The 288,358-nt window shown below is 41.9% G+C and overlaps 4 protein-coding genes across 5 annotated transcripts in view; 1 reads left to right on the top strand and 3 right to left on the bottom strand.

Annotated features, from left to right (window-relative positions):
* Positions 1 to 9,650, bottom strand: part of LOC111153602 (aldehyde oxidase) — a 77,430-nt gene extending 67,780 nt beyond the window's left edge. The window contains exons 1-2 of the mRNA XM_022512769.1: positions 9,593 to 9,650; positions 1,396 to 1,453 (exon numbers count right to left, since the gene is read on the bottom strand). Coding sequence (XP_022368477.1) covers positions 1,396 to 1,453; positions 9,593 to 9,637 — 103 coding nt within the window. The 5' untranslated portion in view covers positions 9,638 to 9,650. The remainder of the gene's footprint in view (positions 1 to 1,395; positions 1,454 to 9,592) is intronic.
* A 15,497-nt stretch (positions 9,651 to 25,147) lies between these two features.
* Positions 25,148 to 67,337, bottom strand: LOC111141208 (shugoshin 2). The gene is given in 11 exon segments (XM_022493618.1): positions 25,148 to 25,270; positions 32,433 to 32,580; positions 35,009 to 36,139; positions 36,437 to 38,215; positions 39,203 to 39,229; positions 39,232 to 39,273; positions 39,276 to 39,436; positions 55,672 to 55,757; positions 64,317 to 64,394; positions 65,217 to 65,392; positions 67,205 to 67,337. Coding segments are annotated over 11 exon segments (3,777 nt in total). The 3' UTR covers positions 25,148 to 25,254.
* Positions 67,338 to 87,534: 20,197 nt separating this feature from the next.
* LOC111144717 (potassium channel tetramerization domain containing 18) lies at positions 87,535 to 110,548 on the top strand. 2 transcript variants are annotated; one of them, XM_022499163.1, is made up of 7 exons: positions 87,535 to 88,758; positions 89,792 to 90,027; positions 91,436 to 91,647; positions 93,911 to 94,104; positions 95,377 to 95,471; positions 102,317 to 102,419; positions 108,948 to 110,548. In XM_022499163.1, the coding sequence occupies exons 2-7, from the start codon at positions 89,868 to 89,870 to the stop codon at positions 109,426 to 109,428; spliced, it is 1,245 nt and encodes a 414-aa protein (XP_022354871.1). In that variant the 5' UTR covers positions 87,535 to 88,758; positions 89,792 to 89,867; the 3' UTR covers positions 109,429 to 110,548. The 2 variants fall into 2 exon arrangements, with proteins under 2 accessions (XP_022354871.1, XP_022354874.1); XM_022499166.1 differs by lacking the exon at positions 87,535 to 88,758 and having other exon boundaries at positions 89,194 to 90,027.
* An 8,453-nt stretch (positions 110,549 to 119,001) lies between these two features.
* On the bottom strand, positions 119,002 to 283,160 carry LOC111141838 (spermatogenesis associated serine rich 2 like). The gene is made up of 13 exons (XM_022494677.1): positions 283,121 to 283,160; positions 261,516 to 261,565; positions 204,974 to 205,034; positions 180,022 to 180,130; positions 176,382 to 176,431; positions 173,563 to 173,812; positions 158,191 to 158,397; positions 156,681 to 156,816; positions 136,009 to 136,067; positions 128,848 to 128,957; positions 126,251 to 126,353; positions 122,689 to 122,909; positions 119,002 to 119,905 (listed from the first exon to the last, which is right to left on the bottom strand). The coding sequence occupies exons 3-13, from the start codon at positions 205,010 to 205,012 to the stop codon at positions 119,510 to 119,512; spliced, it is 1,680 nt and encodes a 559-aa protein (XP_022350385.1). The 5' UTR covers positions 205,013 to 205,034; positions 261,516 to 261,565; positions 283,121 to 283,160; the 3' UTR covers positions 119,002 to 119,509.
* Between the last annotated feature and the right edge of the window lie 5,198 nt (positions 283,161 to 288,358).

Raw genomic sequence — 288,358 nt, 5'->3', positions numbered from 1 at the left:
ACCCAGCTGCTGCATTTTGTTTTCTCTCACCCCAGTTTTCATTGACTCCCATGACTCCCAAGGTTTCAATGACTCCCATGACAACCATGACTTCCATGGGTTGCTTCCCACCAATGGCTCAGTGCTATGGAGAGACAGGGGAATCCGTGTCAGCCACCCCTCAATGGCTTTGATGTACGTGCCTTAGACTGCCCAGCAGCCTTGGACCCTCCCACTCAGCTTCCTCGTCCCCTCTTCTTTACAGGTAGCACTTGCATTGCGGTCTAATGTCTCCCTGAGCCTTCTTTAGCTCCCTATTTCCTTATACTCAGGTGTTTTCCTAATACAACCCTTGCACATTTAATCCCAGTTTTGATGTCTGCTTCTAAGAGAACTGAAACTAACACAATGAGAAAGGAATAAACTTTTAACTTCTATCTTATTTACTGCAATTTGGGATTTTCTGTAACTCACAAGTGAACTGAATATTAAATATTACACATTAGTACCATGGATAACCAGGAAATAAGTGTTCATTGTTTTTCTGTCCAAAGATCTTGAATGACTTCCAGAACATTGTTGTTGATGTTTTTTGAGTTGTGTACTCTTTGGGGAGTCTCTCTCTCTCTCTAGAAGGAATAAAAATGTACAAATTCCCATTTTCACGTAATTCTGCATAAAATTTAGTGGGGGTCTATAGACATCAGGAAGCCCAATGGAGTTCATGCATTGCAGGCTAAGAATCCAATCCTTACATGATTTTATTTAGAAAGCTTTTCTTTTTTTTAAATATTTTATTTATTTATTTGACAGAGATCACAAGCAGGCAGAGAGGCAGGCAGAGAGAGAAAGGGAGGCAGGCTCCCTGCTGAGCAGAAAGCCCAATGTGAGGCTCAATCCCAGGACCCTGGGATCATGACCTGAGTTGAAGGCAGAGGCTTTAACCCACTGAGCCACCCAGGCGTCCCTAGAAAGCTTTTCTAAGGTATCATTTTCAGGTTTAATTTCTCCATGGTTCTTTTATCTTCATTTTAGGAGATTTCTGTGCTCTTTTTTCCTAATGGGCATGATGATTAGTTCTTGAAGATAGAATGTCAATATTGTGACTCTTAATTCTAAAGGATGCTTAATTAAGCCCTTTTAAGATTTGCTTTAATTCCCACAGCTAGTTTCTCCATTTTATACTACGTATTTAGTGCCAAAACAGAGATTAGAAAGAATTTTGTTCCTCTGACAGCCACAACTGTGCACTGCCTACAAAACTGAAATGTGGGACTTTCTTTAAAAAGAACATAAAACCATAATTGTAGGGAATATGACTCACTATGCCTCTAAAAAGATATTTGAAATATCACCTGATGAGGATATCAGCACTAAACACACACATGCACACACTCAAAGCAAAGCAAAGGATACGCTTCTTCCTCAGATATGGTAACAGCATTGTTTCAGGATCAACATTTTTTTCTATTACCTGTACCAAAAGGAAAAGGAGAGTTATATACATAAAGTTGAGAGAGCTGGTGTGATATTTACATTGGCAAGCTCATGCTAATTTGATGGCAATGCACATTAATTAAATCTTCTACTCATATCTTCAATTTGGTTAATGTTTATGGAATACCTGTTATATACAAATCATCTCTCCTAAGTGTAAAGTCAAAATCTTGAACCCCAACACCTGTTTGCTGCTGTCCTTGGTCCTGAATCATCGCTGTTTTCTACTGCCGTGGTTGTTTCTACCAGTAGCAACACTAGGGACTCCCGCCCAGCTTCTCCTAGAAAGTCTGATACAGGTCACTGAAAAGATATTAGCAGAACAGCATACGGAAGAAAGAGCAGTGGGTGACTACCAGATCAAAGAAGTAAAAGAGAAAAGTTATACGCCAAATAATACAAAGATATGCAAGAAAGGATACACTCAAGAAGCAAGTTTGTGTGGGCAGCCTGGCAGCACAGAAATAGCAACCAACAGAAGTCATGACTGAAATGTCATGAATGGTTATGTTCTCCAAAGTGATCATGTTTTCTCTCTCTTTTTTTTTAAAGATTTTATTTATTTATTTGACAGACAGAGATCACATGTAGGCAAAGAGAGAGGAAGTGAAGCAGGCTCCCCACTGAGCAGAGAGCCCGACTTGGGGCTCCATCCCAGGACCCTGAGATCATGACCTGAGCCAAAGGTAGAGGCTTAACCCACTGAGCCACCCAGGTGCCCCATGTTTTCTCTTTTTTGATTAAAACTTTGGATTTCTTTTAGAGTCACAGAACAAAGAGAACTACGGTTTGCTTCACAGTCTCAGAAGTAGAGTTCATCTTTCACCATGTTATACTGCTACCCTTTTGGGAAGTAGATGAGGAGGGGACATATGCTTACTCTACAGATGTCTCCTCACCCTCAGTTCTCAGTGGCCATATGCCAGGGAAAGTGACCCAAATGCCAATTACCAATCAGATCTGTGTCCTAGAGGAATCTGCAATATAGTGAGAGGTTTGACTGTCTGTGTGTGTCAGGGGGGTATGTGTACCCATACTCTAATGCCAAAAAAAAAAAAAATTGAAGTGCCCCTCCAGGCATCCTCAATTTAATAGGCCCTCAAATGAAACTCTCTATTTCCCAAACTCACTCTTTCCCTTCTTTTCACTAACTTGTTTAATAGCCTCACCATCTGCTAAGTCATCCCAGCTTAAAAACTTGAGCAACTTTCAGCTTTTTATTTCTTTCAATCCACCACAATCAGTGTCACCAAGACCTGTCACTCATACTTCCAAAATGATTCTCTAAACAACCTTCACTTCTCCTGTCACTCCTCAGGATCAACACTTATTCCCTCTTGCTGGAACAATGATCAGAGCTGCCTAACGTGTCTCCTGCCTCCATTCTTGGCACCCACAACACCACTCTTCATACCACTGCTGGAATGACCTCTCTAAAATCCAAGTCATCTGCATCTGCTTTAATTCAACACTGCTCCTGGCTGCCAAGTCACCATGCTGGGAATTCCCAAATCATTCAGGGTGCCTGTTAAGTGGCATCCTTCTGGAATCTGAATTTCTGGGAGAAAGAACAAGGAAAGGTGAATCATTAATGAGCACACTGAATGGGTCTTTGGGAAATTTATATTCTAGGTTCCTGGAATACAAGAAGGAATTCAAACTCCATGGCAGAACCTACAAGGCCTTTTTGAAAGACTGTCCATTTTCTCCTGCCATCAACCCACGCGTCTTGAACACTGGTCACGTGGGAGCACTGGCTAGGCCAGCAGGACTTTCACCATTCACTATATTTGGATATAGGATTTCTTCAGAAAGTCCTCCCTATCTTCTTTACTTGGCAGAATTTTGGACATCATTCAACGCCCTGCTCAAGTGTTCTCTTCTGTGGGGGTGCTGCCATCGAATATACCTTTCCTCTGCTCCAGGTAACCGGCTTCCCCTGCGATCCCATGGCCAATGTCCACACCTCTGTCATAGAACTTTGGACTCCATGTGACATCGTGACTTATAATTAGGAGTACATATTTTGTTTTCAGTCACTGTTCCTGACACATAGCTCCTAAAATCCCTGGAATTTCCTGTATTGAGTGTGATCAAGGGGCCTGTTTTATGTTAATGGTGTACCTCTTGGAATTAACCCAATGGGAGCTTGCTGCCAGAAAAAACCAACCCTGGAACTTTTAGTCCAGTCCCCTGATCCCCAGATGGGGGAGAGGGACAGGCCGCAAGTCCAATCAGTTGCCAACGATTTAATCAGTCATGCCCGTGCAAAATAGAAGCCCGTAAAAGCCCAAAAGGATAGGCGTAGAGCTTCCCAGTTGGTGGAAGAACCAGAACACATCCACATGCTACCTGTGCCAGGCCCCAATGCCACAGGGTCAGAAGCTCCTTTGTTTGGATTCATCCCAGACCTTCACCTGGCTGTTGATTCATATCCTTTAATACCCTTTGTAATAAACCAGTAATCAAGTGAGTAAACTGGTTACCTGAGTTCCGTGAGCCCCTCTAGGAAATTAATCAAACCTAAGGAGGGGATTGTGGGATCTGATTTGTAGTCGGTACGTGAGAAGTATAGGTAACAACCCGGACTTGTGATTGGCATTTGAGGGCAGGGAGGGACATTCTTGTGGGACTGAGCCCTTAATGGAACCTGATAGTATCTCTGGGGAGATAGTGTAAGAATTGAGTTGAATTGTAAAACATTCAGGGGTCAGGGAATTGCTTGGCGGTGTGGGGAAAAACCACCCACACGTTGGAACTGAGTGACAGCACTGTACCCTGCATCACAATTATCTGTGTGTGTCTAAGTCTCTCTTGATCCTGGAAGACACCACCTTCTGTTATTCTTTGTGTCAAACACTGAGCTAGGTCCTGGGGATATATCATAGGGACATAATAAATGTTAACTGATTTTAATAAGTGATCATGATGTATACAATTTGCTATAAGAACACTGAGGAGAGAAGAAGGATTTCTCACAGTCTTGGGGCATCTGAACAGAAGAAAAGAAAGAAAAACAGAAGTGCCATAAATGATGGCACAAACTCTTGTTGTGGATCTCAGCACATATTCTCCCTTTCCTTGTTCCTGCTGCTTGGAAAAGGGACGAAATGGCTAGAACTCCAGCAGCTATGTTAGACTGAAGGCACTATATTAACAACAGGAGAGGAAAGAGAGAGAAGAAATCTGGGTCTCAGATGACATCATGAAGCTTCTGCGCCAAGTAAAAATGATTTGTGTCTCATTTAACCACTGTTAGTTTTGAATCTGCAATTCACAGCTGAAAGTAATCCTAGTTAATACATACGATGGCAAATTTTACAGAAGCCCACTTTTAAAGATAAAACAGGATCTGAGTAGCTTAGATAACAAAAGAAGAGCATTTAAGCCCGAGGGATATTTGTATATTTTTGGAAGGAATTAATGGAAGAAGCAGGCCTTGTTTGTTTGGGTACTTGTTCTAAGAGATGTCTCAAGAGACTAGAGTCTGGTTCAAAGTGCCACTGGCTTGAAATGTGTTTATTTTTCTTGATTTGGTGGATGGCCTATTTGGAGGGGGGAGAAAGGGAGAAGGGATATGGCGTGTACCCTGCCCTGGGAGGTCTTGGAGTGAAACAGTGAGATCAGGGCCAAAGCTGGTGGCTGGGGGGTGGGAAGGGAATGAGGAACAGAGTTACTATCACTGACTCCAGTTTTGGGAGATGATGCCAGTTCTTGGATCAGGGTCATGACATGTTCCTGGCTCAGTACAGCCTTGAGTGTTGTAAGGACGGCGTCTGTCCTTCTATATCTCCACCAGCATTCTGTGAGATTTCAAGTTCATACTGCACAAGATTGAGAAATCACTTTCCTCTGTGTCGGGTCGGTGACTAATTCCTGAGGCGTCTTCACCACCTCCAAGACAAAGGCAGAAAGAAAAGGGAGATGAGGGGGCCTGAGAAAGTGGTGAAATAATGGAAACTAAGAAAGGGGAAGAGATACGTGTGAAAGGACAAGGCTGAGAAGTACAAGGAGAGAGAAGAAGAGATGTATTTGTGGGACCCAGTGGGGAAGAGTAATAATCCACCAGTGTCCTTACAACAGAGAATGAGGCCAAGGGGACAGGCAGTGAGGACACTTCTGCCTGAGCTTCTGGTGGCTTTAAAATTCATTTTAATTGTTGTTTCTCCCTGTCCAAGCCACATCTACTCCCCTCCACTTTTCTCTGAATCATTATAACCATTCCAGAAATGTCCTCTCTCACCTCTGCAGACCAGGGACCCAAAGAAAGACTCACTAATGGACAGCTCTTTCCAGATTCCTACAGTGATATCAAGACCTTACGTTTTGTTGAGCAAATAATGCTCAATGACTACTTTTCAGCCCCCGCCAGCACTTCCAGGCAGGTCCGGCTCTGCACATGAAGCAGATTATATTCTGGTGCAAGTATTCATAATCACTTCTATATTCTAACTACTTGCTGTGTGCCAAGTACCTTGCTAACCACTCTCCATGGAATTTAATCTTTACCTCAGTTCCATGAGAGATGTTACTGTTATTAGCCCCATTTTGCAGAGGCGAAAGCTGAGGCTCAGAGATATGAAGCAACTTGCCTGAGGCCACAGAGCGGCCACGTGGCAGAGCAGAGAGCACAGGGTTCAAACCCATGACTAATTAGTTCCAAAAGCTCACACCTTCACTCACTATGCCTTGCTGCCCTGTAGAATAACATGCTTTAGTTCCTGAGTTGTGTTAAAGAGTTGTGTCTCGGGTATGACTTATTTATGGCTGCTTCTCCCCTCAAACTCTAGGCTAAGTCGATCACATGTTCTGGGGTCCCTTGTAGAGCATGTAAAAATTCAGAAATCTCTCTGCAACTGCATGTCTGACCCATATACGTGGCCTTCCCTCTCGATAGCCTCAGACCCTGCCTGATGACGACTTTTGGTGAAGGGATTTTGCAAAAAAGCACAGACTGGAGGCTAATCATATAACCTAGAGTCTCCTAACTGGCTACTATACAATTCTATACATTGCTCAGGGCTCACCAAATAAGTGTGGTCACCATCTGTCCCCATATAATGCTATTACAATATTACTGACTATATTGCCTATGCCGTACTTTTCATCTCTGTAACTTACTTATTAACTGTAAGTGTATACTTAATTTTCTTCGCCTATTTTGCCGGTCCCTCCAACCCCCTCCCCTCTGGCAACCCCCAGTTTGTTCTCTACTTTATGATTCTGTTTCTGTTGCTGTTTGCTTTTTTCTTTTCCTTTTTTTTTTTTTTAAGATTCCACATGGTATTTGTCTTTCTCTATATGACTTATTTCAAAATAGCCAAAGCAATCTTGAGAAGAAAAAAACAAAGCTGGAGGTATCACAATCCGAGGTTTCAAGAGATTCCACAAAGGTAGAGCAATAAAAATATCAGGTACTGGCACTAAACAGGCACACAGATCAGCAAAACAGAATAGAGAGCCCAGAAATAAGTCCATGCTTAGATGATCAGTGGAGCTAGGAGAAAGTGGGCAAGAATACACAATGGGGAAAAGACAGTGTTTTCATCAAATGGGAGTGGGGAAACTGGGCCACTTGTTACACCATACACAAACATAAATTCAAAACGGATAAAAGACCTAAATGCAAAACCTGAAACCATAAAACTCCTAGAAGAAAACATAGGCAGTAATTTCTTGGACAGCTGTCTCAGTAGCATTTTTCTAGCTGTGTCTCCTCAAGTAAGGAAAATAAAAGCAAAAATAAACTGCTGAGACCACACCAAAATTTAAAAAGAAAAAAAAAAAAAAGCTTTTGTACAGCAAAGGAAACCATCAACAAAACAGAAAGGCAACCGAGTGAATGAGAGAAGATATTTGTAAATGGTATATCTGATAAGGGATCGATATCCAAAATATATAAAAAACTTAATACAACTCAACACCAAAAGAAATCAAATTCAACTAAGAGGGCCTCGGAGGCAAGTTTTTAATCCCAGAGGTCGTGTTTGACCTTAGACCCCTCTTTCCTGGTCATTTCTCTCTCTCACTTTTCTCAACAGTTCCTCATCCTCTGAACCAGAAACTTTATTCTATCTATGGGGTGATCAGGATTGCTTGCCAGGAATGACACACACCCCAAACAATTTGGAAGGGAGGAGGAGGAAAGGGAAAGGGCAGCATGATTACTTTTGAAAGAAAAATGTACTCCACATCTTCAGAGTGTACTTTCCAAATGATCACAGGACATTTGACCCATAGATAAAAATGAGCCCCTAGATAAGAACCAGCTTATCTATTTTTAAAAATCAATAGAGCACAAACTGTTGTTAGTCATTATGTTAAAAATCCCACTAGAGTTTGTTCGGGGGCAGGGAAGGGGGGATGAGGAAGAAGCTAGACTCAAAAACCAGTTTCCTCATTCACCCAGAACCCTCACCATCACCCACAAAGCCCCGGCAATCTGGCCCCTGGCCACATCCCCAACCCCGCCGCCCTCCTTGCTATCCCTTAGCATGTGGAAATAATCCCCATGCCCGAGGACCTCTGCAGCCCCATTCCCTTCATCCGGGATACGTCTCCCAGATGTTGCCTCCTCACTTCACACCTGTCACTGCTCAAATGTCACTCTTTCGGAGAGACCTAAACATCCATCCCACTTAAAATATCAGCCCTGTTCACTCTCTGCCCCTTCACTTTGCTCTAGGTTCTGTCCTGCAACTTACCACCTTTCCACTTTCTAATGTGCTCGTCGCCCGCCTCCCTAGCACGCTGTAAACTCCGTGCAAGCAAGGACTTCGTCTTTTCTGTGTTTTGTTGCCTCCCCTGAGAACACCGGAACCCTGCCTTCTAGAGCAGACCCTTAACAACAGATTAAACACACATCATCACTCTTATCTCAGTAGTAGTAGCCCCTTTTCAAAGAGGACCTGGGGCTCTGAAAGTTTAGGGCATCCCAGTAAGGGAGCTGGAACTGGATCCTTGCTCGTAAAAAGGGCAGCGTTTCCTTTGCTCTGCCCTTCAGTCAAGCAAAGAAGGATGTAATGCGAACCCTTCATCCTGCTGCCAATTTTTACCCTCACAGTAGTCCTCTGAGGGGATCCCAAGAGCCCCATTACAGATCAGAAATAAAAAGCTCATGTTATCTAGTGTGGAACTCAGGCAACAGGGTCAGAGGAAGGTTTTATGGAACCTAGAACTTGTACAATTTGGGGAGGGGTCTTCTTTTAAGAAAAACACTACAAAACCACAAGTATAAAAATAGGATCAGGTCCTTAGAAGAGGCTTCCAGTGAGAGGCCCTGATGCCTGACCTCAGCCTCTTGGTGTGTCCCTCAGGCCGGTTGGGAAAGTGGGTTTGGCTACCCTGGACCCAGGAGCAGGGATCCCCCTTGGCTCTGAAAGGGCTGGCACTGTGGAAAGGCGGGTAGCACGGCCCTCGTTTGGTCCTCTCTTAAGGAAGCCCTTTTACTTTCCTGCCTCAGTTTCCCCCTTGCAAAGTAGTGCCAATACGCTGGGACAGCGTTGAGTGAACGGGGTTCACGGCCCCGTCGGGGGAAAGGGGTGTTTTCAGGGATGCCCAGGGGCTTTGCTGCCCCGCAGGGTTGAACCCTGCCGGGACCTCTCGCCGAGACTCTGCAGACCCAGCCCGTTTTCCGAGAGCACAGACGCTGCGTCACCGCGGACGGCGGGAGGACCTTCAAGACCCCAGAACCCGGTTCTGGCTTCAGCTCTGCCAGGAACTTGCTGTGACTTGAGGAGGTCACAACCGCCTCATCCGAGAAGCGATCAGGGCCGATCGATCCGGTGTGACCCGCCCTCTGCTCCAGTCGCTCCCGAGCCCCGGCTATAACTCGCTCCGCGTCCACGCGGACATTCCGTTATCCGCGGGTTTGAGGGGAAGGTGAGCAGCGCTGACCCCGAGGAGGAAGAAAAGCCATTGCTCCTCCTGTTTGCGGGGCGGGGGGTGTCGGGGGTCAGTCGGGGCGTCTCGGAAGGAGAAGGAAAGGAACCCCGGCGAGTGGGCTCCCGAGCTCCGGGGCGGTCGGGAAAGCACAGGCCGCACCTGCCGGGTGGGGGCGGAGGTGCGCGCGGGGGCAAAGCCGCCCCCAGCCCAGGAGCGGCCCCGGAGCGCTCACCTTGCGGCCGTTCACGTAGAAGAGCAGCTCCGCCGCCGGCTCCATGGTGGTGGGGGGCACGGCCGGGCACCGCGCCCCGGGTCGCCGACTGCGCTGCTCGCCGAGCCTCGCCGGCAGCCAAGCGCCAAGGCAGAGAGTCCCGCTGCGGACCCAAAACTCCGCGAGCCTGGCGGGGGGAACTTGCCGGGATCCCAGGAAGTCACGCGAGCGCTCCGGCTGCTCCGAGATCATTGGCCGGACCCCCCACCCCCCCCCAACCTCCGCCTCCTCGCGTCCGCGCCGGCTCTCCACCCCCGGCAGGTGCGGCAGGTCCCCGGGCGTCCCTTTGGTAGTCTTTCCTTGGTGCATATATTTTTTTAAGATTTTATTTATTTACTTGACAGACAGAGATCACAAGTAGGCAGAGAGGCAGGCAGAGAGGAAGGGAAGCAGGCTCCCCGCTGAGCAGATAGCCCCATGCGGGACTCGATCCCAAGATCCTGGGATCATGACCTGAGCTGAAGGCAGAGGCTTAACCCACTGAGTCACCTAGGCGCCCCTCTTTGGTGCATATTTTAAGTGGCTTTCCAGCCAGATGCGCAGCTCGGGACCAAGTCGGTTTTGGCGCCGCTGCTCCCACCACGTTCCCACCACACCAGGTGCAGAACTAACAAACAGTCCCCTTCGTTCCAACTGGGCAGGAAAGTAACTTAAGAACAACCAGCGGTTTTACAACTTGATCTTTACAGTTTCAGAAATAACTATCCAAGTTTATTTTTTAAATCAAGAGCTATCTTGATCTAAACTTTGTTTCAAAGCTTTATCACTATTCACAGTTTATCTGGTAAATAACAACAGTTTATCCGGTAAATACGAACAGAGATAGCAAACATCCTGGAATTTTTTTTTTTTTTAAGATTTTATTTATTTATTTCTTTGTCAGAGAAAGAGAGAGGGAGCGAGCACAGGCAGACAGAATGGCAGGCAGAGGCAGAGGGAGAAGCAGGCTCCCTGACGAGCAAGAAGCCCGATGCGGGACTCGATCCCAAGACGCTGGGATCATGACCTGAGCCGAAGGCAGCTGCTTAACCAACTGAGCCACCCAGGCATCCCGGAATTTTTTTTTTTTTTTTTTTTTAAAGCAACTTGGAAAATACTGAAAGGCATTAATATAAAAATTATCTGTAAGCCTATGACTTAAATTTACCAGTATTAATTTTTGTTTATCTTTAAGTATTAATACTTAATACATTAAGTATTAATGTTTATCTTTACATTTTTGAAATCTGCCTGTAACTCCTTTTAAAAACTCAGAACCGAACTAGTTATTTTCCACATTTGTTTTCACTTAACATATCTAGAACACAGGGGCGCCTGGTTGGCTCATTTGGTCAAGCCTCCAGATCTTAATTTGGGCTCTCCTCATGATCTCTGGCTGGCCTTCAGCACAGTTGGCTTGTCCCTCTCTGTCTGCTCCTCCCCCCACTTGCTTTTGCTCTCTCTCTCAAAAATAATTTTAAAAATCTTTAAAAAATATATTTCTAGGGGCGCCTGGGTGGCTCAGTGGGTTAAAACCTCTGCCTTCGGCTCAGGTCATGATCTCGGGGTCCTGGGATCCAGCCCCACATCAGGCTCTCTGCTCATCAGGGAGCCTGCTTCTCTCTCTCTCTCTCTCTCTCTCTCTCTCTGCCTCTCTGCCTACTTGTGATCTCAATCTGTCAATAAATAAAATCTTTTAAAAATAAATAACTAAATAAATAAAAATAAAAATTAATATTTCTAAAACACTTCCCCATGTCATTTCGTTTATGTGAACACAAAATTTTGTGAAAATTTCCAAAGTGTGTTCATAAAAGTGAGGGTAAAACTAGCATCACTATATACTTCATTGGGCTCTGAGAATGGTCAATATTTTGTCATATTCACTTAAGTTTTTCTAGAGTATTTTGAAGCCAATCTCATAAACATTAATTTACCCTTAGGTACTTTAGTATACATTTTTCAAAAAGACATTTCCTTACATAAAGTGCCACTTTTACACCTCACCAAAAATTTTAATATCCTCAAATTTCCCGGAATCCAAAAAAGTCCTTTTACACTTGATTTCTTTGAATCAAACAAAGGCTATTCAATGTATTTGTTAGTTTTCTCCTTAGTCTGTTTAATCTAGAACAGTCCCCTCACCCAATCCTCCTTTTAATGCTATTAACATGTCCGGTCAGTTGCTCCCCAAAACACACTACATTTTATAACTGCTGATCGCTTCTTTTGGTGTTCTTTGTTCTTCCATCCTACTTACTACCTACGCCTGCTGAGGAAAACAAAGGCAAGAGAAATGTAGCCTAAATTAACTCTCCTTACAGTTTGCAGCACACTGATATGTACCTAAAAACTCTCAGAGCATGACTTTCCTCAAGAAATCATGGCAGCCTCAATGCCTCAATGTTTGTTTTATTAAAGACTAAAAGCAACTTTACCTTGAAGGTAGCTAAATCTTCAATGTTCTGTAGGACTTTGCTTTTAGCCTACAGAAATTCCTTAAAAATTTAATGTTACCTCACCTCCCTCCACAAATATAAAATGTATATAGCCAGTCACTCCTCACACTCAGAGGTCCAGCTCTCTCTGTCCATGGGTCCTGTCCCCGTGCTATAATAAAATCACCTTTTTCTGTATTAAAAGCATCTCAAGAATTATTTCCTGGTCATTTGCTATTGGACCCAAGCTTCAAATCATAGCATTCTGGCACCCAGTGTGAGACTCACATTTTCTCATCTGGATTCCAAGCAAGAGGATAGACTGGGTAGGGGAGAAGAGACCACATGATCAACTTGATTAATAGAAGGAATTGAAAAAAGGATTCTCTAAACCTGTAAATTTTGATCAAATTCAGGAAGTGACTCGAGGAGCTGGTGAGAACCCAGCTCTATCTCAGGGTCATTTACGAGAAGCCACCCGTAACCACACAAATCTGGACCCTGAGGGAACAACTATATTAAACGTGCAATTTATAAGTCAGTCAGTACCTGGCACCTGCCGAAAACTGACTGGAATGGCTTCAGGCCCTCAAACTCACGCCCGGCACCTACTAGTGGTAGCTACCGGAATCTTTATTAATAGAGATGGGGCCTTAAAGCAAGAATAGGACCAGAGAGCTATACTTCAGGGTAAGATGCAGGCCCAAATATTGGCTGGCGCTTTTGCAGATCCCCCACAACGCCAGAGGAACCGGGGGCCAAAGGGAACCCGGTATCAGGCAAAGGACCAGGTAGGACCCTGTGCTATGGATGTGACCAGACCAGACACTGAAGCAAAGAATGTCCGAACAAAGGCTCTCCCCCCAGATCCATGTCCTGTCTGTTAAAGAAAGCGGGGGGGGGGATTGGAAGAGAAACTGTCCTCATCTCCAGAGAGAGAGGGAAGACAGGAACTCACTCCCCACCCCCCCACGCCCCCCCACCCCCCGCCAGAGAGCAGGAACCATGATGGGGCCTTGAGGCTGGTCCAGCTCCCTATGACATCAAGATGACCAAGCCCCGGGTTATCCTGGATGTGGAAGGTAAGTCTGTCCATTTTCTTATCCCCACAGGAGCCGCTGACTCTGCCTGTTCTCATTCAGCACTCTGGCCCAACTTGTCTTTCCAACCATGAGACTGTTGGCATAGAAGGGGAAACTAAAACATGCCTCTAGGCCATGTTTTAACCTGCGAATACAAAAGTCAGTTGGTTACTTGTCTTTTCCTGGTCCTTCTGTCTTGTCCCACTCCATTACTTGGATGAGATGTAATGTATAAACTTGGAAACAGGTTTGCTCTTACTAAAGAAGGGGATGGCTTGTTTTGTTTTTTTTTTAACACCTGGAGAACTAACACTTTACCCTGATACCTTTCCTAATATCACTGATATCCTAATATCTCTCCTAGTATCCATGATATCCCTCCTAATATCCCTGATATCCCTCCGTCCTACTATCTGGAAGAAAGTAAACACCCAAGTGTGGGATGGTGACGTCCCAGGATGGGCTCATAAAGCCCAGCCAGTGAAAGTGACCTTGAAGGGCCAAGCCATTATTTTCAGAATAACCAATATCCTTTAAAACCTGTGGCAAAAGCTGGTTTACAACCACTTCTTGAGAAGCTTCTCAAACATGGTATTTTATTTAAAGTCTTGTCAATCTCCTTATAACACTCCGATTTTACCAGTAAACAAACCAAATGGGGAGTATCTGAGGGTACAAGACTGAAGAGCTATAAATGAGGCAGTAATGCCTATTCATCCCGCAGCGCCAGATCCGTACACTGTTCTCACCCAGGTCCCTGGTGATGCCAACTGGTTTTCGGAACTTGATTTAAAAGACACCTTCTTTTGCCTCCCTCTATGTGAGGAAACACAGCCACTATTTGCCTTCGAATGAGCCTCACCTTTGAGCCCACATGCTGCTAATGAACTTGGACAGTCTTGCTAATGAACTTGGACAGTCTTGCCACAGGAATTTAGAGACAGTCCTCACTTGCTCAGGGCTGCCCTTAGTAAAGACCTCCGTGAGCTCTCCTCGCCTCAAGAGACTAAAATCCAACATGTGGATGACATTTTAATCTGTAGTTCCGCAAAAGAAATGTCTGATAGTAATTCCATAACTTGGCAGACAGAGGGTATCATGTCTCCCCTAAAAAGGGGCAAATATCTAAACAGAAAGTACAATATTTGGGATATGCGCTAACACCAGGTCATCGTACCCTGTCTACTGACAGGAAAAAAAAAAAAAAAAAAGCTTTGGACCCCCAGCTATAAAAAAAAAACAACTCCTGGGGCGCCTGGGTGGCTCAGTGGGTTAAAGCCTCTGCCTTCGGCTTTAGGTCATGGTCTCAGGGTCCTGGCATAGATCCCCTTATCGGGATCTCTGCTTGGCAGGGAGCCTGCTTCCCCCCAGCCCCGCCTGCCTCTCTGCCTTCTTGTGATCTCTATCTGTCAAATAAATAAATAAAATCTTAAAACAAAACAAAACCAAAAAAACTGTGCTTTCCTAGGTATGGCAGGTATTTGCCACCTGTGGACTCTGGGTTTGGGCTCTCAGCCAAACCATTGTATGATTCAAGTGCAGGCTCTGATGAGGAAACTTATTCGGGACTAAGACCCACCAGACAGCCCTTCGCACGTTAAAAACTAAGCTTTTGTCGGCGCCAGCAATGGCTTTACCAAATTTAGAAAAACCTTTCACTGTATCTGTCGCCAAAAAGCAGGGAGAAGCTTTGGGAATTCTTACCCGGAAATCAGAAAATAAAACAAGAACAGTGGGCTATTATTCAAAGTCACTAGGTGATGTGACACAAGGCTGGCATGTCCTCAGGCGGTGGCTGCAATAGCTCTCCCGGTGGAAGAAGTTTCCCAACTTACTCCGGGACAGGCCTTGGCACTGATGACTCCACAGCGTCATCCACAGTCCAAAGAGCCCAAGGCCACGAATGGATGGTGGGAGGCCGACTTGCCACACACCAGGCTGTATTTTAGACCCGAAATAATAGCTAAAACCTGCGAAACTTGAAGCCCAGCTACTCGTATGCCTGGACCGGAGCATCACACTTCTATGTTAGAACACGACTTCTCAGAGATTATCGATCTTGTTCATTCTAGCGGACCAGATTTAAAAAGATGCCCCTATTGAAAATGCGGAGGACAGTTGGTTTACTGATGGTGGTTTCCTGGATAAGGGAGAAAGTTAGCTTAATTAAGACCACTGAGGCAAAAGCCCTTCCAACAAATACTTCTGCTCAAAAGGCTGAATGAATAGCACTTATCTGTGCTCTTCAACTGGCAAAAGGCCTAAGAATTAATATTTACAGTGACTCCAAATATGCTTCCTTGGTGCTCCTGCCCAATTTGGAAGGAAAGGGTGTTACTATCAAGTCATAAGTCCCCAAATATGGGCCTGGAATGAACCTGTACACCTACCTAAGGAGGTTGCTGTCATTCTCCTCCGAGGACACTGAAAGGATATGACTTTAGAATCTAAAGGAAATAATTTGGCCAACCATGTAGCCAAGCAGGCAGCACAAACTAAACAAATATGCAGTCTCACACCAGGTTCAGCTCCAATAAAGTCTATAACTCCCGGTTATTCAGACCAAGAAATTGACGTAGTCCAGAAATGAGGACATTCAAAAAATACACAGGACTGGCTTATTAACGATGAGGGAAACATCTTTATTCCCAAAAATAGCCAATGGAAGGTGATACAGAATTTATACCAGGCAACTCGTCTGGGTAAAAGTGCTTTAGGACATTTAATTTAAAAAACGTTTGCTGGAATGAACTTAACAGCTACAACAAAACAGGTTTGCCCATTCTGTATTGTTTGTGCACAAGTAAATCTGGAAGGTGCGGTCCCCCCCCACTACTTCTAAAACTGGTCCAGAGGTGGAACATGGCCATCCTGTGAGGACAGGCAGCTTGACTGCACACAAATGCTCCCTTGCAAAGGCTATAAATCCTACTGGTGTTTGTCAATACTTTCAATGGACAGGTCAAGTCCTCTTTCTGTAAAACTGAAGGGCCACGGAAGTAACCAAAGTTTTGTTGTGAGAAATTATTTCTAGATTTGGCTTTCCACGGTCCGTTCAGAGTGGTAATGGCTCTTCTTTCACTGTACAAATAACCCAACAACTAGCACAAGCTTTGAAAATTAAATATTTTTTACCGTCAGCCTGGCATCCATAATCCTCTGAGAGGTAGGAAAAGCTAATCATCCTTTAAAACGGCCCCTAACTAAACTTGGTGCAGAGACCCAGGAACATTGGGTTACTCTCTTACCAGTAGGACTTCTCAGAATGAGAACGGCTCCAAAACCACCTGTAAGACTTAGCTCTTTTATTATATGGAAAGCCATTTCTTAGAGTGGACCTGTTATTAGATGAAGATATTATATGATCTATTAAATTATTCACTCAAGGCTGGTTTAATTTGTAAGTTACTTAATGAATATCCTGATCGTATGCTCCCCAAACCTGATTTGACTAGAACTGGAAGTCTACCCCATGTAAGCCTTGGAGATATTTAAAAGACTTGGTTTATTTAAAAGACTGGAAGTCACATATGGCGGGGGACTTAAATCCCAAAGGGAAAGGTCCACATCAGGTCATATTATATACTCCCACTGAAGTAAAATTAGTAGGACACTCTTCTTGGGCTCACATATCTAGAATAAAACCTGTACCTCCTTCACAGGAAACCCATGAGCAAACTCACATGCCTTCTTACTCCTGCAAACCTATAAAAGATCTCAAACTCCTCTTCAAGGAACAATGAAGGTTGTATGCTTTTTGTCCGTTCTCTGTTCACCTATCTTTAAAAAAAAAAAAAAAGATTTTATTATTTGTCAGAGAGAGCGAGTATAGGCAGGGGGAGCAGCTGAGGGAGAAGGAGAAGCAGGCTCCCCACTAAGGAGGGAACCTGATCCGGGACTCGATCCCAGGATCCCAGGATCATGATCTGAGCAGAAGGCAGAGGCTTAACTGACTGAGCCACCCAGGTGACCCTCTGTTCACTTATCTTAAAGGACAATTCCTTTCTACAATGGGTACAGCATTATGCTGAACTACAGAATCAAACAGCTTATTGGATATGTGGGGTTTTGTCCATATCAAGTACATTTGGGTTTCTCTAGAGGGTTTTTTCCTTTACAAGGCACGGGCTGGCACTCTCTATATATTTATACTTCAGAAATAATATATAATGGTGCCGTTTTGTGATAAATCTATCACTAATCAGAAGGTTTCTTCTTGGCCCATGATCAATATGACATGGAATATACCATATTGTACCCAGACTATGTCATACCCCCAAACTACTAAAATATTAACTGACTTTACAAGCCAACAAACTGATGCCCACTAATGAGTGCCTGAGTTACAAAACACTACTTATGCCATACTGAGGATGGTATATACCAAATCTGGGATACATACTTATGGCTCACACCCACCATTGGACAGCTCGGTCAAAAGGCAATTTTATTCTAGGGGCAAAAAAGTCATACACATTCTACCTGGGCACATAGCACATGCCATTCAGGATGGCTATCTTTAGAAACCTGTTCTCAAGCCATTGTACTGCAGGTTACCAACTGGTTTGCTGATTGAATAAGGTGACCTGAAATTAGATGGTTAGTCCCAGACAGAACCCACTGGTTATGTGGAACTAACCTATGCCCCTGGCTTCCTATAGTGTGGATAGGTCGTTGCACTTTGGGTTTTGCCTGGACTCATGGGTTTGTTACCAAAACCATCACTACCCCCAGCTTATCTTCCCAATTTAAGACAGAGATGGACATGATCTGTTTTTCATTGGTATGACCATCTGGCATCCACTTTTGTTCCATCTGTAGGGCTGGAAAGTATAATTTGGCATATGGAAGCTCTTAATAAATACACCAAAGAGCTCTCAATGATTCACAAAGCAGCATCTCCTTACTTAATACTGAGGTCACACAAATGCTCAAAGCGGTTCTATAAAATAGAATGGCTTTAGATGTCCTAACAGCAGCACAAGAAGGTAATGTGCCATTAATAAAACAGAATGCTGCTTATACACCCCAGATTATCATTAAAATGTCACAGGACTACCAGAAGATACGAGTATTTCAGTTAAGGCTCTACAAAAATCCTTCCCTCTTTTCCAACGATTGGTTAAGTTCCTGGTTTGGAGGGGGATTATGGTCAACTATTAAGGCTGTATCTTTGTTAAAGCCATTTTAATTCTAACACGTTTCGTTCTTCAGTGTTTTTTTCGCTTGGTGCCGAGACTCCACTACAGTAACTGCACGTCAACAGATAATCTTTTTACTCAGGGAGAGTCGTATATATGCTGTCTACCTTGGATTTGACCGCCTCTGCCATTCACAACACCTACATCCTCAACCGACCAATGTTGACCCACAGGTAGAGACATCTCTATGCCCGTCTTCAGCAGGAAGAAGTTACAGAAGGTAAGACCTTCTACCCTCAACAACTTTAAAGACTGAAGGGTCAAAACTGTTCAGGGGGGAAATAATGAGGAAAACAAAGGCAAGAGAAATGTAGCTTAAGTTAAATCTCCTTCCAGCTTTCAGTACGCGGATACTGGAAGACACTTAGAGCCCAACATTCCTCAAGGAATCATGGCGACCTTAATGGTTCAATGTTCATTTTATTAAAGACTGAAAGCAACCTTGTCTTGACAGCAGCTGAATCTTCAAGATTCCGTAGGACCTTGCTTTCAGTCTACTGAAATTCCTTAAAAACTTAATGTTACCTCACCTCCCTCCACAAACTTAGAAATAACATAGTCACTCCTCACACACAGATGCAGCTTTCTGCCCACGGGTCTCTGTCCTTGTAATATAATAAAATCACCTTTTTGTACATCAGAATTCTTTCCTGGTCATTCGCTACTGGACCCAAACTTCAAATCACATCATGTCTATCGATCTAAAGCCTTGATTAAATTCCAGTTGTGTTGGGGTTGGGAGAGGTCATGAGAAGGCTTCATGGGTGATGCCATACACTTGACATTGCAGCACACCAGGAGGCTCCTGAGGTCTGGTTGTCCCCTTCTTAATGCTGCTAAGATTGATCAGTGGGTTTAACGGGTTATCTCTTTGTAATGAATTTCTCCATCAACATCTCACCTCATGGCTTCACCATACGTTGCTGACCACTGTCTGAAGCAGTTATTCTACTAGGAGGTTGCAAAATGTAATTTTCCTAATTTGAACACTCCTTCTGCATGCTTCAACTGAGATTCTTTTGAACAGAACTGTCCCCACTCACTAGAGCTATTGACCATGCAAATAGGGTTAATATCAGAAAGGCAAAATACATCTTTATTATTTCCTCTTAGAAATTTCAGAGCATCCAATGTTTTTGTTTCTCAAAAATTTTTCTCAAATTTTTTGTTTCTCAAGAAATTTTCAGAGCATCCAATGTTTCTCTTTGTTTTTGGAGTATCATTATAAATTTGTGATTTTTTTTATAACATGTTTTAATGTTACAATCTTTCATACCAAATGTTGAATTTGTCCCATCTTAGGCCAATGGGAACACCTTCAAATTGGAACTCATGTCCTTTTGATATGGTCACATTCATTTTTATTATTTTTTATTTTATTTTTTTAGATGTGAGAATATTTATTGCTTAGATACAATGCCAAAGCATATTTTCAATTCAAAGTGAGTTATTACAAATAGACCAAGGAAGACAAGCCACAGACTGGAAGAAAATATTTGCAAAAAAGTTACCTGGCAAAGGACTATCATCCAAAATATACAAAGAACTCTTAAAACTCAACAATAAGTAAATGAACAACTGATTTAAAAAATGGGCAGGGGCACCTGGGTGGCTCAGTTGGTGAAGCGTATGTCTTCGTCTCAGGTCCCGGGATCAAGGTCCACATCCAGTCCCCTGACCAGTGGGGAGCCCGCTTCTCCCTCTCCCTCTGCAGCTCCCCCTGATTGTGGGCTTTCTTTCCCTCTCTCTCTTACTCCCTCTTTGTCAAAAAAACAAAATCTTTTTAAACAATGGGCAAAAGACCCGCACACTTCACCAAAGTGAAGCATATGAAAATATGCTCCACACTTGCCATCAAGGAAATGAAAATTAAAACAATGAGAGACCACTACACACCTATCAGAATGGTCAAAATCTGGAATCTTGACAACACCAAATGCTGACACAGATGCACAGAAGCTGGTAGGAATGGTTGGTGACAATGCAAAATGGTTTGGAAGAATGCTTTGAAAGAGTTTTGCAGTTTCTTGTAAAACCAAACATACTCTTACTATATGATCCAGCTATCATCCTGACTGGTACTTACCCAAAGGAGCTGGAAACTTATGTCCACACAAAATCCTATATGTGGATGTTTATAGCAGCTTTATTCATAATTGCCAAAACTTGGAAACAACCAAGATTTCCTTCAGTGGTTGAATGGATAAATAAACTGCAGTACATCCAAACAATGGAATATTATTCAGCACTAAAAAAGTGAGCTTAAAAAATGATAAAATCACATTCATTTTTAATAATGTCCTTGTTTTCTGGAACAAGACAACCCAGCCTCACCTTATTTATATCCTGTCCCAAACTTGGAATCAGCCATTTCTCCAAAGATCCCTGGTTTCTGTGATGGGAAATAGTATTTAGGAACCACAGTCTAGATGCTAGAAGTACTCGTTGCTAGTCAGTCATCATTGTTTCTAGACATTTTTAGTGGAGAGAGCTAGAAAATACATAACTTTTTAAAAAGTGCAAAAAGGATGAGTTCACACTAATATATTTTTTTAAGATTTTATTTATTTGAGAGAGAGAGACAGAGTGAAAGAGCATGAGAGGGGAGGTCAGAGGGAGAAACAGACTTCCCATGTTGCTGGGAGCCTGATGTGGGACTCAATCCCAGGACTCCAGGATCATGACCTGAGCTGAAGGCAGTCGCTTAACCAACCACCCAGGGACTCCACACTAATATTTCTAATTAAAATTTAAGATTGCAGAGTTGATTCTGCAACCAAAGATTCTGAAGTTTCTGAAATCTAATTGCTTTAATCTGTCATTAGATCTATCTCATAATAGCTGCATTGATATTATATATACAATTATATATATATAATGAGACTAGTAAATGAAAATTTAAGATTTTGTCATAGTTCTTTTTACCCTTAGAGTATACCCTAATAAAGATACAAAGTCAAAATACCTTTTGTAAGATTGGTATCTGTCACCAACTTGATAGTTATTTTCATTCATTTCAATTGGTTTTCAAGTTAGCTGTCTTCTAGTGATGTTACTTAGGTTGTTCCTTTTTTTCCATTTTTGCTGTTACAGACCATACCACAGTGAAATTTTTCTTTTTTTTAAAGATTTTATTTATTTATTTGACAGAGAGAGATCACAGCAGGCAGATCACAAGTAGAGACAGGGTGAAACAGGCTGCTTCGATGCAGAGCCCGATGCAGAGCTCGATCCCAGGAACCTGAGATCATGACCTGAGCCAAAAGCAGAGGCTTTAACCCATTGAGCCACCCAGGCGCCCCACAGTGAAATTTTTTTAAAAAGATTTATTTTAGAGAGAGAGAGAGAGAGAGAGAAAGAAAGAATGGGAGGAGGGACACAGGTAGTGGCAGAGAGAATCCCAGACTTCCCGCTAAGCACGGAACCTCACAAGGGCCCTCATCCCAGAACCCTGAGATCATGACCTGAACCAAAATCAATAGTCAGATGCTCACCTAACTGAGCCATCCAGGCGCACCCCCCCAAATTTTTGTTTTTTTTTTTCAAGAGAACTTTCACTATAGTTTTCTAAAAGTGAGACTATTGGGTTGTATGACCGTATATTCTTATGTAACTTTGCTGGATATTGTCAAAATCTTTTCTAATAAAGTTTGTATCATTTTGCATTCCCTCCACCAATGTACCAAAGGAACCAGCTGGGTAATAAAAGGAAGAGGCTGGGATATTAGAACCTAGAACCTTGGTGACTGAGGAGAGGGTCCTGCTCAGCCACTGCTTAATACCTAGGGAGCTAGGAAAGGGCTTCTGGGAGTCAGAACTCAGATCTCAAAGACAGCTCGTGGCACAGGTGGCTGGGCCTCCCAGGAGTCTGAAGGAGGCTCCCTGAGGAGGTAGGCCTGAGGCCTGTGAGGGGCCCATCCCAAGTAGTGCTGGTATCTCCACGGGGGCGTAATGAGGCCGGTTCTAGGAATGCTAACCCAGCTGGTGACAAACCAGCTCCTGAGCCCCGGAAAATCACCATCGCTGAGGGGACGCTGATAGAAAAAGCACATGAACAAGAAGGAGACCATCCTTTGTCCCTCTTCCTGATTTTGTCTCTTTCTATCACCCCCTGTTGACAGAAGTTTTAAAAGTCAGCTAGCAAAGAGAAAAAAATAAAAAACAACAAACAAACAAACAAAAAAATGTGATTTGTAGAGTTCCAGCATCACACAGCAAATTGTGGAGAGGTGGGCTTGGAGGTGAGAGAGAATGGCCGGCACGTGCCAGAAGGTGGAATTTATTCCGTAAAAGTAAGAATGTTTCAGTATCAACAAATCAGGGAATACAGTTTGTTATATTAATACTTCTAAGGAGAATAATCAAATCCCTTTGTGCGGGGCTATTACGCTATTATATTTCAGCTTCAGGTCCACACTCTAACTGCACTATGTTACGGCCAGGCCTTTGCAAAAGCCCATTTTCTGGCAATAGGAGGAGATAAATGCAAGCTGCAAGTATGGAGGAGGAAAAAGAAATTTGCTCCTTCCTGTTCGCTTCTTGTTCCTGTCGGCATCATCACAGAAATGGCTCACCGCCCTGGCAGGAATAATGGACTTCAGAGCAACGGATGGTTCCAGTCTGTAGCGTTTCCACACTCAGACCAGTCTTGTCACCGCCCGTCAGGGAAACAGCACTAACCCGTGTATACCTTCCCTAGAGCCCTGGAACTCTTCCTCCAAGCTTTTAGGTTTCAATAATTCCATCCTTTTCTTTTTGATCCTCCAGGCCCAGAGGTACCTCCTGTAGTTACTTCCTCTATGACATTCCAGGCGTCCCTTCTGCCTTTTCAGTTCTTGTTTAGTTCTGTACTATATGGCTAACAACTTATAAAATAATTGTGGTTTCTATCTCTCGGCTGGACCCTGACTCATACAATCTCTCTCTGTACCAAAAGTCACTTGACAAAAATTCAACACTCATTCATGATTTTTTTAAAAAGCACTCAGTAAAATAATTGATAGACAATACTTTAATGTGATTATAAATTACACATAACCAGCTCAAAACTCAGCATCTTACTTATTAGGGTAAAACCAGAGGCATTTCCATGAAAATCAGAACAATACAAGGATATCTATTCTTTTTACTACGATTTAACATTTTACTTAAGGTAGTAAGCGGCAGTACAATTAATTAGACAAAAGAAAGCAATGAGATGCATAAGATTTGGAAGGGGAAAAAAAAGAGGTAAAGTTAACTTAGTTTTCAGGACATATATCTGGAAAATACTACAATGAATGTTCGGTATTTAACATACAGAAATCAATAATGAACATATATATGCAAATAATAATTAGAAGAGAGAATCAAAGGAAAGATCCCATTTATATTACCAAGAAAAAAATAAAATACTTAGGTGTAAATTTATTAAGAAATATGTAAAAGCTCTAGGAGGGAAACCTTGATACTCCCCCTAAAGTCAATGGATATGGTAGTGGAGCATAAACAGATACACAGACGAATACAACAGAAAATTGAGAAATAAATTTAAGTGCACATGGAAATACAACATAAAAAAGGGTGGCATTTCAAATCAGTACTGGAAAACATGGACCTTCTCATTAATGGGGGAGTCATTTGGAAAAAGGTCAAAATTGCATCCATATCTCATACGGTAGAAAAAAACCCACATGAATCAGAAATTCAAATGTAAAACAAAATGAAACCATGGGTAACTGTCTTTATAATCTGGAAGGAGGAAAATTCTTTATTGTTACTAAATTCCACCAGCAATAAAAGGTTAATAAATTTGACTACATAAACTGAAAAATAATTTACATGGGAAGGGGAAAAAAAAAGAAAAATCTCACAGAAAGGAGGAAGAATAGAAATAAGCAGGAGGGACAAAAATATAATACTGGAGACTGACTCTAGGAGGTCCATAGTCTCCAAGTAACAGGTGTATAGGAAAGAGAACAAAGACTGTCAGGGTGCCAAGCTCTTAATCATTGTGTAAACTATTCCTTTAATAATGTCTCCATTCAACCGGCATTGTTATAAGTAAATTCCGTGGGACTCTGTATTCCTAGAGCAGTTCTTCAGAGTTTGGTCCTAGGACAGTCTGCCCCAGAATGATCTGAAGTGTTTGTTAAAAACACTGAGTCTGCAAAAAAAAAAAAAAACAAAAAACAAAACAAAAAAAAACAACACTGAGTCTGCCCTTTTATTTGTCAATTATTCCCTAAGCAAGCTTTTCCATCCAGGCAGAATAGAATTTGACTTGCCCGTGAATACAATAAGCTATGTTCACTGATCTCAGACATTCAAAGGATTTATTACTTTCTACTACTAGTATAGTAAGGGTTCTTTAAAATAGTTATAAAAACCAAATTTAAAAGAACCTGAAATGTTAATCCCCTCAGCCAAGTCATCAGATTACACAGAATGGAAAAAATACAGAAACTGACATCTAACAGGTAAAACTGAGAGTAGAAGAATGAAGGGAGACAGAAAACTGGCCAAGGCAAAAGGCAACTTTTAAAATCGAGGTGATCAAATATATTGGATGGTTTTAAAAATAAAACAAAACAAGATAGCTTGGTATGCAATAAGATAACCAATGCAAAAATATTTACAACACATTTTATTTGGTTAAAAGGCTAACAGCTTTTGCTTAGTTAAAGGCTGTTAGGTTGAAGAAGTTTGCAAAAACAGGAATGTAAGTCATAGGATGACCAAAACGATTTTAGAAGTTTAATATTATAAAACAGCTATTTGACACTCATATATGTAAACATAAGAATAGATAAATTAATACTCATGGAAAGGTAGAGGGGGGAATCCTTCATCACGCATTTCATCTTTTGGATCCTTGTTACATCCCTGTTTTGACTTGGTATGGTTTCAGAATTCAAAAAAACCCCAGAATTCATAAGTTCACCTCATCTTCTCATCTTCCTGCAAAGTAAAAAAAAAAACAGAAGATGAACAATATTAACAATTCAAAGCTGATGCTTTTGCTATGAAGCATGGAGAAGAAAACTCCTGTATCATACGTCTGGAGTACTCTATAGTAGGAATTATAAAATTAGGCTTAAGAAAAATTGACCAACTTAGATTTCACACATTACCTGTTTGTATGTATTTCCTTTTTACTATGAATCTCAGCATACATAGAAGAATATATGAAAATGTACAACTTAAAACAATAAATAAATGTTGACGTACATACCACCCAGGTTAAGAAAGAAAATGTTACCACACCTCAGAAGCCTCTGGTGTTTCCCTGTCTAATCACATCCTGTCGTCCCCCAAGAAGTAACCACTATCCTGAGCTGTGTTCATCTCTTCCTTGCTTGTCTTCACATTAAAGGTGTTTTTTCCAACATATTTATTCACTTCCAAGTCTCTCCTCCATTGAAACATTAAACATTCTTATTTCACATTCTGTATCAAATTCTGCTCTCAGTTGTTTCTGCTGGTACCTGGTTCCCTTGTGTATGTAGTGTTTAGGATGAGCTGACTGTTTATTTCCCTTGGAAAATTTGTTGAGGACTGAGATGAGGGAGGGCGCTGGAAAATATGTGCATTTGCTACTGACGGACGACAGGGGGCACTACAAGTCATGGACTAATACTAAATCCTCAGCATAAGGTTTTCTGTGACTTCCAGATATTGTGAATTCCAGCTGCAATGCACTAGAGTTTGATACTGGTTACGAATTCTCAGATTTTTTTCCTCCTCAGTTCAGTACTAGAGTTATTTCCTGGGGCTTAAAAAAGCCGGTGGGAAGGTTATTTTTCGTTTGCTCTCCTACTGAGAGAGTAGCTCAACTTTATTAAAGGTGATCTACTATTAGATTTTTCATTTTAGCTAAACCCGAGGATATGCCTTCTGTCCCCACCCCCATAACGCTGTAAATCCAACACTTAGGTTCACCTAGTTTGGTAAATATGTTTGGGCAAAAGCCAGTCTGAGTCTACCTACCTTTCTGGGTTCCTGCTCTCTGATGGGAGCTTGCTTTCTTCTTGTCTAGCTAATAGATATGTCCAAGGGAGTTTTTGGTTTAGCTTTTAGCTTAGTTTTGGTTTGGCTTTTGTTTTTTAATATTTTACCTAGTAATTTCATTTTATTTTTAGTTTGATCATGCATCGGATATATCATCTTGGAAGAAGTGGAGCTGTATTTATTCTCTACATGATACCTGTTTTTTAGATGACACACATACACATGGTCCTCAATTACAAAGGTATAAATGGTAAATAGTGAGTGAGGTCTCTTTCCATCCTCTGTACTCCTCTCCAGAGCCAATGATACCATTGCCTTGAGTAATTAGATAGGGTTTAATTAATTATTTTAGAAGAGCTACCTACTCTAAATACAGCAAAATGCTGTAATGAAATAGTATTCTATTTTAGTTTAGATCTATTGGGTGTATAGATTACTTGCTAAATGGTTTAGTTGGTAAAGTTTTTAAAAGCAAATATCACAATGAAATTAGTGTAAATACCAAGAAGGATGACAACCCAGCTGCCTTTACTTTTTTTTTTTTTTAATTTTTTTGGATGGCATCCAGCAGATACATCACAGCTTCTGATAGGCCCCCAGTGAGAAGAGATCCTGAAGGATGCTGCTTGTGATGTGTTATAGAATGATCACCTCAGGCATTAAGGATAGGAGTGGAAGAAGTTAACAAGAAGGTAATACGAATGTATTTTTTAAAGTCTTTATCTTTTAAGTCCCAAAGCACTGAATATGACAAAGGGGGCCATTTTTAATAGTAAAAGTCCTAATCTACAATGATTATATGGTAATATATATAGTAATCACTACTATTACCACAGGAGTACATTGTAATTAAGATATTTATGTACCAAATAGCATAGCAACTACCTTTATGAAGCAAAAACGACAGGAGATGCACGGAGACAGAAAGGAAACAATAGTAAGAGATTCTGATATTCAATTCTCTCAGTGCAAGACAGACGAAGTGGGCAAAAAATAAGGAGATACAAGATCTAAAGGAGGGGGGTTAATCTTATGAATATATGTCAACTCTATACTCTGAAAAAAGAGGGTACATATTCTTCTCAAGTACTCACAGCATAGTTACAAAAGCAAATCCAACAGTACATTATGAAAAACATATACCATGACCAAGTAAGATTTATTCCAGGAATGCAAGTTTGGTTCAATATTAGAAAACCTATTATTGGGGAACCTGGGTGGCTCAGTGGGTTAAGGCCTGTGCCTTTGGCTCAGGTCAGGGTCCTGGGATGGAGCCCCACATCGGGCCCTCTGCTCAGCAGGGAGCCTGCTTCCCTTCCTCTCTCTCTGCCTGCTTCTCTGCCTACTTGTGATCTCTGTCAAATAAATAAAATCTTAAAAAAAAAAAAAAAGAAAGAAAGAAATAAAACCTATTATCATACATCATGACCCTGAGAGCAGATTCTCCCACAGTAAGGCCTCCATATGAGAGCGATCTCAGACAACATCTTCAATAATTAGTTTTGTGAGACACTAAGTAGAGCACCTAATTCAGTGCTCTAGTCCAGATACCTGGCCCACAGAAACAGAGGGATAAGAAATTTATAGTGAGGGGCACCTGGGTGGCTCAATGGTTTAGGCCTCTGCCTTCGGCTCAGGTCATGATCTCAGGGTCCTGGGATCAAGCCCTACATCGGGCTCTCTGCTCAGTGGGGAGTCTGCTTCCTCTCTCTCTGCCTGCCTCTCTGCCTACTTGTGATCTCTCTCTTTCTGACAGATAAATAATAAAAAAATTTAAAAAAAAAGAAATTTATAGTGAAAAAAACACAGCAGACACTACTGTAATCAACTGATCAAAGTTAACATTAGTGAGATATACTGACAGGACAAAGCCCTAACTGATGCAATGAAAAGGACATACAATTTCTGCAGAATTCTTGCAAAAATGCTTAACTGCATTATAATCATGAGAAAACATCAGACAAACCAAACTGAGGGACAGTCTACAAAATAACTGACCAATAGTCTTCAAAAGTGTGAAAGTCATAACAGGAAAGGAAGGAATGAGGAACTGTCATAGGCTGGAGGCAGCTAAGGAGAAACTTTATCTAAACAGCGAAGGATGTTAATGGACATCCAGGAGGGTTTAGTTGATAGTAATGTACCAATGCTAATTTTCTAATTTTGATCATTGTACTGTGGATAAGGTGTTAAAATTAGGGAAAGCAAGAGAAGGAAACTTTGTACTATTTTTATAACTCTTTGATAAGTCTAAAATTAGTTTAAAATAAGAAAGTTTAACTTGCAACTAAAAAAAAGACAACTCAATTGAAAAAAGGGGAAAAGATCTGAATAGACTTTTCTTTTTTCTTTTAAAAATTTTTTAAAGTAGGCTGCTTGCCAGCATGAAGCCCAATGTAGAACTTGAACTCACAACCCTGAGATCATGACCTGAGTTGAGAGTAAGAGAATTATTATATGATCTCACTCATTTGTGGAATTTAAGAAACAAAACAGAGGATCATAGGGGAAGGGAGGGAAAAATAAAACAAGATGAAATCAGAGAGGGAGACAAACCATAAGAGACCTTTAATCACAGGAAACAAACTGAGGGTTGCTGGAGGGGAGAGGGGTCGGGGGGATGGTGTAACTGGGTGAGGGACATTGAGGAGCACAAGTGATGTAATGAGCACTGGGTATATAAGACTGATGAATCACCGAACTCTACCTCTGAAATTAATAATATACTATATGTTTATTAAATTTAAAATTAAAAAAACCCAAATTAAAAAAATCAAGTGGAGGAAAAAAGAGCAAGGAAACAACTTTTCTATGATTACAACTTCGGATGTGCTTCATCTTAAATTGTGCTTGATACTCAATCGACAGTGCTTGGAATAATTGCGTGTTTAATTTTTCCCTCTGCCAAAAATGATATTGAGGTACTGTGGCCCTTTTATATAACCCAATAATTTTCTGTAATGTGAATAATTTCACCCTCTAGTTTATTTGTGTTCAGTGTAGATATTTGAGAATTCATGTTAATTATTAAGTTTAATAATATAAACAGCTAATCCATGTGGTCCATGCTACAGCTCTAGAGAAAAAAAGAATGGGACACCTAACTGACTGAGCCACCCAGCTGACCCTGAATAGACTTTTCTTTGACGAAGATAAAGAAGTGGCCAAAAGGGACATGAAAACACATTCAGTATCATCAGTCAACAGAGAAACACATATATAAATCAAAACCTTAATACGATACTACTTTACGCCCACTACTATGGTTAGAATTATCAAAAAGCCAAATGACAAAAGTGCATTGGCAAGGAAACGGGAGAAATCAGAACCCCCATACATCATTGGTGGTGATATAAAATGGTGCGGCAGCTTCGGAAAATAGTCTATATAATAGTCAAATGATTAAACAGAGTTACTACATGACTCAGGAATTCCACAAGTAGGCATATATCCAAGAGAAAGAAAACATATGGAGACACATATTTCAAGACTTTCAAATGATATTTATAGCAGCATTATTCATAATAACCAAAAGATGGAAACAACCAAATGTCTGTCAACAAGTGGATAAACAAAATGTGGTATTATCTATATGACAGAGTATTATTTGGTCCTAAAAAAAATGAAATACTGACAAATACTATGACATAGTATGACAAGGGATAAACCCAGAAACATGCTAAGCGCAAGAAGAGAGTCACAAAGACCACACATTACACGTTTCCATTCATATGAAAAATCCAGAACAGGGAAGCCTATTGAGATACGAATTAGGTGAACGGTTGCCTAGGGCTGGGGGTAAAGAAATGTTCTAAAATTGATTGTGATGATGATATGCATATCTGTGAATATACTAAAAAAACACTGAATTGTATACTTTAAATGATGAGATGTATGGTATGTGAAATTATAGCTTGACTAAACTGTTTTTTTTTTTTAAACTGCTTGATTCTTTTTTTCTTTTACCCTCCCTTGTATTGCTACAATGTATTGGTTATTGGTTTGTTTGTTTTTTTAAGACTTTATTTTTTTAGAGCAGTTTCAGGTTTATAATAATATTGAGAGGAAGGTAGAGATTTCCCATATGCCCTCTGCCCTTACCTATGCACAGCTGTCCCCACTGTTAACATTACTCATAAACATTGTATATACCTTATCAATGATGAATCTGCACTAACATATCATAATGTTAGTTGAAACCTACAGTCTATCTTAGGGTTCCCTTTTGGTGTTATACATTTTAAGGGTTTGGACAAACATAATGATATCTATCATTAGAGTATCATACAGAGTATTTTCAGTGCCCTAAAAATCCTCTGTGCTCCACCTGTTCATCTGTCTCCCCGCCCTCCGCCCCCGACAACCACTGATCATTTTTTTTACTGTCTTCATAGCTTTGCATCTTCAAGAATGTCATATAGTGGGAATTATACAGTAAGTAGCCTTCTCAGATTGACTTCTTTCACTTAGTAAAATGCATTTATGGCTCTTCCTTGTCTTTTTATGGCTTGATACCTCATTTCTTTTTAGCACTGGGTAATATTCCACTGTCTAGATATTCCTCTAACAGCTTATTCCTCCATTTACCTACTGAAGGACATCTTGGTTGCTTCCTAGTTTTGGCAATGTGAACAAAGCTGCCATAAATATCCATGTGCAGATTTTTGTGTGGACATAAGTTTTCAACCCCTTTGGGTAAATACCAAGGAGTGTGATTGCAGGATCATACAGAAAGAGTATACATTAAGTTTTCTAAGAAACCACCAAGCTGTCTTGCAAAACAGCTGTACCCTTTGCCTTTCCCACCAGCAGTGAACGAAAGCTTTTGTTCCACACCTGTTATTGTTTCAAAATACCTGTGAGAACCATCGATGCCTTTCATTTTATAAAAGAAGCAAATACAGAAACATTGCAAAGGATGAGAAAATTTAAGGATAGTTTTCTCTGTCTTTTTGAAAATATGATCCCAAATGTGATTGGGTTCTGCAAAATAGGCTACTTTATTTATCCTTTTAAAAAAGTGAGATTTTCCACAAAACACATGCAAAAGGCGTTTGGACATTTTTTGAGATAATTAAGGGAATTTGAATAGGGATTGGCTGTTAGATGACAGTAAGAAATTGCTGCTAATTCCTATAGATAATTGCTGTGATCATTGTTATCTAGTTTGTTAAAAGTTCCTTTTTAAAAAGAGATATATACAGAAGTGTTTTTGGGATTAAATGACCTAGTATTAGGAATTTGCTTTAAAAATACTACAACAAAAAAGGATAGATGAAATAAATAAGGCAAAATACTGATAACAATTAAAGCTGAAGAATGGTGGATAAGTACAGGGAGTACTAGCTTCCCTTTGTTGGGGTATGTTTTATATATTTTTTTAAAGATTTATTTATTTATTTGACATAGAGATGGAGAGAGCAGGGTAGGCATAGGGAGAAGCAAGCTCAACACTAAGCAGGGATCTCAGGACCTGGGATCACGACCTGAGCTGAAGGTAGATGCTTAACCAACTGAGCCACCCACGTGCCCCTATTTATTTTAGAGACAGAGCGAGAGAGCGAGAGCGAGAGAGAGACAACATGTGCACAAATGAGGGTGGGTAGGGCAGAGAGGGAGAGAGAGAATCTCAAGCAGAGTCCCTGCTGAGCACGGAACCCAACTCAGAGCTTGATCTCACGACCCTGAGATCATGACCTGAGCCAAAATCAAGAGTTGGACGCTTAACTGACACAGCCACCCACATGCCCTATGTTTTAAATTTTAAAAAATGAAAGAAAAAGACTATTACTCTCTAAGGCTAAAGAATAAATAAGCCACTTGGAATTCCTCTAGGGAATAAGGTAGAACACAAATGAAAATAACAGACATGGAAATAGTGATTTGCAAATCATAAGCAACAGGTTTTTTTGGTTTTTTTTTTTACAAAGTCTGTTCAAAGAATAAAAGAAGACATTTCTTCGACTCTTACCCATATCATACTGTGATTATTACATCAAAAATATATTGACATTTAAAAGTGTTCAAATACTAATTCAGACAGGAATTTCTTTTAAAGCATGTAGTTTATAATATCACACTGAGATGGACTGAATATCACTGAAATAATTACCTTTTGAGATTTGGCTCCTTTAAATCGAGAGGAGTACACCTTCTTTTTCGGCTTGGTAATTCTAAGGATGGGTTTTCTGACTTATTTTCAGCTTTAGCAGTGTTATTTGAAAGAAAACTATTTGTCAAGTCCTGTAGTGTTCTAATACCTGCAAAGAATAATTTTCACAAATATTTATATATAAGAAAAGGGACATCCTCATATGGAAATAGATATGGGATATTTAGTGGTTTGCAAATTACTGGTGACAAATTTTTAAACTTAGCAATAATCAAGTTATAATTTTAAATATTACAATGATAGCACTGAAATTATTTGTGAGTCAGTTTTTTCCCCAGCAATTAAGGGAAAATAGACTTAAAATTTGAAACAAACTACCAAAGTAGACCACAACATTTTTATTCTGAAATCACATATAGGCTGCTAAAAATTCTCCACAGGTCAACTCTACTCACAGAATCATACAAATTACCATATATTCATTCAACATTTGTATCAATTGCTTACTCCGTGAAAAGTACCATGAAGAACACAGAGATGCAAGACGGCTCACCAGTCTTCTATCATGGACTGTCAATCTAGATTTTTGTACTTTTTTTTGTTTTTGTATTCGTTTTACTTGGAATAGCCTTACTCATCAAAATCCTAGTGTTCTCCAACTTGAAAAGATATCTGTACCCTCATGTTCATAGCAGCATTATGGATAACAGCCAAGACATAGAAACAACCGAAGTGTCCGTTGATGGAGGAATGGATAAAGTTGTGGGGGGTGCGTGCATGTATGTTAATATTATTTGCATATTATTCAGCTATAAAAAAATGAGGAAATCCTACCATCTGAGATAACATATATGGACCTTGAAGGAATTATGCTAAGTGAAATAAGTCACACACAGAAAAACAAATAGAGTAGGATCTCACAACAGGAATTTAAAAAACAAAAACAAAAACAAAAAAAAAAACAAAAAAAAAACCAAAAAACAAAAACCCAAACCCAGCAAGAGATCAGACTTGTGGTTACCAGAGGCGGTGGAGGGTGGACAGAGGGGGAAAGAGAGGAAGGTAGTCAAGAGGTGTAACTTCCAGTTATAAGATAAATAAGTACTAAGGATACAATGTACAGCCTGATGACTATAGCCAACACTGCTGTGCGGTATGTAAGAGGGGAGAGGGGGCGCCTGGGTGGCTCAGTTGGTTGGGCATCCGACTCTTGATTTTGGCTCAGGTCGTGATCTCAGGATTGTGAAATCAGGCCCTGCATTGGGCTCTGCACTGGGCATGGAGCCTGCTTAAGATTCCCTCTCCCTCTGCTCCTCAATCCCACCCCACCCTCTCCAAAAAGAAACAAAAGAAAGTTAAGAGAGTAAACCCTAAGAGTTCTAATCACAGAGAGAAAACTTTTCTTTTTTCTTCTTTCTTTCTGTTTACTGTATCCATTTGACATGATGGATGGGAGCCGAACCTACCGTGGTAACCATTTCACAGAACACGTAAAGCCAACCATCATGCTGCATGCCTTAGAGTTATACAGTGATGTCAATTATTTCTCAATAAAATGGGAAAAAATTTCTAGTATTCTATATACATATATATTCAATTGTTAGTCTCCCAGTAGAAAACTTTGATTGATACGGGAATGTCCAATGTCACAAAATTTCTAATAATGAAGGACCATCCTTAGGATCCAATGTTTAAGGGGGGAAAATGGGATAACTAATGTTATATATAGCATGACTTCAGGTATAGACTTTTAAATTCCATAGAGTCAACTCTGTATGCACATGCCAGAATGCTGACTGCAGTTCTTCTGGGTGACTGTTTTTCCTCCTATTTTTTGATTTTCTACTTTCAATTTTCTGCAATGAGTATTCTTTTAAATAGCTGGGAGAAAACATAAAGTAAACATTAAAGATAGGGGCGCCTGGGTGGCTCAGTCGTTCAGCGTCTGCCTTCAGCTCAGGTCATGATCCCAGGGTCTTGGGATCGAGCCCCGCATCGGGCTCCCCGCTCGGCAGGAAGCCTGCTTCTCCCTTTCCCATTCCCTCTGCTTGTGTTCCCTCTCTCTCTCTCTCTGTGTCAAATAAATAAATAAAATCTTAAAAAAAAAAAAAAGATAAAAAATCCTACCTATCCTTTACAGCCTAAAATGCCACCCATTTCATGATGTCTTTGCAGGTTCCTCTTGTCCAAATCACTCCGCATAATCTGTTAGCACACATGTGCTTTTACATTTTACATACATCACTGTATTTCTTGTAATTTTTAGGTACATGTATTCTGAGGAAAGGATTTGGTATTACTTATTTTTTAATCCTCTAAAACACCAAATCAGACAACTTTGTGGTAAAGGCCAAATCTGTTTTTTAGGTTATAAATATCCAAGACACTACTCTGTTATCTTCCAAAAATATTAAACTTTCTTTAAATTGCTTTATATTGTTTCTACAGTTCAGGCTACACAGTTAAATGACTGTTTTTAGCTCCACAAAAATATCAATTACAACAGAAAATACTTAACTGGTTAAGTGAAAAAGGACAGCACTTTCAAAACTTGGTCACTTCAGCTAATGACCTACCTATTTCTGATTTTTGTGTTCTCTGGTTGAATTTCATCCCTTTCATCTTCTCATGTTCATCAGCACTTACTTGAAAACTCGGTGAGCTCTCCAGGGCAAAATTTTCTTTTATCATCAGATTTTTACTAGGAGAAATACTCAGAGGTACTGAATCCTCATGCATACTCTTAAAGGATGATTCTTGTATGTTAGGTGAATATACCTGAGATAAAGATTTAAATGCATCTTTGTAAAAGTCTGGCTTCATTTTGACAAGTCTCTCATTTTCTGAATTTTTTTCCTCCACAGCTTGTCCAGATTGAACTGATATTTCTTGGCCAGTGTCAGATATCACCTGCATTACCTTATGGCTATCCGAAGAAGGATAGATGGTCTTCCTTTTCTTCGATTTACATGCTGTTTTGCTTACTTTTCTGCTCTGGCACTCTCCTTCTTTTACCACTTCCACAAAAGGGGTATCTCTTTTTTCATTCAGAGTTGTAGAGCTTTCCTTCTGATTCTCCTGCAGGACCATGTGCCGCCCAGGATCAGAATCTGCTTCATTAGTAACATATTTTAAACCTGATTCTAGGAACACAGACGTGTATAAAGAATCTCGTGACCGCGAAATAGATTTGTTTTCACCTTTTGCGAAAATCTTTGCCTTGCCTGATGATTCTTTCCCAGGCTTTTTAACTAGTTTGTAAGGATTTGAAATTTGATCCCAATTTTCCTTTTCGGTACTATCAATTTCCATAGAGTATCCACTGATGACACCTTGACATTCAAGTCTCTGTTTAGATACATTTACTTGAAAAGCAAGATCTTTTGTACAGCTTTCTTGATCGCGCACGTCTTTATCATTACCCCCACGTATGTGGTACTTTTCAGAAATTATTTCTGTCTTCCGATTTATTTTCTGCTTAAGTTTCTTATTTATTTTTGATTCATTTTGCTGAGCAGGTTGTGTCTCAGTCACGGGCTTTTTCAAAGCCAACACATTCTGTGTCTCATAATCGTATAACTTTCCATTATTGTGGGTGGAAAGATAAGCTGTTTGTAATTCACTTGTGACTTCTAAGTTTTCAGAAATGGTTTCTTTACCTGTTTGGGTTAGGGAAAAGAAGTTACCTTCTTCTGGGTCATATACGCCTTTTTTTTTAAACTCATTTACTTGGTTCATTTCCACAATTATTTCTGTCTTCCGACTTACCTTCTGCCTGGGCCTCTTATTAATTTTTGATTTATTTTGCTTTGTAGGTGGCATATCAGTTACATGTTTTTTCACTCCTAAAATGTTTTGAATCTCATCATGACATAAGTTCCTAATACCTCTGCTAGAAGCATCAGCTATCTGAAACTCACTTGAGTCTTCTAGGTTTTCAGGGATGATTTCTTTTTCCTTTTGGGTTAGAGAAAGTAAGTTATCTTTTTCTGCGTCTTGTATGCTTTTGTCATCATTCTCATATACTTGGTTGATTTTAGAAATGATCTCTGTCTTCCGACACACCTTTTGCCTAAGCTTCTTATCTATTTTTGATTCATTTTGACAAGCAGGTTGCATATTTTGGATATGCTTTTCTACGCCCAGAACCTTCTGAGTCTCATAATCATATAGGCTTCCACTACCTTTGGTAGAAAGGGCAAGTGTTTGGAATTCACCTGGGCCTTTTATATTTTCAGGGATCATTTCTTTATCCTTCTGGGCTAGGAAGAAAGAACTACCCTTTTCTGGGAAATACATATTCTTGTCATTATCTAAATGATTCACTTCAGAAATTATTTCGGTCTTCCGATTTACTTTCTGCCTAAGATTCTTAAGAACTTTTGATTCATTTTGCTGAATAGGGTACACATCAGTGATCTGCTTTTGCAAATCCAACACATTTTGGATCTCACAATCACACAGGTTTCCATTATCAATGCTGGAAAGAGCAGGTTTTTGAAACTCATCTGACACTTTAAGGTTTCCAGAGATGGTTTCTTTATCCTCCTGGGTTTGGAAGGAAAAGTCACATTTTCCTGGGCCATGCACATCTTTAGCAATATCCCCATATACTTTGCTTGTTTCAGAAATTACTTCTGTTTTCCGATTTACTTTCTGTCTAAGCTTCTCATTTATTTTTGATTCATTTTGCTGGGCAGGCTGCATGTCAGTGACGTGCTTTTTCAAATCCGACATATTCTGGGCCTCATAATCACATAAACTTTCATTATCTCTGGTGGAAAGATCAGCTGTTTGAAATTCACTTGTGACTTCTAGGTTCTCAGAAGTGGTTTCTTTATTCTTTTGGTTTGAGAATAAGTTAACTTTTTCTAATTTAGGAATCACAAATGTCTGTCTAGAAGCTTTACTTTTACGATAAGGTAAAGAACTCTGACCCTCATCAAATTTATTCTCCTGCAGGAATTTATCTGAACTTTGGAAGAAAGAACATGCTTCCTCTTGCTCATTTGTTACATGTATCCTTTTCTTTCTTTTATTACACTGTATACTTTGTCTGTCGTCTTGATTAAAGCCATTATGAAGGGTTACTTTCTTCAGTATGTTCAAATGAGTCAGCTGCTCAGTATCGAAAATAAAATTTGGATCTTCTGACTCCCCTGCGCCATTCAAGAAAACTGATCTTTTTCCTGGTCCATTTTCAACCTTTTCCTCAATACTGATACCTGAACTATTTTTAAATTGTCTCTTTGATCTTTCTCTCTTTTTGTCAGAGCTTGAATCTTTCACTTTTCTGAACGTTTTGATTCCACATTCATTTGATTTTTTATTGCTTTTATTTCTAGTCCCTGTTGAAACTGTAATAATTTTGCTTCCTTCACTAGCAGTTAAATCCATGTCAGCATCATACACAGTTTTCTGCAACGGAAAGTCATCACTGCCCTGAAATGGAGGCCTGTCCTCTGCAGTAGGTTCACTTGTAGACTCAGAGGAGTCAGGAAGGCACTGCACGTTTCCTTGCATTTTAATATTCTTTGCATTGGTATGATCATTTATTTCATTATTCCAATTTAATTCTGGACTTGAAATGTGTTGTTGACCTAAGTCTGTCCTATGAGAACTGTCAACAGAAGGATTAGTTGATTCCTGAGATGATAGACGTTTTTTCCTTTCTGTCACATTACTGAGAGATAGCTCCTCCTTTCTGTGACTGACTGACTGGACATTTTTCATCTCACTCACTGGAGAACTCATGGAATTTTGGTCTGAGTGGAAATGACTTTCTATAAAATAAAGGGGAAGAAAATTCAGAAATAAGCAATGACGAGGAATTTTTTATTTTAAACAAGTAAGATTAAAATAATCAAGCTGTTTCACAGAAAGGATTCTGACAATGTGTACTCTGTTCAGATACTTAGAATCTACACTGATAAAAATAAGGTAGAATGATCAGAATATTCATAAGTCACATTTTACATTTGTATCTGTGGAAAATACATACTGAGAATTTACTGTTTTGGTCCCAACAGCAAGTATAGCTGACAGTAGAGCCATTAATATGTATTTCTAAAGTGGGAGGAGGCCAGCAAATGAACCCAAATAATACTGATGACTCTGATAAGGATTACTAGTGAAAGGCTTTGATAGTAAACTATCAGAAGTTTATATAAATTATATATACACACATACATTTTTATAAAAGAAAAACAATTCTAAGCTCTAAATGAAATATACTTACAGTTCCATAATCCAATTTGCAAATCTATGATAAACACACCAGCCAGACTCCCCTGAAGGATTATTATTTTAGAAATAACCATGTAAATAAAACATAAGTGTCATCATTTTCTCTGGTTCAACCATTATACAGGCTCAAGTTTTTGCTTTGGCTCTGGTCTTGAAAAAGTCACAAAATCCATTTAGGCCCCTAGTTTTGTTGTTTATGAAAAGGAAAAAGGATGAAACTAAATAAATATATGGTATCTTCCAATTTGTAAGCTAATAAGATACCAAGAAAAGCTCTTCAGGCTGACTCCTTTCTAAATATTGCTTGCAGAATAACAGCATAGACCACTGTGGATCAGACATTTGTCAGCACGTTTACTTAAAAATTAAATTTTTTACCAGCAGTTTTAAATAGTGGAATTTAGTAGATCTATAACAGAAGAGAGCTAACTTATTAAGTGTTTATACACCATGGGCCTCAAGAAGAAGTCTGATGAATGTGACTTTTTAATACTGATATTCAAAATTAATTTTAAAAATTTCACCCTTGGGAAGCATATCAACAATAGAAAAAGTACACCTGAATCATCTAAACCACACATATCATGATTATTTTAAGAAATAACAATTTGAAATTATACTGACTTGATAAAGGTTGTCCTGATACCAAAGAGGGAACATCAGGTGGTATCTTTGCTAGAATACTGTCATCATGTTGCATTTCCTCTTTATCATCATCATCATCATCATCATCATCATCATTTGAAGTTAATGGAACTCTAAGGGCAAGTGGAAATGAATGAGGAATTTTATATTTTATAAAAATTATTTAGAAAACTACACGGATAGTTCTTTTTATATTCCATTTATTTAAGATCCAACTACAAACCCACTCTGGTATCTTTTCATATTCAATTAAGACAATTATAGGTAGGAAAGAGATAGTTTCTGATAGCATGGGACCTGAAATAAAACAGGAATGCTTCTTACCCCGATAACCCCAGTGGCCTCAAAAAGGGGCTAATCACTGGTTGGCCTATTAGGATAATAGTACTAATGAAATGAATAAACTTCAAACATACTTACAAATACTCATATATAATACTTAGAACTTTCATACAATTAGTTCTGTGGAATACCCAAAACTCTTTCTCTAGTTTCAAACAAGTATAATTGTATGTAAAGTTACATGTGAATTAAAGTTTGCTGTTTCCAAAAGGCATCCATGGAAACTAAAGCCATATTCCTAAAGGAGGTAAATCTACTCTAAACTAAAATGGGGGGGTAGATAGAGAAACCCACAGAAATAATTACATAAACTGACCTTGAATTCAAAGAATGAGGGTTAATATTCCTGAATGTTAAAGATTTTGCCGTGAATGCCAAACATATCACAGATATTTAAAAATTATTGATAATGATAATAATAAATATTGACAAATATTTGTTAAAAATTTAAAGGCAACTATTAGTAGAATAGCCATTGGGAGGAAATTTCTCTGCCACTTGAAACAAATTAACAAAAATAAACAGGAGAGAGGTTTTGTTTCTAGTAATGGACAAATAGCTATTTTTGAATCAACCCTATCAAACATAATGATGATAAATTCTGGATAAAATATTTTAAAAAATTATCTGAAGTAACTGAAGAGTAAACAAAAAGCAAGTAGATAATGAAGAGGGGGGTTAATACTTTAAAAAAGATGAATTTACAACCTCAGCCATGCCACATTTTTAAAAAGTTAGAAACCTATATTCTTGTTGATTCAAGGTAAGAATTAAGGACAATTAAAACAGCTGCAGGGGGCGCCTGGGTGGCTCAGTGGGTTAAACCCTCTGCCTTAGGCTCAGGTCACGATCCCAGGGTCCTGGGATCGAGCCCCGCATCGGGCTCTCTGCTCGGCGGGGAGCCTGCTTCCTCCTCTCTCTCTACCTGCCTCTCTGCCTACTTGTGATCTCTGTTTGTCAAATAGATAAATAAAATCTTAAAACAAACAAATAAAAACAGCTGCAGAAGGGTGTTTGATGGGGGAAATAACAGGAGAGGTAGAGAGGGGAACCCCAAATTTTGTGTGTAAACTCCCCCACTGCTCCCCCAATCTCTGGCTGACCCATAGATCACATATATGGGAGGAAGATTCCAACCAGCCCAGCTAAGGATAAAAAACCCAAAATGAGATTTCATATGTTGCCCCTTATAGGGAAATAAAAAGCTTGAGTTCAGACAAGGCAACTGCCTACTAAAATAAAAACATCAGGGGTGCCTGGGTAGCTCAGGTCATGATCTCAGGGTACTGGGATCAAACTCTGCATAGGGATCCCTGCTCAGCAGGGATTCTGCTTCTCCCTTTTTCTCTGCTTCTCTCCCTGCTTGTGTGCTCTCTTTCTCACTTTCTGTGTCAAATCAATAAATAAAATCCTAAATTAAAAAAAATAATAAAATAAAAATCTTTAAATAGATAAATAATAAATTAATAAATAAAAACACTAAACTTGGAGGAACACACCTGAACTCAGATTTTTTACAGCATACACTCACAATAAATCCAGGACACAATCCAATATTATTCAAAATATAAAGTGATAGGAAAAAGTGTTCAAACTCTAGAGAAAAAGATAACCAAAAGAGAATGCTCCTGATATAAAATGCTCACGAAAATATGCTCAATATGAAGATATTGAGCATGAAAGTATTCTCACTATCTTTAATCATCAGGGAAATCCAAATCAAAACCACAATGAAATACCACTTCATACCAATGAGATGGCTATAATCAAAAGGGTAGATAGTAACAAGTGTTGGTGAGGATGCAAAGAAACTGGGACCCTAACACTTTGCTGATGGAAATGTAAAACAATGCAACAGCTTTGGAAAACAATTTGGTGGTTCCTCCCAAAGTTAAACATACAGTTCTACGACTCAGCAGCTCTACTTGTAGGCTTAAACTGAAAACTATGTCCACAAAAGCTTGTACACGAATGTTCACAGCACCAATACTCATAATAGCCAAAAGTAAAATAGCACAAATGTTAATTAACCAATGAATGGATAAGCAAAATATGGTACAGGCAAATGAGAAAATTATTCAGTCATATAAAGGAATGAAGTGCTAATACATGCTACAAAATGGACAAAACTTGAAAATGTTACGCTAAGTGAAGGAAACCATACACAAAAGGCCACATATTGTGTGATTCCATTCATACGGAATGTCCAAAATAGGGAAAGTCACACAGACAGAGAACAGATTAGTGACTGCCAAGGGATGGAGAAGAGGAGAATGGGAAGTGACTGCAAATGAACATAGGCTTTCTTTCTGAAGTGATGGAAATATTCTGGAATTAGTGGTGAGGACTGTACAATTTTATGACTATATTGAAATCCACTGTACACTTTAAAAAGATGCACTTCATGTTATGACAAATTTTGTTATGTGAATTATACCTCAAATTTAAAAAATAAGTGGAAGAAAATAAAGAGCAGACACCAATGAAAGATGAAATGGAACAGAAACTGACAATACTACAGCTATCTTGATAAATTAAAAAAAAAAGGAGATACAAATTACCACTATCAGGGATGAGAGAAAGAACCTCACTACAGATGTGACAGGGATAAGAATAATAAGGGCATATTAACTTTATATACCAATAAACATGACTGCAAGAAATGGATGATTTTCTGGAAAAATAGATATTTTCTAAATTGACTGAAAAGAAAGAGAAAATCTGAAAAGCCCCGTATTTATTTAAGAAATCAAATTAACAATTAAAAACTCAGGTCCACATTATTTTCTTGTTAATTCTTTCAAACACATAAGAAAGAAATACCAGTTGCACAAACTCTTTCAAAAAATGCATCAAGGGGGAGGAGTCAAGATGGCGGAGAAGTAGCAGGCTGAGACTACCTCAGGTAGCAGGAGATCAGCTAGATAGCTTATCTAAAGATTGCAAACACCTACAAATCCAATGGGAGATCGAAGAGAAGAAGAACAGCAACTCTAGAAACAGAAAATCAACCACTTTCTGAAAGGTAGAACTGGCGGAGAAGTGAATCCAAAGCGACGGGAAGATAGACCACGGGGGGAGGGGCCGGCTCCCCGCAAGCGGCGGAGCAACAGAGCACAAAATCGGGACTTTTAAAAGTCTGTTCTGCTGAGGAACATCGCTCCAGAGGCTAAACCGGGGTGAAGCCCATGCGGGGTCAGCGTGGCCTCAGGTCCCGCAGGGTCACAGAAGGATCGGGGGTAGGGCACCTGGGTGGCTCAGTGGGTTAACCATTGCCTTCGGCTCGGGTCATGATCTCAGGGTCCTGGGATCGAGCCCTATATCGGGCTCTCTGCTCAGCAGGGAGCCTGCTTCCCCCCACCTCTCTCTCTCTCTGCCTGCCTCTCTGCCTACTTGTGATCTCTCTCTGTCAAATAAATAAATAAAATCTTTAAAAAAAGAAAAAAAAGAAGGATCGGGGTGTCTGAGTGTCGCAGAGCTTACAGGTATTAGAACGGGGAAGCCGGCTACAGAGACAGAGCCGAGGAGTGAGCTCTAACCTCGGGGTTACCTTGAACTGGTCGCAGGCTCGGTCCGCTCGGAGCGCGGCCGGAGGCCAGGGTGACGGGAGTCATTGGGCGCTGTTCTCTGAGGGCGCATTGAGGAGTGGGGCCCCGGGCTCTCGGCTCCTCCGGGCCGGACACCGGGAGGCCGCCATCTTTATTCCCGCCCTCTGGACTCTACGGAAAGTGCTCAGGGGACAAAAGCTCCCGAAAGCAAACCCGAGCGGATTACTCAGCCCGGCCCCAGGTAAGGGTGGTGCAACTCCCCCCGGGGCAAAGACGCTTGAGAATCACTACAACAGGCCCCTCCCCCAGAAGATCAACAAGAAATCCAGCCAGGACCAAGTTCACCTACCAAGGAGTGCAGGTTCAATACCAAGGAGAGCAGCGGAATTCCAGAGGAGGAGAAAGCAAAGCCGGAACTCATGGCTTTCTCCCCATGATTCTTTAGCCTTGCAGTTAATTTTTTTTTTTCCCTTTACAATTTTTTTCCTCTTCTTCTGCTGAATTTTTTAAACTTTTACGCCTTTCTTTTTTAACGTTTTTTAACTAGTTTATCTAATATATATATATTTTTTCCTTTTTATATTTTTTCTTTATTTTATTTTTTTTTCTTTCTGAACCTCTTTTATCCCCTTTCTCCCCCCTCACGATTTGGGATCTCTTCTGATTTGGCTAAAGCATATTTTCATGGGGTTGTTGCCACCCTTCTAGTATTTTACTTGCTCCTTCATATACTCTTATCTGGACAAAATGACAAGGCGGAAAAATTCACCACAAAAAAAAGAACAAGAGGCAGTACCAAAAGCTAGGGACCTAATCAAAACAGACATTGGTAGTATGTCAGCTCTAGAGTTCAGAATGATGATTCTCAAGGTTCTAGCCGGGCTCGAAAAAGGCATGGAAGATATTAGAGAAACCCTCTCGGGAGAGATAAAAGCCCTTTCTGGAGAAATAAAAGAACTAAAATCTAACCAAGTAGAAATCAAAAAAGCTATTAATGAGGTGCAATAAAAAATGGAGGCTCTCACTGCTAGGATAAATGAGGCAGAAGAAAGAATTAGCGATATAGAAGACCAAATGACAGAGAATAAAGAACCTGAGCAAAAGAGGGACAAACAGCTACTGGACCACGAGGGGAGAATTCAAGAGATAAGTGACACCGTAAGACGAAACAACATTAGAATAATTGGGATTCCAGAAGAAGAGGAAACAGAGAGGGGAGCAGAAGGTATATTGGAGAGAATTATTGGAGACAATTTCCCCAATATGGCAAAGGGAACAAGCATCAAAATCCAGGAGGTTCAGAGAACCCCCCTCAAAATCAATAAGAATAGGTCCACACCCCGTCACCTAATAGTAAAATTTACAAGTCTTAGTGACAAAGAGAAGATCCTGAAAGCAGCCCGGGGAAAAGAAGTCGGTAACATACAATGGTAAAAATATTAGATTGGCAGCAGACTTATCCACAGAGACCTGGCAGGCCAGAAAGAGCTGGCATGATATATTCAGAGTACTAAACGAAAAAAAGATGCAGCCAAGAATACTATATCCAGCTAGGCTATCATTGAAAATAGAAGGAGAGATTAAAAGCTTCCAGGACAAACAAAAACTGAAAGAATTTCCAAATACCAAACCAGCTCTACAGGAGATATTGAAAGGGGTCCTCTAAGCAAAGAGAAACCCTAAAAGTAGTAGATCAGAAAGAAACAGAGACAATATACAATAACAGTCACCTTACAGGCAATACAATGGCACTAAATTCATATCTCTCAATACTTACCCTGAATGTTAATGGGCTAAATGCCCCAATCAAAAGACACAGGGTATCAGAATGGGTAAAAAAACAAAACCTATCTATATGTTGCCTACAAGAAACTCATCTTAAACCCGAAGACACCTCCAGATTTAAAGTGAGGGGGTGGAAAAGAATTTACCATGCTAATGGACATCAGAAGAAAGCAGGAGTGGCAATCCTTATATCAGATCAATTAGATTTTAAGCCAAAGACTATAATAAGAGATGAGGAAGGACACTATATCATACTCAAAGGAACTGTCCAACAAGAAGATCTAACAATTTTAAATATCTATGCCCCTAACGTGGGAGCAGCCAACTATATGAACCAATTAATAACAAAATCAAAGAAACACATCAACAATAATACAATAATAGTAGGGGACTTTAACACTCCCCTCACTGAAATGGACAGATCATCCAAGCAAAAGATCAACAAGGAAATCAAGGCCTTAAATGACACACTGGACCAGATGGACATCACAGATATATTCAGAACATTTCATCCCAAAACAACAGAATACACATTCTTCTCTAGTGCACATGGAACATTCTCCAGAATAGATCACATTCTCGGTCCTAAATCAGGTCTCAACCGTTATCAAAAGATTGGAATCATTCCCTGCATATTTTCAGACCACAATGCTCTGAAGCTAGAACTCAATCACAAGAGGAAATTTGGAAAGAACCCAAATACATGGAGACTAAACAGCATCCTTCTAAAGAATGAATGGATCGGGGTACCTGGGTGGCTCAGTGGATTAAAGCCTCTGCCTTCGGCCCAGGTCATGATCCCAGGGTCCTGGGATCGAGCCCCACGTCGGGCTCTCTGCTCAGCAGGGAGCCTGCTTCCCTTCCTCTCTCTGCCTGCCTCTTTGCCAACTTGTGATCTCTGTCTGTCAAATAAATAAATAAAATCTTAAAAAAAAAAAAAAAGAATGAATGGGTCAACCAGGAAGTTAAAGAAGAATTGAAAAAATTCATGGAAACAAATGATAATGAAAACATAACGGTTCAAAATCTGTGGGACACAACAAAGGCAGTCCTGAGAGGAAAATATATAGCGGTGCAAGCCTTTCTCAAGAAACAAGAAAGGTCTCAGGTACACAACCTAACCCTACACCTAAAGGAGCAGGAGAAAGAACAAGAAAGAAACCCTAAACCCAGCAGGAGAAGAGAAATCATAAAGATCAGAGCAGAAATCAATGAAATAGAAACCAAAAAAACAATAGAACAAATCAACGAAACTAGGAGCTGGTTCTTTGAAAGAATTAATATAAGATTGATAAACCCCTGGCCAGACTTATCAAAAAGAAAAGAGAAAGGACCCAAATAAATAAAATCATGAATGAAAGAGGAGAGATCACAACTAACACCAAAGAAATACAGGCAATTATAAGAACATACTATGAGCAACTCTACGCCAACAAATTTGACAATCTGGAAGAAATGGATGCATTCCTAGAGACATATAAACTACCACAACTGAACCAGGAAGAAATAGAAAGCCTGAACAGACCCATAACCAGTAAGGAGATTGAAACAGTCATCAAAAATCTCCAAACAAACAAAAGCCCAGGGCCAGATGGCTTCCCGGGGGAATTCTACCAAACATTTAAAGAAGAACTAATTCCTATTCTCCTGAAACTGTTCCAAAAAATAGAAATGGAAGGAAAACTTCCAAACTCATTTTATGAGGCCAGCATCACCTTGATCCCAAAACCAGACAAGGATCCCATCAAAAAAGAGAACTACAGACCAATATCCTTGATGAACACAGATGCAAAAATTCTCGCCAAAATACTAGCCAATAGGATTCAACAGTACATTAAAAGGATTATTCACCACGACCAAGTGGGATTTATTCCAGGGCTGCAAGGTTGGTTCAACATCCGCAAATCAATCAATGTGATACAACACATTAATAAAAGAAAGAACAAGAACCATATGATACTCTCCATAGATGCTGAAAAAGCATTTGACAAAGTACAGCATCCCTTCCTGATCAAAACTCTTCAAAGTGTAGGGATAGAGGGCACATACCTCAATATTATCAAAGCCATCTATGAAAAACCCACCGCAAATATCATTCTCAATGGAGAAAAACTGAAAGCTTTTCCGCTAAGGTCAGGAACACGGCAGGGATGTCCGTTATCACCACTGCTATTCAACATAGTACTAGAAGTCCTAGCCTCAGCAATCAGACAACAAAAGGAAATTAAAGGCATCCAAATCGGCAAAGAAGAAGTCAAACGATCACTCTTCGCAGATGATATGATACTCTATGTGGAAAACCCAAAAGACTCCACTCCAAAACTGCTAGAACTTGTACAGGAATTCAGTAAAGTGTCAGGATATAAAATCAATGCACAGAAATCAGTTGCATTTCTCTACACGAACAACAAGACAGAAGAAAGAGAAATTGGGACGCCTGGGTGGCTCAGTTGGTTAAGCAGCTGCCTTCGGCTCGGGTCATGATCCCAGGGTCCTGGGAACGAGTCCCACATCAGGCTCCTTGCTCGGCAGGGAGCCTGCTTCTCCCTCTGCCTCTGCCTGACACTCTGTCTGCCTGGCTCCCACGTGCTCTCTCTCTCTCTCTCTAACAAATAAATAAAATCTTTAAAAAAAAAAAAAAAAAAGAAGAAGAAAGAGAAATTAAGGAGTCCATCCCATTTACAATTGCACCCAAAACTTTAAGATACCTAGGAATAAACCTAACCAAAGAGACTAAGAATCTATACACAGAAAACTATAAAGTACTCATGAAAGAAATTGAGGAAGACACAAAGAAATGGAAAAATGTTCCATGCTCCTGGATTGGAAGAATAAATATTGTGAAAATGTCTATGCTACCTAAAGCAATCTACACATTTAATGCAATTCCTATCAAAGTACCATCCATTTTTTTCAAAGAAATGGAACAAATAATCCTAAAATTTATATGGAACTACAAAAGACCTCGAATAGCCAAAGGAATATTGAAAAAGAAAGCCAAAGTTGGTGGCATCACAATTCCGGACTTCAAGCTCTATTACAAAGCTGTCATCATCAAGACAGCATGGTACTGGCACAAAAACAGACACATAGATCAATGGAACAGAATAGAGAGCCCAGAAATAGACCCTCAACTCTATGGTCAACTAATCTTCGACAAAGCAGGAAAGAATGTCCAATGGAACAAAGACAGCCTCTTCAATAAATGGTGTTGGGAAAATTGGACAGCCACATGCAGAAAAATGAAATTGGATCATTTCCTTACACCACACACGAAAATAGACTCAAAATGGATGAAGGACCTCAATGTGAGAAAGGAATCCATCAAAATCCTTGAGGAGAACACAGGCAGCAACCTCTTCGACCTCAGCCACAGCAATATCTTCCTAGGAACATTGCCAAAGGCAAGGGAAGCAAGGCAAAAATGAACTATTGGGATTTTATCAAGATCAAAAGCTTTTGCACAGCAAAGGAAACAGTTAACAAAACCAAAAGACAACTGACAGAATGGGAGAAGATATTTGCAAACGACATATCAGATAAAGGGCTAGTGTCCAAAATCTATAAAGAACTTAGCAAACTCAACACCCAAAGAACAAATAATCCAATCAAGAAATGGGCAGAGGACATGAACAGACATTTCTGCAAAGAAGACATCCAGATGGCCAACAGACACATGAAAAAGTGCTCCATATCACTCGGCATCAGGGAAATACAAATCAAAACCACAATGAGGTATCACCTCACACCAGTCAGAATGGCTAAAATTAACAAGTCAGGAAATGACAGATGCTGGCGAGGATGCGGAGAAAGGGGAACCCTCCTACACTGCTGGTGGGAATGCAAGCTGGTGCAACCACTCTGGAAAACAGCATGGAGGTTCCTCAAAATGTTGAAAATAGAACTACCCTATGACCCACCAATTGCACTGCTGGGTATTTACCCTAAAGATACAAACGTAGTGATCCGAAGGGGCACGTGCACCCGAATGTTTATAGCAGCAATGTCTACAATAGCCAAACTATGGAAAGAACCTAGATGTCCAACAACAGACGAATGGATAAAGAAGATGTGGTATATATACACAATGGAATACTATGCAGCCATCAAAAGAAATGAAATCTTGCCATTTGCGACGACGTGGATGGAACTAGAGGGTATCATGCTTAGCGAAATAAGTCAATCGGAAAAAGACAACTATCATATGATCTCCCTGATATGAGGGAGAGGAGATGCAACATGGGGGTTAAGGGGGTAGGAGAAGAGTAAATGAAACAAGATGGGATTGGGAGGGAGACAAACCATAAGTGACTCTTAATCTCACAAAACAAACTGAGGGTTGATGGGGGGAGGGGGGTTGGGAGGGGGGGTGTGGGATTATGGACATTGGGGAGGGTATGTGCTATGGTGAGTGCTGTGAAGTGTGTAAACCTGGCGATTCACAGACCTGTACCCCTGGGGATAAAAATATATTATATGTTTATAAAAAATAAAATAAAATAAAAATTTTTCAAAAAAAAAAAAAGGAAAATTATTCTTGCCAACTACACATCAACTGCAGTAGAAGCAGCTCTGATAGAGCTAAATGAAGGCTGTTTACTTGTCTGATAAAACACAACAACAAAAATCGCTTCACTTCTGAATTACTGCCATGTGTCATGGTGAGATTGTTTTTGGGAACATTTGTGTGTTTGTGTATAAATGTGTGTGTGTGTGCATGAGAAAATGTAAAAATATGTCCGTTACAAATTTACCCACTTTTTATCCATTAGGAGAAAATGTTTGAGGTTGGGGGAAAAAATGCTCCAGAATATCTCTGTAAAATATAAAAATAAATATATACTTGAATCTCTAAAAAAAAAAAAAAGAAAAAAATGCATCAAGGGGGAATACTTCTTCTCTTGTTCTACAAAGCCAGCACAACTCCTTTTAAAACTCAAAGAGGGGGTGCTTGGGTGGCTTAGTCAGTTGGGCGTCTGCCTTCAGCTAAGGTCATGTTCCCGGGGGTCCTGGGATGGACTCCCATGTTGGGCTCCCTGCTCAGCTGGGAGTCTGCTTATCTCTCTGCCCCTCCCTCGTGCTCGTGCAAAGACACACACACACACACACACACACTCTCTCTCTCTCTCTCTCTCTCTCTCTGTGTCTCACAAAAATAAAAATAAAACCTTAAAAAAAAAAACCCAACTCATCAAAGATATAGTAAAATTATAGACCTATCCCTTATAAACACAGATAAAAAATTTAAAGTTATCATCACATCCATTAATATATAGTAAGAATAATACACCACAACCAAGTGGAATTTATCTGAGAGATATAAATTTGGTTTAACACAAATTGAAGTCACCACATTACCAAACAGGTGAAGTATATCTCAATTTTTAAGAATAAAGGAAATAGGGGTGCCTGGGTGGCTCAGTGGGTTAAGCCTCTGCCTTCGTTCGGCTCAGGTCATGATCCCAGGGTCTTGGTATTGAGCCCCGCATCGGGCTCTCTGCTCACCGGGGAGCCTGCTTCCCCCTCTCTCTCTGCCTGCCTCTCTGTCTACTTGTGATCTCTCTCTCTCTCTGTCAAATAAATAAATAAAATCTTAAAAAAAAAAATAAAGGAAATAATAAAGAGCAAACACCAGTGAAATATGAAATAGAAGAAAAACTGAGAAAAAACATAGAAGAAACCAGATATAAAGGGGAAAATTTATGATTCTCTCCACAGATACAGAAGAAAAATTTTATAAAATTCAATACAAATTCATTATAAAAACACTGAGCAAATCAGAATAAGAAATGAATGTCTTTCTTCAACTTGCAAAAAAGGTGCTAACTTTTTCAAAAGAAAAGACAGAAGTTACAGACAATAAAATAATATCTTTAAATTGCTGAAAAGTAATTCCCAACATCAAATTTTATAATTGCAAACATACTCTTCATAATGAAGATGAAATAAGTATGTTCCCAGAAAAACAAAAGATGAATGAATGCACTGCCAGGACATGCACTGAAAGAAATGATGAAGAATTTCTTTCAGCAGAAGGAAAATTATTTTAAAAAGGACTATCAAAATGAAGGAAGCTTACTTATGAATTCTACTTCAATAAAGCAGGTGAAAACAACTGTGAATGGTAATGCAATTAAAAAATGCAGGAAGCGGGGCGCCTGGAGGCGGGGGGTTCAGTCAGATAAACATCTACGTTCTGCTCAGTCATGATCCTGGAGTCCTGGGATAGAGCCCGGCATTGTGTTGGGCTCCTTGTTCAGCAGGGAGTCTGCTTCTCCCTCTGACTGTCCCCTGACTGTCCGCCTTCTTGTGCTTTCTCTCTCTCACACTCTTTCAAATAAATAAAATCTTTATTAAAAAAATGCAGGAAGCAATATGAAAAAAATAGAAAAGTTAAATATGTAGGTAATTTAAGTGAATCTTGACTACACAAAACAATGAAAGTAGTAATTTGTGGGATTAAAATATATGTATGTATGGTATTAAAGAGTTAAAAAAAAATCTAAGGATGAATGTTGCTATCACCAGAGTAGGAAGAGTAGAAGAAAACACGTTAACAGATAAAAAAATTAAATAATGATAAGTATTTTATTTAGAGAATGAAGAATATAAAACAAGTTGCTCAAATAGAAAATAGCTAGATGGCAGGTATAAATCCAATTATATTGTCAATGATATTAAATGCAAATATACTAAATATTCTAATTAAAAGAGATGTTACAATGAATTCTTCTTTTTAAAAAAGAAAGAACTTATATGCATTTTAAATATAACAGTTTGAAAGTAAAGTTCCAGAAAAAGATAAAGCAGGGAAATGTTATATCAGACAAGCAGACTTTAAAGCAAGAACATTTCTAGAAATAATTCATACTGATAAACAAGTCATCAGGAAAACAAATCAATCCTAAACTTATATGCATCTACTAATAACTTAAAAATACATAACACAAAAACTGACAAAACTAAGAGGAGAAATAGATGAAACCATAATCAGAGCGGGAGACGAATGCGTTTCTCTCAGGAGCTGATAGAATAGACAAGAGAAGCAAGAAGATATGGAAGTTCCGAACAATATAATCAATAAACTTGACATAACTGACATATATAAAGTACTGCATCTAGCAACCACAAAATATTCTTTTTATGTGCACCCAAAGTATTTACCAAAGTAGACCAAGTTGTGTCTTTATGCAAGTGTTAATATATTTCAAAAGACTAAAATCATTTGATCTATGTTTTGTAAGTATAACAGAAATCAGCTAGAAATCAAAACCAGAAAGTACTTAGAGAAAAAAAAAAACCCAGGTGATTAGAAATTGAATATGCTTGTTAATGATCCATGGGTTAAAGAACATATCAGAATAGAGAATAGAAAATATTCTGAAGTTTATGATAAAAAGGATATGACATATTAATAATTGTGGGGTATAGCTAAAGCAGTACCTACACAAAAACCTTAAATGCATATTTTTTAAAAGAAAGTCTGAAAATTTATAATCTAAACTAGCTCAAGAAACAAAAACAGTAATGATAAAAGTTTTAAATTAAAAGAAGGAATAAAAATAAACATAAAAATAAATTAAAAAAAAGAAAGAAAAAGCAATACAGTAAGAAGAAAAGAAATAATAAGGAGCAGACTAAATGCAACAGAAAATAAATATATTAAAAAGAAAGATCAACATAGCCCAAAAGACAATTCATTTAGCAAAGATAAATAAAACTGATAAATCCTTAGAGTAAAACTAATCAAGAAAAAAATTTATAAAACACAAATAGTCAATATTAAGAAAGAAAAAGAGAACAATACTGCATACCCTACAAACATTAAACATGTAACTAGAGCTATTATGAACAACTATATGTCAATAACTTGGCATTTTAGATAAAATGGACAAACTTTATGAAAAATTAACGAAGTTGACATAAGAAAAAAAACAGAAAATCTGAATATTCCTCTATCTATTAAAATAGGATGTTATCAAAAATCTTTCCACAAGAAAAGTACAGGTCCCAGACAACTTCTCCCAAACTTAAAAGGAAAAAAAAAATATTTACATAAATACTCATAGAAAACAAAAAAATTAGTGCACTATCAATTCACTTACCATAACCAGCATAATATAAATACCAGAACTTGAAAAATTATTACAAAAAAGAAATATAAAGCATCTTTATTATTAACATACAAGGAAAAATCCTTTAAAAAATTAGCAAGTAAAATTTAGTGATATATCAAAAGGATGTATCATCAGAAGCAGTTCATTGCAGAATTGTAATGGTGATTTAACATTCAAATATCAGTTCTTTTTTTTTTTAAATATCAATTCTTAAAATTCATTACATTAATAGAAAAAATATTAAAATTACATTAATAGAAAAAAAGAAAATAGTAATATATTTTTGATAGTGACATAAAAAGCATTTGATAAAATTAAAAAACCATTCATGAGAATCAGGAGTGCAAAGGAACTTTTTTTTTTTTTTAAGATTTTATTTATTTCTTTGACAGAGACAGATCACAAGTAGGCAGAGAGGCGGGTAGAGAGAGGAGGAAGCAGGCTCCCTGCTGAGCAGAGAGCCCAATGTGGGACTCGATCCTAGGACCCTAAGATCATGACCTGAGCTGAAGGCAGAGGTTTTAACCCACTGAGCCACCCAGACGCCCCCAAAGGAACTTTTTATCTGTTAAGGAGAATCTATAAGAACCCAAAAGCAAACATATTAAATAATGGGAACATAATAAGAATGTCCACCATTAGTACTTTTATTAATTATTGAACAAAAAGTCACTACAACAAGATAAGAAAAAAATTAAAGGCCTACAAACTGAAGGGGAGAAGGACAAACTGTCCCTATTTGTAAATAATAAAATTATACTCATAGAAAATGAAAAAAAAAAGCCCTACAGATTAACTATTAAAATTAATAGCAAGGTCACTGGAAACAAGGTCAATATTCAAAAATTATCTTTTATTTCTATATACTAGCATCAAGAAGAAAATGAAATTTTAAAACAGTAACATTCAGAATACCACTAAATATCTAATAAGTAGAAAAAAAATCTAAGATGTGGAATAACTATTTAAGAAATTATAAAACTGAGACAAAATACATAATATCTAAATAAATGATAATATACCATGTTCACAGATAGAACACTCAATTTTATTTAGTGTCCATTTTCCCCAAACTGAATTACACGTAATCCTAATCAAAATTCCAAAAGAGAGAGAGAGAGAGAGAGAGAGAGAGAGAGAGAGTGTGTGTGTGTGTGTGTGTGTGTGTGTTTAAGTGCGTGTATGTATAAACTGGCAAGCTGAGTATAAAATGCACTTGGAAATGCAAAGGGGCCAAAAGAGTCAAGATAATATTCAAGAATAAAGACATAAATAAAAACAATGGAGGCCCACACTATCAAATATTGACTCATGATAAAGCTAGTAATTAAGACGGTGTAGTACTGACAAAACAACTCATGTACTAGGATAGTGAGTTCAGAAACAGATCCATATACACATCCAGTCATACAAAGTCAACAGGATTTTCATATGAAACAAATTATGACCCTTCCCTTACAACATACCCCAAATTCTAGGTAGACTGAAGATCTAAATGTAAAAGGGAAAATGCTAAAGCTTGCTATGGACTGATTCATTTATATTCGTCATGGTATAATTAAGCTTTCAAAAGAAAATGTAAGAGAATGCCTCATGGCCTTCCAACTGGTGAAGATTTTCTAAAAGGCCACAGAAAGTAGTAACCATGGGGGGGATAAACAGATGAACATATACAGATACATACATTAGATTTTTATAAAGAACTTCTGTTCATCTAAAGACGCCATTGAGACTGACGAGGCAAGTCAAAGAGTAAAAGATAATGCACAAAGAATTTATATACAATGTATAGAAAGAACTGCAAATCTGTAAAAAAAAAAAAAAGGCAACCTAATAAAAAGAAAATAAACACATAGAAACAGGTGCCTAACTTCATTAATTATCACAGAAATTAAATTTAAAACCCCCACGTAATACCCTTCAGTATGGCTAAACTGAAAAAGACAGACAATAACAAGTGTTGCTGGAGATAGAGAAGAGCAGGAATTCTCGTATCTGGCAGTACGCGCGCAAGATAATGAAGATAGAAATAGTCATCAGATTTACCCAGCAAACGACATGATGCCAGTGGGGACCTAGGGGACAAGGAAAGAACCACAGAGCAGCAGGATACTACAGAAGCTCGTGGTTACTCAGTTGATGGGTTGGTCTTCTTGCAGCCCTGGAGATATGACCTATAGCAGGAAACTACAGACCATCTCATTCCTACATTACTCGGCAACTACACATTGATGAAACCCAAACCCTGGGTAACACACACAAACACTGAATGTGCTACGTAAAAATCTGAACACTCTGAACCAGTATAATTCAAACCCACAAAACTGAAGGTTCACCTTTGCCTCTTTCTTCTGTAGAGTCTGTGGGAAGCTGAATATTATTTTAGCTCTATTAGATTATGCCTTCAATTTCTTTTATTGGTACAATGTTAACAAGTATTTCGTTATTTATTTTAAAATGTTTTTCTATGTTTCGAGAAAGAAAAGAAATAAAAACTAGTCAAAGTCTTACCTAGCTAGAAGTGTGCAAGTATTTAACCAAGTTTGAAGCAATTACCTCGCAAATGGAAGACGCATCAACGTGCACTTTTTACTGACCCGTTTCTTCTTGCTGGTTGACGGTAGAAAAGGACTCTGATGAAACTATTTTTGAAAAGGAAAAAGAAAATGAAAAGGAAAAATAATTTCTAATCTCATTAAATGTTGTTATTAAAGCACCAAATTATATAAGTATACCAATAGTAATACAACAATTCTGGCATTAGTCTTCAATAGTAGAAAGAGAATAGTGTGCTAAGGTTAAAACATAGTTCATCCTTTATCATGCCCCCCAAAATAATCAATACTAATATTTTGGTATATAAACTCCCAAACTGTTTCTCTGCATATGAATAAATACATGTCATGTATACCCTACATGTGGTAGCTCTACATAAATATGCAATATGCTCATGTCTACATATGTATTATATTATTGCATTTTATAATCTATATTTTTTAATGAACTTTTAAAATTAACAGTCTGGGGGATTTTTTTTTCTTTTTTTTTTTTCATTTTTTATAAACATATAATATATTTTTATCCCCAGGGGTACAGGTATGTGAATCGCCAGGTTTACACACTTCACAGCACTCACCATAGCACATACCCTCCCCAATATCCATAACCCCACCCCTCCCTCCTAACCCCCCTCCCCCCATCAACCCTCAGTTTGTTTTGTGAGATTAAGAGTCACTTATGGTTTGTCTCGGTCTGGGGGATTTTGATGTATCTTTTAAGTTTTCACTTATCTATATTTTCTAAATCTTCTCATACATTTTTTGAAACTGTTTTAATTATTTAATAAAGACCGTAAAATCACACAACCCACAACCATGTCTTCCTATTAGTGATAACCTATAATAGAAACAAGAGTATGGCCAAATTGACAAGCTAATTTTATTTTATTTCTTTTTTAATTTTAATTTTAATTTATTTCTTTTTTTTAATTTTCAATTTTTTAAAAATTTCTTTTCAGGTAACAGTATTAATTGTTTTTGCACCACACCCAGTGCTCCATGCAATCCGTGCCCTCCCTAATACCCACCACCTGGTTCCCCCAACCTCCTACCCCTCCGCACCTTCAAAACCCTCAGGTTGTTTTTCAGAGTCCATAGTCTCTCATGGTTCACCTCCCCTTCCAATTTCCCTCAACTCCCTTCTCCTCTCCATCTCCCCATGTTCTCCATGTTATTTGTTATGCTCCACAAATAAGTGAAACCATATGATAATTGACTCTCTCTGGACAAGCTAATTTTAAATTCACATGGAAATGCAAAGGATGCAGAATACTTAAAACAACTTTGAAAAAGAAAAACAAAGTTGGAGGGCTATGATAATTGAGATAGTATAGTATTAGCCTATAGACAGACAAACAGATCAATGAAATACAACAGTGTCCAGAAACAGACCCACACACATTGGGTTATTTTTTTTTTCTTTTTTATTTATTTGACAGAGTGTGAGACATCAAGAGCAGGAACGCAAGCAGGGGGGAGTGGGAGAAGCAGGCTCCCCCCCGAGTAGGAAGCCCAATGCCGGGCTCGATCCCAGGATCCTGGGATCATGACGTGAGCTGAAGGCAGACCCTTAATGACTGAGCCACCCAGGCGCCCTGGGGTCAATTAACTTTTGACAAAGGTGCAAAGGCCAAATGCGGAGCCTAGACTTCCATATTCACCAGGCTATTAACAAGGCCAACTCTCCTCCAGACCAGTGGTACTGTCCGAAAAGGTCAAGGAGAGGAAGGACAGTCCAGTGGTAATGAGGACACCCCCTGCACCAACAATGTCTGTGGAGAACACACAGGGACTCCAGACTAACAAGGAGCCCCTCTTCCTCTCCAGAGGAAGAGTGGTGACAGAAGAGGTCTAGTACAAAGTCAGCATTTTCACCACTCCGCAATTGTAACAACCTCCCCCCCTTCATAATTCCTGCAATCCTGCTGTCAGTGGAGGCCAGAAAGTCATGAGGCACTCCCCTCTGTCCCAGCCAGGGTGGTGTCAGCCTGAACTCCCAGCTCCATCCATCAATCAGGAGACACCCCTCCCAGGGTGCCAATAGAAGTAGAGTAAAGAACCCAAATTTTGACGCCCTCCAACTTGGCAGTAGGGGGCACTTTACCACAGGCATGATGTCAGAGGGAGCCTGCTAAAATAGAAGGTTTAAATAAGAGCTGGAGATTCTTAATTCAGTACCCAAATGTCCAAGATATAATATAAAATAACTTACCACACCAAGAATTAGGAAAAGGCCTAAATTTGCAAATACTAAATGTGAACACGAAAAGACAATCACAACACCAACACCAAGATGACATTGATGCTGGAATTCCCTAACAAGGATTGAAAGCAGCCACCATAAAAATGCTGTAATAAGCAATCCCTAACATGCTTAAATGAAAAAATAGAAAATCGCAGGAAACAGAAAGTCTCAGCAAATAAAGAGAAGACATAAAAAGGAACCAAGTGGGAATTAGAACTGAAAAATAAAATAACCAAAATAAAGTAAATTAAAAATTGCATCAACATGGATGGGACTAGAGATTATGCTGAGTGAAGTCAAACAGAGAAAGTCAATTATATGGTTTCACTTACTTGTGGCACATAAGGAATAGAATGGAGGACATTAGGAGAAGGAAGGGGAAAATGAAGGGGGTGGAAATCGGAGGGGAGATGCACGATGAGAGACCGTGGACTCGGAGAAATAAACTGAGGGTTTTGAGGGGAGAGAGGTGGGGGTATGGGTTGGCCCGGTGATGGGTATTAAGGAGGGCATGTATTGCATGGAGCACTGGGTATTATATGTAAAAAACAAATCTTGGAACACTACATCAAAAACTAATGACATACTGTATGGTGACTAACATAAAAAAACAAAACAAAACAAAACAAACCTCAATGGACTCAAAAACAAAGGTGGAGGAAATATGTGGACTTGAAGATAAAGCAACAGAAAGCACTAATCTGAGCAAGAGATAAGAGACTGAAAAATAACTAAGAGGCTCAAGGATTTATGGGACCATAACAAAGGATACAACACTCATGTCACTGAAGTCCCAGAAGGAGAGAAAGAGGGCAGAACTGAAGAAATTTTAGAGAAATAATGGCTGAAAATGCCCCAAACGTCGCAAAAGAAACCAATCTGCATATTCAAGCTGAGTAAACCCCAAAAAGGATAAACTCCAAGAAATCCATGCCAGGATACATCAGGGTCAAATTTACCAAAACTAAAGATAAAAATCTTCATGTAGTATCAAAAATGGTACCTTCCTACAGAGTTAGGAATTAAGAAAATAGAGTAGGGACCTACCTCAGTTAAGGAAGTAACAATAAAATAAACCACAGGAAAGAAGAAATGACTTATTACTAAAGAAAGAAGCAAAAATTAATTAAGTTTGAAACACCAAAATGGTAGAATTGAAAATTTAAAAAAAATTAACCCAGAAAATGGTTCTTTTAAAAGAAAAAAAATTGAAAAGCCACAATTACCTAATCTACTGGGGCACAAAATCAAGGTAAAGCCCAAATACAAAAAAATTAGTCAACTGGAAAAATAAAACACAGACAAAATTTAAAAATGACAGAGTATTTTGGCCAACTCTGTGCAAATCAATTTGAAAACATGAATGAAATAGTAATTTTCTAAAGAAATATAAATCAATAAAACTGACCACAAAAGAGAGAAATTTTCCCAAGAAAACCAATATCCATAGAAGAAATGAAGTGAACAAAGAACAACCTTTCCTACAAAGCAAGACCGAGGTTTCACAGGGGAATTCTAAAAAGCATTTAAGAAAAATATTTCTAATATTTTATCAATTTTCTAGATCACAGAGAAAAGGAAACATCCAAATTCTTTTCCTGAGTTCAGTATTTATAATATTTTTTATCAATGGCTAAAGACTGTGTAAGAAGAAAACCTTACTTATGAATAGCAATTTAAAAATTCCTAACAAAATACTGGCAAAAGGAATTTAGGAACACAGTAACAAATGATTTTTGAAATTTATTACAGAATTACAAAACTAGGAAAGCTATTAAAATAAGGCATCAGGGGCGCCTGGGTGGCTCAGTGGGTTAAAGCCTCTGCCTTCAGCTCAGGTCATGATCCCAGGGTCCTGGGATTGAGCCCCGAGTCAGGCTCTCTGCTGAGCAGGGAGCCTGCTTCCTCTTCTCTCTCTGCCTGCCTCTGTGCCTACTTGTGATGTCTGTCTGTCAAATAAATAAATAAAATCTTTAAAAAATATATAAGGCATCATATTAATACATCTAAAAAGAAAGATCATATGTTTATTACTATAGATGCTAAAAAAGTAATTTAAATATATTATTTTTTTATTTAAAAAGCTAAATAACAGAAGTATTGTAAATATGTACATTAGCCTTGAAAAAAAAAAGGATCATTCTTAATGGGGAAGCAGTATCCAACATTTTATTAAAATTTATTGCTTTCTAGTATGTTCTAGACATTGGTGTGGTACAGACAAAAATCCTATCCTCAAGAACCATATGTTCTGGAGAGATGAATGATAAAATTAATGAGTAAAATTATGTGTCATATAGTGCTAAGTGATAAGGAGAAAAATGAAGGCAAGAAAAGCAGAACATGAAATGTTGGGGCAGGGGTGGGGAAGGACTCAGATTTATTTAGGGTTGTCGGGGAAGTCTTGACTGAAGTGACTTTTGAGTCAAGATCTGAAGTAAGGGAGTAGGCCATGTGAAGGAAGAACAAGTCGAAAAGCCTTGAGGTGGCAGCTTGCTTGTGTTTGAGGAGTGGGAGGAGGTCTGCGGATCGAAGGTGTTAGAGTGGAAGGAGTTGAGTAGTCACTGAGGTGAGAGAAGTTTCAATTTTCAGGCAACAATGGGCAATAGATGACAGAGAAAGCCACTGGCGAGTTTTAATGGGGTCTGTCTGGCTGCTATGCTGGGAAGAGAATATAGAGGCAAGGGCAGGAGCAAGAAGCCCAAGCTGGGATGCCACTCAAAAAACTTGGGTAAGAGAAAACAGTAGCTTGTATGGGTGGTCAAAGTCAGGGTTATGAGAAGTGGTAACACTCTGGACTGATTTTTAGGGCAGCACGAGAAGGATTTGCTGAAGGATCCAATATGGGGTATGAGGAAAAAATAGGAAAACAAAATTGCAATTACCTGAGATGAAGACCCCAAAAGGAACTGGTTTGGTGGCAAATATAAAATTTAAGATGCCTCTTAGACACCCAAAGAGAAATGCCAAATAGGTAGTTGGCTAGGTATTGTCTGGAGTTCAAAGGAGATGGCCAGGCTACAGGTACAAATCTGGGAGTCGTGAGTATTTAACGACAGTTAAATCCAGGAGAATGGATGAATCATTTAGGGAAAAAGTGTAGCTAGAAGAGAGAAGTACAAGAACGGAGTTCTGGGGTACCCAAAATCCAGCAGTTGGGAAAATAAAGAGGAACCAGCAAACAGACTGAAAAAGAACAATCAGAGTGATAGGAAGAAACTTAGGAGAATGTAGTATTGTAAAAGTCGCATGAAGGCCAACATAAGGACCAAGAAATATCTAGAGGTTTTAGTAATGTGGAGATCAATTTTCAGAAGAGCACTTTCAGAAGAGTGGTGGTGAAAGCCTGGTTGGTATGGATTCAGGAGAAACTGGAGACAGTGAGAACAATTCTCTCAAAGAGTTTTGCTATAAAGGAGAAAAATGAGAGTAGCTAGGAGTGGGGGATCTGAGTAAAAGGTTTTTTTGTTTTTGTTTTTAAAGATGGGAGATAAGAGATAACGTTTTTGCATCCGGATGGGAATAATCCAGGAGGGAGGGAAAAATTAATAATGCAAGAGGAAAAGGCTTTCTACACTAATGTCAAGCCAAGAGCAAGAGACAACCCAAGTGTCCAACCCAGAGCCTAGTTAAATAGATTAGTCCATTCTAGATCTATCCTAAGCAGCACTAAAAAAAGAATGAGGTAGGATTCCTGGTAATCATATGGAGAGATCTACAAGATATGTCACATTAAAAAAAGTAAGGCATAGTACAAGTAGGGCTAGTATGTTACCTTTTGTGTAAGAAAGGATATATTTAATGTTTTTGTTTTAATATAAAGAAATAAAGCAGTTACCCGTATGAGGTGTGGGGAGAAGAAAGGATAAAGAGGAAAGTAGCTGAAAGCAGAACAGAGGCACGTATGAGCTTTCTGTCTATACTTGGCTATATTGTTCTGATATTAGAATGTCTACATTCCCCAACATCCCCTCCCCCAACCAAAAAGAAAAGAACTGCAAAACTCGAAATATGATATGCAAAAGTTAGTCTGTTCAACAAGAAAGCAGACACCAAAGTTGTATGCTGTCCCTTCACCGTCCAGCTTCTGCATCTACTCTCTTGTCCTTCTCCTAAATCCAGATGCTGATCTCAGTCCTCTTAGAGTTCTCCAAAGAGAACCACACAAAAAGCATCTGGGAACAATGTTGACCTTAGTTACTAAAGACTTTTTCTTAAAGAGCCAGTGGAAGGAAGGAGCTTCATACCAAATAACTCATAACAAACAGTTGAGCAATGTTTTTAGGGCTAACTGTTCTCCACAGTTCTTCCAGGTCTTGGTAATTAATTAGCTTCTTTCTCTTACTCCCCAAGTCAATTCCTGTATTAACTCTACACTCCCCACAGCTATGTCTGATTCTAGTCTTAGTAATTTATTCAGGGCAATTCAATTGAGCCCTGCAAGCTGATCAGCAACACAGAGCTCCTTCCCTGACTTTCCCCACCCACCCACTCACCTACTGAATGGCATCTCTTCTCTTTACAGGGTACTAAATGTATAAGCACATCTCTGCTCACTTGTTGTACTAGGTATCAAATTTATAATAACGCTAGAAGCCACATGTCTTGTGAGCATTATTCTATAGGAACATTTATACAAATCCTTCCCTTATCCAAATGTGGATTAAGTTAGGTGATAAAGTACGCACTCTTTGGCGAGTTTTTATAAAACTGACAAAGGAGCTAAACATTGATCACACAGGTTGAGTTTCTATCTTTTTACTACAAAGACTATGTATTTAGCAGCCCAAAAAATGACTTTTAAAAGTTTTTAAAAGGAGGGGCGCCTGGGTGGCTCAGTGGGTTAAAGCCTCTGCCTTCAGCTCAGGTCATGATCCTAGGGTCCGGGGATCGAGCCCCGCATCAGGCTCTCTGCTCCGCGGGGAGCCTGCTTCCTCCTCTCTCTCTCTCTGCCTGCCTCTCTGCCTACTTGCGATCTCTGTCTGTCAAATAAATAAATAAAATCTTTAAAAAAAAAAAAAGTTTTTAAAAGGAGAGATTTGCAGAAAATTTAGAAAACACAGGAATATATAGACACAATAATAAAATAGTAATGACTGCTAACATTTACTGCATTCTTCCTATTGCCAGGACACACGCTCACCACATTTAACAATTACAGTAATTCTTCATAGATATGCTACCATTATCTACATCATGCAGAAGAGGACATTAAGGTTCAAAGAGTTAAAGGCCAAGGTCACAGGACCAGGAAGTTACAGAGCTGGGATCTAAACATAGGCAATTCCACTTAAAAGCTGTCCTCTAAAGCACTAACCTGCCTCTAGAATCTATTTAATTTACCTAAAACTGGGACTCCACTAACCTTTCTTCAGTTGATTATGTATATTTTGCCTTCTCATTTGTTATTAATTCCTAGCATTTATTTTTCCTATTTAGATAATTGAATTAATTTCACTAATATTTGGCCCTTTCCTCTTCCTGATATTTCTGGTGATTTGATTTTTCCTTGTGATAGATTATAAGAGCTATTTAATCATTAATATTAATGCTTTATCTGCTATTTAATTTTCCCAGTCTGGCACTAGCCTTTAATTTTTATCATTTTTAGCCTTCCATTTTTTTTTTTTTTAAGATTTTATTATCTATTTATTTGATAGAGATCACAAGTAGTCAGAGAGGCAGGCAGGGAAAGAGAGGAAGAAGCAGGCTCTCTGTGGAGTAGAGAGCCCAATGTGGGGCTCGATCCCAGGACCCTGGGATCATGACCTGAGCCGAAGGCAGTGGCTTCAACCCACTGAGCCACCCAGGCGCCCCTCATTTTTAGCCTTCTAAAAAAAAATTTTTTTTGAGAAAATCCATCAATAGCTTTCTTTATGGCTTCAATCTTTCTATCTTTATTTTTAGGTATAGAAAGTCCTCTCCTATCTAACATGAATTTATTTACAATTTCTTCTTACTTTATATATCCCTTTTTTTATTTAAATCCATCGAAAATTTATTTTAGAGAATGGTGTATAGTAGGATCTCCCTCTATTATTTTTTTCCCAAATCGTTTTTCAATTGTACCCATCCTTTTTTTAGCAATACAAACTCTTTCCTAATTTGAAATACTGGAGTATTTTCTATGAATGTCTTCTATGTTTTTTAGTGGTTTAGGGGCCATTATTTTTCACTGAACTGTCTAATCCTGTGTTCTAATCAAAACCTAATTTTTACATAAAAATGTCAATAACCAATTATACCAAATGATAATGTGCCATTAGCCAGTTAAAATATTATCATCCTTTCTTTGCACAAAGTTTAAAATATGAATCTCCAACCTTGATGCTACTGAATCTCGACTATCCTTAGTAATGCTTAAAAAATTACACCACTTACACATAAACTCGACTTACCTCAGAAAGCGTGCTCATTTCAATTGCAGTTATCAAGTTATTGTTCATGAGTGCTTCTATTTCTATAAGTTTCTTATTCTGTATGTATAAAATAAAGACCTCTTTTAATCAATTAAGATTCATACATTTATGGAGATATCATCAGCTGAGAAGACTTAAAAAATAATTGAGATCATATTGAGCTAAAATGGTGCTACATTCTATAGTTCAAACACACACACACACACACACACACACACACACACACACACACACACTCACCCCTTGATTGGTTTTGAGCTCTCAATTATAAATTTTCTTACAAACATTTCTCTATCTTCTTGTAATAATAATACACCCCCTGGAAACTGAACAGTTTGTTAGACAACTTAACACTCACGAATAGATCAATTTTTCCACTATAAATGAATTTCTGCTCATTTCAGAGTTAGAACTATAGTCGCAGCCTAGCTGACCATTGGCTCTTGCTGACCCATCTGTAGACAGAGGGAAGTTGGACGGGAAAGCGATGACTACAATCTTCATGATATTTGGTGTGTAGCCAGGGGGATGCTGAGGTTAAAAGAGAATACAAACACTCTGGGAACTCCCCTCCTTTCATTGGAAGAATTATGTCCACCTTCTTAAAATATATTAATGCATCAAGCTTTGCTAATGATAAACAATCGAATGTTGATCAAGGTATTACACTGGCTTGCAGGGCCCCAAGTGCACATTCAGGATATAGACTTAAAACACCTATTTCACTACCCATTAACAGTTTGTTCATTAATATGGCATACTCTTTCAATAATTTTTTATAATGATTGGAGATTCGAAAAACATTTTTAGAGCTTCTATAATAATATACTTAATAATCAGTCTATGATTCAGAATTCAAATACAATATAGTTTCCATACCAAATTATTTAGTTTTAGGCGAAGAAACGTGTTCTCAAAATTCAGTTTCTCCACTTCTTTTTGCAATAGCGTCCTTTCAGTTGTAATTCTTCGAGAATTCTCTTTCTCTCTACTAAGAGCCTGAGCTAATGCCCTGTTGTTGTGCTTTAAAGAAATTTTGAAAATAGAAGAATTGTCTGTAAAAAAATTTTTAAAAAGTTAATATTGAACTTACAGCTTCATAAGTTTTCATATCCTTAATGAAACTATTTTAGGCACAGTATATTGTAAGTTTTAACTAAAGGTTGGAAAACAATAGAATAACAGTAGAGATGTAGTTTTGAAAAAAAAATGTATGCAGAGTTTGGATCTGCAGAAATAAAAGCTAGACAGAAGATGAAGAATAAAAGGGCTGTGAGGAATACAGACTGTTGTGAATACAGAGTTAGGGATAAAAGATGTCAAGGACAGACATAGTATCCTAGATATTTCGACCAGTCACAAAAACTCAGCCTTGACACCTGTTGCCCTACTTGCCTTCCTACTTGGACTAGGAGGTAGAATGGAGAAGCTGATTCTGAAGCTCTAACTGGAGATATATAGGTACTAGGGTAGCCAATCTGTCAAAATTTTTAAGCCAGTTTCTGTGACTCCAGAAAATTAACAAATTAAAATTATCAGTTTATGCTCCTGAAGTCCATTTTTCAAAGTCTTGAGTGAAATGGAGCATACTTACTGTAAGGCTGGACAGATCATCTAAACCCTGTGGGATCTTCTATCTCTACCCTAAATATCCAACTCTTATTTCTAGGCATTTATTGCAATCTAAACTTGACCCCTTCTCTTTCCAAACATTATATAAATATAATTTATATCAGAAATGTTTCTGTGTTGTTAGTAGAGAAATTTAATTGTGAATTCCTTGGTAAAGTCCACCTTAAATATAGTATGTTCCCTCAGTATACAGAGAGCATACTTACATTTTCATAATTTTTATTTAAATGCCACTATTCAATAACATATCCCACTGAATAGAAATATAGTATCTATAAGATATGCTTATGAAAGAAATATTTTTTAAACACTCAGGGAATGTCTGGGCATCTAAAAAACAGGGTCCAAAAAAGTACCTTATCTTTGGTATAGAAAAAGCAGTTTCAGATAGCCACCTTTGACACAAAAATAGATTAGAACTGGTTTTGGATTTCCAGAGCTAAAGGGTAATAATATTTTCCTGCTGCACTCCTCAAACACAGCATGTTCCTTCATAATAATGGGTGTCCAATAGTCCTTCCCAACAGAAGAGGAAATAGCCACTGAATGGGGGGCCCAATATACCATAGGACCCTAGACAGCTGGGTAGGAGAAACATTAAGGTTTAAAGATACTCAGAGGTTTTAGCTATTTCACAGGGCATGCACGATTACCCTTCACAGGGGCTATACCAGCAGGAAACCTCTCCCCCTCCTGCTAAGATACATACGAACCACTGAGATATTTTTCAGAAGTGATGAGAATTTATCTTGGCAGTTTTTCCCACTTCTTCTTCTTCTTCTTTTTTTTCCCCTTCTAAAATCTTAGTTCCACAACCCATGAAACCGTGTCTCCAAAGGCTCAGCACCCTCATGAGTTTCGGCTCATGAAAACCACCCACTACAACACTCTATCTGGGCCAACCACGTCTAGATCATCCATCATCCTCTTGCTACAGCACGCAAGTACAATGTGTCACTTTTTTAGCTCTTTTCCAGAAATGTCACATTGGTATTTTCTTTGCTGTGTAGGAGGTAGCTGCCTTAGGCTACCCCAGCCTGACTGCTGAAAATTCTGCTGTCACCACTGAGGGTAAATCATCATAACCACTCAGCACACAGGAGTTGAAGGATACAGGAAGGAGTGAATGGACAAAATGTACCAGTTAACAAAAATAGTCATTTTAGTCGCTTCTATACTTAATAAAATAAAGTACCAAATACTATGTCAATTCTCCAAGGGCTAATGGCACTTACTCAATATTTTTGTTTTGATTTTTGAAGCAAGGGAAACATTCAGCTTCCCAGTCTTTGAAACTCTTTTGTCGTTCACATGTCTCTTAATTCCTGAAGTAATAAGTGAGCCAGTGTCTATCACTGGGTGTTCCATCACTGAAATAGAAACAAAAAAGACAGAAATCAGAGTACTAATTAATGAAAGAAAAGAGGATAACTGATAAATACATTCTAAAAGGTAACAATCATGACTTAGGTGACACAATTTGTTTGTATATAAGTATTTGCAAAACCCTCTGTACAAATCTGAAAATATGCATATAGTCAGAAGTGGTTTGAAGTAGTATCCAAAAAAGGTAAATGACTGTTTTTTCATCCAAACCTATATTATTATATCTATGCCTCAGGAGCTAGGTTAGGCACTGGGGACAGAAACCAGGATAGGGTTGTATGGGAATGCACAGTCATGGAATGCAGAGTCTGCTGTGAGTACAGATCCTATTTCGATACAATGTAAGAAGTGTAACCTTAGAAAATGCTCAGAACAGATAAACCTAATCTTAGGAGGTCAGGGGCTAGCTGTTTTGGAGGAGCAAGCAGGAAATCTTGAATGTGTCTACTTGTCCATTAGAGTAACGGTCTATTAGACTCTAAAGTCTACGGGACCACTCTAAGATCTAACAGTGGAAAGAAGATGATAATCGTATTATACTATGACAAGAAAAACTGATATAACACACATGCATAAAAGTAATTAACTGAGCAGAGAAGAAGGATCAGAAAAGGTTTTACTGAGAAGGTAGCTGAACTATGTACTTAGATATGATCAACCTCTCAAAACTCCCATTCCCTCCCCAAACCTCCTTGCCTCTGGCTTCAGAGATCTAGAAGAAATGCTGTTACCTGTGCCTGCCTACCCCTAATACTCAGCCTCTCCCCATTACCTGCCTTAAGTCCACAGGACTAACCTCACTATCCTCTCTGTATCAATCACAGACTCTCCAGGCTCCCAGGTCACCTTCATCTCCCTGGTCACCTTCATCTCCCTCATCCCAATCCTCCTCCAGCTCTGCAGCAGGCTAAAAATGGTCTCCCAAAGACATCAGGTCCCAATTCCTCTTATTCTGAACCTTATGTGGAGAAGGGGTCTGTACAGATGTGATTAAGTTGAGGATCTGTGATGGGGACACTGTCCTGGATTTTATCTAGTTAGGCCCCCCAATGCCCTTACTAGTGTCCATATTCTAAGTAATACACTTGAATAACTAAACAGGGCATATCAAACTTAACCTGCCCAAACCTGTTTCACTCTAAGCCTTCTCTGTTTCAGTTAATGGCAACTCCAACCTAGTTCCTCTGGCCAAAAATCTCTCATACCCCAATCAGCCTTCACAGTACATTAGAATCTGACCGCTTCTTACTACCTCCACTACTATCAGCCTAGATGAAGGCGCGGACACGTCTCACCTGAATTCTTATAATAGCCTCTTGTCCTACTTCCACTGCTGCCCTCTCTACAGTGTATTTATTAGTCTATACAATCTAAAATTCTTCAATGGTTCCCATTTCTCTCAGAATAAGTTGAAATTCTTCAATGGTCAAGAAGTCCCCCCATTATCTGTTCTTTTCCATTTCTCCCATTTGAACTCTTCCTTCTGTCCCCTAGTATATTCTTTCCAGGCCACACTGGCCACCAACCTCTAACTGTTTGGCAAACGGCAGCCATTCTTTAGCCTCAGGTCCTTTGTACTGGTCACTCTCTCTACTGAGAAAGCTCTTCCTCCAGATACAGAAATGGCTCGTTCACTCTCCTCCAAGTCTTTGCAAAGATGTCACCTTCTCAGTGAGGTCTTTCAAAACTGTAGCTCCTTTCCTCAGCATATCTGATTATTCTTACCCTTCTCTATTTTTTCCATAGCATTTAAATCACTAATATAGTACAGAAGTGACCTATTTTCTATCAACTAGAATTTAAGTTCCAGAAAGTCATGGATTTTTCTATTTTGTTCACTGACATAATTTGCAGCTCACAGACCAGTGTCTGACAAGTAATATGAACACAATAAATATTTATTGAATGAATAAATAAGTCTTAAAAACAAAGAATTTGTCAGGTATGAAGATTTGAAAGGGTATTCCAGGAAAAGGAATGGCATGTGTAAATGCATGAGAATGGAACATTTAAGATACCAGTGATCTCTTGATGCTAGAATGTTATTATCCTATCTGTTTCTCTTAACAGCAAACTCTAAAGAGTTGTCCATACTTGCTGTCTCTGATTCATCCCCTCCCATTCCCTCTCGATCTACTCTAATCAAGTTGTTGCTCTCACCACTACCATATGGAAACTGATCAATTAAGTAACTAAACTGCAACGCTGCTCAATCAGATATAGTAGTCAAGATCAAGTTCTCAACTGATCTATGATTTTAATCACAGTATTTGATATCAGGTCATTCTCCCTGAAAAATACCTTTAATGGGTTTCCAAAATATCCCATTCTCTTGGATTTTTCTGCCTCACTGCCACTTCTAAGTCTCTCCTGCTGATTATTCTTTATCTCCCTAACATTTTACCAATGGAGTGCATCACATCTCCATCCTTGGGTCTCCTCCATTTCCTATGTACACATACTCCTGTGAGGGTATCATCTAGTGCTCTGGCTTTTAAGTCTAAAGGCCAATGACCTGCAAATTTATATCCCAAATCAACTCCAGACTTATTTACCCAACCACCTACTCCTCATCTCTAACTTGGATGTCTAATATGTACCTCAAACTTAACATGTCCTAAACTCACCCACCCAAACCTGCTCCACTGTGTTCTCTCCATCTTGTTTAACAGCAATTCCATCCTTCTACTTGCTCAGCTTGGAAACATCTTTCTCTCACATTCTACATCCACTCTACCATCACTCATGCTGGCCTGACTTTCACAACATGTCCTCAGAGGCCACCTACCACTGTCACTCTGATCCAAGTTGCCATTCTCTCTCATGTACATTATTGCTACAACTACCTAAATGGTGTCCGTTTCCACATTCTCCGCATTCTTCCCCCCTATCAATTCTCAACCTACTAACCAAAATGATCCCTTTAAAACTTCAGTAAATTCATGTCACTCCTCTGTTAAAAATTCTCCAGTGGCTTTCCCTCTCAATGGAGTAAAGTCATAATCCCTGCAATGGCCTATAAGGTACTACACAATTTGACACTCCCCCCTCCCGCACCCCAATTCCCCATTCAATACCTCTCTGACCTCTTCATCACTCTTCCTTTGCTCACTAAGCTCCAGCCACACTAGCTGCCTTAGCATACTCCCACTGCAGAACTTTTATATTCCTTTCTTTCCCCCTTTGTATCAACTCTTCTCCAAATAATCACAGCGTTTACTCACTGTCTTTACTCAGATGTCACTTTCTTAGTCTTTCCAGAGGAAACTATTTAAAATTGCACACATGGCCCCATTTCACTTCCTATTATATTTTTTTCCCATTGATTTATCAGTGTCTAAGCTAAGATTACATAATTTCCTTATTTAATTGTCTGTCTTCTCCTACTAAAATGTGTTTCACAACATTGTTTGCCACTGTACCCTTAGCAAGGAGTGCCTAGCACACAGCAGCTACTGGACAAACATTAGCTGAAGAAAACAACTCTGGATAAATGGAAGAAGTCTCAAATACTCAGAACTGACCAATATTAGAATGAGTCACCTTTGCAAATACTGAGCAGATGTTGGGAGATGTCAAGCAAATAATGGGAAGATGGTTTTAAAAGAATTTTCTGCAATGGGGAAGAAGTTTAACTAGGAACCTTACAACACGGAGGCTCAATGTTTCTTCCTAAAGTTTTGCCAAAAAGAGAAAAAAGTAAAATCAAAGATCACCAACTATTCCATGGATAGAACATAGGAATGTACAGAAACTTAAGACAAATGGTTGCATCTCACACTCTTGAAGGGATACTAACATAGAAATCTTGTCCATCTCCCAAAAAAATCCAGTCAGAAGGATCAAATCTCATTTTGCTAATTAGGAAACCAATGCTGAACTGTCCTCCTCAGTAAGTTGGTTCTTGGTTCCTAACTTAATAAATGGCACTAGCAATCACTCACCCAAACGCTCAAGCCAGAAATCAGAATCTTCCTTTTTTTTTTTTTTTAAGTTTTTTTTTTTTTTTTTAATTTGACAGAGAGAAATCACAAGTAGGCAGAGAGGCAGGCAGAGAGAGAGGAGGAAACAGGCTCCCTGCTGAGCAGAAAGCCCGATGTAGGGCTCGAACCCAGGACCTGGGATCATGACCTGAGCCGAAGGCAGCGGCCTAACCCACTGAGCCACCCAGGCGCCCCCAGAATCTTCCTTTTAACACTGCCCTGTCACCCTCCACATCAGCAACCTCGCCAGGTAACACTTGAGGAACCTAAGCCAGCCACTGGAGTACCATTCAAGGGTGACTTACCATACAGAGTGAGGTATTTTAAACAGCGGTCAGGACTGCGTGGAGCATCCGAGATTCAACATTCGGGTATGTTGTATGACGTTTGTATGACATTCATTGCTATGTCACCTTAACAACTCTAGGTCTCAACTTTCAGACTTACCAAGTGAGAGAAAGGAAGGGCATCTCGTTGTAGGGACTAACTGAACCAATGTATGTACAGTGCCTCGTACAGGACTTGGCACATAGCATTCACTGATAGGAGTTATTTATTATTTATTCTGCAGCTCTTGTCTGGGATGATCCCGGCTAACTCTAAATCAGAAATACTAAGTTCCAAATCCGGTTCTCCTGAATCGGGTCCATCATCTAGAAAAACCATCGTCCCTATTCCCTACCGAAATCCTACCTGCACATCAAGACCCAGTTCCAGTTCTAAGTTTTTCCCAGTCTTCCATCGCCCCTTCGCCTTAAAAGAGATCCGAAGGAGGAGGCTCCTTCCAGAACTCGGGTAAGCAGTCTCTCAACGTTCATCCCGCGGGTATGTATGAAGGGCTCACAGTGAAGTAGAAAATGTTCTTAAAAAGCAGGGAGTGGTGCAGTCACACAGAAATCCCTACTTTCAAGGAGCTGACCTAACCGGCCGCTCGCCCCCCTCACGCAGCCGGGCGCAAAATCGAAGGGACGACAGGCAGCCAGTTAAATCCAAACCAGGGCCTCCCCCAGCGAGCCCCTCTGAGCGGGTGCAAAGGCCACAGCCGGAGATACCCGAGCGTCGGGTGGGCGGGACGACGGGCCGCGCGGGGCTCGCTGGACAGAAGGCTCCGGAGAGTAGCGCCGGGAGCTTCGGCCGGGAAAGGCATGGATCTCCTCAGAGTGCGGGGCGGCAACGCCAAAGGCCCCTCACTTACCGTCTTTTCGGCGGGTGGGGCGACGACCACCCAGCTCCTGAAGCTCCGCGGCGCCGGGGGCTAGGGCTTGGGTTTAAATTCCGCAGCCGTTGGCGGTTGACACATCAGCCAATCAGATTCCGAGGAGACCGCGCAAAGGAGGGCGGTTACCAGGAAGTGGGAGGTGGAAGGGGCGGGACCTCGATGTGAGGGACAGAGGGGCGTGGCCAGAGAGCTTGGGGGAAATTCGAAGGAAGAGAAATTGGTGGCTTGGGCCTTGAGCAGGTGGGGTTGTACTGCCTTCTGATGACTTGACCCAAAAGGAAACGTTCCTTTAACAAAAATACCGTTTTTGGATTTCTAAAATTCTTGACGGTCATCTTTGCATTATGATGCCAGCATCTTTATTTAGTTTTCACTTAAAAGCACATCCCATTTTTCTTTCAACTTGCTCAAGGAAAAGCGGCAAAGTTTCTTTGAAAACCCTGCATCTCATTTAGGTCTGATACAAATGGTTTGGTCCAGCTAAATATAGAAGAATAGTATTTTCCGTTATACACAACTACATTAAAAAATGTGTTTTTGTCCCAAAATCTGTTTATGTTCCAAGTCAATTAGCTTAGTTTTCCTCTTATAAGTGACTTTCATAATCTATGGAAAAACTTGGAAAAACTACACTGAGAATAAAATTTCCTCTGTGTATGATATTAGACTGAAAAAACTGAAACTGAAAATAGCTTCTTGAATCTAGATTTTAATAATTGGTTTTAGAGTGATGCAGTCGACTTCATATTCATGTCAATGTTTTGTTCATCTGGGGACATTTGAGAATCACAAATTTCCATTGTACTTGAGAGAATCCAGAAAAAGTATGTAATCTATGATCCTGAGTTAGATCTTTTAGTCTAATGTATTTCAAAATCGGTGACCAAGGAGATCTGGCTACATGAATCTTGTGTAAGTATAAGAGTATTTACTGATTGGCCAGCTGCTAAAATTACAGTTTATGGTTCAGTAAGATCTTCCATAAAAGTGGTTTAGAACGTAGTATACTGGTTATAAAAATTTCTGGTTTATTTACGGATTAACTAGCACTATGTCTTGTTTACCCAGCCTGACACATTAAATACTCCATATATGTTACGTTTTTTAAATGAACCATGTCATGGCTCTGCCATTTAGTGCTTATTTAATCTTGGCCAAGTCACATAATCTCTTTGAGCTTCTGTTTCTTCATTTGCAATATGGAGGTTAATAACAACATCCAATATATTTTTATGATGGTTCCAATCAGCAGACCATTTTGTTCAAATACACTAATATCTCTTTCCTCTTGACTTATTTTGTAGCTCCAGCTTCAAAACCAAAACAAATAGAAAAGGGAGAGCAGTCAGAGGTAAAAGAAATGTTACAAACCTTTTCAAGACAAATACCAATGCCACTTTTTAAAAAAAGATTTTATTTATTTATTTGAGAGAGAGAGATTGAATGAGAGAGAGAGCATGAGAGGAGAGAGGTCAGCGGGAGAATCAGACTCCCCCATGATCAGAGAGCCTGATGTGGGACTCGATCCCGGGACTCCAGGATTATGACCTGAGCAGAAGGCAGTCACTTAACCAACTGAGCCACCCAGGTGCCCCCCAATACCACTCTTTTAAAAAGTCATGATTCTCTTATTTCAGAGCAGTTGAGATAATTTAATGAATCATTGTTTTGTAAATTATAAAAAGCTCTTGAAAATGTAAATTATTTTCATATACAACTGTAAACTTAAAAGGTATAATTAATTTAACTGGATGTAACCTGATCTGAGCTTGCTTTTAGGTCATTTGCCTCTTGGTAGAATGGATAGAGGCAGGAGCCCTGAACTAAGAGCATGAAGATACAGTTAGTTTTATCTTGAACATACATGAGCTGTGTGTTCTTTGTTTTGGGCTCCTTATCTGTAAAGTAAACCAGTTAAATTAAATGAGCTCTCAGATCTGTTATGATACTCACCTGTACAAGGCACTGATTTTGCTCCCTCCCTCCATTTTCCTTTATTCCTACCTTCATTAGTTGCCTGATTTTATCCACCTCAGCGTAGATTCCAGCCAAAAAAAAATTTGATTGCCCCTCGACACACACACCATAAAATCATCTAAGAAAAACAGTCCCTGAATAGGAGCCAAGTAGAAGACACCAAAAATCAATAAACCAATAAAACAAAGTAGAAACAGTGTACTTCCAGTTTATCAAACCATTTGATCTGATCATCTCTATCAATCTGGCAGGTTGAATTACACCAAGAAAAACTAACCCAGGCTGGCAGAAGCAGAAAAAGACATTGGGTGGTTTAAAGCACTTCCAGAGAGGAAATTGGGCTCGAAAACAGGAACCAGAGGGCCTTGGCAACAAAGACCCATCACATGCTACCAGCACGGTTTTCGAGGACACCCCTTATCTTCCACAGCCATCAGGGGCCCTGCCGGCTACCACTGGAACCTCCGCTGCTGCCCACCTCTGGAAAAAGTGGGCATGACTGTGCTACAGTCCCTACAATCGCCATCCCTTCTGCCTGGCACCACTAGCTCCGGTTGCTAGGCATGAGTTGAGTGTCTGACTGCTCAAGCCTGAACCACAGGCTACAAACCCTAGCTGGAACGGAGTCCTGAACTTAGCCTGGGTCTGGCTTTTTTAGATTTTCAGTGAGAGGTCATTTCTGCCTCCCCACTAGTCTCAAGGGAAAGGCTCTTGAGCTGGGCAGCCAACAGAATGAGAAAGGTTCATTTCAGTATTTCCCGCTACTGCGTTACAATAACTATTTCTATTTTCTTCACTGAGAAGACTTCCTATTGTGCCGGGCTAGGGAGCAGCAGGGAACACTGAGCAAGCTTTTTCCATGTCTTGGGCATTGTGTCAAGCCCTTTACACGCCTTTTCAATTCTCACAGTGATCCTATGTGGTAGGTACGATTATTTCCTTTTTATAGTTGAGGAAATGGAAACACAAAAAAAGTGTAAGTAATTTCTGTGAAATCTGGTTATGTGGTACAGATGGAATTTGAACCGAGGTGGTCCGGCCTGGGCCATTCTGAGATGGTGGAAAAAGTGGCTGGTCATCTGTCACTTAGTTTCAAGGGATGGCAATTTATCCCGTAAACTTACCCGTGTTACCTGCTTACCAGCCTCCTCTTTTTCTTCAGTTAACTTTTTTTTTTTTTAAGTCCCTTTCGCACCTGGCATTATGCTCGGGGTGGAGATGGATGAGGTCAGTCCTCTTTCCTTAAGGAATAAGGCGGACAAGTGAACAATCCATTCCAATACAATTAGGATAAGTAGAGATTTAAGACATTTAAGATGTTTCTCTGGTTTTGGCAGGGGCAAGGGATATGTAACGGGGTGCTAAGCATTATTATCTCTGCCTTGGGTGTATGTGTGTGTGGCAGGGAGGTTTCTCTGGGGAAGGGATAAAATAACTAGAGCTCTTGGTCCAAGCTGCTGTCTGGCTGGATGACCTTCAGCCATTCTCACTGGGCCTCATTCACTGCCTCTCCCCTGGTCCACATGCTGGACTGTCCCAAGAGACAGGGGTTGGGTCTGCTTCCCCATCTCTATCCTGTGCTTCCACAGGTTTTTCCAAAAAGGTTCCAACATTTCTCTACTCAAGATTTCCTGCGGTGAAATTCACAGCACACAACCTGGAGGCTTGGGGAAGGCGTGAGAAATCAGCTGTCGTGCTCACTAGCTTTACCCACAGCCTAACAGTGGCATGTCCCATCCAGCAGTGCAGGGCCCTCAAGCCCACCTCTCCAGAGTTCTCTCCGCATGGACGTTCCCCTGGCTGCTGAGGAGGGTCCCAAGAGACCTCCCTCCACACCCTTCCTCAAGACCCCCTTTCTTCCTTCTGTTCCTCACTGCAAATGTGAAGGAATGGCGGTTGTGGACAATAACGAATTCTGTTTGAAGTCCCCTGGGGATAGCTAGGTGGAAATGTCCAGCAGGCACACAGATATAAAATGTGGAACTCAAAAGAGATATCTGGATGTGGCGGTCAGCAGTGAACAGCAATAGAAATTGCTGGGATTGATTAAGTTCTGGAGGGAGGGGGCACAGAAAGCACAAGGAGGGTAGAAGGCAGAGCTCTGATGAACATCAACATGGAGAAAGATGAAAGGGCAACCCCGGAGGCAGTGAGGGGTAGGAGGAGACACAGGCCTCTTGAAGGCCAAGAGAAGAGCTCATTTCAGAGGGTACAAGCTGCCTTGTCTTACCCCCTAGGAAGAGAACAGCCCTGGGGGGGTGGGGAACAGTCAGGAAGTCATTCATTTCCCAGCAGGGATGATGCAGGGATGGGGGCAGACAATTCCTTTTTTTTTTTTTCTTTTTTAAGATTTTATTTATTTATTTAACAGAGAGGGAGAGAGAGAGAGAGAGAGAGAGAGAGAGAGAGCGCACGCACAAGCAGAGGAAATGGGGGAGGGCAAAGCAGGCTCCTGCCAGGCAGGGACCCCGATGTGGGGTTGGATCTCAGGACCCCAGGATCACGACCAGAGCCGAGGTGAAGGTAGATGCCCAATAGAGAGAGCCACCCAGGCACCCGCAAGGATTCTTTGTGGATTAAAAGGGAAGTGACAAAAACATCAGGGGAATCCAGGGTGGAGGGAGGAGCTGGTAGCACGGGAGGGTGAATGACCTGGGAAAGAGGTGGCGAGGAGTGGAGCGGACGTCTGCGGATCCAGAGGTTGGAACACGGGCTAAGCCCCGGGCTGAAGGCTCACCTCTGGCTCCGAGGCAGGAAGAAGAGGCGAAATACCAGACATTGTAGACATAGATGAGTTCACTAGCAGAAGTGCTCTGTAAGCTTTCAAATTCCTACCAAAGTAGGACTACGAACTACTATTTTATTTAAAACATTTGCTTCCTTTTGAAAAAAGCCATCTCTACATTTAAAATATTTTGGTACTTCTCCTATAAGTAGTTTCTGTAACAGGATGAAAGGAAATAATTAGCTTAATTATTTACCGTTACCATTAGTTATTTACCGTTATTTACCGCTAGAGAAAGAAAAATAAAAAGCATGGGTTTCAAACGACTAAAGCACCAGAGAATTTAAGAGGGAAAAGATAAATACAATGGCAGATTCCTCCCAATGTAAAAATTTCAACAATGAATATAAATAAGCCCAAACAAATATGTTCGCCAAATCAAATTGCATTCAGCCAAGCCAGCACCAGTGAGTAGCTAAATCTTTATCATAACAGTTGGTTGTAGAAAACTTTGCGCTGTTCACCCTTAAAGCAAATGTGAAATACTTTTCTCCATAAGAGGATAATTAGTAATATTTTAAGCTCACAAAATATCATGTACCTTCTCCATCATCTTAGTCTTATTAAGATAGATGGCATAGATGGTTTTCTTAAGATATTTGCCATTTTTTGTAAGTAATTAACCATATAGTGAGAGAAATTATTTTTTTAAAGATTTTATTTATTTATTTGACACAGAGAGAGAGAGAGATCACAAGCAGGCAGAGAGGGGGGAAGCAGGCTCCCCGCTAAGCAGAGAACCCGATGCGCGGCTCAATCCCAGGACCCTGAGATCATGACCTGAGCCGAAGGCAGAGGCCCAACCCACTGAGCCACCCAGGTGCCCCAGTGAGTGAAATTATTTAGAAAAAAGGATTAACACCTAATAGGTTACGAGGGTACATTGATGGAAAGTGGGTGGTGTCAAAGAATTGTAGAGACCAGTACATCTGACACATCATTGTAGCAATACAAGGTAGTCCACGTTCATTGCCACAGTCGCAGCAGAGGGCAGAGAGATTCCTGTTTGATTGTAGATCCGGGAGGCCAACACAGGACAGTTCATGTGACCCTAAGGGGTTGTGGTAGGTTGCAAAGTTCCTAATTCCTTGAACTTGTGAAAATTACTTTATAGGGCAAAACCATGGATATTACCTATTTTGAAAAAGAGTCCTTGAAGAGGCGCCTGGGTGGCTCAGTGGGTTAAAACCTCTGCCCTCGGCTCAGGTCATGATCCCAGGGCCCTAGGATCGAGCCCCACATGGGGCTCTCTGCTCAGCAGGGAGTTTGCTTCCCCCTCTCTCTCTGCCTGCCTCTCCTCCTACTTGTGATCTCTGTCTGTCAAATAAATAAATAAAATCTTAAAAAAAAAAAAAGAGTCCTTGAAGATTTCATTATGTTGAGGATTTGGAGATGAGGAAATTATCCTGGATTATCCAGGTGAGCTCTAAATGTCATCACAAGTGTTCTTGAGAGAGGCAGAGAGAAATGTGGTGCAGAGATTTAAAGAGAAGGAAGGAGCAGAGAGAGATGCAGCCATACACTCAGGAATGTCAACAGTCACCAGAAGCTACAGGAGCCAAGGGTCAAATTCCCCCTAGAGCCTTCAGACGGAGTGCAGTCATACTGGTACCTTGATTTTAGGTTTCTGGCCACCAGAATTGTCAGAGAATTCATTTCTGTTGTCCTAAGCCACCCAGTTTGGGAGACTCTGTTGCAGTAGCCTCAGGAAAGTAGTACAGGGCTTGTAAAAGACGTGTAGGGTTTCACCAGATGAGAGTTGCATTGTATGGAAAGGGGCATTTTATATTGAGGAAAAAAAGGCAGGACAAAGGCAATAAAATGTCAAAAAAAAAATGAGTATATTTTCTAATGAATAGTCCAGTTCAGATATAATGTAAATATTAAGGGCTGGGTAGAAAAGGAGGGAGTGATTTCAGAATTGCTAATCCATAACTGAAAACTCGACTGACTAGAGTTGGATATTTGTTTACCGGTCTTGTTCTAATCTTCGGCTCAAGGCAGGGTGGTAAAATACTGTGATCTAAAGTTACTTGGATTCATTAATTTTCTCCCTTCTATTCAGGGTGACTGACTCCATTATTCACTTGAATTATGGCTAGGTTTGCTTAAATCTATGTGTATATAGTAGTATGTTTTCCCTATCTTTATATGCATGTATGTTTATGTTTATATATGCATTTTAGTATGTGAAGCATTAACTAGTTTCTAAAGTCAGAACTTTATGAATACATGTATTCAAAATCATCACTCTTCCTTTCTTCTATCCCTTTCTCACTCCTACATCCTTACTGCCTGTATTAGTTTCCTACGGCTGCTGTAACAAATCACTGCAAATTTAATAGTTTAAAACAACAGAAACCTGTCTTCTGGTGGTTCTGGAGGCCAGAAGTCTGAGGCAAATCTTAGGGGGCTAAAATGAGTATGTCAGTGAGGGCGTGTTCCCTCTGGAAGTTCATGGGGAAAATCTGTTCCCTTGCCTTTTCCAGCATCCAGAGCTGCATTCCTTACGTTCTTTGACCCAGGGTACCTTCCCCCGTTTTTAAAACCAGTAGCATCACATCTTGTGCTTCTGACTTCCCATTTCCATCACAAAGCCTTCTCTTCTGTTTATAGTCAAACCTCCCTCTGCCGGCCTCTTATGAGGATACTTGTGATTATAGTTTAGTACCCACCTTGAAAATCCCAGATAATCTCTCCATCCCAAGATATTTATTTATGTTTTAAAAGATTGCATTTATTAACTTGAGGGTTTTGGAGGGGAGGAAGGTGGGGGTTGGGTGAGCCTGGTGGTGGATATTATGGAAGCCACGTATTGCATGGAGAACTGGGTGTGGTACATAAACAATGAACTGGAACACTGAAAATAAATAAAATTAAATTAAATTTAAAAAAAAAGATTGCATTTTTTTATTTGATATATATAGAGAGAGAATACAAGCAGGCTGAGCAGGAGGCAGAGGGAGGAGAAGCAGGTTCCCCATGGAGAAGGGAGCCCAATGCAGGGGTCAATTCCAGGACACTGGAATCATGCCCTGAGCTGAAGGCAGATGCTTAGCCAACTGAGCCACCCAGGTGCCCCTTTTTTTCTTTTTAATTGCAACTTGTCTGTTCCTAGAGGATGTGCTTCCTCTGCAGCCCTCTCAGGTAGTGACTGCTTTTCCTTCCACTCTCTGCATACATCAGAGTATGTATTACTATTAACAAACATTTTATCTTCTTTCCTTTCTCTAAGTCCTAGTTAATCTGAACTGTTTGCCATCCGGATATAGTATCTCTCCTTGTCTCCTCAATGTCATCTTCTAAGGTTCTTCTAATCACCCATTGTTGATGACATTGGCTTCTGTTTCATCTTCTTTGTTTCCACTCTTGTTGACTTTACTACTTATGGAGATAGCTCATCTGAAAATAATCATTTCTTCCAACCCATCTCAGCCTGGAACCTTGACATTACAGTCATTGTAATGATAATACCTTTGAAATCTTGAAATCGGGTGTAATACTCTCTGACAAGACAAGATTGTCCACTCTCACCACTTTTATTCAACAACACAGTACAGGAAGTCCTAGCTGCAGCAATCAGACATCCAAAAGGCATCCAGATTGGTGAGGAAGAAGTAAAACCATCACTATTCACAGATGACATGATACCATATATATAGAAAACCCTATATATAGAAAATACCAAAAAATTATTAGAACTGATAAATGACATGAGTAAAGTGGCAGAATACAAAATTAATATACAGAAATCTGTTGTATTTCTCTCCACTGACAATGAAGTAGCAGAAGGAGAAATTAAGAACACAGTACCATTTATAATTGCATCAACAAGAGAAAAATAGTTAAAAATAAATTTAACCAAGGAGGTAAAAGACCTATACTTTGAAAATTATAAGACACCGAAGAAGGAAACTGAAGACAATACAAATAAATGGAAAGATATACCATGTTCATGGATTCCAAGAATTAAAATTATTAGAGTGTGCATACTATACAAAGCAATCTACAAATTCAATACAATCCCTATCAGAATACCAGTAGCATTTTTCACAGAACTAGAATAAATAATCCTAAGATTTGCATGGAACCACATACGGCCTTGAAGAGCCAAAGCTATTTATCAAGCTTCTTGAGAAAGAAGAACAAAACTGGAGGTATCACAATCCCATATTTCAAGATATACTACAAAGCTATAGTAATTAAAATAGCATGGTATTGGCACAAAAATAGACATATAGATCAATAGGAAGAATAGGGAGCCCCAAAAAAACCTGTGTTTGATCAATTAATCTATGACAAAGGAGACAAGAATATATAATGGAAAAAGACAGCCTCTTCAATAAATGGTGTTGGGAAAACTGGACAGCAACATGCAAAAAAAATGAAATGAAACCACTTTTTTACACCATACACAAAAATAAACTCAAAGTGGATTAAAACTCTAAATGTGAGACCTGAAACCATAAAACTTTTTTTTGAAACCATAAAACTCTTAAAAGAAAACATAAGCAGTAATCTGGATATCTGCCTTAAAGATACGTTTATGGATCTGTCTCCTCAGGCATGGGGAAAAAAAGGTAAAAATAAACTACTGGGACTGCACCAAAATAAAGCTTTTGTGCAACAAAGGGAGCCATTAACAAAAGAAAAAGGCAACCTAGTGAATGGGAGAAGATATTTGCAAATGATATATCTGATAAGGGGTTGATATCCAAAATACATAAAGAAGTCATACTACTCAACTCAACACCAAAAAACCCCCAATCCAATTAAAAAATGGGCAAAGGAAAAATAGACATTTTTCTAAAAAAGACATACAGATGGCCAATAGATACATGGAAAGATGCTCAACATCTTTGTATGTATGTACACATACATATACATACACATGTACATATACACACAATGGAAAATTACTCATAAAATAAATAAAAATGAAAATAATATTGAATAAAATCTTGCCAGGTGTGACAACGTGGATGGATCTAGAGGTTATTGTGGTAGGTGAAATAAGTCAAACAGAGAAAGGAAAATGCCATCTGATTTCACTTACATATGGAATCTAAAAAATAAACAAAAAGAAATGAACAAACAGACTCCTAAACACAGAGAACAAATTGGTGATTGTCAGAGGGAAAGTGGGTGAGGGATGGGCAAAATAGAGGAACGGCTTTAAGATGTACATACTTGCAGTATAAAATAAATAAGTCGAAGAGTTGGAAAGTATAGCATAGGGAATACAGTCAATAATATTGTAATAACATTGTGCAGTGACAGATAGTGACTGTACTTATAGCGATAAGCACTGAGTAATGTATAGAATTGTCTAATCAGTATATTATACCCTGAAATGTAATACTGTACATCAATTATACTTCAATAAAATAAAATAAAGTTTAAAAAGTATGATATTCTCAGGGCACCCTGGGTGGCTCAGTCAGTTAAACACCTGACTCTTGATTTCATTTCAGGTCATGACCTCAGGGTCGTGAGATTGAGCCCTGTGTTGGGCTCTGTGCTGGGTGTAGAGCTTGGTTAAGATTCCCTTTCTCCCTTTGTCTCTCCTTACTCTCTCTCTCTCTCTCTCACACACACACACACAGTATGATAGTCTGTAATCACTGCCTCCAATCCTTCCAGGTCACTTCACTCTAATACTCCTATTTAAATCATTTCTCAATTTCACTAAGATTTCCAATCCATTAACCTCACTTTTTTTCACTACCCACCACCACCTCTATATAGTTACTTCTCTCCTTTCCAGCGTAGAGTCCCTTCAATAGGGGAACCAATCACTTATCAACTCTCTTGCTCCTCTCTCCTTGTATTATATTTCAACCCTAGTTGAGTCCCATTATCAGCTCCTACAATGAAGTGGTTGAATGTTCCTGGATAAAAGTCACATAACTGGGATGATTGACTTATCATCCATGTTACAATGATTATAATCTTCCAATAGGTTCTCATTTCTTCTTGGCAATCCTAGAATGTTTCTATAGAAAGATTGATTTTTCAATTTCTGAAGATAAATAGTTTGTATTTTATCTTCCTTCCTCAAACCTTGTCCATACCTCATCTTCTTTACTCTCAGCCTCTGACTTTGGTTTAAATTTAGTAGAAAAAGTAGAAGCCATTCCATCAGAATTTCCTCATTTACTCACTGTGAATTTTACCAGTCTATCAGAACTTAATCTGTCTTCTCTGTTTTATCTCCTGTCTCTGCTCTTGTCCAAAAGAAATTCCTCTGCTTGTGGAATATTACTCAGCCATAAAAAGAAATGAAATCTTATCATTTGGAATGACATGGATAGAACTAGAGAGTATTATGCTAAGGGAAATAAGTCAGTCAGAGAAAGATAAATACCATATGATTTCACTCATGTGTAGAATTTAAGAAACAAAACAAATGAGCAAAGGGAATGAGAGAGAGAGAGAGAGAGAAGAGAGAGAGAGAGAGAGAGAGAGAGAGAAACCAATACACAGACTCTTTAACTATAGAGAACAAACTGATGGTCACCAGAGGGGAGGTAGGTAGGGAGGGGAGAAACAGGTGATGGGATTACAGAGTACATTTGTGATGAGCACCGGGTGTTATAAGGAATTGTTGAATCACTATATTGCACCCTTGAAACTAATATAACACTGTATGTTAACTAACTGGAATTAAATTATAAACTTAAAAATAAAGGAAAATCATCCATTTGTGATCTGGTTCCAGTACTCTTTTGCCTTCTCAAGTTTTTATTCCTTCAGTGGTCCCCGCTCTCCCTCCTTCATCGTCAATCTCTACCTTTCCACTGAATCATTTCATCAGCATAACCTGCTCTAGTAATTTTCATCCTAGAGCTTCTTTCCTTGATCCTGTATCCCACCTTGACTACAGCTCCACTTCTCTCGTGTTCTCTTTACCATAGGTCTTCTCCAGCTTTATAACCAGTTTCCCATCTCCCATTTACCCATTGGACAGTTTTATCTGGGCTTGCCTCTTCATCATAGCATTGAAACTGCTTTTGTCAAGGTCACCAAGAATGCCCATGTTATCCAATCCAGGACCCTTGATCTCTGAGCAGCATTTGACAGAAATGACATTTTCCTCTCTGTAGCTCCATACTCTCCTCCCCTCTGGCTTTTTCTTCTAAGCCTGAACTCTAAGTATTGGAGGCAACACTCCATACCACTTCTCATTTACCTGCTCTTTGCACAAGCGATTTTATCCAGTTCCATGGCTTTTAATGCTGATGCCTTCCAAATTCAAACCTTTAGCACAGAGCTTCACTCCTGAGTTCCAAATTTATTCACCAGCTATTCAATATCTAGTTGGATGCCTATTAAACATCTTAATCATTGTAGTCCTAAATACAGCTTCTGATCTCTCCCATAAGTCACTATTTCAGTAAATGGCACCAGCATCCAGTTGTTCAAGCCAACATTTTGGAAGTGACCCTGCAAGTTTCCTTTCCCGTATTTCCCATATGTGGCAGCCATGAAAACACATCGCTCAGATCTCTGATCACAGGGAGCATTACTGGCTGATGGCCCAGTCGCTATGCTCTGAAATCTATCACCATGACCCAGGCTGTACTTCCCCCAGATTGCTCCGAGCCAGTGACTGAGTGAGGCAGGGTTGGTAAGGCAGACCCATTCCTGGGAGACATAAGACTCCTCTGATGGGGGGCATTGGTTTGAGGACTCCCCACCGGCTTTCTTCGGGAGCATCTTGCATCATATCTACAACTTTTCCTACCTGTTTTTTTTTTTTTTTCCCCTGTCCTCCACAAGAGTTGATTCACCATCCAGTCTAAAGGTTTTCCCAGCCCCCTTCAGAGCCCTCCTTGTTTTTGCTTCACAGGTATCTTCTCCAATAAGTTTTCAGCATGTTTAATCTAATTTTATGGGCTGTTTCTCAAAGAACCTGAACTAACACACCACAGCTGAACAGTCAGCAATGTTATGTAATTTCTGTTTCCTAAATACATCTCTCGCAGTCATCCATTTCTCTCTGTTGCCTTCATCACTGAATAGAAGCTATGCCATTTCTCCCCTGGATTATTGTAATGGCCGCCTACTCTCCAAACCATTCTGAACATAGTAGCCAGAGTGACTTTTTTTAATAGTAAATCAATCATGCCACTTTCCTGCTTACAACCTTTCGATGGTTTTCCATTATACCTGGGGTAAAATTTAAACTCCTATGACCGCCACCAGGTACTTTAAAACCTGGCTCTTGCCTATCTTTTTAGCTTCATCTTACGTCATCTTCCTCCTTAGCCCCAAGCTTACCAAGCTCCAGCCATGCTAGTGTCCTTTCTCTTCTTACAAACTGTCAAATCCTTTCCTGCCTTCGGGCCTTTCCGCTTGCTCTCTCTTCTCCATAATTACTCTTCTCCCATTTTTTCAGAGGGTAGGTTCATTTTCATCCTTAGTGCTCAACTTAAATGCCCCCTCATCCGCAGGGCCTTCTCCTCCACCCATCTCCTTCATCATCTCCACCCAACATGATCCTATTTCCTCTCAAGCAGTTTCCACTACACGCAACCACTTTGCTTAGTGTCTGTTTCTCCCACTTGAACAGGAGTAGGTAATTATGACCCACAGGCAGCCAACTGTTTTTGTATGGCCAGGATCGAAGAATGGTTTTTACATATTTAAGTGTTTGAAAAAAGTTCCTTAAGAATATTTCACAACACAGGAATATTATGTGACATTCAAATTCCAAAGTCCACAGAGTTGGAACACAGTCACTCTCATTTAGGTATTAACTATGGCTGCTTTAACATCACAACAGCAAAGCTGAGCAGCTGCATATGGCCCACAAAGTCTAGAACATTTACAGAAAAAGTATTTTTTTTCTAAACTGTTATTTATTAAGTAATCTCTACCCCCAACATGAGGCTCAGACTCATAACCCCAAGATAAAGAATCACATGCTCTAGCAACAGAGTCTGCCAGGCACACCCAGTAAAGTTTTCCAGGCCACTGCACTAGAATGTGGGTGCCATGGGTCAGGGGCACTGATTGTCTTGTTCAGTCCTTCCCTCCTAGTGCCTGGTCCACAGCTAATGCTCAATTTATAGGACGAATCAATCTTCCCACTCTCCAGGGACTACTACTGTCTGAGGGGGTAGGTGGGTGCAGGTCTCATTGGCTTCTTCCCTTCTAAGACCCAGGCAGAGGAACTGGGAACCAATTACTATTGGCTCTAGAAATAGTACCTTGAAATAGTATCTTGAAAACAGGACTGGGTTTTATTCATCTTGAAATACCTAGCAAAGTCTTTCGTACAAGGTAAGGTGCTGCTGGAAGCTGGACGAACTGTTTTGGGGGTGTAGTTAAGATAAAATGAAATAATCATGCAACAGGCTCAGCATAACATCGGATGGACATTAGTGTTCACTCAAAGATCGCTCCTGCCTCAATTTTCCTTGCTGTGATGGGAATAAAAACCTGGGGTAGTACAACAGACTAAATTAAACAAGAATGCTCTGTGTGAAACAGCTTTGTAAACTACAGACACTGGCCGAATGGACTTATCCAAGTGCATGTGGTATATTACTAAACTTGGCATTGAGCCGCCCAGTTTGGAGGGAAGGGCTCTCACCTGGGAGTAAGAAGACATAACTCTTCCTAACTCTTACCACTTAACTGACCAGGAACAATCAGAACGTCGGTGTTGTTTCTTTTCTTCTCGCGGAAAAGCAGCCTCTGCACAGACGCGACACTCCTCTGCCTCTCTGCCGGGTCTTGCCTTTTCCCGCAGGTACCGAGCCCTCCCACTCTCGCCCAATCCGAGCCCGCAGGATGAGGCGGCCTGTGGGGCGGGGCCAGTCCGGGGGCGGGGCGGGGCGTGTCTGGGGCGGGGCCGCCCTCTTTCCGGGTGTAGTCGCCGCCGGGCCGGGCCACACGGGGGCGCCGCTGGGGCCGCGCTGCTCCACGAGTTGCAGAGCAGTCGAGGAGGCCCTCACTTCCGCGTCGGGCCCCGCGGCGTCCGGCGTCCGCGCCGAGGGCCGGGGGGGGGCCGCAGGTCAGTCGAGGAGGCCGCCTACCCGGCCCCGCCCGTGCAGAGGACCTGGGTGCCGGGTGGGCCGCGGGCCCGGGAGGCAGCGGGGCGCCCCGAGGAAGGGCCCGGATCGCGCCGATATCACGGGCGACCCGGGCTGCAGGCTCGGGCTTCGGGCCGATTCGTGGGCCCCCGGGCAGCGGGGAGACCCTGGCGGGGCTTTCTGGTGTCCCAGCCCCTCCCCCTCTCGTCCCGCATCGTGGGAGGAGTGCGAAGTCCCCGAGCAGCGTTTCTCAAAGTGGGGTCCGCGGGCGGCTTCCCGACCCCACCTCAGACTTTCTGAACCGGACTCTGTGCTGTGGCCCGGGAATCTGAATTGACAGCAAGCGTCTCTGATTGTTTTGAGGCAGGGGGTCCGCGAGCCGCACTTTGGGAGCAGTTCCGCGGAGGGCAGGGCACTTCCGACACAGCCAGTGTTTAAGCGGGTGCATTTGAGGACGGGGCCCGTGACTGGCCTTGAGATGGTGACGGATGGTTCTCTGCTGTAGGAGAACCGGACTGAGGCAGGGGCGGCTCTTACATCCTCGCGCTCAGGGTGCTGCCGTGTTCCTCCTGTCACAGCAGAAGCCTGCAGATGGACAGATGCTTAGTGAGTGGAGTGCCCGGGTCAGGGGCCTTGCGGATGAGCCGATGCTGAAGTAGGCAGTGTGGGGTGCAGCGAAAAAACTTGCAGCTGGTCCTGCTGGCCCGGATTGGGGCCGACCCCACCACTTACCCGCGGCGGAGCCCTAGTGTGGACCCTGCTCACCCCGCTCTACGTCTTTCTCCAGGGTCGTCCTCTGTCAGTAGGGACAGTAATTCCGACCCAGTGGGGCTTTTGTGAATTATATAATGTCTGCCACGGGTCTCCTGCAGTAACTGAAACCCCATAAGCACTGAGTAAATGGGAATTATTAAGAGTGCTGTAGAGTCTGCCTTCCTAGGGTTTATGCCCCCCCCCCATTAGGGATTAAATAAGTGAGATAAAACGTGTAGAGAGGTACAAAGTATATTTGGTGGACTTCGCACGGATTCTAATTGGGGGGTGCGTGGGAAGCTCATGCAAGGGGGTGCAAGGGATGTGGTTTGCCTGGGGCTCTCAAGAAGAGATGGATTCCAGGGGGCTGGTGGCTGGGGTGGCGGGAGCCTGTTCCCTCCCAGGCTTCACACATGGTTTTCCCACTTGGATCTTGGCCCGGTTACGCCTCCGACTTCCAGGCAGCAGAAGAAGTCACATTGATGAGTGGCGTTGGAAAGCTGGACCGTGGGTCCGTGAGAGTTTCTGTCTACTGACCATGTTTGACGCCCAGTGTTTTTGTCAGACACCAGTGGTCTCCTTTCCCTGATGCATTAGACACTGGCCAGACTGGAGCATCTCGGAGAGGATGCTCGCAGTACACGTGAGTTGCCAGGACTGAGCCTCTAGACTGCCGTTTTACAGGTGCTGTGGAATGTGCAGTTATATCAGGAGAAGCTCTTTCATCAACATGTTGTTTCGGGTTCGGTAGAAACCCCACAGTCATCTGGGGTCATCCATCTCCTGAGAGGATTAGCAAATCAGATCCTTAAAACTTCCCTAAAGCTTCAGCCGCTTTGGACTGGAGAAGCCACATGATTTAGAGGTGTTATTTGTTGCTTTCTGGACCGGTCTGGCTACTGGTATACATAAAATCCTGATTTCAGTCAATAAATGACATGTGTTCCTTGGTGACCTAACCTGGGAACTGCAATGACCATTGTTAATACTTTCTGCTTTCACGTCTCCTTAAATCTCCAGAGCCAATCTCAATCCCTCAGTATTCACCTTATCGTGAAATTTATATCATTATAGATAATATTTATCACTTACCAAGTACTTACTCTGAGCCAGAGACTGTCCTGTATGTTCTGTCAGCTTCTCTTAGCTTTTTATATGTCCTGTCGGTCCTTCCTCTGATAGTCCTTTGAGGTGGGCACCATCCCTGGGTCCATTTTATAGATGAGGAAACGGCAGAGGGAGATAAGTACTTGTCCCACCCTAGTAAGTGGTAGAGCCTCGTAGCCTAATCCCACGCTACATGCTGACCCTCTCTGCGGTCTAGACAGCTCCCTCAGACTTACTGTAGCATATTGTAGCATAAAAAAATATGTGAGTACCAGAGAACATAAGCAAACCTCACCTTTGCTTTATATGTGACATTCAGTGCATTATTTTAATTCTTTACACAGTCATTTCAATAGCTATGATTTGGTTGGTGACAGTTTATCATTTGCAAATGCTTTGAGCCAAAGTTTCCCAGCTTCCCAGCGTATCTCGGACTTCTTTAATATTACATAAAGCCCTTCAGTATTGTCAGAGCTGAGGAATTTGAGTCACATTAAAATGTGTTTATTTCATTATCTACTTAGTGCATTGTAGGACATGTCAGCAGTGGTTGTTCTTTGTTTTCACAGAGGTGGAACAGGACGGCCCTTACTTTGCAGTTTCTGAAAGCGTTTGAAGGCAAAAATTCAGGTGTTGCTGGGAGCAATGGAAGGTCACAAGGCAGAAGAAAAGGTGTTAGATATTCTTCGACTGAATGTGGGTGGCTGTATTTACACAGCCAGACGTGAGTCCTTGTGCCGCTTTAAAGACTCGATGCTGGCATCCATGTTCAGTGGTCGTTTTCCTCTAAAAACAGATGAATCGGGTAAATACCTAAAGTCTGTAAGCATGGTCATCAATATTCATTAAAATAGTCTAGTTTGAATTCCCTTTGGTTTTCGTAATTACAATAGGATGTATTTGACCAGTATACTAATTATTGAGACCATTAGGGCCGAATGGCGATTCATTAAATACATGGAGAAATGAAATATGAGTTTCCAGAGTCTGTGACGCTGTCACTACAAGTTGACAAGAAGACGAATGCGTGTAAAGGCCAACCGTGACCTCATTATGGGGATTGATTGTATTTGGAATGTTGTTCCATCCGTGTAACCCCACGGATGAAGATGTTGAGGCGTCCCTCTGTGTTTTGCAGATTAAAACACCGATTTCTCTGGAGAAAGCAGCCGTCCTCCTAGTTCACAGAGCAGTCAGTGGTAGTGTTGAATTAGCATGAAACTTGCCACATCTAGCTGCGTAGCCTTGTGTGGGCTGACATGTACACACGAGAAATGTCAGTCACTTAGTGGGGGGAGGACTGAACATTGGGGTTCCAGAAGGGACTGTAAAACACAAGGGTAGAGATCTGGGCTGCTCTCCCTGCTTGGAGTTCTCTGGTGTTTACTGAACTGACTACTGGTTGTCGAGAAACTTCGGCCACACGAGTAAGGCATTTTGCCCCTCTTCGGTGTTCTGGGGCCCAGAGAACCCACTCTTGCTTTTGTGTCAGGAGAGAGGGAGTGAGGAGTCTTGAGCACGGGGGACTCTTGGTAACCCTGGGTCTTAGGAGAGTGGTTTGTCAGCTGGAGGGCAGTTGAACGAATGGGAAACACCAGTGGCTGGTGGCCAGGGCTCGATGGCTACGTGGGTAGGAAGATTGTTGGTGAAAAGATGGTAAGCAGGGGTTGTGGTTTTTTCCCCCCAGGTTTTAGCTTCTTAATCCCTTCTATTCTAAGCTACTCAAGGGAGAAAAGGAATTACTGAGTAACCTTCCATCAGCTTTGCTAAATTATCATAAAATAGTACCGGCATAGCATCAGGAGCCCTGGGTTTATATGTCAGGGACACTAGCAGCTGGCTTAGAGCCAAACATGACGTGTTAAGAGCACGCCCTCATTAGGGAGGAGCTCCATACGTCCTTCCTGGCTGGGCAGCATTGAGGTTAGGGTAAGTTTACATCTCAGGAGCAGTCTGGGGTCTCCATGGCTTTTAGAAGGCCACAGCGGGAATATGGTCATTGCATCCAAAATCCCAAATGGAGCTTGGAATACATTTTCCTGTACGGTTGGTGCAAACACAGAGAATCACCAAATCTGACTAACCCCATTTGAACCGTAGCTACTAAGTTTCTCATTGTAGAGGTCTTCAGTCTGATTTTAGTTGGACATGTTGAAATTTTATCTATGATCATGTGTATCTATGCAATGATTTTTGAACTGAATGTTTTCTAGGGGCTTGTGTTATTGACCGTGATGGACATCTATTTAAATACCTTTTGGATTATCTTCATGGAGAAGTTCACATTCCCACAGATGAGCACACGCGAGTTGCTCTCCAGGAAGAGGCTGATTATTTTGGCATCCCTTATCCGTACAGCCTGTCTGACCACTTGGCCAATGAAATGGAGACATATTCTTTAAGGTCAAATATAGAACTTAAAAAGGTCTTGGCATTTTCTTAAGTTTTAAAAATTATATATGTGTATATATTTTTACATTTTTATACACAAAGCAATGTGTGTTATTTTGCGTAGCTTGTGTTACCACATAAGCCAAACATGGGAAAGTTTTACTTTTCTAACATTTGAAGACACTTTTCTTAATTACTATTAATTTTTTTAAAGATTTTATTTATTTATTTGACAGACAGAAATCACAAGTAGGCAGAGGCAGGCAAAGAGAGAGGAAGGGAAGCAGACTCCTTGCTGAGCAGAGAGCCTGATGCGGGGCTCGATCCCAGGACCCTGGGATCATGACCTGAGCCGAAGGCAGAGGCTTTAACCCACTGAACCACCCAGGCGCCCCTATTAATTTCTTTAAGACCAAAATTATGTGGTCTAGGAAAGTGTATTTTATTGCCACTCAGAGGTTTATGGAGTTTTTCTCTCTCATTGAAGATTTAATATCTTTTTTTTTAAAGATTTTATTTATTTATCTGACAGAGATCTTAAGTAGGCAGAGAGAGAAAAGATTTAATATCTTTTGATGGCTTTTTAAAAGTATTCTGGTCTTTAGGTTCTTTGTAAATTAACAGCAATACTGTAGTACATAACAGTATAGTGGTATTTTATTTACTGAAATGATTTTTTAAAAGAATGATCATGATGAATAAAAGATTGTATAAAATCTCCTACCTGATTTAGTGAATGTAGCAGTTTGTTACTAAGTTAAAACATAACTTTGATTAATTTACTTTGGGATCAGTAAATCTTTTTTTAAAGATGCTTCTCCTTTAAATCACATTTTAAGGATCTTTATGTGACTTGAAAAGCGTCATTACCTGTTTTTGTCATATCGATAAGTATTATATTGACTTTTAACACCTTTGGGGATCTAAAAGGAAAATACTTTTCCTAGATAATTAATAATAGTGAAAACTGATCTCAGTTGGTTTAATTTGGACATCGGTTTAGGAGAACAAGCTGACGGTACGGTTATTAGGAGTGCGGCATGAAGAGAAAGGTGATTTGGTTCCGGATCCCCTTCAGGAATTTGCATGGTTGCGTGGGTTCTGCTACTGAAGTTACTTAGAAGTTATTGGGTGCTGTTTGCCACATCTGCAGAATGGGGCTAAAACACCTGACTGGAAAGTTGGGGTGGGCTGACATTCATCTTCTGAAGTCTCAACTCCATAGTCTTTTGTTTCTGATTTGTATGCAAAAAGGACATTCACCATGTCAGCCAACACATACTTATCTCCAGTGTCTTAGGTGTATAGAGCCCTGCTCTAGGGACTGTGTGGGACACAAAGAAATACAACATACAGTTAGATAGCAATATTCAATGAAACTGTAAGACATGTGAGGGTCCTATTTTCATTCACTTGAGTGCATAAATACAAACATCTCCTTTGCGTCAGGCACGATTCCAGGCACTTGGGATACTAGACAAAGCAGACAAAAGTGCCGGTCCTCAGAGCACTCAGAGGAGTAATGCTGTTTCTCCCTGGGAAAGCTCTTGCCACTCCAGTGGGCGAAGCCCTACTGCTCTGTGTCCCTTCGCGTGACATCGGCTCCCCTGGTCGCACTTACGCTATGCACTGATGGCTTGCTGACTGTCTTTTACCTTAGCTATAAATTCAAGGAGGGTTGGGACACTGTGTTCAGGACCCTAGACACCACTCACCACAAGAGCAGCTTCTTAATATTCAAGTGAATGAATGAATAGGTAGATAAGTGCCAAAGGAGTTTTTACAGTTTGCATGGGGTTCATGTATCCCTATCTTTCAGTGGAAAAGAACAAGTTAATCTGCTTAATTCATGATTGGACATGGAGTTAAAAATAAGCATCAACCATGAGGCTTACTCAGTAGAAGGTGAAAGGAAGACTGAGTCAAAGGGGAAATTGGGCGAATAAAGGGAAAAGAAAAAGGTCTTTTGTCATACGAAGATTTTAAAATTAAAAATAATGTTGGTAGTGAGGCTAAAGGAGGGGGGAAAGGAAAATACAATTTCTCTGTGGGAAAGGATTCGGTAGAGGAAAAGGTGTTGGGTTTTTGGGTGGTGCCTTTTGTGGTTTGCCCCATGCTCACCTCAAATTCAACAAAAGCATGTTTGCTTTTTCAAGGCATAAAGACTAGGCCGAAATTTATAATGTTTTTATTTCCCATATGACCAACTAAAATGCAGCTTTACATGAAATAGAGCACATTCATTTTTACTTTACTCCAGAATTAAATTCAAATTTTGTATATTGTTTTTGCTCCAGGCTCTAACAGACTTCTGTGATTCATATGGTTTAGTTTGCAATAAGCCAACGGTTTGGGTTCTCCACTATCTTAACACATCCGGTGCGAGCTGCGAGAGCAGAATTATCGGCGTATACTCCACAAAAACGGATGGAACAGATGCTATTGATAAGCAGCTGGGAGGAAGAATTCACAGTAAAAGCATTTTTAAAAGGTATGTCCAAATTTAAATAGGAAAAGGAACAAAATGAAGTCTTGGTGTCTTGTAAGAGGTGTTCCTGAATGGAGTATGTGGTTGACTAGAGGACATGATCGACACTGGGCAGCGTGCAGCGTGAGCCCTGGCTGGCAAGACCAGCTTCATGATGTGCATGTAGGCCACAGGACAAGCACAGTGGTCTAGTCTATTGCCTCGCAACTGGGTGTGGGCATCACAATCCCCTGAGGCTTTAGAAAAAAGAAAAGCAAAGCCCCCTGCTTGCCTGTCTCTCTCCCCCCGGACCATACGTAGTCCAGGAGCAGAAGCACTGCTTAGAAGTCAGCAGGCCCACTGAGTGACCCAGGACTGGCCTGTGCCTTGGTGACCTGTTCTGAGAAATAACGAAGGACTTCCCTGGTCCCTCCCAGCCTTAAAATTCTATGACTCAAACATGTTAAATTCTTAAGGGTTATTCTCTTAATATTCTTTCTGTAAATTTACTTAACATTGGTCAGTTCACTTAGCAGTCCTGTTTTTTGTTGTTGTTATTATTATTATTTTTTTTTTATTTGACAGACAGATCACAAGTAGGCAGAGAGGCAGGCAGAGAGAGACAGGAGGAGGAGGCAGGCTCCCTGCTGAGCAGAGAGCCAGATGCGGGACTCGATCCCAGGACCCTGAGATCATGACCTGAGCCGAAGGCAGAGGCTTTAACCACTGAGCCACCCAGGCGCCCCTGTTGTTATTTTTTTAATTCTCTGGGTGGCTGGATTGGGTCACATATTACTGACTAATGAATGACCCCATGACTTGCTTATTAGGTGATTAAATATGTCATCATTTTCTGAATTCTTTCCAGGATGTTTATATAAGATAGGTGAGTGCTTGGCATAATGCTATGCAAGTTTTAGTCAAAGGTGAATCTTTTAAAATCTTCCTGGGGTTAGGTAATTTTTTAGAAAACTTATTTTTAAAGATTTGTTGATTTGTCTGCACAGTCTATATTGTGGAATTAACAAGTGCTTTACCACAGTAAAAAAAGATCAAATGTGGGTTAGCACAAGTATAACATATTATACCCATAGTATATAATACATAATATATTATCTATATACTTAAGGGAGGGTCACAGAAGAAATGTTATTCAATACCAACATATTTTTCCCCTTAATTAACAAGTACTTGGTGAGTATCTAGTTATGTGTGTGTTCGTGTGTGTGTGTGTATACACATACACACATTCATACTTAGGTAGTATGTTTTCATCACCTTTCGCAATATTTCTAGAGAGGCGGGAAATAATGTTCAGTACATTTGGAGCTATTATTCAGTAGCTGAACTGAAGAAAATGATGGATGCCTTCGATGCCTGGGAAGGAAAAGGTATAGTACAATTCTTTTATTTCATGGCAAAAAACAAAGTAAGCTCAAATGCTGCATTTCTCTTTTTGAGAAAGTATTTCTTTGTGTAGGTCAAGTATGTCTTTGTGTATTTGTCGCCGCGTAGTATCATTGATTGAGGCAGTTTACTTAAAAATCTTGAGATCTCTTGGGGTGCCTCGGTGGCTCAGGTGTTTAAGCATCTGACTCTTGGTTTCAGCTCAGGTCCCGATCTCAGGGTCATGAGATAGAGCCCGTAGTTGGGCTCCATGTTTAGCACAGAGTCAGCTTGGGACACTCTCTCTCTTTCCCTTTGCCCTTCCCCCTGCTCTCTCTCTCTAAAATAAGCAAATCTTTTTTTTTTTTTTTTTTTTAGGAATTTTTTTTTTTTTTTTTTTTCAGAGAGAGAGAGAGATCACAAGTAGGCAGACAGTCAGGCAGAGAGAGAGAGAGGAGGAAGCAGGCTCCCTGCTGAGCAGAGAGCCCGAAGTGGGACTCAATCCCAGGACCCTGAGATCATGACCCGAGCCGAAGGCAGAGGCTTAACCCACTGAGCCACCCAGGCGCCCTAAAATAAGTAAATCTTAAAAAAAAAAAACTTTAGATTCCCAAATAGCTAGATATTACTAATTGTTTAAAATCCACTAACCTAAAAAATAGTTTATAATTTCAGCATCTATTAGTTATGCTTATTTAGTTCAATTAAACAACAATTTATTTAGCACCTGTTGTGCACCTAGCTTTGTTCCCAGGAAGTGTATGTTTAAACTAAGCATGCATTATACAATCAAAAGAAAAAAGGAGGGTTGCCTGGCCTGCTCGGTCAGTGGAGTATGCAACTCCTGATCTTGGGCTTGTGGGTTTCAGCCCCATGTTGGGTGTAGAGATTACTTAAAAGTAAAATCTTAAAAAAAAAAAAAAAAAGGAAAAGTTAAAAAAAGAGAAAATGAAAATAATACCATAGAAGATATCTGAAGAACACTTAAGAAACAATCATCTTTAAATACACACTTTGAAATTTGACCATTTTTACCAACCGCTCGTATCATTTGAGAATAATAATGCTGTTTAGTATCCGGTGTGATAAGTGGCTTACATTCAGTACCTCTTAGTCTTAAAACAATTCTGCCAAAAAAACAAAACAAAACAAAAAAACCAATTCTGGATGCTGTTTACCATTGCACTGATGAGAAAATTGAGTCCAGAGAGGCCCTGCCACTTGTAAGGATCACAGAGCGTTAACTGTTTTATGTCTAAGCTTTTTTCTTAATTAACAAGTATGGATTGAATGTCTCTTAGGTGCAAACCCTGTAAGAAGCCCTAAAGTTGGGTCCACAGATAAATAAAACACATCTTGGTCCTCAAATGATCTTAAAAGCTGGTAGAGACAGACATTGCAAGTCACATAAGATGGAATAAAAGGAAAGGAGGAGGAGGCTTTTAAAAACTCTCCCACCACCTGTTCTTTTGGGTGGGTTGCTAGTACCAACCCTCCTTCCTTTCCTCGACTTTGTCCCCCCTCACTTTTCCTCCTTTATTTATTTTTCCTAAATCATACCCCTCAAGCAGATAGAAAAAAAAAAGTGCTATTCTCTTTAAGCTTTTTATTTTAGATTTAATTGACTTTGAGACACTTAGGCTTAAGTTGAGGAACAATGCCCTCCCCTCCCCCCCGCCCACCCTGTGTTCTCTGTGGCTCCTGTTGTGGCTCCGGACTGGCCGACAGCCCAGGAGCCTTCGGGAGTGCCCTGGCTGGGCTTCTCTCTCCACTGACTCAGGAAGCTGAAGTGGAGAGCTGATATCACTGACTAACGGAGTGTAAGACTGATTTTTAACTTTTTTGAAAGCATGCAATGAGGTGGGGCACCTGGGTGGCTCAGTGGGTTAAAGCCTCTGCCTTCGGCTCAGGTCATGGTCCCAGTGTCCTGGGATCGAGCCCCACATCGGGCTCTCTGCTCTGCGGGGAGCCTGCTTCCACCTCTCTCTCTATCTGTCTGCCTCTCTGCCTACTTGTGATCTCTGTCTATCAAATGAATAAATAAAATCTTTAAAAAAAAAAAAAAAGCATGCAATGAAGTATCATTGGTATTTAACACCATTCTGGAAGGCCTGTGGAAAACCATCAGGTAGGATACAGAAGTAGGATAAAGAATTATTGGAAGGAAGAAGGCATTTATTATTTGGGGACAGTATGTCCTTTAAGAAAACCCAAAGGAATCAACTAAAGGTATTTTAAACAATGAGTTTAGTAGACCAAACTATATAAGTAAATAGAGACCAGCTTACTTATGATAGATTAGTTAGAAATCACAGCAGAAAAATCCCACTCACAATGACAATAAACAAAATAACTAGGACTGACCTATCAGGAAATGCTTTTGTGGGAAAGAAAAAATGCTTTTGTGGAGTCTTTTGTGAAGAAGACTGCCAAAATATGTTTATCCATCCATCAATTCATCCATCCACCTATTAAAAAAAAAAAAGACAAAGATTATGGTGAGACATACCATGCTTCCGAATGGGAAGTCTATTCATATAGATTTTATAATATTCATCATAAAGACATCAGTACTTCTCAGATTAAGTTACAGGTTTAACGTAGTTCCTAGCAAAATATCAGTGGAATTCTTGAGGAATCTTGAGGAAATGATTCTAAAATTCCTTTGAAAGAATAAGCCAGTGAAATAGGAACATTTTGGAGAGTAGAAGTCATTAGAGGAACGAGTCTATCACTGATCGTAAAAATACTATATAGAGATTTATAATAAGAAGAACCGTATGTTTCCGGTACAAGAATAGATACAGAGATCAGAAGTAAACCCCAATGGAGTTGTAAGAATAAAAATACTATGTGATAAGGAGTATTAAATATTGGTGTAAAAAGATAGATGATTTAATAATTGAGAAATATACTTGGGAGAAAACAACCTTAGCCTCATGTCATGTATCAAAATAATCTCAGGTGAATTATGGATGAAAAATGAGGCTGTAGTAAACTATAATGAAACTTAAGCAAATAACTGTTTTCTTAATTGGAAAATAAATCATACAGACAAAGATGAATAAATTTGATTACATAATAATATATTAACTTTAAAACAGAAATGTATAAATAAGATTAAAAGGCTAATAAAAACTTAGATAAAAATATTACACTAACTGGACAAAGAATATCCTTAAAATAGATTGGATTTATTTACACTGATTAGAAAGTCAATTCAACCCCTATTGTAAATAAATGTGCGAAGTTCATGACCACAAAATTTCTGGGAAAGGAGATAAACATGTGGCAAGAGGTTCACACTTGTTATTTATCAATGACATACATATTAAATGAGACTTATTTTTTTATACCAGATTAGTAGAGATCTATGAATTCTTGGCAGGAGTAAAAATTAATATCACTTTATTGGGAAATAATTTATCATTATATATCAATAACATCAAAATTTTTTATATTCTTTGACTCGATAATTCTACTTTTAGGTATCTACCCTACGGTCATATACAAATGCAGACAAAGGCTTATGAACAGAGTGTTCAATGAAGCATTGTTCATATCAGAAAAAATAAAAACAATATAAGTGTCTATAATAGAGGATTAAATACATATTGGTACATCTGTGGGATATAGTTGAGCTATAGCTATTAAAATTATTTTGAATAATTTTTAAAATAACCATTAGCTTTTTTTTTTAAAGATTTTATTTGTTTATTTGACAGAGCACACAAGCAGGCAGAGCAGCAGCAGAGGGAGAGGGAGAAGCTGGCTCCCCACTGAGCAGAGAGCCCGATGCGGGACTCCATCCCAGGACCCTGAGATCATGACCTGAGCTGAAGGCAGATGCTTAACCAACTGAGCCACCCAGGCGCCCCTATTTTGAATAATTTTTTACATAGGTGAATGCCCATGATAAAATAAGCTATCACGGAATGATCAAAAGCAGGAAACAAAATTAAATATAAAATATGTTCAATTATGTGCCTGTCATATGAGTAAGAAAAAGACTGGAATCAGATTCATCAAAGTGTCATGAACCATGTTTTCTAGTTTCAGGATTAGAAGTGATCTTGATTTTTTTTAATATATACTTTTCTATATAATCCAAATTCTGTACAAAGGAAGTGAATTACTTTAGAGGGAGGAAAAAAAAAATAAAAGTTTTTAAATTGTGGTATATCCATATAGTGGAATATAAGCAATAAAAAGAAATGGTCATTAATGTGTATAGCAACATGGATGAATCTTGAAAGCATCATGCTAAAGAAACTAGCCATTTATGTGCCACCCCTGAAGAGGTAACATTAGGGAATGGAGGGGAGGCACTGGTTGCAGAGGGGTACAAGGGAGATTTGGGGGGTAACAGAAATGTTCTATGTCTTGACTATAGCTTTGATTATAAGACTATACATTTGTCGGGGCGCCTGGGTGGCTCAGTGGGTTAAGCCTCTGCCTTTGGCTCAGGTCCTGATCTCAGGGTCCTAGGATTGAGCCCCGCATCTGCTCTCTGCTCAGTGGGGAGCCTGCTTCCCCCCGCTCCACCGCCTGCTTCTCTGCCAACTTGTGATCTCTGTCTGTCAAATAAATAAATCTTTAAAAACAAACAAACAAACAAAACTATACATTTGTCAAAAATCATTGAACCGAGTACTTTAAAAGGGTGAATTTTATTTTATATAAATTATATCTCAATAAACCTGACTTTAAAAAAGTCTTAATGGATGAGATTTGGGAATATTTTTGTAGCGTAAGTAGGTTTGGGAGCATGATGAAGCAGTTCCAGAAAATTACTGTCTTAAAATGAGGTCCATAGGTTTCTGTGAATACTGGATATATCTATTATATATAATAACTTATATGCCCAACTTGCTAAGTTGGTTAATATGTATTACTAAATCTTTTTTTTTTTTTTTAAGATTTTATTTCTTTATTTGACAGAGAGAGATCACAAGTAGGCAGAGAGGCAGGCAGAGAGAGGAAGGGAAGCAGGCTCCCCACTGAGCAGAGAGCCTGATGCGGGACTCGATCCCAGGACCCTGAGATCATGACCTGAGCCGAAGGCAGAGGCTTTAACCTACTAAGCCACCCAGGCGCCCCTGTATTACTAAATCTTTAATGATTAAAAAAACAAGACACCAGGGGTGCCTGGGTGGCACAGTCAGTTGAGCATCGGACTGTCAGTTTGGGCTCAGGGTGGGGTTATGGAATCAAGCCCCACATTGGGCTCCACACTTTGTGTGGAATCTGCTTGAGATTCTCTTTCTGCCCCTCTCTCTGCCCCTCCTGCTCATGCTCTCCCTCTCTTGCTCTCATAATAAATCTTTAAAAAAACAAACAAAAAAACAGGACACCATATCCATTCCTGGGACTTCAAAATTACTTTAAAAAAGAAAAGTCAATCACTTTTTATCTAACATCATTTTTAAAGTCTTTTTAAAATGCATTTTTTTTTAAAGATTTTATTTATTTATTTGACAGAGAGAGATCACAAGCAGGCAGAGAGGCAGGCAGAGAGAGAGGAGGAAGGAGGCTCCCCGCTGAGCAGAGAGCCCGATGCGGGGCTCAATCCCAGGACCCCGAGATCATGACCTGAGCCGAAGGCAGTGGCTTAACCCACTGAGCCACCCAGGCGCCCCTAAAATGCATTTTTATATATTTTTAGTGATTCTTTTTTAAAAATTGAGGTGAAGCTTTGCGCAGTGGCAATATCGTAGCCAATGAGGTTTATCCGAGGCACGATTATTGCTAATTAAAATTTGAGGTGAAATTCACATAACATAAAATCAAAGCATATACTTCAGTGGCATTTACTACGTCAACAATGTTGTATAACCACCATCTCCATCTAGTTGCAAAACATTTTCATCACCCCAAAAGGAAAGGCAGTACCTGTAAGCAGTTACTCCCCATTCTCTTCTGTCTTCAGCCTCTGGCCGCCACCAGTCTGTTTTCTGTGTCAATGCATTTGCCTATTCTGGATATTTCCTGTAATTGAGATTGTACACTATGTGACCTTTTGTGTTTGTCTTTTTTCACTCAGCATAATGTTTTTAAGGTTCATAAAAATACATTTCCAACTTCCATTCAGAAACCTAACCAGATTGAAAAATTAAAATTTGACCACAATCTTGACCTAACACATTAACTCTGATTATTCTTGTTTGAAAAGCTGCTTGTAAGGTAGTGATAGCTCATATTTTTATAGTGGTTGCCTCTTATAGAGTAGTTCACAAAATATACCTGATTTGATGATTACTGCAACCCAATGAGGTAGATAGGGTGGCGGTTAGAACCCTCACTGTCCAATCTTTACATGACCGTCAACACTATGATTTATAGAATAAAGTACCCAATGTCTCTTAAGTGTTCAGGTGCCAGTACATATACTAAGCATTTTGCATTTATTTACTCATTTAATCATCACAACCAACCTATGAAGTAGGTAACATTGTTGTCATTTCACAGATGAGAAAATTTAGGCACAGAAAAGTTAAGTAACTTTCCCAAGGTCGCATGGTCAGTGAGTGACAGATGTGGCAAGACAAGACTTCCAAGGCAGTCTTGGCCCCAGAGCCCGCGCCTTTAACAGCGCACGCCCTCCTGTGCAGGACCCGTATGACCACCTGCGGAACATCACTGGCGGAGCTGGGGCTGGTGGCCGGCCATTCCTAGACCTGAGCTGGGCCGCTGTTGTCTTGGCTCTTCTCGGGGACACTTCCGGTGTACACCTACCTTCTTCAGATGGCCTGAATTTCAAACTCTTTCTGCCTAGTCTTACACAAAACCGTGCTGCTGAACCTTTTGCAGGGGACAGTGGCTCTCTTAATTATGCCTTTTTATCTTCCAGGTGTTAGCTACTGGCGGGTGCCTCATGAGCTCATAGAATGTTGGACTCTGGAAGAGCGGCCCTTGCTTGGAAGCCTCCGTCACATGGCCCCGATTCGAAAGAGGTTATCTGTGCTCTCTTCATACTGTTTTTCACTTTATGAATTTGAACCTGTATTTTTACTGCTTTTACTGGGGAAACGAATAATGGTTCTTGACCTTACCAAACTTACTAATCACTGAGCTAAGTGCTTTGCCTTATCATCAAAATATAAATCATGATAAATTCAAAATTATCAAAACTATCTAAACATTGGAAATAATTCTCTAAAACTGACTTACAGTATGTCCTTTTTGGGAGAGTGTGCTTTTAAGAATACTAGTGGATACAGTGAGAATGCTGTGGTATTTTTCCCTATAAAAGTGAAATCCTAGGCTTTATTGGCAGTAGTCAAAAACTTACTTATTAGACTTAATATTTGAAATCTTCTGACTTACTCTGAATTCCTTTCTCCTTCCTGTTACCACAAATAGCATTTTAATTTAATGGTATTTCTTTTTTTTTTTTAAGATTTTATTTATTTATTTGACAGAGAGATCACAAGTAGGCAGAGAGGCAGGCAGAGAGAGAGGAGGAAGCAGGCTCCCTGCTGAGCAGAGACCCCCCCAATTTGGGACTCGATCCCAGGACCCTGAGATCATGACCTGAGCTGAAGGGAGAGGCTTTAACCCACTGAGCCACCCAGGTGCCCAATTTAATGGTATTTCTTATAATTCTATGAAATTATTAGCATTAACTTGACTCCACATCTCTGCCTTTCACTTTAAATACATTTAGAATCATATTTTTCATTGGGTATTATTCATGGTTTTCAAATGTTCTGATTTCTTGATCATCTGTTCTAGAATTTGATTCAGTGACCCTGTAGAATCTCTGATTGTTTTCTTTTTTTTCTTACCCTTTGGATCTTCCACAGAAATGTGGAGAATTTTATTCAGTTTTTAGTTGTTCATTATCTCTTGTTAAATGAGCTTTTTTCTTAAAGACTCTCCTTTTTATTATTATTTATTTTGCTTTTTGGGCTTACAGTTAGCAAATATTGTTTGGGTCTAGAGCAGTGGTTCTCAAATGGAGGCACTTTTGTCCCATAGGGCATATTTGGCAATATTCAGAGACACAGTGGGGTGGGAGATGCTACTGGGACCTAGTAAGTGAGCCCAGGGACACTGCTAAACATCTCAGAATGTGCTGGGCAGCACCAACAACCAAGATGTATTCAGCTATAAATGGCAATAATGATAAGGTTGAGAAAACGTGGTCAAGAGTCTAGTGGAAGTTGTGGACAGAAAAAAACAAGCAGGAATGGTTTTATGGAGATTCTCCTCTGTTTGTCTTCTCTCTGGTTTATTAAGCATGGTTTTTGATTCATGGATAATTTAATGATATTGGTGACTTAGAAGCAACTGCGAGGTCCCAAAGAATGACTTGATTCACTTAACTAAATGTAGTTATGTTTAGTAGTTTTAGGGTTGAATGTGTTTGTATTCTCTACTACATGTCAGTGTTCAGATCACCATGCCATTATGATCCTATTTCCAGGATCAAAGTTCATTTATTTGCCTCTGAAAACTCATCGGTGCTGATAAGAGGGAGAAAACTAGGGGAATTGCCATTACACTTCCCATTCAGGAGACTATCTTCGTGAAATGAAACTGATGCAAGCCGTAGAAGAGGCAGGCAGGGTTTCGACGGTGGTTGTTTGACAGTTTTAAGGTCATTTCAGACAATATTCCCTCTGATTGTTCCTACATTTTGGTAATGTGGTATATCGCATTGACTGGCTTACAGATGTTGAACCATCCTCGCATCCCTGGAATAAATCCTGCTTGTCTTGGTGTACGATCCTTTTAATGTATTGTAGAATATGATTTGCTAATATTTTGTTGAGTATTATTGCATTTATGTTCACCAGGGGTATTGGCCTGTAATTTTCTTTTCTTGTGGCATTCTTGTCTGGTTTTCGTATCAGCGTTCTCCTGGCTTCATAAAAAGAATTTGGGAGAGTTCCCTCATCTTCTGTTATTTGGAAACATTTGAGGATTGGTATTAAATCTTCAAATGTTTGGTAGAATTTACCAGTGAAACCATCTGGTCCTGGACTTTCGTTTGTTGGGAGTATTTTTGTTTTGTTTTGTTTTAGTTTTTAAGTAAGCTCGAGGCCCTATGTGGGGCTTGAACTCATGTCCCCAAGATCAGGAGTCACATGTCCACTGACTGAGCCAGCCAGGTGGCCTGGTTGCTTTTTGATTACTGATTCAACCTCTTTACTAGTAGTTGGTCTGTTCATATTGTCAATTTCATCTTGAGTCAGTCTTGGTAGGTTGTATGTTTCTAGGAATTTTAAAAAATTTATTTATTTACTTATTTCCTTTTTTAAAAAAATACTGTAGTATAGTTGACATACAATGTTATATTAGTTTCAGGTGTAAAATAGTGAATCAACAATTCTATGCATTATGCATTGCTCACAATGCTAAGTCTCCTTACCATCTGTCACCATACAACGTTATATAATATTATTGACAGTATTCCCTTAGGCTATACTTTTCATCCCCATGACTTATTTATAACTAGAAGCTTGTGCCTCTTAATCACTTAAGAATTTATCTATCTCTTCTAGGTTGTCCAATTTTTTGCTATGTAATTATTCATAGGAAGTTCTTATGATCCTTTGTGTCTCCATGGTATCAGTTGTAACATCTGTTCATTTCTGATTTTATTTATTTAAGTCCTTTCTCTTTTTTCTTGGTGAGTCTAGCTAAAGGTTGGTCAATTTTGTTTATCTTTTTAAAGAACCAGCTCTTAGTTTCATTGATCTTTTCTATTGTCTTTATAGTCTCTATTTCATTTACTTCTGCTCCAATCTTTATTTCCTTTCTTCTACTAATAATGTGTAGTTGTCACTCAGCTATTCTTTAGGATTTTAAGAGGAAATTGTTCTGTATGTAGATGTAAACTCAGTGTATCCATGGGAGGAGGTAAATTCAAGATTTTCCAACTTCCCTATTGTGAACTGAAACAAATGTCTCATTAGGGTTTTTTTTTTTTTTTAAGATTTTATTTATTTATTTTGACAGACAGAGATCACAAGTAGGCAGAGAAGCAGAGAGAGAGAGAGGAGGAAGCAGGCTCCCTGGTGAGCAGAGAGCCCAATGCGGGGCTCGATCCCAGGACCCTGGAATCATGATCTGAGCCAAAGGCAGAGGCTTTAACCCACTGAGCCACCCAGGCGCCCCGGTTTTGATATCCTATCAAAAATCATGTGATCATCTCAATAGATACAGAAAAAGCACTTGACAAAATTCAACAACAGTTTATGATAAAAATTCACAACAAAGTGGGAATAGAGGGACTGCACATCAACATAATAAAGGCCATATATGACAAGACCCCAGCTAGCAACATAATCAATGGTGAAAGGCTTTTCCTTTAAGGTCAGGAATAAGACAAGGATGCCCACTCTTGCCACTTTTATTCAACATGGTACTGGAAGTCCTAGCCAGAGCATCTAGGCAAGAAAAAGAAATAAAGGGCATCCAAATTAGAAAGGAAGAAGTAAAACTGGCACTATTTGTAGTTGGCATGATATTATACATAGAAAACGTTAAAACCATCAGTACAATTAGAGAAAACAAACAAATTCAGTAAATTTGCAGGTTACAAAATTAATACACAAAAATCTTTATTTCTATACACTAATGATGAATTATCAGAAAGATTCATTAAGAAAAAAATCCCATTTACAATTGCACCAAAAAGAATAAAATATCTAGAAATAAATTTAACCAAGGAGGTGAAAGACCTGCTTATTGAAAACTATAAGATATTAAAGAAATGAAAGAAACTGAAGAAAACATAAATAAATGGAAAGATATTCTGTTCTCATGGATTGGAAGAATACTGTAAAAATGTCCATACTGCCCAAAGCAATCTACAGATTCAGTGCAATCCCTATCAAAATTCCAATGGCATTTTTTTTTTATGGAAATAGAACAAACAGTCCTCACATTTGTATGGAACCACAAAACATCCCGAATAGTCAAAGCAATCCTGAGAAAGAAGATTTGACAAAGCTGGAAACCTCATGGTCCCTGATTTCAATTAACATAGTCCCCTCCCCTCCTTTTCCACAGGGGATATGTTCCAAGACCCCCAGTAGATGCCTGAAACTACGGGTAGTACTGAACTGTATATGTACTGCGTTTTTTCCTATATGTACGTACCTGTGATAAAGTTTAGTTTATAAATTAGGCACAGGATTAATAATAATAACTAATAAAATAGAACAATTATAACAATATACTGTAATAAATGTTATCGGAATGGGGTCTCTTGAAATATCTTATTGTACATCACCCTTCTTGAGATGATGTGAGATGATAAAATGCGTATTGATGAGATGAAGTGAAGGACATAGACATAGCATTAGGCTAGTAGTCATAGTATGAATGACATTGTGACATGGTGTTAGGCTAGTACTGACATTCTGATTATAGTCAGAAGGAGGATCATCTGCTTCCAGACCATGGTTGACTGTGGGTAATTTAAACTGCAGAAACTGCAGAAAAGGGCAGACTACTGTATATTACAGAACTATAATAATTAAAACAGTATGGTATTGGCATAAAACTAGACACATAGATCAGAGGAACAGAATAGAAAGCCCAGAAATAAAGATACCCATAAAGAACAGTCTCTTTAGTACATGGTGTTGGGAATATTGGACATCCACGCGCAAAACAATGAAACTGAATCCCTGTCTTGCACCACACACAAAAATTAACTCAAATAGATTAAAGACTTGAACATAAGATCTGAAGTCATTAAACTCCTGGAAGAAAAACAGAGGTAGTAAGTAATTTGACACAGACCTTGGGAATGATTTTTTTTTTTTTGTATCTGACACCAAAAGCAAAAATAACAAAGGTAAAAGTAAACAAGTGGGACTATATCAAACTAAAAAACTTCTACACAGCAAAGGAAACTATCAAAATCAAAAGACTATCTGCTGAATGGGAGAAATATTTGCAAATCATATATCTGATAAGGAGCTAATATCTAAAATATGTAAGGAACTCATACAACTCAATAGCAAAAAAAAAAAAAAAAAAAAAAAAGATTATAAAATGAGCAGAAAATCTGAATAGATACTTTTCCAAAGAAGACATACAGATTGCTGAGAGGCACATGAAAAGATGCTCAGCATCAGTAACCATCAGGGAAACGCAAATCAAAACCACACTGAGATACCACCTCAGATCTGTTAGGGTGGCTATTATCCGAAAGAAGGAGAGAACAAATGTTGGCAAGGATGTGGAGAGAAGGGACCCCTTGTGCACTTATGGTGGGAATGTAAACTGGTGCAGCCACTATGGAAAATAGTATGGAGGCTCTTCAAAAAATTAAAGGTAGAACTACCATATGATCCAGCAATTTCACTTCTGGGTATTTATCCGAAGAAAATGCAAAGAGTAACTTGAAAAGATATATGCATCCCTATGTTCATTGCAATATTGTTTACAATATGGAAAAACCCAAGTGTCAATGATGGATGGAAAAAGATGTGGTGTGTGTGTATATAAGTGTTACACACACACACAGTGGAATATTATTCATCCGTAAAAAAGAATGAAATCTTGCCATTTGTGACAACATGGATGGACCTTGAGGGCAGTAAGTGAAATAAGTGTGATCTAATATCTAATATGATCTAATATGATCTAATATGTGGACCCTCCCCCCCATCAATTCCAAGCTGATAGATACAAAGAACTAATCGTTAGTGGTTGTCAAAGGCAAGGGCTGGGGGAGGGAAGAAATGGGTAAACTAGGTGGGTTTTTTTGTTTAAACAGAATTTTTAAAAAATTAAAACACTGCTGTGCCTTCAGACTTTTTTTATAATGAATGGCAGACTCAATTCAGGTATCTCTGAAGGTTTGTCCAGTACCTCTCAAATTCAAAAAGCATCCAAGTATACCAAGGGTTTGACCATTCTAGCAGCTCCCCAAATGCATTTCAAAAAATGCTAATTTTAGTGGGTGCCAGATGTTGCATTACAGAATTATTGGGAAATACGGATACAACAAAGTTAAACAGTTGCCTTTAGACCTCAGAAACTTTGTTGGAGTGTAAAGTTTCAAGAGGAGAGTAAAATATGCAGTAGCATTTCTCAAGGAGTTTATTGGACTGTGAAACAGTAAATTTCCTCAGTAACTCTATTAAAAAACTGTTGTTCTGGGAAAACAAAACAACTTGGGATCATCCTGGTTATCCTCCGGACCACTTGAGGATTCTTAGGAACCAAGTGATGTGTAATTCTAGTATAACATAGTAAATTTCAAGTTGTCGTTCTTATTAACATTATGGTGATTTTAAAGAGTGTGTTTTCAAGTAGAAACAATCTCATGTAACCTTGGTGATTTATTTATTGACCTTGATGGGAGAGGAGATGAGGTAGGCTGATGCCTCCGAACATCTTGACTCAAATTCTTGAGGAAAATGATTTTGGTCCTTAAGACAGAACTTTGGAGACGCGTCCCCGGGTCGCCCAGCCCTGTAAACGCTGACCAGGACATGCTTCTGTGTTCACAGGCGACTGACGGCGTTCAGTGACGAGGAAGACGAAGGTGTGAACTGTAAGACTGGTCCCAAGCCGGTCAGATTCCTGGGCCCTTCCACCAGCACCCAAATTAAAGTCAAGAACTCGGCGTCGGTGCGGGTGTCCCCGGCCGGCGCCCCCCAGTCTGCAGGCGGGAAGGCAGCGCTGCGCTCGGCGCCGCCGAACGCTCCGTCCCGGTCCCGGGCGGGCGCTGCGCTGCCGGGGCAGCCTCAGCCTCGTGGGGCCGGGAGCGCGGAGAACGGAGCCGCGCACCCGCCTCCCGCCAAGGTCCTGCTCTCCGACAAGAAGGCCGCCCCGCCCCGCGTGATAAAACTGAAGCGGACTCCACTGTGCGCCGCCGGGCCGCCCCCGTCCGCCGGCGCAGAAACCAGGCCCGCGGAGACCCCCGCGCCGACCCCGGAAGCCCCAGGCGCGCACGCGCGGACTGAAAATGGGCGGGGTCAGGCTGATTGACGGAAGCGTCCCGCTCGCTTCCCGGAGTGCCCGAGCCGTGCGCTGCTCCGTGGCGCAGTAGGGCTGGAAACCGGGGTTTCTTTAGGATCATTACGGGAAAAATGAATCGTGTCAAGGAGGCATGGAAGAGGGAGACTTTAAGTGGTTGGGCCTATCTTGTCTCAACTTGGAAATGGTTGTCTACTGACGGTTTGAATTTCAGGTTTTTAATTTTTTTTTTTTTTTTTGATGGTTCATTGGTCTTAAGGCAACAGAACAGTACAGTAAAATCATCACTACAAGTACACTTTGTTGCTGAATAATTATAGACTTTAGGCACTTTTGTAATGTTACTCATTGCCGCCCAGGGCCGAATGGGGTTAGATATTTCCGTCTGGTGAAATAGGGTGACATTAGTGTTTCCCTGTGCTGTGTCACAGCCAAGAGATTTGATAGAAAATTCAGACCCAGGTGAGCTCCCTGCAGGTTTCTTCCAGTCTCAGAAGGCTTCGTGAAAAGAAATGACGAGGGGGGAAAAAATAATAATTTAAGATCACACTTTGACTCTGACTCAATTGAACTATTTTCTTTTCCTAGATTGTTTTCTTTCTTACCCCTTTTTGCTAGCAGATTTATTTGTACATCATAAGAAGATGTCTTGGGATGAGAACTATGTAACATGTCTTCAGAATGAATTGTTAAAATATTTTATTTTAATTTGAACAGTGAAATTCTGAAAGTACTTTGAAAAGGAAGTTAAGCATTAACTTTTAACTAAAGTTACTACTTGTTTCTCAGGAATGACCAATGAGGAGTCATTCTGATTATACAATATGATTTTTATGCGTAAAACTCCCACTTACCTTGAACTTAATATTTTTAAACAAAATATTTTGATTAATCCTCTATTTTTTCACAACTATTCAGTTGTATGTGTCTGCTCTGACATGTTAAGTTTTATAATTGGATCCCACATTTCTGCCTTCAGTAAGCAGTATGCCTTCAGTGTATTAAAAATAAGTTCATAAAGCAGGGTATTTTTACTCTGTGCTTATCATTGTACTTGCATTACTTTGAAAGGGTAGAGTAAATATACTCAAAGCATTACTTTTTACAAAATAAATTAAAACTTTTCCATAAAAAGTAACATTTTCCATGACTGTGCTTATTTTTAAGCCCTAGAGCCCCTTGGGAGTCTGAGAGGTGGTTTGTTTAATGCTTTATCTATTTCTGGTTACAAAATTGCTTTCTTGTCTAGATAATATATGAAATAATTAAACCGATTTTGGATAGCTAGCCAGATACCAGCAGCCTTTTAAAATAGGTGTTTTATTTGGCTAGAAAAAAGCGAATATTCAACTGACGGTTCATGAGTGACATTTCCCTATAGAATATAAAAAATAATTAGTCACCTTGAAAAATACTATTGTAAAGAATCCAAGCATTCTGAATATCAAAGATCACAGTGAATTGGGGGAACTTCCATTTCAGACTTTGCTAGTATTGCTGGATCTAGGGCATTTTGAATTGCTGATTCACATAAGAATATTTCATACCTGTAGACTTGCTTGGTGCAGGGTTGCCACAAAACCTTCAATCTGTAAGAAGTGCACCACCTATGCCGCACAAAGCAAAGTGCAATTAAACGCGGTGTGCCTGTGCTCCTGGGTGATTCTGTGAGCAGCCCGCCCTTCTTTGCCGCTAACAGTTTAAAGGAAATCTATTTAGCACATCTTTATGAGCAGAGTTTTTGGAATAGCTACCAGGCCGTGGTGCCACTGAGGTAGAAAGGAACAATGGCCCCTTTTGGGTATCAGGAGTCAAAGTCAAATTCCGAATGCTCAAGTAACTTGAACATTAGTTGGAGTGGTTCCCTGGGGATTAGGAATTTTTGCATGAAAACACATTTCTCAAGATTCTGGGAAAGGAATAACTCATCATAGCCCATTGTTCTTCTTAGAAAATGAAAAATAAGAAATGGGAAAGTATGCTTTATAAATAACAGTTCAATGTCATTACTTTGGGAATATAGTTTTGTGCTGTTCTTGGGTCAGAGGACACGAGAAAATTTTAATGGTGAGTGAAGGATATTTAGTTACTGCTCATTTCAAAAAAAGACATTTGACTATGATGCCCTTACAGGTAGTAATCTTTGTTGAAAACTGGTTTGGCCTGATTAAAATTGGTTAGTTATATCATGGAGAGCCTAAGGCTGACAATTTATGTTTCATATTTGTAAATAGTAAGTTTTTGGTTCACTATTGCCTTACACTACAGTTTTATAAAGTATTTTCATATATTCTATTTGATTGTGTTCATTTTGCTTGTTAGTCTCAGAACAACAACATAATGAAGGTCGTCTTTCCCAGTTCCTTCAAGATCAAGAAAAAAATGAGGTTGAACAAAATAAAGGCTGTACGGTAGTAACACCTCCCTACACCCACTTCAACCCCACGTTTTAGGCCCATAATCTGATAATGACAGACTAACACAACATCACCGACCAAAGGAAACGGTAGATGGAGGAAGGAGACTAAAAATGTGAACTTGTTTAATATTTAAAGTTTTTGAGCAGGAAAGTATTAATATTGTATTTGGATTACATGTCTGTTACACTTTGTTGCCTCTCTGTGTGCAATACCTGGTACATGGTAGTCCTTCAGTCAATTTTCTTTTTTAAAGATTTTATTTATTTATTTGATAGAGACATAGCAAGAGAGGGAACACTAGCAGGGGGAGTGAGAGAAGGAGAAGCAGGCTTCCCGCTGAGCAGGGAGCCTGATGTGGGGCTGGATCCCAGGACCTGGGGATCATGACTTGAGCCGAAGGCAGACGCTTAAGGGCTGAGCCACCCAGGCGCCCCCTTCAGTAAATTTCTGAACAGTGAAAGCAACCCCCCGCTCCCTCCCCCCCATATTTATTTTTAAAAACGTGTCTGGTAGCAATCTTCAGGAGCTGTGGAAACTGATTTCCGACCTTGCGGAGTGTATCCTGTCGGAACAGAAGAAGTGGTAGTGGAAGTTCCTTCGTAGGGTGATTATTGCTAATGACCAAAATTACCGTCAGGAATGACCAGAACAGTTATAGGACTTGTCAAGTTGTTTAAAGTAATCCAGAGCCACGGATCGCGAGATCTCAAGGAGGTCGATGCCAGTGCTGTCTGACTTCTGAGAAAGGAAAAAAAGTCTGGCCTCCCTCCTCTGGCTTCATTGTTTCTGCTGGAATTGCTGATGCAGTTTCTTTTTCATTCACAGACTTAATCCTATTCAAGTGCTAACACTGAAAAAATTGTTGACTCAATTCCCAGTCTGTGGTTAAATATAGTATAATTATCCAGCTAGTCCTGGATTTTTAAAGAAGGAATTAACATGCAAGCATATTTGACTTTACCTGAGAAATTGTTCATAGAACATTTTTGATTTAAATAACATTTTGAGGGGCACCTGGGTGGCTCAGTGGGTTAAAGCCTCTGCCTTCGGCTCAGGTCATGATCCCAGGACCCTGGGATCGAGCCCCACATCGGGCTCCCTGCTCAGCAGGGAGCCAGCCTCCTCCTCTCTCTCTCTGCCTGCCTCTCTCCCTACTTGTGATCTTTCTCTGTCAAATAAATAAAATCTTAAAAAAAATAAATAACATTTTGAATGTGCACGAATACTTGTGGTAGTAAATTGTTCTGTAAAAGGGAGGATGCTAATATTTGTATGAATATGAGGTTACCTCAGAACGGGTCGCCTTCTGCCTGCAATTCCTTTGGATAGCTTCAGTCTATATCTGGTAGGATGTTGGTTAGAGACAAAGTGCAAAGTACAAAGTTGATAAAGTGAAGGGAGAGAACTTCTACTAAAGCAAATGGAAAGTATTTTCACATTTTTTACATCTGTGTATTCCTGAAGTAACTAGGAACTTTCTCCTGATGGAAAGTACTGGCATTCTGCCATATGCGGAAACTCCCTTGAAAACTGTCAACAAGGTGCTGATTCCTCCCTGAAGAGTGGATGAGGCACTCTTTGTCGAGGGCTGCAGTTAGTATGCGGGGTCTCAGGCATGTAGTGCAGCCAAAAAAGCAAACACGAAAAGCTAACGGGGGGGGGGAAGAAAAAAACACTCGTTTCCAGCTGTTTTCAGAACTTCCTATTCGTGGAATTTGGTTAGTGGTGCAGCCTCAGAAGGGCCATTTTCACGTACAGTCCTGTCAGCCTCGTGAGACACACATGGCTCACCCATCGTTCCACATTGCTCCAGAAAAGCTAATTTTTCTTTGTTCACGTGTGTTGCCCGAGACAGCCCGTAGACAGTTCACATCCGCGAGCCAGACAGTTCCTGAGGCAGGCTGTAACCAAGATAAATCGAATTGTGTAGTAACCGGCAGTCAGCGTTCAGCCCGACTTGTTTATTTGACAACTTCTCCTTCTGTACTGTTGCGTCTCGTACTTTTGATTTCCTTCCTTTACCCTGAAGCCCTCATTACCTTAGTAAGATTTTGCCCAGCTACAGCGACGAACCAGGGGCCCGGAGCATAGAAGAGAAGCTTGTTTTAAACCGAGAGCACGTTACAGAAAGCAAAAGGTAGCGCGTTTGCTGAGGTTGGGAAAAGGCAAATACTGCTTCCATCTGCCAAGCTTTCTTCAAACTTTGGACATTCTGCTTCAATAACAGCTCTTTCAAGAACTCATCCCCTAAATTCTTGGTTTGGAAGGTGTGGAAACTCGACTTTGATGTAGATGACAGGTGGTTCAGACGATCTGGACGTTAACTGGTGAGCGAGGCCGAACCGGTCAAGAACCCAGCATAGCTGGGGGAGTAAGACAACATGTACTTTCTCACCAGCTCTGTGTTCCCTTTTTGCAAATCCCTTGTTCCCTCCAGATGAGGATTTTTCAACATCGACATGACATCTTGGATCATTCTGTGTGGTGGGTAACTGTGCCAGCATCCCTGGCCAGTGACCCCTGCCCCAGTTCTTGTCGTCAAAATGCCTCCAGACTTTTCCAAATGTCTTCTTTGGGTAAGGGGTGGGCACACATTTGATTATCCCCAGTTGAGAACCATTGTTTTAGTTGGGTGTCTTAACCTGAGCAAAATAATTTGTCTCCTAATTGGGGGCCCTGGGTATATGAAGAAACATCCCTGCTGTCAATCGTAGCCTTGGGGATTAAGGGAGGGCGTGATACCAAAGAAGGGGTGTCTCACGCCTGCCAATTACAACATATATCCTGTTAGTTTCCACTTCCATTTTTGGTTTTGGTATCGTAGCTGCCTCAAGGTGGGCTACTTGGGCATGAAGATTATTTTGAGTTGAAAGCAATCAAAACCCAGCAGAGTCAGAAAAAGCTCTTTTCTTCCCCCTCAATGGCCTAACCATAATGTAGATAGAGGACCTGCTCTAAGAAGAGCCACCAGGGGGGCCTGAGTGAGCAGGGGTAGGAAGCTGGCCCAAACTTGTTTTTTCCCTTGGACACTGGTCTCTACTCCAGTGGTAATTGTCCCTCTATCTGCTATTCTTGCATTCTTTCATAGCTAACCCCTTGGTACGAATTATTTCTTCTCTCAATTATAAACATATATAGACACACATAAAAAAGAACATACATATGAAGTTTCCACATACACATTCATAAACCTTCCCCATTTAAATTACTTTGTGGCTACTATCCCCTAATTGGAACCTGATACGTACAAACTGCCAGAAACTATTCCAAGTCATTTGCAAAGACGAACTTATTCAATCCTTATAACAAAGCTTCAAGGCTTGTTATAGGTGTGGTTATCAGCCCACAGAGGAACTGAGGCAGGGAGATGTTTGGAAACATACCCAAGTTTCCACAGCTGGGCCGTGGTGAGGCCTAGAAGCGAATCTAGGCAGTCTGCCACCAACGACAGGATTTTGTTGCTCTGTTGTCTTCCCATCTTCTCTAGAATTGACTTACTGGATTATTTTGCATAAAGCCATTGAGGCTCCAGAATTTTCTAGGGGTATTGGAACTGACCACTCTTTCCTGTCTGCTCTCTTGTATTTCTCGAGTTCCTACTGTGTGTCAGGCATTGACAGAGGGGTAATAATAATATTAGCCAACTCGGTACAGAGTGATGGTAATTTATAGAAAGTGAGGTCTCACAAAGGACTAGAAACAGGCAAATCTAATTCAAACTTAAGCATTTGAAGTTAAAAAATAGGATAGTTTTCTGTTTTTGACGGGAGGTACTTTCTACATTCGTTTTCTGTAGAAATTCTTTGGTCATTGTTGCACACTTGGTTGTGAAATATTTTTTTTGTGAGAACTCTACATATTTTCTCAAGCAGAGAAAAATATATGTTTACAATTTATTTATTCCCTAAAAACTGTGTGTGACGATGTCACCTGTGAGACTTGAACTTAGCGGTGGCACCCAAAGCTCTTGTGAGCTGTGAGAAGAGGCAGAGTTCACAAACAAGAGGGCCTCTGAAAATCAACCCCCGAAAATAATTTATAAGAACCTGCTTGGGGAGCGCAACATTGAATGTTTCTCAGATAGCAGGACGAGATCCAGACCAGAGTGCCTTTGCTCAAGGGGCCACTGTATTGGGATTAAACGCTGGTTTGGGCCGATCTACTGCCAAGGACTGGGGACCTGGTTCTTTGATACTAAGAATAGACTGAGAACTTGCTTAGGATTTAGAAAGCCTTGTTAGAAAAAGCAAAAGGATGAAAAAAAATTCGTTGTAATAGCTTGCGGTGAATAGTGTTAAAATTGTGCTTCAAATTCTGAGGTAAGAAGAGAATCCTTGGGACTTAGCAACACATCATATTTTTTTCTCACCAGATTCGAGCAGTTACGATGGCTCAGTACTTTCAGGAAAATGCTGGAGCCGTGTATTAGGCAGCTGAATAATTCAGATGGAGGTGATGAGTTTGCTTACGAAATGTGGGAGCAGGTAACTGGTTCTTTGTCTTTTGTGTCGTTTTTCGGTGCCTGCGGGGAAGTCTGGAGTCCTAGCCCAACTGTGCCAGAATTTTAGGTAAGGCCTCTGAAGCCGGTGGAGTAACGAAGGTGCCATTGCCTAGTTCACGGATGCTATCATGAGCGGCCGTAGAGAAGTGAAGATCTTTTACCATCTCTAGACACAAGAGGGCACTCGAAACAGACAGGGTGGGGGACAGTGCAAAAGGGGAGGGAGAAAGAGAGCCAGGGTCAAGCTCTCAGTCAAAGGCGGTGTTGAATTTAGGCATCCGGGGGTCGAGGGCATTCTCAGCTCCCCCTTCTCCACCGGCACCCCAGTTGCCCCAGGAAAGAGAACTGACCAGGTCCTAGGTTCCCTCTTCTCAGGATTAAATTGAACCCAAGGCTCAGATCTAGGCTTTCGGAGTCAGGATTCCCAAATCCCTTACTTTGGCAAAAATCTGCAGGTGCTGTTCGTCTGGCAACTTTTCCCATTAACCTCCTTTGATGTCGCTTCCCTAGGAATATTTAATTAGAATCTCTTTTTCTGATGCCAGCAGCATTGAACTACTTGTGAACTGAGCTTTAAAGCAGATATGTTACGTTTCTAGTTTCTTCCCTCCAACTCCTCTACGTCTTTTATTGAGGGTGAATTTTCTATGACTTGTGTTTAACTCTCTAAGCCTTGCTGTGTTCGGCACCCCTTGGAGAGTAGGCAGACACTCTCAAATGGAATGTAAATTTGGAAAGTAATGGGAACCCAAGAAGGAGGTTGGATTTCACAGATGGAGTCTTGGTACAATGTAGGTGAGTTTTGAAGTGATTCAATCTTCATGGGTATTAAAATGCTTTATTTAACCTCCACTAGAGGCATGTTTAAGAGTGAGGAATCTATTCTTCGGGTTCTTGTGCATTAAGCAGAGACATGAAAGTGCTCGTGACTGTGGGTTTTTTTAAAGGAATTTAAAACATTTTAAAAGAATGGCGGTCTACTACCCAGCTAAGATCACAATGGTTCTACCTGAATAGATGTCATGTAGTATTCAAATGGCCTGACAGTGGCACCCTAATATTGAAATTACCACTTCAAACACGTGAATTAGTAAAGGCTCCCATGCCCTGGGGTCTCCTAAGAAAGGCAAAATCTAGGAAAAACCAAAATTAGGTCTGAACACGTTTTAGCACTCTTTTTGGTTTCTTTTCTGTGACCTGGGTGCATCTGCATTGTGCTCGTGAATGTGTTTGAGCTGCCTTCACGCTGAGAGCCACAGGAGCTGGTGAGTCAGTCCAGGCCGAGAGCGGTGGGGCCAGCGCAGCCCACAAAGGAAGGCGCACCCCTGATCTGGAAGTCCCGTTGTTTTCCTGTTGCAAGAATTATTTGACTCATCTTTAAAGCTGTCACATACACACTGACATTTCTCAGTGGCAGGCCAAACCTCGCTACACAAAATTTGTGCTTCGTCCTTCTGTCTTGTAAAATATAAATTCAGGGCCTCAGATGGAGGAAACGGGGATCGCAGTCCTGAACATTTATCTTTCTTATTTGAACGAGCAAACTCTTCCTTCCTTCCTGGAATGTGACTTAACATTTAAAATTCCTATTAAATCTCTGGTACATCCAGAGACCACAGAAAGCTCTCTCCGGAGAAAGCAAACATCCTCCTGCTCTTGGCCAAAGAAACGGATGCTCGCGTGGCCTGTAGGGTTAGCTGCTCGGGGCTGCTCGGAGCAAGAGAACCGCTCAAGCTGGGTTGCCAGAAAAAACGTTCACGTTGAGCTGGAAGTCAGCGTGTGCACTTGAGAGAGGCCAACCGATCTGTAGGACATGAGAAAGCTGTTGCAAGCAGAGCCCACCCTGAGCTGCCCTGAAGTCAAAGATACAGGATTTGGGGTTCTTTGGGGCTTGGGCTCCCCAGCGTCCACTCTCCCCTCCTGAGGAAACCATAGCCCTTCCTACAGGCCCCTGTGCTTCTGGGGAACTGGCCACACCCCAGCTCCAAGGCTGGGATCCGACCAGTTTATGTTAATTAGTAAACCTTCTTTGCTGCCCCCTCCCCCATTTTGCTGACTGGCTGGGTGACAGGCCTTCCAGCAATCTGGGCCAACGATTTTCCTCGCAGACTTCCGACAAGGACACATGCTCCATGTGGATGCTACCTGGACAGCGTCTCTTCTTCTGGACATTGCAGGGGTTGGACTTGAACCCTAGGAGCAAAGTAGCTATTTGCCACCCCTCCGAACACGATGTCAGCCTAAGGAGGAAGGATTGCTGAGCTAATGAAGAGAAATGAGCTGGAGTCTGGACCAACCTGGACCCAAGTCATATGTTGTCGCTGGACTTTTCGGTCACTGAACCAATAAATTGTCTTTATTGTTTCAATGAGGCTGAGCTGAGGTCTATGTTTCTTGCGACCAAGGCTTCCGAATTACCACATGGTGTCTAAGATGATTGGGGTGTATACTACCCATTTATATGTGGGGCAACAGACCAGCCGGGGCCACTGCGAGGCATTGTTTTTTTCTGAAAAGGTACTTGTCCTAAGAGCAAGCATACTGGGGAGAGCTCTGAGCCAACTCCCTCCAGTTTCCTCAGAGGGCCTACACTGAAAAACAAAGTGGGCATCAATTAAAAAAAAAAAAGAAAAAAAAAGCCAGCCAGGTATCAAATGAAGCATATTTTAATTTGTTTCAAATAAAGCAATATATGTATATATATATATTTTCTTTTTCAGAAAAACACCAGGTGTTAAATTCTACAAAAGCGCATGTGTCTTCAGCAGATCATGGTTGTCTGATCGGTAAGATTTTTTTTTTTTTTTCCCAACATTAACTCTCTAAAGACAATCAATGGACTGACATCACTGCTACAACACAGGTTGCTACTGAGCCTCTGATCTGTAGCCACATCTTGATTTTCCTAACAAACGAGTAAATACTGCCGGGCTAAAATGCTGCGATGTCTTGATGAGAAAAAGCGTCAACAGATCAAGCAAAGCCATGGAAGTTATGAAAGCAAGCTAGGGCTGATTATTAGAATTAGTAAAAATGATTAAGAGAGGATGACACAACCACAGAGGGTCTGCACATTCTGACTGACTCTCTTTTGGCAGCAAACTGGGTCAGCACCTCGGGCAGGGAACCAAAACTGAGTGAAAACTGCTTTTTTATTTTTCTTCCTCCTCACTCAGGCCACCAACGTCACCGCTGGGACGGAGAGGACCGTGGCGTCTGTGGAAACTTCTATTCTCGTGGGGCAGAGATTGCACTGTGAAACCCTAGCGACGTTCCCCCGGAACGGCCTGGCCTCCGAGTTGTCTGCAGCGTGCTGCCTTCGCCGGGGCTTCTCCGAATGGGCTGGGGCCTCGGGGGTCTTTGTCCCCAAGGGGGCTTCTTGGTTTTTGGCGCCGCCTTTGTTTTTGGGACGGAAGCCGTTGTGCGGCTGTCTTCTGTGTTCATGGCGGTTGTTGCCCTTCGCCATCAAATCAGCTTCATTTCCACCGCCCTGTGGCTTGGCAGAGCCATTCAGCCTGTTGTTATGGTACTGGGGATTAAATCTCCGTCTTTGGCTAGAAGACCCATTCTGCCAAAAAAAAAAAAAAAAGAAAAGAAAAGAAAGAAAGAAAGAAAGAAAAAAGAAAAGATAAAATGGAAAGAAAAGAGATGGGTATTAGATGCCAACCAACTCCAGATGACATCAGGGAAACCAAACCCCTAAGCCACAGGGAACCATTTTCACACCCTAGAGGACGATGACAACATGCAAATGGGGTCAGGCTGATACAATCCTCAAGCTTAAAAGAATAGCAGACCATCTTGTGAGTGGAACCCCCAAAAAATGACTAATGTTGGAAGAGAGGTTTCAGAAGTCTAAGAGAGACAATGCCAGAACCAACGAAACCCCATAAAATACACTTAAAATATCATGGAATGAAATGTTAACACACAGGCAGGACAAGGATAATTCTCTACCGTGAAAATTTCTTGGACCTTCTAAATGGATTAGGTATAGGAATTCTCATTAGATATAGAAGCAAAATGTAAAATTCTGCTTAAAATTCAGTTTGTAAGTTTTCTTCTCTAAAGCAGCTTTTCCATTTTTATCTCAAAACAACTATCATAGCTTAGAAATATCATCTTGGGTAAACACAAGGCTGAGGTCTATCTGGTAGATCTTGGCAGGGTGTAGAGGTGACATGAATTTTCCTACAGGTGATTTCGCTCTTCTAATAAACTTCTCGGAGTTCTCAGCCAACACGAGTTCTGAAGCATCATACTGGAAAACTGGCACCCTTCAACAAACCAGCAGCCACGAATGTAAATGGAAGAGTAGAGAGGAAGCAACGGTCAGTGTGTCTGTCCCTATACAAGGGAAGGATTTCTGAACTCCTTGAGGTCAGTAAGAGCCAACATTCACTGAGCGCTTGTAGCAAGCTGGGCCTCATGCAAGGGACCGTCTCATGAATCCTCACACCGACCCTTTAAGATAGTTGCTGTTACTTGCTTCATTTTACAGATGAGGATAATGAATTTAAGAGACTTGCCCAAGGTCTACAGTTAGAAAACGATAGAGACATTCCCATTTCGCATATGGTCTTCCTGACAAGATCCATAGTTTGTTCCATGAACGGAGACTTTACTGAAAATCAAACTTCTATTATTAAAATGTGTGATTTTATGGCTTATAAAGATACAAAGTTCTAAATTTGTACGCGGTGACTGGATGGTATAGGTTTAGGGCAGACCCACCCTCGTCATGCAGGACCCAGGGCAGGAGCACAAAGGCAGGCCCATATAATCGCATGAGTGAATATTGTCTCTTCCCTGCTCTGACTCCTTCCCACGTGGTGAGTGGGCCTTGCACACATGAATGTGGGCACTCCAGCCTGCACACTTCAGCTTTGTCCTTACCCCTCACAAATAATCCTGCTCTGGACCTAGGGGTGTGCACACCGGTGGTATGGTTGGCTCTCAGGGTGCCATATCCAGGAAAAGCGTTCCAAACAGACCCTAAAAGTAGGCTTGGGGCCATTTTGGGACTAGAATTCAGGATCTGGAGTATTTGGAGCACTTTCCAGAAGGGAGAGTACAGATTCTGAGTCCTGGCATCTCCTCGGTCTTGCTCCATAGGGAGGTCCATGGCTGGGAGAGGGCCAGGAGGGGTTACTCCTAAGTGCAGGGCCTGGCCCAAGGGCCCTTCTTGCCTAGGTCTGCAGTGTTCTGGCTTCTCTATGGAGGAATACTTCGGCTTAAATGAGCCATCGCCTGAAATGTTTTACTGGAAATGGTAACAGTGAGCTGAAAAAGTATCTATGTCACTCGCATTTAATTTGGCTTCCTTTGTTTTTAGAAAAGGGAAACCCAGCCTAAATTTTAGACTTACTTTACGTATGGGGTTTAATAATGACCAAAGAACAAAAGGTGTGAAGATGTGTCTAGATGACAAGTAAAACAGACCTGATAATGATCTTTAGCTCATGAATGTATGAAATGCTCCTTGTCGAAGTGCTCTTCTGACACTGGGAAAGACGTCTGGGCCCGGAGAAATGCCTGTCAGCGTCATTTATGAGAATGCTAAAAACCCTAGACCACAGAATCCAACAGGGCATCTGCTGGAAAACCAGGATTTTGGAATGCTTTAAAAAGTCTCTTTACTTGGGCTCTCTTTCTTAGAGACCATGAAAGCTGTCTTTATAGCATGCCCAACGTCTGTATCATCAAATCCCATGTCTTGTTCATCCTCTAATGACCAGGGGGAAATCACTTCTTAGGCATACAGTGGAGGAGCAGAAGGAAAGAAGGAAGACTGACCTTTGGACGCTTATATTTTTAGGAGCCACGGCAGAGAGGAATTAATAATGTCATTTTGAAAGATACTCTCTTTACCGAAAGCCCAAAAGAAGACAGGGAAGTTTGAACTGACTTTGGCCTTGTACTGAAAAACTACACATAATTGGGAATTCAAGGAACTTACAAAACAGACGCCAGATTTCCTTTCATCAGTAGTGTCCGTGAGCAGGTACGGAATCTTATTCCCATGTCCCGGGCTTGGGGGGTGTGGGGGTGTGGGGGTGTGGGTGTGTGTGGGGGGTGTGGGGGTGTGGGGGTGTGGGGGTGTGTGGGGGTGTGTGTGTGGGGGGGGTGTGGCTTCAAAGGCACAAGAAGGGCTGGCTCCTTCAGGCATATGCAGGCCACCTCATCCGCCTGGAAAAGGACCTCTGGAGTGTGCGTGGACTGACCGGGGGAGTTCGGGGAGGCCCCCCCGCGGCCAGAGGCCTCCCCAGCCCGGCAGGTAGTTTCCTCCGGGCACCAGCGTCTGCGGGACACCCGGGGGCAGCGCACGCTGGCCTCCCTACACAGGCTCACCTGCTTATTAGCTGGCACGGCCTGGGGAGAGCTGTCGGTCGCGCTGGGAAGGCTGCTGGCCATTTTGGGGGTTGCGGCTTTACCCTCCGAGGGCTTGCTGTGATTGGTCGATTTTCGGGTAAAGTGACTCTGTTTTCCAGAGGCTGCCGCGTGGGCGTTCAGCAGGGGCAGCAGGGAGCTGCAGGGCGTTCTTGAGGAATAGCTGTTCTTTGGGTGTGTGACTGCAACGAGAAAGCGCCTGGCGTTACCGGCTGCGCCATGACCCCCTCCCGCCTCGGGAAGCCCTTAGCAGATGGGAGACACCGGCAGGAGCTTCAAAAAACATATATATATATGCGGTGCCTCGGTGGCTCAGTGGGCTAAGCCTCTGCTTTCGGCTCAGCTCAGGTCATGATCTCGGGGTCCTGGGATCGAGCCCCACATCGGGCTCTCTGCTCAACAGGGAGCCTGCTCCTTCCCACCCACCTGCCTCTCTGCCTACTTGTGATCTCTGTCTGTCAAATAAATAAAATCTTTAAAATATATATACATACACACACACACACATACATATATGTATATATACACACACAGGAGTTTCAAAAACATGTATATGTATATATATTTAAAGATGTCATCTGAAAGGGCACTTTCATGTTTGGGAGACCAGCAAGGTTCTGTGAGAGTCACTGGACAGTGATGACAGCATCATCACACAAGTTGGGAAACACTTGTCGGCAAGAAGACATATCTGAGCGACTATAGTGTTATTCCTTAGGTTAGGAACCGCAGAAGGAAGAGAGACAGCAGAGTCTCGAAGTACCCTCTTGCGCCTGTGCACAAGGGTGTTCTGCCTCTCGGCTTCCCTGTTCCCAAGCCCGGGCCTGCCATCCCGTCCGCTCGCTAGACCAGTGGGGGCTGCAGAGACACAGGAGGACCAGGAGGCATGTGGACACGTGGATGTTCTGCTGGGTGTCAGGAATTTTGTCACCCTGGGTCATGCACATTCTACGACGAAGGAACCAGGCCTGCCGGCCCAAACAGGCCCTAAAGCACTGTTCATATCCCACGAGAGCCACATGATCCGGCCTCTTTCCCGATGCCATTTTCTACAGCTCATCTGCAGGTGGGTACCGATTCAAAGCTCAAGTCAGTGTGCCTCATCACACAGATCCCAGCAGGCTGGGCTCTTCAATGTTTGTGATCCCCAGCCCCGCCAGTTTTGAATGAGGTGGTTTGGGCTAGAATGATTTCTGTGTGATGATGCTGAGTCAGGGCTGGAGGGAACCGCTCAAGGATGAAGTTTCGACCTCCCTCTCACCGTTCACCAGAATTTGACTGCCATGCTGGACAATCAGACCTTTGAATCTTAAAATTGTCAACAATTTTTTAAAAGCAACGTTCTCTGCTACCTGTGCTGGATCAGACTTCATCCTTGGGTTTTTCCAGAGGATCAGCAGGGACTAGTAGGGATCACAGAACATTAGAAATGGGAAGGACAGGGATGCATCTCTAGTCCCCTTATTTGTAAGTAAAGTGTGACAGCCCACTGGGGACTGTCCCAACGTGACCAGGGGATTTCAGTGGCTCTTGTGTTCACTAGATACAGTTTCAGGGGGGTGGGGGGTGGTCATTATTTCCTACAGCTCAGGGATGACTCTGGTTCATTAGCTGTGGGTTTCCAGTGTGTTCTCAACAAAGCTGAGCTGGAAGGAGTCCTCCGTTGGATGACTACAGGCTCCAACAGGGGAGGCTGTCTCTCGCGTGGACACTTGCTGTTTGGTATGGGATGGTTCCTCCCACGAGATGGCCCCGGAAGTGCTCTGGAGGAAAGGGGGTGAAGCTGCACCAACCATCCCTCCTCAGATGGGGACAGTCACTTGGCCTCAGGGTCTCACTCATCACCAGGCTGAAGTGGAAACTTGCATGGACAGTTGAATGGCCAACTGTGAACCCGCTCGTTTGTTTTTCAGATGGGGCAAATGCGGGGGTAGGGAATGATAAATGGGTAGATTATGACACGAGGGAGGGAACATAGAAAAAAAAAAAAAAGGAAAATAATTGAAAAGAAATGCATTGGGAGGGGGGTTCCCGGATGGCTCAGTTGGTACAGCATGTGACTCTTGATCTTGGGGTTGAGTTCAAGCCCATGTTGTCTGTAAAGATTACTCTAAAATAAAATCTTAAAAAAAATAAAAAAGGCATTCAGTCAGAAAATCAGATAACTGCCAAAGATACGTGAACGAGGATGCTCACAGTGCTGTTATTGTAACGGTGAAAAAGTTGGTAGCAACTGGTCCACAATTAGGGGACTGGTTGTGTCAATTATATTCATATAAATTATGAGTTAAATACGTTGACATGGAAAAATCTCAACCATATGTTGTGAAATGATAAAAATGAATCAATTACTTTGTATTATGTAGTATAGTATAATAAATTATACAGTATCATGAGAGATGTAATAGTTGACTTAACACAAATGAAATGTGCATAAAAAGTGTGAGGGATACATAAAAGTAATGGCATATTCTATTTAATACAGTTCTCTAATTTTTATTTTTTATTTATTTATTTATTTTTAAGATTTTATTTATTTATTTGTCAGAGAGAGAGAGAGAGATCACAAGTAGGCAGAGAGGCAGGCAGAGACAGAGGGAGAAGCAGGTTCCCTGCCGAGCAAGGAGCCCGATATGGGACTCGATCCCAGGACGCTGGGATCGTGACCTGAGCTGAAGGCAGCCGCTTAACCAACTGAGCCACTCAGGCGTCCCTAGTTCTCTAATTTTTAGATCAAGCTTCTATTTTTTTATACTTGGGGGGGAAAAAAGCACTTTTGACTTTGAAAACAAAAGTGCAGCCACGTTGCAAATTTTCAGCTGACTCTGAGGTTGTGGGGAATTCACGTCCCTCTCCAGTCCTTCCTTTCCTCCTTGTTCCCGTCCTTAATGCCATCTCACTGTTCATTCCCGTCCCCACCCGCCCCCATGGGTGGGCTGGAGTAGGAGAAAAAAAGATCAGCCAATTTTGTTGCACATTAACTGCTCTAATTAAGGCTTAATAGTGAACAAGCCTAAAGCTAATGGTTGAAGTGAAGTCCTTCATTATCTGCAGACTTCCCCCGGCAAGCACACAGAACTGACCAGGGGGAGAGACTCAGGGCACCGGGAGCCGTTCACAGACCACAGCTGGGCCCTTTATGACCAGAGCCGATTGTCCCCAGACTTGTTAGGGAGCCCGGCTCTCAGGGTAACAGGTCTCTGTGGAACCAGGCTGTTGGAAATCAGAAAGGCAGTTTATCTGCCGGTGCTTAAGAAAAGTTTGCAAAAGATATAGACTAGCTGACCCGTTCTGTTCTGCTTCATAAATCCCGGGGATTTACGGACGGGCAGTGGCATTTGAAGACTCTAAGTTCAAATCTTGACATTTCTAGTGACTTGTGTCGTGACCTTAGATCATTAAATCTCTTTAGACCTCGCTTTAACCCCCCTGGGGGACCGCACACCTGACATTTCCGATATCACCTCCAAATAGCACCAAGCTTAACTCACACAGAATTATTTAGCAAGTACGCAAAACTCACTTTCTCCGCAGAGCATGATTTGGGCCTTTAGCTGCTCGATGTCGCAGGAGAACCGGGCGGCTCTCCCGAGCTCTTCATCGTATTTCCGCTCGCTGACGAAGTGCTGGAGGAGACAAGAGCCCCACGGTTACAGGAGTGACCCAGGCACTCAGCGGATTCATTTGCTCTGCCCTTCAGCAGCCGCTGTCCCTGCTAACCAGGAGGCCGGGCATGCCAGCTCTGCCCCTGGGAGGCTCCGTCAAACCAGGCCTGGTCTGACCTCCCTGGAGAAACATCCATCCCCTTCTCCTTTCGGGACTCTGTGAGGGTCTTGCCTTTCTCCTGCCCAGACCTGGAGAAAACAGTGATTGGGCAAAATGTGCATCTGGACTCCCGTGTTTAACTCTCAGCACCCCTCGCCCACCTTCTAGCATGTTCTGTCCCATTACAGATTTTGGGATGGCAGGATTGCATTCTGGCAGTCTTTCTAATTTGGCCAATGACTTGCTAAGGTGTTACCCACTCTTGAAAGAAGACACGTTATCCTTCCCCATCCTAACAGGGAGGCAGGACACTCAAAAAGCCTTTAGTAACTAGAAAACAGTATCTTGAATGGTAGAATTTCAAGTGCTGTTTAAGGAAGTGGGAAAGAGATTACTTTTCAATTCATTTAAAATTAAGATCTGTGTGTAGATGACAGAGTGAGAAATACAGAAATAACTAGGACTCGGTCCCTCCTGAATTTGCCAGGGAGTTTACCACAAGACAAGGGAAACAGATACCACCATATGAGGTAGAATGTGGTAGGTGCTTGAGGAATACAAAAGAGGAAGAATGATTTCCTCCTAAGGGGCATGGGGGAAGTGTTACGTGAGAGGGAGCATTTGTGCTGGAACATTAAAAGAAATATATTGATCACTTAGCAGACGTGGACCAAATTCTTAACAGATAATCTCATTTTCATCTGATTGCATTATTATGAAGTCAGTTCTGTTATTATCTCTATTTTATAGAGAGGGAATCAAGGTTCTAGGAATCTGAGAGGAATTTAATTTACCCAAGGTCACAGGAGCTGGGCTGTTTCAGCCTAAAGCCTGTGTCGTTAACCATTTTTTGATGAGTGGCATCTGGATAGGCAGAAATGAAACTTGGAAAGTAAGCAGATGTCACAGACCTGGAGCTGGCAACTTCACCTTCCTCCCTTGGGCAGAGCTTGGAATATATAGTCATAGTCCAGAGCAGATCTGGCTATATATATATAGCCAGATCTGCTCTGGACTATGACTCTGGTCTTAGGGTGGGTGACCAGGCTGGAGGGAGACAGTGGAGGCGGAGGCAGAAAGGCTGGGTAGGAGGCCATTGCAAGTGACTGGTTGGCAACAACAAAGACCAGACGAGAAGGGAAAAACCATTAGGACTTCTCAGGACCCTCAGAGGAGGTCCTTATCCCCAAGGGGCTCCCTTTCATGCTTAACCAGGGCGGAGAGGACTGAAGTCACTTGCCACTTTCTGCCGCCCCAACAACTTTTATTCCTGGGTGAGCAGACAGTCCGACTTAGAAAGCAAGTAGCAACTGTGTCCTCAAAGCACTCTAGACCCTAGAAGCTGGGCAGATGCTGAGCCCATGTGTATACGCGTGTATGTTCAGGGCACTGGGGACAAAGAAGAGGATAATGGAAAATGTAGAGACTGTAAGTTCCCGTTTTGCTATAGACACTTGTTTCTGCCCTTCTGGTAACCTCTCTCCTCCTGATAACTGTATCCCAGTGCAGTTTCAGAGATACCCAGTGTTGGTGGGTGTGTCAGTCAAGGCCTCCCTTAGCCCAGTGGTGTCTGTGATTCAGGCTGAGGCCAATCAGAATCTCTTTCTTTGGGACGTGAATCGGGTGGGGTGGCACAAAGGCTGATGACATCTGAAGGTCCCCCACTCTAACGGTGCCCTGAAGAGAGTCTGGTAATTGCAGCTGTCTATGTCACCCAGGAGGCTGCCTGGGTTTCTGCCCAAGTGTAGCCTGGAGTCCTCCGATCACACTTTGGTGAGCTGCACTCAATTTCTTTCAACTTCCTCTTATTCTCGAGGTTAGCCAGGGTCAGCTTCTATCGCTTGCCACTATAGAGATCTAATAAATACATATCTGTGGGTGGTCTTCTTAATAAAAGGGCAAGTCAGCTAGAGAAGGATACAAGGAAGAAGCTGCTGTGTATTATGTAAGCTTTAGCATCCTTACTATTCTACCAGGTTCACACTTGCTGTGTGTTCCCCTGTCTGAGTGCTTATGTACATACACCTGAATTACATATGGCGAAAATAATATCCCCCATTCCAGCTCTAATTCGTGGTTGAATACATTTTATTTGGGTCAGTCTCTGCTGACTAAGAAAAGAGCTCGTACTTCTCCTCTGTAATAATATATCCCCGCAAACCATAGTAGACTTAAATACAGTGATTAGTGGGTTCTTTGCCCTTCTGTATTCTCTAGCTCAGCACTGGGAAAGAACATTAAAGCTGGGTGCATTACATCAGATCCTCAGAGAGCCGCACTCTATCGATGCAAAACAAATGTAATGGGGATCAGATCTCTGGCTCTGGGTTCAGGCTGTGGTATTTTAGAACTGACCTTAATTTCTGCCCTGAGTTCAGCCAGCTGCATCTCCGCCATCTGACTGGCCAGATCCGTCAGTCTCTTTAGTTCTTCCGCTTTCTTCTGACGAGCAGTCAGGATTTCCACTGCCAAATAAGAAAGAATAGTGTGTTAGGGCCAGCGATCTAAACATATTAAATGACCTATTTCTTGGGATCGGTTCTCCCTCCACGTACTGATCGCTCTGTTGGACCATGACTAGGTTTTCCGAGTTGGTTACTGAGGTGGGTTGGCCCTCGGTGCTCGGGACTGATCACTTCCGTATGTCCTTATCCACCAACTCCTGAATCAAACACGGTCCCTTTGGATTCACTGTACACCCACGGTCTTCTTCGCTTTCCTCACTGCTGTCTGATCTCACTTCCTTAATTTAGTCTTTGCGACTTGTGCATTACTCAGAACCACTATCACCAAAAAAAGACACTTGGTGAAATCCTGTCTGAATGATATCGCAAAGATAGGGAGGCCACTAAGCAAAAACCATTTTCCTGGATGTGCCAGACTATGAAATTCTAACAGCATCAGACCTTCTGAACTTTACCACTTACTCATTGAGAGCCACTAGCTGTATCATTGGAATGTGATGTCGAAGTTTTATTTTATTAGCTTTTTGTGAGCTAAAAAATGCCTCTGCTTTTGATACTCTGCAGATCTGTTTCCATTTTTGCAACCAAAGAGAACTTCTAGACCAGAGTGACTTTTTTTTTTAAAGATTTTATTTATTTATTTGACAGAGAGAGATCACAAGTAGGCAGAGAGGCAGGCAGAGAGATGGAGGGAAGCAGGCTCCCTGCTGAGCAGAGAGCCCGATGCGGGGCTCGATCCCAGGACCCTGAGGCCATAACCTGAGCCGAAGGCAGAGGCTTTAACCCACTGAGCCACCCAGGTGCCCCCAGAGTGCCTTGTTTTAAGCGTCCCCCATGGAAAAATGTCCAGGGTGAGTCAAAACCCGCTTGGACTGGATTTGTGTATCCTCTTTAGCATCTGCGAAGAAGATACCAGGGAGTTTTCTGGTGCCACATTTCACACGTCTGTCGGATGGCCTGAAGGTTCAAGCAGAGGTAGCAGTCCCCAGGTGAATTTGTGTGCATGTGTCTATGTTTCCCAAAAGATTCTACAGCTAGCTCAAAAGCAACGCATACAATCACATAGAGTGAGATTTAAATACGAAATTTCCTCTTCCGAGAGATAGCTTGTTCTCTAATTTGAAGTCACAGACGACTGCCTTCCTTTCTTTTGGACAAGCATTTTGAGTTATGAGAAGAAAGAAATCCACCCAATGAAGACACTACACATGTTGGAGTCACATTCCTTTCTTGTCTGAACAAAAGTCAACTGCTTTATTAGACCAGATTCACAGCATACACGCAGAGCCGAACAATGATTTCTCACCGTAAGGGTTCTTAATGTATAAATGTCAAAAATAGCCACTTCAAAACCCCTCGAAAAGTTGAAAAGCAATCAAGAGTTAAGATTTCCTGCAAGCTACAATCCATTCTGCAGACAGACTGAGAAACATTATCACTAATGCTGACACAAATGTTGAGATGTTGATAGAATCAGTAATCTATAACTCACAAGGCCTAATTGTTGGCTAAACTCCTCTAATCATGCTCTGATTACCCACCAGGACTCCCCTTGCCTCCCATTTACAAACCCATGTAGCTGAGCGAAAGCTGATGTGTGCCGTAGTCTTTCAGGACACAGGGGAGCTAGTGGAAAACGAGTTCCCATGATGGTTGTGGAAAGAATCCATCCGAGTACAGACCCCGTATTACTGAATGATGTCCCAGTTACCCAGTCACACAAGAGGGCACACAGAGGTGGCCTACTCTCATGTGTGGCCACAGAGTACGTATGTTTTGTTTGGTCCACATTTTACTTATATAAATGAATTGTCCACATTTGAAAATTAGGAGATTCCACTCAGAAGCTGGATTTCTGGCTTCTCCTAAAATATTGGAATTTCTGGCCACAGTTGGCCAACATGTGGCAACCCTTGAGTTGTCACCCTTTATGGATGGAGCGTGGCGCCCATCGTGCCGTGGTCACTCCCTGCCCTGCCTGGCTCATTAATGATCCCAGCCTGGCCCCTGGAAGCATCTCCAATCATGGCAGAGGCTACACTTACAGTTTTTCGTGTCCACGATGCCTAGGGCCTGGTACAAAGTGGGTGCCCAGTATGTACATTTACTGAATGAAGGACTGAACGAACGCATCAATCCATTATTTAAAAGCAGTATGCAGGGGCGCCTGGGTGGCTCAGTGGGTTAAAGCCTCTGCCTTCTGCTCAGGTCATGATCTCAGCGTCCTGGGATTGAGCCCCGCCTGGGGCTCTCTGCTTAGCAGGGAGCCTGCTTCCTTTCCTCTCTCTCTGCCTGCTTCTCTGCCCACTTGTGATCTCTGTCAAATAAATAAATAAAATCTTCTAAAAAATTTTAAAAAACACTTGGAAAAAAAAAAAAAGCAATACATGAGGTGCCTGGGTGCCGCAGGCGCTTAAGTGTCCAACTCTTGGTTTTGGCTCAGGTCATGATCTTGGGGTCATAAGATCGAGCCCCCTGTCAGGCTCTGGGCTTAGCACAGAGTCTGCTTAAGACTCTCGTTCTCCCTCTGGCCTTCCCCTCCATGAGTGAGCTCTCTTTCAAACAAATAAATAAGTCTTTGGAAAAAAAAAAAAAAGAATACACAAAGAAGGACAGAAGTTCTTTTTCTAGAAGGACCACTGAGGCATGTTTAACATTTATACCTTTGATTATTTATATATTTGCCATAATTCAACATAGGAATGAGACTAAGTCTGTAGCATGAAAAAACGATTCTTGAGCAGGGAGTTGAACCAAAGGGTTTCGCTCTTGCAAAGATTAAAAAAAGAAATTCTGAAGGCCTATACTTGGTGAGCCGATAGTAAAGGGGTCAGCAGACCCTGAATGACTACACAGTTAAACAGATCTGACTTTTCTTAATGGATCATTTGTGGGACTGGTGACAATTAGGGATAATTGTACTTTTTGAGAAGAATTTGGGCATTTGCACAAAAGATTTTGTAGAAATAGATATAAATGGGTCCTGAAATAGGAATGCAGGTGCAAAATCACCAATAAATTCTGAGTTTACCCGCATGCAAATGTGTATGAAAATGAATACTTTTGCCTCATCCAGTGTTGGGATGAGTTTTACATACAGTCTCATTAACATCTCAAAGCCTTTCATTATGAAAAAGCCTTAAAACTGGAAATCTAAAGGCAATATTCTGTGGGGACACTATCAGTTTCACCTCAAAAACATCAATCACAGAAACAAAAAGCAAAAACAAAACCAGACCAGATCCTAAGATTCATTGATCCTCAAATTTAAAATAGAATAATAAGGTATGTTTTGAAAGCAACATCCTTTTGGAAATCTGTAGAGAGACAGTTTCATGCAGCTTTCATGTTCACTGCATTCGGGACGTCATTAATATTATTTAGGTACTTTTTATAAACAGTATCTGGTAGGCTGAAATCCATTTTCACAATAGGATTTATGAATTCCTTCAAGTTTCTGGAACATGCTGGAAGCTGGCTCTTGTTGCATGAACCATGGAAAATTTTAGGGCTTCTCAAATCATACTCTTTAGCGGAGGGTGGGCTTGAAATCCTGGGGGGAGGAGCTGGGACACAAAGCTTGTTTCAAGCATGAAGATTCTTTGATTCTTTTACCCGTTTACTGTTGTGAGTCCTTCCTTCACCTCCCAATAGATCTGCGCTCCTGTTAATATGTTTTCTTCCCGTATCTCCAATAAATTTGATGCTCCAAGAACACACCTATTTTGGTCTCCAGTTCCTTCAAACAGAGTCTGAGACCACAGCACTACAACATGTTTTGCTTCTTCATCTATAAACGTAATAATCATATTACTTTTAGGGCTACTGTGGAACTAAATGAAATAACCTACGTGACGTGTTTAGTATCATACACTAAAAAAAATGCTAACCCCAAATATTCATAAAGTGAGATATGTTCATCTAGAATATACTTCCTTTTTTTTTTTTTTTGCAATTACTAATATTGGATCCCACAGCCTACAGACACTGAATTAATTACAATAATTCACTTAACAGATATTATGAAGTACCTACAATCTTCTCAGCACTACATCAGGCGCCGTGACGGACCGAGGGGCTTATGTTATAACTGAGGAAATAAGGTTTGTAAATGGGCAGCAAATAGAAAATGTGGAAAGTACTCCGGAGACCATAGATGAGCCAACTCAAGACGGTGGTTGGAAGGACAGTTCAGTTCTTAGTGGAGGGAAATCCAGTGGTTCCCTCTGCCTGTGGAGACACGCCTGTGTCACCTGAGAGACGCTGCTGAGCTCTGTCCGCCTCCATTTTCTGGCGGTCATGTGAGGAGGCTGGACTGACCCCTTCACTAGTGAGTGCTTTTCCCTTTTTGTACACATACTGGGTCAGGCACTGTGCTAAGTGCCTGGCATATATTTTCCCCTTTTATCTTTACAGTAACTATTTGAGATGATACTATTCTTATTCCACCTCTTCTGAGAAGTAAGCATGGATGTTGAGGAGCTTAACAAAATGGCTCGAAGGCACACAGCCAGTAAACAGGTGGAATCTGGATTGGAACTCAGTCTTGCTTGTCCCCAGTGCAAGCAAGATGGTTCCCGGGGCTCTGGGCAGTTCTCAAACTAGGAGCCTTGGCACCAATGACTGAATGAAGTTAGGCAAACCCTACCAACCAATCTCACGCTTTTAGCTACGCTGAGAACTCTGTGTGTACAGGTCCCAGGGTTTGCTGTTTGCCGTCAAACCCGGTTTGTGATAGTGCATAACACATACGCGAGCGCACAGTAAATGTTTATTAACTGAATTTTTAAAATGGGAAAGCTCTCCAGAGATGCTCCAAATCCCACAGGTCTTGGATCCTAATATTATTCTCTCAAGAAGATAGAATGAGGAGCGCCTGGGTGGCCCAGTGGGTTAAAGCCTCTGCCTTCGGCTCAGGTGATGATCTCAGGGTCCTGGGATGGAGCCCCGCATCGGGCTCTCTGCTCAGCGGGAAGCCTGCTTCCCCCTCTCTCTGCCTGCCTCTCTGCCTACTTGTGATCACTCTCTGTCAAATAAGCAAATAAAATCTTTAAAAAAAAAAGAAGAAGAAGATAGAATGAGCACGTGATATCTGAGGTCTACTGTTAACCTCTTAGGAGGGGATGTGCTAGTAACTTTGTATTTTGGTGCTAGAGACCCTTTTGTGTCTGTGTTGGTTGCTTACATTGTTATCAATAGGACATGAAACTAACAAGAAAGAATAAGCTGTATCTAAGAAATGTGGAAAGTCCCGGATCATGTGGAAAGCAACTTTACTGAAGAAATCAACAAACTTCATAAGAATAAAATAATATTTATTTTATAAAATAAAAACATTTTATAAAATAAAATAATTTCACATTCAAAGGGATTGTGTAACTGCCTAAATATTCCACAGCTGAACCCTGGATCACATTTCGTTTTATTTCATAAAACTTGCTGTTATTTGAAATTCTCGGACGTTGCTTAAAATCATTTTTAAAAAGTTGTGTAACAAAAATACCAATTGTTACTTTTCATAAAGTGACTACTGAATTACGACCAAGGGCCAGACAAGAAAAATAGAAAAAGAATGAAGAATTTGGTCAGATCCTTCATTCTGGTAAAAAGAAAGGCACCGCTGTTGAAGGGGAAGGAATTAGGTTCTTGGGGTGCAGAGCCACTCATCCAGTTAGTGAGGAAAAATCTGGGTAAGGATAAAGAATTTAAAATGCACAGGAGAGGGGCGCCTGGGTGGCTCAGTGGGTTAAAGCCTCTGCCTTCGGCTCAGGTCATGATCTCAGGGTCCTGGGATTGAGCCCCGTGGATTGAGCCCCTCGACAGGCTCTCTGCTCAGCAGGGAGCCTGCTTCCTCCTCTCTCTCTGCCTGCCTCTCTGCTTACCTGTGATCTCTGTGAGTCAAATAAATAATATCTTTTAAAAAATTAAAAAAAATAAAATGCACAGGAGATAAGAATTGTAAGACGAGATCCCAGGTGAAAAATGTGGGTTTAGGGTTCTCATCAATGACAGGGGACTGCATTTGATCCTAAGAGAGGGCTTAGCAGCCCCACCTGGGGCTTGCTATTGCCGCTGACAAAGCAATCTGGTCTCACAATGTCGCACCCATGAACCCCAGCCTGTTGGTGGGAGTTTAAATCTGTCCTACTATCTGTTGAATAGTTTGACGACCATTGGACAAACTGAGAACTAGAAATAAGTATAAAGATAATACAATAAATCCAACCCAGGGTATATGAATATTTTAAGACTGTCTGAGGGTGTTTATTATTTAAACAGGGTATTTGGGACATTAAATGGTCTCATTTGTGATTTCAACTTAAAACCTGTCATTGATTCTCTCGCGAGGCGTTAAGCTGGCGGCAGGTATGACTAAGTTTGTAAACAGAACCGGGAGTGTTTTAAGAAAACTTCACTTAGTACATCTCTACATTTGAATTATTAAACTTATAAGAGCTGTTTAAAAGCTTGGAACATGTTGCTTTTAGGCTGGTGAGTTTGCCTTGTCCGGCATCCGAAGTGCTCAGAAAAAAAGGCAGACGCGTTTAATTTAAAGATGTGATTCAAAATGTTAAGGGGAATTTAAGTAAAGTTTCAAATGGACAGTTTTCTTAGAGAAATGTGATGTGTTAAACTTGAGGTAGCTGAACCTAAGAAAGAACAAGGGAAACGTATCGTTTTAAGTCACATAGCAAGATATGGAAGTTGCAAAAGCATAAAACCGATGTTTGAAAATTTAATTCTAAATTCAATGTCATTTTGAACCCGATTACCTGTAAGTACCCCTTTATACGCCCCCAATTTTAAGTAACTCAGCCGGACACCTATTCTTTGCTGAGTACCTGCTCTGCTGTGTGCTCCTGGGGCCACGCCCACACGAGGTTCCCAAAGTCTCCAGGGGCTTCGTGACTTGCCCGAGGTCCCAGAGCTCATTAGCCAGGATTTCGGTGCGAATTTTAGGACCTTTCTCAGAATCCGTATCACTGCCAGTGGACCTACAGATTGCTTCAGACTAGGAGGCGCCTAACCAAACAACCGTGTGTCTACTTACTGGCTTCTTCTTTAACTTTATCCATTTCTGCCATTAATGAAACTTCTTTGTCAATGATGCTGGGAGGGGAAAAACAGAAACAAAAGCAAAGAATGCTTAATCAAAGAGAAACTTTTAATAAGCACTGGAAGCACAAGAAAAATTATTTTCATTAAACAAAATACAAAATTACCATAAATATTTCTATGTTACAATGCCAGCAGCACCCTCTGCCTTTCCAAAAATGAGGCAACACGGAAGGGTTGCTCCCAAGTATTTCATAGTGACATCTGCTGATTAAATCATTGTCAGCAAATCTAAAAAAAAAAAAAAAAAAAGCCTTTTCCGACTTTCAGAATTGTGCTGCTTTGAATTTAAATTTGGCAGTATTTTTGCCCTATGAATTCTGAAGTTCCACGACTATATGAGGAGTATTTGAAAAGCCAGGGTTCAGGGGATCTAGGCCTGTAGTTCTCACACGCCTCTGTGCGTTGCTCCCTCAGATACTGGCTTGGGGGGCGGGGACGTGGGCCCATCTCTGATGCAGATGGCCCTGGGACCTGCTTTGAGAAGTAGGGCCTGGATCAATCCATCTACGTGTTCTATAATAGAACTCTATACGTTCTCATTCCCCCAAAGAAGCATTTCAAGTTCAAATTAACTTTTCCCCCCACACTATATTACTTTTTGGTTAGTTCTTTGCATAAATAATAATCTGTCTAATAGTTCACTTCTCTCCCATCCTGACTCCTAGTTCCCCTCACAACAGAACACAGCATCAGAATCCCCTCATCCAGGTGACTCTTGAACAACACCTTGAACTCTGCAGGTCCTCTTACACGTGTGTTGTTTTGGGTAAACACAATACAATACCGCAAGTGTATTCTCCTTATGATTTTTGCAATAACATTTTTGCTTCTCTAGTTTCCTTTATTGTAAGAACATACTATGTAATACATATAACAGATGAGATGTGTGAATGGACCCTTTATGGTATTAGTAAGGCTTCTGGTCAGTAAGAGGCTGTAAGTTAAGTTTTGGGGGAGTCAAAAGGTTATACACAGACTTTAGACTGCGTGCGGGGTGGGCACCCCAACTCTCTCCCCTCCATTGCACAAGGGTCAGCTGCATATCCTTTCACAGATTTTCATGTATATATAAGTGTAGATGCGAGGTATTTTTAAATTTTCATTTCAACCATCAATACTTCAATACATATCTCACAAAGATAATGACTTTGTTGGGACTATAACCATAGTATTACTATGTATTACATAGTATTACTTTATATTACATAGTATTACTTTATACTTTTACTACCATAGTATTACATAGTATTACTAGAATACCTAAAGACATTAACAATAATTTAATATTATCAGGTATCTACTCAATGTTCAAATTTATATATTTGCCATATATAATATGGCAATATTATATATATATATATAATATATGTATTATATATATATATATATATATATATATATATATATATAATAATATATAATATGGCCATATTTGTTCCCTACGTATTTGTTAACAGTTTGTTTGGGCCAGGATCTAAGTAAGTCCGGCCATTGCAATTGGTTGATTGTCTAGGAAATCCGTTTTTATCTCTCCACACCCTGTTTGCAACTCATTTGTTGAAAAAAGCAGGTTGTTTGTTCTGTTCAGTTGTCCAAGGTTTTAACTTTGCTGATTGTACTGCATGGTATTATTTAACCCATTCTTTAAATTTTCCTATGAATATGGTATGAGATATATAAATCTGATTAGATTTGTTTATATTTCAGGAAGGGTACCTTATGTTATCTACTTCCACCAGCAGACATATAATGACCCAACGCAGTTATAAATATTCCTCTTAGAAAAAAACCAAACCTGAATGTATTCAAATTCTTACATCTCATAACAAATTTGTAGGAAATACAAAGGGCATCTCTATTTTTTACGATTATCAGCAGTCACTGATGATGGTTACCTGGATAAATAGGGTTTTAAAAATGGGGTTATTCAAATTCTACTACTCCTTATTCATTTATTTACCTTGAAGTCTTGCACAAAGAGAAACTTTCCCTTATCAACTATTTGGGTTAACATGTAGTACAATTTATACAGGTAAGCAGGATAAATGCTAGTATATCTGTTTTCAAAACAATAGTTGGTTCCCTAGCATCCCTCCGAAAAAACCAATGAGATTTTTTTGCTTGTTTGTATAGTTTGTGAACTCATAATTAATGTGCTTCAATACACAGCAGTAAGCATCCATAGTTATTACCTCTCTGTTCCAACCGATGTGTTTTTCCCCCCATCAGGTGTACTTTTAAAACTTGAAGTGTATTTAAAATTTACTTCCTCTTAGGAGGAATATTTTGTAATATTGGTCAAGGTAAGAAGTGTCTTTGGGATATGTCTATAGGACTTTTGGGGCTCCTCATCCAGACGTGGAACCTGAACACTTGGCCAGTCAGGACTGTGTGCTGAGAAGCTCAGCTCGTTTCAACAAGGAAATCCTAAGGGAAAGAACTGAGGTGTCCAGTGAGTGGCAAATCCTCCAGAACCAGGCGCTAAGCCTAATCCATCAAGTGTAGATATCAACTTTCCCCATGTCGCATACGGCTTAGGGTCACTGGATATGATCACGCTGGTATGACCAGCACATCAGGATACCTGTAACTTCTTTATTGACATTAAATAGGTATGATGTCAATGTGTTTTAAATAGAGGAAATACAGAAGAAAGTCTTCATCCCCCTCTGTCCCCGTGTATTTGGCTCCCTTCCCTGGAGGTCTCCACCAACACCAGCTTCTTCCATTTCTTTCCAGAGACCATCTATCATAAACCAGCATATGTGTCTTAATCATATGAATGCTATGCTTAATCATATGAATCATATGAATGAATCATATGAAATGCTGAGTTAAGTCAAAAGAGGCTTGTGTGCCTGTGATTATGAGGTATATTTAGCTCCTCTGTCAAGTTCACACATGAAGCCAATATGGGCCAGGCAATTTTTTTGTGTTCGCGTTTAACAGCTCACCCGGAGAGCGCAGTTCCACGTTCGCTTAGGTAAAGGAGGCTAACGGATGAGCTGTTAGAGAGACAAGGTGAGAACCTAGAAATCTGGAGTCAGAAGCCCCAGTCACAACGATACGACTCAGCTTCTCTGCCCGAGAACACGTTTTGAATTTTTATTCCCTACAGAAAGAGGCAAAAGAGGAGGGGAGAAGAGTCAGCAAGAAGGGTGAGGATGGTGCCGGGTCAGGAGCCGAAGAGAGACCTCAGCGGGGGGGGGGGGGGGGGGGGGGGGGGGGGCACAGGAACTTCCAGGAGCCACAAGGCCGAAGGTGTACACGGCCAGGAGTGTGACATGAGCCTTCCGGATCGTCACTGTGCGGGGAGCAGATGGTCTGAATGCGAGCAGGTGCGCACACAGACACCGAGCAGGCGGCCGCCTTCCAGTTTGGGTCAGTATGAGGCTGAACAGATGGAAGGCGACTGAGCGCGAGAATATCCGGCCCACCTTCCCCCCCTGGATCGGACACAAATCTTAGGGAGGGTTTGAATTCCACTGGACACCAACAGGAGTCCGAAGAACAAGGGGGCAGGGATACTGCGGCGGTCGTGCGAGCCCGCAGCTAACTCGAGCTCCCCCGTCCACCTGCGGGCTGCAGCGGGGCGCACGGGCTTACGCCACAGCGAGCACGGGAAATGCGGAGACGTACAGAACATTCAGCCGTGGCACAAGCACTCGCTGAGTGCCTGCCCTGTGCCGGCAAGGGTGATGGCGCAGAGCAGCTGGGGAGGAAGGCGCCCTGCCATCCCCGTGCAGCCCACTGGCTTTCCGGGAAAGGGGAGAGGAAGGTGAGAGGACCCACCGGACTTACTGGAGAAAAAGCGAAAAACCAGATGGAAAGGGAAGAAAATGATGATGGTAAGAAGAAATACCTCCACCACCACCCCCCCAAACCAACCTGTAGGCTTCTAATTAGAGCCTCTGGGATCCCAGAGCATGCAAGGGAAGAACCAAAGGAAATTCATGCCCAGGATACAGGAGTGGGTGTGCTCAGGCTTCCCGAGGGTGAGTGCCAGGGCAGCCTCCCGGGGTCCTCCCACCCACCCAGCTTCCAAACAAGGCCCAGAGCCTGGAGGCTGGGAGCCCGGCAGCCTGTGTGTGTGTTGGGAGGGGAGAATAGAGGAGGAAGGGGCCTTTGCTAATTTCTTTGCCAGCTGAAGATCAGGGTAAATTCTTGTCGATTAAATTTGTTCACATAATTATGTGCCCAGAGAGTTTACAAGATGGACATCAGGGGTTTAAGACCTATCCTCAGGCCCAACACATCCTCAACAAAGCTAGATATTGACACAGTGGTTAGTTCGGACCTTCTGGGCCAGCAACAGGAGGGATGAAGGTTTTCACAGTAAACTGTTAATCTGCTTAATGCCCACTTGAGGATGTGAAGGAGTCCGTGAAGCTGGCATCAAACCGTGCTTCCATTCCTCTGGGTATTTCAACAAAAGACTGTCCTCAAGCGTCTTAGTAATTCAAGCACCGCTATGTGCAACTACTTTCAAAACTCATGTGCACGAAGGCAAGCCAGGGATCCCTGATGAATCCGGACCCTGTACAGAACCCATGAACAGAACGCAGACCAGGGTTCGGGGCCAGCGGAAGCAGCACCCTCCGATCCTCCCTCCAGAATCTCAGTAAGCTACGCCTGAGGGTCTCTTTGGGCTTCCCTTTCAAGGCAGCTGTGGAAGGGAAGGACATCGTGGGAAGTAGATACGGAGGATGGAGAGGTGGTAGTAGGAAAGGCCGGTAGTAAAGGTCAGACAGCGAGGAGCCAGACCAAAGGAGGAAAAGAGGAAAGGCTGCGTCCAACACCTTCCAGGGCCTGGTGTCATATCCAGCTCCATGAGCACGTGCCTCAGCGCCATGTGTGAGCCCTGCTGGATCTCCTCAGGGGTCCTGGGACAAATACATAGGAGTGCACTTCATGAAACACTCTGCAGGCTGGCAAGGACAGAGCGTGCTGGGCAAAGCCCTGGGACAGGGTTAGCAGATACAGAAGCCCGGAGGGAGGGTCTTTTTTTTTTTTTTTTTTAAGATTTTATTTATTTATTTGACAGAGATCACAAGTAGGCAGAGAAGCAGGCAGAGAGAGAGAGAGGAGGAAGCAGGCTCCCTCTGAGCAGAGAGATCATGGGATCTCTCATGGGATCTGGGATCATAACCTGAGCCAAAGGCAGAGGTTTAACCCACCGAGCCACCCAGATGCCCCCCGGAGGGAGGGTCTTGAGAGGAATGACATGAGTGAGTTGAAGAGTCACAGAGAAATCACAGGCAGTGTCACAGACCACATTCCTACCAAGGAGCAGAAAGGTCATGTGTTTGCTTTTTAGGTACACCTGTGCAGACAGATGTTAGCCCTGAGGTGCTTCAGAATGAGAGCTGATCATAACCAACACAACCTGAGTCCTATTGTGTGCTAGGCACAGCTTCATGAAACCCCGCAAGGTCTCGTCTCTGCTCTCTCCTCACCACAGGGCCTTGGCACATGCCCTTCCCACTGCTGGAAGACAACTTTCCTCCCCCACCCTGCTGTTCTTTATTTCATTAACTGTGAGTCTTCGTTCAGGTCTCCACTAAGTCATCACTTTTTCAGGGAGAAACTCTGAGTTTTAAAAACTTCTGTTCAACTTTATGGCCTTAGACTGTTATGGGTTGCTCAACAAGAAACTGCTCAGTAGTAACAATAGCCGAATTATGGAAAGCGCTCAAATGTCCACAGACTGATGAAAGGAAGATGTGGGGTGTGTGTGTGTATATATACACACGCACACACATAAAATATTATCCAGCCATTAAAAAGAATGAAATCTTACCATTTGCAACAACATGGATGGAGCTAGAGAGTATAATGCTAAGAAAAATAAGGCAGAGAAAGACAAGAAACATATGATTTCACTCATATGTGCAATTTAAGAAACAAAACAGATGACCACAGGGGAAGAGTAAAAAAAAAAAAAAAGAGAGAGAGAGGGAAACAAACCATGAGAGATTCTTAACCCTAGAGAACAAACAGGGCTGCTAGAGGGGAGCTGGGCAGGGGATGGGCTAAATGCGTGATGGGCCCTTGGGATGAGCACTGGGTGTCATAGGTAAGGGACGAGATTCTGCTGCTGGAACTAACATGACACTATAGATCAACTAACTGGAATTTAAATAAAAACTTGAAGAAACTGCCCAACAGTGAAGAGCAGGGGAGACAACGTATTTATTTTTCTGTGGGATAACAATAATGAAACTTCTTAATCGTTCTACTGTAGCGCTTGCATATAAATCACGTTTAAGCAAAAATTTATATCATTTTTGCCACTGATGGAATCTAATCATTTGAGACTTAAGCTTATGAATAAAAGTGCAATGATAATCACCGAACCACATAGGGTTTGGCTCAGAATCAAAACAGATAGTTGATGTTTCTGTATGCAAATTAGGGTGGTAATAAATTATTGAAATTTGTGCTTTCCCCCACTGATCATCTGCTTTTGAACATTTTTGCTTTGAAACAGTAATCCTCTGTACTTGACAGAAATACAGAACTCTTTAACTAGCCTTTCACTGACCACTATAAGTTCTCTTTTTTAGAATTCATGGTTATTTATTTGCTTATCTGAGAGAGAGAGAGAGAGAGAGAGAGAGACCATGCTCAGGAGCAGTGATAGGGGCAGAGGGGGAGAGGAAAGGACAAGCCGACTTCTTGCTGAGCACGCAGGGCTCTATCTCAGGACCCTGAGATCCAGACCTGAGCCGAAATCAAGAGTCTGATGTTCAGGTAACCGAGCCACCAAGGCACCCCGAACTAGACATTCTTTATATGGTTGGATAAAGTCCTCCGGAGGGCACCAGACTCAAGACACATCGAACACGTTCTATATCAACTGAGCTCACATAAAACCTATGCTGACTTCACATGTTTCAGATGTGCCCTTTATCCTTCCCAAAACACATCTTCTCATTTTATCTAAACTGTCTGGATAGTAAAATTTTATTCTATTGCCATAAAAAAGCTTTTATTATTAAAGCAATAAGGTATAAGGAGGAGATTACCATGGCAAAGCCTTTACGGTTTATTACAGTTAATCACAGAGATAAAGTGTCATTTTATAAAAATGTTTCTACTGTCTTGCTTCTTTTCTACAGAGGAGTTATAATAACAACAATAAAAAGAATCAGAAAGGCACTTTAGCAGGAAGAGATTTATCATTTTCTGCTCTTGAGAGATTTTTCCTTAAACCCGGAGACGATGACACTGAGGGACAAAACTGCTTCCTTGGGAAGCAGGGGTGAGCCCCATCGAGTCCGGTGTCCTTCATAAATAAAGATGCCGGGATAGGGAGGAGCCGCGGGACTGGCAGTGGTTGAAAAGCCGGCGAGCGGAACCTGCTCGTGGCTATTGAGGAATGAAAGCAGAATTTCAAAGGGAATTTCAAGAAATCAATCTGCAGCGGCAGCCAGATTCGATGTTAAAAAGAGTTAAAACTAGACCACATTTCATCTCGGTGAGTTTGCCTCAGGGAGGCTGCAGTGAGAGAAATTGCCGGGGACCATCTGATCCCAGACAGTCTGGCTTCAGGACCTTCTTGTGGATGAAGAGCTTCCACTCAGAGCCTCCTTAACTCCTCAGGTACCAAGCAGGACAAAGCAGGTGGAGTGGAGGGGGCGAGGCCAGCATGTGCTGTCCCCAGCCTGGCAGAGAGAACGAGAGCATGGGAATGGCTGGGAGAAAGGATGCCCCTGAGCTCGGAGGTGATGCTCCGGTCCTTCTGGCCTGTACCGAAGAGCATAAAGCAAGCAAATGAATGGCAAAGCCATGAAGCCAGATTGCCTGTATGAAGACTTTCTCCTTCCTTCACTAAGAGAGAGTAAGGTAAAATCATTACCCCCACTGTGGGCCGCGCTCCTGCCCATGGCATCGGGGGAAGGACTGTGAAGGCCCCGAGGAGAGCCGGCTGGGCTCCCGGCAGCCTCAGGGCCCAGTGGCCACCACGTGGGCCTCAAGCTGAGGAGCCCCGGATGGTGGAAGAAGCAGCCTGTCTGCCCAGCAGGTGGATGGCAGGAAAACTCCCTTTATTAAACATTTCAGGGGTACTATCCTGTTGTATGGGTGCCATTCTAGTCCACTCCCTGAATATTTGTGGACCCAGAGAATTCATGGGCCCAGGGTAAAACCCATTTCTCAACTGTTGCTGTGGTCAACAGAGCTTCTGTCCTGGGCCCAACAGGCACAGGGGCAGTGGGACCAACAGGTGCTCTCCTCGTCCTTGGGACAGAGAATTGGCAGCTCCACCGCTTACAACAGGTGCACGCGAATGGCGCCTGCGATCTTGAGTGCTGCCAGTTCCCCACTCCTGCTGTCTCTGCTCTGCTTTCTGAAGGGTCTCAAATTCGCCCCCTACCCTCAAATACGGAACTGCGGTGTACGGATCATCGCGAGCTGCAGGCACTTGAAAAACAGCAATGCAGGGAGAGGCGGTATTTGAACTCCCCTCATCTGCTTGAAGACAGAGCCTCCAAGGAACTCAATTGTCATAAATCCCCCCCTGGAGGGTTCTGCCAACCCGGTGAGATTGCTGCCTTCTGTCACAGGAGAGGAGTCTAGAAGAGGACGCCACACTCAGAGACACCGTTACAAGTGATCACACCTCCCGTCTGTCCTTCTGAGGGCTCTCTCATCTTTTCCAGAATCATTTACTCTCCTCTGAGAGGCCTACACCCATCCCCCCACCTTGCTGCCATCCCTGCTGAAATGGCATTTAATTCTGAACTCTGAGCCCCCTACAGAGCTTCCTGACTTTTCCCTGGGTCTCTCCCGTGTATACATGAGGTACACACGTTAATAAACTTTTGTTCGTGTTTCTCTTGTTAATCTGTCTCTATTACAGGGGTCTCGGCCAAAACCCTGGAGGGTGGACGGGAAGTTCTTTGTCCTGCCGTCCATCCCCATCTCGCCCCCTCTCCTCTACCCTGTATGCTGGTTACTGGTATCACGTGATCTATGTGAGTCCTTTTCCTTCACTTCCCATGTGATCAGGGCCTCCAAAGTCTATCGCAGACAGGTCTCTCCTACCCTTCTCCTACCCGCTCTGGCCAGTTTCACTCCCCGCTCATTATGAAGTAGTTGGCTGTGGTTTTGTTTCATTCTGTGGTTTTGTTGGGATTCCTGGGTCTGTCGCCTTCTACTCTGTACCTTTTTCCATTCGATTTTACCAACCCCTGGCTTTTTTATCATTGGAACCCTTCTTTTCTGGATGCGGCTGTGGTGACAACCCGATCTTTCTAAATGTCTCCTGAACTCCACATGGTTATTTGGCAAACACGGCAAAACACAACATACATGCCTACAGCAGGTAGACCGGGGTTGGGATAAAGCCCTTCGAAGGGGTGCCTCGTGATCGTGACTATCGGGGAAACAAAGCGGCAGCGCCTCGGAGCATGAATTGTGCTTAAACTACAAAGCAGTCAAAATCCCTCTGGCGGTCAACGAACGCAGTAACCACAGTCCACTTGCCAGTCAGGCTGGGCCTGTTTTATTTCTCTTTTATCCGAAGTAATATCATCTGTTAACATTAATATCTCTTGGTTGCGTATCTCATATTGGAATCCTACAATAATTTAAATCACAGTCAATGAATATTTCATCGCACTGTCTGAGGGGGACTTCTGGAGTGAGGCTCATGCAGATACAGCATAAGGACTGATGCCCAATACTTCTAAAATCCAGAAGTTCCTTAAGAAGCAAATAGTTAATTGAAAAAAAAAAAAAAACCCACAGAGATTCTTTCTCTTCTTGGAGTTTAAAAAGTGATGTGAGAGTTGCACAAGCCTACAAATTCTACAAATCTCACAATACCACACGCTCAGCTGAAAAATCTATCCTCCTTGTACACCTCCATTTAGAATTTTACGTATGATTTCACTTAATAATATAATTTCTTGTCTTTATTAATTACTTCTTAGTTTTGTTTCTTTCCATGGAGATCACTAATCAGGGAAAGTAACTTAATGGTATTTCAATTTCTATAGCTATAAACATTATATCATTTACTCCCACCCCCTTAAAACAAACCCCCAAACTAATACTACCACTATGAAGGCAGACTCGTATCTGTGGGCGTTAATAGTCTTACAGCACAAGGGTGCCATTTAAGGCACTGACTTAACATTCTTCACATTTTTATTTCATGTTACATGCTCATTAAAAAAGCAGGAAAATATAGAAAGCAGGATAAAATAAAACCAACTTCAAAATGAAACAAGGCAAAGTATCTCTTTGTTTCATACCCCAAATAGATTCAAGCACTCAGAACACTGTGGCATTTCTCTCTAATTTGAGCGGGGAGGGGAGTCGTCTATGCAGAAGCCATCCTGGTTGTTGAACACGAGGAAGACAAACGGAAGCTGGAAAGGACCGGTGCGGCACAAGGAGTCCCAGCGATGCTGGCCCACGTCCAGCCCAAGGTCCTGGACTCGGGGAGACTGCTCCCAGCCTCCTGATGGGCTCTTGTGTGAGAAGGGCCCAAGCTTCCTGGTTTGGGCCCCGAGGATCTTTCCCACCCACCATCTCCAGGCTCGCTACTGCCACTCCTGCTGGGCACCTGCCCTAGTCCGCTGGCTTCCCAAGGGGAGTGGGAGGGACAAATGAAATATTAAGCTTCATGTACTTACTCTTTATTTAAGAAAGCAGACTTTCCTAATTTCTAGGATACAGATTAATAGCGGTATACATATGTGACCTATAAACGAGTTTTCTGGTTTGAGAGGGATGTGTTCATAACTCATTTATTAATGGCATGAGACCCAGGGAACGTACTCCTCCCAGAGTGCACTGTGGTCTTTCTGCTTCGGGTTCCTCGTGTTGTTCCTCCCGCAGGGAATCCTCTCCCTCCCTTCTCAGTCTGCCAATTCCTAGCCTCGCTTCAAGTGCCAGTCCAATGTCACCTTTGCGATGGACTCTTTTCCTGCCGGCCATCAACCCTCCCCAACATGCACTCCCTTTCCTGGTTTTCACCATACTGCGTTACACACCTTTCTGTCTACTCCCACTAGACCTTGGACGTTTTTTGGAAGGACACCGTCTTTTATCTTTCAGTATTTCTAGCAGTGCTTCTTCAAGTGTGGTCCTCAGACCATGTACACTGGTCCCCACTGTCCTCATGACACGCAGGTTCCTGGGCACCCCTGCACCCACAGAATCAGAATCAGAGCCTCTGGGAATGGCATCCAGGTGCTCCCTGTGCATTCCAAAGTCTGAGAAGCACCAGCTCATGACATGTTCATCTCCCTCCTGGAGGGGTGTACGGAAAAGGGAGAAGAGAAGGCAGAAAGAGGGCATGGCAAGATGGGAGAGGGGAAGGAGGGTTGATCTGGTGGTCACGGTGACCATTCAGAATCAGGGTCCTTTTGCCTCACTTCTCTCTCCATCAAGCAATGAACAGTAGAACCATGTTATCAGACATTCACACCCCAAAGCTGGGATCTGCTGCATGCTGAACAGAAAAGTGGAGAAAGAGAATTTCTTCCCATTGTCTTGGTACAGAGAGAATAAAATTGACTAAATACACACCTGGAAGAAAAGAGAACCAACCTAGATGGGTCAGGCTAGAGATTTTCTAGAATATTCTGAACAATGCATATCTTGCACACAAAATCTTCATAAAACCCCTTGACAGTAGTACCCCTTTTTGTAGCGGAGTGGAAGTGAAGAAACTCAACCATCTTCAGAGCTAGAATATGTGAAGATGAGATTTAAACCCTCTTCTAACTCTATGCACCATGCCTCCTAATTATGTGGTTAATAAACCTTGGAAGATGTGACTTTTGTGAGAATATGGCTACAGTCACCGGAAGAACAGTGTAATTGACATAAGAAGGAATTCTGTTCTACGGACAGGCACGGTCTGTTACAGGATTTCTTGCTGTCCTAGCTGACAAATTGCCCAAAATGACTCCTTCGTCTCACCCCAAGAGAGTGCAGAGGTCTCCCTCTGTATCAGTGTCATCAACAGAAATAAGTCCCAAGATCCATTCTTAAGTTGTGACCTAGGATATCCCGGTTTGGAAACTATAACGTATTTTATATTTATACTAATATATGGGAACAAATTTGTCTTATTTTCCCAGTGAAAATGGATTATACCATAAATTAAAACACACACACACACACACACACACTCACACACACAACACATACTCTCCATCTGGGATTGCACAGATAAGAACAACTTGCTTCTTTCCTTTTTATATCTCTATTCTATCAGGAAAACTAACCCTATTCAGGAGCCTGATGCTAAGCCGGTGGGATGGGAAGCCTTCATTTGCTGAAAGGATTCAGAGATCTTTTCAGATTTCAAGCTGAAATCACAATCAGCGTCTTGTCCTCCAGCTCTTGTTGTGGGTCTGCGGTGAAAGGAAAGCTGACCTCCAGCGCCAAGTGTATGACGGCCGTAACGTATGGAGGTAATCACACCCGGAGCTCGGCGAGGCTATTAATACAAGGTGCTATTTATGTTGGTTTCCTGGGGACTCTACCCAACCGAAAAGGCCAGTTCTGTACTTTTTGTGTTTATCAACCTGCTCTTCCTTCACGTTGACTCATTCTCTGAGTCCTTGCGGCGGCCCGAGGGAACCATCTAATGCACACAAAAACCTTAGGGAGGAGAGAAAATAGGAAAAGAGAAGCTTTCACCTCCAAAGAGGGAGCTATGCCTATTTAGAATGACACATATTCCTGAACGAGGCAAGATTTGAAATACAGTGTACCGCGGGGACTCGCTGTAGTCACAAAGTCGCAGGAACCTTGAGTTTCTCCATGGTTTATGGTATTTACCCTTTTCACAATTCAGAATGGATCCCAGAGCTTATTTCTATTTATTGGACTGGTGCAGAGTGAGGAAAAGGAGTCATTTTGGGCAATCTGTCAGCTAGGACAGCGACGGAAACCATACATAGGGCTCTCCTGAGGCATAAATATATTTATTAGCCTCCTCTGTCATTGCCTCTTGATATCCTCTGCAGGAGAAGTTCATCTCCATACTGTGAGTTCCTTAAATATGCTGGCAGTCTTGAATGTTGGGTGTGGGGAGAAGGTACAGGTTTGTTTGACTTCCGTCGTCTAGCTCTTTGTGCAAGTCACAAGCAGGTGGGCACTTAGAAAAGCCATTTAATGAGAAGGAAAGAGGTTAGTCGGAAAGTCTTTGTTAGTGCGGCTTTTGATTAACGGGAGGATTATATTTATTTCCAAAGCAGAAGGACAGGGAGACCTTTTATAAAATTTCACTCTAAAACTATAAAAATGGACAAAGCAAACTCCTGATTTTGTCTTCATTACACATTTAATTTAAGGAGCTGGCAAAATCTAGCTGTCCCTGAACGCGCTGCTGAACATGCTGTGGGGAACCAGAGTCTGTGCGGCATCACGGAGCAATGCCAAGTGGCTGTGAAGGCTCCCCACATCAGCTTTCCCACAGGTAATCCCATTACGAGCAACCCCTGTCGAAAGGCCTAGAGAAAAGCATCACTCCGCTCATGGACGACACACTCCTCCAGAACTCATGATATGCGCGGACACACGAGGAATGAGCATCATTTCAGCCATAGTTTTAAAATGGAGAGGCGCCTGGGTGGCTCAGCTGGTTGGGCGACTGCCGTCCGCTCGGGTCATGATCCCGGAGTCCCAGGATCGAGTCCCGAGTTGGGCTCCCAGCTCCATGGGGAGTCTGCTTGTCCCTCTGACCTTCTCCCCTCTCATGCGCTCTCTCACTAATAAATAAAATCTTAAAAAAAAAAAAAAATCGAGTCTCTGCTCAGTATCTGGGCTTATGTCAATGTTTCCATGTGACCGAACTTGAAAACCGAGTTTGCTTGTTGTCACGGCATCTACTCTGATTCTAGAAACCGCTTCAACTAATACATATTTTCCCTGTACTCAGCTATCGAGGTGTACACAGCACCACAGGGTCCATGATTCAGCTAACCAGATGGTCACCAAGATTTGCTCCACCGTGACCGCACCATAAAGGACGGAGAGACCTGCCTTCCTTCAGCTTAAGTAGCTCAAGGGCCGGCACGGCTGCCGATGTCACCAGCGTGACGGCGGCTGGACACAGGCCCCATGAGCCCAGAGGCAACAAGGACTATTGCCGCCTGACCGAAGCCAAACAGAAATAATGATCCTCTAAGTACTCTGTGAAACAACTCTTTTCTGTATTTTTCTTTCCATACTTCATCCTAGCCCTAGCCCCTGTGATATTTTTGGTTTTACTGCAGAATGAGAAAAAGACAGGTAGAGACGGAGTGGCTAATGAGAGTGCTTGCCTGGTGTTAGCAACAACCTCCAGGTCTTCATTTTTCCCTTTTCTCCTCAGGACCGAGTTGAATTCTGCCATGTCAAATGGGCAAAAACCGCCAAGCCCTTAAATTTGCTACACTTCCACATAATTGTTTGTCTGCTCTTGAGGAGACAAAAATGTAATGTAATATAGCCAGAAAGTTTAGGTTTAAAATTTCCTACGGCACTGATCAGAGGACAGGATGGTTATGCTTTTTGGGGTATGGAGCTGACTGGAAAGGACAGGTCCTCTCCCGCGTTTCCGGCCATGGGCTAGGAGGGCCACTGGGGGAGGGGCAGACAGGACTCAGAAGTGCTGCCAAGTGAGGGGTCCCCATCCCCCCCTCAAGGAGCTACGGCAGGATACACAGAAGGACGGATGGACCCTCTCACTCTCTTACTCCTCTCACTCTCCTCCTGCCAGGCTTTCTCAGGGTTATTGTCCTGGGACAGACAGTGTTTTGTGATGGGCGGTGGGGGGAGGGCTGTCCTGTGCATTCTAGCACATGCTGGGCTATGCCTGGCTTCTACCTACTAGGTGCCAGCCGTTGTGACAACCAAAAATATTTCCAGACATGTCAACTGTCTCCTGGGGGTGAACAGTGCGCTAGCTCCAGACGTGGCACTCCCTTTGGAGGGCTCTCCGCGAGTGGCTTTCAGCCACAGACACACAAAAGAATCACCTGGAATTCTTGAAAAAACCCACCACCTGGGTCGCCTGGGTGGCTCAGTGGGTTAAAGCCTCTGCTTTCGGCTCAGGTCATGATCCCGGGGTCCTGGGATCGAGCCCCACATCGGGCTCTCTGCTCAGCAGGGAGCCTGCTTCCCCCTCTCTCTCTGCCTGCCTCTCTGCCTACTTGTGATCTCTCTCTGTCGAATAAATAAATAAAATCTTTAAAACAAACAAACAAACAAACAAACAAACAAAACCCCACCACCTATCCCTGTGCTCTCCTCAGACCAGTAGCGTCCACCTTTCTGGTGGTGCTACCTCGGCAAAGCTCTAGGGCTTTTAATTCTAGTGGACCACATGGCCTTGGGTATGGAGAGAAGTAAATATTAATTTACAAGAACCGTCTTTCAGTCAATGGTACGTTATTCACAAAGACAGCACATTGAAAAACTCCAAGAGCACAGGAAAACCGGTCTTCTAGCATTAAATGGAAAGCCATTTCCATTTAAAACTTTTAGCATTCCAGCTAAAAGTTTGGGGAATGTTGGTGGGGGGGTGGGGGATGGGGTGAGAACCAACCCAGGAGGAAAGAATCCTGCTGTGTGATAAACCTGCTAGGAAAGAAAAATGGTCTCACTTGGACTTGAACGGAAGTCATTCCGAGCCTTGTATGCTCCGAGATTTGTACCTGAGTTGGGCACCTGACGAGCAGCAGACTGGGACTGTGGGACACAGGGCTGCCTCACTTGCTCTGAAAGGCCCCGCTGGCAATTTCCCCTTCGGGAGGGCTTCTCAGAAAAAGGACACAATGTTTAAAATGTCACAGGGAGGCTCTCTGGTTGGTGTGGGGTCACCCTGCTGACTACCCTGGTGGTCCGGGCGTGTTTTTCCTTGGCTACCTCCGAAGCTTCCAGGGCAGGCGAGAGGCCCACGTCCGAGTGGGATTTGAGGAATGCTGGGAGAAGACAGGTTTTTCTGCAGCCTCAAATTCTCCCTTGTAGGGTTATGCTTTTGGCTGATGGAGAGGGTCTCAACACTGTTAACATCTGAATTAGATAGGACACTTTGGGAAGGAGGACCCACGGCCATCAGCAGGATGAGGTTATCAGTGACACATGAATGAGTGTCAGTCATTAATGAGAAAAAAAGGAAAGTGCTGTGGGGATCCAGTGCAAGCTTATCTTGTAGTAGTGAGTGGTGCTGTGGGGAGGAGCCCCTGGGATGTGGGGAGCACCTGTCTTTGCTCTGAAGGAGAAACTCCAAGGTGCAAGGAAAGAGGAAAGCAAGGGCTGGCGGGGGGAGGGGCGGATGGAGGGGAAGTAGGGGGGAGGGGGGCGGGGCAGGGCCTGGAACTCCTGACCTACTCCAAATTCCGCTGAAGTAAGACCTGGCGGCGCTTCAGGAAAAAATAAACATGAGGTATAAGGACGCAGGCTTGGACTGATTTCCCTTTCCTACATGAAAGCAAAGCAGCCTAAAAATATTGTCTCTCCCAGCCTCCATTCTCTATGACCCTGTTACCCCATCCCCAGCACAAGCTCTACCCTCTGGCTCATTACCATCTTCCATTTCCTTTAAGAGTGCTTTTAATTAGATGTTAAATTGACAATGGCACCTAGCAATTTTTACAGCTCGATTTTGGAATCCTTCCTCCCCCGGCATATGGCAGAGCGATCAAGTACTATTCTCCTTCCTTAATGTTTTTTGAATTTAATGTTTATTGTTCGTTTTAAGCCTGCACCATCAGCTTGGACACACACACACACACACACACACACACACACACACACATTTGTGATGAGAAGCTAGACTAGTTTGCACACAAAGCAATTAAATCTGGCAGCTAGGATTCCAAAGGATGAATATTTTCCAGTTGTGGTAGGGGGCCAATCATATAGAAAGGAAACCAGCTGTTTCATGTTAGTTCCTGATGTGACTTTTCACACAGACACTCACGTTGCAAAATTTATTTTCTGCTAAGACGGCGTGAGAGCATCGTGTCATCTCTGCTGCCCCCTCGGATCCCCAGTTCTTTATGGGAAAATGAGATTGATCCATTAATGGTCATTTCGTCTTATGTAACTGTGTCCTGGTCGCAGGCCAGCTTTGAGCCGCCTCACGGTTTTCCTCAGGAACTGGACTGAACAAAGCGTTCTCTACTGCCGGACCTGGTCGGAAAAGCACTGGCTTCATTTTACCCGGATGCGCCCTCACTGGGGGCCTGGGCGTGCGCCAGCAAGCGCCTTCTCCCCGCCTCCCCAAACCTTCGTCCGTGCGTCCCGGCGGGCTTGTGGAGAACTGGACCCGGCAAGATCCACCTCCTGAAGCCCAGTAGCCAGCTGACTGTTTAGAATGTCTTACCTGAGAGTTTCTGTTTATTTCTAAGCTACACACAAAGCCTGTTGAAGGGTCTGGTGAGGGCACCGGCTGGCCTGAAGCTCGGAGAGCGGGGACAGGAGAGCAATGAGGCCTGTGCACCAGGTAAACGTGTCTCAGGACCGTCACTCGTTTGGGAAATCCCCAGAGGTCTTGTCCCACATGGTCCACATCTGGCTATGCCTTACAACGTAACCCCGAGGCTCTGATTCTATTCAGTGAGTGGCGCTGCATTCGCAATCTTCTCCAATGCCTGGAGTCCACCATGTCACCCCCAAGAGGAAAGCTTCATTTTTGAAAATGTGTCAGCTGCCTTCCTCCATTCTGTGACCTGTTATTTTTTTAGGAGCAGCCCGATCCCTAAAATTCATGGGTTTCTCCCCCTCAGAAGACGAGAGGAAGACTTTAGCCAAGTACATCAATCACCATGCTGGCGAGGCTGCAGGCTTGTGTGGAACAGAGAGGTAACGTTTTCTCGTTTGGCAGAAATGCCTGCTAATGGTCGATGAGAAAGAATTCCTTTTGTTTTATTTTCAAGTTGACACGAATGTCCTTATTTGGGGATCATTTTTAGTAAAGGTTAGAGCAGAAAATAAGTGCTGGTGTTCACGCGTTTTGTAGCAACAGCACATAAAAAATGGTTAATCTATACTTATTCTTCTGTATGGAGGAAAGGTGCCATTCGTTACGGGGTGACTTTTAAACAGCTGTCCTGCTTGGCAGAGCTCACTCAGAGGCGATCCTACCCATCAGTTTAAAACAGAGTGTGACACACAAGCAGAGAAAAGATACCCAACCCGACTTCCCTGGCCCACACTTTCAGCTCTTGAGGAGTGAAACGCTCAAAGAGTCTGTTATAAATCTCCAGATGTCTCGTGACCCATGTGGTGTTCATTTTACTAAGGAAATAAAAAAAAGAAAAAAAAAAAAGGACTCTGGGCAGCTGGAGGAGAGAGGTAACTTGAGGTCAGTGCTACACTTTGTCAATTAGTGTGTGAGTCACTTGGAGGGAAGGTATCATACAGAAGCCCCAGAGGAAGAGTTGACTCTAAAATGCCACACAAGAGAGTGAGACAGAGGGGTCTCCTCTGAGCAGCTGTCTGGTCCCTCCAGAGACTAGGAACCTGCGATCCCCACGAGCCAAATCAGGCCCACTGCTTCTCTGCATTTCTCTGGCTTTTGTGCCCGAATAGTAGAGCTGAGTAGTTGCAACAGAGACACGACTGACTCTAAAACTCAAAATATTTACTAGCTGGCATTTTATAGATAAAGGTTGCTGATTCTGGCTCTGGAGAACAGGCCTGGAAGTTGAGTGTGCATATATATATATGTATGTGTATGTAAGATTTAAAAACCAGCAATATCGGGGTGCCTGGGTGGCTCAGTGTGTTGAAGCCTCTGCCTTCGGCTCAGGTCGTGATCTCAGGTCGTGATCTCAGGTCCTGGGATTGAGCCCCGCATCAGACTCTCTGCTCAGCAGGGACCTGCCTCCTCCTCTCTCTCTGCCTGCCTCTCTGCCTGCTTGTGATCTCTCTCTCTGTCAAATAAATAAATAAAATCTTTAAAAAAATAAATAAATAAAATAAAAATCAGCAATACTACTAACACCTTTCGTTTATATAGCATCTTTATCTTCTCTAAGTACTTTCAAACATATGCCTGCAGTTTACTTTGAACAATTAGTTTAGCGTCTGATCAGGCAGAGAAGAGTTCCACTAAGGTGAAGATGACATGACTGGGTGGCGGGGAGAGGGTCCGTCCCTGAATGATCAGTGATGGAGACAGTTTCCTTTCAAGTCTCTGACAGCTTATGCACACTGGGATCTTATACATAGCAGATGGTTGAAAATTCAAGACTTCTAGATTGTGTCAAGTGTAATCCTTGGTTTTATACAACTCTCTAGTCTGCTGAAAAGCACATCTGTGTCAAAGAAAGGACTTGGAAAGGAAAGCTATGCAAAACATGGGATTGAATTCTAGAATCATGGAGAGCCAATGACATACAGAGAACACATGAGAGCCTGGGCACTGTGGATATGTTCTTCTTGTCTTTATATATTTTTCTCTTTAGCACCCCGACTTTCCTTCAGGAAACCACAGCTCTTTAACTCTCAGTCTGTGGGATTCAGGTGGGGCTCGCCCAACCACTAACTCTGTGGTGGGCACATGGCCCTGGCCTGGCTAGTGGAGAGACTGTCCCTCTTGCCACAGTGACCAGTTTAGGGACAGATATGTGACCCAGCCCCGCCAATGCAAATTAGCCCTTGGACTTTTGCTGGAACTGTTGGAGACAAAGCTCTCTCTCAGATCACAGGGACTAAGGCTTATGTAAGCTGGGAGCTGCTAGGGGGCCATCTTTGCTACCACATGGAGAGATCATACCTAAGAATCAAGCCAAGAATAAGCAGAGCCAGGAGATTGTAGGAGAGGCTGAGAGAGGAAAGGAGTGAGAGACAGAGAAAAGGACAAGGGGAGGGAGAGAGAAACTGAATTCTCAGAACACAGTTTAGGCTTAGAACCAAATTTGCCCAAAGGAATGTTCTGGATTTTTCATGTACATCAGCCAGTAAACTATCCTTTGTCGTGAATTACTGTGACTTGGATTTCTGTCACATGAAGCTGGAAGAGTCTTGATGGATACACTGAGAACTTTTTCTACGGATAATAACCTTCACCAGTAGAGACTTCATTTCAGTTGTGCATGTAAGCACATATACACAGCTCAGAGAAATGTCTCCCATCCACATCGGCTGCAGAGCAGGGCAGGGCAGGACCCAAACCATACCAGTGAACCATTCCTAAATTCCAGTCCTCAAAACACCCAAGGATGGGATTCCATCGCTAAGCTTGCCTAAGATGTTTCTGAGTTTTGTTAAGGGAGTCTTACTTATTTTACAACGATAAGGCTGGAAAATATTTTTGTCTCTGTAGCATTCATGATATCAGCCTTCGGGGGATTTGTCAAAAATATCATTTGTTGAGGTTGTGTTCCACATCATTCATATACTTTGGGGCCAACTTCAAACTCCAGTGAATTATGTGTATCAGGTTTCTTCTTACTCAAACATTTTCCCTTCTTTTTTTATTCCCAAGATATAGGCCTCTGCCTGCAGGACTTAAAAAAATTTGCCAAGGAGTTGTTCTGTGATGTTTATGTATTAAATAAACAACATTTCCCATCAGATGCTTTTACCTGTAGGAACAGCTCAAGTGCCGTAAGTTTATAGTTTCTAAGTTGAATTACTCACCAGTTGTGTAATTCCGCAAAGGCAGCTTTGATCTTCTTCACTGAACTATCCACTTCCTCCTTGATCATGACACGATATCTCGTTAGAGACACAGTGCAGCGCTGCAAATCCTTCACCGATTTCTCAATGTTTGGGCCTAAAAGTAATGTCATGGAAAAAATGTTAAATTGAACACTTAATCTTTTTACATCTGAGCTAAACAACGACAACAACAAAAGCAGCGATCTCCCCTACCCCTAATAAAAAGAGAGAGATTTATCTTTTGTTTCTCAATGGGGAAAAAAAAAAGTTCCGTCAAGAAGATGTTTGTGTGTTTATAACCCAGAGTTGTAAAAATCCATAGTGGGTGACTGGTGTGGCCCCTGGGACTGCTGGGATTTGACCAGGGGCTCTGTGGGTGGGCCATTTGGGGCACCCACGCCTCCTTTGTGCTTTGGAAAGAGGCTGTGGTCATGATGTTCTATTGCAAACTCCAGTTTCGTAGAATCTGATATGTCTGAAGACTGTTTGTGTGCTGCTGGCTCTCACCACTCTGCGTGGTTAAAAGCCAGCAGGGCTTTTGGAAGAAGAAAAGGACATGGAGCTTGGGAGAGTACAAATGAGCTCGAAAGAGCGGGGAGCTCTGGTGCCAGGTACACTGGCTCCGGCCCCAGCGGTCCCGAGCCAGGCCTGTAATTAGAGCAGCAGCACTTAGAGCTGCTTGAAGGCTGCCAGTCTCGCCTGATTTCCTGAAACTGTCACCAAGGTACACAGATAGGGCAGAGCAAATGGGCCAATTGTACTGATCCCAACAAGGCCATGTTTCTTAGAAGAAAGAACTCTCCCTCAAGAGAAGTAAGAAAGTCTATCAAACCAAAGCCAAGGAAATCAGATACAACCGAGGCTGAATGCGAAGAATATCATGGATTTCATCCTCTGGGAACCAGAAAGGAAGCGATTTAGCCCCTTTCGTGTTTAACACCAGTTCAGTGTAAAGTATGACAAAGCTCAAAAACTAGTAAAAACATAGTGTGTCAAATACAAAATCCTCTTTCGGGGTTACAGTTTGTCTGCAAGTTCTAGCACAGAACTGAGGTTCCATGAGGAAGGTCACATCTGAAGAAGACGGGTCAGCCTCTAGAATCATCTTCATTCAGGGCAAGGGAAGAACTTGCGGGCCAGGGAATCAGTCGGCATTCCCTCTGCTAAAAGGGCTCCCGCGTTACCGTTCCCTTCATGAAACATGAGGGTAGAAAGCACTCGTGGTGCCGGTTTGTCCACATCTATGAAAAGCGGAATGGCCACAGGGGGCAGAGAAAGGAGAGGTGATTCCTCGTCAACATTCAAGACCTTTGGTTAACATGGGAGGAATCACATCTACTTTTCAATCTGTGTGGGTCACCAAGAGAAATGCAATTACATGTGCATCTCTCTTCACTAAGCAGCATCCTTTTGGAATGTTCTAGCATTCTGGCACTTCTCCGGGGGTGCAAAATGTGTTGAATCATTTGTGCAAAAGAAATCACTTTACCTCTTTTCTTTGCCAGCTCATCTGGCTTTATTTCAAGATGAGCTGCGGGGGTATTGGACTTAACAGGAGATGTTTTTGCCTTAGGCTTGCTTGGGTTACAAGGCTGCTCAGCTGACCACTGTAGGCCATCTGACCTCTCTGGTGTTCCATGTATAGGTTTGGGGTTCCCATCTAAGGATAGTTTCTGTTGCAGTGGTCTGTTGCCTTCTGTAAGAAAACACCAAATAATGACTGTGAAGTGATACACTGAAAACACTGATGAGAAAGTGATGGGGAAATGCCAAGAGTTTTGTTTTTGTTTCCATGTTGGCAATAATGCCCTTCGTTGCAAACAGTGAAGAAACTGCTTTAATAGAATCTCTAGAAGATTTGAGGATATCCTAGAAATAGAGCCTTGCACTGGGAGTTGGAAGACCCGGGTGGGCGTTTTGGCTCTGGTAGTCACTTACACGGTGGCCCTGGGCCAGCCACCTCACATCTCTGAGCGTTGGTTTCCTCACTCATGAGGAAGGTTATTAGGAGACGAAGAGGTTTTTGGTTTTTTTTTTTTCTCATTCAGTAAAGGTATAAGCATCTTTAAGTACGGTTTCATATTGAGGCTATAAAAATGCAGCCTTCCTATCTCCAAGTGCTACATTAATGTCTTGTGGTATTTTATTCTGAATTAATGAAGGCAGAAGAGTGATTGGAGATAGGGCAAGTATGAAGTGACAACAGGTACTATAATCATTTCACTTAATTTATGGAGGGATTAAATCGGGAAACATAATATCTCTACTATATTTAAAATCTAGGGAGTCAAATTCTCTCTAGAGCTTTAATAGATGTGGCAATAAATTAGCAGCACATTGCTCTCAGCATCTTTTAAAGGTAGGTTTCTATTTAGTTATTGCTGGAGTGAATTAAATGGCACCTTAGTGGCCGGAAAAGGAAATGTATCACCCTTAACATCTTACTCACAACTAGAGAGAGCTTTGGGTGTAAAAAAAGGGAAGCCAGTGTGCTATTGAAGGCCAGGTTCTTGGAGAAAGCTGAGTGTAGTAGAGAGAGGGCAGGTGGGGATCCAGGATCCCATGTTCTGAGCCTGTGTCCTGGGCGAGCCTGTAGGAATGACTCCACGTTTCTGGCTGCCTATGGCTCACACTCAAACAGAGCACAGCATCCTCTCTATGAACCCCTGCCCCTTTGCACCCTGCCTCCCTTCTCTCTACTCCCAGGATGCCTCATAAAAATTTACTGCATTATATTTGAACACAAGACTTATGTGTCTGCCCCTCATCCCTGCCTTGAGAAGGCTAAAACTCCCTTGAAGTTTGATTCATTTCTGAAGCCCTGGTACTTGGGTCTGGCTCAATAGCTATCTGCGAAATTGTGACTGAATTAAAGTACTCTTAAGATGATTTCATAGGAAAATGAAGAGCCTTTCTTAACATTTGCCACAAACATTATGGAGACTATACTTGGAAGGTGCAAAGGACTATCGCCTGGGTCCTAGTCAGTCTGATTTTACGAGAAGTGTAAATTTGACTTTGGTTGAATCCATCATTCATAACTTATACATCAAGAAAGCACAGGGGTGGCTGGGTGGCTGTCTGTTGAGTGTCTGACTCCTGATTTTGGCTCAGGTCATAATCTCAGGGTCATGAGACTGAGCCCTGCATCAGGCTCTAGGCTGAGCAGGGAATGTGCTTGAATTCTCCCTCTCCCTCTGCCCCTTCCTGCCATGCTCCCTCTCTCTAAAATAAATAAACAAATAAATCTTAAAAAAAAAAAAAAGAGGAAAGAAAACACAGCATACAGTTTATGGGCTGAATGATGAGTACTCTCTAAAGGGAAATTACAATACACAGTGAAATGTTCAACAAAGGTAGTGAACAAATCAAGTACTGAAAACAGCATTTCCTTCAGTGGCGAAACAGATTTAAATGGTAGGATGCGATTTTATCTTTAGGGATATTGACGTGGAACTTTAGGGCAGTGGTTGTCAAGATTTAGTGAGGTTGAGCTCTCCCTTAGTACTTCTTACAAATGCAGATTCCCAGACAACACCTCTGGGGATTCTGATTCAGCAGTGGGCCCAGGATCCTACCTGCTAAGTGGTTCTGCTGGGGTGAAGATGGATGGCCCACCCAGCTAAAGAAGCTCTACTGCTTAAGATGAAAAACTGATTTTTTGATGAGTCAGTGAATGTTTTGTTAAAATAGTGATTAAGTACAGGCTGAACCCAACTCACTCCCTCTCTAAATCATAGTGAAGATTCAGCCTGGATGAAATATTATAAATTGAGAATCTAAAGTAGAGATTGCTATGCATAGTGTAGTCAATTAGTCTTATTCTTGAAAATAAGGGGTTTATATTATGGCCTAATGGAAATAATGACCTTAGAATGAAGGGAAAGCATTATTCTGTTGGATGCATAAGAATTTTAAATGGAAGGCAAGCATGCAAATGAGCATGGGTTCATTAACCTAGAGCTGAAAATATTTTGTGTCTCAGAGAACTGGTATGTGGGCTATTGGTTCATTTCATCATTCATCCAACAAAAATTCATTGAGAAATATGAATAGCAGGGTTTTCTTTTTTTTAGGGTCCTGAAAAGCTGTCTTATTGGTGGAAATCACTGCACACTGGAAAGATCTGAAATTCTCAAAGATGGCTTGGATATATTTGCACATTAGCTGTACAGATCTGTCTCCAAATATAGTAAAACTCTGAGGCGCTTTCAGAAGAAAGCTGGTGGAAGTTATTCAGCTACAACAGAGTTAGGCTCATCTTAACCACAAATCCTGCTATTTCTAGCAACAGAATAATGGGGGTTCTTTCCTGGATAGAGCGATTTTCCTCTAACATTATGGCCAGAAGAACCATCAGTTCTCTATCTTTCTGGAATCTACTTATAAACTTCAACAGACTGCAGCTGACTCAGATTTGATTCCTATCTCTGTCCAATAAGGTAGCCACTAGCTACACTCAACACTTGAAATACCGCTTGACTAAACTGAGATGTGCTGTAAGTGTAAAATATACACTGAGATTTGAAGTCTTCATACAAAAAAAGAATTAAAAATATTACTTTGATAATTTAAAAAAATACTGATATGTCAAAATAATATTTTGTGTGTATTAAGTCAGAAAAAATACATTAACCAATCTAATTCATCTGTTTCTTTTTACTTTTTAAATGTGGCTACTAGGAATGTTATTTATTTATTTATTTTGCTACTAGAAATTTTAAAATTATACATGTACCTCACATTATATTTCTACTGGGTAGCACTACTATAAATCAGAAGGAGCATGAGATTATTGATCTAAAATCTGCCATCACTACTAATTTATGTTCTAGACTAAAAGAGTACTGATTTTAGTGAAACTTTAAAATAGCCACTGCATTTCTACTTGAGAAAAGCGGTGACAGAGTTATATATGTCTTGTTCAACACTATATGCTAGATGCCTAGTAAGTACATGATGACTACTGAACGAACAAATGAACGAATGAATGAATGAATCAGCATTACTCTGGTACTTTCCGCACCGGGGGCCTTCTTGTTATAGGGAGCCTAGTTTGATATGGGTCTCTGGCTGTGTCTTTATCCAATATTCATCAAATACTTGAATCAAAGTAGTTATATCTTGGACACACCCCATCTGCCCACATTTCAATAAATACTATATACATTTTAATTTAATCCTAAAATGGCTCCTAGAAGGGTATATGTTTTTGAATTTAACTATTACCTGAGCCTTCCCTTTATTGAAAATACTTATCAAATCCCAACATCGATGGTATATATCTTCCTGAGTACCATTATGATTTCTAACTCAACAGATACATAAGGAGTGCCCAGTAAGTGCTAGCCCTGGCTTATTCATAGGAGATAAATGGGACAGTCTTGCTGCCCTTAACAACTAATATGTAAAATGTGAAAAAGTAACAGACCATAGCAGTTAATCTGAGTTCACCTTTTCCCACTGAATTATGCTGGCACCTTTGTTGAAAATCAATTGACTATATATGTGTGGTCTATTTTTGGACTACATTCTATTCCACTGATGTAGTTGTCTATCCTCACCCCTAACACCACACTTTTTTACTACAACTACATAATCTTAATATCAGATAATACATGTCCTCCAACTTTGCTCTTCTTTTTCAGGATTGTTTTGGCTAACTTAGGTCCTTTGCATTTCAATGTAAGTTGAAGAATCAGCTCATTTTTACAAAAACTATCAGTGTATTTCTATAGAAAATTTGATGGGATTTTGATTGGGCTCGAGTTGAATCTCTAATTCAATTTGGAAATATTTAGTATCTTAACAATACTGAATACTTTGATCTTCGAACATGATACATCATGCCATTTATTTAGCTTCTCTTTAATTGGCCTCAGCACTGTTTTACAGTTCATAGTGTCTTGGGCATCTTTAGTTAAATTTATTCCTGGGTAATTTAGATGTCTTAGGCTATTGTATATAATGTTTTTAAAAACTTCATTTGCCAATTGTTGGCTGCTAGAATGCGGATATACAACTGCCTTTTTATATATTTAGCTACCTTGCTAATTTCCTTATTTTTTGTCTTTGTAGGTTTTTAAAATTTTTCTATGTAAGCAATAATGCATCTGTAAATACAGTCTAGCGTCTTTCTTTCCAGTCTTTCCTTGCCTTATTAAACTGGTTAGGAACCCTAGTACAATGCAGAATAATACAATCTTGATCTTAGGCAAACTGTATCCAATATTTATTATTAAATATGATATTAATGGTACAGCAGGTTTTTCATATGTTTATTAGGAAATTCTCTGTATTCCTAGTTTTCTGGGATTTTTTCTTATTTTGCCAAGTGATTTTATTTGGCCTCACTTATTGAGATGATCATATTTTATTAGCATAGCAAATTACATTAATCGGTTTTGACCTGTTAAGCCAAAGTTGCATTCTTGGGAAAAAGCACATTCGGTCATAGTGCATTATCTTTTTATAAAAAGATAAAATTGCTTACTCCAACCTGCTAATATTTTGTGGAATATTCTGCTTCTTCAATCATGAGTGATATTGTTCTGCTTCTAATGACTAATCTTTCTCTTCACTGTAGGTCATATTTGATTGCGTCTTGTGTGGATTTATTTTACACAGCAAAACAGAAACTGTGGTGGTTGTTTTTTGTTAACAGTACCAAAAAAACCAAAATCTTCATCTTGGGAGAAATAAAGGACTAGGATTCAGAGATTATCATAATATATGTACAGCCATGTATGTGTTCAGACTTGAAAGTTTCTGAAAACTCTTTTTTCTTGTTAGATTTTACTTTCCAGTGAAAGCTTCATGTATTTATAATCAGACTGAAGGAAGTATACATGGAATTCAAATCTAAGTTTAAGAAATGTGTTGTATATAAGAGCAGGTCTAAAAAAATTATTTTAACCCGTTAAGTTCCTATTATACACAGTAAAACACCGACTCCTATACATAGTAAAACAGTTGTCTGATGATTAATATGGTATTATGAAGTAGTTCTACTTAGAAAAAACTGGAAAGGAGGGGCACCTAGGTGGCTCAGTGGGTTGGGCCTCTGCCTTCAGCTAGGGTCATGATCCCAGTCCTGGGATCGAGCCCCGAATCGGGCTCTCTGCTCTGTGGGGAGCCTGCTTCCCCCTCTCTCTCTGCCTTCCTTTCTGCCTACTTGTGATCTCTCTCTCTGTCAAATAAATAAATAAAATGTTCAAAAAAATTTAAAAAAAAAAAGAAAAAACTGGAAAGGAAACAAAGTCTAATTTTGTTATAAAATTCTGCCTAAAATTGCTAATGTCTGTGTTACTAAAAACGTGTTACATTCACTTAAAAGTAATTAAGTCAATATGTTAGTTTTTAATGATACCTGATAATAATAATAGTTCTTCGATCATAATTTTAGTGTTCTTAAGTACTCACAAAAAGAGAGATGCAAATGGAAATGAAACATCTTAAAGTATGCCATTGCCCTACTAATCAGTTTTACAAATAGAAACAATGTGATAAGCACAATCTTTCTGGACAGCAATATATTCAGAATTTCAGAAATATTCACACTCTTTGAACCTTAAAATACCATTTCTAAGAAAATGTGCCAAGGAAATCATAGTTGTTTATAAAGATTTATACATGAGAAATGTTCACTAGAGCATTATTTACAAGAGCAAACAAACGGAAATAATCCACATGGACAATAGCTTGGGAATAATTAAAAATACGTCAAATTCATAAAAACACAAGGTGGCCATTAAAATCATGTTTTTAAAGAAACGAGGTAATGTTTATAATGTCACCTTAAGTAAAAAGAATACAAAAGTTCACATGCTATCTAAAAGGATATTTGCTTTTAAAAATCCCATACATCTGTGCAGTTAAGAAATTCTGAAATTAAATTTAATAGTGGTTGTTTTGGGGAGGTAGGATTTTTGATCCCTTAAAACTTACTTCATTTTTCAAATTTCTTCATTTGTATAAATTTCTTTTAAAATAAGAAATACAAAGTTCATAATTGTCTTTAAAAAGCAGCACAGTGACTTAACAAAATTTAACCTACACTTCTTTACATATTCTATCACTAATACTTCAACAGAAAAAGGCTTGTTTGAGCGCCTCTAATGTCCAGTTACTGTTTTAGGCCCCAGAACTACAAGGGTGATCAAAGACAGATGTGCTCTCAGTCTTTCCAGAACTTTCTGGGTGTTACAAAGACATATAAATCAAATGGCCACACAAACAATGTGGAATTACAACTGTGATAAGTGTTATGAAAGAGAAGTGCATAGTGTTCTGAAATCTGTCACTGGCGTAGCTGACTTCATGCTAGTAATTCCCCAGCCATCACCTCCGTCACTTGAAAGCCCATGAACTAACCGATCAGGTAAGGAGGCCAATCAGTGCAGTCCAGCAAAGAAGGCTTTTGAGGCAGGAGGAAGCATCATAGTGCCAGTTACCAAGTTACTGTCTCTTGGTTCAAATCTCCCCTTCTTTGCCTCACTTTGTGCTACTGGAGCTCGTGGCCCTGTTTTGCCTGCTGGCAGAATGTTAGCTTTAGCGGGGGAGGGCCGTGAGGTGACCATGCAGGGCTAAAAGGGCAGGCGTACCCCTCTCTTCCACATCTGGTTCTTTGTTATGCTTGTTCGTCACAGGAGCTCCCAGCCGCACCCTGACCGCGTTCTCCAGTTGCTCCAGTCCCCTGTGACTCTGAACAGTGCCAGTCTGCCTCTGGCAATGGTAATGGTCTACAGAACAGCGTAGTCCTGGCTCCACAAGGTTCTGTTGTTGTTTGGTCACCACAAGGCTGCGTGTTCCTCTGAGGGCCACATACCTTTGACGGGATCAGAATCTCAGTCTTGGACTGGACGGCTCTTGATTGTCCAACCTTCCTGGAGACAGTAACTGCTCTCTTGCGTGGCTGGATCCCTCAGAGTTCTCATTTATCCCTTTTAGTAATTAACCACTTCCTGGTGTTTCTAGTGCTTTAGTAATTCTCTGTATTACCTTCCTCCCATTCAAATAAACTGTGGCTTCTGTCTCCAGACTTGAACCTGACTGATACACGCAACCAGCATGAGGGACTGCGAGAGGACCAGGATGGCCGAGCAGAGACAGTAAGAAAGAGTAGGCCATACAACGAGGCTGGAGTGACACACAGGGGCCAGATCATGCTGAACCTGCAGGTCATGGTGAGACTTTTGTTTTTTATCTTAAGAGTTCAGAGTTGTGGTTTTGAAAAGATTTCAGGATACGGACTGACTTAGAGGGGAACCATGTAAATGCTAGGAAACTAATCAGTGGACCCCTATAGCAACACAAGCAAGAGAGGATGATGGCTTTGGTGGGAAGGTGCAGGTACAGACAGTGAGAAATGGATGAGTTCTAGGAATATTTGGAAAAGAAAATCAACAGGACTTGTTGATGGATTGGATGTGGAAGGTGAGAGAGGAGATGTCAGGACTGATGCCTAGATTTCTGGCTTGCACATTAAATAGAGAGTACACCAAGATCAGGAACACTATAAGAAAGCTGAGACTGGGACGGAGATCATGAGTTTGCTTTAAGCACGTTGTTGAAGTGCTTTGAACAGTTAAGAGTGAAAATGTCAAGTTTAAGAGCCTGGAAGACAGAGAGTTGCCTGGACTGGGAAGACGAACTTGTGAGCCAGCTTACATAATTAAAACTCGGGCATGGTTGAAAAGATCTAAGAAGATGGTATGGTTTTATATGAGGAAGGACTTGGAACCAACCAAGCCTTGTCAAGCTCTACTGGTTAACAGCCAAGTAGAGAACAGTGACCCTCAAAGGAAACAGAGGAGCAATGAAGATGGAGGGGAAATCAGGAGTGTCATGTCCCAGGCACTGAAAAGAAGACACAGAGTAGTTAAGGACAAAGTGATCAACAGCACTGAATGTTGTAGAAGGAAAAAAAGACGAAGGATTGAAAATGCCGCTGGACTCAATACAGGGAAGCCATATTGATTCACTTAGTGGGAGCAATGTCTTTGGCATGACGGGGTTGTAAGGCACAATGAGTAGGCTGATAACCGAGAGGTAGAGGTGAAGACATGGAGACAGTGAGTAAAGATAATTCTTTCAGATGTTGCAGAATGATGGTCTAGTGATGCCCCAAGAAAACTCTTCACAGGACAGTGATGGGTGCACCATTCTTCTGTCACTGCTCGACAGCGGAATGAGCAGTCAGAGGAACCCGTAACTTTGAAACAGAGACCTGAACACTGGTTTATTTCGAAGACACAGTGTCAGTCAGTTCTGCCTTCTCGTAACTTCTTCATCAAAGACAGATGGACTTTATTATTTCAAGTCCTATGAAACTTCATCAATTCAGTGGGCAAAAGGCTCATAACTTTTCAGATTGGAAAGAAACCTTTTGGTTTTATTTACATGAACTTTCAAGGTCTCATATGTCATTAATACCTTTACAGGTTTATTTATATTAAAAGATAATAGATAATAGGGGTGTTGGGGTGGCTCACTGGGTTCAGTGTCTGCCTTCGGCTCAGGTCATGATCCTGGGTCCTGGGATCAAGCCTCGCATCAGTCTCCCTGCTTGGCAGGGTGTTTGCTTCTCCTTCTTGCTCTGTCCCTCCTTTCTTTTTTTTTTTTTTTTTTTAAAGATTTTATTTATTTCTTTGAGAGAGAATGAGTGAGAGAGAACATGAGAGAGGAGAAGGTCAGAGGGAGAAGCAGACTCCCCAAGGAGCTGGGAGCCCGATGCGGGACTCGATCCTGGAAGTCCAGGATCATGACCTGAGCCGAAGGCAGTCGCTCAACCAACTGAGCCACCCAGGCGCCCATCTGTCCCTCCTTTCTTTCATGCTCTCTCTTTTTCTCAAAAAGATAAGTAAAATCTTAAAGAAAAAGATAATAGATAATAAAGTCAATGCGCTAAGCTGTCAGTGGCACAGGTGGACGGGTTCCCTTCATTTGTTTCGCTGACTTATTTCACTGCAAAACAGGTTCAATTCTCATTGCACTGGGATAGAGCCATTTAAATCTTTGTTTGAAAATTTTTTAAAAAATTGGCTTTTCAGGAGACCTTTTGTTCTTTGCAAGGAGTGCATTCCATTCAATTAGGTCTGTTTGTAACGGAAATCTCCTAACAAAGTATGGAGGGGAAGTTACGAAGGTATCAGCTCTTGAGTGAGGAGTCGTTTTGTGTTTCTGCTGCAGGCTTGCAGCAAAAGGCGTTTTCAAATGAGAAGGGAATGGAGACAGCTCTGGATTTCACTCTACCCAGGTGACAGAAAAATACCTGAGGGGTTTTGCATTTCCTGTGCCCCGGTGTCACTACATCCTGTGTGTGTCTGTCTCTTTCTGCTGCTTCGTTACCCAGAGAAAGGAAGCAGAGGTCCCGGTCCCGGAAGACACGGTCGCAGGCCTCCCCTGGCTACCAGAACAGCTCGGACACGGCGCTGCTGGGAGCCTAGGGGGGCGCTGAACAGCTCCCAACTAGACCAGGAGCTAACCCTACGTATTCAGATGCTAAGATAATAATTAAGGAGGGGTGACAGTCAAGATAAACCTGCTTTAAAGTGTAAACTTTCAAAAATGCATATTCTTAGAACAGGACCCGAGGTCAGCTGCATAGATTAACAAAGTGTGGCATCTTTAATTTTAAAAAAGGGTAAAAACCTATGGTTATAAGTCTGTGAGGGTTTCAGCTCAAGTCCTTAATTAAGGTTTAAATAAAACATGGGCTGCTCAGGGCACGGCAAGCTGGCGTGAGAGAACGCGCTTCGGGGCGTCTGGGCCTCGGCCCCCGTGTCTCCTCTTCAATCACTCGCCTGACATTATGGCTTTCTCTCACGTCGCCGTGCACGCCCTCGACCCCTGGCCTTGTCTCTCTCCTGCTCACTGTCCCCACGGCATTTATGACAATCCAGAATTCTCTCGGTAACTTGGCTGTGTTCTGGTTTATCAGGTATCTCTTCTCCTCCCTTCAAACATGTACACAAACCCCATGAGGGCAGAGACCGTGTTGTCCTGTTCACGTCCTCTAGAAGAATTCCTGGCCCACGGCAGGGCGCTTAAAAAGGCTCACGAGGCAGATAAACGATTTGTGGGTTTACTCTGTGCCAGATGTTGTGCGAATCAGTGCGAATCACCACCGCTGCCCACACGCTCTTGTGAAGGGAAGTTCTATTTTCTGTTTTGCAGGTGAGGTCACTGAGACGCAGACTGGTTAATCTGTGCGGGGTCACACACGTAGTAAGCGACCAGACCAAGACCTGAATCCAAACACCCCCAGGGCTAAAGCCTGGTTCTTCGCTACAATCTGACACTGCTTCCGTTTGACAGGCTCTGCTGAAATCCTGGAATATATACACTTGGCTTTACTGTTAACGTTCTAGGCAAGCTGCTTTCATCTTGTTGATCTTTTCTAATCCTCTGGTCCAATATAGGGCTTAGAGAAGCCAGGGAGATAATGTTGAGGCTAGGACCAACAGCAGCATAAAAAAACAAAACAAAACAAAAAAACCTGGTTGAAAATCCTATAGGGAACCTCACAGCATAAAAATACTGTGAAATAGTCTGGTGAGATATGCATGTGTGTGTGTGTGTGTGTGTGTGTGTGTGTTTAATAAGAAGCACAGATGAGAGACAAGCAGCCAACTTCTGAAAATAACAGGACCCTTTCTGTCACATTTGCTTCAGTTCACTCTGAGAATGAGAAAGCAGTTCTGCGCCAGGCCCATGGCAAAACAGAGAATCCGCATTGTCCGGGCAAAAACGACGGGGCTGCTCCTGGTCTCGGATACAAACCTCCCGTGGAGGTCCGTGAACACAGCGTGGAGCCTTCTGTTGGAGACATGTAACAAGTCACAGGGGAGCTGGGTCCCCGGGACGCTTCGCAAGATGAGGGGACAAAAAGGAAGCCAGCCATTCAGCAAGACAGGATGTCGCCAAGGAAAGCCCCGCCCCATCCCGAAGTTTCTGTCACTGGAGCCAGTCGGTGGCCCGTAATCTTGCTCCTTTCCTATTCAGTGGGAATTGCGTCCAGTCGGAGGAGGATGACAGAGAAATCCCAAATCCTGTTCAGGCCTACACGGTGATAAGCACCTAAATATTTCAGCAACCGGGAGCCTTGGGGAAAGTAGAGCAGGAAGAATACTTAGGAAATTCGAGCCCCTAAAGTTGTAATGTGCTTTAGACATTTAGATGGGCCTCAGGATTAAAAATGATCCTTGGCATTACTTTTGGTAAAAATAAATCTTAATCTACTCCTTGTCTGACTTTGTACTTGGACGCAGAATGATCTTGATTGGATTATGTAAAAGATCTAATTTGAGCTGTTATTAAAAATTCTGAAATACAGAAAAAAAAAACTACTCCACGGCTTAAAGAAGTAATTTTGTACTAAGTTTAAATCAAGCTCCCAAACTTCCAAGCCACAGGCTGACAGGCAGCGTTGTCCCACACGACAGGGCTATATTTACAGCCCGAAACGATGATGCTTTCGGCGGCGGGTTTTCATGTAGGAAGTCACACCAACACCCTTGGACCACCTGGATACATCTTCGAGCTCACTTCTCCCCTCCCAGAAAATGATTCTGTTTAAAATTTTTTAAAAAGAGAGGGATCTTGAGTGTCAAGGTGTTATAAAAAGATAAAACATGCGTTGTACGTGTTCACAGCCCGCCGCTCAGCTGGGCAGTCGGGGCAAGCTTCCCTGAGCCAGTTTCATTACTGGAGAGATTGATAAACGCTCGGCTGCCAAGCAGCCTGGAGATTTCTTTTCCGCTCATACTTCGAACCCACTCAAGTACAGAATATCATTATATGGCTTTGTTATGATCCCTTTTTCCTAATTTTTCAATTATACATCTTTTCAGAGTCGGGGAGCCCGTGGCTTCAGCGGCAGCTCTCCAATGCATGCATTAAATCGCACAGACCTGAGTCAGGCTTTTGCAAAGCAGTAGGAGTTACCCCAGGGGGTGTGGGTTCTCTTCTTGTCTTCTCAACCCAGGGCGGGGGTGCGTGGGTAGGGGGCTTCGGCTTCCTCCAGTTCAGTGAGGGGACGGTGTTAAAGGGTCACTGCCCACCTTTCCAGTTCCAAGGCTCTGCTCATAATGGGTTGCAGAACGTCCAAGACCTAACACTCGTCTGTGAAATACCTGGCTTGAGGCCTTGGGATGGGCATTTCAAAGCCGTTTCCCAGTCTCAGCACCACCCTCCTGGTGAACTTCCACCGTCTTTGGGAAGGAAAACGTAACCAGTTACAAACTCACTTTTAAATGTATGATCATAGCACATGAGCCATTGATGAGCTAATGGTCAACCAAGACTCCCTTCCTTTTGCAAAAATATCTAATGACCTTCCAAGATCATCATTTATTCTTTAACAGGAGAATTGACGTGAGGCATGGATCTGTACTGAACCAGCAACGTTAACTGGTAATACTGACGTACTTTAACACCTTTGTGCCGAACGTAACAAAACCAAAAGGATCCTGGGATGGCTTTTTTGTGCAATAAAGGAGGCTTCACAGAAAGTTTCATGTCAGAGCCGACAAAAGCCGCCTCATACAGAGAACTCCTCTAGTGCACACTTAACTTTCAAGGCAGCTAGCCACTGTGACATGAAGCGCTTCAATATTGAATTTGTCCTAATGTCATATACTTGACAGAGCTACCGAAATTGTTTTAGGAAGAAGGTATAACTTTTAAGTAAATGAACGAATATACGTGCTAGGCTTTTAGTCTATGATTGATATCAAAACGGCAACGTGAGTAATTAGATTTTGAAAGTAATTCATGGGAAAGCAATAACAAGCCAGGTTGGGAATCTGCCACCCAATTATTTCATTTCTTTCTCCAGCTATACCATAAATCAAAACATTCTCAAAATCGTAGGCCTGGTAAAAACTGAATTTAAGAATTCCTGGAAAATTTAGATCCCAGATGGAAATGAGCTGTTGTTTGTTTGGTTTTAAGGAAGCGCTGTTCCGGGAGGCTCTCCTGATTTACTGCTCGCTGTCTATCGAGGTAGGCAATGTGTTTGTGGAAGAAAATCAGTGCTTGGTGAGCAAGCTACAAATGCCCTAGCGTGTTACACGGCCCGTGAGTTATTTAATGCTTCCCCACCGGAGCCCTGGTTTGGTACCCGTCAGCGTGAGATGGTCTGTTTGCCTTTGTCTCTTTTGCCGGACTCAGTTCTTCCTGGCAGGGCCCCTCTTGATCATTTTTGGCTGATCAGAGAGGACAGTACTGCCCCACAGACCGCAGAGGGTGTGGAGTCCTGTCCTTTCTACTTCATTTTAATCCTCCAAAGCCCTCTACCACCTCAAGGCTACGGGTCCTTCAATAACCGTGATGCCCACGAAGCTTTCCCGGATCGCTCACGCATGCAGTGGCCCCTCTCCTCCCCGAACTGTAAACTTGGCCCTCTCTTCGGGAATAACAGAAAGCGACTCCCTCAGGGCCTCAAGCGTACTGTATCCTTCTGGGAATTTCCAGGGCAGAACAGCACAGGGCTTAGCCTGTAAGAGGAGTTTGGAGAGTCGTTGAGTCAATCAGCGCAAGATTCTGTAACTAGAAGAAGGACTGCAGGGATTACCCGGTGGTGGGGTCCTGGCTAGGGGACCTACCAGGCGTTTGGAATTAGGAGGCATTTTTAAAAAATGTGTGGGTGGGGGAGGGGCCTACACCTATAGTTTGGTGACTTACTGTCACAGGAATCCTGCACAACAAAGCATCGCCTTGTATCCCGATGTGTTTCTCAGGTCCTCTTGGATGCTTTATATATACGCACACAAAGTAGTTTTTGTACAATCCTCCTATGGATTTCCAGGATTTAATGCGGGGTAAATTAAAAAAAAAAAAACTGTACTTTATGGTGTGTGGAACTGACCAAAAGCTTTGCACCATTTGGAAAGTCCCACAGCCAATGACACGTGTGGTCATGGAATCTGACTTGACAACCAGCGTCCCCGCGTCAGCCTGCCTTTGTAGTAGCTGCTTTCAGAGTGATTCTAGGTCTGAATACAAACATGTTTATTTTGCTCTTGCTTCATGTGTCAAATATCAAAAAAACAGTGTCCACAATGTCCCGTTGACCATTGTTTTATTTTAAGTGCTAAGTGATTCATTTTAAGTGGGCGTGAATATCTGACCATTTTATAAAAGTCTTCTAGTTTAGCTGTTCCCGATTTCTTATATTTTTTGCTTTACTGAAGTTCCATTTCTAGATAGACAACATTATCTCTGATTTTTATTTTAGGATTTGTTGTAAAAGTTGAGCATTCTGTTAGTGCTGAGACCACTGATCTAGTACATTCTGGTACGGTGTCCTTATTTTACAGAAAAGAAATGGGACACTAGAAATGAAATGATGCACCCGAGGTCATACATTTGATTAAAAAGTAGCCTTTTGTAGATTGAGATATAGCTCTAGCACAAATAATTAACATTCCAGATTCTAACACCCTGGAAGATTACGTTCTCTCGCGTAATACGAAATACCAGCGGTTAAAATAATTTGATCTAACCTTTAATAACATTTGCTGTTATCATCAATTATTCCTCCCTTATCCCAGCAAAGGTGTCTTGAAAGAAAATTCTTTTAACTGAGATTCCTGTTTTCCTGATGATCCTAATATAGACTAGAACTATGTTCTTTGGCCAAAATTATCCTTTGATTTAGTGCAGGGCTACACTGAGCTTTCTCCTTCGGCCCCTAACATCCCCTCACCCTGTTCCCGCAGAAGACCTTTGAGTCCTTGTTGGAAGGAAGCCCCTTCTCTTCCAACAGTATCATAGCGGCCACCACTGCCTCTGTGGGTTCCCTCTGCCTCCTTCTCTTCTGTGTCTTCCTAAGCAACTTTATATAAGAATTACTGACCTGTGACCCCGCGGAGTGCCTTTGAAGGTTCCTCGAGTATCGAGATCTTTTTCTCACGAGGGACAAGGACCGGCTTTTCGCTGGCGGAATCTGTGGACGAGTTGTCTTTCTCACAGCCATTCACGTGGCCGTTTTGTATCTGGGGCGGCAGTGGCTGCGGGGGCCCGGCCTCGGGCCTTTCTGCCTTGTCTTTAGTAGCATCTTTATTGCCTTGATGCTGCTTGGACTTGCTTCTTTTTCTTTTGTTGTTCTAGAATGAGAAACAAATGAGAAGTTAATATTATTCCGCTCAGGCCCTTGAGTTAGAAGGTGAACCTGAGAGATCAAAATAAAAAGTGTTAACTTATTTGCTCTCTGGCCCTTCTAACCGAATGCGGGGAAACACCTATGTCTTTACTGACCACCCACGTGGATATAAGTCTCTTTTTTTCTCACAGTAAGTTGTGTAAACTTTTAACTCATGGACCCAGTAAACAAAAGAAATTCCCTTAGAAGGGAAAAACAGCAGGGAATGGCTTAAAAGCCGAAATATTATTTGAGCAAACCGAAGCCTGATGTATGTGAAGGGGAATATAGTAAAACCTTCTGAGAACTGCTTTGAAATAGCCTGAATTCAGACAGCACGCCATTGGAGAAGCGCTCACGTTTCTTACAGAGATGATGGTGGCAGGTGGGAGGCAAGGAGGACTCTAGGGTGCTGAGGGAGGACAGGAGCTTGAGGGGGACAATCAGTACGAAAAAGGCCACAAGGCCTTGCAAAATGAGGAACTGGAAGGCACATCCCAAAGTCCAAGTTGGGTCCCTGAGCTAAGCCCGGATCAGCCAGGGGATTCCTGGAAGTGCTGCACCTGGGCATGGAGCACAAGGCGGGCACGGTCCCATGGTCATCCCCGGGAGTATTTCAACGGGGGCACACAACTGCGATAAAGTCAGGCCAAACTGCTCTGCGTCCACCCTGGGTTTGGACTGCGCAGCTGGAATCCTGGACCTCTCAGGGCTAGTCAAACAGCATGACCAGGCCTCACTTTACACCCAATCCTGCATTTTAGCCCATCAAAATCGTTTTGGACCCTGATGATCACGATACAGCAGGTTTTACTGTCCCTCTCCTAAAATGCCCTAATGGTCAATACATAATAATATAGAGGAAATTAAGAAGATGTTCCCAATTCTGTGGAACACTTTCCTTGACTTCGGTTCTGTACCCACAGGGGGCTCCGTGTAGTTAACATTCAGGCCTGAACCCTCAGCTCAGACCCTGTCCCCGCCCCACTGCAGCAGGGAGCTCCCCGCTGGACACCAGCCTGGCTTTGTTCTCCAGCACATATGAAAAGGAAAAAAATAAAAGGGAACTGTTTTCTCTTAATTCTCCTCCCCACTCCTCTTCTTTCCCTTTGAAACCACAATCACAGCCCCGAGGGAGGGCTCTTCCAGCCCAGAGAAGCCATTCCCAGGATGAAGGGGAGGGCTGGCCGCCCAAATTCCCACCCAGGCTCCGTGTCTGCTGGGCCAGGGAGACCATTTTCTCAATGAACCTCTAAGATGCGGACTCAGCAGTGAGCTGGGTCTGCAGCTGCTGTCTGCTCCCTGATTCACGTCAGAGAAACTTGATACCTCAACCACACATCCGACATTTTTCCATGGACGTGTAAATATTGCCTTTCTATCACTTGCGAATCGTCACCTGGCACAGACTTCAGGGAAGCCATGAATCGAGCTAAGCAGAGACTGTCAAAGGGGCTGACTTGCAAAGGTTAAAAAAAAAAAAAAAAGAAAGAAAGAAAATCTGGTAATTCTCCCTATTCTCATGAATCTAGGGGGTGAAAGAAAGAGGAAGGGTCATTTCAGTCATCTCAAGATTTTATGAAAGTAATGCTGCTTTCTGTTTGCTTACAGGCTTATAACCTGTTTTGCAGGCCTGCGATCTTCCCTCGGTGGGGAAGGGTGGGCTGGCCTGTTATATTGTGGGATACCCAAAACACAAGGCCTGACTGCGAAATAACGGGCATGGGGGGAGCAGTTACTTTGAAAGGAGAATCGGACTTTTTGTGAAAGGCATCCAGCAGGTCGCAAGCCCCAGACAAGGGCGGCACACCTTATGGGAGCTGGTGTGCTTCTACAGAAGCTCACAGATCAGGCAGGCCCGTGCTGGGCCCCGAGGGCCACGGGGCTCCCGGGCACACCTCAAGTGCTAGAAGCCCCACTCCTTGTGACTAGCCAGGGCAGCAAAATGACCCGAATTGGGCAGAGTAAAACTTCCTTATCTGCGCTCTCAAAGAAAGGATTTTTCAAGAAGGGAAAACAGGTCCCTAACTTACTATGACTTCAAGGTATTTTCTTTCTTCTTCTTTTGTTAAAGATAAGTTTAGAACTCGGCAAAAAAGAAAAAAAAATGTATCTCAGGGCAGCCTTGGACGGATTCTTACAGTTGGAAGAACATGAGAAAATCTATTTAGAGCTTTTCAAGTATCTTTAAAACACTCCCTAATTTTTTCCTTTGTGCTATGGAATATGTTCAGGCAAGTTAACGTCTTGAATCCTTCGAATTCCCCGGCTGGGCTCCCCTTAATACTTGAAAAAAGAAGAAGTTGGGGACTTCTACGGCACACCTGGTGGTTCAAAACACTCGAAAAGGAAACAAGGGCATTAGTAGTGAGGCTGGCTGGTAATTGAAGAGAGCCTGGAAATTGCAAACCTTCTATTTATACATTATCAACCTATTTGGAAGAGGCATGAAATTGGTAACCTTGTTTAAATGGTAACAACCATGAAGGTTTTGACTAGAGATGTTCTTAATCTACAATCGATATTCATCTTACCTTCTTTTTCCCCGTCATGTTCCATTCTTTTAGAACTTGGACTGCACTGCCTAGACAAAGACAAAGAACCTTGAACACGGATTCACATAATAAAACACCGCACAAAGTTAACCTCTGTCTTTCCATCCTGGCAGTGATTTTTTTTTTTTTTTTTTTGGCTTTTCAATTTGTTTTGATCCATCCTACCTTAATAAAAATGCCAGTTTCATTTTTTATTTCCAGATTTTCATTTAATTCACTGCATGATCTTGGTTTTATCAAAGTATTAAAGCCCCACTACATGAAGCTTACCTTTTTATCATTATGTTGTCTTACAGAAAATGAAATATATATCGAGAATGTTCTGTCAGCTGTGCTGCCATAGGTGGAATTAAAATTGTTCTGTTTGATATATGAATCAAAATACCTGTAATCTTCCAGACCAAACACGGGATTTTGAATATTATTAACCAAGTGAACCAAAGCTTTTTGTGTGGCCATTCCTGCCTTTCCCTACCTTTCACCCACTACAGTCCCAGCTTGCAGCTCGGTAAGGAGGACAGATTATTGATGTTGGTTTCGCTCTTGTCACCTTGCAAAGGGATGGGATGGGCTCTTCAGAAGGAAGGCTTCCACTTGGAAACAAAAAAGTAGTTCGTCGAATGACAAGCTGATCCCAGGTTTTCACTTTCATGTGTGAAACTTAGGTTCACATACGTATGTGGCCATGCACAGGCTCAGAGAGGAAAAGCCTAACCTGATTAAGTTGTAAAATATTTTAAAAGACTGATCAGCTATGGTCACTGTCTCCACATGGCCTAACAAATTCTCTGCTCATTCCAACGAGGCGGGGCGTCATTTCAACACTAAGTTATTGGTAATGGGTACATGGGTTGTTTTCATATAAATAGGTACTTTTTTTTTTTTAAGATTTTATTTATTTATATGACAGACAGAGATCACAAGGAAGCAGAGAGGCAGGCAGAGAGAGAGAGAGAGAGGGGGAAGCAGGCTCCCTGCTGAGCAGAGAGCCCCATGCAGGGCTTGATCCCAGGACCCTGAGATCATGACCTGAGCCGAAGGCAGAGGCTTAACCCACTGAGCCACCCAGGCGCCCCTAAATAGGTGCTTCTAAAAGAGTAGCTCTTAAATGTATTCTTTTAACAATTTTAAGCCTTCTCGTACAATCTCATTATACTAATAGTTCTCTACGATGAGTGTGTTGGCTAAACAAAGATGAACTTCAGGCTGGTCTTTATAACAAATTTCAAATTAGTAGAGTCCCAATTATTGAGTCCACTGTCACTGTTAGATAAGCAGAAGGCCATATTGCTTTGACTAATGTTTAAACAGGCTAATTATTCCTATCTATTCAAAGTTTCCAATTCAATGCCCCTCTTAGGCTCTCTGAGTTACATGTACTTGAAATAATACGACGGCACTTAGAAGTAAGCTATAATTCAGACTTTTTATTAACTGAGCTGGTCTCTCTCTCATTTGCCCAGAGAATTAATGTTTCACCATATTTTCCTTTTGGAAAAGGAAAGTCACTTTCATTAGGCTTCTTGGTTAGTCAATCCAGGCTAATAATCTTTAGGGTAGTTCTTACTTAAAGCTACACTTCCGTTTTCCAAATAAAATTAAATTTTAAGAAAGTGTCAAGTACTGTTCTTTTTAATCAGAGAAAGGAGGTGAGTTGTTTACTGCTTGAAGTGCAATATTCGATTATTCCCCGAATTTTCCTATTTTGACATAAATTCTATTTGCAATTCGGACAATGAGCTTTTAGACAGTAATTCTGAAGGAAAAATACTCACATGTTCACAGCAAACTTTGAAACCGTTATTACTAAATTTTAATTATACTGAAACTGCTCAGAGCTTTTGAAGCCACTTGGAAATAGTGCTTTTAATATGCCTCATTAGTGATTCCTAACAAATATTTTTGAATCTCAGTGGTTTTTAAACAAGTTTTCCAACTGGTCCCCAACCAAAGTGATCCGAGGTTTCTCAGCAATCAATGAGTTACTCTAACGAGATCTCAACACTGACAAGGTGACAATTTCAAGGACAAGCAAGGTGCGTTACTCAGGTACAAATGGATCTGGTGACTTTCTTTCAGTTCCTGGGCGTCTGTGCGTTTCATCAGGGCCACTCTGTAATAAAAACTTTCATGATGGGGAATGTGGGGGCTTCAATCCAAGTGAGGGTGGGGAGGAAAGGGGATGATAACCTCTTTCCTTTCCTAAAGCTTTTTTCCATGCAAGTGATGTTGGCAAGTGAATCTTGAGAGTTTATTTGAGCCAGGATGTGCAGATTTCCAAAATTTTTTTTCTTGAGACAAACTGCACCAAATGCTGCAAATTAAGTGACTATCAGATTCTCTACGATTTGTTCCTTACAACTCAAAATTCTGTATCTGCTCGTTCATGAGGCAGAAAAAAACCAGAAAAGTTACTCACTCTGGGTCTGCCTGCAGGTCTACTTTGAATGACAATCATTTTTAAATTCAACTGGGACCCTAAACCTTGAGTGTGGATATCAGAATGTGAGAGTGTATCAGGATCTTGCCTGAAATGACTTGTAGAACCTTGGGAAAATTATTCCTAGGAAAATAAGTAAATCAAGCCATCCTTAACAAATAAAGTATAAGCAGGATATACCTGAGAAATGGGCTGATGGGTCTTCCCTGACCACACTTACCAGATATGTTTAGCTGGTCCATATTTATGACAGAGAAACTAACACCAGAATGGAAGACATATGGTAACTAAGGACAAGTAGGAGATCTTCGTTCATAAATGGAACGTGCTCAAAGAGGAGAGGAAAATTTCCCCATAATTTGCAGAAAATATAAGGGAGGAGGTCACAAGTTTATAAGATAAACATATTCCTGAGACTTTAGATTCAATACCATCACTTTTAGATAGCACAAAGGTTCTATAGGTAGATAAGATGAATAGATATTCCAATTAATTGGGCAATCTCAAAATAAAAAACGAAGGATATTACAGAATAAACCAGTCCTCTCAGACTGTGTAAGCATCAAGTGCAAGGACGGCAGTCAATTAGGCTGTGTAGAACTGTGCTGGCTGAAGAGCTGAGGAGGCCTTCCGGATCCGGAAGTGCATTACCCTCCATGAACAAGGACACCATCAAGTAAAGGACATGTTTATAACAAACTGGAAAGACTGGTGGACGATGGAATTAGTATCATTATAACAGGTAGCTTTTGGAAACTAGCTACAATCTTCTTCTTCTTCTTTTTTTTTTAATGAAGGAAAAAGAAATCCCAAATCCTGCTCTTACTGAGTATGTAGATGTGTTCTTAGACCTTAGCATATTTTGGGGGTGCCTGGGTGGCTCAGTGGGTTAAGCCTTTGCCTTCGGCTCAGGTCAGGATCTCAGGGTCCTGCGATTGAGCCCCACATCGGGCTCTCTGCTCAGTGGGGAGCCTGCTTCCCACTCTCTCTCTTTCTGCCTCTCTGCCTCCTTGTGATCTCTGTCAAATAAATAAATAAATAAAATCTTAAAAAAAAAAAAGCTTAGCATATTTTTATGAGAATTAAAATATTAGGAACTAATTGCCATTCAATGCATTTGGGGGAAAAAATTCAGTGCACTGAGAAGACACAGAAGAGTTAGGGGTCACGCAGACTTACCATCCACGAAGGCTTGCACTGCTTTATCTACGTTAAAGTCAAATTGTTGTAGCACCAGGACGATTTCATTATTGCTTTTGTTGGGAACAACTGATCGAACTGCATAGATCTATAAAGAAAAAGAAAAGAAAAAGAAAGATAAATACTTTAAATATTGTTCATCCATTAATCTCTCATTGGGATAGAACCGTAACTGTTAGAAAGGCCTTGAAAAGCCAACTGGTCTCTCTTCATGCCATTTGGTGGACTCGGGCATTTCAGACCAGTGGAGATTCATCCTAGTAATCACCTCGATACCCTTTTTATTTATGTACACATTTTCACAAAGAGCTCCTTGTGGAGACTGTAGTAGTGAGTGTGAAAAGCCAGCTCTGGTCTTGCGATCCGCCTTGCCCCAGCCCACCCACCCCAGCTGACCCCCAAGACTACAGATGCGTACAAGATGTGTTTTCATTGAAGACACAGATTGTTTTCTGTCTCCGGCCCTCCTCTCCACTGGCTCGGGGGCTATCTTTGGAAAACTGACAGAAGCAACCTCATGCCTCAGCTTCTCTCATCTGCACAGTGGAAGCAGTCATCTCAAGGCTCACACAAGTGTGTTGTAAAACTCCATTAATGTTTATGGAGATATAAAAACGTGGGGCATTGTACTTTTGAAATGGCAAGCTTAGCACATTTCTGAAAATCAAACATTCAAAACATTGTAAAAGTAAATACCTATATGAGGGCTAAGAATTTCCACAGGTTAAGTTGATAATAAAATTTTAATGGCCATATGTATTTCTTAATCAAGTTTAGCACATGTTCTTTACTAACAGAATTAGTTGACCTCTATCCCATAGAACTTGGAATTATTACAGGATGCACTACTTATTTGAACAAAACTTAGCTCACCCAGCTTTCTTTCTTTCTTTCTTTCTTTTTAAAGATTTTATTTATTTATTTGACACAGAGAGAGAGAAAGCGAGAGAGGGAACACAAGCAGGAGGAGTGGGAGAGGGAGAAGCAGGCTCCCTCAGCAGGAAGCCTTACCGGGGGCTCGATCCCAGGATCCCGTGATCATGACCTGAGCCAAAGGCAGACGCTTCACGACTGAGCCACCCAGGCACCCCCTCACCCAGTTTTCTATCGTGAGGATTTCCTTAGCTGCTAGTGATAGATTCTAGAGTCTGCGTGGTGCAAAGGTCACGTGGTATCCATAACAATGATCACGAAAGGGCTGCAGGATCCTGACATGTTTTCATCAATGGTTCAAGTGTGGCTAATGGAGCTTTGGAATTACATACAGTTTACTGTAATCAAATCCAGGAGTGATGGATTATATGGGTATGATATGTGCAGTGTGACTCTAGTGACCAGAACGTTTAGTTAAGCAGTATAGCCTGTTTTCTAATTACGTCAGAAAACAGGCCGCATATTTCACACAGGTCTGTACACAGGAGTATTTAGATTATTATGAGCAAACAGCACAAGCTATGAGTACCTAACTTAGAGAGGTCTGACACTACTGATCAGAAAACTGGTTTTGAAACTTGACATTCATAAATGCCGAACATGTGGGTTTTACAGAGGACTCTAATATTTGTATGTATGTGACTCAAGATTCCTTTAATTTTTTTTTCTGTTCTCACCTTTTATGGTTCTTAGCTTTTTAGCTTACACATTACAAAAGTTAACTTCTTCAGATATAAGTTCTTTCTCACTTTTTCTCCTTTCCCTCTCTAAAGATCCATTCAGTGAATATTTTTTTGAACGCCTATTGTATGACAAGGCACCAAGCTTCCTGGAACTTAGAGACTAAAGAGGGATGTACACATTGATCAAATGATCACAAAATAAATACATACTTCTACATTGTGATTAATGCCATATTGTCATATAACAGGGTGACTTGACATTACCTATGCATGCTAACATTTGAAAGACAAGTGAGAAGAGATGGGTAGGAGGTAAGGGGAAAAGCATTTTAGGTAGAGGGAACAGCATGACTGAGGACAGAGGCCCAGATGAGGAAGGAGTAGCTGGAGGGGAGGGAGGAGGGCGGCTGCGGTTGAGGCTTTCATAACAGAGGATGAGGCCAGTTGTGAGCAGGGACTAAATCATGCAGGGCCTACAAGGCCATGCAAAGGATTTAGGTCTTATGGGCATCCCTCAACCACCCTTTCTTTCTTTCTTTCTTTTTTTTTTAAATTTTATTTATTTATTTGAAAGAGAGAGAGTGAGAGAGAACATGAGAGAGGAGAGGGTCAGAGAGGCAGGCTCCCTGCTGAGCCGGGAGCCCGATGCGAGACTCGATCCCAGGACCCTGGGATCATGACCTGAGCCCAATGCAGTTGCTTAACCAACTGAGCCACCCAGGCACCCAACCATCCCTTTCTTATTCATTGGGTTAGAAAAATAGCTTTCTCACTCTATTTCTCTCTAATTGTGTAAGTTAAGGTATTCAGTGCATTGACTTGGTAATTTATATCCTGAGAGATGATTAGCAACACAGCATTAGCTAACACCTCTATTCTGTCACATAATCACCATTTCTTTTTTGTAGTGAGGACATTTAAGATCTACTCTCCACAACTTTCAAGTATATCATAGAACATTATTAGCTATAATCACTACATTGTACTTTAGGTCCCCACAACTTGGTATCCTTATAACTGGAAGTTTGTGCTCTTTGACCCGTATCTCCCCATTTCTCTGTCTCTTTTTTAATGAGAACCTGAGAGAAAAACAAGAACAAAAACACCTTCATCCAGCCAAGGAAAGTCACTAACAGTGTGTGTCCAACAACAGATACAATTGACCTAGTAGTTCCTAGTCTGTTGGAGTTATGTATGAACACTACATTTACCCTTCTAATGTAGTTCTTTTATTTATTTTTTATTTTTTAAAAAGATGTATTTATTTGGCAGAGGGACAGAGAGTCTTAAGCAGATGCTGTGCAGAGTGTGGGGCCTGACATGGGTAGGGCTGGATCTCAGGACCCTAAGAACATGACTTGAGCTGAAATCAAGAGTCAGACGCTTAACTGACTGAGCCACCCAGGCGCCCCCAGAGTTCTTTTAAATAAAATTCTAGCATTTCAAGCGTTTCAAGGTTGGTTAGCATTATCTAAAATTTCTTAATAATTATCATTATTATTACTATATCACCCATACCCTTCTATATAATGCAATGATCAGTTATTAATTCCATTAATTGCATTATAATTACATTAGATCAAAGTTTTCAATCTACCTGCACAATTGTGTGATCAGTAAAGACCCAGAATTATGGAATAAACATAAAGTGACTGTTGTCCTTGCCTCCAGTCTCTCCTCTGCAAAACATATTTTATTATGTTAAGGTAAAACACAATACACAAACCATAGCTTAAGGAGACACTTCTTTTTTAGGCATTTATACAAGTCTTGCCTTTTCCTCTTTAAAAGGAAAAAAAACAATAATCACAGTCAGATATAGAAAACATCTATCCTTGTCATTTTATATATTCTAGCTCTAAACATATCCTAAGAAAATTGCCAATAACTGAGTTCTGATATCAAATTTAACTATGAATATTGCCTACAGTCCTCAGAGGAAGATCCCTAAGACAGGAATGTCCCATTTTAAAGAAATGAGAAAAAAGAAAAGAAAAAAGGATTTCTGCCTATCCTTAGATATTCCACAGCGATGTTGAATTCTAGTGAATTTCTGCGCCAAGCTCTGTGTTTGCTTTCATTACAGGGCTTGGGTAATGTGAAGACAGTAGTATTCTCTTTCCACCTTCCTATTTATAAATCCACGACCTCTATTTTCCAATGAAGACGTTTTTGGGAAAGATGGAGAAATCCTGTGTGCTCCTATGTGCCCGTAAAAATACAATAACCTCGGGGTGTCACTGTTCATGATGCAGGAGGCGTGAGAAGGGGTCCGAGCATTTCCTTCTAGACCTCATCGTGAAGTAGCTCCAGAAGAAGGAGTGGGTTACGGAGAGGCTGCACGAGAGGCTGCCTCTGCGTTTGGAAATGAAGCTCCCGGAGGAGCGGATCAGTGAATGCCGGACTCCCGGTGGTTCGCATCCCGGGGAGCTCATGCAACTCGCGCCCGCAGTGCCTGTTTTGCAGAGCCCGTTTCTGGCGCGGCTGCACACACGCGGCCTCCACGTCGCTGCCACAGCCCAAGCCGGTGTGGCTGCCGCTGCCGCTGCACCCAAGGCCCGGCTGGAGCCGCGCCCGCCGCGTCCCTGCCGGGCTGTCGCGCCCGCGACACCGCGGCCCCGGAGAGGCGGGGCAGGCGGCGCGGGCTTCCGGGGGACCGTCGGGACCGCGCGGGCGGCAGCGGCCCATTCAGCAACCGCTTGCGCTCTCTCGAATCCCTGCTCCCTTGCTGGGCTTCTCCTAATTTAAGTCTGCTTTGGCAAATTCAGTTTGCCATTGAGAAATGTGCCTTTTGCGCCTCCGAAGTTGTTCGGGTTTTACCTTCCGCGTCGTCGTCTCCCCTGCCGGGCTCTCCCGGGGGCTTTCTGTCTGGCTGGGCAGGCTCGGCCCGGGCTGCCTCGCGGCGCCCCGCCGGGGTCCGCCTGCTCCAGGAGGCCAGGCCCGGGGGTTGCACAGACGCTGCTTGGTTTCAGCTTCCCACGGAGCCCACCTCCCCTGGACTGGAGTGGTCTGGGCTAAGAGCGGTCCGATGGCCTCGCTCCCGGGGTGCATTCGGGGAGCCTGTCTGGCATGACTGCTTAGAAATTCTTCTTGGCTTACTGATGAGTCACTTAGACTATGTCTGAGTTTCAAAAATGGTTCTCAAACCAGGGTTTTCAATGCACACACAGCTCTGTGATCGGGGAAGACCCAGTATTCTCCAATAAACATAACACAACCGCTCTCTCTGCTTCCACTGCTCGCCGGCAAACTCACTGTGAGGCTACCATCAGACTACATCACTCAAGTGTGATCACCACCGTTCCACTCCCTCTCTTTTTTTTTTTTTTTTTTTTTTTTTTTTAAGATTTTATTTAACTATTTGTCAGAGAGAGAGAGAGGGAGAGAGAGCAAGCACAGGCAGACAGAGTGGCGGGCAGAGGCAGAGGGAGAAGCAGGCTCCCTGATGAGCAAGGAGCCTGATGTGGGACTCGATCCCAGGACGCTGGGATCATGACCTGAGCCGAAGGCAGCTGCTTAACCAACTGAGCCACCCAGGCGTCCCTCCACTCCCTCTCTTAAGAGGAAAGCTGTGGCTCTACGACCTAGCATTCAACCTGCGCTTCCAAGCTGGGTGGGGCTCTGCCCCATATCAGCTCCCACCCCCACTGCTGTCAACTTTGCCTTGACAGGAGAGGCCTCTGCTTGTCCAAATCGTCGAGTCCAGCTGAAATGCCATGTGTCTCGTGAAGTCCTTTCCTAGCCCCACCCGAAGTCACCCCACCTCCTTTCACTTCCTGCAGCCCTTATCAGTAGCCGTCTCTGTACTAACGGCATCCTCTGCTCTCTGCCCTAAGTGTGCCGGTGCTGTGGTCACTAGACGGTAAGCAACACGAGGGCAAGAGTTCTCCTCTCAGACCTTTCTGCATAATCAGTGCGCCCATCCCGGCCGACTGATAAGGCACATAGTAGGTACTTAGCAACTCTTTGTTGAGTGGGAGAATGTCAGCCTGTAGCTAATATCTGGCTGCTGTTTTGGGTCAAAGGAAGATTCTGCCCGCAGGTCTGGGCCTGCCCACCACTCTGCATTTACCATCCACAGTAACAGGGCGGGCAGGGGGGAGTCAGCCGACTGTGGTATGAGCTCAACACTATATGGGTAAGGAGAATATGTGCCTCTCCTCTAAATTTCAGTAACAGAGATGGGAAGGCTATTTAGGAGACTTGATCATTTTATTTCCTTTTAGGTACTCATAGGATTTTGTGAAATTTTAAAAATATGAAATAGCACAGTAATTGGCTATCATTCCAAAGGCCAGCCCAACGGACAGATAGTGGTTGAGCTCTCCCTAAGGCACGGGCCCTGAGGACGCCCAGGGGACCCAGACACAGTTCCTGCCCTAAGAGGGACAGTGGAGCAGTGGGGCAGAACCGTTTGTACCTGGAAGTGTACAGCAAGCCCGTGCTGTCTTTATGAACACGCTGGGGTACTCCAGAGAAAGAAGCAGTACCTTCTGCCCGAGGAGGGGGAATACTTTACAGAGGAGACAGCCAACTATCAGGGGGAGCTTTGGAATTAAACAGACCTATGGTCTATTCTTGGCCCGGCTACATGCTAGCTCTAGGACCCTGGATGAACTGCTTAAATTGTTCAAATTTGGTTTTGTAGCTGTAAAATGAGGATATTACCTGCTAGGGTATCAATAAAAATGAAAAGAGATGATGCATGTCAAGTGTTTGATATAGAATTTGGCATATATTAGCTGCTCAATAAATTTTAAAAAGCATTGGCACATTTACATTGGGCCACGAAGAAGAAAGGTCCCTCTGGCATGTCTTTGAAATGGAAAGAACATGTGGCCAGGGTGATGGCCAAAACTTACTTGGTTTCCTCTCTTCTTAAGAAACTTCCTGCACAGCCTCACTGAATGGTCAGTGGACCCAAGGCTCTCCTCGATCCCTCCCTCTCCTGCAAGCTGATGCACCATAAGGAAGCCCATCTCTAGGGTAACTAACAACATGTGCTTTCTCCACCCCCACCCCCTGCTCCTTCTTCTGTTATTGATTCACTAAATGCCTTCTATGATCAGGCACTGTACTAGTGGCTGGATACTGTAGCAACAAAATAGTTAAGGTCACAACAAAGCTATAGAGGAAAAGACATGGAAATGTGTATACTTAAAATGTATATAATTGCAACTCGTGCTAAGTGAGTGATATGAAGGAAGCAATCAGGATGTAGTGACAATGATCACAGGGGTCAGGAAGTGGCCTGGCAGAAAAGACAAGTGAGCTAATCAGATTGTCAGCCTGGGGAGTCTGGGCTCTTCGACACTGGGAGAGAACAGAGTGGAGATGAAGAGGGCTGTTCTGGAGCTGCCTGATGTCCTGCCTTCCTGCTTCTTCAACTTTTCTTGAAGTCCCATGAGACCCTACCAGACCTTTCTAATAACCTCTCTTGTATTTGCCCTAGTTCGAGAGGGTTTCACTTTCTAGAGTAAGCAGCAAGTGCCTAGATGCAACACAAGCAGCTAGGGCTGAAAATAAAAAGAATAAAGCCAAATAATTGATTCGGTTGGCAAAGGGGAGAAATGGACGATTTTACCGATAAATTCAGTTAGGATGTGAAGGACAGAATGGAGAAGGCCCATGAGCCTTGTTCACGTACCTCTTCCTGCACTTGTGTTGGTGTCATTACTCATGTGACTACGTGCCCCATTGGGATATGAGCTCGTGAGTGAGAGAGACCATAGTTTTATGTTTACGGGGGCCTAGAACAACGGGTAGCATTCAGTAGATGATTCATAAATGTTTGTTGAGTAGATGAATGACCAACGGTATAAACTGAAAGAAGTAGGGAGTCTAGTAAGATGGCTACGGAAATAGCCCAGTTTCATTTTTCTGTTTTTTTTTTCCAGTGCATTTCTGAAATTCAGCATAAAGTATGACACTATTTTATTTACTTATTTTAAAAGATTTTATTTATTTATTTGATAGAGAGAGACATAGAGAAAGGGAACACAAGCAGGGGGAGTGGGAAAGGGAGAAGGAGGCTTCCTACCGAGCAGGGAGCCCATTGCGGGGCTCAATCCCAGGACCCCAGGATAATGACATGAGCCGAAGGCAGATGTTTAATGACTGAGCCACCCAGATGTCCAAGTATGGCAGTATTAAAAAGGATTCGAGCCCCAAATGGGAGGAGTACCTCCTAGGTCCCAGGCACTGTACGTGGCTCGTCTTAGCCTTGAAGAGCTTGCAATCTTGTAGCTTAATCTCCTCCCCTACAATAAGGAGAGCAATCAAACAGCCAGCAACCTCCTTTTCACATCAGCAAGAACCAGAGTTATTTATGGGTTTGCCATTCCTGCAACTTTGAAAGGAATTTTATAATCAGCTTTGGTCACATTTCTCAAATGTTGAGCCGTTCGGAGATGCCTTAAAAACAGCTCATCTGTGTACGTTCTGCTTCACTTGCTGGACCACTAATATCATCTACACACTAATGAAGGCGCTTCTCTTATGAATCTTCTTGAGGAAGAAAATATTCTTTGTAGACCAGCACCTCTGCATCCCGGGTAATTCTATAATTTAATTGCCTTTTCTAACATCTACTTTCTGCCAGCAAAAAATATGCATGAGGTGTTGTCATGTTCTACTTGGCTGACTTTTGGGGAATTAACACCAGGGGTACAAATCAAAATTAACTTTTTTTTTTTTTTTTTTTTGGCAGGAAACCAGGATTAGAAGGAATAATGAAGATTTGGAAGTGGAAAAAAATGCAATTTTCATAGGATCATGGGAAGTTTAAAGTAGAGAAGATGTTAGAGATAGGCTAGTTGTGGCTTCTCAAACTTTAAAATACATTCAGGTCACCTAGGAACCTGATCAGAATGCAGAATCTGATTCAGACGCTTGGGGCAGAGCCCCAAATTCTGCATTTCTAATAAGCTCCCGGGTGATGCAAATGCTGCTTGTCCAAGGATGTGGTAGGCATAATAATGGCCCCCCAAGACATACGTGTCCCAGTCCCCCAGAACCTGTGAATATGTTAGGTTACATGACAAATTAAGGTTGCACAGAATTAAGGTTTTTAGTCAGATGATATTGAAATGGGGAGATTATCCTGGATTATCTCAGTGGTCCCTATATGATCACAGGATCCCTGTAAGTGGAAGGAGGGGGAAGAGAGTCAATGGTCAGAGTGATGCAACGTGAAACGGACCTGACTGGCCATTGCTAAGTCTGAAGATGAAAGAGGCCATGACCAAGGACTCCAGGCAGCTTCTAGAAGCTGGAGAAGGCAAGAAAACAAATTCTGCAGCTAAAGCCTCCAGAGAGGAACACAGCCCCTGCTGACATCTTGATTTTAGCCCAATGATAACCACTTGGACTTCTGATTTCCAGAAATGGAAGATAATCCATTCGTGCTATGTAAAGCTACTAAATTTGTGGTGATTTGCTACAACAAAGGGAAACTAATACAGTGGTGCGCAACTTGAGGAGCAAGGTCTACCCCTTTCTTCCTCCTGGTAGGGGGATGTCTTTCGCTTGCTTGCCAACTAACCCCTTAAAGGAAAAATACACCTTCCAGGGGCATCTGCGTGGCTCAGTCCACTCAGCGTGTGCTCAGGTCATGATCTTGGGGGCCTGGAATAGAGCTCCAGCCCCGCGTTGGGTTCCCTTCTCAGCGGGGAGTCTGCCTTCTTCTCCCTCTGCCCCCCCCAATAAATAAATAAAATGTTTCTAAAAAATACACCTTCCAAAGGGTAGCACTTCCATATTTTGAGGGAATACACACACATATTTTGAGGGAATTCTAACTATTCATTCAAGTCAGATTCTGTGAAGTAAAGTGACATGAATCTGACACAATCTTTGCCCCCAGGAACTGACAAAACAGTGGGAGAATAAGGCAAAGTCATAAATAACAACCAGACAAGAGTCATTCTGACAACGAAATCCTCTCTGATTCTCATGTTCTCTATGCTTCCATTCACCACAAACCCTCACAGGTTTCCTTTGTTTTTGGCCTGGACTCTGGAAAAAGCCTTCTGATTGAGCTCTCTGGCTTGGTTTTTACCTCTCTACAAACCATCTTAAAACAACCACTGCACAATTAATCTCCCCAAAATGGTTAAGTATGTTTATCTGACTGAGGGCAGGGGCCGGCAGTGAGAAAGAATTTGAGCAGAGGAAAGACAGGAGATGAATGGATTATGAAACAAAGGCCCGGAGGAGATGGGAGAAAATGGTATCAAAATCCATGTGGAAAAGCAAACTCTGGAAAGGAGTGGAGTTTCTTCTCTCTCATTCTTGGAATTCTGAGAAAGGAGAGAAAGGAAGATACATGCAAATTTGAGATTGTGAGGAGGAAGTGTAAGGAAACTATTTCCTGACTGAGAGTTCTAGAGCTTGCTTCAGGCTTTAAAAGGTGAACAGGCTAGAGCTGCCTTATGGGAAGGTGAGAGGCCTTGTCTTGATAAAAGGAAGAATGAAGGGCAGGAGTGAGGGTCCACGAACGCTGGGCAGCACAGACCTGGCCTGATTTCCCCTAGCACTTCTCAGTAAGTCAGGAGCCGGAGCAGAGAAAAGAATGATTCAAGTGTCCGAACTATAAGGAACACAGTGGTACATCTTAGGGCTCAGGAGATGTGGACTGAGAATCATAAATGCAGCTGATGGAGATATCTGTCGTCTATGAAGGGGGATGACAGACAGAGAGTAGGGAGAGGCTGAGGGCTGCGGGATCCTGCCGAGAACACAGAGCTGATGTTGAAGAGAAGGGGAGGAAGAGAGAGGTCAGTGATCAGAAGGATGTTGATATTGCCAGTTGTTGGTCCTAGTCTTTTGCAGTGTAAATATATCCTTTTCCTCAAGGCCAGTCCTTGGCTTTTCTCAAGGAACCAAAGTATTCTGCAGAATGCCATCCTTTATGGAGTAAATGTCTGCTCTTCATCAGGGTTTTTTTTGTTTGTTTGTTTTTGTTTTTTTAATCAGCCGTGTTTCTCAAGGTTTTACCACCCTGGTCAAGCTCCTCTAAGTTTATGTGAAATGCGGTTCTAATTGAAGCACGTTGTTCCAGAGCGTGTGGATCGGGGCAGAGGACTGTGGGCCCTGCACCTGTCCTGGCTGGGCTCCGTTTATCCATTAAAGGAATCTAAGATGGCATTAGCACTTTCAGGAGAAAAGGCTCCTGGCTGAAATGGGGGCTTACTTTGCTACTAACACACCGTGGATTGTTTCTGTGACAAGTGTCCCCTGTCCTATACTTGTGCAGTAATTAGAATGCAAGGGTAGAATTTTGTATTCATCTTTGTTAAATTTTAATCTGTAAATCCTGGCCCATTCCTGAAGCTGCTGTTATCCCCTGGAACCTTGCTTTTGTCCGCCCCCCTCCACAAAACATGGAACGTATTAGCTCTTCCTTCTGTGTATCATTTTTAAAATTAGCTGATGTCTTCTATGTCTTACCCAAACTGATTTGAAGGTTTGGATGGGCCAGAGCCAAGTATAGAGACCAGAGTATTACAACGAGAACTTCTTTTGGAGCTGATGTTCACCTCTTAACCCATGTTTACTCGTTCAGTCACCGTGCATGGACTTTGCTGAAGGCTGGACTGCACGCGGTGACAGGCACACCCCCGACTGGCTTCGGAGTTTACAGTGTAGGAAGGCAGATGTTCTGTGAATGTCACAGAAGGGAAAATAAAGACGATTTGGGTGACAGCAACAAGGGAACCTATCTTTATCTAGAATCAGGGAAGCCCCATCCGAGAACTGAGGATGAAGGGTGATTAAGACCAGGAGAAGGTGGGGGGCGGGGAGGAAGAAATGGAGTGTTCTAGAAGAGCACACAACCTCTAGTGATGGACAGGACAGAGTGACTAGAAGCACGTTCAAAGCCATGATGCTCCAGGACTGTGGGAGCATTAAATGTTAAAAGGAAGAGGATTTCAGATGAAGCTGGATCGAAAAGGCATGGGGCAAAGTAGTGCAGGGCTCAGCAAGCCATGCTGTCATTTTGAGCCTGATTCTGAGAGCAGGCCATTGAATGGTTTTACCCAGAAGAGAGTGATAATTGCATATTTAAGAAGGTCACCGTTGTGTCTATAGAAATGAGCAGCAGGAGGTCAAGTGGATGGCAGGATTCTAATGCCGTCTGTGTCCAGGGGACAGAAAACAGACTAAGATGGGGGCAGTGTAGAGGATGACTCCCAAATCAGTTGAGAGGAGTGACTGATGGGTGTTTAACTGGACGCAAGGAATGAGGAAGATGCAAGACTATGGATGAGCCAGGTTTCTGGCTTGATCATTTAGGTGACAGTGGTGTCATTGGAGAGACAAGGAGTCCTGGTAGAGGGGGAGCACCCTACGGGGGGTTTGTGAAGTCTCCACATATCCAGATACAATCTCTGAATCCGCAGCTCCAACGAGGAACCGAGCCAGGAAAACAGATTTGGGCATTGTCAGATAGCGGTTCTCAGCCATGGCCGCCAACTGGAATCATCTGGTGAATTTTAAATGTATTCCTACACCTGGGTCCCATCTCCAACAAGTAAATCTGGGTCTGGTCATTGATTTTTTTGTTTTGTTTTCTTAGTGATTCTAATGTCCATCCAGAAACTGAGAACCATGAATGAGAACTAGAAGGGAAGTCCTGCATAGGTAAGGGACGGTGTGGAAGAAAAAGAAAAGAGAGTGGCACGGGACAGACCTCTTTTTGGGTAGGACTGCTCGCCTATCAACGGACTGACTTGAGTGCACTACCTAGCCATCCATACCTCTCCATTATTTATGCAATGTCATAACTTCAAAAGTATCCGTTCTAGTTTAGGACACTTTTGTTAGCATTAGAGAGGCTACTCCAGATATCCACTGCTTCCTAAAGAGTCACCCCAGAACTCTGTGGTTTAAAACAATAATCAATCTGTAATTTTCCAACGTTTCTAATGGTCAGGAATTTGGGAATTCAGCTGCGTAGGTCTGGCCTAGGGTCTCCTGTGCAGCCAGGTGGAGGAGCTGGTAGGGCAGGCAGAGGGACGCAGGTGGGGTCCGGCCAGGCACCGCTCTCTCTCTCCTTATGGAGACTCAGGCATTCTCCACATGGGCTCTCCTTATGGGCTAATCCGGGCTTCCTCACAACATGGTAGGCTTCGAACAGTCAGAGTGTCTATATGGCAGCCCAGAGGACCAGCACGAGTGTCCCAACTGGTAAGAGAGAGGCGGAATCACCTAACCTTAGAAGTCCCATGGCATTCCGTCCTTTTCACCGCCTTGGTTAACCAGTTCCAAAAACCTATCTACCTACCTATCTATCTATCTATTTATTTATTTATTTATTTGACAGACACAGATCACAAGTAGGCAGAGAGGCAGGCAGAGAGAAGGGGGGAGAATCAGGCTCCCCGCTGAGCAGAAAGCCCGACGTGGGGCTTGATCCCAGGACCCTGAGATGATGACCTGAGCCGAAGGCAGAGGCTTTAACCCACTGAGCCATCCAGACGCCCCCAAAACCTACCTAATTTTAAGGGGAGGGGCACAGAACCCAACTCTCAATGGAAGAAATATTGTTAAAGCTATTGGAGAATACAATCCACCTCGAAGGGTTAAAAACAACCACCACCACCCAGATTTCTTTCCATCAGTTCTAGGTCTACACTTTGTCAAGTCACTGAACATTTGAGGGGGACAAAAGCAAATTAATTGAACGGTTGTTGTAATACTAAATGGAAACTGATAGCTTAAAGTTATATAACTTCTTGAATTCCTAGAACTAACCTGATGACTTGTAGAGCAAGAGACACTCAAATGGAGTTTTTTCCTATCTAAAGAAATAGTAAAATTAATAGTAAAAATCAGATAACCAAAGTGTCTTAATTCTTTTAATTTCAGTCCACGATAAAATTTTCATATTAGAATTCTGACCTTTAATCTGACACCTGCAGGTTTAAAAAATATATCATATGCCTGCTATTAGCAGCTGTGGTACCTCTAATTCATATTGAGATAAGCAATGAGCTTTATACCTATTTTATTTTACCCATTTAGCCAGCACGGATTCAGTACACACCTGCATGTTTACTGTAATTGTGCCTGATTCCTCATATTTTTCCAGAACTACCAGTTACATTTGCACATAATTTAGAGCATGGCGAGCCCCTAGTCCACTGGAAGCATTTTCAGCCAGCCTGTTACACCCACACGGTATTAGAACTTAGGTAAATATTCTGTCTAGCTACTTTCTCTGATCAATTCCACATTTGGGACTTACTAGTGAGGACAAAAAAAAAAAAAAAGGCAATGTTATTTTTACAAAGGATTTTGTTTTTGAGATGTTAATCAGAATAGAAAAGTAAAAATGCTTTTGATTGATCTTCTGCTTCTAACTTAGAATATTCAGTAAAAATCTTTCCTCCTTTTCTTTGGAATTTGAGGTCTCCACTTTGGGGGGAAAAGATAATTACTGACATCCACTCTCGCTCTGGTTTTTTTTTTTCTCCTGCTCATTCACAGAACTTTTCCGACAAAGAGTACCAGGAAGATATAAGTCACGATTACCATTTAATCAATACCAGAATAAAAAAGTTAATTACCTGTTAGTCAATACCAGAATAAAGGAGTTAAGTTAATCTCTAAATCTCTAAATCTCTAAGTTATTTCAACCTTGGATATTTTTTCACTGTGGTGTGAAGTAAGGAGACTGTCTAAATGCCATGGAAACCAGGAACACTTGCTTTGGGGGAAGTGTGTTTGTTTTCACCTACATACTATGTTTTAATTCCTACAGGCTTGACCAATTCAAAACAGGCATGCTGGTTTAAACATCAGTAAAAATTATCATCCAACTGATCATGACTTGTTTTCCTGATGATTTTATGACTTAGGTTGCTTTTCCTCTAAAGGCAGCAAAAAGAGAATTAAAGCTCGTTTGCACATTCCATCTCAGTCAAACAGCTAAAATTATAATTTCAGCCAATAAAAGAGCCAAACATTAACAAATGCCCATTGATGGAGAAGTGAGTAAAGAAATGTGGTATGAGAAAGGGAAATTAGAGAATCGATTCCATTTACTATAGCACTAAGAACCATAAGATACCGGAATAAACCTAACCAAAGAAGTAAAGGATCTGTACTTGAGGAACTACAGAACAGTCATGAAAGAAACTGAAGAAGACACAAAAAGATGGAAGACCATTCCATGCTCATGGATCGGAAGAATAAATGTTGTTAAAATTTCTATATTGCCTAGAGCAATCTATACTTTCAATGCCATTCCGACCAAAATTCTACAGGCATTTTTCAAAGAGCTGGAGCAAACAATCCTACAATTTGTATGGAATCAGAAGAGACCCCGAATTGCTAAGGAGATGTTGAAATAGAAAAACAAAACTGGGGGCATTACGTTGCCTGATTTTAAGCTTTACTACAAAGCTGTGATCACCAAGACAGCAAGGTACTGGCACAAAAACAGACACATAGACCGGTGGAACAGAGTAGAGAGCCCAGATATGGACCCTCAACTTTATGGTCAACTAATCTTTGACAAAGCAGGAAAAAATATACAGTGGAAAAAAGACAGTCTCTTCAATAAATGGTGCTGGGAAAATTGGACAACTATGTGTAGAAGAATGAAACTCGACCATTCTCTTACACCATACACAAAGATAAACTCAAAATGGATAAAAGACCTCAACGTGAGACAGGAATCCATCAGAATCCTAGAGGAGAACATAGGCACTAACCTCTTCAACATCAGCCACAGCAACTTCTTTCAAGATATGTGTCCAAAGGCAAAGGAAACAAAAGCGAAAATGAACTTTTGGGACTTCATCAAGATCAAAAGCTTCTGAACAGCAAAGGAAACAGTCAACAAAACAAAGAGGAAACCTACGGAATGGGAGAAGATATTCACAGATGACACTACAGACAAAGGGCTGATATCCAGGATCTATAAAGAACTCCTCAAACTCAACACACACAAAACAGATAATAATGTCAAAAAATGGGCAGAAGACATGAACAGACACTTCTCCAATGAAGACATACAAATGGCTAACAGACACATGAAAAAATGTTCACCATCATTAGCCATCAGGGAGATTCAAATCAAAACTCCATTGAGATACCACCTTACACCAGTTAGAATGGCCAAAATCAACAAGACAGTAAACAACAAGTGTTGGAGAGGATGTGGAGAAAGGGGAACCCTCTTTCACTGTTGGTGGGAATGCAAGTTTGTGCAGCCACTTTGGAGAACAGTGTGGAGATTCCTCAAGAAATTAAAAATAGAGCTTCCCTATGACCCTGCAATTGCACTACTGGTTATTTACTCCAAAGATACAGATGTAGTGAAAAGAAGGGCCATCTGTATCTCAATGTTCATAGCAGCAATGGCCAGTCGCCAAACTGTGGAAAGAACCAAGACGCCCTTCAACGGACGAATGAATAAAGAAGATATGGTCCATATATACAATGGAGTATTATGCCTCCATCAGAAAGGATGAATACCCAACTTTTGTATCAACATGGACGGGACTGGAAGAGATTATGCTGAGTGAAATAAGTCAAGCAGAGAGAGTCAATTATCATATGGAGCATAAGGAATAACACGGAGGACATAGGGAAATAGAGAGGAGAAGGGAGTTGGGGGAAATTGGAGGGGGAGACGAACCATGAGAGACTGTGGACTCTGAGGAACTGAGGGTTTTGGAGGGGTGGGAGGTGGGAGGTTGGGGGAGCCTGGTGGTGGGTATTATGGAGTGCATGTATTGCATGGAGCACTGGGTGTGGTACATAAACAATGAATTCTGGAACACTGAAAATAAATTTAAAAAATAATTAAAAACTAAAACAAAACAAGTCTATCAGAAAAAAAAAAAAAAGAAAAGAAAAGAAATGCGGTATGTACATATAATGGAATACTCTTCAGCCTTAAAAAAAAGAAGGAAATCCTGTCCCATGTGACCACATGGATGAACTCTGAGGACATTCTGCTAAGTGCAATAAGGCAGACACAGGACGAATACGGCACGATTTCACTCACAGGAGGTCTCTATAAACAGTCAAACTCCTATGGATGCAGGGAGTAAGAACAGTGCTTGCCAGAGTCTGGGAGGAAAGAGAATGGAAGTTGCTTTTCAATGGGTAGAAGTTTTCAGTTTTGCAAGATGATTAAATTCTAGGGGAGTGCTGTGCGACACCAGGCCTGTGGTTAAGCACACATTGTGCCCTTAGAGAGAGGATAGATCTCATGTGAAACGTTCTTATCGCAATAAAAGAAAAAATGTTAGCTTTAGGTTATGCAATTGATCCCCAGCATCATTTCAGTTCTTTTTTTTTTTTTTTTAACTGATAGTCACCTTCAAGGATGAGAAGCAGAGTTCTGAAGGGCCTGCAGATAGGGTGACATCAGACACGTCCTACCAGTGAACCATAAATGGACCTTAGAGCTGGTTTAATCAAATTTCTTGATGTTCCAAGAAACTGAGCACAGACAGGTTATGTCCTACACTTGAACCGAGGCAGCTCATTTGTATCAGAGCTAAGACTGCCTCCAGGCTCTCTGACCCATGACATGGTCCACTTTGTCGGTCTTGTAAGACACCTCTATGGTGGGAAAGACCATGAATTTATCCAACATTAGCGCTGGAAAAGATTTTGGAAAGCCTCTGTGTGAATCCCCTCATTGGGCAGATACCAGAACTGAAGGCCAGAGAGGTATCTACCAAAAGATACACAGTTTTTCAGCAAAATTAACATGCTTTCTTTCCTTAGATGTGATTAGAAAGAGTACATTTTTAATAGAAAATAGGACCCTCAAATTATTATTTGCCAGAGAAGTTAAGACTCCCTACACGGGAGGCAGTATGGCTCAGGTGGCTGAGGGAGGGGAAATCCTGGAGTTGGCCTGTTAATTGGCGAATGAACAATGGTTCCCAAACTTTCTATTAATTCTCTTCAAAGAACATATAAATCTCATGCTTTTCTCTTGCATGACTGAATTTCAAAAGAGGTATTACAATTTTCTTTTTTATTAGAAAATGTTGTTATACTCTAGAATATCGTGATGCTGTGGAAATCTCTAGCTGCGGGAAGCCGAGCCGAACCCAAACCACGGACCCCACAGGGTGCTCCCCACCCAGGGCCTGAGGTGGCGGGCAGTAGTGGAAGCTCGTTTCTAAGGGATGCGGGGCTCATCCAGTAGGTAGGTTTGGTCCCAGGACTCCCCAACAGCGGCAACGTCCTTCAAATCTCACTCCAAACTCTGATTCTCCCTACCCAACTTTTTCCTTTCTTCTCCCTCTTCTTTCAAAGACTCCAGACCTGCCTGAAGTGTAGCCGCTCCCTGCTTGCTCACTGGCCTCTCCTTTCTCTTTCATAAGCTTTCCCTCACTGCCCCGACCCCCAAGCAATCTCTTGTTCCTCTAATCCCATGCTGGCATCTGCTTCTTGGAGGACTCAAACGAACACAAATAAGCTTTTTCGAACTACTCCTGTCTTTGTCTATCGGCGTTCCAATGCTTGCCCCAAACCAGAGGGGGCGTGGTCCACTCCTTTCTCCCTTCTTCCTAAGAGCTGAGAACCACCGTTCCAAAATCTTGGCTCAGTTATTTAGCTAAATATTGATTAACAAGTATTTTAGGGACATAATGTCTATGATATTACTATTACAGGAGCTGTTGACTACACAACTAAATTTAAAGTCCATCTGTGTTTATAAGGAGCAAGTAATGAAGTTGTAGAGGAAGGACTTAGAAAGAAAGAGTGGCTTCAATAATGAGGTAAGCGGCACACTGTTAAGTGTTGAATCTATCTAATCTAATCCAATCCATGCATGTGCTCAAGGTCAGAAGAGAAGAAACCACCGCAGCCTTGTCATTTTTAAAAATCTGTATCAACTGGGATAATATAGTACGAAGGATCATTGTGAGAAACAGCTAGAATATCGGCGAAGTGCCCATAAATTCCAAGGGATTGCCAACAGAGGTAACTGTTCCCCTGCTGCTAAAGGTTTTCATTTCTGGCATGTTCCCGTGTACTCTAGCATTAACTGTCTGTGTTACACACATTACATAGACCTCTCAGCCATAGTGCAAAAGGGGCCCCTTCTCCAGCAAAAGGCTGGAAGGAGGGGGGACAGGAGAAGCAGAACAGAAACACTGTGAATTCCAATCATGTAGCTTGGAAAAGGCAATGTGATGCTAATCCTGCAATAGTAAATTTCTTCTTATCCCCCGAAACTGATGCTGACATTTCCATCTATTCATTCGGTTCCTTTAGCCTCCCTGTCAAATCTCTCCTAGTTGCCAAGCAACAAAAACAGCCCTTCTGTACATAAGCATTAGGCAATAACTACTGTCAATGTTTCTCCTTTCTTTGAAAGGAAAATTTAACAACGCTTTCCTATGAAAAAATGATGACAAGAACCTGTCCATGGTGAAACCCGAAAGCTGTTTGTGTGGTCTGTGCTTTTGCTGTTTATATCCAAGGACTGGGCTCAGCTGATTTACACATCCCTCCAAAATGATGAAATTAAGATTTGCCCCAAAGCTTGCATGATTTGGTCTTTAAAAACAACTATGTATCCTACACCTGAGACTAATATAACACTGTGTGTTACACTGGAATTAAACGAACAAACAAACACAACAACATATCATTAAAACTGGCCACGTCCTAGGAAATGAGTTCTCTTTTAAATGAGGTTAACATTTTACAGATGCTCTGATTCTGCTAAAATTTCTTTAATCAGATGCCTGGGGTTTTCCGACCATATCCCACCGCACATAAAGACTGGAACTATATTTCAGGACGTTGTAAAACACAGACGAAGATAGTTACAGAAAAAACAATAATAAAATGGGACATCTGCCACCTGTTGAGGACAAACTCTGCAGTTTAGCAGTGTAGCTCGGTCATCTGTAGAAACGACCTCTCTCGGTCCTCATGGTGGCTAGAGGCTCTTCTCTCCTTTTCTATTCTTCCTTCTTCATTTTAATGACTAGGATTATTGTTTACAACCCAACTTCTATAACTTTAACAGCTCTACACGCCGTTCACAGTAAGTGGTACAGCTCAGCTAGGGTATTATAGACTAAGCTATTCCCCATTTCCGTATCATTCTGCTTTCCAACCTCACTTATTTTTTGCGAAGCTCAGCAATAGCTATAAAATTTTTGTTTGGAAAAGTCGAGTCCAGTTTTATGTTCTTTTTCTCATTTGGGCTTTTTATTTATTTATTTTTTCTAATCTCGGTTCTATGTAAATTTGTATTTTGAGTTCCAAACTAGAGCTCCTTTTCCATTTTTTCCATTGTAAAATAAATAAATGAGCTCCCCTCAGATCTTTTAGAGTTTACGTAATTAAGAGCTCATGAAGCTCAATTTATTATTGTATTTGCAGACTCTGTTAGATGCTACCAATACCATGTCCAATCTACGGATTAGGAAACTGAGGCCCAGAGAAGTTAGGTGACTTGTTCCAGACTGCTTAGTTAGTATCTAGGGTGCCGATAATCTCTGCCTCTCTCTCTAAATTCCATAACCTTACCTCACTGGAGATCACTTCCCAAGTATACATGGTTCCCTCAGTTGCTTAGGGTTCACTCTTTGTTGGAATTACTTATCAGTGCATACCTGGACAGTCGGCAAATACTATTCCATAACCCCACTTTATAAGCAAGGATCCCCTCTGCTTTCCATCACCAAATTGTATTGTTGAATTACATTCTACTTAAACTGATACATAATAATGCATGACAATATCTGACTAAAATTTTTCTTTAGTCTACGCCAGTTCTGATAATTTTTTTAGTGGAGAATTACATACAAAATTTTATAAATCAGCTTGACAATCTGGAGTTTCATGTGAGAAATAATATAATAGTCATTACGGAGATCCTAACCTTCATTCATTCATGAGTTTCTAGTACTGAACTTATTATTATTATTGTTGTTATTTTTGATATATTTAATTTATTTATTTGAGAGACAGAGAGAGAAAAAGAGATTGCACAAGTGGGGAGAGGGGCAAAGGAGAGGGAGAAGCAGACTCCCCACTGAGCAGGGAGCCCTAAGACTCCAGGCTCCATCCCAAGACCCTGAGACCAAGACCTGAGCTGAAGGCAGCCGCTTAACTGACTGAGCCACCCAGCTACCCTTCTAGTACTGAACTTCTTTAAAAAGATGTCATTTAGAAAAGAGTTACAAAAAGTGAGTATGTTCAAAATATAAGGTCCCTGATTAGCGTGAAGATTTTGTTCAGGTATCTTTCCTTAACAAAGTGAGATGCGGGGATCACCCCCCCCTTTTTTTGGTACATCAGAATATGACTAGTTTTACTCACCAAAGGACCTCACTTACTATGGTGAAAACTTCCTGAGGCCACCTGTATGTGATAACCATCTTATAAAGATGCTGCTTTTTTTTGCAGAACTATAAAGTAGTCAACCTATGTAACCCTACTTTCTGTTTTAAGAAGCAATTTAAAACTTGCTTTATTTAATAGCAAAGAGTACTAAAATAAGGTGACAATTCCATTAACCTATATTTCAGTTTTCAAGAAGGCTCAAGATTTTGCAAAATATTGTGAATGGGAAATGTGGTCTCTAAAGAACTTAACTACTCAAGTACACATGTTCATTCATTCATTATCCATTCATTTACCCAATGGTATTTGGGGGTCAACTATGTGTCAAATTCAAGAATATGAAGGTAAGAGAGGCCCAATCCCTGTCCCCAAGGAGCACAGGGCTTCGCATGGGGAGAAGACAACTCTGGTGCACAAAGCACACGCTCAAAGGAGAACAGGAGGGCAAGAGAATTCAGGTGAGGCAGGAGGAAAGACGGGGGGCAAGGGGGGGGGTGGATATTCCTCTGAAAGAGCTCCTGAAAGGCAGGTGAATGAGGGCCAGGCTCCTGAGGGGGACATCTCCCAAACAGAGGAAAACTGCCTTTGCGAAGGCCCACAGGCAGGAACATTCAAGGTCAGGATGGTGCCACTGAAGGCAGCCTGTGGGGAAGCGGCAATAAATAAGACAGAAAGGCAGACGGGGTCAGATCTCGGAGGACGTACGTCACACTGAGGAGACTCAACTTTAGTCCACCGATACTTCCAATTTAAATCCCTACAGCTGTAATCCACTAATATAAAGATATTTTAAAATAAAACAGCCATAGATAGTGCCGATTATAAATTTCGGTTGTTTTAGATATATTAAACCTTAAGTTATTAGTTTCTCCTTTGGACTAAAAGATGCCTGAGGACAGAAATTATTTCCTCACCAAAGTACCTGTTCCTTCTCGGTTCATCCAACAAAGGATCCACTGATGAACTCATTCCATCACAAGGCTTTTGTTAAGTATTAATTTCCCACCGTGCTTGGCTAGGTGTTTACAAGAATACTGCAGGGATCTGTTCTCATGACTCTAAAAGCTTGTAATTGGTAATTTAAGACATAACAGTTGTGATTACTCTTAATTCTCAGGACTAAAATGCCATTGCTCATGTGACAGATTGAGAAACAAACTAATAATAAAAAGGCCATAAAAGCTAATAAGTAAAGGAAATACATGTACTAAAATAAATCAATGTAAAATTATAAATGACCGGAATTTTCAGTTGTTTAAGTGATTTATTTTATTGAGTTGAGAAATCTATTAACCATTTTGATGTAGGAAGGTGGAACTTACTGAATGAGTTAGAGAAGCTCTACCTTCATTGTCATGCAGACTGATAATATTTACAACTTATCACCGTCTTTCAAAACAATGCCAGCGCTTGGATGAGTTACTGAAGGGCAATGGAAAAAACACCGTCTACTGTTAATGTTCGTGCACGTATGTGACAGCGATCGTGACAAGTGGATGGAAGTGGTGCCTAAGCCAGTGCCTGGAGGATGCACCCCGCACTGCTGTGGTCTGGGCGCTGACAGATCAGCCTCCGTCCCCTCACTGGCTGGGTGCCACCAGTGTTTTGAATAAGACACTCTGCTAAGCCTACCATATTAGTCTGTCCAACCAGCCAGGCTTTGCAGAGAATCGATTACTATGACTCTGGTTCTTTAAAGTGCTTTTCCTTCCCATAACCCAATGTTAGGAGTTGTCCCGTGCATCCATCAACAGCCATTTGGAAAGGGGCCAAACTTTGGTCAGCACCAGCTTCTCACACTGGAAAACACGGTCTCACCTAAGGAGGTGACCAGGAGTCAGAGAGAATGTGAAGCCCTCCTATAAAAGGGGCACATCGTTTTGCTCTTCTTTGCTCAATGCTCAGTAAGTAAAAACAACTTTGTATGCAAATGATATATGGAATATATTACACAATACAACGACTAACAAATTTGCATCAATTTCTATGATAACACTTAGGACTCCAAATACGCTGCACATTGTAGAAAATGGTTTTGGCCACATTCTCAGAGACCTGGGCTCACGGGTTTGTTCTTCTGTGCCCTGGCGGTACTTGGGTGGAAAGCTCTGGCATGCAGACGTGTAGTGGAAAGGGGCCAGGCTTTACAACCAGACACAGCTGGGCGTGAAACCCTGCCCCTCCACGTTTCCTGAGAGTCTGACTTTGACCAAGTCACTGCACCTTAAGCCTCCGTGTCCTCAGAATGTTATTTCATACGAAGATCTACAAAACAGGTAGCATAGCCATTGACGGAGCCAGGGCGAGCTCTAAAAAAAAAATCTCACAAGTCCTGCTCCTGCTTGAAACCTTTCAGCAGTGACTTCTGCCCTTTGAGTAAAGCCCTCCCTGGCTCATATCTCAGATTCTAAACCTTTTGGGGCACAGACCCTCTTTGGCAGTCTGGTGAAGCCTACGAGGTCATTCTTAGAATGTTTTAAATAAAATACATATGATTAGAAAGGAAACCACCATTCATACTGAAATAAAGTTGGAACGAAAGACTATGCCACAGGATTATCTGGGCTCCTCTATTAACATCAAATAAGATGATGGAGGGGGGCACCTGGGTAGCTCAGTGGGTTAAGCCTCTGCCTTTGGCTCAGGTCATGATCTCAGGGTCCTGGGATCAAGCCCCACATCGGGCTCTCTGCTCAGCAGGGAGCCTGCTTCCCCACCCTCTCGCTCTGCCTGCCTCTCTCTACTTGTGATATCGGTCAAATAAATAAATAAAATCTTTAAAAAAAAATAAGATGATGGCAGTTCCTGTAACTACAGTCATTCTGAAGTATCGAAAAACAAACCGCATTTCAGGAGATCGGTGGCAACTGTAATTTGATTTGAGGCATCTGTGACTTCTATTGTGAAAGTCACAGGTACTCCTGCTGCAACCGTGGGCTTTTTTCTCCGCTTGTGTTCAGGATTGAAGGCGATGCTAAATTTCATCTGGATGTGAGTGAAGATGAAAATGCATTTTTTTTCATGCAAGTTTGTGGAATCCACCCACGGATCCCGTGGAGGTCCAGGAACACAGGCGAAGAGTGAATATTCGACCAACACCAACTCCCACCGCGCTCGCTGACCTCACCTCCCCTTACCGTCCCTCTCTGCTCACCACACTCTCGCAACACCGACCACATGATCTCCAAACACGTTAAATTACCACCCCCCACCCCCCGCCAGAGCTTTTGCTTTTCTATCTGGAATAGAAAATAGAGCCTGCCTCTCCCTCTTCCACTCCCCCTGCTTGTGTTCCCTCTCTCGCTGTGTCTCTTTCTGTCAAATAAATAAAATAAATAAAATACTAAAAAATAAAAAAATAAAATAAATAAATACTAAAAAAAAAAAAAAAAAAAAGAAGGGCTTTGAAGTGTAATCAGACCCCAACAAATAATGAGAAGGGCGGATATTCAGAGTCATGAACCCTCTGTGTTGAAAGAAACGTTACAGGTTATCCAGCACGACCACTAGGTAATGGTGTGGCCATGTCTCTGTGAGGCCATCTCTGGAGGTGTAACCTAATACCCTAGCCCTCAGCTGTAACCCAGCATGGTGGTTAAGACTTTGAGTTGTAGAATGGTACTGCCTGGGTTCAAATCCCAGCTCTGGAGCTTACTAGCTATGTGAACTTAGGCTAATTATGTAACTTTTCAGTGTCTCAGTTCTCCCCTCTGTAAAATGAGAATAACAATACAATTAACTTCATGGGGTTATGGTCAAGATTAAGTGAGAAAATGAAAATAATATGCTTAACACACATTCAGCGAATGCCCCTCATGATTCTTTCTGTTGAGTAGTTTTCTAGTGTGTCAAACTTACTACGTATACCCCAAAACCATTTTTCCCTTCTTCCATTGTAAGTGAATTTTTTACTAGCTAGAGACTATCCAGTTTGGAGTTTCTACAGCCAATACGTAACTATATCATACCTTTTCCTTGACATTCACATGCGTATTGAGTTCAGCCATCTTGCTTCTAGTGGAATAAGCCCTATAAAGAAGGAAAAGAAGATTAAACCTTTAAAAATTGATTTCTCAGGGTGTTACTTTCATGCTCTCTCCAAACATAGTAAACAATTTCATTCAGCCATAATCATAAATACCATTTTAGAATGTAAAAATACTCTCAAGCTAAGCATTTGTCTTAGATATTCTAAAAGCATGTTATGATTACTCTAGAAGACAATGTAAAATCTTTTATGCATACTGTATTGACATGAAAAATGACAAAGACAGACGTGTGTGCACCCAAACTGTGTTTCTTAGTAAATAAAAGAAAGATGGTCAAAACAGTGAGAGGCGGGGTGCCCGGGTGGCTCAATCATTAGGTGCCTGCCTTAGTTTCAGGTCATGATTCCAGGGTCCTGGGATCGAGCTGCCTGCACAGCAGGAAGCCTGCTTCTCCCTCTCTTACTCCCCACTGCTTGTGTTCCCTCTTTCACTGTGTCTTTCTCTGTTAAATAAATAAATAAATAAAATCTTTAAAAAAAGTGAGAGAAGGAAAAGCATACCTATTTTAACTGAGCATTGTCATCCCAACCCTTCTTGTCTCTTAGTTATTTTATTTGCCTCTAGTTAATATAACAAATATTTAACAAGTTTTTCCTACATACACATAAATACACCAAAGCTCTCGAGGAAGAAACAGAAGAAATGATTCAAGATTTAAACATAAGAAACACCGTACATAACAGTTTTTAAACTGTTTTTTTCACTTATCAACATATGAACATCCTTCCAGATCAAGGCATACCTATTCCTTCACCATAATTTTAATGACTATAAATTCATGATTTCTATGAAATGGAGTCTTAAAATTGCCCGTAATCTTTCTGTCTCCCTAAATTCTTTAATTTTCTAACTCTGGTGTCCAATCTTCCTTGTGAAGTGACCCACTCAGGGAAGATCTGTGTTCTTAATAAGAAGCGGTGGTGTTTTCTTTCCTCTCATCTGGTCTAAATCTTTCACCATTATTATGGAAGATAGAACTTAAGTCTTTAATAGTTTCAATCTCTTTTTGAAATAGAGCATAAATGACTTAAATGGGCAAACAGACTGGTTGAGGAATTAGCAGCAGGATAGGCCAAGATATCGATACACTCCCTATTTGCATGTTTAACGCTTTTTGTCAATCAAGAACCATTGAAACTCTATCTTATATTCTTTTTGACTCATGATACAGTGAGTGTATCTAGAGTTGATACATATCAGGGATAACTTACAATAATTCTCGGATTTCTCCTCGCCATTTTCTTTTAAACCCAGGTCTTAAATAAAACACAAACTCAGATCCATTATCTTTTCTTGATTTAGGATGAAAGCCTGGCAATACGTAATCTTAATTACCACGCACATAGGAAATCCACATAGATATATTATTATCTATTACTAGATATTATAAATAGTAAGATTCCATCTTTGTAAGTTTCCAAGTGATAATGACAGACACATGCATTTGGGCACACTAGCAGGAGAGACTCTGCAAACTCGATCCCCAGTAAGACAGCTCATTCCCATATGCTCTGCAAAGAGTGTCCATGCCATTGAACATTGCTCCCATTTAAATAACTGTCGCAAATCGCAATTCTGCATCTCTGAGTTGGCATATGGGAGAAAGCAAATAATACTAGCTGGGGAGAGGGGCCACCTGGGTCGCACCCAAGAGTGACCCACTCTTGAGTTTCGGCTCAGGTTGTGATCTCAGGGTGATGAGATTTAGTCCTGAGTGTGGCTCCCAGAGCAGTGGGGAGTCAGCCTGAGATTCTCTCTCCCTTTCTCACTGCCCCTCCCTCTGCATGCTCTCTCTCTCTCTCTCTAATAAATAAATAAGTTCTTAAAAAAAAAATACTAGCTGGCAAATAATACCTGAATTTCATTCTTGTTTATTGCTGCTCTTGAGAGTTACTAATAACAGAGAATGGAATTATTTTCTGATGGTTGATTTTCTTATTCAAATGGAAGTTTTGGCATGTAAATACACACTGTGTACACACGTGGCTTTTTCTGCGTGTGACTGTGTGTGTGAGTGTGTGTGTGTGTGTGTGTGTGTGTGACAGAGAGAGAGAGAGAGAGAGAGAGAATGAGGAAATGAGGATGGGGGAGGAGGCAGATATGGGTTATACCTGTGGAACTACGAAGGATCAGGGTGATAGCTGGATTTAGTGCTATTTGTTAGGCTAGATCTACGAGCCACAGCTCCTTTCATTAAACTAGATTAGCCAAATCTTCCGGACACATCTAATCTTGCCATTATAGATGTGTGAAATCTGATAGAAAAACCATTCTGTTTTTATTTTGCTTTGATGCCTCGGATTTGGGTGTGAAGCCTTTTCTAAGGCTGGAGTGTCATAATCCACAGAGGAATCAGGGAAGAATGCCATCAAGGACAGAAAATTTCTGAGCTCTGAGGAGGCGGCTGCACTGAATGGTGGGCTCTATTTGTAGACGAACAATATACACATGAATATGTAGTTTTCTTTTACTTAATATATATCTATTCATATATATTTCCTTGGCAATTCTCTTTGTTTTTGACCTCAAAGTCTAACTCAAGAAGATTCTTCTTTGGTAGTGGTGCCAGTGGATTAATTACAACATTGTGTGGGTGTTTGCGTGTGCGCGCATGTGGAAAAGCTGGCTCTGGGGGTGAAATGATCTATTACAGGTTTCTCAGATGGTAAGAGAGGATCAAGATAATGGTGGGGGCTGTTCTTTGTCCATCTTCTTCTCTTAGTCCTTCCCCCCATGTGGAGCACCGCATCTACAGGCTCGACCTCCCAGGTGGACTCCAGCGCTCTCTCCACATCAAGGCTTTCCGCTGGCTGGCGTATAACAGAGAGATGAGGGAATCAACTGTAGTTCCAGTTATGGAAACTAGAGGAAGAGTTTTAATCTAAATAGAATATAAATTTGGTTTGCCCTAAAGAATTAAAGAGTTTAACTGGCCAGGTAGTCAAACTGAGTTCCATCGCTAAGGACAAATGTGAGGGCAAGGTTAATCATCAGTGTTAAATGTCCACACCCTCAGTCTGGCGCCAGTCCCTCTGGATTATTCCAAAGTACATCTCACAGTGGCACGGTGCCATATGCTTGTTACCCTTCCTGAGCTGATTTCCTCTCCCCTGTGAAAATGAAACTGTGCCGTGCCTCTATTCTTGTGGGAGTCTCTTTTCTGCTATGAACTCCATCGGGGCAGTCAGATCAATTTGATCTGAATCTTAATTGTTTAACATTTTTTCTTATTTTATATATTTATTTGTTAGAGAGAGAGAGAGAGAGAGAGAGCACAAGCAGGAGGAGCAGTAGGCAGACAGAGAGGGAGAAGCAGGCTCTCCACCAAGCAGGGAGCCCCAAGTGGGACTCGATCCCAGGACCCTGGGATCATGACCTGAACCGAAGGCAGACGCTTCACCGACTGAGCCGCCCAGGCATGCCTTCATTATTTAGCTTACATAGTTAAAGAACTTTTCCTCCAGGACACATATTGTCACATCCTCCAAACTAATAAGCCTAGAGTTTGGCAACTTAAGAGTTGCAGACCTCTGAGCTAACCTGAGAGCCCTCTAAGGCTATGAGTGACAGGTGTTTGGGACCAACAGACCTCCTTATTTCCCTTGCATCACACTTGGTCACCACACATCGTAGTTTATCATTATGGGACGGGATGGATGCCCATATCCTAATATACGATGACCAAAAGAGCTTTAAATCCACTAGAAAAGTACAGGATCTCTGGCTTCTTGGAAAAGCATCTGGTTTCTAATTTCTACTATCATTTAAGAGTGTTCTCAGAACTGACCAGTTACTGAAGCCCAATTATTCAAATCCATAAGTATGTGTTCTGTGCCTGTCAATCAATATAAAATGAAAATAACCAGAAATTCTGATATCGATATAGTGTTTCAATAGCTTGGGTTCTGCTTGAAATTTTTTTTCTTAAAGCTGTACTTTGCTTTCAGTGATAACATTACAAACATACATAGATATCATTGAAGTTTTATACATATCCTAGAGAAAAATAAAGATTAAGGATATTGTTGACTGAAATTTTATTTATGAAATAACATATTAATCTCTTACTTCATTCTAGATCTATCTATTTATATATAACATATATAGATATATGTACTCCATAGTAAAAAATGAAATAACAGATTTATCTCTTACTTCGTTCCATACATATATATGTGTGTGTGTGTGTGTGTGTATGTATATATATATATATATATATATTCATATATATATACTATAGTCAAAAATTTATTAGGAAAAGATATCAATCCCAAAGAAAAGAATTTCACAATTTATCACCAATATATCATCTATATACTTCTCTGGTGCAAAATTAATAATCCAGAAATATAGCTACCACTAGTCACTTCATGTGCAAAGTTGTATCAAACTGAATATTCATTATGCAAAGATCTTACTTAATATACGTTAATGTCAGTCAGGAAATCTATTGGTTTATAACAAAGATAAATTTTTTTATAAAAATAAATCTGCATAGCACAAATTCTGGCAAATATGTTTCAGCATTCTTAAATAATACAAATCAGTGAAATTCAATATATATGCCAAACTAATCAGCTACCAAACTCTGTGTTTAAAAAAATATATGTATTTCTAATTCTCACACAATCATATACAACATAAAGAGTGAAAACAAGGTATTGAAATGCCAAATTGCTTTCTGACTCTGTTTCCCTCGTGTTTTACTGTATAGACAGTAACGAGGTTTCACTTTTGTTTCTCTGAAACTTATGACTGCTTTTAGATTCACTTTCCTGTTCTCAGGTACTATGTCACTTTTCTTGAAATGGATTCAGGGAACCAGAGGTAATATATAAGAAAAATTTTAAAATAACGATTTTAGCAATTTTTTTTTCAAGGTCATTTATGCGAAGTTCTTCCATGATTTATAAAAGTGTAAAGATCATAACACATAATTGGAGCTGTTAATAGAGTATTTCATAAATTATCATAATGTAGCTGAAGGAGACAGGGAAGAGGCGGACATTCGAATGATAATGTGCAGAGAGGGAAGATGAGCAGGTTCGCAGAAGATGTGGATCAACTTGACTTTCTGGCCGATCATCAGAATCAACTGGGGAGCTTTCAGAAATAGAGAGTTCTGGAACCCCTTGCCAACTGGTATGACAGGGTTGAGCCCTGAGCAAAGCAACTCCCTAGGTCATTTTCATGCAAAGCCAGATTTGAATGTGGCCGGGCTGAACCAGAATGTGCTAGGACTGTAAAATATATCCTAGATTTCGGACTTAAAACAATGAAAAAGGAATGTAAGTCGTCCCAATATTTTTTGGATCTGTTATGTGTCAAAATGATAATATTTAACTTATTAGGTTACATAAAACACAACATTAAAATTAATTTTGCCCATTTCTTTTTATGTTTTTAAAGGTGACTACTAGAAAATTTTAAATGGCCTATGTGGCTTATGCTGTGTTTCCATTGGAAAGTCCTGTCCTGGAGTAGCTGTTCTTTTTTTTTTTTTTTTTAAAGATTTTAGTTATTTATTTGACAGACAGAGATCACAAGTAGGCAAAGAGGCAGGCAGAGAGAGAGGGAAGCAGGCTCCCCGCTGAGCAGAGAGCCCGACGTAGGGCTCCATCCCAGGACCCCGGGATCATGACCTGAGCTGAAGGCAGAGGCTTAAACCACTGAGCCACCCAGGTGCCCCATGGAGTAGCTGTTCTTAGTTTGATCCCCAGAAGGGCAGTATCAGCGTCACCTAGGAACTTTTAGAAAGGCCGATTTTCTGCCCCTCACTAGAGAGACTGAAGTCTGGGGTCAGGGCAGCTCAGCAGTGAGCATTTTGTCCCCCTCTCCCCCAGAGGCCCCCAGATCTCAATCTAAGCTTTGAGAACCCCTACTCTCCAGTCTCCATCCTGGGAATATTAAGAAAAGACCTCTTCCTGGATCTCAACCACTACACACAACACACTGAGTCTCACAGAAGCCTAGAGAGATAAATGGAGGGCCAGTTTCCCACAGATTACACTAACGAATGATCCTTCCACCAGCATATTATTAATAATAATTAACACACTTATGGAGCATTTATAATGCCAGGCCTTCTGTTAAGTGCTTGGCAAACATTTTTTCCAGTTAACCCTCCCCCTATAAAGTTGAAATTATGATTACCCCCCATTTTATACAGGTGAACGCCGAGGCACAGAAATTCAGTAATTCAGCCGGGGTTGCCGAGTAAGTAGCAGGCCCAGGATTCAAGCCCTGGGCAGTCTGACTCTGGAGCCCACAGCTGTCGCGCTGCTGGCGCCTCAAAGTCATGGTAAGCAAGTCATGGGGCTCGCTGTGTTAGGCAGCGCTGCGAGAATTCCGCGGGACTGCAAGGGCCCATCCCAGGCATCGGCTTCTCGGGCGGGGCGGGCACACGATGCATATGCCCCGTACCTATGTGGACCTTGTACACGCTGCAGAGCAAAACCACGGAACTCACACGGCAAGGGTCAGGAATATACTCGTTAGAGAGGGTGGTTGTTTTCCTGCGGCTTCCTGCCCCAGAGGAGATTGTCGAAAGCTGCCTTGAGCTGGCCCTGAGCCAACAAAGGGTCTCCCCAGCTCTTTCACGCTGCCCAGCGGCTCCATGACATTCCAGAGCCTGAAGCTTAACTGCTTCTTCTTTCTAAATTCAAGTAATTAAAGTGTCCGGGTGTCCGACTTGGGTACAGCCCAGACAGTGCTGTGGTCACGTAGGGTCTGCTGAGCCGTCTGCTCGCGGCTGTCCCGGAGAGAAGGCACGAGAACCGACCTTGCGGGCAGGTGGTCAGTTACTCGGTGTGGCCAGCGGGAGCAGCAGAAAGACTCGGTCACAGCCGAGTGTCCAGCGGTCTCCCAGAGTGCCAGCCCCTAACCTGTGCAAACTTAAGAGACAGCTGCATTTTCACTCAGTCTGCCTCTGGAAGGAGGTGGAATACAACCGATTAGTTTATTTCCTTCTCTACTGCCGTCAGCGGGTCCTCAGCAGAGAGCAGCGCTCTGAGTCAGTGAGTAACGGGTCCGGGACGTTTTGAACAGAACTGTCTGTATGGCGTGCCACATCCTGACGGACATCGCAAAAAAGGTTCTAGATGGTCACTGTATAGCGTGAGGGCCTCAGGTCTCCAGCCACAGAATAAGACGCTGGTGTTGCAGGGGAAGAAAAACACTTTTTATCTACACCCTTCTGAGTTCTTCCCTTTGTAATAAAAGACAGATTAACAAGAGAAAAATAAACAGAAATTTATTAACGCGTGTGCCTCCTGTATACACGGGAGATACGAGGGAAAAGCGAGGACGCTCCCGAGGCGTATTAGAGTGCAGAATCAAATACCATCTTCGCAGGGAAAGGGGAGGAGGGGTGTAGGCCTCTCAGCGGAGAGCAAATGATTTTTAGGAGGGATGAGAGGTTCAACAGCTCGTGACAGTGTGTCTGAGTGTGATGTCGACTTCTAGGCTCCTCTCCTGCGACAGGAGTCAACAGTCTTACGTGGTTGATAAAACTGCCCGAGGGGAGCTCAGATCCAGCCTCTCCCTGCATTTGCTGTTTTCCCAGTGCCTTCAGCTCCCGAAAATCAATAGGTCAAAGGGGCACAGTTTGGCAGCAAGTCCTGTATATCTACAGTCATATTCTGGGCCGGCATATTCGCCACCCTTCGGAGTATGACCTCGGTGGCCCTCTTCGGCTCTCAGGACTACAAGGGTGGAAGGGAATGGGAGTGACGGGAACATTCGCCAGCTAAGGCAGCAGGCAAGGTGAAAACGCACCTTAAAAAAAAAAAAAATGCGTGGGTGCCATCTGCAGTGTTTCCCTGTGAAGATCACCTTTAAACTGGTCAGGGACTAGCTGTCCAGTCGCCCATGACCAGTCGGGGGTACCTGCGTGTCACCTAAGGAGGGAGACAGTGTTCCTTCGGTAAAATAGGGACTTCGTCTAAACGGAAGAGTACATAGGATTTCTGTGGCTGGACTCTCCCGTGGCCTAATCCCTCTCTTCCCTTTCCCTCAGTCCTTTGCTGTTCCTTATCTGGTGCTATAATTACTGAGGTCTCTCCAGTTCCAAGGGCTTTTAGCTCTTTCTTCTGTGGTTTGATTCCCACAGTTTAATAAAAGTTCCTGCGCTGTGCCTTGTTCCTCAGAGGAAAGCTGCTTTAATTATTAGGAATGAGGACACATAAACAATGAAACAGAGAACAGTGATTGAAATATGAATTTCATATAAAGATACTTACCGAGACTTTTTTGTTTAACTTGGAGGGGGAAAAAAAAACGCCTCAAGGTTGCATTTTTATTCAAAGACACTTCAATGTACTAAACTCACTGTTAGAACAACTTCGCTGAAAAGCATTTTAAGGGCAAATGTCAGAAAAAATTTCACATTTAAAAAGCCCAGACTCTGCCTCTTTTGAAAGGCAGGGTTAGCCTTTGGTTTAGAAATGTCGCTGCCTACGAAGTTCTTTGTGGGGAGAAGAAAGAAAATTGAATGTTTTATTTAAACAGGTCATTAACAGTCAATACTTATTTGAAAAGGCCTGCTTCCAGAGGCAGATAAAAGCTTCCAATCACTTAGAATATCACTTGAACGCATCTAGGGCAAGATGTGCTGATGCAAGTTTCAGACCTCTCGCAACAGCCTGGCACTGGCGTGGGAGGCACCGTCCTCCGGATCAGCCGCCTCGGCCGCCCTCGTGTATGCTGCTCGCGGAGGCAGCAGACAGCACAAAGCACACTCTATGGCAGGCCCGGCTTTGAATTTTCCATTTAGTGCTGGCAAATGCGTATGAATGAAGATTACCCATTTTTGCATAGAGTGCCAAACCACCTCCCCGCGGCAGCAGAATGCAAATGGAAGCAAAAGAGCAGAGGGGAACTCAAATCAATGAACGCAGCGGATCCCGGGCCCCGCAAGCAGAGGGTGGGCGTGCGGCAGGCTTTCTTAGCATTCAGCTGTAGCGTGATTTTTCTATTTAATGTGAAATTATTCCATTTCCTATGTCTCTGACGGCTTGAGAATATAAATAAAGCTTTTTACTAAAAGTGACCCGATGCCGGCGCTCGGGGAAGGCTCTGCTTCTGATCGCTGGGCTTTCAGGCAAACATGCGTTTCCATAGAGATGTGGGTGACCTGGGCCCGGTGCAAGTACCCACTTGTACCAGCCGTTCAATTACGTTTCAAGATGCAGTGATGTCAGCTCGAGGCTTTAAAACATGCCCATCTTCAGAGATGCCTTGGGAAAGGTGAAGTGACTGGCCTTGTGAGGTTCGAAGAAGCACGCTCTAACAGGCTCCCTTACCGCAGATTACACTGCTTGCTCCCATCCCCCTCCTGCCCCTCGAGCAAATCTCTCATCCCAGAGGGGTGCGGACACAAAAGCCCAGCGCAGTTCTCCTTCACACACCAGAGCACCAACTGCCTTACACAGACTCCCCAAATGCTGAAAAAGAACACGCTTTCCTTCTCTTTCCTAGTCCCCAGTCCTTCAACTCGCTATGGGCAAGTCCTACAGAGGGCAATGCTTGTTCTCATGCTCTATGCGAACTGCGTGCAGTGGTTACAAAAGAACCCTAACCGAACTCTTACTGTGGACCGGGCACCGCACTAAGCACCTTGCACGTATTAACTCCTTTAATCCTCCTAATAATTCTACGGAGTACGCTGGCCTCATTTTACAGAAAACGAAATGGAAGCACAGAGAGTAAGCTACTTACTCGAGTCACACTGCTCAACTTGGACCTACTGAATCCTTCTGTCACGGGAGGGAGACAGACATGTACACGAAAACACAGACGGAGGCCAGACGAGGAGGTGGAGAAGGAAATCAGAGTGTGGACTCAGGAAATAGGGTTGAAACGGAGCTGGCTCCAGCACCAGGGCAGAGCAGCCCCAGGGCCGTTGCAGACACCTGGCACGGCAGAGGGCGCAAGGCAGGCTCGTGGTCAGCGGGGGCTGTATGCTTTTCAAAAACTTTTTACAGCAACTTTATAAAAGAAACCCTGATAGTCGCCTCCAAAGAAAACATGCATTGTGGTTCTGCAACATAACTCTGGACTGGCAAAGAGAAATCCTAACTCAACTTGGCAAAGAGGAGCCACACGTTCGAAGCCAGCTCTGCGGAAGCTGGCTCATTTGTCGTGGAATAAACACCTGGTAAAGGAACCATCCGTTTTTCAGAGCCGCGTCTCCTTGCAGAAACCTCTGTTCCAAGAAGCTCACAATATTCCTAATTCATGAAGTCAGAACTCTTTGAGTAAACATTTAATGATTTTCTCAAAGTAGCATGGAAAGGTTTTTCCTGCTTCCTTGAAATGGCACTGGCCCCGTAAAGACAGTGTAAGATGACTGCCTCACAGGCCCTGGCCTTGGGTGGGGAGGGAATACTAGGAGACTGAGGCAGCACCTTGATATCCAGCAGGAGAGAACCCACAAGGAGCCAGCCGCTCTAATGCATTGATAACCCCCACCCCCCAGCCCCTCTAGCCCCCCCAGCACAATTACTGCTCCTCCTAAGGCTTTCTGACAAAATCAATCTCAACTCACTTTTTAAGGCTTCCCAGCGTGTTCCAAATCAGGGCTCCCCGTGCAAGGCTCGAGCTTCTGGCTCTCTCACCAGGCAGATAAGCCCTGTTCTCCGACCGGCCACCTTTATTGACATGCTTTTACCATGACCAGTAAGTCATCTCAGTAGTGACGCGGGTGGGATCAGAAATCAAGGTAGGTGGCAGGATCCTGGGTGTGGCCCAGTAACCCGCAGTAGGCTGGTAGCCTCAGCCACCTGAGGCTCAAAGGGACTCACCTTCGGGAAACGGCTTGCTAACTGGCCAGTGCTTTTGCCTTCAGGCTCTTATGGTGAATTCCCAGTTCTCCACTCCTCCTATCCTAGGGAAGGCGCAGCTCTAAGACCAAACTTGCAACCTTTACACGGACTGCCTCGGAGGCTAAGGGACATACAGACTGGGACTCTAGTCATCATTCCAAAGGTCAGTTTCTGGGTATGGTCATCTGTGGAAGGCTTCTAATCTTCCCGTGACACTAGTGCAGGCCTATCAATCAATTAACAAACATTCCTGGCATGACACCCTGTGGCTTGCCTTATCCCCTCCCCCTTCTAAAACCTGTTCCAGGTTCTAGACCTAACTGGAAGCATCTGCTGGCTCCTTGTGCACTAAGTGAATCGTGTACTACCATGTCCATGGGTATATACATTTTACAAAGGGTCATGCTCTCATCCGGAGGAATGAAATTCTCATGGTGAACGTTCAGTCCTTACCAGTGAAAAGCTCATGGGAGGTGTATGGGGGTGGGGATAACCACTGGCTGTGGGGAGCAGGCAGAATGGAGGACACACCTGTTCTACCTGGAGGCAAGTTAGTCCTGTGTATGTTACCTCTGTTTGCTGGTTTGATTAAAAAAAAAAAACGAGTATGTAAATTCAACATGTTTTCAGAAAGATGCTATTTCTCCATCAGGGCAGGCTTGTCTTGGTCCCCAGCATAGAGCCCATGTGAGTCACCACCCACAGGCAAAGTCATCCAAGGAGCGGTGCCCCCCCACTCAAGACCCCCCAGCTGGCCCGATGGTAGAGTGCTAGAGGCCTGGGCGTGAATCAGGTGCTTCAGTCAACATCCAGAGTGTCCATCCGTAAATGATTACAGAGAGGAAACTGCCAATTTTCTGCTATTTAGATTCTTCCTTATTTTCTTATGACGGAAAATAAATAATTACCAGGATCCCAATTCTGCCTCTTACTAGTCTTGGTATTTGGGCAGACACAGAATTCTCAATGGCTCTGCTTCCTCGCCAGTAAAATGAGGATGCTAATAATAAGAACCTCATTGGGTGGTAATGACGGTGACATGAGTTTATGTTCGTAAAAGTGATGAAAACAGTGCTTGGGCACACAGCAGGTGTTAGAAAATAAATATAAATAGAGAAATCATCTCACTGGATTCCTCCACAGCCTGTGTGATTGCTTTTCCATATTCCTTATTTTACAGGTGAGAAATGAAGCCTGGCATCTAGCTGGTCATACAGCTAGCCAGTGATGGGGCTGGCCTTCAAAACGCAACCTTCTGACCACAAAGTGTCCTTATAGGGCTATGCCCTCCCCTTCCCTGGATGCTGACGCCTTATGGGAGGACCAGGGCAACTCCAGGGAGGCATGGGTGGCGGGCTAAGGCCCGGATGCAGCGTTGCCAGAAGGGATATAAATTCACAGGGCTCTGTGCCCATAGGGTCATTTGTTCTTCATGTTCTTTCTCACAAAGACCTCTTCACTGCAGAATGGCTTGGAAACCCAGGCCAGGTCAGAGTTTCCAGCCATGTGGCTACCCAGATGTGATCGAAGCTCTGGTGACCAAATTCAAAGCTAAGGTACTGGTCTTCAGAGGACGATAAGCAGTTACAATACAGAGAGAGCAAAGTTCCAATGAAGTCTTACAGCTAATTAGAGAACAACTTAGAAAGTACTAAATCTCCTTTCATACATTCTGATTTCAGGTAACTGTATTAAGGATGGATAAAAGAGAGCGAATGAATATGATTTTAATGCCCTTGAGTTTATTCTAATGCAATCACGGATAATAAAAACTCATTTTCACCATTTTATGATATGCTAAAAATTCTACAGTTCATATTTACTATCTTAGTAAATTTTCTTTCAATTTCTAATTGTAATACAAAATACAAATTTGTCACCTGAAATATGCTATGGTGGGAAAATTAATAAGGATCTTTAAAAGTACTTCAAATATACAAGGTATTTATAGATTTAATGAATTACAGAAAGAATCCTTTCCCTTTCAAAGGCCTGTCTCTGATAAATTCCACTTCTCCTTTCTCTTTTCCAAAGTACCTAGCAGAGTGTCTTGGACAATTAAATGTTCAGGGAAGACATGGAAAAAGAGGAATAAATGTCTTCTCATTTTATTTTTCCTTCTTTGATTGCAATGAGCCTTTAATAATTCATTCCTTGGCGTTCAACATCTAGGACTGGGTTATCATTTTAAGTGCCACTATTAAAACTAGCAGCATCGAATGCTGTTCTAGATACATCACTTTACACACCCTCCAATCCACTCCTTCTCCTCCTCCTCCTCTCACCCTGCAATATTTTGGTCATTCTCAAGGTCAAGGTCTAATCATGAGCACTGAAGCCCTCCACATCTTCCCATCTCAAACTGCAGGTGTCCCATCTCTTTAAGCAGGTAACTTCCCCAATGTCTTCTACTCGTTTTATTTCTTCTTCACCTAAAGTCTTGTTTTTAGGGTAACCAAGTCACTAGACTAACCCTCTAGTTCACTCCTCTCCATCAAAACCTATACTCTGCCCAAAAGAGAAGGGCTGAAACTGTACACTTTCTATGGAATATGAGAAAACAGAAATTAATTTGGCTTTCTACCCAATGCTAAACAACATTTAACCACTACCATTTATATACACCCCTATGAACTCTACCCACACATATGGATTTTTATTGCTGTGTACACCCATATGTATGCTGTGGGTTCTTTTGTGGTAAGCTCTTTCCTGGTCTACCTGCTTACTCCTTTAGTTTATAGCATGAAAGGCCTGGGAGCACACACCTGACCCTCTCTCCAGCCTGCCCTGTGGCTCAGCTCACACTGGGGGAAGTTCAGAAAACACTGCATGCTTATGATGGTCTATAGGCCTCAGCAATATGTAGCTTAATCTCTTCTAAATCATTTTTCTAAAGATTGTATCAAAACTGGTTTTTGTACAGTAGTTCAAATATTGTACAGGCCTCTCAAATAAATATAATACCGTATATTATTTCCCTTCGGAAGACTGTTAGTCATCCAATCTACCTTAAAGCAATTTTCAGGTGTAAATGTATTAGGTTTTGATCATTTGTTCTATAGAAAAGATCCATCTCTCACCACCTTGATTCCACCATACCCATCCTTGGAGGATTGATAGAGACGAGCAATCAAGGTTGTTTGATTTTTTTACTGATGCTAAAAATGTCAATATCCAGTCATAGAAGTCTCTTGAGGGCGCTGCCTGTGGGCTGGACACTGCATGTAGAGGGTCATCGGCACATGTATGTCCCTGTGGGAAATGACACTCAGTGCCCCTTCTGGAGGGATGGACATCGTGGGGCATTGGGTGGGGGTGTGTCAGAACCAAGAGAAATAAGATCGGCATCTTAAATTATCCTGAAATGTCTACAGTCACGTTTATAAAAGGGCTTCTAGAGGGGCAAGAAGGCTCTAGCTTAGGTGGGTTTTCAGACAGGACTTCTGCGGGGAGGGCCTGTTTTAGATTACTTTAGGGAAGTTCTGGCAGCGATGGGAACGGCATTTCCAGTTAAGAGGAAAGGCGAACCGGAAACCCCTCTGGCGGAAACACGTAAGTCACGTGTGAGCCCCGAGAGAAAGCCTGCCTTCAGAGTTCACAGAAGTCAACTGATAAATATTTTAGGGGGTCTGCTATGTATCTTGGATAGATGCAAAGTGTTTAGCTTATTGTAATGTAGTATAATTTTAAGACTGGCTCTGAACAGAGTTAAGAGTAGCAGGGATAAGCGATTAGATGACCTCGGAAAGCAGTTCGAGAAAGGTGTGGTTTCAGTGAGGTTTCAGTTATACACTTGTCCTGCTTGTAATGCGGCAAAGAGATCACGTCCTGGTTTTGCTTTCTTTTTAGCAAATGGGAGAGTTCCTTGTCATTTTTCCCCACCCCAATTCTCTGGCCCACCCCCCTGTCATTTTTGGTTATGGGTTCTGAAACCAAACCCAATTTTCTCATTATTTTTGATATGCTGAATTGAAAACTTGACTTTTTTTTTTTAACCATTTCAACTTGATGCAACTTGATTATTTGTCCCTTTAGTTTTGCAAAAATATACACTTTAATCTGACTAATATTAAATATATACTTCAAAACAAAAGCTATGCAGCTGAGTTTCATTTCACTCTAGGAAAGCAACTCATAAATTGCATTAAAAATTTCATTTGGTTCTATTTTTACCTGGTTTGTATCCTGGGAATACCTAATAGTTAATATTTATGTCATTTACCAAATTCGGTCTTGAAAAAGAGATAACCAGACACTGAAAAGACACTCTTGTTTGTTTCACTAAGTGTTTCTTTTAAAAATATGAGTAAGTGTTAAAGAGGGAAAATGTTTTTGAAATTAATCTACTTTTAAAAAAAATCTATTTCTGAATGGCTGCCAGCCAGACTTCAGTTGGTTTCATTTTTCATTCCAAGTCTTCTAACAATATACGACTAGAGAGAATGAGACCACTCTAGATAACCTCATAGAAAACATTGGGGAAGGATAAGGAAAAACTACCAAGACTACATAATGCTCACAGTTTTAGTTTAATTTTTTAAAAAATCCTGAAGCTATGCCGTATGATGGGGAAAAAATAAATTGATCTGTGACAAAGCATTCTCCTTCTTCAAATCTGTGGAAAATCCAGCAGCCTCTTGCTTTACAAAGACTTCTCATGTCTGATAACGCTGTCATGCCTTTAGCAAGAGCTATCATACGCTGAGCTTGTTCATTCATTCATTTAGCAAACATTTAGTGAGCACCTCCTTTTGTGAGGCACTGTCTTAGGTGCTGGGGAAGACAATAGCAAACAAAACAAAAACTCCTCAAGCACTGCATTGGGTTTTATCCTTTGTTTCAGATATGGGAACTAGGTGTAGAGAAGTTAAGGTCAAGGTCCCAGAGCTGGTCAATAGCAAGACAGGGACTCCAGTGTCTGAAACTGATTCCCAGGCGTGGGCTTATCTCCCTTAACTACTGCCATTGTTTTGGTTCAACGCACATAAAGGAAACTGTTTAAAAGCTATTTCATGGGTTCACTCCGGTTGGGAAATCTTCTTATTCATAAGCATTAGAATTAGAAATTTAGTAAAGCTGGCTTGGCAGGAAAGCCAAATGGGATAGAAAAATTATCAACGGGAAAACCAATATTTTCTCAGTGCTTTAAATTTTGTTCTCCACTTCCCACTGAGGACAAATCTTGGTGAAATACACTTTGCCAAACCATTTTTCATCTTCCTGCTCACCTTTCCCTTTACTTGCTATCTCCTTGTGTTCCCTCCCCCTTCTTCCTGTTACCACTTATGTCTTTGTTATTCTTTAAATTTTTTTTAAAATTTCCAACTGAGGTAGAGTTGACATAGAATATTAACATCTGGTGTCTTTAAGTGGAAGGTGCTGTCGTAAGAGTCACGTGTCTCCTGGCACAGGATTTATTCAGGCGTAGGCTGGGTGACCACTTAGTGGGATGCTGGAGAAGGGACTCACTTATAGTTCAGGAAAACGGGGGACCTCTGAATCTCTTGCAACTCCAGGATTCCAAAAGGGGAGGCAAGTTGGTTTTGTAATCATTCCTCAGCCTTTCCTCTATGTTTCCCATGAAGTGTCTCATTCTGCCATTGTCATATTGTTTAAAAGATTGAAATGAACACTGAAATCAAATTAGGTCTAGCTGATGCTAGGCATACTCCCAGAAGTGAAATATTTCCTCTGGGCTTTTTGTGCCTAGGGGTCTGAGATGGTCATGGAAAGAGCCTGCTTGTAGGCAAGATGCGAAATGCTTCCAAATATATGGCTTTGTTGGAAAATAATTTGTGACTTATCATTGAGGCAAAATTGAAAGAAAATTGTCACCAGAAAGGCACAAATACTTTCTGTGTAGCTTAGATTTTTTTGTTTGATTTGGTTCATAACTCTGACTCCCATGGAATGCATCTCCAGATCTCAACTTACTCACAGTCCTGCAAGCTGGAACAGCTTCAACACTCAACATCCTTCCCTCACTACCTGTTTCACAGAGAGAGGTCTAGTAATTGTCCACTCTTCTGGAATCTGGAGTCAGAAGAGACTCAGAGGTTTCCTGTCTTCCTGACTACAAGTGAGCCTCCTTTCCAGCACCCTCGCTAAGTAGCCATCCAGTGTCTGCTCAAACAAATTCCATGATGGAGATTCTGCCCCTCTTAATATAGCTGCTTCTGTATGAGACTAGTTTTGAGTAAATTATTAGATAATAATGGAGTCAACCTATGTTCCTATAATTTCCCATGCAATGCTCCTAGCTAGGCCTTCAGATAGTCTGAGCACACATCCCCACGTGTCACATTTGTCCTACGTATGCTTTCTCTATTCTAGTACAGAATCGTTCATAGAATCACAGGATGTTAGATTGAGTAAGGACTTCACAAATCTCTAAATTATTTTATGGACAAAACATTTTGTATCGTCAAAACTTCAGAACCTTATTTATGCGAGTGCTTTCACTCTTCATGTGACATAGTGTTGCATCATCTCACCCTGGTATATAAGATACCTATACCATATATTATGTTATGTTATATCATATTATGTACCAAGATATTGTATAACAGTATGTATATATATTCATTCTATGGGCTTATTCCTTTTTTAAATGCAACCTAAGTTTGCATTTTATTGACAATCACATCACACTACACATTGGTCATAATGAGCCTATATTAATGAAATTCCCAAGACTTTCTCATTCGATCTATTTGATCCATTACTAAGTTCCATTTTCCCCAATCTTTACTTTTAGAGTTGATTTTTTTGGAACTTAAGTGCATGTGGATATATTTATTTTAAATCAGTTTTGTCTTGTTAATTTGGCCAATTTTTCCAGTTGACTGGAATTCTTTTGGATACTAAATCTACAACTTTCCACTCCAGCTCTACATTTCCCTTCGGTCATTCACAAGCTTGAAGGATATCATTTATATAACTTATGCCATTAAGTATACAATCTGGGCTTGAATCTCAGCTCTGATGCCTAAGATATGTGTGACCTTGAGGAAGTCACTTCAACTCTGTGCTACAGCTTACTCATCTATAAGGTGGGAATAAAGTATTGACTGCATAGGATGGTGGTAAGGATTAAATAAACTAATATATGCAGAGTAACAGAACAGTGCTTGACACATAAGAATCAACAGGTATCTGTTATTTCTATTATTTTTTATATTATCATTGTTAAAGAAGAATCTAGAATAAAACAGAAGTAATTATAAATCACTTTCTATGATCACATGGACATAGTCTTCAGTACTCTTTGGGTCTGGTTATGTAAACCTACTTGTGAATCTGCACAAATACTGTTATTCCATTCATATTTCTCTATTAAATCCACAATGAAATCTAGAGATGTTATAAAAACTGGCTGCATGGTATTCCTCTATACCATAACTACCAAATTTTTTTTTTTTAAGATTTTATTTATTTATTTGACAGACAGAGATCACAAGCAGAGAGAGGAGGAAGCAGGCACCCCGCTGAGCAGAAAGTCCGACTCGGGGCTCGATCCCAGGACTCTGGGATCATGACCTGAGTCAAAGACAGAGGCTTTAACCCACTGAGCCACCCAGGCACCTACTACCACATTTTCTTCATCTTGCATTCCAATTACTCTATTGAACAGGAATATCACTTAGTCCCCCTTGATTTCTTATTGGCGTCTAATGATTATCACTTTCATTTCTGAATGTTCCCAAAAATTTCAGAATGAATTCTAAAATTCTGCTGAGATTCTATGTTTTCTCTTTTTGCCAATCCCCGGGCATTTGGGGCTTTATCCATTTGCTGACATTCCTTCAAGATGGGTGGTTGGAGTGGGAAAGTCACAGGTCTGAGTGTTCTCAGGTTCGTGGATGCAATCTGGGCCAGGAGACCCCAATCCACCAGGAAGGGCTACGGATCTGGTATTATGTTGCCACGGGCCTCAATTTTCTCTTATCGTCATTTTGTTCTACCCTTACCAGGTGGGAAATCATGATCCTTGATCAAAAGCCAAGAATAAGAAGAGATGAACAGTCCTTTGTTTTTCTCGTCAGAGGTCCTGTCCTTTTCTCGTACTTTTTTCTACAATAGCAAAATAAAATTCTACAGTAAAAAGTACAACTAAAAATAATACTCCACTCTTGACAGAAATTGTAACTATGTTATTATCAAAAATGGGAACAACACACTTGGCATCATAAGCATTCCAATTTTCTACATCTGGTTTATTCTGCGACCTTCATTTTCTGTAGAATTGTTCCTTGCCAGCTTTTTAAGTCCCTTTTGTTGTTTTTAGAATTTTTTTTTACATACTTCAGCTCACTCTGGACTCTAGGCTTCCTGACACCATTCTAGTGGGATTATCTCTCTCTTTGGTATTTGTTCTTGGTTATTTGCCTGTCCTTGCATTCTTCTTTAAACGACCTTTTATATTTTGAGTTAATTCGAGCATGCCCTTTGCGGCCATGGCCATCTCTTTACCTGTTTTAGAACTTTCAGACCTCTAGTTCTAATTGTTCAAAAAACTGTGGACTCTCAGAGTTGGCAAATGTGTGTGTGTGTGTGTGTGTGTGTGTGTGTGTGTGCCTTAACTTTGATAATTTGGGAAAATATTGATCATTATATTATCAGAATTTCATCTTTTTTTTTTTTTTTGCTTAATTCATTACATATACAATGAGTGTGCGTGCGTGCGCGCGCGCGCGCGTGTGTGTGTGTGAGATTTACTGGGTTGCCAAGTTCGGTCTTATTTACTAGGATACAAAGATAAACATGATAGATATAGTGCTGCCCTCTTGAAGCTTAAAGTTTCACAACAAATAGGTAAGTGAGTGCAAAGGCACTCATGATCCAGTGTGATACGAATTTGAGAAGGAAGTTTAAGAAGCTTTGAGAGCTCATAGAAAGAGCCCTAATCTCAGTTTTTAAGAGTTGGGTTTCTCATCTCTTTAGTCTAGTCTCACCTATAGAATCCTATTTATTTCTTCTCTGAGGTTCGCAATTTCGCTCCTAATATCTGAGATACACATCTGGCTATCTCCATCACCTGCTCTTTGGTTATCATAAAAGCTAAAATGACACGGTCACTATCTTCCAAGAGTTTTGGCATGTAGTAGACATGCAAATATTATTGAATAAATGGATAAAGTTTCCTTCTACCTCTATTTCATCAATCTCTTCTTCATTAAAATTAGATCCAAAGTAGTAGCTCCTTTCACTTCCTTTACCTTCCTAGAGATGAAAATAAGGTAAATTGGTATCTGAAATTCTGTCTTCCTTTAAACACAAGTAAGACTTCTAGCAGATGCCTAAGGAATTTAAGTTTCTCATCACTCCCATTTATTATTTTTGGGTCACTTTTGTATGCTAGATCAGAAGTAAATTACACCAATGCTTGATATGGCTGGAAGGTCTCAGTTCATTTATTCTCTCAAAACTATTTACTGAGTGCCTACTATGTGCAAGAAACTGTTCTGGACACTGTATTTTTTTCCTTCCTCCTTTTAACTTAGCCAGGTGTGTGTCCTTTCTTGGGTTTACAGATACCCACCCTTCTGCCTACCCTTGGAACATCTGGATTCCTGTTGCATGGGACAGCTTATTGTCCACGTTTCTTCTCCGTCATAAATCCTGCCATTAACTAACTTGTTTTTAACTGCAGATTAATTAAAGCAGGGTTTCTCAATCTTTTGGTAAGGAAAACATTCTTATTTTCCTGTGATGCTACTGAAATACCAAATTAAGTGATTTTTAAAAGTCAGAGCTATGAGACAAAGCACTACATTGTTTGTTAACTGCATCCGTAACCACCTGCCATTAAGAATCATTGATCTTGGGGTGCCTCAGTGGCTTAGTCGGTTGGGTGTTTGACTCTTGGTTTCAGCTCAGGTCATGATCTCGGGATTGTGAGATACAGTGTCACATGGGGCTCTGGGCTCAGTGGGGAGTCTGTTTGAGATTATCTCTTTCCCTCTGCCTCTCCCCTGCTTGTGTTCTCTTTCTCACTTTCTCTCAAAATAAATACATAAAATCTTAAAAAAATAAAAGAATCATTGATCTTAATGATGGAAGTAATTAACATGCTAGAAGAACACAGCCAAATTTATAGTACTATTTCACTGATTCATCAACAGGACCAGTAACTTTCAGGGATTTGAACTTCATTTACATATTCATATACCCTATATGCAGCATAAAAACTGGAATTCACTTTCAACTCTCAGACATGTAAATATGAGTATTATTTTCTTAATTCCTCTGATCTACTTTTTGCAAAGTAATTTACATAATCTGTAATCAAATATAAAAACTGTCTCCCAAATAAACCACAACTTATTTTCCATATAAAATAAAGATATATTATTTTCTTGAAAAGTACAGATTTTCATCAGAGTTTCTATACCAAGTATTTGAGTCATCAAATCATTTTCATTGGCTGTGTTTTGAGCTCAGAGTAACTTGTCAGTAAAGAAACAACAAATCCATTTGTCTTTGGTATTTTCCTGGTGTCCTGCTAACAAATTGCTCTGTCCACACGAGGTCACGGCCACCTGACCTGGAAGTGGGCTTTGCTGAGTCAGAAGGTCAGAGATCACCATGGACTGCTAAATAAGCAACAATGCATAAAAATAACAGAGATAGAGGGGAAAAGATCCTAATGCTAATTAGCCTATCAGCTAGGCCAAATACAGTTTCGTCCGAAGACAAAAGGAATTCTGCATTGGGCAAGAAAACCTTCAATGAAAAGCAGAAAACAAAAATCATGTGTAGTGAGTTGCCTAAAAGTCCTGATGTTTTATCCCATTAGGTATATCATTTTAATAACACTGATCAAGACTTTGCAATATGGTTAAGAAGCAACTTTTGAAAAATGTTAAGTCTGTTTTCAAGTTTGAATGGGTCACAATTACCAAGAAATATAGAGCATATTTTAGGAAAAGCTAATTATATCTGAGGAAACTCTTAGTAAAATTACTACTTTTGATTATGACATAGAACATATGAATGAAATACCTAAACACGTTTAATTTACTAACAAGAAGTAACTGAGATATACTAATACTGTGATCCCTATGACCATTAGCAACCTCCAGAGTGTATAAGTACAAATACAGTCCGTAGTTGGCCTTGGACTCCTTGAGCAGGAAGTTTACCCAGCAGACATCACCTGGGAGTTACTGGGATGGTTCACATTCAACACTAACCCTTTTACTGCTGGCATGTCAGTGGTTCTCTTTTTTCCTTTTATTTTCATATCATATACTTCACACAATTATATATGGTATTACATCTATTGGCAACTCAAGTCCATGAGCAATCAGCAAAAATGGCAGATTTTGTTTCTTATTTGAGACTACAGTTCTCATCTAATAGTTTCTTAAATTACCTTCATTTGAAATTCTTGGCACAGCAAAAAGTTTCATTAACTCCCTCCAGGTAAAAACAGATGGACATAAGAACAAAAAAGTAGACACAAACAGACCTTATTTTCTTAGGCTTAAGAGGCCTTTTCAGATGTGCCAATCAGTATAAAATGAAAAGAATACCCTGTAGAAAATAAACCCTTGGGTCAAGAACAAAAATATCAACATAAGAACAGGCATGAGTCTGTTGACCATTAATGTATAGAAGTGGGTGGAATGAAATAATCAATCCGTGCTCAAGAAATTAAGTCCATGGCAATGCGCTCAACTGATCATTTGCAAGACATGACTGCTGATTTATGGTTTCTGGGTGGCTAATGAGTTGCATTAGAATCCCAGCATGTTCATGTTGGAAAAGAACTTCAAAACATCTCAGTGAAATTTCTCTTTTTATAAAAAGACCTGAAGTGTATAAGGAACTTGCCAACTGAAAAGTAGCAGGGCCAGGCCTTGAATATAGGTCTTCTAGTCCTTATTCTATTCAAGAACATTTCATCAAGAACTTCCTATATATACAAACTCGTGCCAAGAACTAGAAAAACAGTAAGTGGAATACCAACCCTGGCCTCAGAGAACTTTTGATCCTGCTGAGGGTTACCAGCCAGATAAAAAGGACACATGTCAATGCACACTATTAGAGAAGAAGTACAAGGTCTTATTAGAGCACTTTGACTTGGGGGGGAAAGGAGCAAATAAGCAAGATTGGGAGAGTCAAGGAAGGCTTCAAGATGGAGGTCAGACCTACATGGATCCTGATTACCCAGAGGAATGGGGCGCAGTGAAGAGGGAACGAAAAGGGAGAACATGATTTCAGCAGAGGGACTCGGATGCACCAAAGCCAAGATGCGAAAGACATCTGGGCTTGACAGGGTGATCATTATCCCTAGAACCAAATGAAGAGATGAATCTAGAGAGAAAGATGTCTATGAACCAGGTTATGGAGCCTCAACTTAATCCTGAGGTTAGCAAGCAGTCCCTGAAGGGTCACAAGTGACAGGTGGAACCAGCCAGAGGCACACTTCAGGGTGAATGCTAAGGCAGTGCAGAGATCAGACTGGTGTAGAGCAAGAGAAGTCAGTGAGCCGCTGACCCTGGAGAGGGGATGTTCTGGTCCTTAGAAAGAAAGAGATGCTCTAATGACAAGAGGTTGATCCGTCATCCTTACTTTAATTTTGTTAGCCCGAGTATATCACTGTAGAGCCTGAGCACCTCTGAGCTCACAGACAAAGTCCAGTACGTGGACCTTGAAGACTAAAAACCAGGCTCTGAAACAGGCCTCAACCAAAAGGTCTCGTGTGCGCAACCAGCTAGCGGCAGCCCCAGACAGCAGTCACATCGCTGTCCCACCCAAACCAGGAGAGATGCCACCCTCCCTGAGCCCCTGGGTCCTCAGCTATACACGGGAGTAATAATACCTATTTATCTACTTCATAATGATACTGTGAGGACACTCACTCTTCCTCAGCAGGAAATGAGAGTCATACTATCTACTTCATAGCAATGCTGTGAGTTAAAAGATAACATATGTAAACACAAGTAGGTCCAACACTTGGGTAGCAGGAATACAAGGCTGTTAGTTTCTTTTCCTGTGGTAATGCAAAAGCTGTTCTCTGTGAAAATAACTGACTCAACAAACACAGGGAAAAACGTGTGGACTTCACTTCATTTACGCTAGGCTCTACCTAACTGACTTAACGAAGCGAGTCAGTGAATGTTACATTGTGAAGATTCTCCTTTTCAGTGGGGATTGTCTTGGTTGATAAAAAAGCAAGAATGAAAACACACACACTTTCTTAAAGTCAAAAAAAGAAAACAATACACCCGAGTGTATCCTTCCTTCCCAGCCCAGCCAGGCTCTCATTTGGAATGTCTCTCTCTCTGAGATGGCTGATCTACCTGGGGCTCCCCCTCCCTTACTGGGCTGCTAATCTACAAAATCCTTTTAAAGTGACAAAGTGGCCAGTCTAAAACATGACTCTTGTCACTGATACAAAGAAAGAGGTCTATCAGCAACATAAACACGGCAACAGATGGGCAAACGTTGCCCATCTGAACACTGGCAAGGCCCTATGCTAAGTTCCTCTCACGGATTATTTTATTTAATGTTGACCAGAAACCTGTGACATAGACCATTCTATTCTTCTCACGAAGAGAGAGGAAACTGGGGCATTTGTTTGCTATTGCTGCTGTAACAAATTAGCACAAAGTTCGTGGCTTCAAGGAACACAAATGTATTATCTTATAGTTCTGCAGGGCAGAAGTCCAACATGGAGCTCACTGGGTTGAAATCAAGGTGTCGCTGGGGCATCACTCTTCTCCGGAGGTTCCAGAAGAAGACCTGTTTCCTTGCGTTTTCCAAGCCAGCATCGTACCTTCTCTCTGGCCATTCTCCCATTGTCACATCTCCCCCTTGCCCCCACTCTTACTTCAGCAATAATATCTGACCCTTTCACTCTTCAGGAATGAAATTTCACCCTCTTGGGGACAATGTAGCCCCAGTTGAGAACGCGCAATCTACTCAAATCGGGGATGCTGGCGTTGAGGTAGAAGCTCTTATTTATCTCCCACCCAAAGCTCCTCGGCTTTCCTTTCCTCTGCTGGGTTAGCAGCCATGCAGTTTGGATGGAACTGATTCGAGGCTTAAGCACTGAGCACGGAAAAATTTGTGCAGGGAAGGTACATACTGAGAACTCAAGACACGAGAGTTTTCGTTATTATTATATTATTATTTCTACAACAGACAATAGAAATGTTAAATTTGTACGTCAAATAAATGATCAGCCGAGAAACACATTTTAAATGCAATTTTTAATATCCCCCATATCCTTAAATTAATCCAATACTTAGGGAGAGCTATACATTTATTTTCTTGTTCCTGGTTAAAATAATGGATGTCCCTGATCTAATTCTGCCTTGGTTTTTATTACTTTTCTCAGTAACAAAAGCCAGGAACAAAATCGGATTTTGCTTCTAGCAGTTTAAATAGATAAAAATCAGTGTGACTGTCAAAATCCAGGTTGGTCTTGTCAGGCTGAGATGAAAACCAGGGTTCCACTTGAAAAAGATGAATGTGGACACTAACAGGAAAAAGCGCCTGGCTAATCGAGTAAACAAATAGGACTTGCAAGTCCCAGATGGAATATATACAGCACTGTAATCAGCAAAATATCTTTTTATGGTTATTTTCCTAGAACATTCTTAAAGTAATGCAGATCTTACAAGGGGGTGGGAGCAGTAGTACGATTTCTTTAAACTTAAAATTTTCATTTACTAGCATTTAAAAAGTTTTATTATTTTTTTCTTTTCATCACAGCCCTCAAATACATGCTCCTGCCCCTCTCATGAAGTGTAGCGAAGTACCTCAGACTAATAGAATGATCTAGATCAAGAGGCAACAGACTAGTGTGGCTCCTGTGGCCCAAAACGAGAGTAACTGGGCCAAGTTGTGATCTTGGTTTTATATTGAACCTACTTCATTTGGAAACTTCACTTAGGTCATCTATTTTAATTAGGTGGTACAGTAGCCAAAGAATATTCTGGGAGTTAATTAAGCTTCCACTTCATGTCTAGCAGTAGGAGAGGCGTACCTCATTACGGAAGGCCAGGACTGAGATCTGCGGGCTTACACCACCAGTCTTCTCCGGTAGTCTGGGCTCCTCCTGCACAGCAAGATTTCCTCCTCCTTCACATCCTTAGGTTTTTTCTATAAGACTTCAAAGTCCCCTAGCTGAACTTGTGGTCAAGGCGGGCGTCTCGGGCTGGCTCTACAGAGCCCGAAGCAGAGCTGTTATCCTCCGTTCTTTGGTAACAGAACTAAGAAGTCCTACCTGGGCACACACACGCCCAGCATAATCCAGGCCCCCCTTGCGGCTCCCCCATGTGGCTCCGTGCTGGCCAGTGGGATGTGAATGGAAGGAAGATGTACAACTTCTGGGTTGTCCCCTTAAAATGAGGGGTGTGGTCTCCTCTGCCTCTTGCCCCCCTCTCGTCGGCTGAAGGGTGACAATATCTTGAAACAGAAGCCTTAAGGACAGGATGGAAGAGCTACAAGATATAAAAATGAGTCCCTCCATCAGCCTGCGCTTGCGTACATTTTCGCAGGGAGAAACTGACCTTTACATTTTGAAGCCACAGTTGTTTTGTTTTTATCGGCAGACACCAAATAGGCATCCTAACTAATATTTGCTCAAAAATTTCCCTCACTGCCCTTTTTGAAATTTCTAGCATTTAATGTTTTGGATTAAGAAGACTTCTGTATCCTAAAGAACTATGAATAAATGTCCTAATACCTCCAAAGAAATCAAAATGGACAGGAAAAAGGCTGATTTTTAAATTAGCATTGTATTTTTTTTTAAGCTCTTTTGGATAAACCCAAGGAAGCACATAGAAACCATCATATATCCCTTTTATCTAGTTTCCGCAACTAAAACACGGTGCAGAAAGTTGAGGAAGAAGGCACCACACAGAAGATTCAAAATAATCAAAAAGAGCTATACGATGGCATTGGATTGGCTTATTTAGTCGGGAAGCTGGTGGTCATCTTAATACCGCGATGTCACACAGGATGGTGATGGACTGCCTCTTCCACTCCAGAAGGGAAACCATTTTCAACTGAAGCAAGAATGCCTTGACACTTTGGAGAAAAGTGTTCTCTGAGCCCATGTTTAATCATTTGAATTTGTTATTGAGGGAGGTTGTGAAATCTTTCTCCGTAGGTATTTAAAAACTGGATAGATTTTAATCTCTCAGAATGTTATGTTAGAGTTTTGCCCCATGAGGTCTGGCAGGAGGATTGAAGATGGAGGAGAACAGACCTCAACAAAGTCCCTCATTCCGGGACCAGATGTGATCCCGACACACCTCTCTTTCTCCCTTCCTAGCTCTTTCTAGAATGACACTAAATTACCTTCTGCTTACAAGCAGTGAGAAGCAACAAGCTTCTGTTTCTCTTTGCTTTGTGTTCCAGAACCACATGCCTTCACCCATGTCTTCCATTCCATAATGTGCCAAAAACTGCAAAATTTAATGTTAGGGAACTCTGTATGTGTGTGCGCATGTGTGTGCAAATAGTGGGGAACAGGGAGAGAGAGCTAGGAAAGGAGTTTCACAATATATGCAGATTGACGGCCACACCATTCTTTTCAAAGACACACACACATTCTGTTCTAATGCAGGGTTTGGGAAATCGGATTGTGGCTTCTGGGGAAGGGCCCTATAATGGCATAGGTTCCAGGCCTCAGTTCAGATACATCTAAGGCCTTCAAGCACACAAGTCAAAATCCTGTCAACAAGTTTTATGTGTTTTGCTTGTACTTTTGGTGAAAAGAGTACCCTTTTTTAGGGAGATACATTTGAAAATACAGAAAATCTTACTTATCAGGAGGTGATAAAAGCTGAAAAAAAAAGTGGTATGATTATCAGGCGGGACCTGCGTATTACAGAAACACTGTGACCTCGCTTTTCCTGCTACCCACCTTCCCTCCCCCATGAAGAAACGGCTTAGCTCATAGATGCGTTTAGGAGAATAAACTGAGCCCGCCCCACTCAATCCCCCTCCCCTCACCTTAGGACCTTTCCGCCAGCCTGCAAACAGAGCGACTTCTCAGCTGCTCCTGGTCATCATGCACAAAGCTGTGGGCACAGGCGCAGTCCCTGACTGAGTAGAAAATGTCCTATAATTTCCCATTTTGCCTGTGACTGGGTCTGCTTACCGCAGGGGTAAAGTGTTAGCAAACCATCGAGGCCCTGATACAAAGCCACATTTTCCAGTAAGCATCTATCAGAAATAAAGCTGACGTTTCGATCTCCCCTTACCTGACTTCTCTATCTTTCCACACGGCTTGGCCCACTGTAGGGTAGATTAGCAGATATTTCTGAGTGAGAAAATATATGGACCTGGGTGGGCCAGTTTGCTGACCTCCTAAAATCCCAATGAAAGTTCTAAATTTGAGGCTCTCTCTATTTTTTTTTTCAAAAGATTTATTTTAGAAAGAGAGAGAGCAGAGCGGAGGGCAGAGGGACAAGGAGAGAGAGAGAGAATCCTCAAACAGACTCCCTGCGGAGCAGAGCCCCATGCAGTGCTCCAGCCCAGGACCCCGAGATCATGACCTGAGCTGATGTCAAGAGTTGGATACTTAACTGACTGAGCCACCATGAGGCTCTGTATTTTTTAATCATTTACTCCATAAATGATTAAATTTACGGAGTAAATGCTAGCACATGGATACCCAATGAGTATAAATGGTTACCATGTACCTTGGTACTAACACATTACATACTTTATAAAAATACTCTAAATTAGAAATTTGAAATGACATGAACAAATGTAAACATAAGTTCCAGTAGATTCTTCCCACACCGCAGTGGACTATTCTGAGCGCTCCACTCTGTCGCCTGCTGGTCTAGACTTAAACTACTGCACAAGGCTAGGAGAGAAGGATCTGGTGGTCTGGAGCAGTCCGAACAGACTCGGGCAGGCTGGTAGGGACCCCATTTCATGCAGCCTTGCCGTCCTCAACAGACACTATAAGGAGGCTTTCCATTTAATGGCACATGCCCAGGAAATACGTGTTGAACTGAATCGGAAGGAGAAAGTGGATGAATGGGTTCATTGAGCTAGAAGGAAAAAGGGAAGGGTATTCCAAGTGTGACTTCTCTTGGAACACTTTATTCCAAAAACAGACATCGCAGAAGTGGGATAGAGGCTGGCTTTCATCAGACACTGACTTCAGAACCAACATAACGTGAAGCGGCAGGAAACGAAGCTGGTTACTGGAGGAGAGAGGGAAGAGAGAAGGTGGCAGGTCACTCTGGGTCATGGAATCTAGGCAGATCTCGCGCATCTGCATCTGATTCCCTGTACAACAAAATACGGAATCGCTAGACACTTTAAAGACGTCAACATCATCGTGTTTTATGTTTTATAAAGATCAAACGAGTTAGGATGCATATCAAAAGGATTAATATTTGCGTTTGGTTAGAACAGCTCTGAGGAGTCTAGAATGAGAGGATGAAAGTCTGGCTAGAGTGATAAAGGAGATCATGGAGAAGAAAGTATGAGACTAATAGTCAATTAGAAGAAATATGATCCAGCCTTGGAAACTAATAATATATGAAGGAAGAAAGAGAAGAAAACATATATGCCTTGAGATGATTCCACCATTTGGAAAATGAACCAACTTAACTGATTTCTGGAAATCTTCCTCTCTCATGATTTGCAATGCTTAAGTAATCCCAGTTTGAGTGATGTCTCTTTGTTCCTATTTAAATGCTTGAAGCTCACCCTATAAACTCAAAGTAAATTCTGAAACATGGAACATGGACTACATTTTCACGAGTCCAGGGTATTACTTACTAAGTTTGCTGGAAGATACAATCAAGAAATGGCACTTGGCCTTGAAGAAAAAGGAAACATCACGTTTGTGTGTAGGCAGTTGACAGCTGTTGGCTTCCTACACACAAGTGAACCATCTAGTCAACCACAAAGACTAGTAATAAGTTCATAACCTTTTCAGCCACATTTTTCCTTTATGTGAACTCCATTGTTAGCTATGGAGTTCAGCTCTGGGGTAATTCAGACAGCTGGAAAATAAAAAGGGATAGAGGCTAGAATAGACAACAATGCTGGAAGAAAAAGAAACCAAGCCTTTTCGCCAATAGCTGTAATTCTGTGGACAGGTTAAATGATGTGCTTATGTCTGTGCAGTTCATTTTCTGAAACTGGTGTGACTTATTCTGAAAACGGACTTAAGATGGGAAGAAATGACCAAAAATTACATAAAGCTCACTTTCCAAATAGAGTTCTGCAGAAAATACAGCTGCCATCTGGCCTTCTGGCTAACTCCACTCCTTTCTTTTTCAGCAGATATTATTTAATCCAGACCACACAGTTTGTTGCTCTGGCTGGTTCATGAAAATTTCAGAATATGACTCCATGGCAGGAATGTTTGGCAAGTGACAGGACCTTAGCTGCTGGACATCAGAGCAGTTTCCTTGTCTCTGGGTAAGTAAGTCTCCCCCAGGCTCTGTGTGCTCGGGTGCCTTCAGCTATGAAGTCAGACTGATTATCCTTGTCCTCTCTCAAGACATGACGTCTGCAACGCACTCTGAGACAGGTACTGCTCTCACATATATGTGGCTGCTCTAAAATTAACTACAAAGACTTTACTTTTTTAAAAAAAGATTTTATTTATTTGACAGAGAAAGACACAGCAAGAGAGGGAACAGAAGTAGGGGGAATGGTAGAGGGAGAAGCCAGCTTCCTGCCAAGCAGGGAGCCCGATGTGGGGCTCCGTCTCAGGACCCTGGGATCATGACCTAAGCCAAAGGCAGACACTTAACAATTGAGCCACCCAGGCGCCCCAACTACGAAGACTTTAAAACCCAAGTTCACAGTTAACGGTATGGTTAACTTGCATCTAAATGGTCTACTTGCATCTAAATGGATCTAGACCAAGTTATTTCGTGTGAAATGGGAATAAAGTTTCCCTAGCCTCATTATATAAAATACAACCTGTGATTTAAAATTTGGCCAAGATGTATGAAAGTATGGAAAAAAGAATTTGGTCTGGGTTGGCTTTTCAAATCCTGTTTAAACTAAGAAAAGAGACATTTAATAATAAAAAAAAAAAAAATCACATCAGTTACATAGTGGCTTTTCTCCCTTTCCAAGTTTTTCAAAAGGCAGAAGTTGCTGGTCTCTACAGCTACCTATCAGTCTCCAAAGAAAGTGAGAGGGTGAGCTGAGACGCAGAGCCTGTGAACTTCTGCCAGGTCCAGATGGGGAGAAGTCTTCCCATGACATTGGCGGTTTGGCTTCACTTCTCGGTGGTCTCACTTTGCCAGCAATGCTAAAGACTGCACAGGGCCCAAGCATGTGCAATCCTACAGATACTGCCATTGTGGCGACCATCAAGAATAGCAGGTAGTAACCTATCCTAGGGAGGCAGATCAGAGGGGTAAATGGATGTCCACCAAAACCCGGCCCTAAAATAAAAATGAATGGAACAATTCATTTGCTGGAGGATGATGCTATAGTTTGAGAAAATACTCAGGCATTACTTTACATAATTTTCACCATAAACAAGATTCTAACAAATTATAATTCCATGATCCTTAAGGCTATATTAGATATTTATCACACTGTTCAGATTTTCATTTCCTATTAAATCTAATTGATCACAAGTTTGTCATTCATTTGCATAATTCCATTTCCTTCACCGTTTCTTATTCAGAGTATGACATCATGGAGTCAGAGAATGGAAACTGTTTCTATACTTTGGGAGGAAAAAAAAGCAATGTTTGTGATAACCCAATTTTTTTTCCCTCCTTCTAAGTTAAACACTTATAATTCTTAACACATGTTTTTTCTTGGAACCATTTTTACTTCTGGCTTTATGTAAAATGTGAGAATTTTCTATCTCAGAAAATGGCACCAGTTCATTTCTTATGATGTCCCCATTGTATGTTCATTGCCAGTGAGACAATCTGTTTAGAACTATCATTATTATTACTATAAATAGACCTGTAAAATGTGCTTTTCGGCATGTTTCATCATTTTCAGTTTCAGAACTGTGCTATTTAAGCCCTGATCAGAAGGTTAACATATAAAAACATCTAACGGACCTGGCTTTCTGGTATGGAATTCAAATTTACTTTAGTAGATTCAAATAATACTCATTTGCCAAGAGTGTTCTGACTTACTATGTACAAGGACTGCAAAACCACAGATGTAAATATACTACTAGTGTTGGACTCAGGCCTGTTATTAAAATATATAGTTCATGAGTTTTATTAATTTTTAAATTAAGAGTTATTTCTTAGTCAAGTCGTAAAAATCTTAACGTTCAGGTTTTTAGGTATGTTTTATAGGCATACACAATACTTTCAATCCCTAAAGCTCTTGACATAATGCGCAGTTATCTAACTTCCACCATCTAGGCATAAGGATCTTATAAAATAGCAGAATATCGAGGTGAGAGATTGTTTGAGATTCTGTGAATTGCATTGTTTCTTAATCATCTGCAAATAGGTCTCTTCACTACTTAAAAAGGCAGAGATGTATGCACGTGTGTGCATATACAAAAACATACATGCACAAAAATATTGACACGCACAATGGAATATGGAATGGAAGGAGAACTAAATTCAGAATTTAAATATGCAGTTTTTAGTTCTGCTTCTAGCAGCTCAAGTATTTCAAGTTCTCTGAGTCTGTCTCACCATTTGTAAAGCAGCTGAAGAACAAATGTGTGTGTGGAAACCTTTTGTAAACAGAGACAAAAAGCACTAAACACACACAAGGGTTGTGTGTTTGTATGTGCGGTCACTATAGCCTGACCCAGTTCATCGAACAAAGGCAGTTTTCCTCAACTCTCTCAAAGACATCTAGATCTTTAAAAAAAAAAGAGAGAGGAAAAAAAAAAAGATACTTGTAAGTCAAGACGAATCAAAGTAAATGAAGTTAAAAGGAATCATGCGACATTAAAGAAAATACTGGGGAACCCACCTGGTCCTCCCCAGGAGCTATCTCTGGTGCCAGGCCAAATCATTGCCTATTATACACAGCTTCTTCTTGCGCTTTTTCTATAGAAACCACACTTTTTCCAGAAGAGCCCAATTTTCCCACAGGCAGTTTCCATAGCAGTGTTCGAGTGGCCTGGCACTGAGGGGGACGGGAGGGAGGCGGGTTGAAGGGCAAAGAGGAGAAATGAAAGGGATCCTGAAAGGGGAGGGAAGAAGGAAGGGCAGCCTTTTATGTCGACTGGAAACTTGTTTGTCAAGTTCTTGTAAGTCAGGGACTGTACGTATATCCAACCATACTTACTACAATTTTTTAAAAAGTCATTCAGAGTTGACATTTCCTAAATGTCATGTTTAGCTACAAAACACAACCCTGGCGAGACGTCAAAGGTACTGCCTTTGTTGCTAAAATCGGCTTTGTTCGGTCACAGCAAATAACTCACAAACTCAGTTGAAAAGCATTTTCTCGTGTATCCCAGAAATCACTTTAAAAGACATCTACAGACAGTAAAAGCTACTTGGATTTTCTACACACTGTGCCTCAACATGGGAAGAAAGGACATGAACAGGAATCCTCGGCAATGTTAGCCTCCCACTTTGGTGTGGACTCCGGAGGCAGGAGACTGAAGCACAGAAGCCAGATGGAGGCGGCCAAACATGGCTGCTGACACTGGGTAAGGCCTGTGGCTCCATTTCCAGGGTCACGAGGCTACGGCTGAAGTCATCTCATGGTACAAAGGCGAGGAACATCAATATTCTTTCCTACTAAGCACAAAGGGAACCTTCCCTAAAATTCATGGTCTTGTCCAATGCATATTCTCTTCTTTGGGATAAAAGAGAGGGTCTGAGCTAATGATTCACATTGTTAAAATTATGGACATGGGCAAAGAATTACTCATGGTTAGCTAAGCTTAAGATTTGTTCCAACACGCCTTCCTGAAGCGTCTCCTCTCAAAAACAAACTCACTAGGCAAATGTTTAACTTCATTAAGCCTGTACTGACATCAAGAGGGTAGATTTCCAATGGATTCGGCCATCCAAAATGTGGATCAGGCCTCCTCGCCGAAGGCCTGCTCGGATATTTATGGAATGTTCTCTTCTGACTAAAGAGAGGAGCAGAGTTCAGACAAGAAAATGTGGGAGCTGTAGTTGCCTACAATAGTGTGATGTATTTCTGGTTTAGACTAGAGCACAGAACTTGTAAAAGTCACTGCTTCAGGAAGAATTGATAGAAATGTGTCTGAGTAGCAAACACCTTCAGAATTACCGTTGGGGGGATAAACTAAAGTAAGTCAGGTGTGTGTGTGTGTGTGTGTGTGTGTGTGTGTGCGCGCGCGCGCAAGAGGGGATGAAACAAAGGGTCTTCAGATTTAAAATTTGGACATTTGGGGTACTGCAGAAACGGGGGGTAGGGGTGAAGGGCTAGAAGTGAGTGAGAAAATCAGGGGCTACATCCATGTGCTCCCGTTTTCCCCTTTGGAGGGTACTGACTTCCTGTAAAAGAAATGAGAGGTTTATTTTCATAACAGCAGTGAGGAATCGCTAGGCAGATGTGTGTGGGTTGGTTCTGGCCCTTGATTAGCACACAGGAACGATCTGCCTTTACGTTTCACCAAATATATCCATTGAAACACACACAAGGGGCCTCCACTTGAGTTGCACAAGCAAGATCCCAAATTTTAACGCTGTGATCATGCTGTTTGAGGAAAGTTTAAATGGGGCCAAATTTCTATTTGCAGAACCATTCTCAGATGTGGTTAACAACTTACACGCACTTTTTCCTCTCCTTTTCTAGGCTCCTCTACTGAAATCAAGGTATTTTGAAGATTTTTCTGTGTCTTGATCAAGGAGGCACTGATAGTCACCAGATGCAGTTCTTAGGGCAAACCAGAACCTGTGACCCCCAGTCTGCTGCAGCAAACCAAGAATGCTCCCAAGCCTTTTAAAGACCAGCCCTGCCATGTATGACATGTAGATGTCCCCATCAAAGTAGCTCCCTTTTGACAGCTAAAATTGGAATGTGGCTTTGAGCACACACACAAGAAAGCTCACCGCTCGGCTGTGTTTTTGTGTCGATGTGGGTGTTCCCCTTCCCCAGCTTTTTCACTTTTTTCCTCCTAGAAGCTGGTTTTTGTGCTGTTAATCCTCTTGGAATGTAGCTCTTATCACCACCTAGAGGAATTCATTACCCTTTGGCCCTCACTGCTCCCCAAGCCCATTAGACTACGGAACAAGGGAGCGATTGTCTGGGGAGCTGCCCCCTGAATTCAGGTGAGCTGGCACTGAGTTACGATGTACCCGGTTTTTCCTATAATCAAAAAGGAAGGGGAGAAATTAATCATGCTGCCCCCTCCAAGAGAGTGGGAGGAAAAGAGGCTTCAGGAACAGAGGCTGAGGCCCCCTGCCATTAAATCCAGCTATTCTAAAGCCAAGGGTTTAAAAAAAAAAAAAAAAAAGGGCAGCAGGTTCACAGGAGCATTCCATAGCGGCGTGTGCACAAGGCCAGAGCAACTGATCAATAGCAGGGTTGGGGGGGGTACCGGTTAAACCAGTTATTTGGGATGATGTTTAAGAGAGAGAAACACTGCTTGTTTGCCTTTCTTTTTTAGTTTCTGCTGGTTGTATAGTGGCTACGAGACCAAAGCGTTTTGTATTTCACAGACAGCTTGCAAAACTCATTTTATGTCTTTAAGTGCATGCCCTTTTCTATCGTCCTTAAATCGCCAGTTTCCCTCACGCGAGAACACAAACTCAGAATACCGATGCAGCCTGCTTCTCTTTTGGTTCTAAACCATGAGGCATCGTCTGAGTCTCATCGGCTAGGCCCTATCAAAACCCGAGAGGAGGGACACAGAATCCTATCAGTCTCTGGTTGTTTCTTCAAGCACATCAACATAAAACTTGAGATGTGAGCCTGAAACATAAAAACTGAGATGTACCTGAACCAGAAAGATAGCCAAATGGACTGGAGAAGAGACAGAACATTGTCAGAAGCCATTAAAAGGTAATAGAAAGTAACCATTAATTGAACAATACTGAACTAGACCCACCCTCTTAAAGAACTATGTCAAGGGGGCGGGGATTTATAACCAAGCTCTTCAGGTGTTTCTAGAATCCAATATTTCCTGAATGAAGTCCAAGGCTATCTCACACTTAAAGACCACATTATCATTTGCTATGTTTTTACAGGGCTGAGCTGTAGTTGTATTTGAAGCAAAAACTCAATTTATAATCTCTCACTGGAGGAATGGGGGAGGGGTACACACCAAAATTCTTATGTCTCACCTTTCAGTTTAAGGTATGTAAATCAGTCGTCAATTCTGAATCCAATATTAGTGACTCCCTTTGGTAACAATCACGCATGTCAGAACACCAGGGATAATGTAGGATTCACTAAAATACATCAAGTGTTGGAAAAAAGTTACTGACAGGCGAATCAATTTATTTTTTTAATGGAAAATTTTAGGTCTTGGCAAAATAAAATACGTGCCATTCATTTAATTTTTATTTCTCAGGATTTTGCAAAGTGTCTTGCATTCAAATATTTTTATTGCAGACATGTTGCTGCAGTCACAAAAACCCACCACCATACGTTAAGTTTACTCACTTCACACACATTCGATCCCAGGCATCCCTGATATGTGCGCACTTGTGGGAAAGCTTTCTACGGCTGGTTAGTGCATCTGAAAACACAAACACTGAGAGATGTTTGGCGCTTCCTCCCAGCGAGTGCTCAGCTACAGAAGAAACATAAATATCCACCCCCCCGTCAGAATTCTCATTGATTTCCATCCATTGATTTCATAGCAGCACATTTCATTTTCAAAACACTTTCATAAACATGATTGTGAGCCACGCTGTGAGGTTAATTTTTGGTGATAACACAAAACCCGAGATTTGTTATTTGGAAGGTTCCTTGGTAGTGACTGCACATATGGTGTGTTTGTTGCTGGGGGTAACGCCTCACACATCAGTATTGAGAGATTTCCTTAACCCTTTCTCTGTAGCGGAAGGCCATGATCCCCAACACTCAAAAAAAAAAAAAAAAAAATTAACTGCAGTCATCTTTGGTCAGTCACTATTTATTGGGCTTTTTGGGTCCATATGAGAACCTCGTATTAAGAGAGATGAAATTTTGGACATATACCGAGAAGGGGAGGCTACTAACATTCAGTGGGGGTGGGAGGAGATATGCTGATCTCTGCTTCCTTCCAGAACCTACTAGTATCGCGAGAAAGAAAGAAAAAAGGTAGAAGCCCAGGAGGACAACAAATGGGCAAGGAGCCACAAGGGGCTGACACGTGACACACCAGTTTGGGAAGACGGAAGGCATACTGAAGAGCCAAGGGACCCTGCCGAGGTGACTGACACCTAAGGACCCCCAGACAAAAATGTAAAGGGAAGGCCAGCCAGTTGGTCCCCAGAGAACCCCAAGAAGTTTCAGAAGGGTGACAGATCTACCTCCACTCAGAGCAGCCATGCAACCCTCATCCCCAGGCCTTGAGACATGGGTTTATTCTCCAGAAAAATGGACTCCAAGAGGCCAGAGGCTTCCGCTGTGTTGGAGGACGTCTGCGTACCAGGATGGAAATAGGGGGCTTAGGAGGAAGTCGGGGCACTCACAGGGAGACCTCCAGCCCTTCTCCAACTCTACAGCTTAGAAGAGTGGTTACTCTTAGACCTCCAGGCTAGAGATAAGGATTCAATTCATGCAAAACAGAGCGACCATGATAGTAAGACCTATAGATGTTGACATTTGGGGAGGGGTTAGGTGGCTTCTAGCAAACGGAATTTGCAGAAGGGAACAAATTCCTGTCTTTTAGGGCTTCAAGAGACTGGCCATTAACAGGAGAGCAGAAGGAGAGGTTTTGAGGATAACCAATAGAGTCCGGTGGCCACAGTCATTATTTCCTCTGACCTGCGCCTCAGGAACCTTGGCTTTAGGTCCTGCCTGTGTCACTGACTCTTCACGCGACCTCTGAGTCACTTTTCCTTTCTAGGCTTCAGTTTCCAGTCCTTGGGTCCTGTTATTTTCAGATGCTCACTCTCCCCAGGAGGTCTCAGATGACAGACAGACAGTCAGGGGTCTTTAGCGTGGTGCCATCTGCAGCATGAGGTCTCACTGATTTCTTGAAATCCTTGCTGCTCCCACAGCAGATGGCTGCCATTCTCAGACGGGAGGCAATGACACCATCCTTCCAGAGAGGCTGTCTCCAACAAACTTGCCTCCTAAGTAAGTACGGGACAGGGCACCTACAATTTGCCAACACCAACTCTCCCTTTTCCCACACAACAAAGGAAAAGCATCATCAGGTGGAGCCAACCCAAATTCAACCTCTTCATTCTCACACTTTCTTTTTTGTCATGAATGAAACTCAAGAGAAAAGAGCGAAAAACTCAACACCTCTCCCTCTTTTCAAGGGTCAACTCTGAAAATGGAACAATAGTTAACATTTCCTAAATACTTAGACAGTCTGATGCACCGGCTAGACGCTCTACTTGCCTTTTCTCAGTAGAGTCTGATGTACCCCATTTTACAGATAAGGAGATGGAGGCTCCATGAGCTTGACTGATCTACTGGGACACATGAAGGGGCCAGGGTCAGACCTAGGACTCCCTCTAACTAAGCCCATAGTCTTGTTCCTACAAGTCTTCAACTCGGAGAGCCGGGCTCCACAGTCCACTCTCCGGTGACATTTCCTGTGGTTTCAAAGGATTGACATGATCAGCCCTTCCGCTGAGAAGCGACGAGGTGCTCTGAAAAATCAATACTGGCTTCTGCAAGGAGCAGCCTTGCCCAAAGCTAATTGAAAGCCATCTGAACATTTTCAGAACTGTGGCCATAATCATCTGTCTTGTTGTATACCATGTCTCAACATGCAACTGCAGTAAATCACTTGAAAATCACTTCTGCATGTTCATACAAAACAGAAGCCCACAATATTTTTTATCGTTGCCCTGTAGCTCCTCCATCTAAACTCGGAGTCCTGGCATTATGGTTACATAATAATAGGCAGCTTGCTGACATTACCTTTTTAAAGTACCACTTTTTCAGGGTTTATCACAAGTCATTTTAAATTCCATTTAGCTCTAACTTGTTATACAACTTTATGTTCAGAAACAATGTCCTCTGTTGCACCAACAAGCTATACTGGAAAATACAGTTGCTTGGGCTTGAAATACATTTTTTGGCGAACTCTGATTCTACCCTTTCAGAGGGCCATATATAGGGTGATAATGAGCAAGGGAAGTGATATGGCTTATTGCAAGACATTAATCTGGAAAATTAAATTCAGATATTTTGATATCTAATCTGGATTAATGGTGTGGCCTTGAGAATTCAATTTCATTGCCATAAATGAATCCAATGACCAAATCACCGTGTACTGTAACTTTGCAAACCAAATGATTAGTTTACCTCTTTACCAGAGACTATAATAACTCAATGATGGACTTAAAGAAACTGGCAAACTTGGTAGGGTGGATATTTGTGCTTTGATCATCCAGGATCTATCCACTCCCACAGCAGCTCTCTTTTGCTCTAGAAGACTCGGTGGAGCTACCTCCAGAATGGGCTGGAGGTGAGATACATGGCCCAGGATGAACCCATCAGCACATCATTCTGAGTGTCTTAGTCATGGCTCTAATGCAACCTCAGTGGGCAATCAAGCCAATCAGAAGCCAATCTAGACTTTGAGCTATGAGAAAACTAGACTTCCTCTTTCCTAGGTTTGAATGAAGACGATGGGACTAAAGCTGCCTTGGCCATCTTGTGAACACATGGAGCCCAGAGAAGAGCCAATGTAGAGGGATGTAGAAGCAGAGTCGAGAAATGCACAGCCTGGGATGCCTGGGCGGCTCAGTCAGTTGAGTGTCTGCCTTCGGCTTGGCTCAGGTCATAATTCCGGGGTCCTGGGTTGGAGCCCCACGTCGGGCTCCCTGCTCAGCTGTGAGTCTGTTTCTCCCTCTTCCTCTGCTCTCTGCGTGTTTGTGCTTACTCTCTTTCTCCCTCTCTCAAATAAATAAATAAAATCTTAAAAAAAAAAAAAAGAAAGGAACAAAGGAAAGAAAGAAGGATGGATGGAAGGAAGGAAGGAAAAAAGGAAGGAAGGAAAGAAGGAAAAAAGGCAAAAAGGCAGGCAGGCACAGCCCAGGCAACTGTTGCTAAGGAGGTTTCCAGGAAATCCGGTCTAAAGATTTCTCAGCCGGCCACCCCTAACTGCAGGAGACAGTCTTTTGGGTGGGTACATTGGTCCCTTGAATAAAAGCAGGGTGTGTAACTCAGGAAGGAGGAAAGAATGGGTATTGAATGGGCAGCTCCCAGTCTCTTCTGTGGCCTGTTTAGGTTGGGTTTTCTATGCTTACTACAGAAAACAGATATCTTATATAAGTTAAGGAGATACTACATATTTCAGAGTCTACAAATTAGACATCAAGCTAAAACACACAAGTAAAATCTCTGATTTGTAAATCTTTCATTAGAGTAACCTGATTTTTCTTTTACAGTAGATCTGTTTGAAATTGTTACTCCATTTTAAAATATGCTATCTACAATAAAAAATGCAGGGTTGGCAAGCATGTGTGGCAGCCAAATTTTTCATATTCAATGTAGATACTGAAAAAAATGTTGCTAGAAATGTTAAATATCCTAATTTCTTCTTAAGTCGTATGGATAAATCATACTACATATTTATGAGTCCACTGTCTCAAGGCAAGAATTCTTCTGTTTCAAATTATGTCTTAAACTTCTATAGGTTAGGCTAGAAATGATAACAAATGTAGGAATGTTTGAATTGACATTTCATTCTCAGGGGATAGCTTTTAAAACTGGAGAATAATGGAAGTGGCTGCTTTTAAGAATTTTTTTCATAAGTCACAAAGACGTATCATACATTAGAGGATATAGAGAATGCCAGAATGAGATTCTCTCTGAAATCATGTCGTGTGGCATGAGAAAGGAAGATAAACAAAAAAACAATGGTTTATTGCACCAGGAGAGATAAGAAGGAGGGGAGTCACAGGGCTGAATTGTTAACAGAAGCTCTGTCTTCAGTCTTGAGTTATGTAGGCAACAATAAATACATGGCCTTTGTAGATCATTTTCATAAAATCCTGGAGCTGAAGGGAAGCTTGAAAACCCCCAAATTCAGCCCACTCGCTCTATAGAGAAAACCTTGGACCTAAAAAGCTTAGCTCACGTCTCCAGTGTTTTAGAACAGGTTCATGCCAGAGCCAGAGTCAAAACACAGGTTTCCTAACCCGTGGCACAACATTTTTTCCACTAACTTCCATTACAGAAGATACAGAATGAGGAAGCCCGTCAGCAAGATGTATACTATAATCTACCTCAATGAGGACCATGAGCTCGTTCTGAAATTACACTTTTAAAGGGAGGAGGAAATTACTGTCATACCAATCTGTCAAGAGTGCACAATGAGTAAAAATAGATGGTATTGCCCATCCCTGAACTAAACTGGGCCCAGGAGGTGTGGACAGACAGAAGCCTCCATGATACCAAAGAGGCCGAGAGGTCATCAGGGTTTAACTGCTGGTGAGAATTTCATTGGCTAATGGAAGTGAGTTCTTTGCCACTGTCTGCTTCAACTGCCATCCACCTATTGCCAAAATTCCCCTGGAGCACTGAGCAGTTCTCGGCAGTGTGACCCTCACCATAAGCTTTCCCCCAAAATTCAAAACTAGGCAACAAGTGACGGAAAACCAAATCTTTGGAAGGTCTCTCTTCAAAATAGCGGAAAACAGACACCAGGGACAAACTTGCAGAGTGGGTTAGTTTGTGTACTACAAGGAATAAGATAAATCCTTATTGATATGTTCTCATCACGTGGCAGCTTGTAAGTATGAGAAATGCAGCGAGTCCCCAGATCAGTCCCCAGATCAGAAACGCAGTTTCTCTGTGTCAACCTAGAAGGTGTAGACCTGGGAACTGGAAGTAGGAAGGAACCCCAGAGTTGGTCTAATAGGTTGAGTCCATTCATTTTGCAGAGATTAGGGGCAAAAGCTCCTAATCTCTGCAAAATCAGGTGCGTCGCAGAGCAATGACTGTCCTCAAATCACGGCGCACACGCTCAGCTGAAGTCAGTTTGCGAATCGATTCAGTTGAAACACATCCTGGGATGTCCCTGGTTATCCAGAATCAGTCATTTTCGTATGGTTTGGCTCACATACTTTCCTCTCCTCAATTAAAAATAAACTTTGTTGGTTCCTTCTTATTGTAAAAGCAGTGTATGTTTAGAGTGGGAAAATTAAAGACCCAGATAAACAAAAAAGAACATTTTAAATGCCCATGATCATACCACCCAGAGAACCACTTTAAAAACCCTTAAACGTATTTCCCGGCCATTTTCTAAGAATACATCCATACATTAACAAAAATGTGACCACACTATGCACATGTGTTCTTTTAGAACATGATTTCTTCACCCAGCAATACAGAAAGGATGTCTTCTCATTATCAACATTCATCTACAACATCCTCTGTAGTAGCTGAATAGTATTTCATTCTTTGACTAGAACATGCTGCTTGTAACTAATCTGCTTTGTACATGTGAGCAATTTTTTATTTACCTTATTGTAAACAATGATGGATTAACATCTTCGTGGCTAAAACCTTTGCATATACCCTCAGTGCTCTCCTCAGTATAAATTCCTAGAGATAAAAGTTCTCTAATGAAACAGTGGACACATGTTAAAGGATTAAACGGGGCGCCCGGCTGCAGAGCCTAGGACTCTAGATCTTGGGGCTGTGAGTTTGAGCCCCAAGTGCAGCACAGAGTTTACTTAAAATAAAAATTAAAAAAAAAAGAAAAAAAATAAATAAATTAAATTAAATTAAAAAATAAAAAATAAAATAAAATAAATAAAGGATTGAAAAATACATATATTGCCAAACTACCCTCTACAAAGGGACTCACCTGGTTTGATTTACTTGAGTTACTTGCATATCAAGCGTCTGGGTCAGTTCAGCGCTTTAGGAAGAGAAACTACAGGTATGCTTGGATTGGTCGGATGCGAAAGACGCGCTTCTGTCTACGATTCTGATGACTGTTAACTACAGGCACTTTAATCAATTAGATGATTTTATACTAGGAGCTCCCTGTTTATACACCTCCAGCCATGATTAACTTACATATTTCCTTTCGACTCTTTCTTTGGGATTTGATGCCTTTTTCCCCTTCCCTGTGTTCAAGCACTCTTTTTATACACTTCACACCATTCTTAAAGAGATTCCAGACAGTTAGTCCCTGGCAGCATTCTTGTAGTCCTCTGATTACATGCATCAGCTAAAAAATCTATCATCCAAGTTAGGCTCCCAATTAGATGCCAGAACCAGTTTTCTGTCTGACATTTTAATGAAATGATAGCAAAGACATCTGACGCTCAGGCCAAATCCACAGTACCTGGAAGGCTAAAGACAGGAAGTAGAAGGTGCCGTCAGACCACACGTTTTCTTTTAAATTTTATTTGTTCCTTTTTATCCCACCTGATTCCAAAAAGGAATCTTTTTAAACATGTTTTCTAAATTGGACATTTTCATATCATCGAGGCTGCCAACTTCTTTCCTAACATAAGGATATTCTTCTATCATAACTGCTTGCTATATTTGGAGACTGAATGACAAGGATATTGTTCTTATCCAGAAAAGGGGGAAAAAAATAACTCATTATGATCATGAAGACCCTCCGAAACCAAGTGACCCTGGGTATGCGATAGAAAACACTAGAAAGAACTATTAGAAAACACAGGAAGAACTAGGTATCCAGGATGCATAAAAGCTTCAAAGAATCACAAAAAAAGTCAGGCCCTTAGGCTGTGCATTCCCCTCAAGGGACTGTAAGAATTCAGATCCCCCAACATCCTAATTTATGAGAGAACCGTGAGACCTGAAAAGGCAGGAGCCTGCCAGCAGGGAAAGCAAGCCCAGAGTTAGGAGGAGGAGGAAGGTACCATCTTCTCTAGACCAGTGGCAAGAAAATACCCGTGTCCTGTACAGCTTGTCTTTCCCAGTCTCGTCTTCCTTTTTCTTCCCTGGTCCTCCTCTCTCAGCACCACCCATCCCATCTCCCGGAAGTCCAGCTCTGCTCTCCGGTCCCACATTTTGAAGCCCCCCCACTTTTTTTTTTTTTTTTTTTTTTTTTTTTGCCATGGCCTTTCTAAGTCCTCATCTTCGCACTTGATCTCCACTTCTTTTCCACTGGCCTAAACCTTGCCCCACATCACGGCCCCACACCAGCGGTAAGAGACAAGGTCCCAGACCCTGTACAACATATTGAAAGACGCTTAATGACAAGTCACCAGTATGTGGTGAGCAGAGACTTGAAAGAAAATAGATTTTGCGTGATTTAGAAAAGAAAGAAAAAAAAAAAAAGGAAAGGGTGTTGAGGGCTACATTAATGAGGGCGAGTTAAAGGGAACAAGTGTCAGTGAAATTCCTTGGCATGTTAAAAGCGTCATGCCGAGTTTGCTGAGGCGCTAAATATTCCCGAATGCCACCATTTTGGAAGGAAAAAAAAAAGCATTTTTGTTGTGAAACTTGAGGTCTGCTGAGATTTCAGGAAAACCTCAAGAGAAACATGTTGTTTTTCATCTGAACCAGCAGTAAACCCGAGGAGCAAGGGCAAAAATCACCCAACTAACAGAAGATATCAATGGTTGGCCCAAACTTAAGCCTCACAGTGTGTCTCTTCACAATGTGTGAATAAAATACCTATTTTATTTGATCCTCTTTAAGGCCAAATGAGGTATCCTTATTTTTAACAATTACATTGCTTCTGCGATTCATAATTTTATCAGTAGAGAATTAGCTATTTCTCAGAAAAGGAAAATACATGCTAAAAGGAAACCCTGAATTGGATCTAATGAGTCAAAAGGGAAGAAAAGGGCAAAAGTTCAAGTGTGGTTTCTTGAAAGAACCCCATTAATTTCTGTTTCCAGAAAAATACTGTACACGATTTAAGTATTTTCAGTCATTTTCGAGCACAATGAAAGGTCAGGCTAAATGGAAGTAATATTTGTGTAGCCCATGGTGACTGTCGGGGAGTCTGTTTCCCATGGCCTGGTCCTTGATGTGGACAATGAAGCACTTCTCCGGGCCGTGCTGGCCCCCCCGGCCCCCCCGCCTCCTGCTGCACCCACTCCACGTGAGCTTTCTGTGACGGGAGGAGAACAAAGCTGCAGCTGGCAACTCCGGAGTGCTGGGGGAAAGAGCAATTTCCCTCAGAGAAGAGGGCAGTGGGAAATCAGCAGAGGAGTAGCGCCAGGACACATTTTCTCGTTTGTACTCTCCTGTGGCTGTGGGGGCCAAAATAAAATAAAATAAAATAAAATTTTAAAAAGGCTGAAGTGCAGAGAATGTGTTGCTGGGAGAGTAGGAAAGAACAGAGGGAACAACCAATACTCGAGACTGTCAGATGCAAACCGCAGGCCGCTGGGAGAACGAGGGAAAAAGAACCAGCCCGCACAGCATCCCGAAGCAGCAGAGAGAGCGTCATGCGAGAGAGCAAAGAGAGTGTCCTGGCAGAGAAGTTCTGGAAGAGTATGTATGTCGGCCTGGGAGATGGCCTCGGTGGGCTTCTGAGCCAGCACCTATGGGCTGCCCCTGTGAGGCTGGCCGAGGTTTCTTCCCAGGAACTGGCCTCCTCCGACAGTCCCATGTGAAGCGTGCTTCCGGGGGCCCAAGTGTGGACCGGAGGGTTCCAACGTCAAGTGCAGCAGGAAGGAACCCAGTTAAGGAAGCAAGGGTCAGGGCTTGTTTGACCTAAGAGTTCCACGTGAAAAAAAAAGGAAATCTCCTTCAAAACAGGAACATACTCAGCATTAAAACACAAAGTTATGAACTGTTGTTTAGCCCAGAAGTTCTGCATGTCACGAGTGTAAAAAGAACGTAACATATGATATCTGTATAGTATTTTCAAGTTTATAAAGCATTTTAATAAAAGTGATCTTCTGTCCCACAGGGATATTTTTCATGCCCCAACAAGACACATTCTTCACATTACTATGAGTCCTGTTTAACGACTGACTTGATGCTACAGCAAATGTTTTTTTTTTTTAATCTATAACTACTACTTATAGAGTTTTATCTATAAATATGATACATAAAAGCCAAATGGTGGGGTTTAGGTACTGAATCTGTTCCAAAACATCTACTACTTTTCCAGAATGACTAATTAAACATAATTTACATTAACTGAACTAGGTGTAAACATTGCGATACTCCGCATAGACCACTAAGCGTATCTCATTAAGAAGTTTCGATGTTTCCAAGCCCTCAGACATTCAAAGGGGGTACTATAGAAGAGTAATTATTTTTAAAAGAATATATTAAAAGATATCCCTCAAGGGTCTTTAAAAACAGCTCTTAATAGCATAAACAGGAAGCATGCTATAAGGTTATGAAGAATGGTGGAGTACAAATGATTGTGGCCTATTTCCATAAAGAAGCATGGAAAAAAAGAAAACGAGCTAAAATTACTTCCAGCTTGCTGAGTTAAAACGAACTGTCATGTCATTAGGCAAGTGTCTTATTTACTCTTTGCCCTATATACAATAATAACATGTGTTGTTGAGAGTTAAGAGTTTTCACATTAGCGTTTTTCAATTCAGGAAAAGGGGGAAATTGTAAACTCTCAGGAACAGTGCTCTGGTTGACATAGTTCAGCATGCCTGGAGGGTGATGTGTACTTTGTACCCAAACCTTTATTAAACACTCTGTCCTTGAGATACGAAGATAACCCTTCTGACCCACAGTCAGCACAGCGTTCGCTCTGAGGTTCTTTCTTTCTTTCAGCTTTGATGATAGATTTGTGCTGATCTACCCTCTTTTGGTCATCTGCTTTCCTATGTGACTGACAGCATACGTTTGGGAGACAGCTGCCCGGCTCTGGGAGAGAAGTTGCAGCCCGGAGAGGGGAATTGAAGCAGGGAGCTAACCCTTGGCCTTGGCACCCGGCGCTCATCAACGGATGTGTTAAAGCAAAATGCTATAAAGTAGAAACTCCTACTGCCAGTATGGTGAGAACTCTGCAAACCTATTTACATTAAGAAATGCTGTGATCAGCTGAACCTTTTCTTTGGATATGTTAACTTCTGGAGTAAATTAAGCCTTCTGGGAAATTGTATCAATTCCTTCTATACCACCAAGGTTTTACATTATTCTGGGTCTTGGTTTCTCCAATCCCTTAGTCCCCATCACAGCGCTCACCCTGTTGAGGTCTTTGGCAACCCTCGCTGCTCGTTGTTTTTGCTGTGTTTATTCACGTGGTTCCTTGTGTCTTCATTCTCCGGCTCTACTACATTATTGGCTCCCAGTACTGAAAGATCCCAATCTACTGAACTTGGGTACTGATTCCCTGATCAGAATTTATCTGGCTCAGAGTATATCTGGCCCGATACATAATTGGTTAATATATAAATCACAGAAAGAACTGCCAGGGTATATTCCTTCTTCCAATAAATACTAATTAAACATGCCTATGTACCTGGCAATGGGCACAAGCACTGGGAGTACTGGGGAAGAGAACTTACATTCAGACAGCCAGTGGTCTGTTATGGGGCTAGCTGAATATATCATGTACTACCTCGATAAATCTTTGAGCAGACCACAGAGAAAGAAGACGAAAAGGGAACACCAGCTCGTTAATCAGAGCGCAAGCTCACAGAGGACAAAACCGCATCTCTCCTACTTCTTTGATTTAATCTCCTTAACTCTTTGCCACTCTAGGTAAGCAACACATGTCCTCTTAATTGGCCGCCAGAGCCCTCCTCAAGCTCTCTTTTCAGAAAGCTTTGCAAAATCTTATGAACAATTTTGCTGTTCCAGAAAATGTTAATGCTCAAGGTACCCCTTTAAAAGAAAAGGAAAATTCCTCTGAGATTTTTTTTTTTCCCTCAGTAACAAGGAATGCAATTAGGCCTATACTTGGCACTTTGTCAGTTCCCAGAGCCAAGAGATCTCAGGGTTAGGAGAACAAAGCTACCAAGATGCTTTTGCTATCGACTATGGCCGGCCCAAAGTTCAAGGGTTAAAGCCTGAGAATGTTTTACCCCTTGACTTGAATTTCCCACGTAAGTAACTCCCAAATACCAAAGCTTAGGGGAACCAGAATGCAAAATCCTTCCCATTACTTTATTGAAAAATTATGTATGCTGTGATTTATTGCTAATGTTGGACATTGAAAGCATTAGACAGGATGCGTGCAAACCTTCAGACAACAGCTGTCCATACCAGTTGAACATTTCATGGCTCAGCAGTTAAAATATGACGAATAAGAAATCATCCTTGTAACCAGTGTGAGGCACTTGGTTGGTAAGGTACTGAGAGTTGGTGAAAAAGAAGGAACTATAGGTTGTGATGTAAGTCAGCCCTTCAGACGGGGGAGGCTAAGGAAATGGTGATTGTTACTGTCTGTCTTCAGGAGCATGCTTTCTCTAAGAAAGCATCTTCTTTACAGAAGGAAGACGTCCCTGTGTATTAACAATAAAAACCGTGATGATTTCAGACGTACACATGCTTGAGAACAAAGACTTGCGGAACTCTTCACAGCTTTATGGCGAATGATCCAAATGGGACAATATTCTATTTAGGACCTGTCAGGGACTGAATCTGAAAGTGATGTTTAGTTGTTTTAGAAGACAGTCATCACTTTTTCAGGCATATAAATATTTTCATCATTCATTCTTGAAATATTACAAATAATTGCCTAAGCCCCAGTAGAACAAATGCTCCTTATCAAATACCTGTTTGCTGTGAGGACTGGCTGTACACATCTGTTTAGGAAAGTCTGTGATATATTCAAATATGCTTTAAGAGGCTCCCAACAGAAAAAAATGTTACGGTCCTTTAATAGTTTGACGGCTTGTCTGTAGTACACAGACTCTGCACCTCTCTTCCCATCTTTCCACTTTGGCAGAAAATGCTAGGGCAAGTCGGGCTGTCAGTGAAGGGAATATCAGCATTAGGAATGCTAAAGTGTATTTAATACCTTCTTTCTATTTTTTTTTAAGATTTTATTTATTTATTTGACAGAGAGCAACACAGCAAGAGAGGGAACACAAGTAGGGAGGAGAGGGAGAAGCAGGCTCCCCGCTGAGCAGAGAGCCTGATGTGGGGCTTGATCCCAGGACCCTGAGATCATGACCTGAGCCGAAGGCAGATACTTAACCGACTGAGCCACCCAGGCACCCCAATACCTTCTTTCTAACAAGAGGTCAAGCAGTGGCTAAATGTAGACACAGAGTTGAACCCTAGAGATAGAGCCTAAGCAAAAGGATTCCCCTTAGCACCTACACAGAAATGTCTACATCAGTGAAAGTGATTTCAAGTTCAGTGGACACCTAAAGAACATGAGAAGAAGCCCGTACTTGGTTAGGTATGTTGACACTTACTAAAGAAATCACTCCTCTAATTCTGTATTTATACTTGATTCTTTTTTTTTTTTTCCTAGGATTTTATTACTTGATTTGACAGAGAGAGATACAGCGAGGGAGGGAGCATAAGCAGGAGGAATGGGAGAGGGAGAAGGAGGCTTCCCACCGAGCAGGGAGCCTGATGCGGGGTTCAATCCCAGGACCCTGGGATCATGACCTGAGCCAAAGGCAGACACCTAAGGACTGAGCCACACAGGCGCCCCTATACTTGATTCTTTTAATGTAAATGCCTTAAAGAAAGTTGAGTCATTACTAATACCAGTTTGTAGGTAGAAACTCCTGGAACCAGACCTCCCAAGAATGCTATCTATCCTAGGTGACCCTGGCCCCTCACCCAAGGCTGACTGGTAAAAAGCCGTCAATCAACCCAAGTTGGACAAATTAGATTCTCTCTTCCCAGAGCTCAAACTTGGAAGCATGAAACACAGAGGGTAAAAGTCACCGGTGTCACATTAATAGCGATACCTTGGAGAAGAGGGGCACAGAACCTGTGCTGGGATCGCCAGGGCTTCCAGGCTTACAACCCTTCGTGTGGTTCCATGGTCCCACCCTTCCTTCAAGTCTGGGAGATACAGACCAGGATACTTCCAGTAAAAAATATTAAAATAATTGGTATCTTTTTGCTTTTGTTTTTGTTGAAGCAAATCAGTCCATTTCCGTAGCTTGCAACCAAAGAAGCTTACAGGTTAAGGGCATCAGCACTTTAATAAAAAGTTACACTTCCTTAAAGGAGACGTATAAGGAGCACGATCATAATTTGTCGCATTTGTAGGAAACTCTACATTTTACAGATGCTCTCATATGTGATCCCTGTAAGTGCTGGAGAAGGGTTGCTGTTATCACCCTTGCAATGGAGGAAAGGCAACGCAGCTCAGAGAGGGTATTACCTGTGCGCTGGAGCAGCCGGCAAAGGGCAGAATCAGGCTTAGGAGTCAAGTCGACTGGTAGTGCCCTTCCCATTGCAAGCCATGATGTGTGTGCTGTCCAGTACTTGCTATTATTTTTGCTTTGGAAAAGCCTACCTGTTGGTATTCAACTTTTATTTTTAGCATACAAAACCCTTAAGTAAAAGGATATGTTTGTACAGAGAATACAAACAAAACAAAAAAACAGAACTATTCTGAGTGTGTGTGTTTGTGTCTTTTCATCTCTCTTACTCCCAACTCCAACTCAGGCTTGAGAAAAGTTTTAATAAAGTAAAATATTTAAGCTGTTGCCTCGCTGTTGATATTTGCCAACAGAAAAAACATTAGGGCTGACAAGTGCCTCATTTGATACGGGTAGCAAGTCTACCATCTTCTACATAGTTTAACTATTAGCAGGGAGTACCCTCTGCACTACAAGGCAGTGCTGTTGAAGGTGTTTTCAACATGTATCCCCAAATATGTGCAGTTGTTCACTTACAGTTCATGTACAGATATTATTATATTAACAGGTTATACACTTTAAAGAACATGAACAAAATAGAAAAGGCCAGATTTTGGTAATCATGACTATCTCAAGGCAAACACACACAGGATAAGGTTAATGATTAATTAACCATAGTAGACATAAATCCACAGGTCTCCCAAATACTTCTGAATTTTCGTGGTCAGCTTCTTGCAAGATCTGACTCTATGGTCATGGTCATTATTTCATAATGTGGCTGACAGAGAGTTTGTGTTGAACTCTGCCATTTAGTTGTGGCTTACAATATGAAAAGTCTCTTCCATTTAGGGAAAGTCTTTACAGAATCTTTGAAAGATTCTGTTAGTTTGTGAGGGTTTGTTAAAACTAAAATATAAAATCTGTAAATCCAGTTAATGAGGCACAAGATATTTCACAGAAAACCTAAGTGGAGGAAGCAGTGGAAAAGCCACTGTGAAGGGCCAGGCCTTGTCTCCCTCTCTCCAGGTGATAACAGACCCCGCCCCCCACCCCTCACCCCCCGACATGTGGACCCAGGGGTTACGCCAGTGCCAGTGCAATCACCAGCAGTCATCACAATGTTTTATGAAAATGAAACTAATGTAAATGCAAGTTCTAGTCAGCTTCTTTTCCACCCAAATGAATCCTCTCAGGAGCTCCCCAGGGTGCATAGCACACTTTGGAGGCCATACAACAAGGTGATAGTTCACTTCTACAGCAACCTACAATCACAGGAATCTCTAGGCCTAAAACTATGGAGGACAAGGACAAACCAACCCAGGCCACAGAGAAAGTTATTTTGCATTTTAGAAACTTTAAACATCATGAACTCTCACTCAGCCAGAAAAGCACATAAAACATTAATGCTTGACGCAACGTGCTGTATGTTGTCCACGGAACTACCCAAGCAGTGGAAAAACAGGACCAGTGCCAGCACCCCCGCAAGCCCTCCAGGTCCTTTCTCTTCCCTAGCACACCCTCCCCTAAGAGGTAACTGCTATCCTAATTCTTTCAGTAATAAATTCTTTCTTTTTATAGTTGGAGCCACTTATGGACGGCCCCCTTAGCAGCAAAATGTGGTTTTGTCTGTTTTCACACTTCATATAAATAAGTAAAAGGATGAGTCAGAGCTACACACAATAACACACATGTATCTTACAGACATGATGTTCAAAGGAAGATACAAAAGAATATATAGCAGTCTTATTCTATTTATATGAATATTTATATGGTATTTATATGGTATTTATATTTATATGGTATTGGCAGAAAAACAGGCAGACAGATCAATGGAACAGAACTGAGAGACCAGAAATAAACTTATACATATATGGACAATTCATTTATGACAAAAGAGTCCAGAACGTACAACGGAGAGAAGACAGTCTCTTCAAGAAATGTTTTTGGGAAAACTGGACAACCACATTCAAAAGAGTGAAACTAGACGACTATCTTAAACCATACACAAAAATTAACTCAAAATGGATGAAAGACTTGAATGTAACACCTGAATCCATAAAATTCCTAGAAGAAAACATCGGTGGTGAGCTCCTTGACATTGGTTATTAATGACATCTTTGCAGAACTGACTCCAAAGGCAATGGAAACAAAAGCAAAAATAAATGGGACTACATCAAAGTAAAAAGCTTCTACACAGCAAAAGAAATACTGTCCAAATGAAAAGGCAACATAGTAGATGGGAGAAGATATTTGCAAACCATATATCCAACCCAGTTTTGGGTTAATATCCAAAATACATAAAGAATTCCTAGAACTTAACAACAAAAAAACCAAACAACTCAATTAAAAAATGGGCATAGGATCTGAATAGGGATTTCTCCAAAAAAGACATACACCTAGCCAACAGATGCATGAAAAGATGCTTGATTTCACTAATTATCAGGGAAATGCTTTCAAAACCACAATGAGATATCACCTAACACCTGTTAGAATGTTGATTATCAAAAAGACAAAAAAATAACAAGTGTTGGAGAGGACGTAGAGAAAAGGAAACCTTTATGCACTGCTGGTGGGAATGTAAACTGATGCGGCCACTATGGGAAGCAATATGGAGGTTCTTCAAAAAACACTGCAGTAAACTTAAGGGTGCACATTAACTTTTCAAATTAGTATTTTTATGTTCTTTGTATAAGTACCCAGAAATGGAGTAGCTGGTCATATAGTAGTTCTATTTAATTTTTTTCCACAAAAAAAGTCTTTCCTGTGTTCACTGCAGCATTATTTACAATAGCCAAGATACATAAACAACTTATGTGTCTGTGAATAGATGAATGGATAAAAAAGATGTGGTCTATTTACATAATGGAATGCTACGCAGCTGTAAAAAAGAATGAAATCTTGCCATCTGCAACATCATGGAGGGACCTTGAGGGTGCTGTGCTAAGCAAAATGAGTCAGATGGAAAAAAAAAGTCAGATGGAGAAGAATAAATATCATACGACTTCACTCATATGTGGAATCTAAAACAAAACAAAACAGAATAAACAAAACAAACAAAAACAAGCTCACAGATACAAAGAACAGACAAGTGGTTACCAGAGGGGAAGAGGGTAGGGAATGGGTAAAACGGATGATGGGGGTCAACTGTATCATCATGTATGGTAACTAGGCTTGTGCTGGTCACTCTGTAGTGTATACAGATGTCCAATTATAAAACCATACACCTGAAACTTATATATTTTTGGAAACTTCTATTTTTTTAAAAAAGAAAAGAAAATAGAGATGACTACAGATTACAAAAACCAAAAAACAAAATCCACCTAAGGGAAGGTAATTTTAGTGCATCTCTTGGCAATCAATTTTAATATGAACTAACTCTTCTGGAGCCATGATGAAAGCTCATTAAATTACTAGATTTATCTTTCCCTGGATTTTCACTCCTGAACATTCATTAAATTTGAACTACAATATTAAATACATTTAACTCTGTTAAAAATGTTTGAAATTTTCCAGTGAATTTATTGTAGTCAATTCTCTCAATCCCCCTCCCCATATATATATATTTTACCTATTGTAACCACAATTTTCCTTTTAATGAGGGCCAACACTGTATCTACAAAATGCTCATTCAAATTTTAAAGAAATTTTGCACCAAAGGGATTCAAGTTAACACTCATACTGATCAAGCACAAAAAGCCAAAAATGTTAACTCTGTAGCCAGTCTGAGGAATACAAATATGAAAAAGAAATTAATTCCAGCTTTAGTGTCTCCAGTGTTTCATAACCATCACAAATGATCTCCAAATGGCCTGAATAAATGGGACATACTTAGATGATGGTATTGTGGCACCAGCAAAACTGGCCTGCTCCTCAGTCTCGCATTGTCTTACTGATAACAAACATGGTAACGAACATTTATTATAGTGCCAGGTACTTTCTGCACATTAGTTCACATATGCAATGCTATTTTCATCCTCAAAACAATTGTTAAAGTAGGTACTATTATTCTTCCCAACTAAAAAGGAAACTGAGGTACAGAGAGGAAAGAAACTTGACCAAGGTCCATGGCAGTAAGTAGTCGAGTTAGATATCAAAACTCAGCTTCCTGGTGTCTGAGTCCGTACTCTACCACACTGTCTGGGAACATACTGGTTTCGTTGTTATCACCGTTGGCATCGTTATTATTCTGATAACGACAAGAACAGTTCTTTAAAACCAGAGGAAGCATGTGAACCAATAGGAGGGAGAAAAATCTATGTACATTTGTTTTGATCTATGAAAATTTTGTGAAAATGACTGTAACCAAGCAACTCTAACTCTGGGAGAACTAATTAAGAAATGAATTAAGGGATTCAATGCATACCCAAATTAGTCATCAGAGCTCAAAGATCTGGCGTTCTGGTCTGTATCCAGCTTTGGCACTTGCATCCAAAATAAACATGACCAGATAACAACCACAAGCTCACAATTAAAATGGATTTATATGGCTTATGCGTCCACATGGGAGAGGCCTCTTCTTAATTGAATTCGGACACCTCTTCGGTTATTGTGGGTTTCATCTGCCGTCTCCCTACTCTTTTGTAACTGCCGGCAATAGGATTATGCTGAGGGAGAAATCATTTCAATCAGTGATGTGTGCAGAGCGAGCATAAAAAGAGAAAAGAAAAGCCTTTGAACTGTAATTAGAAAATTCCTTAAATGTGCTCATGGGACATATGTTTGAGACGACGACTAAGTGGCAAGACGAGTTACAGAATGGATGTCCGATGTCACTGTCCTGGGATAAGCGGCCAGTAAAGGTAGTGTTCTGACATGCGATTAGAGTCATCTTTCGCAGGCCAAAACATTCCTGCTTTCCACCTCTAATATGATTAGTGACGGACAGCTGGAGGCATCTCATTCTCCTGACAAAAATATGATCAGAATTGTTTTCAGTTGGTATATCTTCCCATCAAGCTGTTTGTTGCCTCCTAGCAGAATAATCAGAGTTTCTGATTATTTGGTACGTTCCAAGAAAACAGTAATTGATTGTGCCCTTGCTTGTCTGATGGAGAGAGGGCTGCCAGAATTTACATAGTAACTCTTCAGTCGCCTAACCCAAGAAAAACTAAGCAGCGGGCATGTGTGTGTGTGTGTGTGAGAGAGAGAGAGAAGAGAGAGAGAGAGAGAGAGAGAGAGAGAGGAAATCCAGCCAGTAGTTTCCATACTAATTCTCTTTGGACAACTATAAAGTGTTTTCAATGGTGATTCAGAATTCAGATATGAGGAAGTAAAATTATTCTTTTCCACTCGTGGAAAACTACCAACTCCCACCAATGTTAATGGGTCTTTTCAAAAAGTTAGTCATCGTACTACTAAAGTTTCAGGGTTATTGAAAAAAAAAATCAAGTTCAGATTCAACATTCATGGAAATATTCAGGTGCAGTGAGACCTCATTCATTTGGTCTACCTCAGTTCAGAATTTAATCATTTGACAGTGTCCAGATCAGGGGTGATCTTTTCACAATGAATATATGGCTTGCTAAGCAAATTAATTTAAACAAGCAAGACTACTGAGGGGGGGGGCGATAAAAATATTTCAGGTAAAGTATGATAATCAAAAATAACAACATGCTTTCTGTACAGCAAACACTTTTGATGTACTCAAATATAATGACTGATAACAATAGTAATTACCACTTAATTGAATGTCAATCTTGTACAGTTCAGGTTACATACATGAGCTAGAAATATCCCAACAACTCTGCAGGATGGGTAGAATTAGCCCCATCTCAAAGAGGAGGAAACCGAGGCTCGGAGAAGCAGGTGACATGAAAATACTGTGTAATTACAAGGCAGCCAAAGAAGGGTGCAAAGCCAGGTTGTCTGGCTCAAAAGCCTATGCCCTTCCACTCCCACTCAACACTCAGTGAGCCCTGAAGACAGCATGACAGACTTCTAGAGTCACTGGACCAAGTTCTTCAACAACAACAGCGGCAAAAAGAGAATCCCTACAAGGAGGGATAGCCAGGCAGTCTGGCTCCAGAAATCATCCTTCTTGTCTGTAGAAAGAATGATTCCTTTATACATCACAAGGGCATCTATAATATCCCTATTGGTAGGTGGAAGTATTTTGCATGTATGAAACTACTCAGCAGAAATGCACAGACAGAGATGGAGAAGGGGGATATAGGCGAGGCAGGAGTGCCTGGGGTCCACTGCCCCTTCCCTACACCCCATCACATGTGACTTCAGCCTACACCCCTATAGACAAGAACTGGCGTGGAGACCCTGAGGGGCTGCCAAGGGCTGTGATGAGGCCTCTGGGAGTCAGCGGAACATGCAGGGACAGCTGGGCTGTGGGCAATGGAAGAGAACATGGAAAAGGGAAGGAACATCTCTACTTACCCAAGAATCCACGGAGATATTCCTGAAAGCAGCCTGGATTCTGGAACGCTCTAGGAAAAAAGTCAATTTGGGAGGTCAGATCTCACATTTAGCAGGCAGACCACCCTGTTCCATCACATCCCAAGCACAGGATCTGGAGTCAGGCAGACACGAGATTGGTCCTTCCTTACCTACGACTTCATAGCTGTTAGGTAGATTAAGCTCTCTGTGCCTCAGTTTACTCAACTGTGAGAGGGGTATAAGAACATTACCCTCCTCACAGAGCTATTGAGAAGACTGGATAATATGGAATTCATGCCATGAACTCAAAACACAGTAGTTTTAATAAGTATAATAGCCAACATGTATTGTTTAGAAAGTGCCCAGCACTGCGCTAGGGCTTCAAATAGGCTAACTCTTCAACACCCTGAGGTAGGCACTAGTGCCACTGGCATTCTGCAGATGTGGGAAATGAGGCACTGCAAGGTCACATCACATCTCATCAAAGCATACCGGGTAAGCGGTGAAGTGGGGACGGGGGACCATCTGGCCCCCGAAGCAGGATGCTACGCAGTGATATCCTGCCTAATTCATTACAAATAAATGTTAGCTATTGTTATTATTACTGTTATGAAATTCTCCTCTCCAAGAGATCATCTATAATGTTCCCGAAACCCCAGGGAGCTCACCATTTAGCTAGTCACCACTCAGGCACACAGACAGGTGCCGGGATCCTAAGTCACTAAGCCAACAATCACTTCAAGTGTCCCCCGAGATGCTCTGCGAAGCACTGTGTGGGGCTGCAGGGGCTTGGGTCAACCTCCGTGCAGCAAATGGGGAATGCCAACAAGGAGGCAGCAAGGAAAGGGCGGGAGAGGCTGTCAGGACACTGTGTACCATACTGGGCTCTGGCCCCAGCTCTCTGGCTGGCCTTCTCCAAGTCAGCTGACCTCTCCGGGTTTTATCTTTAAATGAGCAGACTGATCTGCTATTCTAATTTACAATTCTATTCTGATTCTTTTTAAGTCTAACTTCCTCTCCATAGTCCATATTTGAGAGAATATGTTTTAATTCTTCATTCATCCAACACACATTGACCGAACACAATGCCAGGCACTGGGAACAGCTCAGGTTATCAACACAAGACTTGGCCTACACTCTGTAATTAGCTCTGAGAGCAGGATCAAGTCCCATCAAGGAAATCTTGGCAATCAGAACATTAGGGAAGATTGCAGCCCTGAGGACAGCTGCACACGCCCATTCTGGCCTATCTGAACCCCAGGAAGTGGCCCCAGTGAATTCTGCGCCAATCCAAAACCAGGGTCCCACAGTGGGGGAGGGGGTGCCATGCTAAAATGATGGGGGCAGATCAGAGTGTCTATGAAAAGTAACTAGGCAACCAGGGAAATGCTTGGGCTGAGGGTTTTTAGGTTTGTTTTCTAAGAGTAATAGTGTTGTGTGCGATAAACCAAAGAGATGAGAACTCATTCGACACTTGACGTGACTTTCTTGACTTTATTAAGGTACACTAATGACCACTTCGGTAGCAATCTTTGATGTATGTGTGTGTGTGAGTGCACACGCGACTGCTTCTTTGAGAAACATTAACTTTGTCACAAGATGCTACTGACTTTATTTAAAGATCGGTTCATCACCCTTAAACATGTTTCTTTCACAGAAACTCCTCGGAGGGGAGTAATTCTGCGAGTATAATACTTCCATTAAAAAGACACTGATTTTAAAATATGCTTTTCAAGCTTTTGACAAAAACAATTTTTTGATTTTATGAACTAAAAAGGGCAAATAATGGTGTGGAGACAACGTAATAAATAACATGAGTCGTCAAATAAGCTATTAAACATTTATAGATACAATTTTTAATACAGACTTTTAAACATGCCCCAGAGTGTCCATCAATCTTTGATATGGGAGGAAGTAGCATTTTGGCAAAGTCTGTCTCCCACCACAACAGAAGTCAGTACAAGATGTTTATGGTTCTTAAAGAGAGCAATGATGGCATTCTTTGCGGGGTGGTTAGACATTTTTAGCATATAATTTTAGAAGGCAAAAAATGGGAGAACATACAAAAAATGTATTATTTCGATAGGTATTCAGGTAAAGTACCCTGTGCATGGAAGTTCATAGAGAATTTGGTGCCTAAATTGGCCCTGAGATTCCCAAAGTGTTTTAAAGCAACATTGTTGGAGTACATGCATAAATGTCCAAGGTGACAACTGAGGAACAATACTCTGTCGGATATATAAAGTAAAGCTCTCTTAAGCTTGGAAAGAAAAAACTGAAAAATTTCGTAGTGATGACCCCTTGGATAAAGAATTACGGGTGGTTTTTTTTTTTTTTCCTCTTTCTTTATAATGTCTCTGCTTTCCAAATTTCCTATAACAAACATGTGTTACATTAACAATTTTTCTAAAAAATTGTTTTTTCGATCTCATGATGTTTTATAGAAAGTCACCTAATATAAAAAGTGAAAAGGCTTCGGAATCAGACAACTTGGGTTCAAATCCCTTTCTGGTTTGGTGCCCTCAGAGAAGCGACTCAGCAGCCCCTGCTGCACAGAAAATGTAAATAATAACACATGTCTTGAAGCCCCATTTTGTCTCCTAGAGGAGAGATACTGTAAGTGCTTAGCACAGAGCAGGAGCCCAGGGAATGATAATCGCTCTTCTCTCCACAGTACACAGGGAAGGAAGGCCTCTTTGATGACAGTAAATAAATTTGTTTGTGTTTATAAATTGACTTCAGGCCATCTGTTTAGAGAAACCCTGGGAGCTTTGAACAGGTACCTTTCAGAAATCTTTTCATGGTTAAAAGTTCCAAAAAAGAAGAATGAGTTTTTACCCTACTCTCCTTTCCCTCGCACTTATTAGGACCCTATGGTCTAAAACTCTTGGGTTCCCTTGTACCCACTACAACGCTGCCATGTTCAGAGATCCTCTGGTTGGGATGGGCGTTGGGGGAAGGGGAGAGGCAGACCCACTGGAGCACAGAGGAACCACAGCTACCACAATCAAGATCTTTTCCATTTTCTCATTCCTTATGATTAAAGTGAGCAAAATAAATTATGGGATTGCTTAAATGAGGGCTGAGGGACAAGATTTTTTTTTTTTTTTTAAATGCTAGCTATGTTGATGTTTTCATCATATTCAGCTGAAGGTAGTTCAGTCAGTTGGGGTTATGACAAAATATATGTACTCAACAAAATATGGCTGTTGGGGATATGCTGCCCTCGGATATATGTTGCTGTACCTTGACTACAGGAAGAAATATTGATTTAACTGGCTTTAATATCAAGTCCGGTATTTGTTGACACGTGGAAATGAAAAATATCAAAACCGTGAAAAGCTTGATATATAGGTCAAGTCCCATTTCAGCTCCCTCTGAGGGACTGCCCAAAGTCTTCTGCTGTATTGGAATTGTGTTCTGGTACTGTTTGCCCCAGTCACAGATAACATGAATTTTCATTATAATGGGATTTGCTACATAAATGAATATTGGTATAGATTTTTATATAGTACAATTTATTGTAGAAAGTACAGCCAAAAAAAAAAAAATCATGTGTTTAACTTCTCCCTTTTCCCAATTCTGGAGGCATATCTTGCTTTCTACCAAAGGCATGTAACGATCTCTCCTTTTGTAGAAAGGATTCCTCCTCTCACGGTGCCTAGTACAGAGTTGACACTCAAGAAATAGCTTAATAAAATGAAGAAATGAGCTGAATAAATGTGGTACCAAAGCAAATGAGGGAAATTCAGAATAGATTCCAGGGTAAGAGAAATAAATTTTAGAAATTGATTCAGAATGAGTATAGCAAGCAGGTTTAGCCCTTCCCAACAAGCATGCTCAAGTCATCCCGGGATCTGTGGGCCCTCATGTGGCTCCCTATTGCTAAACAGTCTTGTCTAAAACGTCCAGCACCCAGCTTACACACTCCCATCCCTGGGGAATGCCACAGGGACTTTTCAATCATTAACTGCCGAAACACCTTCATCAGAGTCCTACAGCCCCATCAGCCCTAACGCAGCTAAGGATCAAAATCTGTCCTTCTAAAAGACTGAGAGAAAGGACCACCGTGACCGCCTGGGAGGCAATAAAAGGCGGAGAGGTTGGCCCACAGCAGCGGAGGGAAAGGGAGTCAGCACAGCCCCAGGATTGGGAGTTCCTTTGTTACAGCCAACACTCAGAAGTAGTTTCTGTGCCCTTAACTAGGACATAATCAGGGCTGCGGGAAAAACCGAGAGAGACTTCTGAAGAACTTGCTGGACACTGCCCAGTGTCAAAATTCTTAACCTCTTGTTCTCTTTTCTTTTCCCCTCCAGCAACAATGATTACTTTAATAATCAAAGGTTACTTTAATAATCAAAACAATCAAATAATCAAATAATCAAAGTTATTTCCTATAACTTTTTATAAAGTTATCTAGTTTGGAATATGTTTTCCCACCTTACAGTTCTTCTCTTTTTTTTTTTTTTATTGAAAGCTACAATAATGCATCAAATATCAAAATTTTCTATCTTCTATCTTGGGACAATGTAATAGATCTAAATGCCTATTTTCACAAAGGTCTTGATTGTGTTCAGAGGAATCACCTATTGATGCCAAGGGTTTCCTTCCTTCATCAGAGGAATAAACCATGGGCATGAGCTTTGAGAGACTCCAAGCAAGGGACCAGGGGTTTCCAGGGCAGAGAATGGGCCTATCCCATTATCACTGGATAAAGCATGAGGAAAGAGGAGGGTCTGGTGAGGCTAGCCCCAAGAGTGGTGTGTTTTTGCATACATTTTACAAATATTCCTATTATTCATTTGAAAATATTTCAAAGGAAAATTGGCTTCTCCTCGAGAGGGATGACCCATGGCCATCGATTCATAACTTGGAAACGCATCATAAAAACACTTTTGAGTTAACCACATGGTTTGCTCAATACATGTAATCCTTCATATGCCCCTTGCCTGGGCACCAGTCATTATCTTTGTATGAGAGCTGAGGGAGCTGAGGGGCAGGGACAGTCAAGCAGTCGGCCCTGGGTCAGACAGCTACTACTCAATGGAGCCACGTCGTGAATCCAGTCTGTAGACTCCTGTCCGATTCTCTGTTCACTGTTACAACTACAGAGCCCAAAGTTAGCTTGTTGGGCCCTTTCCAGCTAGGACATTACCATGGGGGACATCCTCTCAACAGGTCAAGTTGGTGGTCATGTTCTGTCAAGATCCAAACCTTTTTAGTTGCTTGGCTGTGGGCGACACTGTTTATCCCTTGCAAGAACTAAAATGACTTAAGGAAAACTGGAACAATTCTAATGCAAGAATGTGTAAGCTCAAAGGCTATAAAAATTCAAGAACTCAAAACCAAAGATAGCTTTCTTTCTTTCTTTCTTTTTTTAAAGCAAAGATAGCTTTCTTGACTAGACAATAGTTGGTTATAAACTCTGCAACAAAGTACCTTTTCAATGTGAAATTTTACTACTAGGATTTTTTTTTTTCGTTCATTTTTACTAAGAACTGAAGCCTACAAAATGACAAAATGGGATTACCCTATTAAAAGATAACTTCAATTGTTCCTTTGTTCTAAGAAACTGTGTTAGGTACTGACTGGCAATACCTACACCTTGATCTTCATATTAATTATGCATTTTTCCTACAAAATTGACTGCCACACTGCATGCTGTAAGTCAGATTTGAGAGCTGCCAAGATAAATGTTCCGAATGGCTGACTTTTTAAAGACAACTTGTCAGTTCACCGAATAATTCTTTGGGGGTTTATCCCAGTATATTCCATGTCTCCCCTATACCTATACCTTTAGCAAATATTATAGTTCTTTCCGGATGTATCATCTTATAGCTAAAGCTAAAGATTTTTCTTTTCAACCCCTAATATAAAAGTAATGAAACTTAGGATTCCTTTTGATGCCATCAATTTACTTTGGCTGTTAGGATCACTTCATTCCTATACTGATTTCTGTGAAATATTCTGATTCCTAGGCAGAGAAGTCATTTTGGCCTAGTCCATACCACTAAAACAAAGACGACCTTTGTATTATTGACTAAATAAATGTTTTCTTCCCGGAGGTTTGCTTTCATCAAATAATCCTATCGATGTCTTATTTCCTTTAGTTAACACCTTATTTTAATGAGATTTGATTCCAAAACATATAAGAACATACGCACACAAGAGGTACTATATTGAGGAAGCCAAGAGTTCCAGCCAAGTATCCTATCTTTGACGTGGTACCAAGTGACGTTTTGTAAAAAGCACAATGGTAACTATTCATTCCGCTAGCCTTAAAAGGATAGGCACGGACTGCATGCCATAATGGAGAAGCTTAAGCTTTGAAATCAGACAGCTGGCTTCAAATACCATCTCTACCACCATTATCTCTATGACCTTGGGCAAACTACTTATCTCCTCTCAGAGCTTTTTCATCTGAAAAATGGGGGTAACCGATTTGCCTCAAAGGGGTTGCGGGAGAGGTAAACAAGAATTTTGCTGTTTAAAAAAAAAAAAAAACAACTAGCATACAACCTGGTATGTGAGTACACACTAAGGGACTGGTGGGTCTTTTTCCATCTAAAAACTGCCATTAGTGATTCATTTGGAATCTGTTGTCTGTGCACAAGAAATAACGTAAGGGATATCAATGCTGGTGCTCTTTATGATGGCAAAGAACGGGATACGACCTAAGCATAGGAAATGATTACATTAAGGTATATTCATACACTGAAATGTATGCAATCATTCCAAATATTTTCCCAGTAATATTTTACGACAAGGGAAATTGTTATCCTAGAATTTAAGTGAGGAAAACAGACCAGAAAACCTATATAATAACAGCTCACACTTACTGAGCATGGACTATGAGCCACGTACCATTCTATGCATTCTACATGCGTCACCTTATTAATTCTTACAATAAACTTATTACATGCCTACTATTATTATCTCCATTTTATAGAAGGAGAAACTGAAATTTTGATAGTTTGGGCAATTTACGGGCACTACATAAGAAGCATAGCCAGGACTGGAATCTCAAACTGTCTAATTTCAAAGCCATATTATTTTTTTTAAGATTTGTTTATTTGAGAGAGAGAGGAAAAGTGTGAGAGCATGTGGCGGGGGGAGGGGCAGATGGAGAGGGAGAGAGAGAATCCTCAGGCGGATGTCCCGACACCGGGCTCAATCCCAGGACCCTGATACCATGACCTGAGCCCAAATAGAGAGTTGGCCGCTTAACCGAATGAGTCACCCCGGCACCTCTAAAGCCCTTTTAACTACGATGTCACACTGATTCTTCAATACAAACTTCCTAGGTCCACCAGGAGGCTAGTTTAAACACACACAAACACGCACAAATGTAGGCACACATGCATACTCAAAGCCACACCACACAGGCACACCAGATGCTAGCAGTGACAATCTCTGAGTGGTGAGATTTTAGCTGACTTTAAATTATTTCTTATCCATTTCAGTATCTTCTCCAAATTCAAGGAGTATGCGTTGTTTTCACAATCAGAAAAAAAAAATTTCAAAGAAGAAAATGTGTGAGAGTACTTAGCAAAATGTAGAGTATTATACAAACGGTAGTATTTTTAGGAAGTGATGGTTTGTTCCTTCACTTACAGATCTGAGTTCCTCAGTGCTACTATTCTTTTAAATGATTTTTTTCTTTCCACTGAGTCCAAGGTAAAAAGTATGTAAGAAACTATTTAGAATATGAATACAACCAAATATAGGACAGGAAGCACCATATGTATACTTGACAGACATGTGATTCTGACACAAAAACTCAAAGAGCTTGTGTGTGGCTGGGGGGGGGGACATCTTTTCAAATAATACAGAATTTTCCACTTAGCAACAACACATCTATTAGTGACATGATGCCATCAGCGCGTTCTCTGTCATGGTCATGTTAAGTGATACTGTCATGGAGCCATTGACGTTGACACCAGCACACTGTTTGGACATGCCTCAGCCTGATTACTGTCTATTCCAGAAGGTGTGAATATAATGATGTGTTGGAGTGACACCTAAGGAGTGATTTCCTGTCACACCACCAATTCGTTTTCAGAGCAATGATTCTATAAAGGGAACTGAATGATGGACAAAAAAGCAATTTCTTTGAACCAAACAAGTTCAAATTATAGACGAGGGATGAATTTATTTTACAAAATTGTTATTTTCAAATTAAACGAAAAGTAAGAGTCTTTAGGTATGCTTCCAGACCATTTTTCAAAAGAAAAACTGATTAATACCATCTAAAAGTGACTCCAAATTAGTCGTTTCACTTCATAATAGAGGTTCTATGATTGGCATTACGTGGATCAACAGTGATAGCATTACTGAGGCATTTGACTAAATCACTTCCTGACTCTATCCTCTTAGGCAGTCTGGGGAGAAAGAAAATGCAAGTGAAAGATTATCAAACTGGTTAAAAGAAAAAAAACAAAACAAAAAACCCTAACAAAATTCACATATTGATGCCAAGTCTCTTGTAGAAAGTCACAGGGCTGTCCCGGTCGACATTTGATCAATGAAAGAGAAAGTATAATTCTCAAACGTGTAATTAGTAAGTGAAAGAAGTACCACTAATAAATTGAATTTAAAAAAATTAGAACTCAAAAATGTCTTGTTAGAAAAGAAAAATGATTCGACAGAAAGAGACAATATGTAACAAGGATAAATGTAAAATCGTCCACACAGGGTCACATAATTAAATGCACAAGTACAGAGTGAGGGAGATGTGGCTTTGGAGTAGTTGTTTTAAAAAAAGACTTGGAAATTTTATTTGACTTTGGACATAAACCAACAACGTGCTGCCCTAGATTTAAAATGGAGGCCAACGGAATATTTGACTGGATTAATAAAAGAAGGGTGTCCTGAAGGAGTTTGTTTCCTACCGCTTAGAGAACTCGGGAGCAGGGTGTTGAGTTCAAGATCCTTGCTTTCCAAAAAGCATGGGCAGCGTGGTGGGTGACTAGAGAATTGGTGGCAGGATGGGAGCTCTCAGCCGAAGGAGCTGGGACCCCACGTCTGCCTGAAAAGAGAAGGTCCGATGGCTGTGGTCAAGTAGTTGAAGTCCTACTACAAGAAGGAGGTACTCTGGGGCACCCCAAAGGATAAACGGAGGCCGATTTCAGCATTTTCATCTGCCTGTGCTTCATAGTGAGTCTGGTCCAACCACACATGAGATAGGGTCCACGTCTAAAGGCGCTTCAGAAATACTGCAGATGACTGTCAGCACAATTCCTCAGCACAGAAAAATTGTGAAGTCCTCATTCCTGGCAGGGTTCGAGGGGCAGCTGGCTGACTAGGACACCTGGTCAGGAATCCTGCATTTGGTGGGGGAATGTGAAAAAAAAAAAAAAAACCCACAAAAAAACATAGCACCCACTATCCCTTTGCAACACACATCCTATGCTTCTAATTTCACATTCGTAACTTTCATGAAGACAGTCCTAGGGCATTTATGTAAGCAATATCTAACTATGCCTGCCTTGATAAATGAGAAATAACTATAAATTTAAATGCAATCTGGAAGAGTCCAGAAGGTGAAATTCTACCAAAGTTTGGAAATTATAAATTAATGTTGTCATGGCAACCCTAGCTGATATCATCCCGTGCAGCTGAAACAGTTCTTGCTCTGGGACTATCAAAACAATAAATGGGTTTATATATTCAATGTCACAAACCGGCACTCAATAATATTTTTAATGCTTTCATTTTTTAATTTTTGAGGCTGTTGATTTGCATTTTTCTCCTTGAGCATTCGCTATTTTCACATGACCCTACACTGAGCCTCTGGTGTTACAGCGGGGTTGTCAATTGCATCCAGAGTCGAGGAAGTCACGGGGAGCCCCGTGCATGCACTGAATCCAGCCCGCCGTGCACACTTCACAGGGGAAGTAAACAGAAAGGACAGAGACTTCCTAGATCAGGACGTTAGGAGCCGCAATAGCCAGAATAACATCTTCCACTTTCCTCCTAAAAATTACAAGGCTGCCCACATTCCTATAATAAACACTCATCGATCAGAAGTGGCAGTATGTCAGATCAGACCATCTTACTTCTGTTTATGGCACTTCAATAAATGGGTTTTCTCGGTTCTGTATTAGCAATCACTGTAATGTATGAAAGCCAGCCCACACTGAGAACATTATTGCCTCCAATCAAAACCATTCTTCCCTTAGTACACTAAAGCTCTTCCCCCTTCTTGTAAGCAACAAAGACGACAACAAAAGAACTTCCCAAACACCCACAGTTAAGGAAAGAACAGCTCCAACAAAGTAAGTGTGAAATCTGTCCCTGGTGTCTAATTTGTCTATGAGTCTTCCTTTTCACGGTATTTTAGTGACTTCATTTGTAATTTATCAGCAAAGAATAGAAATAAAAGTTTATTTTGACGGCAGCGCACCTGGCTATTCAGAGATTCAAAGACTTGCTTTGTTTTTTCTTATGTCATCCTGCCAGAGGATGTGAACATGCCCTTTTTCCATGCCTTCGTGCTGTCCTCAGAATCCCAGATGAATGCTTGCACAGATGCAAACCATCAGGTAGGACTGGCCTTGAGCGAAATGTGAAGGCAACTTCCTTGTGGTCCTTTTTCACCCCTGGATGGGGAAGATCTGGGCCCTGCGACTCAGATTGCTTATTTTCCTCCTTATCAGTCTCAGGGAAGGGTCCATCCAAGTATTCAAGTGAAGGAGCCCGTGTCCAGCACGTGTAAGTTACTACTTCCCTAGCCTTTGCATTTTAGGCCCTGCGGCTGGGCTCTTGATATCTCCTTTTGTTTATTCACAACAAAACACGCAGGTATCATTGATTTCACCTCATACATAAGAAAACTAAGACTCAGGAAGATTAAGTAATTTAAATAATATAGACAGCCAATTACATAAATCAAAACCAAGTCTTTCAAGCACCAAATTTGTCCTCTTTTTTCTGATAAGCACTATTGATCTTAGGAAAGGGAACAGAGTTTGTATGTAGGCTTTCACATACCAGAGAGCAGGAGAGAGAAGCTCTTGCTATCTGGAGGGCCCTTTCGAGCAGTATGGATTCTGAAATCACACCGTGAAGGCTGCTACCTTTCTTGTCTACACAGGAGACCAGCCTTCCCACTGGAGACAAAGAAGTGGACGTATCATAATTTAGAAAAAGCCTTCCCCGTCTCTTCACAAGTTGCACAGAGGGTACAAATGGGATCCAGAGACCAGTAGGGCAGCTCATTAGTAAGCAGTGTTTGGTGTCGGGGGTCAGAACCAGGTTAACAGCCAGTATCCAGGCAAGCTGTCAAACTCGCTGAGTTTCCTGCCCACTGCTGGCCGGTGTCGGTACTGAAGAAGCCTGGAAAGGAGTAGCGAGGACTCAGCCTAGGGTTTGTAGCTCAGCAGTGAGACTACTGTCCTAAGAAAGCACGGATAAATATGATGGGACCCTTACCTAAGGCAATCTGGGTTTCCTACACTAAACACAAGGCAGGGTCCTGGGAATGAGGGAGACAAAGTGAAACCTAGGGCACAAAGTGAAAATGCGGTTACCCAAGAATGAGGCTGAGTTATGGCTTTCTAGGTAAACTGCCTGGGCAAGGCAAACTGCAGAGCCAATCCCACGGGGAGTCCATAAGGAACGGATGCAAGGGACCTGGGACCCTCCTGCAAATGGCCTAAACTGGTCCCAGATCCTGCACATGGGAGAGCAATAACCACACTGACTTGGTCACCATTTTTGCAGGCCATTTTCTGTAGATCTATGCCTTTCGAACTTTTATTTTTAGCACATGAAACTCTCTCCTTAGGAGAATCTTAGACACATGCCTAATATGTAGACACAGGTAAAAACAACTGCTCAGGGGGACTCTTCCCTGAACCAAAGGGGGGCTCGACAGAACACGATCTGCAGACAACCAGGAGAGAAGGCGCTGAGTCACCCTGCCTATCAGACTTCACTGGAATCTGATCCTGCTAAATTTTTCCCATGATAGTCATGGTTTCTTGCCCACACCTCCAGGTTTCTCCCTCCTGCCCCAGCCCGATAAGCTCTGGTTTTCCTACCACTGGTCGGCTTTTCTACTCTGAAAACCTAAAGCTCTGCATATCTCTTAGGACACAACATAGTACCTTCTGGGTCTTTCAGAGAGCCTATGTGCCCTTCTTCCAAGCCTCGGGGGCCAACTGATCCCCGATGGCTGCCCTCGGTATCTCAAGGGCTCTCACAGCTGTTGTCAGATGCACAATGACTCTGTGCCCTATGTACTGTTAAGGGTTGAGACCCACTGGTTCACTAGTTTGTCCAGAATCCTAGAGTTAGAGAGTGGGGGAGCTGGGCCTTAGACCACTGGGAAAGATCAATGTCAGGATGGGGTGTCTCAGGGTCCTAGGCAAGACTCTAGATGCCACACAAGTCGGGGGCCTCTTGGGAATGTGCCTCCACTTACCTTTCCCTTGCTCCTACTGGCTATCTCATACCTTCCCTCTGGCACACAAGCATCCCTCCCACTCGCGAGGGCGACTGGGTAGCCAAGGAAGACAGATGTGCTATCATGATTTCAGCACCTTGCACACTGCATGTATGACTCCCGGCCGCAGCCTACACAATCTGTCTCTTTGATTCTGAATCTTATCTACAGCACTCGTATCTCTGGATTTAAGAATGGAGCAATAGCTGCTTCTTTGTACCTGTAGGGCTGACTTAATCATTCAACAGCTCATGGGCTTGGCTCATATAGGATGTATCTCCTGGGAATGAAGAGCTGTTCCCTAACGATGCTGTCCAATAGAACAAGGATGCAAGCCACACAGGTAATTTGAATTTTTCTAGTAGCCATGGTTAAAAAAAAAAAAAAAAAAGGTAAAAATAGACACGTGAAATTATTTCAATAATGTTTTATTCAAACTGCTATATCCGAAAGATTTGTTTCAATATGCAATCAATATCTGAATTTGTTAATTAAATATTCTACATTTTTTTCCTCACACAGAGTCTTTGAGCTGGGGCATATTTTACCCTCATGTCACATCTCAATTTGGACTGGCCATATTGCAAGTGCTCGAGAGCCACACGCAGCTAGTGGCTGCCGTACTAGAGAGCACAGTTCTAGAAGTTCTTCTCTGTTCCCACCCTTCCTCTCATTTCTCTCCTGTAACAACTCATTTCCTCGAGTAGGGATGCTCGGAGCCCAGGCAAGGACCAGGATCATTACAGAAGAATTTGATACACACACGAAGGGAGAACCCAGATCACAAAGGAGCTTTTGTGCCATGCTAGGGAGCTTAGATTTTATCCTGGAGAAGCAGTGACTCTGCTGAAGGGTTTTAAGCAGCAGAGAGCCGTGATCAAATTTGCCTTTTAGAAAGGCAGCAGTGTGGGGCACGGATTGGAGGCAGGCCAGGCAGAAGGCAGAGGGGCCGGTTATGAGGCCACTGCAGTGATCTCCAGAGAAGTGAGGAGGCCCTGAACCAAAGCTGTCATGGTGGCACAAGTTCCAGACAGGCGAGGGCAGATTCCAAAGCCTCTGAGAAAGACGGTTTCGACGGGGCTTGGTGGTCAGAGAAATGGAGGGGTTGAGGAAGAAGGAGGAATCTAGAACAACTCCCAGATTGAAAAATTGGTGAAGTGGGTTTCATTGATTCAGAGAGAAACTACATTAGGAATAGGCCGCAAGGGAAATCAGGAGAGAGGAACGACTCAGACAACGGGTGGGCCAAGTTTCAAGGAGCAGAGAGGGATCTCTAGGGCGCACAGGTCAAAAATCAGAAGAGAATCCTGGACGATGGACCTGCCAGTGTGAAAGTCAGAGGTGGCCATCATGAGAGGACAGGGCTGTGGGGGGCTGTGGAGAAAGGGCAGAAGGGGAGGTACAGGTGCTACGTAAGAACCGATCCTCCTACCGCCAGGAGTGGGATGGAACCAACCAGACCAAGAGGGAAGGGCCAGGGAGATTCTGCTGGTCTCGTCCTCTGTTTTTATAAAACACGAGGAGACTTACGCATGTTAATGCACTGAAAAAGAAGTTTGGTTGAGCCCAGAGGAAAGGAGAGATACTAGAGCACGGTCCCCAGGGAAGCAAGAGGGGATGGTGTCCAGAAAGATTAGGCTCAATAAAGGTAAGGAAAGGTGTGAGGAAGATATAAGGAAGATATAACATGACCGTCGTGAAACTATTTTTCTTTACTTAGGAATAGAAATGAAATATAATTATATAGGAAGGCTTTTAAAAACTAGTACTGCATATCATGTATAAAATCAGATAAATGCTGAGCACAGAAGTCACTTGTTTCCTGGAGCCCCAGATCTGTGGTCTTGGTATTTATTTCCTCTACCTTTGTGCTTTACCTAGATCACCTTGGTTGCTCAGGAGAGGGACAGCGGCTCTGTATCGCTTGTGGGCTCTCCGGTTGGTCAGTGTCTGTGCTGAACGGATAGGTAAATATTTCAGTATCACCACGAATTATTTGGCAGAGCAGTGTTGAGAAAAAAGCCCGGGCTTGGGGGGACCAGGCATCAGACAGACTCCTCTGCCACTTACCAGCTTTGCAGATTCAATCAAGTTATGTAATTTCCTGGACTTCTGTGTTTCTCTCTCTCAAAAAGATACCTAATCCCTACTTTGCAAGACCACCACGAGGTTTAAATGAGATGATTAGTAAATGATACCTATCACGATGGTGGTAATTGTGTTCATTTTGTTCTGAATTTTTAGAATCGGGTGCCACTGCTCATGAAATTGTGCTTTGCAGCGATCAACATCTTGAGGCCTGAGGAGAACTGAACCACCAATCCTAGTGTTTGGAAGGGCCCTAAACATCCTAATGGCCGCGGGCACCTGGATAGCTTATTTGGTTAAGTGGCAGACTCTTGATCTGGGCTCAAGTCGTGAGCTCATGGGTCCTGAGATTGAGCCCTACCTCGAGCCCCACGCTGGGCTCCACACTCAAGGAGTCTGCTCGAGGAATCTCTTTTTCCCCCTCTGCCTCCCCACCCCCACTCACTCTCAATTACTCACATGCTCTCTCTCTCTAAAATAAATGAATCTAGGAGTGCCTGGGTGGCTCAGTTAGTTGGGCATCTGCCTTTGGCTCGGGTCTTGATCCCAAGGTCCTGGGATCAAGCCCCACATCGGGCTCCTTGCTCAGCAGGGAGTCTGCTTCTCCCTCTGTCTGCTGTTCCCCCTGCTAGTGCTTGCTCTCTCTCTCTCTCTCTCTCTCTCGCTTGCTCTGTGTCAAGTAAATAAAATCTTCTAAAAAAACAAGTAAATCTTTAAAAAATATATTAAAAATCCTAATGGCCATCCAATATTCGTGTCCTTTCTTCATCACAGTACATACTCCGTCTTGGCCCTCAGATGCCTGACATCTGTTTAACACCAAACTCGCTGCTCAACCTTTTTTTTTTTTTTTTTTAAAGATTTTATTTATTTGACAGACAGAGATCACAAGTAAGCAGAGAGTCAGGCAGAGGGAGAGGGAGAAGCAGGCTCCCCGCTGAGCAGAGAGCCCGATGCGGGGCTCGATCCCAGGACCCTGAGACCATGACCCGAGCCGAAGGCAGCCCCAGCTGCTCAACCTTTCTAAGCTTTGGTATTGCCCTACAGTAAAAGGGGGGTAATGAGGGTTTGTACTTGAGAGCACTGTTGTGAGGATAAAAGGAGATAAGGCATGTATTTAAATGAGACACTGTCTGTTACAGCCTGTGCTTGTATACATTTTGGCATGGGGGTGGAGGGGGGCTTAGCCACCTCATGAAACAGCACAACCCGTAATAGGACCACCTTTCTTACGCTGACCCCAAATATGTCCTAGGTTTGCAGTTTGTGGGGGTAGCTCTACAGAATCAGAACCAGGGTTCTAGAGAATGGCACGTTTCTTCCTTTACTGAGCTCTCCTGGGTGCACTGGGCAGCGCCTCACAGCCGGCTGGCTCCTTGGGGCCAGACCTCTCCCTGCATAGAGTACTATTAAAGTTTCAACCTTCAGCTGTGTCTCCATAATGCAGGAGACCTTTTGCGTGTTCTGAACAAGCTGGATGCTACCCAGGAATGCACTGGTTATATTGCTTACAAGATTTATTTTGGGCTTTATATCGTGGTCAGTTCAGCACTTGGCACCAAAAGTAATTATCGCAGGGATCTGTATATCCTTCACGTTTCATTATTGAACACTGCAGCCCACCAAGGCCCAGGGGAGCTCCGGTGGGGGTTCAGCTCAGGAGCAGGGGCAGCAACACAGGGCACTGATGTTACAGTCGCAACTCGAGAATGCCTGGCCCTCCCTACCCCCCGCCACCATCCCCCTCCCCCCATATTCCCAATAACAGCTACTGAAATCTTTCAATAACAAGCCCAGGCAACTGTCACTTTAGATAGGACCCACCGCCTCCCAGCAAAAGGAAAATCTTCCCTTCTGAGCTCTCTCAGACCTTTGTTTCTGAGTTACACGTGTCATTTCTCCTGTTAAGACTATAAACTCCTTCCTGGCAAAAACAGGGTCTTGGGTAAAGGGAGTCTCATTGCAAGTTTAAAAGAACTGAATTCTATCCTGAATACAATATGGTGGTGTGGCAACTTCCCCCTACCTTACCTTTCATCCCTGGATGGATCCCCAGATGATTTTTTTTTTTTTTTTTTTTTAATTTACAAGGAAGTTTTAAAATGAGAAGGCTGGGCAGCCCCTGCAATACAGGGGATTTTATGGCTGATAAGCTGAACTTGGATTTAACTGAAGACTCCAGCCTAATTGTTTTAGGTATAAAATCCTGGCATAAAGCCTGAATGCTTTTATTTTTGCTTGCTACTGAGACCCATCACTCCACCTTAAAATAACGACAGCCTCCTTAATTCCAACTCACAACTGCCAGCCTCCATCATTATCTCGACTCTGGAAAATGCCGAGGCCTCAGAATCTCACAGCTGATGAATGGAGAGGCTGATTAGAACCACGGAAGAAAAATGGGAAAAAACTGCTTGACAGATGTCTCCTTCAAATGCCTGTCCCTTTTATCTAATGTCAACATTAATTTCTATGTTAACAAATATTTATTGAGGTCATGACTAGGTGTCAAGCTGCAGGCTAGGCTCTGGGGACGTAATGGTGAGCAGGACACAGGCAATAGCAAACCCCATCATTTACAAAAAACTCACCCTTACAGGTTATTGATTCTACTGGTACACTTTCAAGAGTTTGCTATGCCAGAGCCCTGTAGATGGTTCAAGGACAGCATACGGGGTCCATCAGTGCCCTCAAGGAACTTGCAGTCTAGTTGGAAAAGCAAGATGAAGCATATAATGGCACAGGAGAGTATCTGATGGTCTAAAGGGATGGTGCAGACAAACGGGCAGAAGAAGAAAGCAATGAGAAATATGGTCAGGCTGACTTTAACTTGGAGATGGTTGTTAGGTTAGAGGAAAAAGGAAAAGGCCTTCTAAAAAGCAGAGCATGAACAAAAGGGTACACAGTCATCTTAGAAGGGCAGTGAGATCCAATTACCAGGAAGAGAAGTTCATGTTGGAAAGGAGAAAATGAAGTCAGTAAGTCAAATTTGGGCAAGACTGTGGAGTATATTAAAACCTGGTTGAGAGGTGGGACTGAGGTTGGGGGTTGGAGGGAGGCACATGGAAAGAACCTGAGCTAGTATAAAGAGCACTGGTTTTTGAATCAGATAAATCTGAGGTCAACACAGCCTTCCTGCAAGACAGTCCTTGGACAGGAGTTCTAAGGAGAAGAGTTTAGGACGGCTGATGTGGAAGCACACTTAGTGGGAGAACTCATTAACTAAGAGACCAAGACGTAGCCGGCTCTAATCATCCTAGAACAGTGATGGCCAAGGACCAGAGCTATTGGGGAAAATGAGGAATGCGGAGATGTAGGGACTGGCTCAGAGAAACTATTACAAACTATTACAGGTCTTGATGGAGTTTTACTGAGGGAATGAAAGGAAGAGGAGTCAGGTATGGTCCCTGGGTCTCAATTCTGGGTGATGAAGAGAATGCTGGCTATCAAGAAAAGGGAAGTCTTTTCATTGTGAAAGGAACAGGGTTAGCAGAGAATCTGAAAGGTTTGTTATCAGCCACGCAGCCTTTAGTCTCACAGCAGGACACCCCCCATGAAAAGTCTATTAAACAGGTGCATAAATGGGAACAGTACTAGAGATAAAAATGTACATGTTGTAAGAATAGCTAACACCATCACATTTAAGAATATTTTATTAGAAAATAAAAATACTCGCTATTAAACAAAAATAATGGGTCTGATATAAATAGTAGAGAGAAATACATTTTTGTAGACTGTTTCTTAGTTCTGGGACTTAGGGGATCCTATCCATTACCATAACACTGAACGAATAAACTTCTGTAGAAATTCAACATATGGCCTATTTACATAACAAGCATCACAACTCCAAATGAGCCATTTTGATGTGTCAAGGAAATAACACCTTCATAGCAGACTACTTCAAAAAAGGAAAGAAAAAAAGAAAGGTTTGTTTTTCTTTTATAATTATGTATACTGGTTTTTTAACTGTTTGTATCAGGAAAATCGTATTTTAATTGTGTGATTACACTCGAAGGCAGAACAGTGATGGGATGAATTGATTAGCTGAATTATGCACATTCAGAAATCAATAAACAGACTCCATCACTTATATCTTTCCGTATCATATAACTGCCCTCATGTTCTGTGCCATGCTGATCAAAGCGACTATTCTCTGTGTACAAAAATTGTTAACAGTCCTCTGATTCCATTATCAGAGTCAGGAAAGGGTCTACAGAAGATGACAGGGCAATATCTATCTATTACGTACAAAACCCACTCCACTTTCATCAATGGCCAGACAGTGGTGGCAGCTTGGATCTCACTATAAGCAACCTCAACTTCTTCCATTTCATCAAATCTATAACCAAAAGTTCTTGTCCTGGCTCCCACCATGGATGCTGATTAAGACTGTGTAAAGATAATAGAAGACCACCAAGGCGCCTTTCATACATACACCATAAATGAATAGTCATGGTTAATGCCAGTACAACTGTATGATCACAGACTGAGAAGCTGAGAGAACCAAAAATGAGATGTCTCTAAAGCTTCACTTCTTATGGCAAGTATTTCCATCTGCGCAGCAAAAGTGATCTACGAGATGCTTCCGACTGGCAGCACTTCAAAGACTGCAATGGTGTGGCCTAAACATTTTCTTTCCCTGATCATTATGAAGCGGTAAAATAGCTTCACAAGCCCACAGATAGCCATCCCCACAATGGCCACTTAAAAAATCAGTGGGAGCATAGAAACCATCAACTTAAGACTTTCATTAGGGAGCTCCCTAAAACGACATGAATACAAAAGAAGTTTATCATCCTGCCTGTCTAGATTAGTATGTTAAATTAAGTTGATTCCTAGGAAATAATTTAATATTTTCAGAGGCGGGCATTAAAGAGAGAAAGAAAATTGGCAATATACTCCTTTGCCAGATGTTGAGTTTTTACTATCCTCTTAAATATTCCCTGCATTCAAGTGATTTGTATTTTTATGCAAATTCTCCTTGTGGGCTAGGCTAGTCTAGTGTGTGTGTGTGTGTGTGTGTGTGTGTGTTTAAAGCCACACACGGGGGCGCCTGGGTGCCTCAGTCCTCTAAGCTTCTGCCTTAGGCACAGGTCATGATCCCAGGGTCCTAAGATCCAGCCCTGTGGGGCTCCCTGCTCAGGGGGGAGTCTGCTTTTCCCTCTCCCTCTGCCTCTCCCCGCTGCTGATGCTCTCTCTCTCAAATAAATAAAATCTTCTTAAAAAATAAAGCCATACAGATACAGAATTTGACATATTTTACATTCTCTTTCTTCATAAAACAGGTTTTAACAAAGCTTCAGTTTAATCCAAAACACTAGAGACCGCAGCCATATTTGCCATGTTCAAACAGAAAATCATTCCCAAAGTTGATTTTCTCCAGTTAAAGATCCAATATATACTATCATACACATAGTTTTAAGCAGTACAGTTACTTGACAAAACTGTCCCCATGTATACAATACACTGCTTTCCAGTTAAGTGTCAGTTTTATAAAGCCAATGAATTACTTTATCCAGAAGGCAATCTTAGTCTTTATTTTCAGAGTATCTTTCACAATAATTGGATTTGTTACTTGAATATTCCTTTTTTTTTTCTTCAGAATGAAGCAATTTTGACTTCCTGTCCCTTCTTTCCCCTGCCATCTTGCCCATCTGCTTAACCTCCAGAAAACAAAATCAATCAGAACGGCAATGAATTGTTCCTCTAAGACAAACTAAAACGATGCCATAAAGGTCACACGACAATACTCTTTCAAATCCTGGAATAAACCTCTTAATTTGCATAGGTTCTAAAATTGCGGAGACTTTTTTTTCTTACTTTGGACAGGACAGGCAAAAGCTTTTAACATAACATTTAAATTTTGTTTTAAAAAGCAAGGGAAAAATATTACATACAACGTTTTATGTAAGGAAAGGGGCTGTGTTTGAAGTTCAAGGTTTTTCACCAGTTCTCGAGCTACAGAGTCTGTAAAGGAAAAGAAAACGCTGTACAGAAAGAATCTCTAGTGTCAGGTCTCCAAGAGCTTGACGACGCTCAAACCAGGACTGCTGGGAACTGAAAGCTCACGAAGTTCACAAACACCCCCCACCCCGCGGAGCACCCCCCCCCCGCCCGCCCCCGGCACAGGGAAGCCTCTACTCGCGAGGATGCGAAGCCGCGATCGCATCTCTGCCCAGGTGAAGTCTCAGCCCTTCACCGCCCACGTCGGCCGCAAAGATTAACCCGACAGAGTGCCGGCGAGCAGGGCCGATCTCCCGAGACACGCCAAGTCGAGGGTGCAGAGGGCGCCAAGAACGCTCTCCGCGCCTCCGCCACAACCGCCGCCGGGGGCTTCAGTCCGCCGCCTGGTCCGGAGCCCTCCCCCGCCGCCCGCGGACGCCGGGTCAGCCCGCCCAGACGCAGCGGCGCGACCGCTTCGTCCCGCGGGCCGGGCGCCGGGCGTCCGGCCGCATCGCCCCGCCTGCCACCGCGGCGATTGAGCGGCTGCCGTGGGCCAGAGCATCCCGCTCCCGCCCGGCGCCGCGACGCGGGCGAAGGCGGGCTCGTCCCGGCGGAGGCGGGCGGCTCCGCGGCTCGGAGCGAGGGCGGCGGGCGGCAGTGGGTCTCCCTCCGCTCCGCGCGTGGAAGGGGGCGCTCACACCCGGGCGGGCAGGCGAGGCACCGCGGCCGATTCAGATCCGGGGCGGGCGGGTCCACGTCGGAGCGCGGCGGCCACACGCTCGCCCCAGGCGCGCAAATGTGCGCCCGACCCGGCGCCTCCTCCCACCCGCCCGCTCTCTCGCTCGCGCCGTTCTGAGAAAGGAAGGACGCTGACCTCCGCGTCCGGTCCGCGCCGCCGACTTGCGGCGGCGCCGAGCGGGGGCCACACCCAGCGCCCCGGGAGGCGGCGGGGGCTGGGCGGCCCAGGCTGCGGAACGCGCGGCCCGGGCAGAGCCTCCGTCCCGACCGCCCAGGCCCCGCCGCGTCCGCCTGAGCCCCGCATCCCGGCCCGGGCCCGCCGCGCGGGGAGCGGGCGGGGGTGGGGGTGGGGGTCCCGGGCGGCGGCGACCAGGAGTCCCGGGCTTACCTCTGTGCGGAGCGCCGGCCGCTCTGTCCCGGGCCGGAGGACGGCGACCGGGGGCGCGGTCGCCGGGAGAGGCGCGGCGGCTGTGGCGGTCCCTGCGGCGCGGAGGGCGGGCCGAGCGGGAGCCGGTGCCTGGGCCGCGCGCGGTCCGGAGCTCGCCCCGTGCTGCCGGCGCTCGCGGCGGAGGGCGCAGCCACCTCGGCCCTCGGACTGGATTCCTTCACTGACACAACTCCGGATCGGCCGGCTCCACGCAGGGACACTCCCGCCCCTCGCAGGCTGCCCCCGCCCGCCGGCCGCGCGGCCAGCCCGCCCCTCCGTGTCACTCACCCGGGCGCACACACCCCGAGCCGGCGCCCCTCGCTCCCGCTCGCACACACAGAGCTGCTCACGCCTCCCTCGGGTTTTTTATCCGCTCACACGCACGTTCTGACACAGATGCCTTCCCTCCACACGCCCTCCCTAGCTCCTTTTCCCACCCCACTTTCTAGAAGAATCCCCGTACAGCTTCCGCACTTTGCTCGCTTGCCCCACACCTACCTCCTCGCCTTTCCCCGAACCGCCACCTCACTTCAGCTGCCCCTGCTATTCGGAGATGTTGTCACAGCCCGCACGTGTTGCAGGAGAGTCGTCCTCCCACACCCGGGAGGGTGAACTTTGCCCCTCCCCCCCCCCCCCCCCCCCCCCCCCCCGCCCCCAGCACTGTCTACGAATGCAGGATGCTTCTCCTTTTAGAAGGTAGTCATGCTTTCTGGTCCGGAGCCAGGCTCAAAATGTAAACACAGAGAGCCGGTTTCCAAATGACCGGAACAACGAGGCGCTTAAAAAGTCCTGGGGCTCCGATCTGTGCTCAGATCCCGGCTGACCCGGAGCGCTCCCGCCCCTCCCTTTCGCTGTCCGCTCACAATGGGCCCCCGGAGGATGCGTTACTCTAACGCGTGTAATAACCGAGTTCCAGATCGACACCTGGGCATCAGCCCACGGATTTCTACCTGGGAGTGCAGTAGTCGGGAAAGTAAAGGCAGTTTCTCAATCAGTATTCATGATGATAGCACTTTAGATAACACAGCTCTTCCAGAGGCAGGAGAATGAAATTCAGGCAGCACTCCAGTTTATTTTTTGAAAAGGGTGACTTCTTAGACTCCCCCCCCCTTTTTTTTAAATACTAGTAAGTGTTTCTCAGCGGCTCCTTGGATGTCAAAGCCCCTTACAAATATCAGACCAAGGTCAGTTAATGTCTCTCACTCTCCAAACTCTAAGGGGTTCCTGAGTGTACAGCAGAATGGTGTTATCTTCCATGTTAAGGAATTCATAATCTGAAATAAAATCCGACACCTTTCTGGCAAAGTTCAAATCTGCTAACATTATGTGCCTCGGTTGACAAAGCACAGCCATAATAAATGGAGGAGCTGAAAGTAAAGGAACTCATTTTCTTTCTTTCTTTCTTTCTTTTTAAGATTTTATTTATTTATTTGACAGAGATCACAAGTAGGCAAAGAGGCAGGCAGAGAGAGAGAAAGAGGAGAAAGGAGGCTCCCTGCAGAGCAGAGAGCCGGATGTGGGGCTCGATCCCAGGACCCTGGGATCATGACCTGAGCCAAAGGCAGAGGCTTTAACCCACTGAGCCACCCAGGCACCCCAGGAACTCATTTTCTTATGTGACTTGTGGTGTCCGTTCTTGTTATACTGGATTTGTATATTGATCACATAATTTAAATATTTGTAAGTGCTTTAGCTTTATAAGTGTTAACTCATTTAATCTTCAAACAATCCTATCAGGTAGGTCCCACTTTTGTCCTTTTGTCCTTTTTTTTTTTTTTTTCTGCTAAAGAAATTGAGGCATGGACAAGTTAAATTACTTGCCCAAGTTATTTAGCTGGCAAATGGTGGAGTGAGAATTTGAAACTGTACAGTCTGGCCCCACCAGTGCTGCAGATAAGACTTGCTTCCAGAAGCCTTATTACATAGAAATATGAAGAATAAATACCCCATTGCGTATTAAATTTAAGAGTAAAAGATAACTTGTAGCAATTAGACTTAAGTTTGATGTGCATTTTAGGTTCTGTGGCAAAATACATCATTTAATTGGTGGGGGGTACCTCCATAATTACAATTCCAAAATGAATGATAAATTGTTTTCCTGGGAATAACGTTGAACTCAGTCTTCATTCCTTTCCTCTACCACTTCATACTCTTCCCAAATCGAACTTGTTTGGTAACATCGGAAAGAAAAACCTTTAAGAACTGAGTATCACCAGCGGGAAGAGTTTTCCAAAGCCCATACATGGCCTTTTGCATTTGGGAGCTGTTTCCCAGCAAGTAGGTAGTAGCTGTAAGAACAACTGGCGTGTGTATTGAGAGCAAAATGTTAAAGCATTAAATTGATGAAAAAAACAAATAGAGAATAGGAGTGTAATTGGCCACTGTACCACAGACTAGACTAAAATTAATCTTCTCCTGGGAATGACCTAGCCCATGGAAAGACAATTATAAAGTCACTAAAGAAAATAATTATTTACTCTGGAAAAAATGAAAACTTCTCCTATTTCTGGGGGAGAGGGTTTTAAATACTTATTAAATAGTATATAAAAACTTTCTGTGCATCAAATAACTTCCAAAGCAGTATTTTGATGAGTTAAGCATAAATGATTTTAAAAACATATGAATTACATTTCTATAACTTCATGGAGATATAAGAGTTGAAAGAAATAGAATATGGAAAAAATATGTATCAGTGTTTGCACCCGATATTGAAAATTTATTTGAAAAATATTATTTGAAATTTTGATCTGGGGGTTATCTCTCTAATACTAGTATGATGCTATGGTTCAAAATGATTCTCTATAATTATAATCCATGAATCTCGTTTTACTCTTTTCTAAATTAAATAGAACAGTGAAGTCTTAAGAAAACAAGCAAGAATCATAAGAATAAATGTTCCTTGAGAGATGAAAAAAAGTATGTTAGTTTATATATTCTAATGTTTCTACAAAGGTAATTTGAATATGCTTTCCTCCGTATTGTCACCCAAACCCTTCATCCAATCTATTTAATCATAAGTGTGGGGCAATACTGACCTATTCTTCAATGAGGCTGACTCTTTCCCTGCAGTATTGATTTCAGCAAAATGCCATATTCCACCCCATAGACTGTGTTGGGCTCCTGATTCTCTGGGCATTCAGAGCAAGGCTTACCCTCATGCAAGCAGCTCAGATCCCAGAAGGCTGTTAGAGACCATGAGCAGTTGTTGTCTCTATTACCATTTGGGCATCTGAATAAGTAATGGGGATAGAGAATGATTTTAGTTGCCAGGCTTTAATCTAAGACCACGAGACTACTATGCTCCAAACCAGTATTCAGACCTGCTGGAGAGTCATCATTTAGAGACCCTTGACTTTGACTCGGGGAGTGACTGGGTGGAATCTGGGTGATTTCGCTTAGGGACAAGATGAATGTGTTCTTTGTGTGTGAGTGTGACATGTATTAGGGCTGTCCACAAATATTCTAGCCCTGTTTCTTCTGAAGCAAACAGTAGGATTGCACTTCTCCATCCTACTGAAGGACGATGTAGCCCTGCAGCTTGCTTAGAAACGATGAGTATCAGTTCTGGGCAGAAGTTAAGAGCTTCATGCCTCAGCACACTCTCGTTCCCCTCCGTTACTACAACCAGCAAAGTGCCTGGTGAAGGCTTCTCCATTGGATTGGAGTATGCAATGACAATGAGCAATGTCGCCCATGCTCACCTTTAGTGGATATGTAGTATGAGCAAGAAAATCAACCTTGTTCTAAGCTACTGAGATGCAGGGTTTTTAATGTTTGTACAGTATAACTAGCCTATTCTGATCAAAAATAGGAAGAAACAAATCACTGCAGGGTAGGCTGTGCCAGAGATTGGCTAATAATTCCACATTTCCCGGCCTCCAGTGTAGCTCGGTGAGGCCACGTGACTGAATTCTGACCAATGGAATGTAAGGGAAAGTTTAATCCGCCACTGCCCCGCCCCACCCAGAAAATCTACCAGGTGAGCTCTCTGTTTAATCTGCCACGTGGTATCTCAGGATCCTGGGTCTCTAGAACGAGAGCCAGCAAACATTTTCTATAAAGGGCCACATAGTAAATATTCTAGGCTTTGTGGGTCATAAAGTCTGTATCGCAACTACTCAACTCCTCTGTTTTATAGGAAAGCAGACTCTATGTACACAAATGGACATGGGTTGTATTCCAATAAAACCCTATTTACAAAAACAGGCAGTGGGTCGGTGTGCCCCGGGTGATCATCTGCTGACTACTTACCTAGAGGAGAGTAAAAATGAAAGGAGCTTGAGTCTCTGAGTCACTCTGTGGTAGCTCCTTGCTGACCACCCACAGGGAATTGTTATCTGAGTAAAGACCTGTAGGGCTAAGTGTAACTCATACACTATCCTATTCCATATTCCAGAAAAAATTCCAGATAGATTAATAATAGAAAAAATATTTAAAAATTGTAAATTTTTATTATTATTAAAAATTATTATTAAAATTATTAAAAATTATTATTATTAAAAATGTAACAGACTCACAATATTGGCTATCTTTATAATATTGGTTAGAAATATTATGATAGGGGCGCCTGGGTGGCTCAGTGGGTTAAGCCTCTGCCTTCGGCTCAGGTCATGATCTCAGGGTCCTGGGGTCGAGCCCCGCATCGGGCTCTCTGCTGAACGGGGAGTCTGCTTCCCTCTCTCTCTCTGCCTGCCTCTCTGACTACTTGTGATCTCTCTCTCTCTGTGTCAAATAAATAAATAAAATCTTTTAAAAAAAATACCATGATAAAAACTCCAGAAACTAACAGAAAAGATTAAACAGATCTGAGTAGCAAAAAAACAAAACAAACAAACAAAAACAACAACAACAACATTTGAACGTTACCTAATGGGAGAAAATATATGCAACATAAATAAACAACAGGAAGAGGCTGATATGCAAAACAACAAATAGCTTCTCGAAATCAATAGGAAAAAGAAGCAGCAAGGTAAGGAAAATAAGCAAAATAAAAAACCTTGCACAGAATATGGAGAATTCTCAAAAGAAGGAATATATGCTAATAAGCATATAAAAACATATTCAGTCTCACCGATAATCAGAGTGTAAGTAAAAACAAGACAGCATTTTTTACTCATCAGTTTGGCAAAAAAATGTTTTTTTTTTTTAAAGATTTTTTTTTTAAAGATTTTATTTATTCATTTGACAGACAGAGATCAC

Source organism: Enhydra lutris, unplaced genomic scaffold (assembly GCF_002288905.1).
Source record: "Enhydra lutris kenyoni isolate GAN:26980312 unplaced genomic scaffold, ASM228890v2 scaffoldscaffold1, whole genome shotgun sequence".
NCBI lineage: Eukaryota > Metazoa > Chordata > Mammalia > Carnivora > Mustelidae > Enhydra > Enhydra lutris.
This window is presented reverse-complemented; position numbering and strand designations above follow the sequence as displayed.

Bases quoted from the DNA above. Each gene is read 5' to 3' on its own strand.
- LOC111141838 (XM_022494677.1), bottom strand. From the start codon at position 205,012: ATGGCTGAACTCAATACGCATGTGAATGTCAAGGAAAAG. The intron at 173,813-176,381 runs GTAAGATGAATA...TTCTCATTCTAG, and splicing joins ACATGACGGGGAAAAAGAAG to AACAACAAAAGAAAAAGAAG. The intron at 126,354-128,847 runs GTCAGTTCTAAA...TGTCTCCTCCAG, and splicing joins AACTCAGGGCAGAAATTAAG to CACTTCGTCAGCGAGCGGAA.
- LOC111144717 (XM_022499163.1), top strand. From the start codon at position 89,868: ATGGAAGGTCACAAGGCAGAAGAAAAGGTGTTAGATATTCTTCGACTG. The intron at 90,028-91,435 runs GTAAATACCTAA...AATGTTTTCTAG, and splicing joins TCTAAAAACAGATGAATCGG to GGGCTTGTGTTATTGACCGT. The intron at 102,420-108,947 runs GTTATCTGTGCT...CTGTGTTCACAG, and splicing joins ATGGCCCCGATTCGAAAGAG to GCGACTGACGGCGTTCAGTG.